The 251,639-nt window shown below is 40.8% G+C and overlaps 1 protein-coding gene across 1 annotated transcript; it reads left to right on the top strand.

Moving 5' to 3' along the window:
• Positions 1-65,497: 65,497 nt before the first annotated feature.
• On the top strand, positions 65,498-199,759 carry LOC124716925 (X-ray repair cross-complementing protein 5). Its single transcript, XM_047243503.1, has 13 exons — positions 65,498-65,645; positions 75,337-75,459; positions 106,189-106,297; positions 121,237-121,380; positions 128,643-128,826; positions 149,047-149,186; positions 149,273-149,410; positions 156,294-156,433; positions 160,848-161,114; positions 175,592-175,782; positions 181,045-181,251; positions 193,275-193,411; positions 199,576-199,759. Exons 1-13 carry the CDS (start codon positions 65,545-65,547, stop codon positions 199,588-199,590), a joined length of 1,896 nt encoding a protein of 631 aa, XP_047099459.1. The 5' UTR covers positions 65,498-65,544; the 3' UTR covers positions 199,591-199,759.
• Positions 199,760-251,639: the final 51,880 nt, after the last annotated feature.

Below are 251,639 nucleotides of genomic sequence, written 5' to 3'. Positions count from 1 at the left end.
CAATATCTTTGCCTGTCCCTTCTCCTTATCAGTGTTTTCCACATATTCCTTTCCTCTCCGATTCTGCGTAGAACCTTCTCATTCCTTACCTTATCAGTCCACCTAATTTTCAACATTCGTCTATAGCACCACATCTCAAATGCTTCAAGTCTCCGCTGTTCCGGTTTTCCCACAGTCCATGTTTCACTACCATACAATGCTGTACTCCAGACGTACAACCTCAGAAATTTCTTCCTCAAATTAAGGCTGGTATTTGATATTAGTAGACTTCTCTTGGCCAGAAATGCCTTTTTTGCCATCGCGAGTCTGCTTTTGATGTCCTCCTAGCTCCGTCCGTCATTGGTTATTTTACTGCCTAGGTAGCAGAATTCCTTAACTTCATTGACTTCATTACTTACAGGGTGACAATTATTCAACTATATGAAATAAAACCATCATAACTTCTGAACGGTTTGCGTTAGGATGTAAAAACTGCACAATTGGTGGCAGGGCATGATGAAAATTAGTATGTGCATGCACACACAAAGCCCACTTTAATTTGGATGGGTTTGTCAGAAAGCAAAATGGGCACATTTGGGGGACTGAGAATCCATATTTCATGATCAAGAAGTCTCTTCACCCTCAGTGGCTGACTCTGTGGTGTACAATGTACAGTCACACAATAATCGGTGTGATATTCCTTGATGGCACAGTAACTACCAAAAGGTACATGAAGGTTTTGGAAGATGATTTCATCCCCATCATCCAAAGTGACCCTGGTTTCAGCAAGATACGTTTCATGCAAGATGGAGCTTGACCCCATCAGAGCAGGAGAGTGTTTAATGTCCTGGAGGAGCACTTTGTGGACTGCATTCTGGCTCCGGAGTACCCAAGGTAACTGCAATGTGTCTCAATAGGCTGCCATATTCTCCGGATCTGAACACCTTTGACTCCTTTTTGTGGGGCTTTATTAAAGACAAGGTGTACATCAATAACCCCAAAACCATTGTTGAGCTGAAAACAGCCATTCAGGAGGTCATTGACAGCATTGATGTTCCAAGACTTCAGCGGGTCATGCAGAATTTTGCTATTCGTCTGTGCCACATCATCACCAATCATGGCAAGCATATTGAATGTGTCATAACCTAAAACCAAATATCTGTAGCGATGTTTACATGTTGAAATAAAGTGCTGTAATTTGTAACTAATTTATGTTCTTTCCCATCTAGTTCAATAATTGTTACCCTGTATGTTGAATCACATTCTACCTCCCGATATTAGACAGAAGAGTATGCTACTGTGTGAATATCAGAAGACTATTGATAATTTTGGCCTTCCAATATTGATTGATATCTTTGCTGTGGGGTGTAAAAGATTGAGATGAAGATATCCCACTCTCATCACAGCTAGAATTCTTGCTGAAAATATATTCAGTGCCAATGATGAATGGAAATTCTGCTGGCAACAAAACTGAGTTTCAGAATGCCTGAAAATGTCCTGTGTCCAGGAGAAACCCCATGGATTTGACCAGCCTCCAGCAATTTGGACTACTCTGAACCACATCCAAACAGGTCACAGAAGGTGTGCACACAGTCTCCATGAGTAGGCAATATCTTCATCACCATCTTGTAACTGTGGTGCTCAATGACAGACATTTGCTCATGTTGGGGCAACATGTCCTGCACATATCCAGAAGGCGCCTTTTGAAGATTTCCTGACAGTGATGAGTGGAGTGATAATTATATAGTTACAGCTATAGTCATTTGTATTATAGTATTCTGGAGAGCTGTGTTGAAGTGTTGATATTTTATAGTTTAGTAATTTTTGCATTTGAATAGCTATTCTTGTGATTAAAAACTCTTAATATATACCATATAATAAATAATAATAATTTAGTGTGAAGATCAGACAGGTTTTGTGCAAGTACCATATATAAGAACTCACTACTTTTTTTACCTTTATCACCATGAAGACTGAAGTATGTTGTACTGTCTTTCCTATACCCTCTATAGCTGTGTCCGATTACCATTTGTCAAGCTACCTAGTCACTGATCCCTACCTCTCACTCGCTTCATTCAAACTGCAATTAATTATTTCCTTACATTTTTATATCGGTGCACATGTTCGTAGCGATTCTGTTTTGCATGTTGGTATTCTGGTTGCTACGAGTCTCTATAAATTGTCATTTTTTTGTACTTCACTATTGCTTTTTAAATTTAGATATTGTCATTATGTGACATCTACAGCTCTAGTCGCTATCTCCAAATAGCGACTAGAGCTGTAGATGTTAGAAAATGGAGTGCCAAGTGGAGAAATCAGAACATTTCTGACACAGTCTTCTGTTTGGGTTCGATAGAGGGATGGCAACCGCAGAGGCAGCAAGAAACATTTGTGCCATGTGTAGGGATAATGCCACTGGACATAGTACAGCAATAAAATTGTTTTCTCATTTTAACAAGAGTCATTTTGAAATTAGTGGCCCTACACATTCAGTAACACCTTTGGGGTTTGAAGAAGCCATTTAAATGATTTTATTCACAATGAACCATGTCACTGTACTCAAGAACAGTCAGATTTGATGCACTGTGATCATTCCACCACCATGCATCGTTTTCATGCAATGGGGAATGCTCTACAATGGGATGTATGGTTACTATATACTCTAAGTTGAAATCACAAAAATTAGCAGGTGGTCATATGTGCATCTCTGCTCATTGTCAATTGGCCCATGGACAACACTGATCATTCCTATCCTGTATCATTACTGGTGACAAGAAAAGGTATTTTTATGCTAGCATAAGAAAAAGAAAGAAATGATTGAGCTCAAACAAAGTAGCAACTTCCCAACAAAGACCTGCACACATCCACAGATGATAATGTTATGCATCTGGCAGAACAGCCAAGAACATAGCCAGAGGGAGGATTGGGGGGGGGGGGGGGGGGGGGCGGTTCGGACCATCCCCCTGCCCCCCCCCCCTCCCACCTACAGCTTAAACAAAATTACACACAACCTCACTGTCATGTAGTGAAATTGAAAGACATCCACAGATGATAATGTTATCCATCTGGTGGAACAGCCAAGGACATAGCCAAAGGGAGGATTAAGTGGGAAGAGGGGGGGGGGGGGTTTGGACCCTCCCCTTCCCCCCTCCCACCTACAGCTTAAACAAAATTACACACAACCTCACTGTCATGTAGTGAAATTGAAAGATACTGTTTTTTCAATCGTACAACTAATAGTGATAGCTGCTATCATTGCTCAAGAAGGCCATTGATAGATTTAAACTATCAATTATTGATAACATTATCAGCTATCTCCCACCCCTACTTTAGTCAAGACCAACTACTGTACATTGTTGGCCATACTTGAGCTCAGTTGCTTTGTTAATCAGTATAGTTCTTACTTACAGTCTGGTTTATGTTTGTTGCTGTGTGCTTTTATTGTAGTTTTTAATAATGGATAAGTTTGTAACAAGAAACAAGAGGAAACTAATTTGGATTCATCCGCTAGCTTTACAGTAAGTTAAAAATATATACATACTACTATAATAGCCTAATTACCTATCGTCAGCAGTTTAATGTTAGCACTGGAGCCGTTATTTGAAGATTGTTAAAACTTTGGGGTTGCAATATTTCAGTATTTCACAATGCGGTGAAGTGGTAAACACAATTACAAATAACTTTAAATTATACGCAGCACATAAAAATACTTTTGGATTTGTCTGTGTTGCTCAAAAATTGTGTTAATCAAAAGAACTATCATCCAAATGATGATGGTAGCATCTATTTTGAAAAATTTGCTCAGAGTTATATCATTACTAGCCCAAATGGCAAAATAGTGCCTATGTGGCCACCTAGGCAGTATGCAGTTATAAAAGCCAGCTCCAGTGAGGAACAATGCAGAGGAGTTTGTCATGCGCGAGAGTGGGAGAGTATGTGATGACAGCACATTCCATAGTTCATTTCTAAAAGATTTTTTCTGTGGACTGTTTGAATTCATCTTAGCTGACTGCACCCTGCATCTCCCCCCCCCCCCCCCCTCCCTCCCCAACCTTCCTTTCGTCCAAAATCTACATATCCCTTGCAATACTACGATAACTGAAATGCTTTTGTCGCTTAAGGAAATTGAAGAACTTAAATGAAATGAAAGATACTTTAATGAAATTTGAGACTGAATTTAGGAACTTGGGATATTTTATTTGCTGAAGGAATTCTGGCTTGATTTCAGATAAGCCGCACATTTAAATACAAGATGGCAGTAGTAGAAAGAGATTTGAACCCATTCAATTTTATAAGTAATTCAGCACAATGTTAAGGTTTTCTTGCTCTGCAATACTAAACCTTATATTAGAAGACTGAGCTGTGTTTTGTTATCAAAGAGGTAATTCATTATATTAGAATTTTAATCCACTGGCAACAGAGTGAAGATTTAATTTGCATTTCGGTATTTCTCATACACTGTTGCGAATATATGCTATACTTTTTTAAGAAAAGTTTTTCTTCCTTAATTTTATAAGCCAAATACTGTTTGTATGAATGAAAAGCTTGAGCCTTGTTAGTCCTCTTTAACAATTTAGACCCCCCCCCCCCCCCCCATGCCTTTTGACAAAAGCGTGACTACATCCTTGGAACAGCAACAGTGTGGTGTACTACAAATTGGCTCCTCCACATGTCACCAGCACTGCTCACATTTATTGTCAACAATGGAGACCTTTTGTAGAACAATTACCAGGCAGACTGTGTGAAGTAATGCTACTCCCCAGTAAAACCTACCCACATTCTGCTAGACTGACAAAAAACACCTTTTTCACCCTCAGATTTTCACCTTTTCCACACTCTATCAAACAGTGTTTAAGGAAATTCCTTCCTGGATGAAAATGTACACCAAAAATGGCTCAACAAGGTCTTTGCCTCAAAACCATGTGGTTTCTAAAGTCGCAGAATTGAAAAGTTAGCTCAGTGTTGGCAGACTGTTGTTAATAGTGAAGAAGAATATTTTTATTCATGACTAAAATCTCTGTTATGTATATCTGTTGTATTTATTAACATATTGAAAAATGCTGTGTACTTATGCACTAACTCAATATATAATTTTCAAGACACAGTATTGTCACCTGCACTGACAACCTTGTGTGACAATACGTACTTCAATCGAAGGAAGAAAATGGAAAAATAGTGGTGAACACACAACTTCTCATAAAGTTTATTATACCACTTCACTGTTAACACTGCTGTAGCCTTTGCTATTTGTATTCCGTGTATTGATATCTACGGAGAATTAAAAACAAAATATTAACTTTATTAAGAAGTGGTATTAGCCATTGAAACAAGTAAAATAAGTCCAATAAAAATGGGCTTACACCTGTACACTTGCATATAGGAGGCTCTGAAAGACAATTGCTTGCTGGTACAAGAACAGTCATTGATCAGAGCTCCAACAATAGTGTCAATGAAACATTTTTATGTCTTTCTACAGGGTGGGGCAGATAAAAGTGGCCCGGACAAGTGGATACAATTAGACATGAATGTATGCATATAACCACACCCAGTGACACATTGTGTATGCATGCCACATGGTCCACACCAGTTTAGAGCATAGTGCCAGCTGTGTGAGTGTGAGTGGAGCAGTGCAAAGGGCTTGATGGTACTCACAGTTGAGCAGCAGGTGTTCACTGTGGAAAGTTATGTGACATCAGAGTCGTGGAAATGGTGTGGTCAGTTGTTTGCTCAGAAGTTCATGGTGTCAAAGTGCCAGCAAAGAGTGCCATGCAACACTTAGCCTGAAAATGGCATTGGACAAGGTCTGTTTTCAACAAGGCAAAAAAAAAAAAAAAATCTGAAATGTGCCCACACACCAGAAAATGTGGCTTCAGTTCACCAGTAAATGCTTCCGAGTGTTATCAAATCAACCCAATGTCTGTCTCAAGAGATCGGCACATCACACGATCATAGTCTACCTGCACCTGCACATGCATCTCTACCAAGAGTCTATTGCTCACACATTAAAAACAGCAGATGCTCCTCAGTGTCTCCAGTTTTGTGATTCACAGGGATAACAATGAATGGCTTGGACATGGATCTGTTTCTTCTGTCTGATGAAGCCTGGTTTCACATGAGTGGTTATATCGACACACAGAATCACAGGTTCTGGGCAGTGGAGAATCCACATAACTTCCACAGAATGCCATTCCACAATCATAAGGTTGGGTTTGATGTACAGGCTGCTCTATTGGTCCCATCTTCACTAGACACTGAATTTGGTGAGTTACATTGCCAACATTTTGAAACCATTTGTGCCAGTACTAACAGAGGAGGAAAAGACCTACAGTTACTTCCAACAGGATGGAGCGATAGCCCATACAGTGGGCCAAACCTTGGAACACTTCTACACAGTCTTCATACCTGACAGGGTTGTTAGCAGAGGTTAGTCTGGTCTGGCCCTAGCTAGCCACCCAGGTCACCTGGTCTATCAGTGTGTGGGAAGCCCTCAATTTTATGGTGTATCATAACAACATTCATAGTCTTCAAGAAATGCAGCAGAGCATTTTGGATGAGAATGCAGCAATTCCAAACAGTCCACCTTTGATCTGCCTTCAGCAACTTGCTGACCAGAGCCCAAAAGTGCCAAGAGATGAATGGTGGTCACTTTCAACATCTGCCGTAGTCAGATTAGTACTGTATTTCCGGTCCTCTGCTGTGTTTCTTTGTACCTTAGAACTCTGTTCTCCAGGCCACTTTTATTTGTCCCACCCTGTATATTACTGCAGTACAGGCTGTAATGTAGCAGCCCAAAAAGTACACAGTGAAATATTTGATACCTCACTAAGTAAACTATCTGGTCCTGATTTTATTAAAATAACAAATACATGGGCTTGAAACTTTATTTTAGTCATTTATGTTAATTGCTAATCAATATATTATTGTTGAATACAAACAATATTAATTTTAATCAATTATGTAATTGTCTTTTCAATCTGCCATGTAAACATGTCATAATTCCTATCCACATGTAATTTATGATGAAAACAAATGTTGTAATACAATGGACGTATGAATTCAAAAACATGTTAGTAATTTTCATCTTTAAGCATCTCAAATCAAGAAACACTCTTAACTGAACTAATTCTACAAACTGTAACAAAGGAGAAACTTGTCTTCAAATATTGTTTCTAAATACATATTTCCAAACAATTTGTAATTTGTATTGATGTAATTAAGTTTCTGCAGGTCCACAACTTTTAATTACATGTCTAATAACTGAATATTGTAACAATATATAGAACATTTTCATTGCTATAATCTAATATAATGCATCACTGGGTGAGACATAGAGTTGATTCATGGGATTGGTTCTGTGCATGCATCTTTGGTGCTGTTCAGAATCATTTTCCATTTCTGGGTCTGTATAAAAGAAATGATGATTTAGTAAAATAAGTGTTACAAAAAAAAGGAGATAAAAGCAACCCAGATAATTACAAAGATATCTCTCTTTTAGACTGCACATACAAGATTTTCTCCAGAATCCTATACAAGAGGATCAAAGAGCAACTAGACAAAGAATTAGGTGAATACCAAGAAGGCTTCAGACCTTGCAGAAGCTGTGCAAAACAGATCATCACTTTAAAATTAGCCATAGTGTATTACAAGAAACGAAATAAACCTCTTATAATAACCTTCGTGGACTCTAAAAAAGCATATGACTGTATCCATAGACCTTCGATGTTAAAAATCTTAAGAAATTTCAGGCTCCATACAAAATTAATCAAATTGGTAGAACTCACCTTAACCAACACTGTATCAAAACACAAGTTCAGGGGGGGATCTCTCTGATCTATTCATCATAAAAACAGGTTTAAGACAAGAGGATTGCTTGGAACCCCTGCTGTTCAACTGTGCTTTAGAATACATAATGAGAGAATAGTACAAGATTAACGCAAAGAATATCCAAATTGGAAGACCCAAAGACAACATAAGTTTAAATTGTCTAGGATTTGCTGATGACCTTGCTCTCTTGTCCAGCAGTATTCACAGAAACCAAACAACAAGTTAAATAATAATAATAAAATAAGTGTTAAAATTGATAAAAAGTTGTCAGTCATTTGGTGGAGTGCAGGTAGAAATTTCAATAGGCTAGAAACTTGTGGCATTCAAAATTGCTGTGAATGGATTTTTGTGACCCGATTGTGGACCAGATAATGAAAAGTTAACAAATAGCCATCTACTATTCTGCTACCATCTAATCTAAATTTGTAAAATGCTTCATTTGTATTTCAGAACCAACATATAAATTAATATTTTAAATTGAAGCTTATTACACACTACTCAAATCCTTAGGCCCAATCCCAGAACTGCTCCCCAGAGTCCATCTCTCTACTTACCTCAACCACTCCCCGCACTCCCAACTTCTACATGCCTCCTAAAGTCCATAAACCCAACCACCCAGGACACCCCATTGTGACCGATTACTGTGCCCCCACTGAGAGCATCTTTGTTCTCGTAGACCAACACCTTCAACCTATTACCCAGAACCTATCCTCCTATATAAAAGATACCAACCATTTCCTCAATCGACCCTCCAGAGTTCCTGTTCCTTTACCACACGGTGCCCTGCTCGTCACTATTGATGCCACCTCCCCGTACACTAACATTCCCAATACCCATGGCCTTGCTGTTATCGAACACTACTGTTCCAGATGCCTATGGGTTCCAAACCAACAACCTCCTTCCTAGTCTCCATGACCAACTATATCCTCACCCACAATTACTTCTCCTTTGAAGGCATAACCTACAAACAAATCCACAGTATGGCTATGGGCACCCACATGGCCTCATCCTATGCCAACTTATTCATGGGCCATCTAGAGGAATCCTTCCTAAAAACCCAGAACCTAAACCCCTCACCTGGTTCAGATTCATTGATGACATCTTTGCTGTCTGGATTGAAGGTGAGGGCACCTTATTCCTCCAAAACCTCACCAACTTCTCCCCCATTTGCTTCATCTAGTCCTACTCAACCCAACAAGCCATCTTCCTAGATGTTGACCTCCACCTCAGAGATGGCTACATCAGTACCTCTGTCCATATCAAACCTACTAACCACCTACAATACCTCCACTTCGACAGCTGCCACCCACTGCATACCAAGAAGTCCCTTCCATACAGCCTAGCCACCCATGGTCATTGCATCTGCAGTGACCAACAGTCCCTCTCAAAATATACCAAGGATCTCACTGAAGCCTTCATTGACCATAATTATCATCCCATTCTTGTACAAAAACAAATCTCCCATGCCTATCTTTCCAGTCTCCCACCACATCCCAAAGTCCCACCGTCCGGCCACAGAGGAGCATTCCCTCATAACTCAGTACTATCCAGAAATGGAGCAACTGATGTACTTTCTCAGCCATGGTTTCAATTACCTCTCACCATGCCCTGAAAAGAGAAATGTCCTGCTCACTATCCTTCCACCCCTCCTACCGTGGTATTCCGCCATCCACTGAACCTACACAATATACTCGTCCATTCTTACACAACACCTGCTCCCAATCCCTTACCTCATGGTTCATACCCCTGTAATAGACCTAGATGCAAGACCTGTCCCTTACATCCTCCTACCACCACCTACTCCAGTCCAGTCACTAACATCACCTATCCCATCAAAGGCAGGGCTACCTGTGAAACCAGTCATGTGATTTACAAGCTAAGCTGCAACCACTGTGCTGCATTCTATGTAGGCATTACAACCAACAAGCTGTCTGTCCACATGAACTGCCACTGACAAACTGTGGTCAAAAAACAAGTAGACCACCCTGTTGCTGAACACGCTGCCAAACATGATATCCCTCATCTCAATGACTGTTTCACAGCTTGTGCCGTATGGATCCTTCCCATCAGCACCAACTTTTCTGAACTGTGCAAGAGGGAACTTTCCCTGCAATACATCCTACATTCCCCTAACCTTCCTGCCTTCAACCTTCGTTAGTTACTGTCCTCACCCATCCAGCTCCCTCCCTGTTCCCATTCCAGCAGTACACAGCCGTCATTTCACCACTACACCCATTCTTTTAATTTCTTTTTATTTCTCTCCTTTCCGCTGCATACCTCCTTCCCCCTCCACACCTTCTCTCCTGCCCTCTGTCTAAACTACAACACTTCACTGTTTGCCACTCCCACCATACTATCCCTCCCCCTACCTGCCCCAGCCTCCTCCTTACCCCCACCCAGTCGCCACTTCCATCATGCACTGATGCTGCTGCTCGCAGTGCGGTTTCAGTTCTCTGAGACTGCAGACGTACGTGCAAGTTGCGTTTGCTGACAAAGGCCTTAATGGCCAAAAGCTATAATTGGGCGAATCTTTTTGTTGTGCCTATCAAGACTCAGCATCTCCATTGTTTGCTGAGTAGCAACTTTTCTCCTCTGGTATTGTTACATTCCGTCCTAGAGTTTCCATTGTTTGATTTTTGTTATTATACACTAGAGTTCAATATAGCTGCCTATTAGACAGTATAATCACCTGATACCCAGGACAGTCGGCGTATGTGCGGCTCTATGCTGTGCTTCATCTTTTAAGTGTATCTTGTTAAATGGTTCTTCCCTTATAGATGGTTTGTTACCTTTGTTCTGACTCACCACCCTACCAGCCAGTGATTTGTAGTGCTTTGACAGCCTTTCAGAATCTGAAGAAGCCTTAAACAGGTGAAATGCATTACATCTAATAAAAATAACTTTGCAACTGAGATTGCCTCTTTACATGATTTTAAAATGTGTATACGAGGTCTGTTAGAAAAGTATCTGACATTTGGCTGGGAAGAAAAAACTGGCTTACTTGGAGCATTGGACACCTAATCACCCTCAAAGTTGTTCCCTCGGGACTCCACGCACGTCTCCCAGTGGTGGTGCCATTGTTGGAAGCATGCCAAAAAAGCTTCTTTCGGAGTAGAGTTTAGCTCAGCTTTCACTGCTGCCATAATGTCTTCTCTTGTCTGAAATCGCATTCTTTTCAAGGGCCTCTTGAGTTTGGGGAACAGCCAGAAGCTTCAGGGGGCCATATAATGAGAGCAAGGAGCCTGTCAAAGCACAAGAATCTGGTTTACAACCAAAAAAAGTCGGAATCAAGTGCGAGGAATGTGCTGAAGCATAGCCGTGATGGAGGCAGCAATTTCCTGTCGATTGCAAGTCCAGTCAGCTGCACTGCACAGCATCACATAGGTGACGGAGGATATCCCCACAGTACTCTTTGCTCACTGATTGATCCTGTGGTGCATACTCATGGTGTACCACACGTCAGGAGTCAAAGAAAGCAGTCAGCATCACTCTGACATTGCTAGCTCTTGGTGATGAGGAATGTTTCCACTGTGATCAGTCTGATTCAGTTTATGGGTCGTACCCATAGACCCAGGACTTGTAACTGATGATTATGGTGTTCAGAAAGTTGGGGTCACTGCTTGTGCAGCCCAGCATGTCCTGTGAGACTTCAACACAAAGCTGGTTTTACTCTGCCATCAGTAGCTTTGGCATAAGTTTCACCAACACTCTCTTCATGGTGAATTCTTGAGTCACATTGCAATTGTGCAAATAAAATGCTGATGCCAACCTCTTCCGCAATTTCTCTGAAAGTCACACAACAACTCTGCATCACCACAGCATTCAATTTGGCAATGACCTAGTCATTTTGGCATGCTGATGGCTGACCAGAGTGTGGCTCTCTCTCCACTCATGTGCAGCCATCTTTAAACGGATGTACCGCTCCATAATCTGTGTGATGCCCAGAGCATTGTCACCAAAAGCAGTCTGAATCTTCCGAATGGTTTACACCCGGCTCTCACCCAGTTTCTGGCAAAATCTGATTCAGTAGCACTGCTCCAGTTGTTCTGTCATTTTCCTTGCAATGAAAAACCAGTGCAAGTACTGCACAGTACCTCACTGAACTGCTGCTTACCAGAAACTGATGATATTGACAAATGGGAAAAAATTCAAGCATGTGGACAAAGTTTCAAGTCAGCTCATGCAAGGACACTAGATTCAAATCCATCACGTGTTCTTAAAAAAAATAGGTTTGGATACTTTTCTAAGAGTCCTCATATACTTCAGTTAGTATCAGTTTGATGACACAGTACATGTCAGTCTGAGTGTTAAGTATTTCGCAGTCAGTTGTGAGTTTAGAGTTATGTACCACTGTAATTTCTGTCATGTTAGTATGTGTAATTGTAGAGTAAATTACTCACAACTCTGGGTGTGTATCATGCTGTCTTACATACTTACACAGATGACTTCCCTTTTGTGATGTTTGTAAGTATGAGTGGTTTAGTACATTATCTTTCTTGCTTTCCATCATTTGTAAGCAATGAAATCCTACAACCATTCAAGTGATGCAGAGAATACAGTTTTATGCTATGCTTTAGCAAATGTAAGCCAACTTGGAACCTGTGCCCTCTACACTGAAAAATATCCACATCGGTGAGTACCAACTATAAGCTGTTTGGCTAATGCTTCCAGAGTCTTAGTTACACAGTCTCTGGTAACCCAAAAAGTAAACAGGAGAGAACATTGCTCCATCTGTCCATCCAATATAGAGGAGCAGACACTACACTTGGTGGATGAAAATCGTAAAACCACTCTGTGACAAAAGAAGTCATGCTTGTACCATTTTCCAGGCAGCACTTCATAAACAATTTCTGTAAATGCACAGTCACTAGTGCATCTAAGGTGAAGATACAAGTGTTGTAGCAGCTTGTAGCTCCGTCAATGGATCATGTAAGCTGTGGTGCATGTCCTCTGTTTATAACTGATATTTTATTTTCTGCCAAGATGTGGTTCACACAATTTGGTTTCATGAACTTTCATCATCATCTTGTATGGTGAGATAGAAATCCTATACAACTACAGAAAGAGAGAATAGCCAGCTTACCTTAAATAACACATGGACAAATTTTCATGTTGATAGATTAATATGGCCATTTCTGTTAGCACAATGATTTGATGGGGCTCATTGTCAGCATTTTGGTATTAACATATTTGCCTACATTGTTTGAGGGCATGTTCTGCCATCAAAGACTGCATATAAGGTTCACACACAACGGTGCACCAGCACATTCTCGCAGCAGTGTTCATAAACATCTGGTGCTGACACTTTGGGTCTTCCAGGTCAATCAGAGGGCCCCAACACATCAGCTTCCTCATTCCCCAGACCTCAATCACCTAGAGTTTGGTTATGCAGATACTTGAAGGAATCAGTCTACATCACTCCAGTCATACAGTACAGGACCATGTCTTCAATGCAAGCCAGCAACTACAACAGAGTCAACTTCAAACGAAATGTGATTCCTAATTCTGAAGAACAGAGAGCTGCACTGCTGTGGATGGTCATCACAATGAGTGTTGAGATCTCACAAAATATGCACTTCTGGACACATATTTATTAAATCTGTTTTCTTGTTTTGAATGACTACTGCCATCTCACACTATGCAACACCTTTTTTAATATAGAGTATAACTGTAGGTATTGAACTGTTCCACATACAAGCAAAACAACTGAATAACATCAATAATAAAAGCACAGAGAGCTCTTGACACACGTCTGTCAAATATTCCTGTGGTATGAAGTTATGCAGAAACATTTAGATTCAGAGAAACAGGGTCTTGATTAACAAAAAAATGTGAACTGCTTTGTAAATACAAACTGACAAAAGAAGATAGGGGTTAAAACAGTCTCTAAATAACACACTGAGCAAGAATGATAAGACAAGAACTGTCAATTGCTGACAGGCCATAAAAATAACAATGTGCAGCACTGTTGAATCACAGTCATAAGAAAAGTAGTTTGAAGTGAGCGATCATTTCAAATGTAGATGCACATATTACGGCTTTTAGACAAAAAATAACACCACAGAAAATCAGCCAAATGTGTAACTCATTTTTGCAAAAAAGCAAGACCCAATGATGATAGCTCACAGGGGCAAAAAAGTCTGGATAACGACAGATCTGACAGTGATGCCAGAAACCAGTAATTTCCATCTGAAAGTTTGTGTGATTGTACTGGGCAATAAACCATTTTAAAGACTTTTTCCCTTCCTTTGGTTTTGTGTTGTATATTCTGCCCCACTATTAAAAATCAACATAATTGATCATATTAATACCACTTAACAGCTCTTGTTTGATGGTAGTCACATCACAGACAGTTCTTTCATGTTGTGCTGGTGATATCATCTGGGGGAAAAAATTAATTAAAGACAAAGTAAAAAGAAAAATCTAAGGCTAAATCATGCACCAAAAAACATAGGTGTCTGGTTTTAGATTTTTGAGCTGAGGAGCTAAAGTATGTGTTAAAAGGAATTGACTGGAGTGTCAACCAATTTATAATTATTGGGTGGAAGCTGACAATTAAGCCAGTCATTGAAACCTCAGTTGATCTGTATATACATAGATTCAGTAATAAGGGAACTAAGCTCGAGTTCATTCAAATAATTTTCTGTCTAATTTTTTAAAATGTGTTTCTCTTATATGTTGGGCAGGATAATCAGATTTAAAGTGGTTCTAAGATTGGAAACTAGTTTTAAACGTTCAGAATTGTAAAATTGTACATTTCACAAAATAAAACAAAGTGATATCCTGAGACTACATTGTCAGTGAGTCACAAATAGAAGCAGTCAACATATACAAATACCTTTGTGTAACACTTTGTAGGACTGTGAAATGGAATGATCACATAGGCTCAGTCACAGGAGCAGTAGGTGGCACACTTCTATACAATGAAAAATTCAATCAGTCTATGAATGAGATTTCTCACAAAAGTCTCATGCAGCCTATCCAAGCATATTATTCAACTGTGTGGGATGCATACAAAATCAAACTAATATGGGATGGTGAGTATACATAAAACAGAGGCAGCATGAGTGGTCACAGGTTTGTTTGGCCCAAGGAAGAGTGTCAAGCAAATGTTTAAAAAAATTGAAATGACAGATGCTTGAACATAGATGGCAATTATGCCACGAAATCCTGGTTACAAAGTTTCATGAACAAGTATTAAGTGAGAAATCTATATAGATATTCTTCAAATCTCCACATATCACTCCAGTTGAGACTGTGAAGACAAGATTAGGCTAATTACAGCACACACTGAGGTACTGAAACAGTCATTCTTCCCACACACCAGATGCAACTAGAACAGGAAAAAAACCTAACATGTGTTACAATATTAAGTACCCCATCCTGCTCACTTCAAAATGGTTTGCAGAGTCTGTATGTGGATGCAGAAAATTTGAATCTTGCAAAAACTCACCTCAAAATTAAAGGAATATCTTGTTAGCCACTCATTCTATAAATTAGCTGAACACCTGGAGTATGTATCCACAGAATGTTGTTAGCACTGCAGAAGACCAAGTTCATTAGATATACACTGATAAACCAAAACATTAGGACCACTGCCCACCATGATGTTGGATGCCACCTGTGCTGTGTCGTCCGAACAAAACACAGCCAGGGCAAAAGCACCACAGGCACAAAGATGCAAGCTGGTGCCAGTGCCATAGAGACTCACAACTTGCAAGTTCCACCAGTGCCATGGGTGGCACTGATGATGTGCATATCGACTTCACCTCGGCCAATTGGTGGCTGAGTACAATCCACCAATGAATGGATGACAATGGACAGAAGCCTACGGAAGATAGAAGAGCGGCTCTCACCCACTTGGTTATAGATTATTGTCCAGGGCTGACTTAGACAGGAAGTGAACAGACAGTTGTTGTTCATTGCATTTGTTATGTACTGTGAAGTTTACCTACGATAATTTGCACTTGGCTATTAGGGCTTTTTTGTGTTACATTACAAGCAGTGTTGCAGACTTCATTGTTCAATGAGACACAAAGATAAGTAAACCTTTTCAACTCATTTGCCTGATTTTGTTAGTAATTTGTTGGAGTGTTGTAAAATGTTCGTTCTACTATACTGTTACCCGACCATGGGGCACAGCTGTGTAATAGTGACAGGGAGAAATTTTCTTAGTAGTGTACTGCACCAGAAGCTCTTTCATGAACTCACAAACTTGGCCAACTGTAACAACAGTGGGAACTCGGCCTCCACAGCAGTAGGAATGAGGCCTTTGGTGATGAGGTTTTACAAAACTGGTAACTAGGGTTTACAAAAACCTGGTGCTGTTGTTGGCCCATGATGTAGTAACAAAAGTATGTGAGTGGAGCAGACTTGAACAGGGGCTCAACCTAGTGGAGATATGAGGTGCAAAAGGGGAAATCCACTGAGATAAGTGACTTTGACAAAGGGCAGATTATTATGACATAGAGCCTGTAAAAGAGTGTCTTATAAATGGTGAAGCTGGTTGAATGTTCACTTGCTACTGTTGTGAGCATCTATGAAAAGTGGTAAAATGACAATGAAACTACACTGAGGTGCTAAATGGTTGGATGTCCATGACTCTTCATGGAGCATGAGATTCAGAGACTTCTCTGCTCTGTAAAGTAGGCTAGATGGTGATCTGTGGCATCTCTGCTGAAAGAGCACAAATGTTGGTGCATGCACAAGTGTTTAAGAGAACATCTTTCACGTACATTGTTGAACAGGGAGCTCTGGATCAAATCACGCCTATGTGTTCACATGTTAACCCAATGTCATTGTCAGTTATGATTACAGTGGGCACAAGACCATTAGGATTCAACTGTCAATCAATGGAAACATGTTGGCTCTTTGGGTGAATCACATTTTTGCTACACTAGGTTGACGGTTGTCTCCACAAATGCCTTCATCGAGGTGAACAACGGCAAAAAAAGTGAAGCCTGCTATGGATGCAGGCTTGTGAGGGCAGTATTATGCTATAGGAGACATTGCTTCCATTGGACCTGTGGTAGTAATCGAAGATATGCTGACAGCTGCAATCCACCTGCATTCCTTCATGCTTGATGTCCTCGCTGATGGCAATGTCATCTTTCAGAAGTATAATTGTCCCTGTCTCGAAGACATAAGCATTCTGCAATGGTTTGAGGAGCATTATAGTGAACTCATGTTGCTGTCTCAGTGACCAAATTTGCTTGATGTAAATCCTATGGAACCCATCTGAGTTGCTTTTGGGCACCATTACTGCATATGCAAATCAGCGGCCCATTATTTTCATGAATTACATGACCTGTGCATAGATATCTAATGCCACATACCTCCACAAACCTACCAACAAACTGTTGGTTCCCTGATACACAGAAGCAGTGATGTATTTCATTCCAAAGATGGACAAACAAGCTATTAAGCAGGTGGTCATAATGTTTTGGCTCATCATTGGAATCTTATGTGATACACAATTAAGCGTGTTCTTTTCTTCATCAGTAATTAGTACACTCATAAAACTGCCAAGTATCTATTACTTCTAGAACAGTAACTGAATCACCATTTAAAAATATTTCACACTTCACACAATTAAAACATTCTTGTAGAACTCAGGGTAATGCTTAAATAAAATAAATTTAAATAAAAGCAATTGCTAATGATTAATACTAAAAGTCTTGCATATTCTCTGGTGTCAACATTTCATGCATCAAAAAGTAATGCTAGATCAGTTTTTCACATAGGCAGAAGAGAAAGACATGGAAATAAAATATAGGCAGGGGGGCCGGTTTTTTGTGGTCCTATAGTCCTTTTCAGATGCGTGTGGGGTACACCATGTGTGGAGAGACTAAATGAGCAGCTGATACCTATTTTTTGTGTTATGAAGCTCCAAGTACATATAAACATAGAAGAATATACATTATGCATAAGCAAATGAGTTGGCCTCGTTGTGAACAAAAATGCATGGGCTTCAGATTTGGAAGGGCAGAGTTCACACTCTATCTTCGTATCCTAATACAGGTTTTGCTAAACCTCTTCAGGTAAATTCCAGGATGTTTCCTTCAACAGCCTGTGATTAACCACCTGTCCTCACCTAATTAAAAAAAATGTGTATATTCACACATCTGTATACAGGGTATATTATAAGTAATAGCAAAACCTGACATTCCTGAAGGTACACAATAATACAGAAGCAAGCAGAAGCAAAAATGTTCCAATAAACAAGGAATCACACACATGGCACTTCAGAGACCATTACGAATGTACACTTAGGAGTTGTCACTGACTTTGGGATGAAATATTGTCCTAGTTAGTCAAATCTATTTGAAATGTTCTTCTTCTGCATCAGCAGGAGTGCCGTATGCTTCACTATTGAGATGACCCCAGGCTTAAAAGTCCAGAGGACAAATGTGACATGATCTAGACGACTTGCATGACCTATCCAGATTGGCACCTTAGATGCCGTCATGTGCCAGTGCCCACATTCCCCATGGCATTCCTGAACCATGAACCATAGATGAAATTTGAGTCCCGTTAGATGGGGATTTAACTGCAAAATTTACATTTCAAAGAAACTTGTACAAACTAGAACAAAACTTCTTACTGAAGTCAGCAGCAGCTTTTAACCATACATTTGCAATTACCTCACAAATGGTTCATTTGATGATCCACGTTTTTTAGAATGTTATTACTTCTACACTATCCACTCACAGTAATGTGACCACGTGTCAAAAGCATAAATTACCACCTTTTGCAGCACAGACTTCGGTGTGACATGCAGGAAGAGTGTTAGTGGAGTTCTGGAAAGTACTGACAGGTATACGAACCCACGCCCACTGCAGTGTTGTGGCCAGCTGCACTAGCTTTCTCAGTTCAGAATCTGTGGTGCAAACAGCCCAATCAAGGTGGTCCCACAGATTCCCAATTTGGTTTAAATCTGGGGAACCTGGTGGCCAGGTGAGTACAGAAAACTATCCTGGTGCTCATCAGACCAAGCACGTACACTGGGAACTGTGCGACACGTTGCATCGTCCTGCTGGTTCAAATGGTTCAAATGGTTCAAATGGCTCTGAGCACTATGGGACTTAACTTCTGAGGTCATCAGTCCCCTAGAACTTAGAACTACTTAAACCTAACTAACCTAAGGACATCACACACATCCATGCCCGAGGCAGGATTCGAACCTGCGACTGTAGCAGTCGCGCGGTTCCCGACTGTAGCACCTAGAACCGCTCGGCCACTCCGGCCAGCCGGCTTGCTAGTAGATGTCATCATGCCGAGGAAAAACAAACCGCATATAGGGGTGGAGAGGGTGCCCAAGGATACATGCACGTTAGTGTTGATACATTGCACCTTCCAAAATGATGATCTCACCCAGGGAATGCCACATAAACATTTCCCAGACCATAATACTGCCTCATCTGGCCTGGGCCCTCCTGATGATTGTTGCAAGGTGTTCATTTTCAGACATTTCATGCCAACAGCCATCTGTCATCTGAAAAGGTCACCTGTTCCCACACAGTGGACACCAGTTGTGGTACTGGCTTGTAAATTCCAGCCTTCATTGCCAATGAACAGCAGTCAACGTGGGTACATGAAGCAGGCACCTGCAGGAGGGGCTCATACGCATCAATGTTTGCTGAACAGTCATGGAGGAGACATTGATTGTAGCCCCTTGGGTTCTTCTGGATGGTCATTCATTAAGCAGTTGCACATCTGTTCTCCCATATGGATCTATGTAGCTGTCATTCACCCCTGTCATTTGTGGCCCACAGCTGCCTCAGTATATTCGGATAAAGCCATTTTGCCATGCACAATATACTTTAACCACAGCTACATGCAAACAGTTTACAAACTTAGCCATTTTGGTAATGTTTCAATCCTTGACCAGAAAGCCAATGATCGTGCCTTGTCGGAGGGCAGATAAATCGCTCCATTTCCCCATTACAACAACAACTGCACTGTTTTCCGCATCTCCTGACACACTTTGCATACCCTCCACTGCTAGTGCTCTCATCTGCCACTTGCGAGTGCTCGTTGCACATTGATCTCAAAATTAGGCAGTGGGTACATTAATGTGACTGGATCGTGTATTAAAATATACTTTCATTGTATGTTTCCACTAATAGTTATGATACACCCCTTATATGACTTACATTTTACTTGTATTAAACTGACAGATCCTGTATTATTGCAAAATGGTTTTTGTGTGAATAAATTACTAATACTAAAAGCTGCAGCATGTTTAAAAATTGAGTTTTTCTCTGAATAATACAAATGTTATGTTGCAACTGTTTTTAAAAGTAGATCAAGTACAGCAAGTGCTTCCATATAATAGCAAAACCTGTCTGTCTTTAAACACAGTTATTACTGAACTATAATCAATAGAAGTAGTTCAACATGGCACCACACTATGTAAATGTATATCTTAACTTGTTTATATCTCTGAAGGTTTTACTCAAGATGGAATCTTCTGAACAGGTTATCCGAATGAATTATTTTCTCTACTCCAGACAGCACTGGATCTCACTGTAGTCTGTGTTGTTTTTCTCGTGAAGTGCTTCACCCAGCTCCACCCCTTGGCTGTATTGTGAGCTTAAGGACAATTTTCCACCTTCCCTTTAGCTGCTAGCTTCCCAGAGTATCACTACTCTTTTTCCAGTGAAACACAGGCTGGTTGTATGAAGCAACAGTACCAATAACCAACTGTTACTTCAAAATACACACCATTTCTACAGTGTAAGAGTTCACAGAACAGCTGAGCTCAATGAATGGAATACATATAACAGTAGATTCTCCAAAAAGTGAAAAATTGCTCTTGTGGTTGAGACAAGTGTCAGCCACGAACAGGAACAGCCTATCGCTTAACTGCAAATCAGGGAGGGGAGACAGTATATTTGCATCTTTACATACATTATGTACCCATAATGTAGTTTGTAGCCAATTTGAAGATTAGAAGGGAAGACTAAATCTGAAAAAGGATTGATACAAAGATAGATTTGAGAATTTAAAAAATGAAAGTAACGTAGCAGCACCATCGTTTCGGATAGGGAAAGTTAGTTTTGTGCAATATTCTGAGCACAAGTCACAGGCAGGTGTTGGCCGGATTGCAGTGAGTTACTCATACCAACAATTGTGAAGTAGAATAGAGGCCACAGGGCCATCAAATTGCTGAAAGAGTATACGTAGCAGTTTTGCATGTCACAAATCACAGGCAGAAGGGGTCCACTGGCCAACCTAGTGTGTTATGAGTATGTGGCGCGAAGTGACGCGTATGGCAAAACAGAGGTGCACAGCCACGTATAAATAGGTGCAGGTCTCTAATGAGATTCATTCAAGTGTGGCAGCTCTCCTGGATGGCGGGGCATGTCACACCACCAGTTACACGCAGCAGCAGATGGGGCGCCAGCATTCCAGTCAACGGCAGGTCGCCGGTTTGACCCTCTGAGGCCGATACAGGCTCCGAAGCCAGCCAGCAGCAGGCCACTCTGTGGCTCGCTACCGCGGGCAGTCGTCCTGGCTTCCAACACACACCAGAGGCATTCCGAGGTGAGGGCCGCAGATTTGGACTCCGGATCGTGGGTGCTTGTTGTCACTGCAATCTTAGCCACACTGGCGAGAAGCACGCAGCTGGTCACCTGCGGCTCACACCGAGTGGCCGACTCACACCGAGTCAGCAGGGACGCAGACTGCCGAGTCCTGATGATGACGCAACTCTGCTGGCATACAAGGCCGATGCACAGCAGTGCGTCCACGGGTTGCTGAGGCAGCCATTCCGTGCCGAGCCGTTTTGCAGACATCGAAGTGGTGTCATCAGCATTGTGGGACCCAGTGACGCAGATCAAGAAGAATGGGGACATTGTAGTTGGAAACAATAAATCACTTGAAAAGCTTGGATGAGTCTTAATATGGTGCCTTCTACCTCTTCCTGCTGTATTTGGTGTTGCTGTTACTTTCGGTGGCAGAAGTTGCCACTACAGTAATTACTCACAGAACCTGATAATTTGCTGTGGATGAAAGTACAAAGATTGAGAGATAGTTTCAAAGTCTGCTACTGGAAGCTACAAAACACATCAAAATATTAAATGTAACAATGGAAACTCTAGGTTGGAATACTGACAATATAAGAGAAAGAGAGATAGCCACTCGATGTAAAGGTAACAATCTGAGATGCAGACAGACACTAAGAAAAGACACTTATAGATTAGCTTTCGGCCAAATTGTTCATCAGAAAAGAAAACAAACATTTTTTCACACAAGAAAGCACACCTCATGCACACATGATTGCCATCTCCAGCAGTTTAGACTGGAATGCGACTGTCACAAAGATTGGAAGCAGCAATCTGTTGGTGTCAGGCAAGGCGAAGGGATAGCAGGATACGGGTGAGGGGAGAGAGGAGTGCTGTCTGGTAGAGCATGCAGGAGCTAGAAGGCCAATGGGCACAGCTGTGGGCAGGGAGATTGGGAGGTTTGGGGAGGTGGGAGGAGAACAGAAAAGGAAAGAAGCAGGAAGGAGGGAACATAGGCAGTTACAGAGGGTGGCAAACAAAGAGAGTGAGGGGACATGAGTAGGAAGTAGGTGACAGGACAGAGGAGGCGGAAACTGGTGGGTGGAGGGTGGAGGGACAGTAGGTTTCTGTAGATTGAGGCCAGGATAGTTTTGAGAGTGAAGAATGTGTTGCAAGAATAACACCCATCTGCTCAGTCCAGAGAAGCTGGTGGTAGAGGCAAGGATTCACATGGCTAGGGAAGTGAAGTTACCATTGAAATCAACACTGCTATTTTCAGCTGCATGTTGTACCACAGGTTGGTCTACTTTGCTCTCGGCCACAGTTTGGCGGTGGTCGTTCATTCTCGTGGACACCTGGTTGTAAGTCATACCGATACAAAAAGCTGTTAAATAATTGCAGTAGAGCTGGTATGTGACATTAATGCTTTCACTGGTAGCTCAGCCTCTGATGGTGTAGGATAAGCCTCTGACAGGACTTGAGTAGGAAGTGCAGGGTAAGGGATTGGACACGTCTTGCTCCTGTGTCTTTCATAGGGATATGATCCTTGTGACAAGGGGTTGGGGTTGGAAGTGGCAGAGGGATGGACCAGGATGTTGTGGAGGATGGGTGGATAATGGAACACCACTTTAGGAGTGGTGGGGAGGATCTTGGGGAGGATATCCCATGTTTCAGCACACGATGATAGGTAATCAAAGGCCTGATAACTGATGTGGTTGAGTTGCAAATCAATTTCCCTCCTCACCCCTATGACACACTACACACCTACCTTTAACATGCTCTCCAAAATCCACAAACCCAACAATCCTGGATGTCCCATTGTGGCTCATTATTGTGTCACCACTGAAACAATTTTAACATTCACTGACCTAACACCTCCAACCAGCTGCCCGTAATCTAGCCTACCACATCAAAGATAACAACTACCTCCCTCACATACTGTTAACCATTCCAACCCCATTGCCTCCTTGATCCCTACTTGTCACAGCTGATGCCACTCCTCTGTACACCAACAACCCTCATGCCCAGGTCTTACCGTTATTCTCAGTGTCCTTCAACTACTAATCTGCTACCTCATTCCTCATACACCTTAATAACTTTATCCTAACTCATAACTACTTCTCCTTTGAAGGGAAACTATACAAACAAATCTGCAGCACAGTCATGGGCACCTGCATGGCACCATCTTGTGCCAGCCAGTTTATGAGCTATCTGGAGGCTCCCTAGCCTCCAAAAACGTCAAGCCTTAGTCTGTTTCAGGTTCATTGCTGACATCTTTATGATCTGGGCTCAGGGTCAAGACACCCTATCCTCATTCCTTCACAACCTCAACACCTTCTCTCCCATCTGCTTCACCTGTTCCTCCTCAACCCAGTGTGCTACCTTTCTGGACATTGACCTCCTCCTCCCTGGTGGCTCCAACCACACCTCTGTTCACCTTAAATCCACTGAAAGTTTCAACAACTGTCATTCTTTTTACACCAAAAAATCCCTCCCATACAGCCTGGCCACCCAGAGATGGCGTATCTGCAGTGACAAGAACTCCCTTGCCCAGCATACTGAGAGTCTCATCAAGGCCTTCAAAGACAGGCACTGTCCCCCACACCTAGTCCACAAACAGATCTCCCTTGCAATTTCCCCATACACCCCAAATTCTCCCACCAACACCAAGAAGCAGCTACAAAGGAGTTCCCTCTTTGTCACCCAATATCATCCCAGACTGGAACAACGGAACCATGTCCTTTGCAAGGCTTTGATTATTTATTATCATGCCCTGAAATCCAACATCCTTCCTACCCCTCCTAAAGTGATGTTCTGTTGCCTACCCTCACTCCACAACGTTCTGGTTCATTCTTATGCCACTTCCAATCCCAAACACTTGCACAGGTGCAAGACCTACCGAATCCATCAACCCAGCATTTCCTATACCAATCCTGTCACAGGCTAATCCTACCCCATCAGAGGCCAGGCCAACTTTGAAACCAGCCATGTCATATATCAGCTCTGCTGCAATCATTACACATCTTTTTATACTGGTATGACTATCAACCAGTTGTCCACTAGGATCAACAGCCACCACCAAACTATGCCCAAAATCAAAGTAGGCTGCCCTGTGGCACAACATGTGGCTGAAAATAACGTGCTTGATTTCAGTGGCTGCTTCACTGCCCAAGCCATCTGCATCCTACCTGCACCACCAATTTTCTGAACTGTACAGATGGAGTTACCCTTGCAACACATCCTCCACTCCTGAAATTATCCCACTTTCAACCTACGGTAACCTGTTGTCCCCAAACCCTCCACCCAACAATCTCCTCCTTATTCTCATCCACTCACCCTCTTTGTGTGCCACTCATTTTTTTCTTCTGCCCATTCCTCTCCTTTTTTACTCCTCATTTCCCTCACCTTAATGCTCCACAGTCTCCTGACACTGTGCCTGTTGGCAGTTTAGTCCCTGCACACACTGCCAGACAGTGCTCTTCTCACCCCTTCACCTGTACACTTCTGGTCTGAGCTGCTCGAGAGGCTGTTGTGTATGTGAGGTGTGCACACTTGTATGAACAAATGTGTGTGTGTTTTATTTTCCAACAAAGGCTGTGGGCTAAAGGGTTGGGTTGTTTGGGGAAGTAGACCAGACAGCAAGGTCATTGGTCTCATCGGATTAGAGAAGGATGGGGAAGAAAGTCGGTCGTGCCCTTTCAGAGGAACCATCCCGGCATTTGCCTGGAGTGATTGAGGGAAATCACGGAAAACCTAAATCAGGATGGCCGGACGCGGGATTGAACCGTCGTCCTCCAGAATGCGAGTCCAGTGTCTAACCACTGCGCCACCTTGCTCGGTGCTAGGGGCTAAAGCTAATGTGCAGATGTGTTTTCATTGTGCCTGTCTGCAAGTCAGTTGTCATCTTTACTGTGAGTAACAACCTATCTAGCCAGCCACTGTGGCCGAGTGGTTCTAGGTGCTTCAGTCTGGAACCGTACTGCTGCTACGGTCGCAGGTTCGAATCCCGCCTCGGGCATGGATGTGTGTGATGTCCTTAGGTTAGTTAGGTTTAAGTAGTTCTAAGTCTAGGGGACTGATGACCTCAGATGTTAAGTCCCATAGTGCTTAGAGCCATTTGAACCATTTTAACAACCTATCTTTTCCTTATATTGTTGATATTCCAACTTGGAGTTTCCATTGTTTGATTTTTTCCTAAAGGGATTTCTTCCATGTCACACTCATGTGATGGTTTCCATTGTCACTATTCTCTATAGCATTACTCTTCTGTGTCCATTCTCTCTCTTCTTCCCTGCGTTTTTTCCAGCCTTCCAAACTGCACACACTTTCGAGCCACACTGTATCAACGCTCTCATCTGCATACAACACATGGCTACATGACTGTGTAGATTGTTGATGCAGCATCTCTCCAAATTCTTCCCACCTATTTATTTATTCCTATAGTTCCCAATTCCTCCCTCATCCCCATGTATTTTGCACACCTAACCATACTACATGAACTTGTGATTCTCGACATAACAATCCCCCTTCCACCTCTCTCTTCCCTTATCTCAAGATACACATACTTTTGTACACCATCCATTCCTTTTCTCCCCGATTTCTAAATGTTTTTCTCATATTTGTGGTTATTTTTACATAGTTTCACATGCTTTCACTTATTTTCATGTATTTTTGCATATCTGTGCATGTTTTTGCTTATCTGTGTGTCTTTTCGAGTCTCTTTATGTAGTTTTTACCCGCTTTTTCTGTTATCCAGCTCACATCACAACTACACCTTCATTTGGCTATTTTTGCGTCATCCCGTTTCCCCTATGGCATCTCTGCCACAATGGATTGCTCCACCTTTCTGCTTCAGTTCAAAACAGAACGCCCCTTTCCTTGCCAAAACATGGAGTTTCTTAACTGCTGCCTAAATCATGGAATCCTCCCAGCGACCTAACCACAAAGTTCCTTTCTCTTTATCTCAACCCTCATTTCACAATGACCTTCACCTTTTCGTATTCCATCAGTGCCTGGCCCTAGCAAACCTGGAACTGTAAAAACACATCTCCATGGCACAGGCATTGCAGAACTGCCTCTGTTCGCTTTGCAACATACTGCTACTATGCCATCCCTGCTACATACATTACATCTCTGAAATTGAATCCCTTGCTCTCCAGCACCTGGAGGAGCGTTCCAGGCACCACCTCCATACATAATCCGCTCTGCTGACATCCTGCTGCCACCTCGGGGCACCACTATCCAACCCCTATCCTAACCATAGTATTCCTCCTCATCAACCCCTCCCAACACCCAAATCCTGCCTAGCTGAACTTTCACAACTTTCCATACCAACAAAACTCACTACCAACACTCCACCAAATCCATACCCAAAATATTCCCATAACACTGTTGTTAACCTTTCCACCAAAACCCTCAGCCACACAGAAGTTTGGTGTTATCCAAAGGCCTGACATTTAGCCCCACACACAAATTTAACCATGTTAGACTTGTCAAAGATGTATTACTTGCATTTCGACAGCTGTCATCCCTCCCACATCAAAAAATCCCTCCCATACAGCCTAGCCACCCATGGACAGCATTTCTGCGGTAACAGGAACTCGCTTGCACAGCGTACTGAGGGTCTCACCAAGCCCTTCACAGACAGGTACAATCCTCTATGCCTAGTCCACAAACAGATCTCCCATGTCATTTCCCCAAATACCCACAAATCCTCCGACCACACCAAGAATCAGTTACAAAGGAGTGTCCTCTTTGCCACCCAATGCCACCCCAGACTGGAACAATTGAACCACATCCTTCTTCAGAGCTTCATCTGTCATCATGTCCTAGAATTAGGGAGATCCTGTCCAATATCCTTCCCACCCCACCTAAAGTGGTGTTCTGTTTCCCATCCAACTTCCACAACATCCTTGTCCATCCCTATGCCTCTCCCAATCCCAACATCTTGTCACAGGGATCACATACCTGTGGAAGACCCAGATGCAAGACCTGCCAAATTCACCCACAACTTCCTATTCCAGTCCTGTCACAGGCTTATCCTATCGTATCAGAGGCGAGGCCACCTGTGGAAGCAGCCGTGTCATATCATATCATATACCACCTCTGTTGTAATTATTGGATGCCAGGATGAAGGGCCACCCCCAAACTGTGGCCAAGAGCAAAGTAGGCCATCCAGTAGCACAACAAGAGCCTGCACAAAACATGCTTCATTTCAAACAAGCAATGCTATCTGTATCCTCTCCTCCAACACCAGCTTTTCCAAACTGCGCAGATGGGAGTTATCCTTGCAATGCATTCTCTGTTCCCAAAATTATCCTGGTCTCAACCTATGGTAACATACTGTCTCCACACTCTCCACCCAACAATATCCACCTTCTCCCTATGCTCATCCTCCACCCTCTTTGTGTGCCACCCTCTACCAAGATATCAACCCATATTTCCTCCAGCCAGCTCCTCTCCTTTTTCGCTCCCCATTTTCCCCCAAGCTTCCCATCTCGCTGCCCACATTCTCCAGATTCTGTGCCTCCTGACATTCTAGTTCCTGCAGTTTTCCCCCCAGCCAACACTCTTCTCTCCTCCCAGTCATACCCTGCTATCCTTTCCTCTTCCCCGCGTAATGTTTGTCTTACGGAACTTTACCATGTAATGTGTTTTTGAGTAAATGGTGTGCTTAATCAATTTTACTGAAATCCAAAGAAAATTAAACAACTTAATCTGGAAAACCAGTATGTAATGCCTACAATGAAATCAATCCCTCTGAAATTTACTCAGTCTCATGAGCACAGAGTTCTGTGGCCCTGTGCAATAACCTGATAAAATTCCCTATGCAAATAAACAATGAAATACATTGTTTTTAGTTCTTGAGTCACAACAGATGTAATCTCGGTATTCTGTTCTATCCACAGTAGGCACACAAAATATTCGATCTTGGCTCAGCACTATACAATGCTGCCCACATTGAAACTGTTACAAACATTAATACTTTTCTAATTCTGGCACATTAATATTTTTGTGACTCTGATTAAAAAAGCACTTCTTTTAAAATCACATTGGATTTAAAAAAAATAAAAAAAAATATAAAAAAAAATAAAAAAAAATAAAAAAAATAAAGAACCATGATGTGGGAAAGGATGAGGTACTGATAATGGGGTATGCTAAGACTGAATTCTTTAGTTCAAAAATTGTATTCAATATAAAGTTTATCCTTCACAAAATTTGAAATGAAACATTTTAACGTTAACTTCAAAATCAATGAACTCCTCAACTGTTCTACAATTCTCACTTACTGACTGACCCAGTTAACAATACTTCTACATCTACATCTACATACATACTCCGCAATCCACCACACGGTGCATGGTGGAGGGTACCTCGTACCACAACTAGCATCTTCTCTCCCTGTTCCACTCCCAAACAGAACGAGGGAAAAATGACTGCCTATATACCTCTGTACAAGCCCTAATCTCTCTTATCTTATCTTTGTGGTCTTTCCGCAAAATATAAATTGGCGGCAGTAAAATTGTACTACAGTCAGCCTCAAATGCTGGTTCTCTAAATTTCCTCAGTAGTGATTCACAAAAAGAACACCTCCTTTGCTCCAGAGACTCCCACCCGAGTTCCTGAAGCATTACCGTAACACTCGCGTGATGATCAAACCTGCCAGTAACAAATCTATCAGCCCGCCTCTTGGATAGTTACATGACAAAAAGTCTAACATCATTTAACAAAATAGATTCCAAAATTTAACTTGTCTGTATCAGGATTACAAAACACACAAAATATTACAAATTGGGCATTCCTAATCAACTTATATATTAAACCTGATGGCAAATACTTGGTTCCTACATTAAAGGGGCAGTACTGCAAAATTAGCAAGATCCACAATGTGTTGCTGCATACTTAAAACTAAATATACACAATCTAATTGCCTTACAAAACTATTATGCTGCATCCATAGGCCAACAGCTAAATTCTCACAGCTAGCCACTAACTTAAAGTCTTACATCCTACCTTTAACAGAGTGCAACAGCAACTGCTACTGCGCTCCGTGCAGTCCTACTTACAATTGACTCTGCCACTCAGGCAACATCTTTGGTTCAGTGGTGTCAAAGATGCAATCTCTTCTACATATGATAACCATTTCATGTCATTTTTCGTGAAATATTTTGCAAAATCAGGCTCCACGGATTTCCCATTTATCTTGACCACCCTAAATAACTGTTTGTCCAGATGCAAATTGCAAAATGTTTGAAGCAAATGTTCTTTAGCCGTTAGGGGGGCATCAATCAGCAAGATTGTCTTTGTTGTAGCTTTGTTTTTTACAAAGATATGAATAGTTGTATGACTTTTTTAAATGGCATCCTCCTAAAGATCTATTCAAAAATGTAACAGAGTGTACCATTCACTGAAACACAACGTTATTGACACAACATTGACTTTGAGCCCAGGATCACAAACTCGTCCACTTGCTGGAGTTGTCAGAAAACAAATGAAAACCAAGTACAAACATAGCACAAAATTGGTTTTGATTCTCCTGTACCATTGCCCTGGAGTAGAACATTCAAAGGTGCTCAGAGTGGCGACCCTGGACACCGACACATTGGTGCACTCATTGATGAAAGAACTATTTACTGCTTCCAGTGTTGCCTGCTGAAGAGGATTACAAGCAAGCACAATACGTTCCTGCAAATTCTCTGGAGTTATTGGAATATCGCGATAGACAATGTCTTTAATGTATCCCCAAAGAAAAAAAGTCCAGAGGATTTAAATCAGGAGACCTAGAAGGGCAAGTAACTGTTCCTCCTTGAACAATCCATCTGGCAAGATACCTTTGGTTCAGAACACGATGTGCACGCAAGGTATTATGTGCTGGACATCCATCGTGTTGATACCACATAAGCATTCTGGTTCTTAGCAGCACTTCATCCAAAGAGTAGGAAGAATTCGTCTGAGGAAGTTGGCATATGCTGTGCCATTTAGACTACCATGGATGAAATAACGGCCAGTAATTGTAGTACCAAGCATCTGACACCAGACATTAATTCTCCATTGATGCTGATGTTCCACTGTCTAAGCCACCGTGGATTGTCGCCGGACCAATAATGCGTGTTCCTTGTATTTACCTGTCGAGAAGTAACATTCATCAGTAATTAGAGCATTAGAGAAGAAGTTCGGGTTGGAGAGGATTTGCTGCTATGCCCACTGACAGAACTGTACTTGATTCTGGAAATCATTCCCATGCAATTCTTGATGCAGGTGTACATGGTAAGGATGGAACCAGTGATGTGTAAGAATGATGTACACTTGTTTTAGGAATGCCAATCTCGTGTTCAAGCTGTTGTGTGCTCACATGTGGATTCATAGCAATGGAAGCGAGAACAGTAACTTCGGCAGCTTCGTCTGTGCAAGTGCTACAATGATTATGTTGTCGTGGGTTGAAACTTCCCGTTTCCTGAAGCATCGCAACAAGAAGAGAAAACATCCATTGGTAAGGTGGGTTCTCATCAGGATATCGCTCTTTGTACAGTTCCGCTGCCTGCGTAGCATTTCGGCTACCTTCAACAACAACAATAACAACAATAAAAGAAACATTATGTCGATGCAGTTTGTAGGAAGGACAGCCTTTACTGTATGCCTACTCCACACCAGTTTTTAAAAGGACTAAAATACTGTACTAACTGTACCTATACATAAGAAAACAGTATTGGAATTACTGCTGTGCTAACTTACATCCCCCATAGATGAGTAGCATTTCTACCTTCTCTTCGTTGGTGTCCATTCTACTCACATGACTCTTCAACTGATGATGGTTGGTGGAATGACGGGTGTGCATTCTACTTATGTTTACATTGTCCTCTGTCAATGTCAGCACATGGATGTGTTCCATTACCCCGAGTACCTGCACTAAGTGCTGGGAGTGTCGACATCAATATTGTGTTATGTAATTAATAACGTTGTGTTTCAGTGAATAGTACACTGTGATACATTTTTGAATAGGTCTTTAGGAGAGTAAATGAATTACTGAATAAAAAAACAGGGTACCATTTAAAAAATCATACAACTGTTCATATCTTTGTAAAAAAACAAAGCTACAATGAAGGCAATCATGCTGATTGATGTCTCCCTGAGGGCTAAAGAACATTTGCTTGAAACATTTTGTAATTTGCCTCTGGACAAACAATTATTTAGGGTGGTCAAGATGAAATGGGGCACCCTGTGTGTGTGTGTGTTTTTCATTTTCTGATGTAGGCTTTGGCCAAAAGCTAATGTGTCAGTGTCTTTTCGTTGTGCCAGTCTGCAACTCAACGTGTCATCTTTACAGTGAGTAGCAATCTATTTTTTTCCTTATACTGGAAATATTAAGTGATTTACTTCTTGTAACCTAAATGACACAATAAGGAGCAGCATATGAGTTCATATACATATTTCAGTGTCTCTCACTAGAGAAATTCATTGAATTATTTCACTCCCAAAATAAACTGGAATTGGAGGATATGTGTCATAGCTGCGTCAAGAAACATTACTCATAAACCGACTGTCATTACTGTACAATATCAATCAACAAAACTGAAAATTTAAGATGCTATTCTACATTTTTTATATACATACATTAAAAATATGAACAGATCGTCTTGTAAATCTCAAGCCACAGAAATCTTCTTTGTGAATGTAATAAAAGAAATTATTATGTGTAATGGAGGAGTAGGTCTAATAATGATCAAGAAAATAGAAATATGGGTAAAGTACTATAAAGCATAGTGGACCATTTACCACACTCAAGAGATAGAAAAAGGGATAATACATGTATTACTCGACAATATAGCCCCAATTAGTCCCAAATATCAAGATAGCTAGCAGCTATATATAAAAAGCTGCAAAAGCAGTACAACACATTATCTGTGAGTGTCGCCTAGCCTCTGATGAGGACTTTTCATCACAGTAAAGGTGGTATATAGGCTATCAAAGAAAGCATTGAATCCAGCTGAACAAATAATTTCCATCTCCAACCAGTGTCACCAAGTAAGTATACATCACTGGACTCAAACAGAGACAGAGAGAAACAGTGAAAACAAAACTAAATGAAATTTTTAGGTAATTATGTAATCAGTAATTAAAATGGGATGAATGTGCCAGAGTATTTGGAAAAAGAATTTGCACAGCATGCAATGCCATATGAATATTACCCATAGTGTGTGATAGTTCTTGCCTCAGAACACCATACTTTGCATTCACATATTGTTCAAGTTGCTGAACAATGAGCAAGAGACACAAAAGGTCCCACTGCACTGACATAGTTGAAAAAATGTGTAGGTCTCAAAAGCTGGTGGAGGAGGGAAGGATCCAGGTAGCCCAAGATGTGAAGTAGCCCGAGATTATCCCAGCCTCAACCTACAGTAACCTACTGTACCCACACCCTCCACCGAACAGTTTCCTCCCTTTGTCCTATCACACCTTCCTTTTCACCCCCATTGTGTGCCACTTTTTGCCATTGCACACACCCTCCTTTCCCCTGACCTGCTCATCTCCTTTTCTGCTCCACATTCCCCCCTCCCCAGGGCACCAATCCCACCTCCCAACACTGTACCTGGCGGTTTCTAGTCCCTGCATGCCCCACCAGACAGCACTCGTATCCCCCCCCCCCCTCCACCAGTCATGCTATCCCTCACCCTTCTTCTCCCTACCCCAGGTTGCTATTCATATGACATGACAGCCACATTTCAGTCAGAGCTACCAGTGTTAGCAGCCATGGGTTCACAAGGTGTATGCTTGTGGGAATGTGTGTGTATTCTTTGCTGAAGAATGTTTTGGCCAAAAGCTGTAAACTGTAACATTCTTTTCATTGTGCCTGTCTGCAACTCCTCAGGTCACCTTTACAATGAGTAGAAATCCATTATTTTCCTAGTATTGTTGATATTCCAACCTTGAGTTTCCACTGTTAAAAACATTGGGTTTTTTGAGAATTCCAAGTTAATACATCTTTCAACTACACACACACACACACACACACACACACACACACACACCCTCTCTCTCTCTCTTTCCAATGTAAAGTCCAAGGAGTATTATCAGAGGAGTCTTGTGATTCATTTCTCTTGTTTGGGTCAGGCTCTTTCTATTCTTTTAACCTTGCCTTTTGTAATTTAGTAATAAATTTGTATATATATCTCTCTATCACAATTTTTTACGTATATTATGTCTTTTTATTATTCTTATCTTAGGTACCTATGCAATAAATAATCCATATATGTAGGTCTATGTACAATGATGACATCCATATGAAGTAATTTGTACATGTATTAATGAAAAAATAAAAATGTAATGTATCTTCTGATAAGGATAAAAAAAAAAAAAAAAAAAAAATCATTTCAATAAAATTCTTTTGGGCATGTGACTGTGTCATATGTATGAGGTGCATTCAAGTTCTAAGGCCTCCGATTTTTTTTCTAATTAACTACTCACCCGAAATCGATGAAACTGGCGTTACTTCTCGACGTAATCGCCCTGCAGACGTACACATTTTTCACAACACTGACGCCATGATTCCATGGCAGCGGCGAAGGCTTCTTTAGGAGTCTGTTTTGATCACTGGAAAATCGCTGAGGCAATAGCAGCACGGCTGGTGAATGTGCGGCCACGGAGAGTGTCTTTCATTGTCGGAAAAAGCCAAAAGTCACTAGGTGACAGGTCAGGTGAGTAGGGAGCATGAGGAATCACTTCAAAGTTGTTATCACGAAGAAACTGTTGTGTAACGTTAGCTCGATGTGCGGGTGCGTTGTCTTGGTGAAACAGCACATGCGCAGCCCTTCCCGGATGTTTTTGTTGCAGTGCAGGAAGGAATTTGTTCTTCAAAACATTTTCGTAGGATGCACCTGTTACCGTAGTGCCCTTTGGAACGCAATGGGTAAGGATTACGCCCTCGCTGTCCCAGAACATGGACACCATCATTTTTTCAGCACTGGCGGTTACCCAAAATTTTTTTGGTGCTGGTGAATCTGTGTGCTTCCATTGAGCCGACTGGCGCTTTGTTTCTGGATTGAAAAATGGCGTCCACGTCTCATCCATTGTCACAACCAACGAAAAGAAAGTCCCATTCATGCTGTTGTTGCGCGTCAACATTGCTTGGCAACATGCCACACGGGCAGCCATTTGGTCGTCCATCAGCATTCGTGGCACCCACCTGGATGACACTTTTCGCATTTTCAGGTCGTCATGCAGGATTGTGTGCACAGAACCCACAGAAATGCCAACTCTGGAGGCGATCTGTTCAACAGTCATTCGGCGATCCCCCAAAACAATTCTCTCCACTTTCTCGATCATGTCGTCAGACCGGCTTGTGCAAGCCCGAGGTTGTTTCGGTTTGTTGTCACACGATGTTCTGCCTTCATTAAACTGTCGCACCCACGAACGCACTTTCGACACATCCATAACTCCATCACCACATGTCTCCTTCAACTGTCGATGAATTTCAATTGGTTTCACACCACGCAAATTCAGAAAATGAATGATTGCACGCTGTTCAAGTAAGAAAAACGTCGCCATTTTAAGTATTTAAAACAGTTCTCATTCTCGCCGCTGGCGGTAAAATTCCATCTGCCGTACAGTGCTGCCATCTCTGGGACGTATTGACAATGAATGCGGCCTCATTTTAGAACAATGCGCATGTTTCTATCTCTTTCCAGTCCGGAGAAAAAAAATCGGAGGCCTTAGAACTTGAATGCACCTCGTAACAAAACTACCAATGTATTGGCTGCTGTTGCAGACAGCCTTCATAATTTTAGTGTCTGCAAGCACAGATTACTCAGCATATTCCATAATTTTCAGTGGCAACAAGGACAGCAATATTTCTTCCTTGATATTTCAGCTGATAAGTATACAGCCGCCTTCAAGGTGAGTCAGTGAACAAATTAATGCCACTTGACATGCTGACCGTCTCATCTTGAAGATGGCTGTATACTTATCAGCTAAAATATTGAAAAAGAAGCACTGTCGACCAAGATGAACTTCTGGAAAATGATGAAACATTGTTTCCACCAAGAAAATGTAAAGAAACAGGTTACTCTGCTTCTGCTGAAGTTAATCCTGGAGCTGTTGAAGACCCAACCACAGAAACACACCGTCTGAATAAGTTGTCATAATCATAGGTAATGTCGACATTTTTTACAAAAATGTTACCAAGTCTGCACTTGGATGGTAAGGGATGTTTTTATTAGGACTATGCAACTGAAATGTGACAATGATAAAGGGTGACACTTATGGAACTACATGAAAAAAAAAAAAAAAAATTAGTCACAAACTGCAGTGTGCACTTTATTCAACATGTAAACATCACTACAGATATTTAGATTTAGGTTATGACATGTTAAGTATACTGCCATCATTGGCGATAATATGGTGCAAGCGAATAGTGAAATTCTGCATGACCCGCCGAAGTGTCAAAAGATCGATACTGTCAATGAGTTCTCGAATGGCTGTTCTCAGCTCAGCAATGGTTTTGGGGTTTTTGCTGTACACCTTGTCTTCAATATAGGCCCACAAAAAGGAGTCGCATGTGTTCAGATCCAGATAATAAGGTCGCCAATCGAGGCCCATGCCAACGACCTCTGGATACCCAGAGCCAGAGTGCAGTCGCCAAAGCGTTCCTCCAGAACATCAAACACTTTCCTGCTTCGATGGGGGTTAAGCTCCATCTTGCATGAACCACATCTTGTTGAAATCAGGATCACTTTGAACATTGGGGATGAAATCATCTTCCAAAGCCTTCACGTAGCGTTTGGTAGTTACTACGTCACCAAGGAATATTGCACCGATTATTCTGAGACTGGATATTGCACACCACACAATAAGTGAAGACCCATAATATTATCATTCAGAAGCTTGCTGGTACCTCCTGGGGTTGCAGCACTCAAGCCCTAAGATCAACTGCTTTGGTACTATCATACTCTGTTGCTGAATACTGTTGTCCAACTTGTATGAACAGTGTTCACTGTAGCAAGATAGATGCGCAACTCAATCAGACAATGTGACTTATCACAGGCTGCATACGTAGCACTCAAACTTCATGGCTACGAATTTTAAGTAACATCCAACCTCCAGCTCTACGAAGATCAGATGCTCTCCTGAAGACCTGGAGAAACATTCAGAAGAACCCCCAGCTACATGTACACAGTGATATATTAATAGCAGAACATCAGTGTCTGAAGTCAAGAAAACCACCTTGGCAAACTACACAACATCTTGAAGCCTCCGACTTTAACATCAACGAAGTATGGAGAAGTGAGTGAGAAGAATCGTCGGTGTTCAACAGTCATCCGGTTGAAAAGCCTTCCATGCAAGTTCCAGGTTTCACACTCCCCAAACGCCAGTGGAGAACCACCAACCGCATCTGAACAGGACGAGGGAACTGCGGATATCTAAAGCACAAATGGGGCTGGGCAACATCTCAGATTGTGACTGTGGAGCGGCCCTGCAAACAGTTAATCACATTGTTGGTGAATGCCTGAAACGAGCCTTCGGGGGATCAATAAATGTCGTCCACCAAGCATCACCTGAAGAGAGCAACTGGATCAACAGACTGGACTTAGAAATCTAAGAACTTGTGTCATGTGTAGATAATTTAGCATAATACTCTGAACATTTGATTCTGTACATGTATTTTGCTTCTCATTTGTTGCACTGTATACTCTTCAAACTATGTATTTGATCCAAGCTCTGTATCATCATACGATAAATAAATAAATAACCACACAATCACCAATTGAGGGTGAAGAGACTTCTTGATTGTGAAATATGGATTCTGAGTCCCCCAAATTGACCAATTTTCCTTATTGCCAAACCCATACAAATGAAAGTGAACTTTGTCGCTAAACCAAACCCTACAAATTGTCATCATGCCCGACAGCCAACCATGCTGTTTGAATGTTCTAACACAAACCACTCAGAAGTTATGACGATCTTATTTCATAACAGTTCAATAATTGTCACCCTGTAAATGTACAAGTGTGATATGACCCACTCAGTGGCATACTTAATAAAGGAATTGACCACTATAATTCTGAGCTATGGAAACTATATGAAAAATTTAATCATATGCATTTATGTATAAGCAAACTGAATCATGAAGAAATACCAGGTATGAACTTTACTTAAACAAATAGGGGAAGCTTAAGTTAGCAAACAAGACACCATTATTCTGTGACGATCTGCTTAAAAGTGAGGGCCCAATAATGCTTGAATTTATTTGACAAATATTTTTTTCACTACAAAGGTATATAACGGTATTAAACTGAACACTTGCAGACTAGCGCAAAATCTCTACTGAATTAGAATCCCTTGAATCAAAGTATTGTGATTCATCCTGGGCAGTGAAGTGGAGGATGTCAATATGGACCAAACATGGACAGAAGTAGAGGAAGCATGAAGACCACGGAAGGAGGAAAAGCACCAGTATTGGATGAACTAAGGGTGGAGATGGGGAGAGGGCCTGATATTGTTGAAGTGCAGTGGTTCTATTGGGCCCTGAGAACAGCGTGGACAGAAAGGAGAGCACCTGAACACTGGAGAAAAGGAGTCACAGTACCAATTTGTAACAAGCATTGTAGAAAACTATGAAAATTATAGGGGAGTTACTGTTATGTGCCCTGGTGCCTAGGTATTGGAGAAGATCCTGCAGAAAATAGAATAAAACATGACTCGAGGAGAACTGAGAAAGGAAAATGGACAGTGGATCTAATTTTAAGTGTAGAGCACCTACAGAGTGAGAGACTATAGATATGTTTAGGATTTAACAATGGTATCATGGGTGCTGAGGAAGCATATGATGGTGTGGAAAGAAGCAGGTTCTGCTAAACCTTGGGAAAGGGAGAACTGGGTTGCTGACAATGAGAACAAAAGAAGTGTGTTGTGGAAATGTGGACTGTGTAAAAGTAGGACTGGTTAGAATAGAAAAATGGGCTGAAGAGAGGGAGTGCACTATCGCTCCTGCTTTTCATCACCATTACAGTTGAGATAATGACAATAGTGGCAGGAGATGAAAATACGGAAGCACTAGTGTTTGTAGAAGATTTAATGGTGTGGGGAAATGAACAACAAGAGATACAATAAAAGCTAAATGTGTGCGAGGAAATGGTGGGACAGTATGGATTAAAATTTAATGCAAAGAATTGTAAAGTGACGGTGGCATGAGGTATAGAAGATGAGGAAGTAAGTACTAAAGAAAGTGCAATGTTTTAAGTACCTGAGGAGCATAATAGAAGGTAGAACAAGGTTAGTGAAAGGAAAAGGCAAGCCCACGGATTGCTACAGAGTGTAAGAGGCCCGGTGTGAAGTAAGGATGTACCAAACAAACGCAAGGGTTACACCAAGCATATTATGCCCCACTACTTACATATGCACCATAAAAGTGGGTAATGCAAAAAAAGACAGGAGAGCAGGATACGGGCATATAAAAAGAAATCTCAAAGATGCAGATAGACCTTACTATATTGGACTGAGTAAGGACTGAGACAGTGAGAGAAATGGCAAAAGAGAAGCCATTGAAAAAGACCACAGAAACGATAATACTAAGGTGGTATGGACATGTTAAAAGAATGGGAGTTGGCAGAATACTGGGACCAGTTCATGAAATGTCAACAGGAGGCAAGAGATCTAGAGGATGACCAAGAGATGGATGGACTGTTGGAGTGAAGACATGTCTGTAGATGAGAGAAGAAGGCTGGGACAGAAAGGAGAAAGAAATGTGGTGGGGCCACGGAGGGGCCAGAGTTCCAAGTAAACCCAGCCAGGGGTTGCAACCTGCGCAAGATGACGATGATGATGGTTAAGTAAGGATTGACAGCAATGAAAATTATTTTAATCAAACATGTAGCTTTGTATTTTTAACAGTTCAGGAACCTGGATGTAAAGCTGAAATTTTGAAAGAAACATTACCTGAAGTATTCTTTTATCTGCTTAATAGAATGCTGGCTCAAACCAAAACACACAGAATACTATACATCAAAGGACTACAAATATGGAAACAGTCTTTGCAGATATCTGTGCTCTAATGCTAGTGATGCTTCCAATGAAATTGACTTTAGAACACTGGAGCTTAGTTGAGAGCATGTTGAAAAATGTTCTGGCATCACAGATCCCAATGAGATTGGCTAGAAGTTACTTTAATGTGCATCTACAGCGTCCCTGGTGCAGACAAAAATATACTTCAAGAAAGCTTACACAATATACTTAGCTAAGTGACAAAGTGGAAAAAAATGTTACAATGATTGAGGGAGACAAACTCAAACTCTGACGGTACATTTAACAAACCTACTGTAAATATTTTATTGACCATGCTAACACAACGATTTCCATGACATGTAATCAAAACCTTTTAGCCTAAAAGCATGTCTAGATACTGTATTTGTTAACTGTACAAATACTGAACATCAGTAGGTATAATTGAAACAAACTTTTACTGTGATGATATATAAGGCGCAACACTTTCTGTTTGAAATGCCAACTACCGAAAGCAGTGCCTGAGTAAATGAAAGTAAAATAATTGTCACTCTGTTGTTACTACAATGAAAACTATTACAATAACTGTGTGGTCACACCAAGTAACAAAATTTATTTTTTTTCTTCACTCTTAACAGCCTATGAACAATATTTCTGTAAACTTCTTGCCGTATTACTACAGACAGCAAATGGCCTTGCCGCAGTGATAACACCGGTTCCTGTAAGATCACCGAAGTTAAGCGCTGTCTGTCTGGGCTCGCACTTGGATGGGTGACTATTCGGTCTGCCGAGCGCTGTTGGAAAGCGGGGTGCACTCAGCCCTTGTTACGCAAACTGAGATGCTACTTCATTTAGACGTAGCGGCTCCCATCTCGTAAACTGACATACAGCGGGAGAGTGAGTGGTGTGCTGATCATACACCCTTCCATACCCACATTCACTGACGCCTGTGGCTTAGGATGACACGGCGCCCGGTCAGGACCGTTGGGCCTCCACGGCCTGTTCGGGTGTAGTTTAGTTTCTTGTTCCTGCAGACAAGGTATTTCAATGAATTTGTTGCCTTATTCCCGCACATAGACGATCAAAAGACACCAGAACAATACGCGCTGCGCTACAGTACGAAAACGACCATCAAACTACGAAACATGGAAATAAGCTGAACTGTACGCCTTTTCAAATTGCTAAAAAGCATCTGCATAAAGCAAATTTTGTGCGTCTATGAAACAGCTGTTTAATCCACAGTCATAACGCAATCAGTATGTGGGGGAGCGTACTATAGTGCATATTTTAAAACAATATTTTTCCAGTTTCGCACTATATTTGCTACTAATGTAGTTGTACTTTCAATAACCAAATTATGAACAATATACATCAAAGGGAATATTGAAACGATATATTCACGTCATTCTTTTAACATTTAATCTCTCTTTGATGACAAATTTCAAGACAATACTTCAACCCAAGACACCACACTCATCTGACATTCATATGTTCAGTTGTTTACAATCTAGCCAATAGCGGTAGCTATCGAAAGTGAAGAAATTCGACCACAGGTGCCCATAGACCTGGAAAATTAGGGAGCTGTCGTTTATTGATTTCAAGCTATTTCGTCACACAACCCTCTTCCCACAAATACACATAGATAACAATCAGGATTAATTAAGATGCTGAACGGGTCATATAATAACAATGGGCGTGTAAATTCAAATTTTCCAATAGCAGTAAAATAATTATTGCTAATGCATCATTAACCCTAAAAAAATCACCATTCTTTCAACTGTTTTTCTATGATTAAAAAAAATCCACAAAGATCTATGGTATGCTGCGTATTCTATTAGCTTTGGTTTGTTGTTGTTCGGCGGCGGGATACGTCATCGTTTGTTTTGTAGTGTATGGAAGTGTTGTTATTATGTCAAGCGCAGCGAAAGTGGTATGGAACAATTATAAAATAATAATTTTTTTTTTCAAACATAACAGTTTTCTGAAACATATAACGTACATAAACTGTGTTGTACAAATAGTACGACGATTTCACGTTGATCGATGGACAAGTTTTTCGGTGTATATTACTGTCAGAAATAGTTATCGAGTGTATTATGGAATTGTTCCATTTCATTGATATATACTTGAATATCAGTGGCACACTGAACGTGACTTGTCTTTCACAATGTATGTTAACAAGTTGTATATTCCCCGCGTTAATAATGTAGAAAGTGATAAAAATCAAGAAAGAAAGAAATAAAACTGAATTTCGTCATTAATCATTCACGAATGCAACTTGCACCGGAAAAGAAAGAAAAAGTGATAGGTTACACCAGTTCTATACTCACGTTTTCGCGTAATAATCACATGATACACAACTTTTTATTTGTTACTATTTGCAGCCTCCCTTTAATTATTCACAAGTCAGCAGTTATAACACAGACGCAGAGCAGATATAGAGTTGGCCGTGAGTAGGTATTGATTTAAATTAATGGAGAAGGTTGAAATTTTGTGTCAGAACAGGACTCGAACCTGGATCTCCTGCTTACTAAACAGATGCTCTAACCACTTATCCATCTGGACACAGTGGTCATCGCAATTGCTCAGAGCACCTTAGCACGCCTCCCATCAAGCCCAAATTCTCAGCATCTCCACACACTACTAATGTAGTGCCCTTTGCGCAGTGTTTGTGGCATTTTGCTATTTGCATCCACATGGAAGAGATCATTTGGCGTTCTCTCCTTAATTGTATATATGTGGTGTCTGTTCTTTTGGACATTTCCAAATGATGTCCAAAAAAAACAGACAACATTTTGATTCAGCAGGCATTACAAATTACGACATAAAGGAATTACAGACATTGTTTCCGAGTGAGCATCGATTTAAATCAATGGAGTAAGTTGAAAATTTGTGCCGAACCAGGATTCAAACCTAGGTGTCCTGGTCACTAGGCACATGCTCTGACCACTAAGCCATCCAGACACAGTGGTCATCGCAATTGCACAGACCATTGTAGCATGCCTCTTGTTAGACTCTAGTTCTCAGCTCATCTACACATGACCAATGTAGTGCTCCTTGCCCGTTATCCCCATTACTGTAGCATTTCACCATTTCCCATAAGAGTTCGAACCTGGTGTGCATCTGCACTGAAGAGATTATTGGCCATCTCGCCTTAATTATATATATACGTGGTGTCTGTTCTTTATGACATGCATTTATGATATAGTTGAGACCTTCAGCAAGTAAACATATTTAGGAATTATGTTTTATCACCTTGAAGTGATGAGGTAACTGGTTAAAGAACACGTTTCGTGATTGCAGTGGTTTACTTCATGGTAGTGTGGTGTGTAGATGATTCATATTCAACTCCAGCTGTTTTCTGTGCCATAAGAATGAATGTATTGTGTGTATTATGTTACTCTGTTGCATGTATATTTGTGTCAAGAAAGCATTTGGTCAACATAATTAATGGTACCAGCATTCAATTTACTCTGTGCATATTTTTTGATTGTTTATCCCATTTTAAATCTTCCTGGATATCTTACAAATTCCAAAAGAGTTATGTCTTATTTTCTCAAGAGCCTTACAATTACCAATTGATGCTTGTATTTGCCGTGTTTAAATGAGCATTCATATCATTGAAATGTTTCTAAAAATACAATTTGTTACATGACACGTACATTGGAAGTTGCTGGGTGACCAAGGAATCAGCATAATTTGGATGACTTTGGGTCAGTATTTCAGAATTGTGCCAATATTATCTGTCAAACAATACTGTGTATTGTAGCTTTGTGGCAACCATCATTGAATTGTCTGTTTCATTTCACTAGCACATAATTTTCAGCTGTGAGTCTCGTTACTGAACATTTCACTAAGGATATTTCAATTTGTTTCACTTATGCGTAACAATTAAATTTTTATTACTTCAGTTTTTTCACTTTTTGCTTGCATAAGAGTGCAGTACACAGATTAATTATGTCTACTGTTTTTGGGGAGATCAGAGTTCTTCTGTCCGCAGCATCATATGAGTGAACGAGGTTCAGTCCTCTCTGTTCCCAGCAGCCTGTACTAAAAATGCTAACATGCTGTGGAAACACTTTACTTATGCAGTCCATAGTAATGCCTTGTTCTCGTTCGCTAATTTTGCAAATGATTTTTTAGGTTTTCAGTTAGTCGTAAAGGAAATGTAGGTGTGCTGAAGTACAGAATCTTCTTCATGATCAAAATTCCTTGCTTTTTGTTCTGCTGGACCTCTGTGTGCTAACATAAGGTGATATTTCTGAGTTGTTCACAAAAGTATGACAATTGACTGTATCACAAATCATAGAATCACGCAAAAGAAAAAGAAAATGTGTAGCCTACTCTGAATGGCAGGGTGTTGGGGTAAAAATTGTAGATAGAGCTTAAAGCTTAACTACATTCATTTATTCATGCACATATTGTATTCCAAAACTACTGTCATGGAGAGCTTTTGGGATGTGGAATGAGTCAAATTATACACTAATAGGCAGAAGTAAACACTGCTGCCATCTCAGCCAATAACTGCGATTCCACCAGTCAGCTTTGATCCGTGGCATAATTGTGTTGTGTTTCATGGTATCATTGAGGTGCAGTGTGTTTAATGTGGATCATGTTTCTAGAGGGTGTTTTGAAGGAAACCGTGCCGTGTTCTAGTGTTAGAAGTACATTTTTCTAATTTGTTTGTGAGTAATATTAGTGACATATTGAAGTTTTTCAATGTAGTACACCATGATTTTGGAGGTCTGTGTTGATTTGGCAGTGAGTAATTTTAATTTCAGTAGATATTGGGTACCAATTAGTTTTCAGATTTTTAGTTTGCCATTTGAAATTTATTTGTTTGTTTAATTTAATTTTGTGTGTTTGTTGTTCATTTTGTGTATGGATCTGATTGTGAAATTTAATAATCAGTCATTAGTGCCAGCTGTCATAAAGCTTTTACAGCTGTTTTGCTGATTGCCAAGTATGTTAGGTACCACCAATGTGGTGTGTTGATGAAGTTATGGGAATGGGTTTGGTAATTGGGATATAGAAAACTTAAGTCCCATATATGTCATAGCTCATATATACTTGACACTGCGTCCATACAGAATGAAGCATAACAAAGAACTGACTAAAGTAAAGTTAAGATGGAGGCTCGACAGAGCACTTAGAGTTCACAGTACGGAGTACTAAAGATGTCCAAGGGTGAGGGCGTGTGGGTATCATCGGTGGAAATCGTACGCATAGGCAGGCACACCACAGGTACTTCCATCTCAAACGAGGTGGGTTGTGCAGGCGGAGCGGTGAGAGGCAGGTCCACTTCATAGTCAGTCAGCCACTGTGGCCAGATGAGACGGCAGCCAGCCTGGGAGTAAGCGGGTGGGACGGTCGACGACGTGGTGTAAGCGTGTGTGGCTCTTAAGTGGATCAAGCCGTCTGTAGAAATGAAAGCACGTAGAGATGCTCAGTCACACTCGCGTGGGTGTGTGAGGTTGTGTGCAATGTTTACGTGTAAGGGACCGTCCAATGGCGGGACCTTGGTACCTGTCAAAAGAATGAGCACTCGGTCGTCGAATGTCACTATAGAAACATTGTTCACTCGGTGTGGCGACACGCTGCAGGACAAACTGATAGTAGGTGTGTGTGTCTCCGACATATATTTTATCTATCAGACTCTTCAGAAAGATGTGCACTACAAAATGAAGATATTTTTGAAAAGTCGATTTTTAAATTTTTGGCGTCCTACCTCAAACGCTGGAGGGAGGGGAAGCATCACTATCTAATATTGCCCTGGATCGGAAATATCGTAGATCCTGACCTAATGCACAGAGCAGTATGAGTTGTAGTGGGGAGGTGGTAGTCTCCACGTGACCTGTGTTTACGTTAAGTGATTTTGCTGTTTCCTCTTCGTTTATTGCTCTCACGTCAAATGAAAACCAAGCTGATTTTTGTGGCCGGGAGCTATCAAGTGAATTAAAATACACTCACATAATTACGGAAGGCTAAAATATGTTATTAGTTTCAGATTTTATTTTGTTTCCACCTTTCTGACAATCAAGCGTTAATCGCCTTGCAGAACAATGAAGTTATTTTTGTCGGAAAGTAACATGTGGTGTTTGGTGGAATTCGAATCTATACTTTCGTAATACGAAAATATGCAGTGTACATGTTGCTGCACATCAGACATCTTTCCAAAACATGTTTTTTCCCCTGAGTTTCGTTTTCTAAAGTGCCGGGAAATTCTACGCCGGTGTATAAAACCACAACCATCGAAAGGCCTGATATGTTTTACAGTTCTGAGGAAAAGTATACTGTTACTTAACATGGAAAAAGTGTATTTTCATCTGGGAGAAAGTGTATTTTTAACTGGGAAATCCGGGAAAAATCTGGGAATTTTTTTTCCTCGTCCACGTATACACCCTGGACAGAGGCCAGATCGGAAAGATCAGCAATGCGGGAAGCAGCACTGATCCACGAGAAGAAATCTGCAGCAACGTTATCTGCACCCTTGATGTAAGGTACGTCGGTTGTGAATTGAGAAACCAGGTCAAAGTGGTGGTAACGTCGAGGGGGTGGTTCCTCAGATGGGTTGCAGAATGCTTCTGCCAGTGGTTTGTGATCGGTAAGGACAACAGCAAGGAGCTCTCTATCGAATTCAGAATATTTTCTCTGAGCCGTAGATAGTTTCTTGGAGCAGAAATGAAGGGGAGAAACAATGTTGCCCTTGCGTTGTTGCAACACTGCCCCCACCGCAATGTCGCTGGCGTCCGTAGTGATGAATAACTCGGCTGAGGGCTCGGGGTGGGCGGGTGTCACAGCATGAGCTAAAGAAGTCTTCAGAGCCTTGAAGGTCTCTAGCATCGGAGCAGTCCAAGAGACGGGTTTGATACCGGAAGTTTGTTTGCCTGATAGCGCATCCGTCAGGGGTGCCTGAACAGCAGCAGCGGAAGGCAGAGGGTGATGATAGTAATTGATGGTGCCGAGGAAGCGGCGTAGCTCTTTATAAGTAGCCGGGGACGGCAGAGACGTGATAGCCTGCACACGAGATTTCAGAGGCTGTATTCCGTCAGCGGAGATGGTGTAACCTAGGAAGGAGACTGACGCCTGGCGCAACTGTAACTTGCCTTTGTTGACCTCTGCACCATTGGAGTTCAAGGTCTGGAGGACCATACACAGATGATTTTTATGTTCCTCCGCTGAGCTGCTGAAAACAAGAATGTCGTCCAGATAAGCAAAGCAAAACTCGAACTGTCGCAAGATAGAGTCATGGAAACATTGCCACGTTTGCACCGCGTTCTTTAGGCCGAGCAGCATGAAGTGGTATTGGAATAAACCAAGCGGCGTGATAATAGCCGTCTTAGGAATGTCTTCTGGTGCCACGGGAATCTGGTGGTAGGCACATTTACAGTCAATAACACTGAAAATTGTGACGCTCGATAACATATGAGTGAAGTCATTGATGTTCAGCACTGGGTAATTGTCCATGACGATACGAGCCTTTAAGTGTCTGTAATCGCTGCACATTCACAAAAATCCGTCGTGTTTGGGGACGAGGTGGATTGGTGAAGACCAGTTGCTGTCTGAAGGTTGCAGAACACCTGCCGCCAAAAGTTCATTAATCTGCTGCCGGGCCTCCCGCAACTTGATAGGGTTGAGGTGTTGGACCTTATGGCTAATAGGAGGGCCGGCAGTGGTTACTATCTTGTGTGTCATTCCATCAGCGACAGAAGAAACTGAGAACTGCCCATGAGATTGGTTAACGTCCTGGTGCCGAGTCTTCAGATGAGTAGGGCGCGATGAGGCATAGCCGTTAGCACAAGTGGGGAAAGGTAGCACGAAAGTCACATGTCTCTTACGGGAGCGCAGCGTGCGCCTGTTTGGAGGGGGTGGGTGCGTGCAGAGCCGAATGATGGGGAACGGGTGGCAACTGTCCGCGGTTAACCTTGCAGTAGACAACCGGCACGGGTGAGAGGAGTGCTGGCGTCACACGTGGGGCCACAATGGCCGCTGGGTCATGTGGCCGGTGAGTGAGAGAGGGGGAATGTTTATCAACACACATGGTAGCTGTCCTAGAGGTGGGCGTGGTCGCAAAGTGTGTGCGACTGTCATTAGCAGCACTGTTTAAACACACAGCACTGGATGAGGCGAGCGCGACGGGGTGTTGGAACGTCACACGCAAGTAAAGTTTGAGGACTGACGTGGTGAGAGTTCGAGCTAGGCTCGGCTGAGCAATCTTGTTTAGGTCGCGGTGCTGCGGACTGCAGTTGCTGAAGCAAGGTATGAGCTGCGACAAGCTTGCTGTAAGTGGGTGCGATGCATCGTTTCAGCTTCTCATTGTCCTGGCAGAGTTGCATTGCCGAGTCATATTCTGACAGTAGGTCGGTAACCTAGGTCACAATGTTACCCGTGAGGGCGGAGCACTTGCGTTTGATATCGTATGTTGCAGTGGAAACAGAGCATTGGACATAGGTGCGAGTGCACAGTATGTGAGTGTTCATAGGATAGTGGGGCACTGAACCCTGTACAACGTTCGGAGATAGTTTGTAACGAGACAAAAAATCCATACCGAGGATCGGTTCATCGATGTCGGCAAGGAGATGGGGTCACTGTAACCTTAACTGAGCCTGAGGTAGGTTATGTCGACACATTGACAGCTCGTAAAAGTTACTTTGTTTGTGAAGAAGCGGGTGGAGCCATCGAAGTAGGTATGAGCGAAACGTCAGCACCAGTGTCGTCCAAAAAAGCTAGACCTGACACAATGTCAGTCACATATAGACAACCACTTGACCGGGCGCTCGAGTGAACGAAGTGTAATGTAAGAGGACGCCTGTTAGGTTCCCCACAGGACTCAGAGTCTCTTAGTTCCTGCGGTCGACGTTTGGGTGTTGGCGTCATCGCCGAACACTTTGTGGTACCAGCAGAAAGGGTGAGCAGGAGATGGAGACTGCGACAGCGGGGGTGGCTTGTCCTCGTTGATTTGTTCTGGTAAATAGACCAGTGCGTGGGCGATCCTGGAGTGCTGTGCCGACGAACGGTGTGGAATGAACTGGCTGATGTTGCTGCAGCAGCAAATACAACTGGTCAGCAATGCGTAGGTGGGAGCGAATGGGCTCGAACAGGTGTGGGAACAGATGGATCTGTAGATCGGTAGGTAGTTTGGCAGGCGACACAGTCCATAGCATGGCGTCTGGTATTGTATGCTCGTTCACATGGAAGGCAGCGCCAGAGTTGTGAAGGGGTGCGTTCTCCCAGGTGCTCCTCATAGAGAATCGTTATTATTAACTCTTTTGGCGAGCAGGCAAGTCATTCCATTATAGTCTTCTTTGCAAACTCATATTTTGGTGCAAGCGGCGGCGAAAGGAGCAGGTCACAAATCAAATCAGAATAGTCGTGGAGGTGTCTGACGAGGCAGAGAAACTTTGAGTGGTCGTCAGACACATGATGTAACTCGAACAGATGCTCGAAGAGCCCGACCACAATGCTGGGTTGTCCTCGTATAAGTGCGGTGGCCAGGAGGGGGTGATGACGGTGGCTTCGGTGTCTCCTGGGGTAGCGGCTGAACTGAGGTTAAGTCAGAGGCCAGCGTGGTAGGCCTGGATTTAAACCAGGCAAGCGAATCTGTAGTAGCAGCAGATGGCATAGTTGACTGTGTGTCACGAAAACATGGCACGGCAGGCACGGACGGTACCGTGGTAACGAGCGGATGGGTGGCACATGAGGGGGGCCCCGGAAACTGGACCGCAAGTGATGAGTGGTGGATGGAATGACCCACTTCCAGAACAGGGCGAGAGACCAGCATGGCAGTCACAGGCGATGCTGTGAGAGTGGCAGGCGGTTGAGCAACCGGAAATGGGGATCCCCGCAAGTGAGGGGTGGCAGGGGGGGGTTGCGAACGCCACCCGCGTGCAAACTATCTGATGCATAACATGCATGTGGTGGGCCACTGAGGCAAGGTAAGGGGTCCATGTTACACGAAACACTGAATTGTGCGTGTAAATTAGACACAACTGGAACACCACGTGTGCAGAACGGATCCGGCGTGGTTTGTAGTAATGGCGTCGTTGCACACGGCCCGACAGTAACTGATGTAGCATGCCGGTGGGTGGCTAAATACGTGTTCGAATGGAGATCACTTTGTTCTTGAAACACTCGATTAGAAGAGACACAATTTGAAATATTGTTCAGTTCACATTTCACTGTCAGATGGGCATAATCTGGTGACGCAAAGCCTGAGTCCATTGTTCGCTCTAACGGCGTAGTTGTCGACCATTGAAAATTAATGAGATTAGCACATGGCGTTGATTGAGAGTGCAAATCACTGTGCGTAAATGATGAATACGCCATTGGCACAGAAATGACGAAACTCAGTGAGCGGATTTGTGCTTCCACATATTCGAATAAGGAATTGTTTGGTCTGGTCATTGCATAGAGCATATAACCTGTTGCATAAAAACTGACTCGGAAGACGCGAAACACGAACGAACTGCGGTATAACCATTATGGGAACAGGATCGGTAATCGGGATATAGAAAACTTAATTCCCATATATCTCATAGCTCGTATATCTTTCCACTTGACACTGCGTCTCTACAGAATGAAGTATAACAAAGAACTGACTAAAGTAAAGTTAAGATGGAGGCTTGACGGAGCACTTAGAGTGCACAGAAATTAAGTTTCGTGGTCGATACAAACTATCGACGCCACAAAGTTCACTGGAGTTCCTCTTTCTCTATCAGGAACTAATATTCCTATGGTGGCATCATGGAAATAATGTTTGGAGACAAATTAGTAGAGGATCGTGGTTCAAGCAATCTGGGCTGACCTTCCAACATATTGTGTTGTTGATGTACTGTTGGTATGATTGTTATACTATCTGGTTTTGTGTGTATGAGACTGGTGTGAGTGATAGATGTGTGTTGGACTGATATTCGTTTTGTCATAAGGTGGGTAATGAGTTTATTAAATGTAAGAGGTTTTTTTTGGGGGGGGGGGGGGGGGAGAGTCTGGGGATAGTTGTAGAAATTGATAAATCTCAGTTTGGGAAGGCTAAGAATGGGAGGGGGAGGCCATCCTGTGGGAACATGGGTGCAGGGGTTAGTTTTTTTTATGGGGGTGATGTGTTTTCTCAGGTAGTGGGCTTATGTACTAAAGGGGTTGTGGTTGTGTTGATAGAGGAGTATATTGCAGAGAAGTCCAGTTGACATGGGATAGATTTTCTCTTGGGGTGAAGGGATTTTCGTCATTTAACTGTAAATCATGGTACAGAGTTTAAGGATTATTCAATGGGGGTGGGGGGGGGGGGGTTGCACGAGTATTGCAGAGGATTATGGGTTATTGAGGACCTGTCATCTGTGTTATAGGGAGGGGGAGAGCAGCACATCAACTGTACAAACTCATCTTGATGATTGTTGTTGTGCTGGAATATTACTGTTCATTTCAATGTTTTTTGAAACTTGTGGGTAAAATGTATAGGCTGAACGTGGTAAAATGTATAAGCTGAAGGTGGTTAGTTGAATTTGGAGGAGGTGGTATTGTGGTAGTAAGAGGGTTTTTCTTTGGGGGGGATTTGGTTCATTTGCCTGTGTTTTTATTTGTTCTGAAGTTCTGAGTAAGTGTGGATATGGATGTGGGCGGGTTTTTTTCTGTTTTATGTGAGAATTTTGTTGGGGATATAAACAATCAGCACATGGAAGTAGAGACACTATGGAGAGAGGCATTGCCATATGTGTTAAAAATCTGTCATAGTGTGAAAAATATGGAAGCTAAAAAGATTTGTGTACAGCAACATACAGAAGCATTTATGTGTGACCTTAAACTAAATAATGGTACTTTTATAATTGGAGCCGTATATAGGTCCACATTGGGAAATTTTCAGCTAGTTTTGAAAAACGTGGATTCTTTATTGTGCTGTCTGTCAGACAGAGGGAAGTAAATTAATTATTGTTTGTGGGGATTTCAACATAGATTTTCTGAAAGAGTCCGATAGAAAGCTTGACCTTGAAGTATTACTTGGTTCTTTCGATTTGACGTCAGTTACTGATTTTCCTACACGAATGTTACAGGAAAACAGCACACAGATAATGTCTTTATAGACCAAAATAAATTTAATCAAATAAAAACTTTTCCTGTTAAGAATGGTCTGTCTGATCATGATGCACAGCTAGACTAGATTCAGTTTTCGTTCCATACAGTATATGACTTAGCGCCATACAGTAATGGAAGACAGTCCTCCAAAATAGAGCATTCACTTAATGATTTAACAATTGAAAATTTTTGGGGAAGCTTAATAAAATTAAAAGAATTTGGAACATTGTTAAAAGGGAAACAGGGAAACCTAGAACACAGGAAGACTGTATTTCTATCCAACTCAAAGAAAAGTTTGTTAATATAAAGTCAGGCATATAAAATATTTTTAATAATCATTTTCTAAGTGTTGTAGAGAAAATAGGATCCAACTATTCATTATAAAATGCAGGCATTATATGGAAGAGGCAATACCTATCCAAATTTGATAAAATTGAAATTCAAACCACCTCTCCCACTGAAATTAGGAAAATAATAAATTCACTCAAAAGTAAAAGCTCACATGGAATTGATGGCATTTCCAACAGAGTACTAAAAGCTTGTGCTCAACAGATAAGAAGGATTCTCAGCCATATATGTAGTAGCTCATGGAAACAGGGCATTTTTCAAGATAGGATGAAACATGCTATTGTTAAACCATTGCATAAAAAGAGGGTAGGTCTGACGCTAACAACTACTGCGCAATCTCACTTTTGACAGCTTTATCCAATGTTCTTGAAAAAGTAATGTATTCAAGAGTAGCCTCATATATTTGTAAAAGTGAAGAACTAATAAAATATCAGTTTGGTTTTTAGAAAGGGTTTTCAACAGAAAATGCTATATATGATTTCACTGATCAAATATATGATTTCACTGATCAAATATTAAATGAATTGAATAATCAGACATCACCCATTGAGATATTTTGTGATCTGTCGAAGGCTTTTGATTGTGTGAATCATAAAATTCTTCTAGATAAGCTTAAATATTGTGGTATGAGTGGGACACTGCACAAATGGTTTAATTCATACTTAACTGGAAGAATGCATAAGGTTGAAATTAACAGTACTTACAGTCTGCAAAAATCAGAAGAGTCCTCTAACTGGGGAGGTATCAAAAATTGTGTCCCATAGGGCTCAGTCTTGGGTCCCTTATTGTTCTTAGTATACACTATGTGATCAGCAGTATCCGGGCACATACCTGAAAATGACTTAGAAGTTCGTGGCGCCCTCCACCAGAAATACCGGAATTCAATATGGTGTTGGCCCACCCTTAGCCTTGATGACAGCTTCCACTCTCACAGGCATACATTGAATCAGGTGCTGGAAGGTTATTGGGGAATGGCAGCCCATTCTTCACATATTGCTGCCCTGAGGAGAGGTATTGATGTTGGTCATTGAGGCCTGGCACAAAGCCGGTGTTCCAAAACATCCCAAAGGTGTTTTGTAGGATTCAGGTCAGGACTCTGTGCAGGCCAGTCCATAACAGGGATGTTATTGTCGTGTAACCACTCTGCCATAGGCTGTGCATTATGAACAGGTGCTCAGTTGTGTTGAAAGATGCAGTCGCCATCCCCGAATTCCTTTTCAACAGTGGGAAGCAAGAACGTACTTAAAACGCGAATGTAGGCCTGTGCACTGATAGTGCCACGCGAAACAACAAGGGGTGCAAGCCCCCTTCATGAAAAACACGACCACACCATAGCACCACCGCCTCAGGATTTTACTATTGGCAATACACACGCTGGCAGATGATGTTCACTGGACATTTGCCATACCCACACCCTGCCATCGAATCACCACATTGTGTATCATAATTCGTCACTCCACTCGTTTTTTCACTGTTTAATCACCCAATGTTTATGCTCTTCACACCAAGCGAGGCGTCATTTGGCATTTACCGGCGTGATGTGTGACTTACAAGCAGCCGCTTGACCATCCAAGTTTTCTCACCTCCTGTCTAATTGTCATAGTACTTGCAGTGATTCTTGATGCAGTTTGGAATTCCTGTGTGATGGTCTTGATAGATGTCTGCCTATTACACATTATGACCCTCTTCAGCTGTCGGTGGTCCCATTCAGTCTACAGACATTCAGTCAGTTCGGGCTGTACGCTTTTGAGCTGTACGTGTCCCTTCACATTTCCAAGTCACTATCACGTTGGAAACAGTGGACTTAGGGATGTTTAGGAGTGTGGAAATCTCGCGTACAGACGTATGACACAAGTGGCACCCAATCACCTGACCACGTTCAAAGTCCATGAGTTCCGTGGAGTGCCCCCGTCTGCTCTCTCACAATGTCTTATGATTACTAAGGTTGCTGATATGGAGTACATGGCAGTAGGTGGCAGCCCAATGTATCTAATATGAAAAATGTATGTTTTTGGGGATACTTTCGATCACATAGTGTATATTAATGACTTGCCACTCTGTATTCATGAATATGCAAAGCTAGTTCTTTTAGCTGATGATACAAGTATAGTAAGCACACCCAACAAACAAGATTCAGCTGAGGAAACTGTAAATAATGTCTTTCAGAAAATTAAGTGGTTCTCTGCAAATGGACTCTCACTAAATTTTGAGAAAACACAGTATATACAGTAAATGGCATAACACAATTGATAAATATAGACTGTGAACAGAAGTCTGTTGCCATGGAAGAATACTCAAAATTTCTGGCTGTATCCATGGATGAAAAATTGAATTGGGAGAAACACATCGATGATCTGTTGAAGCAGTTAACTTCAGCTATTTATGTTATTAGGATTGTTGCAAATTTTGGTGATAAACATGTAAGTAAATTAGCTAATATGCCTACTTTCATTCACTGCTTTCATATGGCATTATAATTTGGGGTAATTCATCATTAAGAGAAAAAGTATTCATTGCACAGAAGTGTGTAATCAGAAAAATAGCTGGAGCCCACCCAGGATATCCTTGCAGACATTTGTTTAAGGAACTCCAGAGATTCACAGTACTTTTGCAATACATACATTCACTTATGAAATTTGTTATTTATAAACCATCCTAATTCAAAAATAACAGTGAAGTGCATAGCTACAACACTAGGAGAAAGGATTATATTTGCTATTCAGGGTTAAACCTGACTTTGGCACAGAAGTAGGTGAATTATGCTGCCACAAAAATCTTTGGTCATTTGCCAAATAATATTAAAAGTCTAACAGTTGGCCAACCAACTTTTAAAAACAAATTAAAAGAATTTCTGAATGACAACTCCTGCTCAATAGATGAATTTTTAGACATGAAGTAGTAACTGTGAAAAGAAAAGAAAAAAAAAATTATTTTGTGTGAAGAAAACTTATATTAAAGTGACACGTTCCACGTCAGTAGGAAATGTCACATTCATGATCTACGAAACAAGTACTATGAATATATGAGTATACAAGTACTATGAATATATGAATGAACCCAACAATTACGTTTGTTATCATCACTGTTGCATTTCGAAATCTTTTCTGTCGTCTTATTCTCTCTTTCTGTTTTTTGCCAGTAGTTTCACTTTGTATTCACTGTCTCCTTTTTACTGTAATCTACTATACAACTTTATCCCGCCGATATATACTCAATAATACGTAATACGTAATAATACGTAACCCACTTCCAAACCATAACCAAAAAAAAAAATTTTTTCCGCTTTCAACACTACCGCCGCTATAAAATCCATCGTTTCTAGTTCACAAACAGTTCCTTTCACCTATTAAACAACCATTTCAGCTAGTTCTAATAACTTTCGCTTTATTTCCATTTCCATTTTTTCACACATCATTGATCATTTTTAGCTGCTTCCTACATGTTTTAACGTCATTATTTCTTCGTCAGACAATTGTTAGCCTCATTCTCATAATCTGCCACCACAAAACCACTCCTTTTAATACATTTACACGTAGTTTTTTCGAAATTTTCCCGAATTTCTCCACCCTTTAACGTGTTTTGGCGGCAACACAACCACCTAACCTTTATGCACATCGTTGTCTACCAACCCAAGTTCACCACAGGATCAACACAGCCCAGCTTTAACCAACACTTTTTCGCCTTTTTTCACACCAGATCTCCAGTTGCTTTCTAGTTCACCTTTATCTCTCCCCATATATAATTTTTTTTCATTTTCATTTCAGCCTCATGTTACACTTTCCACCTTCTAATACCATGTCACCCTCACGACACCCCCACAATGACCCCATTAAGTTTTATTTACATTCCCTCCGCAAACATGCCTTCGCCCTAGCCAGATTACGCTCCCATATTTTATTTTCTCAGGCTTGTCTGACATTTGGCATTACCCCCAAAGGCCTCACACTTAAAGTTCCCATCTCTGGCTGCAACACTTCTTTCCATCAGTCCCTATACCAGTTCCAAACTGAACAATCCATTGCCCTCAGCCACCTAATCCTTCACCTACACATCAACTCAGCCAATGAACACACCCGTCAACTCCTATCCTTAATAAAAGTCCTCAATCTTTCCTCTCCCGCATCCACGCCGGCTGTTTAAAGCATCCTCCTACAGGCCAACCGCAAATTAGAACAGCATGCCACCCTCCACCTCAAAAAATTATCCAATCTCCTGGTTTCCCACCTCCGTAAAGGCAACTCACTCACCCTTCACAAGCTAGACAAATGTCTGCTTGTGTCTGTGTATGTGCGGATGGATATGTGTGTGTGTGCGAGTGTATACCTGTCCTTTTTTCCCCCTAAGGTAAGTCTTTCCGCTCCCGGGATTGGAATGACTCCTTACCCTCTCCCTTAAAACCCACATCCTTTTGTCTTCCCCTCTCCTTCCCTCTTTCCTGACGAAGCAACCATTGGTTGCGAAAGCTAGAATTTTGTGTGTATGTATGTGTTTGTTTGTGTTTCTATCGACCTACCAGTGCTTTCGTGTAGTAAGTCACATCATCTTTGTTTTTAAATATATTTGAAACAAGTACTATTGTACACATGCATCAAAAAAAGTTTTGCATCACCCCAGTTCCGAGAACTCTTGAAGATAGACGTTGACTGTGAATGTTATATCACAGACACAGTCTCTTTGAGTGTTCAGAGATGTCACTAAACTCGCCCAAAGATGTAAACAACCATGCACGAGCAGCACCTATTAGACGGAGGGGGACCGACAGCCGATCAATTCCAGTCATTCCACCAGGAAGGAGGTACACGGCTCATGTTGTCTGTAGTTCAACAATGCCTAGATGATCAATACTGCAGTTCGATTGCATCCGCATTATTACTTTGTGCCAAGAAGGGTTCTCAACAAGGGAAGTGTCCAGGCATCTCGGAGTGAACCATGGCAATGTTGTTCGGACATGGAGGAGATACAGAAACACAGGAACTGTCGATGACATGCCTCGCTCAGGCCACCCGAGGGCTACTACTGCAGTGGGTGACTGCTACCTACGGATTATGGCTCTGAGGAACCCTGACAGCAATGCCACCATGTTGAATAATGCTTTTCGTGCAGTCACTGGACGTCATGTTATGACTCAAACTGTGTGCAATAGACTGCACTGCATGATGCGCAGTTTCACTCCACACATCCATGGCGAGGTCCATCTTTGCAACTGCAACACCGTGCAGCACGGTACAGATGAGCCCAGCAACAAGCTGAATTGGACTGCTCAGGATTGGCGTCACGTTCTCTGCACCAATGAGTGTCACATATGCCTTCCGACGATTGTCAGAGATGTGTTTGGAGGCAACCCGGTCACGTTGAACTCTTATACACACTGTCAAACGAGTGAAGCGACGTGGAGGTTCCCTGCTGTTTTGGGTGGGATTATGTGGGGCTGATGCACACTGCTGGTGGTCATGGTAGGCACCGTGACAGCTGTGCTATAAGTGAATGCCATCCTCCGACCAATAGTGCAATCGTATCGGCAACATATTGGCGAGGCTTTCGTCTTCATGGATGACATTTCGCATCCCCATTGTGCACATCTTGTGAATGACTTCCTTCAGGATAATGACATCACTCGACTAGAGTGGCCAGTATGTTCTCCAGACATGAACCCTATGGAAGATGCCTGGGATAGATTGGAAAGGGCTTTTATGGGCAATGTGACCTGCCAACCACTCTGAGGGATCTTCGCCGCATCGCCGTTGAGGAGTGGGACAATCTGGACTGACAGTGCCTTTATGAACTTGTGGATAGTATGCCACGACAAACACAGGCATGCATCAATGCAAGAGGACGTGCTACTGGGTATCAGAGGAACCAGTGTGTACAGCAGTCTGGACCAACACCTCTGAGGGTCTCGCTGTATGGTGGTACAACATGCAATGTGTGGTTTTCATGATCAATAGAGAGGGTGGAAATGATGTTGATCTCTATTGCAAATTTCTGCACAGGTTCAGGAACTCTGGAACCGGAGTGATGCAAAGCTTTTTTTGATGTGTGTATGTAAGTGTGGGATGGGCATCAGTTGTTTGATAAGTGATGCTTAGGTGTGTGTGTGTGTGTGTGTGTGTGTGTGTGTGTGTGTGTGTGTGAGAGAGAGAGAGAGAGAGAGAGAGAGAGAGAGAGAGAGTGAGTGGAGGGGGGGAAGCTGTGGTTGGTAAGACCTTTTTCCTTTCTGTAAGAGTGTAGTGGATTTGTTTGCGGTTCATTGAGGCAATTTATGTTTCATTAATTTGGTATTATTTTTTGATGGTATTTATTTGTTGCTTACATCGGTGGGTTTTATGGAGTGTGGTCTGGTGGTGTTGATTTGTGGCAGTTGGTAGTATTGTTTCTCTTGGTTGATCTACATGGGTCAAGTGAAATTTGCAGCACCGGGTTTTAGATTTGTGTGTGGTTTCGTGGTATCTCCGGCTATGTTTGAGCCGTATAGACCAAGTGAAAGTTTCAGTGTGTGTGTGGGTTTCTAGTATCACTGTCTTCATTGGTGCTGTTTAGATCAGGCAAAATGTATGATACCAATAGCTGTTTATCACAGTTTTGGGGTGGGATGATTGTTGAGGATTTGTTGAGGATTTTGTGTGCATAATTTTTGGGTTGATATTTATTTTGAAATGGTGTCATGATCCTTATTGTTGTGTGTGTTGATTGACACTGCCCAAAACCCCTACTTCGAGCAGTTCCCCCATTAGTTTCACTTTATTCCTGGTGTTAAATATTCCACTTGTTAGGGCCTGTTTATGTTTGTTCATGGGTGTAGTGATAGATGTCATGGTCTCCATATTGAAACCACTTGAAATAGGAGTGTCACCATCTTGAAGATGTCTCGGGGTAAAGCAAATAAGAGAACAAGAACTTTTGGTAATCCCCTGCTGCCTATATCTGTAAAATATGCTAACAACAAATTATGGCTAGTGCTTCTCTACACAAATTGATAATTATGAAATTACTTGTAGATTTGTTATGTCAGGGGAAAAACAGCGGTTTTGAAAATATCCACTGCTCGTCCTATACTATTTAGCTGCTATTTTTATATAATACTTCAAACAAAACATTCATGTAATGGGACACAGACTACTGTCAGCTCTCTATATATGGGTAAAGTCAGGATCTATATAATACAAATACTATTAGTATGCAGAATTTACCTTCCGGAACCCAGGTATTCTTATAAATTATGGACACCTTGTCTCATGGGGTATTTTTTTACTTCATTTTTAAGGATTTGGGCATTTCTGTTTGCCTGTCCGTCTCTTGTCATACTGTTACACTTTTGCAGCAGAATATAAAACTGTAATCTGAACCATAGGCAGAGGTGCACAGTCTATATGGAAATATGTCATTGGTACTTGAGGGAACATAGATATATTAATGCTGAAATTTACATCATTGATTTTCCACAATAGTATTTGTTTTATAGTCTGTGATAAACCAGCTGTTGACATTTCTGAGGATGCCCTAAAAAGCCAAAATCTGATTCATAACAAACTGCAAATTAATAACTTTGATCAAGCTGAGCACCATAGCTGATACCAGTGTTAATGATAATATGTGTTATTACATATTTGCAGTTGGTATCACTGATTGAACATCTTCAAATTGCCCATTTGTGTCATGACTTTGCACATCTAGGCAACCTGAATATGTTCAGTGAACAAATCTGGTCTTAACACAATAAATATGTAATAATACAGCTTAGATGGTTTTTATTAATCATTAATATAAAGTAAATATTATTATGGAACATCAATAATGTGTATTTCCAGGATTGCCACATGTTCTGGAAATCATGGAATTTCAAATGTATCAGGGAAATTTGAAAAAAGCACTGGAAAAATCTCGTTTTTGTCTCGGTAGATGAAATGGTTTGTTTACTGAGACATCATGTGTCGTCACTGGCTGGGCGCAGCTGAGTATGTGCATCACTTACCTACTCCCTTATTCTTACTGCTTCTGCCCTTTATACCAATCCCCTCGACTTGCTGCCACCACTTCGTGCCACTAGCCTAGTAGCTACTGACGAGAGGCAGGGAGGCAGGAGGAGTGGTTATTTGAATATGATTCTCAGAGATTGTTGACGCAGCAGCCAGAGGTGGTGATCACGTATACATGAGTTGTGTCTGAGTGACTGTCTGAATATCTGTGTGCTCTTGTTTTCTGACAAAGGGTATGGCGGAAGTTTAGTTGTGAGAATGTGATTGTCTTTTCTACATGCCTGGATGTGGCTCAGCAATCATCTTTACTGTGAATTACTACTATCCTCATTAGTGTTGATTCTCAGAGTATTTGTGCAAGTCACCAGCTACACAACCGGCAGGCCGGAAAGGACAGAAGAGAGACTCCCTTGAAGACTTGCTACATCCCTCCAACCAACCAGCACATGAGTCTCCCTCTGCCAACTGGAAAGGCTCGAAAAAGTCCAACAAAGGCAAATGGTCTTCTCTTTCACTGACCCAAAGATCCTCTTTAAAGGTGTCGCCATGTGACACCTTCTCCCGGCTGGCCTCCGTGTCGCCAGTGCGCACCACCAACCTTTCTTCTGCCCTGGATTCTGCAGGTTGACAGCAGAAGAAAGGTGACACTTCTGTGGACCTCATGGAGCAGGATCCTCTTGCCTCTGTGCCCTGTAACAGTGAGTTTTCACAGACTGGCACTCGGCAGCTGCCGAGGTGACACCTCTTCATATTTTCCTCATCGTGACTGTCCTCCAATGGAACTTTTGCAGCCTTTGATCCAACAAAGAGGATTTATGACTGCTTTTAGAATCACAGCTTCCAATTGTACTCTGCCTTCAGGAAACAGAATCGCATCCTCACGACTGCTTTGAGCTTTTGCATTTCTTCCTGGTCTGTTTTGACCTTCCACTTGAGGTTGGCGTTCCATCTCATGGGAGAGTCATTCTGCTCATATGGGATGACATTCATAGTCAACCCATCTCCCTGACTACCTGTCTTCAAGCTGTTGCAGTTTGCCTTTTCCTTCCTCACTTGACCTTTTCCCTTTGTACCATTTACATCTTTCCGTCATTCGATGTCACCAGGGTCGACTTCCTCCAGCTTATTGGGCAGCTTCCTCACCGATTTCTGCTGCTTGGTGACTTTAATGCGCACCATCCCATTTGGGGCTCCTTCAGAACCTGTCCGAGAGGTTCCCTCTTGGCTGACTTTCTTAATCAACTTAACCTTTTCTTTTTTAACACAGAAACGCCCATGTTGCTTTCAGACTCCTCGCTCACCTATTCCCATTTGGACCGTTCCTTCTGCACTGCCCATCCTGCACATCGTCTCAAGTGGTCTGTTCTTTCGGACACCGACTCGAGTGATTATTTCCTGTGTGCTATCCATTTGCTGACTCCTACCCCACCTCCGTGCACATCGAAATGGCAGCTTACTAAGGCTGACTGGAGACTTTACTCCTCCCTGGCAACCTTAAACGAACACGATTTCCACAGTTGTGATGACCAGGTGGAATTTCTTACAAACATTATCCTTACTGTGGCAGAACATTCCATTCCTCGCACTTCCTCTTTACCACGCCATGTCCGGGTCCCTTGGTGGACTGAGGCGTGCTGTGACACAATTTGCATTCTTCGGGATAACCAAAAAGGTAGCTGAACTTCATTCACTAGTTCTTTTAACAGTTTCACCCCCCTCTTTCGTCGTGTGCACCAACCTCTGACGGCTCTCTGGGAGCAAGATCCATTCCCCAATTTTCGGCCTGACAGTAGCAGATGATGTCATCGTGTACCCTATTGCTATCTCCAACACCCTGGGTCGCCATTTTGCAGAAATTTCGAGCTCCTTACACTATCACCCTGCCTTCCTCCATTGGAAATGAGCAGGGGAGGCTTGGGCGATACCCTTCTCTTCTCGGAATCGTCAGTGCTACTGTGCTGCCTTTACTATGAGGAAGCTAGATCATGCTCTCACTTCATCCCAATTCTCCGCCCCGGGCCAGACACTGTTAACTTTCAAATGTTGCAGCACCTTTCTCTTGTGGGCAAGCACTGTCTGCTTGATTCGTACAACCGGACCTGGGCAGAGGGTATGTTTTCCAGACACTGTTGTGAAGCCACTGTCATACCCATACCCAAGCCCAGTAAGGACAGACACCTTCCTTCTGGCTATCGCCCACTTTCTCTACCCATGTCATGAATGGTTTTCTGTGGAAATCTCAGACTGGCTGTGTTTTTCGATTTGGAGAAAGCCTACAACATTTGTTGGAGGACTATTATCCTCTGTACTCCCTACACATGGGCCTTCTATGGGGCCGACTGCCCCATCTGCTTGAGGAATTTTTAAAAGACTGAGTTTTTGAGGTACGTATGGGGTCTGCCTTGTTGGACACCTTTATCCAGGCCTCAGGGTTCTGACCTGATCTTCGTCATCTTTGCTATCGCCATTAAAATGGCCTGTCTCCTGCTGGGCATCTCCGGCTCTCTTTTTGTTCGTCTGCTACGGATATTGCTGGAGGCAGAATGCAGGGAGCAATACACCAAGCACAGTCCTGGGCTTTCACTCATAGAATCCATTTTTTGGCTGCCATGACCTACCTTATGCATTTCTGTCATTGTGTTTTTTGGGACCAGTCTTTGATGCCTAGTTGACATGGCTTCCCCATCTTTGTCAACTAAAGCAGACATGTTGGTCGCACCTGAATGCTCTTCTATGCCTTAGCGACACCGACCGTGGTGTGGTCCACTTTACTTTGATATGGCTATATGCTGCATTGTTGCAGTCCCACCTAGATTACAGGAATCTCTCATAGGACTTTTTATCAGTTTCGACATTACGTATGGATTCGATACACTATTGTGGGGTAAGACTGGTAACAGGTGCTTTTGGACTAGGCAACAGTTCCACTATTGTGGATTCTGCACCATCAAAAATTGATGGCAGCTGCTCGCCCATAGTACCCTAACTGTCATCTCCTCTTTCCAGATACGAGATCTACCTCCCATAATGGCAACACAGGTCTGGGGTTACGATCACCAAGTTCGAGTCTCGGTCCGGCACACAGTTTTAATCTGCCAGGAAGTTTCATATCAGTGCACACTATGCTGCAGAGTGAAAATCTCATTCTAGAAAACTCTTTACCTGTAATTCTCTTTACATATTGGCTATTTTCTTCACATATGGGGGACATGATCTCATCTGAAAAGTGAAAGCAAGCCTGTAAAAGAAAGAGGGGGGGGGGGGGGGGCAGTTCTCAATTCTAGAGCAGTGACCCTCTTGTTATTTATTTATTTATTTTTTACCTTTGCAATTTGGGTGAGTTTGTGTTCAATCCTTGCACCCAATTTACTCTTTCATCTACCTACTTCTTTTCTCGTCAAGCAGAACGATATTTATGCCTGTTGTTTAATACCTGTTTATATCACTTACAATGCTGGTATTTATGAATTTTTTAGCATTTGACTCCGGAAAGACCATTTTTCTTTGTAGTGAGGTCTTGCCAACAGCAAATTTTCTGGATGGAAAGTCACTCAATCTGCTCATATACTTTAAAATTTAAAAGTAAATCTAGCAGTGCTAGAATGTATACAAAATACTGATATACCCATTTTCAAGTTGTTGTTTAAAGATTCACGACTTTTAAAACTTACGTAGATTACCTTTTTGATGATAGAACTTTACATAAGAAGTTATTAAGAACATTGAGAAGATCACATGATGAACAATTGAATGACTAAAGCAGTGTTATCAACCCTCATTCATTGACACATGTAATAAATTCATCGAGGCAGTGAAGTTCAGAACTGTTGTAAAAATTTCAGAAATTAAAAGTATATATTACCTAATGAATGTATTATTTTGGGGTGAAAGAACACAATAATTATTATTTTTGGAATGTAATAATTCACTATTGCTTCATTTTAATTCTAAGTTTCACACTGTAATGAAACATTGTCTAAATGCCTCTCTCTCTCTCTCTCTCTCTCTCTCTCTCTCTCTCTCTCATTTGTTATAACGTATCGCTGTTATTTTGTATTTGTATTGCAGTCATTACATTAAAATTGGCTACATTGATTCTGCAATTTATACTCTTATGTTATTGCTAAGAATTGATTTAAAGAATAAAAGGATATATTTATTTGTAAGATATTGTAAATTTATACCACTGGAACTCTTTCAAAATATTTGAGTGCGTAATACTGCCAATAAATACAATGACTTTCTTTCTTCTGTTTCATAGGATGCAGTTATAATTGTAATAGATGTTGGACACTTTGACTCCAAGTATGTTATACAGAAACGCAGTGATTTTTTGCAAAAGGCGAAACTATGTGTTCGAAGAATTGTGGAGAGGAGGGTACGTGATTTATTTTAAGTAGGTTATAAAGAGTAACTATAACAACAAAAACAATAAATTATTGATAAAATTATTTAACTGAATAGATAAAAAATCTACTCACCAAGCGTGAGCAGAACACACACATAAAAGACTGTTGTGATTGGCAAGCTTTCAGAGCCAGTGGCTGCTTCTTCAGGCACAAGCTTTGAAGGGGAAGGAAGAAGAGTGAAGGAAAAAGCCTGGGGAGGTCTAGGAAAAGGGGTAGATTTTGGGAAAGTCACCCAGAACTGCGGGTCAGGGGAGACTTACCATACAGGATGAGAAGGAAAGACTTGATTGTTGGGGACTGCATAGGACGAGATTTGAAAACCTGAGAGCTTAAAGGTGGAAGACGGGTAATAAGCAAGACAGAGATTACTAATACAACTGTTCATAAGTTAATAAGAGTTAGAAGCTATGTGCATTGTACGTAACAGCCGTGGGAGGGGACAGTGAAAAATAGACGGGAAAGACAATGAAAGATGTAGAAAGCTAAAATGGAGTGAAGCATAGAGTAATTACAGTGAAGAAAAGCTGAGACAGAAGAAATTAATGTAAATTAAGGTGAGGTGGGTGGCGAGAATCAATTACATGTTGTAGTGCTAGTTCCCACTTGCGGAGTTCTGAGAAACTGGTGACTGGAGGAAGAATCCAGATGGCGCGTCTGGTGAAACAGGTGCTGAGGTCACGAATGTCATGTTGTTGAGCATGCTCTGCAACAGGATATTGCGGTTGCCAGTATATACCCTATGCCTATGCCCATTCATGCTAACTGATAATTTGGTGGTAGTCATGCCGATGTAGAAGGCTGAACAGTGTTTACATAATGGCTGGTATATGATGTGCCGTTTCTATTTTTCACCTCCCCCTCCCACATCTGTTACGAACAATGCACTTAGCTTGTCACTCTTATTAACTTGTGCTTAATGTTTTAGTAGTAATCTCTGTCTTGCATATTATCCGTCTTCCACCTTTAAGCTCTCAGGTTTTCAAATCTTGTCCGAAGCAGTCCCCAACAATCAGTCTTTCCTTCTCATACCGTACAATAAGTCTCCCCTGACCCGCAGTTCTGGGTCTAAGAAAAGACCACTCCAGTCCTTTTTCTTCACCCTTCTTCCTTCCCCTTCAACCCTTGAGCCTGAAGGAGGAGTCACTGGCTCCAAAAGCTTGCCAATCACAACAGTCTTTTATGTGTGTGTTCTGCCGCTGCTTGGTGAGTAGATTTTTTTATCTATCCAATTAAATAATTTTATAAAGAGTATCTGTGTTTGATGTTTTTATTGGTATACACCTTGTTATAAACAAAACATATTTTTACCAGTTAATATGTTTCCAGATATTTACCAGTGGAAAAGATGAAATTGGGTTGATTGTACTTGGTTCTGACAAGACACAGAATCCACTTGATTATCCAAACGTGAGTGTGGAATTTCCTCTTGCACTGCCTACATGGCAGATGATATCCTTTGTGGAGAAATCTTTACATGAAAGTGAAATAAAAACAGACTGGATAGATGGTGTTGTTGTTGGCATGCATGTCTTGAAAGATGAACTAGAGTAAGTATCTAAAGCTGTATGTTTTGTTACATTATTGGAACATGTTACAGAATATGTGTTACACAAATCACAGTGACATAGTTGTGACTTTATAAACTTGAATCAATATGTTTTTGTAATGAAAAAGAAACAGAAGGCACAATACCTGCAGAATTAGGAAAATTTTTTGTGTGTTTTTACTATATGAATGTTTTTTACAGTTTTCTGTTCAGCTCAATAATTAAGGAGGTATTGATACAAGGCTTTGGCAAAAATCCATCTGTCACCTACAATTCCAGCCCTGTCACTGGCATTCCCTACCCCGCAATATGACTGGGCCACCATGAAAGCAGCCACAACATTGTCAATTTCACTGAAACCACAGCATAGCAATTTACTTGAGTATGGCTGTTGTTGTGGTCTTCAGTTTGGTTTAAGCACTATGTCAATACCTTCTCTTCATAGCACTCGGAAGTCGCGATCTGCGACTGTTTTTACAAATGGCAAGAAAACTTTTCCTCTAGTTGCTTGTTTTTCAGTGAAAGATGCAAATATTTGAGAATTTAGTGCCTTATATATATCTGTCAGAATAGGCACAAAGTCCGAAAGTTATTTTCAAATGATTGCGCTCTTCTGCAAAGTATTAAGATTCCCAGATTCTTCCAACATGGTCCACCAATGTCTTACATACTACTCTTCTTCTATGTATTGTTTCCAGCATTTGGAGCTGAAACATTAGGCACCAAAATATACCTTATAACCACAATCTAATGAACATATAATTAAAATAACCAAAGATGTAATGTTGCACTCTCGGGTGGGACTGATATTGAATGCGAAGCCAAAGTGGAAATTAAACATTCATCTCACTTTTTGGTATTGAAATTATTCACAGTGCCATAGGGAGAGCTGAGTTTCTGTGTTTTATAGAGCCAAACAGTGATTAAAGTCAACAAGGAAACTGCACACTTCAAAAAAAGTTTTGCATCACCCCAGTTCCCAGAACCCCTGAAGATAAACTGACTGTGGATATTGTATTGCAGACACAGTACCTTTGACTGTTCAGAGATGTCACTAAACCCATCCAAAGATGCAAACAACCATGCTTGAGCAGCGCCTATTAGACAGAGGGCGTCCGACGGCCAATCAGTTCCAGCCATTCCACCGAGGACATGGTACACGGCTCGATTGTCTGTAGTTCAACCGTGCCTAGATGGTCAATACCGCGGTTCGATTGCATCCGGAATGTTACCTTGTGCCAGGAAGGGCTCTCAACAAGGGAAGTGTCCAGGCATCTCGGAGTGAACCAAAGCGATGTTGTTCAGACATGGAGGAGATACAGAGAGACAGGAACTGTCGATGACATGCCTCGCTCAGGCTGTCCGAAGGCTGCTATTGCAGTGGATGACCGCTGCCTACAGATAATGCCTCAGAGGAACCCTGACAGTAAGGCCACCATGTTGAATAATGCTTTTCGTGCAGCCACAGGACATCGTGTTATGACTCAAACTGTGCACAATAGGCTGCACAATGCACAACTTCACTCCAGACATTCATGGCATGATCCATCTTTGCAGCCACGACACCATGCAGCGCAGTACAGGTGAGCCCAGCAACATGCCGAATGGACCACTCAGGATTGGCATCACGTCCTCACCACCGATGAGTGTCATATATGCCTTCAACTATACAATTGTTGGAAGTGTGTTTGGAAGTAACCCGGTCAGGCTGAATACCTTAGACGGACAGTCCAGCAAGTGCTGCAAGGTGGAGGTTCCCTGCTGTTTTGGGGGGCATTATGTGGGGCCGACATACGCCATTGGTGGCCACGGAAGGCGCCGTAATTACTGTACGATAGGTGAATGCCATCCTCTGACTGATAGTGCAACCATATTGGCAGCGTATTGGTGAGGCATTCATCTTCATGGATGGCAGTTCGTGCCCCCGTCATGCATATCTTGTGAATGACTTCTTCTCCAGACATGAAGCCTATCAAACTTGCCTGGGATAGATTGATAAGGACTGTTCACGGATGACGTGACCCGCCGGCCACTCTGAGGGATCTACGCGAATCTCCGTTGAGGAGTGGGACAGTCTGGACTGACAGTGCCTTGATGAACTTGTGGATGGTATGCCATGACAAATACAGGCCTGACTCAATGCAAGAGGACATGCTACATGGTATTGGAGGGTGTGTATGGCAATGTGGACCACCACCTCTGAGAGTCTTGCTGTATGGTGGTAAAAAGTGCAGTGTGTGGTTTTCATGAGGAATAGAAAGGGCAGAAATGATGTTTATGTTGATCCCTATTCCAATTTTCTGCTCAGGTTCTGGAACTCTCAGAGCCAAGGTGATGCAAAACTTTTTTTGATGTGTGTGTATTTATTATACAAGTTGAACCCAAACTCCCTGATTTTAGAGGTTGTTCGTGAAGTTTTTTTTTTAGTATTTTGCTATGAGGGACGCACTGCCTCCAGTGGCTTATTACAGGGTAAATCCATAGCATTTGATTTGTAACCCCCATATATCTTCATATCTGTGTTGCACTGAAGATACCTGCAGAACAGTGCAAACATTGGTGGTATGCTCTTTGTATCTTGTTTTGAAACAAACCTGTTCCATTCACTCAAGGTGCTTGCTGTTGACAACAATAGCCCCAGTTTGCACTTCATCCTCAAGTTAGCTTTGAGTCCTACTTCGTTTTGCCTCAGGTTTGTTTTTCTGGTAGTGTTAGTTGTAGATGATACACAACGATGTTGCATCTTCTGTCCAAAGACTGTTTTGAGGCACCTCCCATGCTACTCTGTTTTATGTAAGGCTCTTCATCTCTGTTTAACTACTGCAACCTATATCCTATTAAAGCAACATATCGTATTCATCTCTTGGTCTCTTTCTATAGTTTTTACCCACCACACTTCCCTCCAGTACTACATTGAATTCATTGATGCCTCAAAATGTGTCCAGTCAACCAATCCTTTCTTTAGGTCAAGTTGTTTGTCAACAAATTTCTTTCTTCCCCAGCTCTATTCTGTACCTTCTCATTAGTTATGTGATACAACAATATGAATAGCTTTACTTGTGAATAGTTGATCATTATGCACTCAGTGTATGGCATTACTGAATGAAATGGAAGAACGACACCACAGTGCTATGTATAGCTGATCCTGCTGCAACACCAACCACCTCACAGTACTTTTGCATCTGGCTGTTGTATTACTCTGTGTACAGCCCTGTAATTGTATGTAGTCACACTGTGGACCCCAAGAATTTAATAATTAATATTGCAGTTCTGTCATGCAGAGACTGTACATTCAGCACTCATTTGTTCCAGCCAGATACACATACCTCAACACGATGTCTCTCCTAAGGGTTGTCCTGTGCATTTTTCCAGAATTTCAGCAGATATTTGCAATTTTGTTTTTGCGATGTTTAGGTGCCCAGAGAAATACTGCTCACATATGTTTCATGTGATAACCAGTTTCAACTGAAAGCATCTGTTTCTTCCCTAATACAAACAAAATGATTCATAAAGCAGAATTTTCCTGACCATTTGGTAGAGCAGCTCGAAGTTAGTCTAGTTCGATAGTTAGTATAGCAATACGTGTTAACATGGACAGAAAAATATGAAGAGTAACCAGTACTCCAGCAGCGACCGATTAGCACTGCTGTGTGGCAATAGCAGACAACGCGGGACAGGGCGGCACGTGAGTTGCTGCTAGTGCTGGTTGTTCTTTGGAAAACAAACCGATGGTCTCCATTGACACTGGGAGTTGCATGAAAGATGTTATGAGCATTGTATCAGCCAACTCCAGCTTCAAGTTATGAAACAAAATTGCAGTTATCTGCCAAAGCACCAAAGAAATGTGCCTGATGACTCTTGAGGTATGTGCACACAGTGCCTTTTTCCTCATGCTTAGTTGCAGATGTATGGTGACAAAAATGCATTTACAAAAATTTGTGAAAGAGATGCACGCATGCATGCACGGGCGGTCTTGTGTTGACGTGTTGCCTTGTTGTATGAGCAGTTTACTGTAGATCCTCTTCTTTGCTTGGGAGTTTGTGCTGCATTTATTGCAATGAAAAGGTGACAGAAAAAGAAAACGTGGAGACTTCTATGGATAATGAAGTATCTAAGTAACAGAGGCACAAGAAAGACAAAGTGACGACAACTTTGTGGCTGCAAATTTCAGAATATTACATTGAGATTTTAGATTTTGTGCTTGGGAAACTGCAGCAGTAAGGCCAGCAACAACATTATGTTTGCTGGTAACTGGCAACAAATATATCAGTTTGAACTATTTATTTCCCATTTCAAAATGAAGCGTTTCAATTACTATTCCTTAAACAAGAAATAGTTTAGGGGAGAGTTTCTTGATTGATAAGTGAAAGTTATTTAACTTTCAGCGTGACATTTGTATTTTATCTTGTAAAAAATGTGTTTGCACAATTTTAATCATGAAAGATTGTATGTAGATTAACATACTCTGATTTGACAAATTCGTGAATGTCAGACTCTGGAATCCACTAGAACAGAGGTTGTCTTCTCCAATTTTTTATTTTTTTATTTATTTATTTTTTTATTTTTTTATTTATTTATTTATTTATTTTTTTTTTTTTTTTTGCATCATTGATGTCCTTACATTTCAATTTCTAATGCTTTGTTGAGGAGCTACACATGCTCCGTCATTTCTTTTGTTCAGATGTCAGAATCTTCAGTTTTGTGCTATTAAGTCACCATAGCACGAATGTTCGTCTACTGCTTTCAGATACACTTTTCATAAATTTGTGGTCTTATTGTTCTCTGTTTTCCTACTTTGAGACTTATGGTACTGCATTATTTACAGCAATATGATTGTAGACCTTTTATCAAATAATGGAAAATCCAGGATGGAATGAACAACACCTTCAACCTATTACCCGGAATCTGTAAAAGATACCAACCATTTCTTCCACCGACTCTCCACAGTTCCTGTCCCTTTACCACATGGTGCCTTGCTTATCAATGTTGATGCCACCTCCCTTTACATTAACATCCCTAATGCCCATGGCCTTACCCCTATTGAACACTACCTTCTCAAGGCCCCACAGATTCCAAAGCAACCTCCTTCCTAAACGCCATTACCAACTATATCCTCACCCACAATTACTTCTCCTTTGAAGGTATTACTTACAAACAAATTTGAGGTACAACTATGGGCATCCACATGACACCATCCAGTGCCAACTTCTTCATGGGCCACCTAGTAGAGGAATCCTTCCCAAACACCCAGAATCCTAAACCCCTCGCCTGGTTCAGATCCCTTGATGACATCTTTGTGACTTTGATTGAGGGTGAGGATACCTTATCCACATTCCTCCAGAACCTCAACAACTTCCCCCATTTGCTTCACCTGGTCCTACTCAACCCAACAAGCCAACTCCACCTCAGAGATGGCTACATCAATACCTCCATCCATATCAAACCTACTAACCACCAGCAATACCTCCACTTTGACGGCTGCTACCCATTCCATGCCAAGAAGTCCCTTCCTTACACCTGAGCCGCCTGTGGTTGTCGCATCTGCAGTGCCAAGTGGTCCCTCTCGAAATATACTGAAGGCCTCACTGAAGCCTTCACAATCTGTAATTATCCAATTATCCTCCCAAACTTGTGCAAAAACAAATCTCCCATGCCTTATATTCCCAGTCTCCTACCACCTCCCATGTCCCACCGCCTGGCCACAGAGGAGCATTCGCCTCGTAACTCAGTATCACCCAGGACTGGAGCAACTGAATTACATTCTGTGCCAGGGTTTCCACTACCTCTCATTGTGTCCTGAAGTGAGAAATGTCCTGGCCACTATCCTTTCCACCCCTCCCAAAGTGGTATTCCGTCGTCCACCATACCTGCACAATATACTCATTCATCTCTACACAACCCCTGCTCCCCTCCCGTTACCTCATGGCTCATCTCCCTGTAATAGACCTAGATGCAAGGCCTGTCCTATACATCCTCCCACCACCACCTATTCCAGTCCGGTCACAAACATCACCTAACCCATCAAAGGCAGGGCTACCTGTGAAACCAGTCATGTGGTCTACAAGCTAAGCTGCAACCACTGTGCTGCATTCTATGCAGGCATGACAACCAACAAGCTGTCTGTCCACATGAATGGCCACCGACAAACTGTGGCCAAGAAACAAGTGGACCACCCTGTTGCTGAAAATGCTGCCAAACATGACATCCTTCATTTCAATGATTGCTTCACAACCTGTACCATATTGATCCTTCCCACCAACACCAGCTTTTCTGAATTCTGCAAGTGGGAACTTTCCCTGCAATATACCCTACGTTCCGTTAACCCTCGTGGCCTCAACCTTCGTTAGTCATTGTCCTCGCCCATCCAGCCCCTGTTCTGTTCCTATTCCAGCACTACACAGCCCTCATTCCTCCATCACACCTAGTCTTTTTACCTCTCTCATTTTCCGCTATCCCCCCCCCCCTCCCACCCTCTTCGCTGCCCTCCATCTAACCTCCCGACTGCACATAGCTGCTCTACCCTCTTTCCACCTCGTCCCTGCGCGCTCCCCAACAGCACGTCACTGTCCACCACACCACCCATACTATCCCTCCCCTTCCCCACCCCAGCCTCCTGTTTACCCACACCCAGTCGCCACTCCCATCATGCACTGGTGCTGCTGCTCACAGTGTGGGCGTGGCCTCAGTTGCCTGAGACTGCAGTCATGTGTGTGTGAGTTGTGTTTGCGTGTGTATGCATGTGTGTGTTTGTTGTCTAATTTTGACGGAGGCTTGACTGGCCAAAAGCTATATTTGCGACAGTCTTTTTGTTGTGCTTATCTGCAACTCAGCATCTTCGCTATATTGTAGACATTTTATCTAATACTTGATGCTCAGGACACCACTTCTCAGATTTTTATTGAAATAATATTTTGAAGTGGAATGCCATGACTTCTTTGTGTGTAATCAACTATAAATTCCAGTGGATTTTCTGTGGCGTTAACAGACATTACTGCACATAAATTGCTTTACAGCAAAACCTCAACACACTACACAAAGGCAAATAAAGAGCAAAAAGCTAACATAAACACCAGCAAATATGCGCCTAAATATAAATAGCAGTCTGAGAATGACCAATCAGTCCAAAACTGGTACAGAACTACTTGTGTTGCTGAACAGTTCAAAGGAAACTTAAGTCTCATTTCAAATAGGTACCCCACTCATACAGTTAATCGGTGGTTACTTCAATCTACCCACGATATGCTGGAAAAATTATACGTTTAAAGCCAGCAGCAGGCATAAAACGTCATCCAAAATTGTACTGAATGCTTTCTCAGAAAATTATTCTGAACAATTGGTTCATGAGCCCACTCGAAGTGTAAATGGTTGCAAAAGCATACTTGATCTCTTAACAACAAATAATCCTGGAGTAATAGAGAGTATCATGACAAATACAGGGATTAGCGACCACAAGGCAGTTGCTGCTAGGCAAAAGAAAAAAAAGGTCGATAAAAATTCTCTTAACACCTTTTTAAGAGACAGTCTCCACTCCTTCCTATCTGATCACGTAATGTAGAAAACATGTGGAATGATTTCAAAGAGATAGTATCGACAGCAATTGAGAGATACGTACAACATAAATTAATAAGTTATGGTACTGATCACCGATGGTATACAAAACGGGTCGGATCGCTGTTGCAGAAGCAATGAAAAAAACATGCCAAATTTAAAAGAACACAATCCTCAAGACTGGTAAAGTTTTGCAGAGTTCGAAATATACCACATACTTCAGTGCGAGATGCTTTTAATAATTTCCACAACGAAACTCTGTCTCAAAATCTGGCAGAAAACCCAAAGAGATTCTGGTCATACATAAAGCACACCAGTGACAAGATGCAATAAATATCTTCACTGCATGATAAACAAGGTCTTCCAAAACTCCTTCACCAAAGAAGATGAAGTAAATATTCCTGATCCAATCATGAACAACAGCCAAGATGAGAAACAAACAAGTAGATATCCTCAGTGTAGCAAAGCAGTGTAAATCACTTAATAAAGACAAGGCCTCTGGTCCAGATTGTATACCAGTCAGGTTCCTTTCAGAGTAGCTCATACAATAGCTCCATATTTAGCAAGTATATACAACCGCTCGCTCATAGAAAGTTCCATACCTAAAGACTGGAAAATTGCTCAAGTCGCACCAATACCTGAAAAAAGAAATAGGAGTGATCCGCTGAATTACAGGCCTATATCACTAATGGCGATTTGCAGTAGGGTTTTGAAACAGATACTGTGTTCGAACTTTATCAGTTACCTCGAAGAAAATGATTTATTGACACATAGCATGGATTCAGAAAACATCATTCTTGTGAAACACAACTAGCTATTTATACTCATGAAGTAATGAGTGCTATCAACAGGGGTCGTCAAATTGATTCCATATTTTTAGATTTCCAGAAGGCTTTCGACACTGTTTCTCACAAGCGTCTTCTAACCAAACTGTGTGCCTATGGAATATCGCCTCAGTTGTGTGACTGGATTCATGATTTCCTGTCAGAAAGGTCACATTCGTAGTAATTGACAGAAAGTCATTGAGTAAAATAGAAATAACATCCAGCATTCCCCAAGGAAGTGTTACAGGACCTCTATTGTTCCTGTCATTTACCATCCTGTAAAGTCATCAGATGTCCAAAATGAATTGCAAAATGATTTAGATAAGGTATCTGTATGGTGCGAAAAGTGGCAATTGACCCTTAATTTAAAAAAAAAGTGTGAAGTTATTCACATGAGTACTAAAAGAAATCCACTAAATTTCAATTACGTGATAAGTCACACAAATTTTAAGGCTGTGAATTCAGCTAAATACTTAGGTGTTATAATTACAAATAACCTAAATTGGAACGATCACATAGATAATGTTGTGGGTAAAGCAAAGACTGCAATTCATTGGCTGAACACTTAGAAGTTGCAACAGTTCTACTAAAGAGATTGGTTACACCTTGCTTGTCCACCCTATTCTGGAGTATTCAAAGAAGGGCAGCTCGTTTTGCACTATCACAAATAGGGGAGATGGTGCCACAGACATGATACGTGAATTGGAGTGGCAATCATTAAAACAAAGGCATTTTTCATTGCAATAGGATCCTCTCATGAAATTTCAATCACCAGTTGTCTCTTCCAATTGCGAAAACATTCTGTTGTCACCCACCTACATAGGGAGAAATGATCATCACAATAAAATAAGAGAAATCAGGGCACACACAGAAAAATTTAAGGGCTTGTTTTTCCTGTGTGCTGCTCAACAGTGGAACGGTAGAGAGACAGTTTGAAGGTGTTCATTGAACCCTCTGCCATTCACTTTATTGTGAATAGCAGAGTAATCACATAGATGTAGATGTAGATCTGTCAATAAAAAGCATTGTTAACAGTGGCTGGTTGCTGTTTTCTTCTGTGCAAGAATCAACTCATAGCCTACTCAGAAAATATCACTGAACAACCTCCAAAAACTTGTGGATGGAGGTCGTGTTTACCCTGTATGTCTAGTGATTTATATATTTTGTTTAGTAATTCACAGACTGCTAGAATTCAACTATAATCATCATATCTTAGATTTGGTTATTTTTCATAGATGTTTTCTCCTGCAGTGCTGTTACTTTATTTAACTGTGTGATTAAAAATTCTCATTGACAAATGAACCACATTTCTGTCAACAGGGGTAAAAAGTTCACGACAACTAAATTGGTGTTGATTAGTGACTGTGCTGGTGATGTTGATGACCAATATGTTGATGGAATAATATATGAGTTGAATTCCATGAATGTTTCGTTTGTTGCCATGTAAGTATATTTCACCACTTTTTGTTGGAAAATTGTGGAATACGTAAGCACATTGGACAAAAAGTTCATCATGCCCAAAATTCATCAGACTAATTTAGTGTCAGTGTTGTAGTGGAATTCAAAAGTTTTCCCTGTGTTCCTAGCCATTTTGTCTACTGCGTATTTGTTGTGCAGTACCTCTTTTTTTTTTTGAAGATGCCTCATAGTACTTTCTTCAGCTATTATTGGATTTTAACCCTTCTGAGCTATCATGCTTATTAGAATTAGCATTAGGAACTTTTTCTTTTCTACAAGGATGGTATGATGCATTATCAAGAATACGAACTTCATTTTCTTGAAGCTGAGGAAGAAAATCTTGAAACAACTTCTCGAGCATATCTACGCACATCTCATAAGAATCTGTACTCTTAGATTTAAAGTCCACAAACAGCCTTCGATGGAACCTACTTTGGTCAAATGTGTGTGACAGTCAGGTCTTTTCCTTTACCTGGGTGGCGCTTGTTTCTGCTGGATAACCCAGAAACAGATGCTGATTTTGAGGATTTATAGTGTTATTGTTGACTGGAATACTCTCTTTCAAATTCTGAAGGTGGCAGGGGTAAAATACAGGGAGCGAAGGCTATTTACAATTTGTAAAGAAGCGAGATGGCAGTTATAAGAGTCGAGGGACATGAAAGGGAAGCAGTGGTTCGGAATGGCGTTAGACAGGGTTGTAGCCTATCCCCAATGTTATTCAATCTGTATATTGAGCAAGCAGTAAAGGAAACAAAAGAAAAATTTGGAATAGGAATTAAAATCCATGGAGAAGAAGTAAAAACTTTGAGGTTCGCCCATGACATTGTAATTCTGTTGGAGACAGCAAAGGACCTGGAAGAGCAGCTGAACGGAATGGACAGTGTCATGAAAGGAGGATATGAGAGGAACATCAACAAAAGCAAAATGAGGATAATGGAATGTAGTCGAATTAAATCGGGTGATGCTGCGGGAATTAGATTAGGAAATGAGACGCTTAAAGTAGTAAATGAATATTGCTATTTTGGGAGCAAAATAACTGATGATGGTTGAAGTAGAGAGGATATAAAATGTAGACTGGCAATGGCAAGGAAAGTGTTTCTGAAGAAGAGAAATTTGTTAACATCGAGTATAGATTTAAGTGTCAGGAAGTCGTTTCTGAAAGTATTTGTATGGAGTGTAGCCATGTATGGAAGTGAAACATGGACGATAAATAATTTAGACAAGAAGAGAATAGAAGCTTTCGAAATGTGGTGCTACAGAAGAATGCTGAAGATTAGATGGGTAGATCACATAACTAATGAGGAGGTATTAAATAGAATTGGGGAGAAGAGATATTTGTGGCACAATTTGACTAGAAGAGGGGATCAGTTGGTAGGACATATTCTGAGGCATCAAGGGATCACCAATTTAGTACTGGAGGGCAGCGCGGAGGGTAAAAATCGTAGAGGGAGACCAAGAGATGAATACACTAAACAGATTCAGAAGGATGTAGGTTACAATAGGTACTGGGAGATGAAGAAGCTTGCACAGAATAGAGTAGCATGGAGAGCTGCATCAAACCAGTCTCAGGACTGAAGACCACAACAACAACAACAGTGGTTTGCAGATAATGCTGCCCCTGTAAAATGATATCACCGCTCTATTTTAGCATGCTATTGCATCCACACTGAACGTATTTAAAATTAATTTATAAAATTTAGTTCACCAAAAATGCACAAATCTGGATTTTCGTTCATGGCAGCAAACACCTGTTAGTTGTTGGCAGCTCTTTACAAAAAAAAAAAATCATGTACTTCCTTCGTAACACATTTCTGCTGTAGTCATCAACACTTTCTGGAAGCTTCTGTCACGGTTTTTCTTTTTCTGGAAATTTCAAAAAGAGTGTTTGGCCTTGTACTTACTTATCACGACATACACTGAAAAGCAACCAACATCTGTAGATGCAGCTGTTTACAAAACAATATCAGTCATTGACAGCTCTGGAGACAGTAGCTCCTTCAATACAGAGCCACGTGTTTGTCTGAAGATCTTAACGGCTTCTTCTTTGATCGCTTCTTGGGTGGACTCAAAACTGACATGTTGACCTCACTTGCTGTATCCACATCTTTTAAGGTGAAGCGTACTATCAGATTGTTCACTCCTCAAAGGCAGCGCTGTGGTCACACGCTTCGATCTGTTTATGGGCCACCTCTTGTTTCAGTGAACGTAGTTTATCATTGAGGATGGCCTGAATTCACCATGAAAGAGAGTGTCCACAATTTTCTTCATGTATTCCATAACCAGCTGAAGTCATTCATTGAAGAGCCTGTAGAACTACCAAACAGCTATGCTTTACTCGCCATTCCAAATAGTCCCAACAAGTAACACACTCTCCCCTGATTGTGTAAAAAATCAAACCCTCGTGTATGAAATAGCTTCAAATGTCTGATTACTTTAAAAAAGACATGTTGTGAATATTAGATGTGAAGCATGTAAAACATTTCTGAGCATGTAAAACATTTCTGACTGAAGAGGCAAAATCCTAATATGTTGATTTTATTAGTTTGGATTATTTACCCGTAAACTAATGAATTGATAAGTGCTCTCATTATCAAACTCTGGTATCCCGGCCCGAAGTGTTCGAGAGCCCACCAGAACGCATGGACCTAGACAACAGCCGCTAAGTGGCACTTCTAATCTTTGTGAGCACTGCTGTTGCTGCCGCAGTGGTAGGCACGGACTACACCATCCACACCCGCCTATCTGCACCTGTGGCCGCACTATAAAGCTAACTGCGCAGAGGCCTGATCTTCAGTTGTCTTCCAACTGCACTCTCGTGTTGTATTCAGCATTGCTCAGTTCTTGATACTGCTACGTCTAGACTCTCTGTTTCGTTCACTGTCTGTATTTACCATTCTGTCATCATTTGTCCAGCACTGCTGTTGTCTTTCCGTGGTTTTTGGTGACTCGTCATTGATGCCCTCGGCTTCTGTCTCTCCTGGTCATGTCCGATTCCTGTTACTATACAAACACTCCATGCGTACAGTCTGAGTAATTTGCTCTCCATTTTAAGAACAGCTTTTTTTCCACGCATATCAGTGTTTATGAAGTCTATCTCCTGAACCATGTCCTGGACACTGATATAACTCTGTAGGTACATTCGGCAGTATAAGTGAATATTGTTATAAATATATGTTGTTGTAGCGGGGCTTTGAATTTCGCCGCGCTACACTCGTTCCCTCAGATAAAAAAATATCTCGTCGCAGCGGTATGAGCGCTCGACGGCAGAGAAACTACCAAAATTGTTAACTTTTTTTGTTTTTTTATTCCGTTTCAATTGTCTCTTGTTAGCGGTAGCTTAAGGCAGGCGTGATCGGATGCTGACGTAAAAACTTAATGGCTAATCTTGATCTGATTGTAATGTGTAGATATTGTGGAAGTTATTAAGAAATTCGTTGGATGGAAGTAGCAAAGTGAATTAAATTGCATACAGTATGAAGATGATTTTAATTGGTATAAATTAGTGGTCCCTGGACTATTGCAAGATTTCGGAGCAGATTTTTTCACGCTGAAATGAATGAGATTTTTGAAGACGTGGACGCCGCCCGAAAGAAGATAAGTTAATCTGGTAAAGGATGATCTCTCGTCTACGCCACTTCCCCCTGTCAGTTACATTCTGTTATTCTCTGTTTCTTTTCAATAACTTTTGTAGTGAAAATTGGTTTAACTTTTGCTCAAAAACGCCACAAGGACCACCCCAACAATAGCTTTTCCGAATAACGAAGTCCGATAGCTTTTCTGTAATACAAAGTCCGATTTGCTTTTCATTCTTTCCCTTTTTCACGGTCTCTCTTCTCCCATTTTTTTTATTAAACAATACAACTGGCTCCCGCGACTGGACGCAATTTTCGGATGTGTCGTTTTTGAGCAAATTTGAAACTTTAATTTGTATTTTTCCCAACAGAGAATAAAATCCTGAAGTTTAAAGGGTAACGAAAACACCAACTTTATTGTACCTAAGCAAATGATAGCACAATATTGTAAAGAATTTTTGTAACTAATTCAATCTGTTTTTCTTTTCATGGCATATATTGATGCAAAACTGTTATTTTGAGACCTTTTGGTGATTATCCGATGGAGATGTATTAAGAAAATCCATATTTTGACGAATACGATTTACGCAGAAGTGATTGACCAGCCGTTGCAGGACAGAAAATTTAATGGTGAGTCACACAATTATGTTTCATTCAAACATTCAATAGCCAACTGCAGAATCCATTTTTCCTTTTCCACACATCCTGTAGTTTTCTTCTAGATTTTTCTAAAATTATCTATCTCTATTGTAGTTTGTGGTAATTATAGTATTGTTGTAGCATATGAAGATCGTGAATTTGACAGCCAAACAGTCATTTGTTACGAAAAATTTTGTACGCCCTGCTGCATCTTTCTCAACCATTGTTTGCAATAGAGCAATCATTTACATTGACGAGAAAATATTTCAACCTAAATTTGAGTCAAATCTTTATTAATCAGACTTATATTATTCCCTTTTTGACTTACTATTATACATCCTATTACAATGGAACGTGGTAAGGTAGAGATAGTTTCGGCAGATGAGTTAAGTGAAGTAGATTCATCTTTCAACCAACAAGAAAGTCCGCGTTTCCCTCCATGGACGAGTTCACAGATCAATGCAATGATTTTGCCTCAAACTCGCAACATTTGTGATAATACACAGATGGCGACTTTAAATGACGAAATGTGGAATGGACGCGAGGCTAGACCGTCAGCACCATTGTTAACATCAATGTCAGAACCGAATATGAGACAAATTCAGCAATGTGACACAAATCGGACACAGGAAACTGACAAACTGGACCGACTATTAGAGTTATTTGCAGACATGAAACGAGACGTTAGTCAGAAAATTGACATATTAAACCATACTATGACCGAAAATTTTGAACGGACGACAAAACAGATGACAGAATTAAATAACACCACTCAACAGCTCAGCCAGCGATTTGAGACATTGTCCGACCGAGTCACTAAACAGGAAGAAACTTTGATTACATTCTCACACGAAACAAAAAACAATATCACCCGATGTGAGAATCAGTTAACTCAAATAGTTAATGTGCAGCAGGAAGTGAACACCCGTGTGGAAGAGTTAGCTCAGGCCCACACTTCAGCTAGCTCCACCCAAGAAAAGCTGACTGAAGAAGTGGGAAATATTACCCAACAACTTACAATGGTAGTTCTTGAACAGACCCACCTCAAAGAAAAGATAGAAAAGTTAGAAGATCGAGCGGACCTCGCGTCACTAAACAACGACACCAACATGGCTGAAAGAATTGTACATGAATGTAAATTGTGTGACGACTATCTGAAACAATTACACAGGACATACTTTCAAAAACAAAGACACATGTTAAAGACGAGACAAAACACATAGAAGACGAAGTGACAAAATTACGAGACAATGTTGTGCCGTGTTTGGCGATAGGTGCAAACGCATCGTCAGGAAACGACAAAACAGCTAAAACCATGGCTAATGACACAGACAGAACACCACCTATTGTGGAATCACCTATTTCAAATCAAAATTACAATGTGCCGCTTTCTTTTCCACCGAACGAGCAATATTACGTTACCGGCATGGCCGATGACACGTTTGTAAGACATGGGTATTTCCAGACATTTTCCAGTGAGGACAAGCACAAAGTCCACCCTATTGTGTTTATTAGATCATTTGACGGTGTTTTTCCACGTAGTTGGTCAGAAGTCGATAAAATCAGATACGTCACCAATCTCATGAGAGGACGAGCAGCTAAGTGGGGTGCCGCTATGAAGCGGCGGTGCCTTACGTTTGAACAGTTCGAACAAGCCTTCTTGGACGAATTCTGGTCCGAGAATGAGCAACAGAGTCTAAGGAGAGAAGTGTGCAACCCCGAGACCTATGACCCTAAAAAAGAGACATTAAGACAATACTTTGAGAGGTACCTAGACAAGACACTGTACTGGTCCAAACCAGCCGACTTGCCAGCGATAATTGACACTTTAAAGAGCCACTTACCCTTTCCATACCGAGACAGATTAATAGGAGTACCGGAGAATGACGTTAAGACTTTCTTAAACTTCTTAGATCAAATGGACGTAGCTTACAGAGGCGATTCACGCCATTCAAATGTTACCCATGTTAGTAAACAAAATCAGTACCCACCCAAAAAAAGGAACCGTAGTGACGGTGGTTGGTGGAACCATCCGTCCGCGCCGCGACACAATACGATGCCTGCGCGCGAAACACATTCAAATGGAAACGTTTATGACAGTAGGAACAACCGCAGAAATTCGTGGAATAATAATAATAATAATAATAACAATAATTATCACCCATATCAAAATGGTAACTACAAGCAAAATGAAAATTACAGACAGTACAACAACAACAACAATAGGAGACGTGAGAATAACCGGTACAACCCGGGCTACTTTGACAGGAACAGGACACATAACAGACATAATTACCACCAAAACAATACCAATCCCAACAATCACCGACAGAATATGTGGAACACACAAAATTCACGCATGACGAATCATAACCCTCCATGGAATCCGCCCCCGTTCCCCAGTACAGTTTTGCACTCCCCGCCACGAAGTAGCAATAACAATTGCGGCGCGCCATCAGCTGACGCGTGGGCGCCAACCGGCCGGAATGTAAACATAGTGGAGCTGGTCAATGAACCCGGCCAAACACAGCAGACGACGGAAAACAGTCGACGACCGAGCTAAGTGCTCGTGCTACGGTCGTGAGGTGTTGTAAGAGCGCAACGGCTGAGACGGTTTGTTTCCTCAGGTACGACGACAAAATGACAGCAGAACAGCAATTAACAAACCTATCGGGTTGAGGACCTTGTTCTTTTGCGTTCACATCCCAAGTCTACAAATTTAAAACAACTGAACAGAAAATGGCAGCTACTATATTCAGGTCCTTCTAGAATAGCAAGCATACCTCACCCAGGTTGTTACTCCCTAGAATACCCGTTATCTCACAAGCCGAGGGGGCTGCATCCCCACAGACATTTGAAACCCTTTGTGCACTAAAACAACATAATATAATGATAACTAAGTTGAACATGAGCAAGTTGCTGTGAAAACGAGATCATAAATATTTGTATTGAATACACGAACATTAAGTTATACAGCCTAAGAACACAAACATTCATTTATGGAAATTATATACTGCAGTCACACTTGCACACATAATTATGAAGAGAAGGTAAACCCAGGCGAGTACACTTACTAAATGAGAAAAGATATTCATATAGGAATGAGGTCTATGCAGGTTACATTGGTTGTTAATTGTAAATTATAAGGTGAATCAACAACTAGTTAGTTATTTCAAGGCACTATAATGAGAGGAAATAATAGCTATTGACATCAGTAATGACATAGGTATGTAGCAGAATGAATGAGGATGTAAGAATGAATGATCAGTATGAATGAGTTAATATTTAAGTTGATATAAGAAGGTAAGTTACTGTGAAGTAGTTGGAGACAAGAGATTATTTGAGGAAAATATTATTGGAGTTTTATGAGAATGGAAGTGCCAAATGGCCCCACGTATGTGATATATTAATGTTTGATGAGGAATCTGTTTAATGTATAAGGATATATATATATATATATATATATATATTATGATGAATATGTGAGTAAGGAATGAGTGAGAATGTTTTGGTAATATTGTGCTACATGGAGAAGTGAGTAAACAGTTTACATCTTTAAGATTACATAAGAATTTCAGTTTGAAAGAAAACATTTGTGATGAGTTAGAACACGTGAGTACAAGACGTTAAATGTGAATCTATTTTCAGTGCCCTTGAAAAGGAATGAATGCAAGAAAAGCAGAGTGAACATAACGATGATTACAGCTGTGGAAAGAAGTGTAATAAGAATGTAACTTGGAAACACATTAGCTTTAATTTATTTCAGAAGTGTAACTTAGTAACCTTTCGTTAAGTTTTGTTACGCCATTGTGTGGAAGAAAACATTTATAGTTCGTGTTCAGACAGGAGAATGATATTTTAAGGAACTTAAGTTGAAATATAGTTTTTACACAGCCCTCATGTGAATACATTTGTATAAATTTTTTTTTTTTTTTTTTTTTTACGAAAGTGAAATTAGTGCCATGTTAGCCTTTATTATACTTGCACACCACAGAAAACCATGAGGAAGCAAAAGATGGGAGAGTTATTAAGGCCGTTTTGCGATTCGTACAACATCTCCACTTAAGCGAACAGATGACAAAATTACATCTACGTTGAAGACATTTGACTTTTTAGGCTATGCAAGGTAAGTGCAAAGGAGCAGTGACCATCCGTGCAGCCGACGTCGAGCAACGGACAGTGAGAAAGAGACATTTTGCTGTCAATTATAATAATATGTTCTTTGTTTATAATTTATAGATAGAAATGATATATATATATATATATATATATATATATATATATATATATATATATATATATATACACACACACACACACACACACACACACACATGATATTTAACCTTCACTAAAGTCGAAGAAAGTTCATGGTTGAACTCTTGAGAGGAAATTTGATATGTTACCATATAATACACATTATGAGAGAGACAATCTCTGAGATACATTTTCCATTTGTATAGACGGTATCCACAAGAAGTGGAGATATTGAGGAAGCACTGAGGGGACATGCGATTTACTCATGCAAGGATTTGTTAAGGTATAATACACTAAGTCATATGAACAGTCAGAACACAAACAGAGAATCTGTCATGATGTTACACTACACAGACTTGACGTAAGGACACTTACATTTACCCATGATTTGGTAAATTGTAAGCACCTCCTTTCACACACCCCTTGAAGGTGATGCAAACGTTACAATGTATTATATTCTCTTTTTTTATGTATTAGCTGTAGGATTTGGTAGTTTATAGGTAGTGAATAGTTTCTTCCAGTCTATCTTTCTTTCTTTCTCCATTATCCTACCACATACTGCAGCTGGGTATTGTTTGTTTATGGAATGTAAGAATATATTGTGTGACAGTAAACTTTCAGGTATGAATAAAAAGACATGAAGAAAACTGAATATTGATGGCATTACAAGCCTGGTCAACCACTAGCCAGCCAAGATATGGAATCAAAGAAAAGAAATAAATAATAAATAAAGGAAAGCCCGTGCTTTTAAACATTAAGTCTTATATCCCTTGGCACGTCAAAACCTTAATAAAGAAAATCAAAATGACCATAAACCCCAATAAAAGAAAGCCAATGGGACTTAGTATAATTTTTTTTAGCGTAAATATTTCACGTGTATATTCTTGTAAATTTATATGTATTTGTATATGTGTTAAAACTTTGCATATTGTCAACATTTTGAAACATGACCACGAAATGTAAGCTTTCATAATTAACGATGTAAACATGCTTGGACAAAGTGAACTGTTAAAATGTAAATGTGGCAAAAAGTGATGCAAACTGTGTTAAACAGTGCACGTTATAAACGACGAATTTTGTGTTGTTTGTGAAACTTATGGCGCATAAACCAAATAACTGTTTATAAATCGATATAAACTGCAGTTTACTTTGACGATAATGAGGATTTTCACACTGCAAATGAACGTTTGTTGGCAAGTGTAAACAATGTGGTGAAACACCTACCTTTGCGAACATCGACGCCGTTGTTCCTGGCCGGCCTTCAGATGCTTGGAGACAATAAACTCAGCACCTGTCGTAGGCGATGTGGAGGCTAAAAACTACATCGACCATATATGCCCCGGGAACAATAGTCATGAAAACGCACAAGGACCTGGAGTGTTGTGTCGTAACAGAAGACATGGACGTTGCTTCAGATCACGCACACGCCCAATCTTATGGTGTCACCGGACTTAACACGCCAATTATGCTGGAATAACAACTTGTAATGAACACTATGTGAAAGTGAATACTGTGCAAGATTGTCATAACACAGCGATTTTGAAACTGCCGCACGCGAAATTCAGTGATGCTACTGCGCATGCGCAAAGACTACGTGCTGCCAGATGTGCATTGGGAAACCAACGCTGGGAGCACACAACATTAACTGCTCTGGTGAACAGCTTGTTCAAACACACTGTATGTATATATATATATATATATATATATATATATATATATTGTGTAAAAAAGGATCCAAACTGTAATAATTGTATTTAGTATATAGGTTTAGAAAGTAAGTGTTGGTTAAGATTATCCCCTATGGATGCACGTGGCCTTTCCAATGAAAATTACATGTATTGACTTTTAGGTTTGCTAGCCTGCCACGCTAAATGTTTTAGCGTGACAGTCGAGGGCGCGATGTAGCGGGGCTTTGAATTACGCCGCGCTACACTCGTTCCCTCAGATAAAAAAATATCTCGTCGCAGCGGTATGAGCGCTCGACGGCAGAGAAACTACCAAAATTGTTAACTTTTTTTGTTTTTTTATTCCGTTTCAATTGTCTCTTGTTAGCGGTAGCTTAAGGCAGGCGTGATCGGATGCTGACGTAAAAACTTAATGGCTAATCTTGATCTGATTGTAATGTGTAGATATTGTGGAAGTTATTAAGAAATTCGTTGGATGGAAGTAGCAAAGTGAATTAAATTGCATACAGTATGAAGATGATTTTAATTGGTATAAATTAGTGGTCCCTGGACTATTGCAAGATTTCGGAGCAGATTTTTTCACGCTGAAATGAATGAGATTTTTGAAGACGTGGACGCCGCCCGAAAGAAGATAAGTTAATCTGGTAAAGGATGATCTCTCGTCTACGCCACTTCCCCCTGTCAGTTACATTCTGTTATTCTCTGTTTCTTTTCAATAACTTTTGTAGTGAAAATTGGTTTAACTTTTGCTCAAAAACGCCACAAGGACCACCCCAACAATAGCTTTTCCGAATAACGAAGTCCAATAGCTTTTCTGTAATACAAAGTCCGATTTGCTTTTCATTCTTTCCCTTTTTCACGGTCTTGGCAGCTCTTTACAAAAAAAAAAAAAATCATGTACTTCCTTCGTAACACATTTCTGCTGTAGTCATCAACACTTTCTGGAAGCTTCTGTCACGGTTTTTCTTTTTCTGGAAATTTCAAAAAGAGTGTTTGGCCTTGTACTTACTTATCACGACATACACTGAAAAGCAACCAACATCTGTAGATGCAGCTGTTTACAAAACAATATCAGTCATTGACAGCTCTGGAGACAGTAGCTCCTTCAATACAGAGCCACGTGTTTGTCTGAAGATCTTAACGGCTTCTTCTTTGATCGCTTCTTGGGTGGACTCAAAACTGACATGTTGACCTCACTTGCTGTATCCACATCTTTTAAGGTGAAGCGTACTATCAGATTGTTCACTCCTCAAAGGCAGCGCTGTGGTCACACGCTTCGATCTGTTTATGGGCCACCTCTTGTTTCAGTGAACGTAGTTTATCATTGAGGATGGCCTGAATTCACCATGAAAGAGAGTGTCCACAATTTTCTTCATGTATTCCATAACCAGCTGAAGTCACTCATTGAAGAGCCTGTAGAACTACCAAACAGCTATGCTTTACTCGCCATTCCAAATAGTCCCAACAAGTAACACACTCTCCCCTGATTGTGTAAAAAATCAAACCCTCGTGTATGAAATAGCTTCAAATGTTTGATTACTTTAAAAAAGACATGTTGTGAATATTAGATGTGAAGCATGTAAAACATTTCTGAGCATGTAAAACATTTCTGACTGAAGAGGCAAAATCCTAATATGTTGATTTTATTAGTTTGGATTATTTACCCGTAAACTAATGAATTGATAAGTGCTCTCATTATCAAACTCTGGTATCCCGGCCCGAAGTGTTCGAGAGCCCACCAGAACGCATGGACCTAGACAACAGCCGCTAAGTGGCACTTCTAATCTTTGTGAGCACTGCTGTTGCTGCCGCAGTGGTAGGCACGGACTACACCATCCACACCCGCCTATCTGCACCTGTGGCCGCACTATAAAGCTAACTGCGCAGAGGCCTGATCTTCAGTTGTCTTCCAACTGCACTCTCGTGTTGTATTCAGCATTGCTCAGTTCTTGATACTGCTACGTCTAGACTCTCTGTTTCGTTCACTGTCTGTATTTACCATTCTGTCATCATTTGTCCAGCACTGCTGTTGTCTTTCCGTGGTTTTTGGTGACTCGTCATTGATGCCCTCGGCTTCTGTCTCTCCTGGTCATGTCCGATTCCTGTTACTATACAAACACTCCATGCGTACAGTCTGAGTAATTTGCTCTCCATTTTAAGAACAGCTTTTTTTCCACGCATATCAGTGTTTATGAAGTCTATCTCCTGAACCATGTCCTGGACACTGATATAACTCTGTAGGTACATTCGGCAGTATAAGTGAATATTGTTATAAATATATGTTGTGAATCAAATTAGTTGTAAAAAAGCAATAAATTAAAATTTGTGCCTGAGTTGGTAGTTTTACTCCATGAACAGCGAAAATGTAATAAGCAGTAAACATCTTTCCTCCTTCCCTCCTCCCTCCTCCACCCCCCCCCCCTCCCTCTCTCTCTCTCTCTCTCTCTCTCTGTCTGTGTGTGTGTGTGCGTGTGTGTAAAATTTGTTGGAGTTTGCTAAGTGCCTTCATTCTCAAATATTAGGTGAATATAGTCTTGGAAATTTGAACATCGTGAGCTATGATGCCTCAAGAAATATACGCAGTGTCTAACGGTAATATTTGTCTTATTTTTTTAAACCTATAACGTAAGATTATACCTCTTACTGAGTACATTATGACAGCATTTTAAATTTTTGAATTCAATTATAATTACTGTATTTACCAGATTATAAGAGGCCTTTTTCCAAATTCATCATTCGAAAAGTACATGTTGGCCATTCACTTGTGGGTTAAAGCATTGCTACTGAGGTCAATGCTTATAAGTTGTGTAATAGAGTAATATAGAAGCTTTGGAAATTGATTTCGCATGCAGATTTATTTTGAAGAATTTGGTGGTGTAGGAGAGGAGGGGGAGGGGGGGGGGGGTAGTGGCACCTGCTTTGCTGAGAGCTTAGTTGAATGTGGGAAGGGGAGTGGTGAACAGGCAGCAAATTTTGTTGTACTGCAAACCGTACGAATGTATATTGTACACCATGGCTTTTAATGAACTTATACAACATTTAAACTGCACTTTGCCTCAATCCATTTGTAGTCAGAATTGAATTGACTTCAAATTGGACAAATACTCAACAATTTTATGCATTTCTACATGAGACAGTAAAAATGCATATAGAGGCCGGTGGTATATATGCAACGGCATTGTCAACACTTTCCGTGAGGTACGATGGAACAAAAGAAGGGTGTTAGTGATAGCAATTTTGCCACCTTAAAATCATTCTTGATTAACATCAACTCATCAAATTCAATCTAACACTCACAACTGTTACGGCATGTATTTAAAGCGAACCTTATTTGCATCGTCATAGGGGTGCTACTAGCACCACTTTTACACGACTGGCACAAAGTTTGAACAGACATCCTCGTCCAGGTATAGAAACCCACCTACCAACTTTTGTTCATGTTGCACAATTCCTTCTCGGTGTTTCAATTTTTTTTCTCATCAGTATATAACTGGTGGACTGTTGAATAATGTATTTATATGCTTCAACCGTCAGTTATTTTGATGCGGGCCTTTAGTGTCTCATTTTCTTAATCTAATTCTATCCCTATCACCTGATGTAATTCAGTTACATTCTATTTTCATAGTTTTATTTTTGTGTTCATCTTATGACCTCTTTTCTAGTCATAATCCACTCCATTCAACTGATATTCTGAGCACTGAACCATCTCTGACAGAATTACAATGTCATCGGAAAACTTTAAATTTTTTATTCCTTCTCTGTGAACTTTAATCCTCTTCTCCCTGTGGTTCTTTTACTGCTTGTTCGTTGTTCAACATCAAATAACTTGAGGGAGAGGCTAAAACCCTACTCCTTTTCTTACAAGGAGACGGCACGACCGTGGGGTCGGGTATTTATCCAAAATTTTGTGTGGTGAAAGAGGACCCCTAACACCTCACGTGGTTAAAGTATTAGGACACACTACTCGGAAAATCCCGGGAAAATTCGATCCAAAGTTTCTTAGGTGCCATATGAGTATATAATGTTTTGTGTATTGCCGAGCCACCGCCTGTCCTAGATGTTTAGGGCTCGGACTATTACGCCACAGGTCTCAGGTTCGATTCCTCCTCTGGCACTTTTTTTCTTCTGTTTCATTTTCTTTTGTTATTCCACCAATTATTCAGAAAGTTTCCCAAACCTACATTATCTTTAACAAATTAGTTACATTATTGAATAAAAATTATTTTATTTATGTCCAACAACACAATTCATGGCAGTGGGTTTTCCATTTTTCATTGTAAAATATATGAGGAAAAAACATTGGGTTTTTAATCAGAATAACAAAGTCGATTGGGAAACATTCAATTTTTGTACGTATAATAATAATAAACAAGAAATGCAGTGGTAATTATCATAAAAACAAACAAAGCAATAATTTTTGCGACATCTTGCGGAACATATAAAAGCGGATTTTTTACAATCACAGGGCGTTTGCAATAAATCTGTACAAAAACATGCGCCATTAACATTTACGAAAATGTTTTGAGTTTCTGATAATTTTGAGGCAAACCATGAATATTGAATCATGTCTTGGAATATTGGTGAAGATAATTGATGGTGAATTATAGAATGAATTTTTATACTATCTTCCCAGGAATTAATTTCACGATTCTCCTGTAACAATGCGCTGCAATTTTGCAAGCAACAGAAGAAAAAAAAGTGCAGGAGGAGGAATCAAACTCGAGACCTCTGGCGTAAGGGTCCAAGTGCTAACCATGTAGGCCAAACGGCGACTCGGGACTGGACCAACATTTTATACTCATACGGCACCTAAGAAACTTTGGATCGATTTTTCTCGGGATCTTCCGGGTAGTGTGTCCTAATATTTTAACCACGTGAGGTGTTAGGGGTCCTCTTTCACCACACAAAATTTTGGACAAATCCCTGACCCCACGGTCGTGCCGTCTCCTTGTTAGACTCTTACAACTGCAGTATAGTTTCTGTACAAGTTGTAAATAACATTTCACTTCCTGTGTTTCATCCTTGCTATCTGCAAACATTATATTAGCAGATAAAACTTTGACATGCCCTCTAAAATATCTCTGTCACCTATTTACAGGGAGACTGGAAGCTAGGGCCTTGCTAGTGAACTCCTCTGCAGTGCATGCTGTCAGTGTTTCACACGCCATCACATCATGTAACAGAAAGACATCCATAGCAGAAAATTCTATCAGTCATATTTACCACACGATAGGACCTCCTCTTCCCATCTGATGATGAGGGTATGTCTTATTGAGCTGCTTTTGATCATTGATCTCAAAAGAAGTTTGGTGCCCCGCACCACTTTCTCTTGCAGGCGACAGTAGGTACAGTCTCCAACAACTGTGGCAGCACACGTTTCCTTTGTAGAGACAAGCTTACACTCTCATATTAAATCAATTTAGAAACCATTGCTTGTGTGAAACTCAGCTTGCCGCTTTCTTACATGATATCCTGTGCACCACCGATGAAGGGCAATGGACATATTATGTATTCCTAGATTCCCAGAAAGCTTTTGACACAGTGCCACACTGGAGACTGTTAACAAAGGTCAGAGCATGCTGAGTAGGGTCTCAGCTGTGTGAGTGGTTTGAAGACTTTTTTAAGTTAATAACGAGCATCAAAACAGATACAGGGATTAGTGAACACAGAGTTGTCATAGCGAGATTGAATGTCGTAACCACCAAATCCTCCAAAAATAAACGAAAAATATACCTGTTCAAAAAAGCAGATAAAAATTCACTTGCCTAGCTGAGAGACAGTCTCCACTCCTTTCAAATTAACAATGTAAGTGTAGACCAGATGTGGCTTCGATTCAAAGAAATAGTATCAGCATCAATTGAGAGATTTATACCAAATAAATTAATAAACGGCGTAGCTGATCCTCCTTGGTATACAAAATGGGTCAGAACACTTGCAGAAACAATGAAAAAAGCATGCTAAATATAAACAGGTTGCAAAATCTTCGAGATTGGCTATCTTTTTCAGAGGCTCAGAATTTAGCATGGACTTCAAAGCAAGATGCTTGCAATAGTGTCCACAACGAAACTATCTCGAAACATGGCAGAAAATCCAAAGAGATTCTGGTCGTATGTGAAGTATGCTAGCAGCGAGACACAATCAGTGCCTTCTCTGCTCGATAGCAATGGAGATGATAATGAAGACAGTGCTGCCAAAGCAGAGTTACTAAACACAGCCTTCCAAAATACCTTCACAATAGAAGATGAAGTAAATATTCTAGAATTCGAGTCAAGAACAGCTGCCAACATAAGTAATGTGGAAGTAGATACCCTCAGAGTAGTGAAGCAACTTAAATTACTTAATAAAATCAAGTCTTCTGGTTCAGACTGTATTCCAGTTAGGTTCTCTTCAGGGTATGGTGATGCAATAGCTCCATACTTAAAAATCATATACAACCGTTTCCAGAGACTGGAAAGTTGCACAGGTCACACCAATATTCAAGAAAGGTAGTAGGAGTAATCCACTAAATCACAGGCCGATATCATCCCCCCCCCCCCGCCCTCCCCCCCCCCCCCCTCCCGAACCATTGACCTTGCCGTTGGTGGGGAGGCTTGCGTGCCTTAGCGATACAGATAGCCGTACCGTAGGTGCCACCACAACGGAGGGGTATCTGTTGAGAGGCCAGACAAATGTGTGGTTCGTGAAGAGAGGCAGCAGCCTTTTCAGTAGTTGCAGGGGAAACAGTCAGGATGATTGACTGATCTGACCTTGTAACACTAACCAAAACGGCCTTGCTGTGCTGGTACTGCGAACGGAGCAAGGGGAAACTACAGCTGTAATTTTTCCCAAGGCCATGCACCTTTACTGTATGATTAAATGATGATTGCGTCCTCTTGGGTAAAATATTCCGGAGGTAAAATAGTCCCCCTTTCAGATCTCCGGGTGGGGACTACTCAGGAGGACGTTATTATCAGGAGAAAGAAAACTGGCATTCTACGGATTGGAGCGTGGAATGTCAGATCCCTTAATTGGGCAGGTAGGTTAGAAAATTTAAAAAGGGAAATGGATTGGTTAAAGTTAAATATAGTGGGAATTAGTGAAGTTCGGTGGCAGGAGGAACAAGACCTCTGGTCTGGTGTATACCGGGTTATAAATACAAAATCAAATAGGGGTAATGCGGGAGTAGGTTTAATAATGAATAGGAAAATAGGGTAAGCTACTACAAACAGCATAGTGAACACATTATTGTGGCCAAGATAGACACGAAGCCCACGCCTACTACAGTAGTACAAGTTTATATGGCAGCTAGCTCTGCAGATGATGAAGAAATTGATGAAATGTATGATGAGATAAAAGAAATTATTCAGATAGTGAAGGGAGACGAAAATTTAATAGTCATGGGTGACTGGAATTCGATAGTAGGAAAAGGGAGAGAAGGAAATGTAGTAGGTGAATATGGATTGGGGAGAAGATACGAAACAGGAAGCCGCCTGGTAGAATTTTGCACAGAGTATAACTTAATCATAGCTAACACTTGGTTCAAGAATCATAAAAGAAGGTTATATGCATGGAAGAAGCCTGGAGATACTGGAAGGTGTTAGATAGATTATATAATGGTAAGACAGAGATTTAGGAACCAGGTTTTAAATTGTAAGACATTTCCAGGGGCAGATGTAGACTCTGGCCACAATCTATTGGTTATGAACTGTAGATTAAAACTGAAGAAACTGCAAAAAGGTGGGAAATTGAGGAGATGGGTCCTGGATAAACTGTCAGAACCAGAGGTTGTAGAGAGCTTCAAGGAGAGCATTAGGGAACGATTGACAAGAGTGGGGGAAAGAAATACAGTAGAAGAAGTATGGGTAGCTTTGAGAGACGAAATAGTGAAGGTAAAAGAGGATCAAGTAGGTAAAAAGACGAGGGCTAATAGAAATCCTTGGGTAACAGAAGAAATATTGAATTTAATTGATGTGAGAATGCAGTAAATGAAACAGGCAAAAAGGAATACAAACGTCTCAAAAATGAGATCGACAGGAAGTGCAAAATGGCTAAGCAGGAATGGCTAGAGGACAAATGTAAGGATGTAGAGGCACGTATCACTAGGGGTAAGATAGATACTGCCTACAGGAAAATTAAAGAGACCTTTGGAGAAAAGAGAACCACTTGTATGAATATCAAGAGCTCAGATGGAAACCCAGTTCTAAGCAAAGAAGGGAAGGCAGAAAGGTGGAAGGAGTATATAGAGGGTCTATACAAGGGCGATGTTCTTGAGGACAATATTATAGAAATGGAAGAGAATGTAGATGAAGATGAAATAGAAGGTGTGATACTATGTGAAGAGTTTGACAGAGCACTGAAAGACCTAAGTCGAAACAAGGCCCCGGGAGTAGACAACATTCCATTAAAACTACTGACAGCCTTGGGAAAGCCAGGCTTAACAAAACTCTACCATCTGGTGAGCAAGATGTATGAGACAGGTGAAAAACCCTCAGACTTCAAGAAGAATATAATAATTCCAACCCCATAGAAAGCAGGTGAAAATCACCGAACTATCAGTTTAATAAGCCACTGCTGCAAAATACTAACACGAATTCTCTACAGACAAATGGAAAAATTGTTAGAAGCCGACCTAGGGGAAGATTAGTTTGGATTCCGTAGAAATGTTGGAACACATGAGGCAATACTGACCCTACGATTTATCTTCGAAAATAGATTAAGGAAAGGCAAACCTACATTTCTAGCATTTGTAGACTTAGAGAAAACTTTTGACAATGTTGACTGGAATACTCTCTTTTAAATTCTGAAGGTGGCAGGGGTAAAATACAGGGAGCGAAAGGCTATTTACAATTTGTACAGAAACCATATGGCAGTTATAAGAGTCGAGGGGCATGAAAGGGAAGCAGTGGTTGGGAAGGGAGTAATAACCTTCGTTGACTTCACAAAGGCATATGACTCCATCGACAGACAGACTCTTGTTACCAAAGACCCATGTGGGGGACAAAAAGGACAACAGGACTCAAGTGGACTGCCTAGCCTTTGCAGACAACATAGCAATAGTAAGTGAGACAGAAGAAGATGTGAAGACACAACTTGACAACTTAAGTAAGGTAGCCAGAAAGGTGGGACTGAGGATTGCCTATAACAAGACAAAGACATTACATACCACTGCAGACTGGGAAACACCGGAAGGCACTGTGCAAATGGTGGACAAATTTACATATCTGGGAGAATTTATAACAGGAAGGAACGGGAGCAAGGAGGGAATAACAGAGAGGATAAAGAAGATGAGGTCAGCCTTCTGCATGACGAGAGACATATACAATAAAAAGAATATATCCACAGGCAAAGATACGCCAATACAAGGCAATGGTGAGGAATGCAGTATTATATGCTGCAGAGACGATGACACTAGGAAGAAATGGGGCAAAACAACTAGAGAAAAATACTAGGTCCCAAAAGAGATGGAGAGAGGTGGCTGTGAAGTCCTAGGGAAGAATTGTACCGGAACATGAGAATAATATCCGGGGAAATCAGACTCAAAAGGGCAAGATTTGCTGGACATGTAGTTAGGATGAGTATGGACAGAATGACGAAGAGAGTGTGGGAAACAACAGGGAGGACAAGGGGAAAGACAGGAACCAAGTGGGTTGTTGAACTTCGGAAGGACAGGTTGGAATTGGGGATCAAGGTCGAAGGAAAGGATAATTGGAGGAACAAATATACACTGACCAATATGTCGGAGATCAATGACAGAGAAGAATACAGGAAAAGATTAGAGTGGAGCCAACAGGAGAAACGGAAACTGAAGATCACAGAAGAAGAGCAGGAGAGAGGAAGAGAAAGAATGAAGAGGTTCTGGGAGAAGAAGAGGAAAAGGCAGTCCACAAAGGAGCTACCCATGGTCCTACAGAGGCCGTAACGCAAGAAGAAGAAGAAGAAGAAGAAGGGAGTGAGACAGGGTTGTAGCCTCTCCCTGATGTTATTCAATCTGTATATTGAGCAAGCAGTAAAGGAAACAAAAGAAAAATTTGGAGTAGGAATTAAAATCCATGGAGAAGAAATAAAAACTTTGAGGTTCGCCGATGACATTGTAATTCTGTCAGTGACAGCAAAGGACTTGGAAGAGCAGCTGAACGGAATGGACAGTGTCTTGAAAGGAGGGTATAATATGAACATCACGGAACTGACAGTGTCTTGAAAGGAGGGTATAATATGAACATCAACAAAAGCAAAACGAGGATAATGGAATGTAGTCTAATTAAGTCGGGTGATGCTGAGGGAATTAGATTAGGAAATGGGACACGTAAAGTATTAAAGGAGTTTTGCTATTTGGGGAGAAAAATAACTGATGATGGTCGAAGTAGGGAGGATATAAACTGTAGACTGGCAATGGCAAGGAAAGCGTTTCTGAAGAAGAGAAATTTGTTAACAGCGAGTATAGATTTAAGTGTCAGGAAGTCGTTTCTGAAAGTATTTGTATGGAGTGTAGCCATGTATGGAGGTGAAACATGGACGATAAATAGTTTAGACAAGAGGAGTATAGAAGCTTTAGAAATGTGGTGCTACAGAAGAATGCTGAAGATTCGATGGATAGGTCACATAACTAATGAGGAGGTATTGAATAGAATTGGAGAGAAGAGAAATTTGTGGCACAACTTGACTAGAAGAAGGGATCAGTTGGTAGGGCATATTCTGAGGCATCACAGGATCACCAATTTAGTATTGGAGGGCAGCGTGGAGGGTAAAAATCGTAGAGGGAGAGCAAGAGATGAATACACCAAACAGATTCAGAAGGATGTAGGTTGCAGTAGGTACTGGGAGATGAAGAATCTTGCACAGGATAGAGTAGCATGGAGAGCTGCATCAAATGACGTGTGTCGCTTTGGATCTGAGGAAATTCTCTCTGGATTCCAGCGGCTATCTGATTTGGTGAAGGCTGCCGGTCTTGCTTACGAGATGAAGGCAGAGCTCACCATCTGCAGCATCGTTGACAGAACCGACTGCGGACCTTTGGTGCAGAGCCGGGTGGAGGATCTGAATCAGAGGCTAAGATGGTTTTGCGACCGTGTTGGCTGCAGATTCCTTGACTTGCGCCATAGGGTGGTGGGGTTTCGGGTTCCGCTGAATAGGTCGGGAGTTCACTACATTCAGCTGGCGGCTACATGGGTAGCGGAGGCTGTGTGGCGTGGACTGGGCGGTTTTTTAGGTTAGAAGGTCTCGGGAAAGTACGGGGTGGGCTGCAATCTCAATGGGTGCATGGCATATACAGGACGTGCTTGGATCAAGGAACAGTCGGAATTGTAGTTGTAAATTGTTGTAGCTGTGCTGGGAAAGTCCCTGAGCTTCAAGCGCTAATGGAAATCACAGAAGCTGAAATCGTTATAGGTACAGAAAGCTGGCTAAAGCCTGAAATAAGTTTTGCAGAAATTTTTACAAACTCTCAGACGGTGTTCAGGAAAGATAGATTAGGCAGAATTGGTGGTGGAGTGTTTGTGTCTGTCAGTAGTGGTTTATCTTGTAGTGAAGTCGAAGTAGATACTCCATGCGAATTGGTATGGGTGGAGGTTATACTTAACAGCCAAACTAAGTTAATAATTGGCTCCTTCTATCGACCCCCAGACTCCGATGATATAGTTGCTGAACAGTTCAGAGAAAATTTGAGTCTCGTAACAAATAAATACCCCACTCATACGGTTATATTTGGTGGGGACTTCAACCTTCCCTCGATATGTTGGCAAAAATATTTGTTCAAAACCGGTGGTAGGCAGAAAACATCTTCCGAGATTGTCCTAAATGCTTTCTCCGAAAATTATTTCGAGCAGTTAGTCCACGAACCCACACAAATTATAAATGGTTGCCAAAACACACTTGACCTCTTAGCCACAAACAATCCAGAGCTAATAGAGAGCATCATGGCTGATACAGGGATTAGTGATCACAAGGTCGTTGTAGCTAGGCTCAATACCGTTTCTTCCAAATCCACCAGACACAAACGCAAAATAATTTTATTTAAAAAAGCGGGTAAAGTGTCACTAGAAGCCTTCCTAAGAGACAATCTTCATTCCTTCCGAACTGACTATGCAAATGTAGACGAGATGTGGCTCAAATTCAAAGATATAATAGCAACAGCAATTGAGAGATTCATACCTCATAAACTGGTAAAAGATGGAACTGATCTCCCATGGTACACAAAACAGGTCCGAACGCTGTTGCAGAGGCAACGGAAAAAGCATGCGAAGTTCAGAAGAACGCAAAATCCCGAAGATTGGCTAAAATTTACAGACGCACGAAATTTGGCATGGACTTCAATGCGAGATGCCTTTAATAGGTTCCACAACGAAACATTGTCTCGAAATTTGGTAGAAAATCCGAAGAAATTCTGGTCGTATGTAAGGTACACAAGCGGCAAGACTCAGTCAATACCTTTGCTGCGCAGTGCCGATGGAACTGTTACCGACGATTGTGCCGCTAAAGCGGAGTTACTGAATGCAGTTTTCCGAAATTCCTTCACCAGGTAAGACGAATGGAATATTCCAGAATTTGAAACACGAACAGCTGCTAGCATGAGTTTCCTAGAAGTAGATACCTTAGTGGTTGCGAAGCAACTCAAATCGCTTGATACGGGCAAGTCTTCAGGTCCAGATTGTATACCGATTATGTTCCTTTCAGATTTCGCTGATACAGTAGCACCCTACTTAGCAATCATATACAACTGCTCGCCCACCGATAGATCTGTACCTACAGATTGGAAAATTGCACAGGTAGCACCAATGTTTAAGAAGGGTAGTAGGAGTAACCCATCGAACTACAGACCTATATCATTGACGTTGGTTTCAGTAGGGTTTTGGAGCATATACTGTATTCAAACATTATGAATCACCTCAAAGGGAACGATCTATTGATACGTAATCAGCATGGCTTCAGAAAACATCGTTCTTGTGCAACGCAGCTAGCACTTTATTCGCACGAAGTAATGGCCGCTATCGACAGGGGATCTCAAGTTGATTCCGTATTTCTAGATTTCCGGAAAGCTTTTGACACCGTACCTCACAAGCGACTTCTAATCAAGCTGCGGGCCTATGGGGTGTCGTCTCAGTTGTGCGACTGGACTCGTGATTTCCTGTCAGGAAGGTCGCAGTTCTTAGTAATAGACGGCAAATCATCGAGTAAAACTGAAATGATATCAAGTGTTCCCCAGGGAAGCGCCCTGGGACCTCTGCTGTTCCTGCTGTATATAAATGACGTGGGTGACAATCTGAGCAGTTCTCTTAGGGTGTTCGCAGATGATGCTGTAATTTACTGTCTAGTAAGGTCGTCCGAAGACCAGTATCAGTTGCAAAGCGATTTAGAAAAGATTGCTGTATGGTGTGGCAGGTGGCAGTTGACGCTAAATAACGAAAAATGTGAGGTGATCCACATGAGTTCCAAAAGAAATCCATTGGAATTTGATTACTCGATAAATAGTACAATTCTCAAGGCTGTCAATTCAACTAAGTACCTGGGTGTTAAAATTACGAACAACTTCAGTTGGAAAGACCACATAGATAATATTGTGGGGAAGGCGAGCCAAAGGTTGCGTTTCATTGGCAGGACACTTAGAAGATGCAACAAGTCCACTAAAGAGACAGCTTACACTACACTCGTTCGTCCTCTGTTAGAATATTGCTGCGCGGTGTGGGATCCTTACCAGGTGAGATTGACAGAGGATATCAAAAGGGTGCAAAAAAGGGCAGCTCGTTTTGTATTATCACGTAATAGGGAAGAGAGTGTAGCAGATATGATACGCGAGTTGGGATGGAAGTCTTTAAAGCAAAGACGTTTTTCGTCGCGGCGAGATCTATTTACGAAATTTCAGTCACCAACTTTCTCTTCCGAATGCGAAAATATTTTGTTGAGCCCAACCTACATATGTAGGAATGATCATCAAAATAAAATAAGAGAAATCAGAGCTCGAACAGAAAGGTTTAGGTGTTCGTTTTTCCCGCGCGCTGTTCGGGAGTGGAATGGTAGAGAGACAGTATGATTGTGGTTCCATGAACCCTCTGCCAAGCACTTATATGTGAATTGCAGAGTAATCATGTAGATGTAGATGTAGAAACTAGTCTCTGGACTGACGACCACAACAACAACAACATCGTTAACATCAATATGCAGCAGGATTTTGGGACATATATTGTGTTTGAACATTATGTATTACCTCGAAGTAAATGGTCTATTGACACGCAGTCAACACAGATTTAGAAAACATCTTTCTTGTCATATACAACTAGATCCTTACTCGCACTAAGTGTTGAGTGCTATCGACAAGGGATTTCAAATTGATTCTGCATTCCTGGAAGGCTTTTGACACTGTACCACACAAGCAGCTAGTAGTGAAATTGCATGCCTATGGGATATCACCTCAGTTTTGTGACTGGATTCGTGCTTTCCTGTCAGAGAGGTCACAGTTCGTAGTAATTGGTGGAAAGTCTGAGAGTAAAGCAGAAATGATTTCTGATGTTCCTCAAGGTAGTGTTATAGGCCGTTTTCTGTTCGTTATCTATATAAACAATTGGAAGACAATCAGAGCAGCTGTCTTAGGTTGTTGGCAGATGACGCTGTCGTTTATTGATTAGTAAACTCAGATCGAAGCAAATTGCAAAATGATTAGAAAAGATACATGTATGGTGCGAAAATAGGCAATTGACCCTAAATAACAAAAAATGTGAGGTATCCACAAGAGTGCTAAAAGGAATCCATTAAACTTCAGTTACACGATAAATCGGTCAAAGCTAAAGGCCGTAAATTCAACTAAATACCTAGCAATTACAATTACGAATGACTTAAATTGGAAGGAACACATAGAAAATGTTGTGGGGAGGGCTACCCAAACACGGTGTTTTATTGGCAGGACGCTTAGGAAATGTAACAGATCTACTGAGGAGACTGCCTACACTACACTTGTCCGTCCTCTTTTAGAATACTGCTGCGCAGTGTGGGATCCTTACCAGATAGGATCGATGGAGTACATCAAAAAAGTTCAAGGAAGGTAAGGGTGGTTTGTATTTTCACGAAATAGGGGAGAGAGTGTCACTGAAATGATACAGGATTTGGGATGGACATAATTAAAACAAAGGCTTTGTTGTTACAGAGAAAGCTTCTCACAAAAGCCGGCCGCGGTGGCCGTGCGGTTCTGGCGCTGCAGTCCGGAACCGCGAGGCTGCTACGGTCGCAGGTTCGAATCCTGCCTCGGGCATGGGTGTGTGTGATGTCCTTAGGTTAGTTAGGTTTAAGTAGTTCTAAGTTCTAGGGGACTTATGACCTAAGATGTTGAGTCCCATAGTGCTCAGAGCCATTTGAACCATTTTTTTTTTTTCTCACAAAATTCCAATCATCAGCTTTCTCCCCCCAGTGCAAAAATATTTCGTTGACGCCGACCTACATAGGGACAAATGATGACCATGATAAAATAAGAGAAATCAGAGCTCGTACAGAAAGATATAGGTGTTCGTTCTTTCCACGCAGTATACAAGATTGGAATAATGGAGAATTGTGAAGGTTGTTAAATGAGCCCTCTGCCAGGCACTTAAATATGATTTGCAAAGTATCCATGTAGGTGTAGATGTAGATGTAAGTAATAGAAGCCAGTACGTTGTCCTGGAAGGTGACTGTTTATCAGAAATAAAGATATCTTCAGGTGTGCCCTAGGGGAGTGTGGTAGGACCACTCTTGTTTTGCATATACGTAACTACATGACAGGCAATCTTTGTTTGCTGATGTTGCTGTGGTGTACAGGAAAGTGTCACCATTGAGCGACAGTAGGAGGATACAGGTTGATAGACAGAATTTCTACATGGTATGGTGAATGAAATATTCCTCTCAATGCAGAAAAATGTAAGCTACTGCATACGAGAAGGAAAAGCAATCCTGTCAGCAGCTAAGTGGTAAAGTGCTAGATTACAAATCCAAAGGCTTCGGGTTTGATCACTAGTCAGTTGTAGGATTTTCATCTGTCACTTATCGCTTCTTTCACTTCTGGGAATTTGTTGATGAGAATAATGTCAAGTTACTCTTTGGTTTGGAATCGGCTTTACACTGTAGGTCTCCCTTTGACTATCTCGGGTGAGTTAGCTCGAAGTTCGGAGGAAAGCACTGCACACCATCTCCAACAGGACCGTGACTAAAAAAGCACTGAGATGTTCAAAACAGTGTTGGGATTAATGACTGGTTTACCTCAATGTTCAAATAGTGTGTTAGTGGTGTACCACTTGACACAGTCACATCAATTAAATAACCAGGCATAATGTTGCAAAACAACATGAACTGCAATTACCATGTAACGTCAGTTGTAGGGAAGATGAATGGTCGATGTCGAATTTTAGGAAACTGTAGCTCGTATGTAACAGAGACCATTTACAGAATACTTGTGCAACACATTTTTGAGTACTATTTGAATGTTTGGGATTCCCACGAGGTTGATTTATAGCAGGGGCTTCCAACCGTTTGCTTACCTGCGCCATACTGACTGAGGTGGCACAGTAGTTCAAACCCACATCCAGCCGTGCTGATGTAGGTTTTCTGTGATTTCCCTAAATTGCTTCAGAAAAATGCCAGGATGGTTCCTTTGAAAGGACATGGCCAAATTCACTCTCCATCCTTCCCTAATCTGATGGGATCGATGACCTCGCTGTTCGGTTCCCTCCCCCAAACCAACCAACCTTACCCGGGCCATGTTGGATGAAGACAAATATTTTTGGGCCGCGCATAATATGCTTAACATTAACAATAACCACTGGTTTTTAAAAAATATAAAAATGTATGGACCAGTCAGAGAATAGCATCATGTGGTGGGAGTTTCAAATTGAAATATTTACTTTATCATTACTTTACATAAACTTTTTTTTTTTTTTTACCGATCATGTAATAGATGTTCACTCCTTGGGCCACATTGATACTTTCTTTGAGCTTCATCCCACCTGTGTGCCACTGGTTGGAGATCCTTGAATTAAAGGGAGACATCAAAGCAGGTCAGAAGTGTACCAGTAGTTTTGTTACCGGGAGGTTCGATCTACACACGAGTATTACGGAAATTTTCCGGGAACTCAGAAAGGAATCCCTGCAATGAATAGTTTGCAAAACACGAGTAAAAATCTGTTAGAGAACAGGTGCTTGAAATGAACTGCAGAACAGTATTGTCGCCACCAACATAACACCTTATGTAAGGACTGCGAAGTCAAGGTTAGAGTTATCAGAGTTCATACAGAAGCATATAGAGAATTGTTTTTCCCTTGCTCCATTTGTGAGGGAACAGGACAGGGAATGACTAACAGCAGTGCATCGAAACCTCCACCATGCTCTTTATGGAAGCTTGTGGTGTACATTTGTAGATACTAATGTAACACGTGCAACCGGAAGTGGCATGGCAGCAAATAAAGTACTATTATTCCAAATTTTATAATATCAGTCAACAAATTGACAGAAAATGGTATTGGTGTCCTGAGACAGCTGGGGCTTATAGATTTTAATCCCTCCAAACATGGGCCTTGCAACAGTTTAGGACAATACGTCTCTCTGGGACTATATCAAAATATGGCTGTAATAGTTGTGGATGTCTAGGAAGCCAGAGAAGAGGTGTGTGCTTTTACTTTCATGCCCACCAAAATCTTAGACAGTCATACAAGGTGCGACAATAAAGTAATGAGACTGATGTGAAAAAAAATGTTGCTTACAATTTTAGTCAAGTTTAGTGTTGTCTCCTTCACAGTAATTCCCTTCTGATTGCTCACACTTTTTTCAGTGCTTCTGCTATTGATGGTAACATTTCTGCAACTCATCTTCTGTAATATCCTCCAAGAACCTTGTCACAGCTTTTTGGACATCTTGTGTTGTTTGAAAATGGTGCCCCTTGACTGCCGTTTTGACTCTTGGAAATAGAAAAAAGTTGCACGTAACGATATCTGGTGATTAAGGTGGCTGTGGTAGTACTGAGATTTGTTTTGAGGTTAAAGACTACTGTACTGACAGAGCAGTATGGGATGGCGCATTATCGTTATGCAGAATCCAATTGTCAGCAATGTTGGCATGGACACGAAGAACTCTTTTATGAAGTCTTTCTAAAATTTCTAATATTGGTTAACTGTTTGTCCAGGAGACACCCACTCTTTATGAACAATTCCCTTGGAATCAAAGAAGCACACAAGCATGCATTTCACGTTTGACTTTGACATGCGAGCTTTATTTGGTCTGTGATCCCTTTGAGCACCATTGCAAACTTTGGCATTTTGTCACAGGATCATACTGAAAAATCCAACTTTCATCACCAGCGATAACACAGCTCAACAATTCTGTATTGAGTTCCATTCGCTCTAACAGATCGGCTGCCACATTTTTCAGTGTTTCTCACTGTTGTGGTGTGAGATTTTTGGGGACCATTTTTGCACAAATCTTTCTCATACCAAGATCTTCAGTTATTATTAGACAAACCATTTCTCAATTGATGTTCAGTTCTTCTGCAATCATTTTCACGTATAATCTTCGATTAGATCGTACAAGTTCACACACCCTGGCCAAGTTGACATCCGTCCATGAGGTTGATGGTCGTCCACTGCGGTCTTCCTCTTCAACATTCCTTCTGACGTCACCAAACATTTTATGCCAACGAAAAACTTGAGCTCTTGACATAACCTCCTCTCCAAAAGCCTTCTGAACTTACTGTAAGTTGTCGTCGCGTTTTCACCCAATTTAATGCAAAAAGAAATGGCATTCCATTGCACAATATTATGCGGTTCCATTTCTGTGACAAGAGACACAAACATGTGTTAACTTATTACAGGACAACTCACGACTGAGCAGTTGCATCAATGTGCCGCTTGGACTAGAAGCAGCTTATAGGCCACGGTCAAAGGTATTGTGCCTACGCAAGCATGCAGGGTTGACACATCTTGCAAAGAAAATCAGTCTCATTGCTTCATTGTCACACCTCATATGCTTCTGAAACAGCAATGCCTGTTTCTTAATACGGTGCAGTGACTGGGATTTTTAAACAAAACATTTAACCAAATCCACTTCATTTATTAGTTTTTCAGCACAGTAACACAGTGCATGTCGTATTTACTTTTAATCCACAAATGTTCGCAAGCTGGCGTATTCCCACTTTGTATAAAACATTCAAAATTTGAATTTCATCCAAAGTATTTCGATGACCAGAGATGCCTACACTGAATCGAAGTCCCCTGAGCTTGCATAGCTTTAAGTTTGATAAACAATGTGAAGTCAAAAGCCACTCAAAAATGTTTCAAAGTTCAGAGACCTCACAAATATTTCAAACTCCAACTGCAACTTAGAAAACTTGCAGAATTTTTCGAAGTCGATATGTGTGACTGTTTCACTGGTCATACCTTGACACTCACTGGCAATACTCTTTGCAACCCAGGCAGTGAACTTATGTGTTGCTTCACCATTTACAAACCTTTCAGTTTGTTTATGTGTCATATATGTCAAATTATATGTTCATAAATTTTCTGTAACTCATATTTCTCCTACAATCTGCATAGTGTTGAACTCATGCTCCGGAATATGAAAGTTAACACAAAGACAAGTCACTTAAGAATAGTATCATGTTATTGGCGGATGTTATTGGGAGTGGATACTATTTTTAGGAGCTATTTTGACTGATTGCCATTGCGATAACATTTTTTGATACGGTTTAATGTCAATTTTCTCGAGTAAGATTGAATGTACTATAGGTTGCAGTATCCCGATTGACTCATCTTTAGCTTTACTTCATAGTGCTGGATTGTTTTTTTCATTTCCAATTGGCATTAACAATAATTTTTACTGAAGTTACTAGAAAAAATAAGGGAAAGTACTAATAGCACAAAAATACATATTAACTCCTAACTTATGCTACCAGACCAGCAGCCTACTTTGCATTACACAATTCTTGAGTCATTGCTCAACTCTTAACTGTTAGTGCAACAAAAATTATTAATTTTCTTAATTTTTAATAACAATTTGTGTATCTTTATGACTCTGTAGCTCCAAAAGTAATTGTGCTACAAGGTCAGAGTAGGGTTATCTGTTTCGTCTAGATGAGACCTTAGTTCGGTATGATGAACTCTTACATATTTGTGATGCTTCATGCACTTTATGTTGTGACTGCAGTTTTAAAAACATCTGTTAGGCAGACATATGCTTTTGCAGTATTTCCAGTCTATCTCAGCTACCTCCTACATTGACAAACATGTTTGTCAGCAAATCACCATGACTCTCGTACGGTACTCAACAGTCTCGTAAAACTTTGAACCTCGATTTCTAGAAAGCAGTAGAGAAGTGCATCGTACTAGAGCAGCATTTATCATATCTAGGTATGTACTGCAGCCATGCAAAAGATGAGCAAACTCAGCAACCGATTAGTTGTATGCTCCATTTGTCAGATGCAATTAAAAGAGTATGCCCTCATTCTGTTTAACAAATTCATTTTTTGATTATGTGTCTTAGAAATACTGCATGTCAGCATTTATTATTACGTCCGTGATGTAGTCACTGACACACTTGTGATTGCTGAAAATGATCTGTTTGTTTTTGTTCTTTAACACATAAAGAGGTCCAGATCTGATACCAAGTGATGAAGTTAGTTACGGTGATGAAAGCAAGAATCTGAAAATTGGTCAGTGTACATCAGGAGCTGTTCTGGCCAAAATAATTGATGAGGTGAGTATGAACAATTTCTTTTACAAGTCTCATGTTCGGGGTTGAATGCTACAACAGTAAAAATTAAGTATAATGCAGAAAAAAATGCAACCAGTTAAAGCCCTTCCCCTCAAAATATCTGTTTCTTTTCTTTATTGATATTTTGAGCCTTGGCTGGCAGATCACGAGAGAGAGTGACATTTATATGATGTTATGTCGCAAACCACATGCAGGTGAGTGCTTTTAAGTCGACTGAATGCTTAACATGATTAAAAAATGAGAAGAATGTATATAATATGGCATAAACTATTGCACCAGCTGTTGGGAAAATATCCAATAGTTACCAGTGTCCCACCAGATATGATGAGCCTTCTAAGATTGCAAGTTTCTACCAGTTTTCAAAGTTTTTTACATTGTGCGTATTTAAATGCTACCACATCTGTAGCATTCAATAAATCCAATATAATTAAACCTTGAAACTTCCCAGAAATCTGTCTCTTGTGAAGATACAGACAGGTTCTCTTCCTCCTCGGACAGCTACTTGAAAAAAACTTATCCTTTACCTACAGTAATATTCCTTCTTAAGCCAGCAGTCCTAAATTGCATTCAACACTATATACAGCGTGTTTACAAATGAATATCGGGGTTTTAACGCTTTATAATATTTATTTTATTAAACTTACAGTTATAAATGATATGTCAAATGAAAGAGCAACTCAAACAGTTTTACCAAGAACCTTATAAATGTTCAATGTGAGCACCATTTGTCACACGGCGCACATCAAGTTTATACCCAAGTTCTTCCCAAATGTTGATAAGTGTGTCTTCAGTGATTGTAGCAACAGCTGCTTCAGTCTGGTTTCTTAATTCAGGGAGTCTGCTGGTAGCGGAGGCATGTACACACGATCCTTGATGAAGCCCAAAAGGAAAAATCGCATGGCGTTAGGTCGGGTGAATGCGAAGGCCATGCAAAGCAAGCCCTGTCATTGCGCCCCTTGCAGCCTATCCAGCACATGGGTACAGTGAAGTTCAACCAGTCGCGTACTTCAGTATGCCAGTGAGGTGGTGCACCATCTTGCTGGAAAATGAAGTTCTCTGGCTCATCTTATTCCAACTGAGGGAAGAGCCATTGCTCTAGTTTATCAAGGTAAGATGTGCCAGTTTTACATTAGGTTCACCAAAAAAGAAAGGCCCATAAATTCTGCTATAGATTTGATGTGTGTCGTGTGACAAATGGTGCTCACATTGAACATTTATAAGGATCTTGGTAAAACTATCTGAGTTGCTCTTTCATTTGACATATCGTTTATAACTGTAAGTTTAATGTAATAAATATTATAAAGCGTTAAAACCTCGATATACATTTATAAGCACCCTGTATTATAGTCCGCTCAAGATTAGTTTAGGGTTGATATTTTGTCATATATGGGGAACCTTGGCTTGTGGAGAGAGATTAGATCTGTACCCTCGACCTTTTTAAATTTATAATTTATTTCATCATGTTTCAGTAGCATGCGAGCACAATATTGGCTATTAATGGTGACATTGGGCGGGAATTGAAGTATCCGATGATGAGTACTGCGTGAGGGTATGGAGCACAGTTGAACTGTAGGAAACAAGGCCACCAATGCTGCTGCCGAGGCTGCAGTCCTCATACCTCTGCCTTACATTCCCTCCGATGATCTCTGTGTTACCTTCTCTCAGCAGGTGGTGTCACTTTGGTGTCACCACTGGTCCTCCCTTCGTGGGAACAAGCTCCAGGTTATTAAGCTTCTCCCAGTGGCTCTGACAACCTCCTCTCGACCCTCTCACCTTGAGGAGATAGGTTGCGTATCGGGCACTGTCTTTTTAGCCATTGCCATTTGTTCAGTGGCACTCCCCCGTGACTTTGTGCACATTGTGCACAGCTTTTGACAGTCTGCCATTTCCTGATGAAATACCCTTTTTTAACCACTTACATTCTGTTTGTGTTTGCCGTCTTGAGTTATAAGCCGTTTCAGTGAATGACATGCAGGCTGTCGATCGCGTTTTACTTTTTGTCTGTCGTAGCAATATGGTAAGCGCCATTTAATTTTTAGTTCGGGACCTCCATTTCTCTATGGCATATTTTACCAAGCTTTCCCCACACCCCTCTTTTTAGCTGCCTTCTCCTTGGTCGATTGTGATTGACGTGTAGTCGTTTTTAATTCCTCTCTTTGTCTTAGTGTTGCTACAGTGCTAGTGGTGTTGATAAAACGCAGAGCAATGGCAACGATAAACAAAGCAAACATTACAGTATATCTACAACTGCTGCCGAGGTTGACATTTCGTCAGAAAGGAACCCAAGGAATTTCGCAGAGTGAGAAAGACGTGGCAGATAAAATATAAGCATTTCTGCAAAATGAGTCAGTAGACCGTTTGGTGTTGTATACACTCGACTGTGCAGACAGTGTACATGGGGAATATGATAATGATGATAGGTGCTTAACAAGCGAAAGTAATATTGAAACAGGTGTCATGCTGTGTAGTTTGTCGTCCTTGTTGCACAGGCAGCCACAAACCCCATCTCTGGTGAAGCTTAGTAAAGGACAATCATTGTGCAAGCAGTGGTTACATAAACATAATTATGTATGTGGAAGATCATCTACAGCATTGTAAAAAAACAACTATGAACAGATTTCTAATAAGCCTGCAACTATATGACGGTGAAGTGCATAAGAAAAACTACGGATATTCAAGGGACGACGTGGCACACTTTTTACAAAAACTGGTGTTTGTGCATTGCCTGATGCAATTCACAGGATATGCGTGACAGTGACCTGCTACATTAAGCAGATCAAATTGTGCGCAACATATATTACAGTGATTTTAATGGAAGCAGTGGATGATTGCATAACTTCAAACAGTACTACAGAATTGGAAGACGTAAGATAACAAAATTTCAAACAAAATGTCACCTTGCTGATACCCAGTAAACTATGGAGTCAACCCAAAAATTTGTAGTTGAGATAAACAGACTTATCTCATCATTGAGTAAGGACTTTTTTTTAACGCGGACCAATTGGGATTTGAAGAGGAAATGCATATGAAAGGAACCCTGAAAATTAGAGGTGCCAAGAGAGTTGTATCGAGATAAACTAATATCAGTGCCTTAACACATTCATATTCAGTTATGCCGACTGTTAATCTAGATGGTTAATTGGCTGGAAAGTTATTTATTGTTCTGCGAGAAGTCGGAAGTGCTCCGCTTCCTATGATGTGCGTGATCTCACAAGGGCATAGGGAATGTGTACATCACAGCAAGTAAGAGAGGGAAAATGGAAGTAAGGGAACTACAGCTATGGTATGAGCATTGCTTTTGCCCAATAGCTGCTCAGAATGACTTGCTTTTGCTAGATTCCTGGTCTGCGTAGAAAAATCATACTCCTTTCAAGCAAACTATTCCTCCTATAAAATGTGTGACATTGCAGTTCATACCATTTGGAAAAATTGGACAAATTCAACCTCTGAGTGTTTGTTTTTTCTGTACCTATGAAACATATTATTTATCGCAATATCTGCAGCAATGCCTTAAAGGATAGCCAGTTTCTTGATAAGCTCCACGATAGACTGTTTCACATTTGGTTGCATGCCCTCCTATTCCGTCAGTTCTCCTCACCCCATTACAGCGATATGATTCTGTAAGCATTCCTTAAGAGCGGATACCTAGCTGAACGTCCTGCATGGTATGTAACTCCCAAGGAGTTTGTCTTCGATCTTGATGGAGTGAATCTTTGCAATTAGTGTGGCCCACCATTGTTGTCCAGGCATTGTGCAATTTAATGGTTTGTTTTGAGCATTTCTTGAATGTCAATGATGATCATTTTGTGGGGTATAATACATGCACCCCATAGAAGGCTGATTGCTATGTCTCTGGACACTCATTTTCTGTTGCCCTCCTAAAGCATGGTGAGTCATAAGCAGCTGGTACTTTTCCTGTCATAATTGTTAATACAATACTTTCAAATGAGCCTTACTAAAGATTGAATTTATGATCTCACACTCAAGATGTTCCTTGTCAGATGGCAGGTGCCGAAGTGAAGGGATTACAATTTGCTTGGTGCACAATATCTGGATCCAGGCTGTACATGACCCGGGACAACTGGCAAATGCGGGAAAAACACGGGAAAAACCAGGAAAAATCTGGGAATTTTTTGGAATTCTGGGAATTCTTCATTGTTTTAGTTTTCAGATAAATTTTTGTAATTTTGACTGGTAAGAACTGATACTCTTGCAAAGAATGCTACTGTATCCTGCTACTGGAGAATAATACTGCATCAATAAAACATAAACGAGAGAAAAAATAAATAAATAAAACTTAATTGCAAAGGAAATGTGCCATGTACAACAAAAAAAACACCGGAATGCACAAGTGTCCGCCAACAAAACTATGCAATACTTTGTAACAGTAAACTGCTTTCTATTAATGTGACATCATAGCTGTTTACATTAAGTTTGTTTGAGCAATTGCCAGCACGCTCGTGCACATGCGCAGTTGACTTGCGTATGAGCAGTACTTTCCAGCTACTTGAAATGTGGCTTTTAGCTGCACCGTCAGTAGCAGCAAACAGCCAGATGCTAACGAGAAAAATTATTTCTCGCTCGCCATAGCTGCCAGATTCGCACATTCACAGAGGTGTCTGAGTTATAGTGAGAAGGGGGTTAGTCTCCACATGACCCATGTTTATGTTAAGTGATTCTGCTGTTTCCTCTTTGTTTACAGCTCCCACACCAAATGAAAACAAAACGGATTTCTGTGGCCAGGCCCTATCAAGTGAATTAAAATACATTCACATAATTATGGAAGGCAAAAATATATTATTAGTTTCAGTTTTCTGATTTTATTTTATTTCCACATTTTTGGCAGTCAGGCATTAATCGCCTTGCAGAACAATGAAGTTTTTTTGTCAGTTTGCTAAAGACATTTGGCTTTATTAATCTTTCTGCTGAGGCAATCAAACAAAGTGTTTCATTCCACAATATTGGCTAGTTACAGTTGTTCACTGAATTTTAAGTCCACATTTTCATCTTCTACCTTTTATGGCATTATGCCATAATAAAGAATCAAACTCTAGATAGTACATTAGTGGTACTCCAACAAAATATACATCCCAGAAACCACACTGAAAAGCTTAATATCAGGTTGGACATACTTCATTGTGAATCTGGACAAACCAATGTGCACTTCAAACCGAATTATGCATTTTAGTATAGTTTACGAAATTTCGAGGGTCTTTGAGTATCCTCTGATGTCCTATTTCCGTTATGGCATAATGTAAGATCTCTTAATGTTTTATACGTACAAACATGCAGGCTTCTTACATCACCGCAGTTGCGCATGTGCAATAATGCCTGTTTTCTGACACTCTCTGGCAACTGCTAAAACAAACCTATTTCTAACAGTCTCGGGGAAGTATTACGAATGATGGTTTGAAAAGCGTTACTTTAAAAGTAAATTTCCTTTTACGCAAGATGAATTGTGTTACGTGTGACAATGTGTGATGAATTTCTTAAATGACAGAGTGTTTGACTCTTGTGTAATACTCAACATTTTGAGGACTAGCCACTTAGAAGAATTTCAAGCCCAGAAAACCAGACATTCATGTCATTATTTTAAATTTACTGCTACATTTGTGTGATATGTGAAAGTATAACACACACAAGAAAAAAGATCAATATTACATGTGAAATCTTAGTTTGTCTTGTAGCTTATTAATATTCCAGACCAATATTATATTTGAAAGCTTAGTTTTTCTTGTAGGTACACTTTGTGTATTAATGTAAACCAGTAACTTTTCCTCTTTGTATGTTCGCACTACTTAACAGTGTTCTTGCTATTGGCTGACTACAACACGTGTCTTACGCTCTGAATATCTGCTGTCGTCAGCTGGTGGGATCATGTGGCATAAGATATGATTGGCTCACAAAATGGCATCGCAATCTCGATTTCAATGCTCTGGAAACTAGTACGCTGTGTTTGGTGAAATTCGAATTTATACTTTCGTAATATGAAAATATGTAGTGTACATGTCTTGCACATCAAAGGTCTTTCCAAAACTCCTCTCCCACCCTCCCCCCATCCAAAGTGTATAAAATGTTAACGCCATTCAAAGGATTGATAAGTTTTACAGTTCCAAGGGAAAATCTATGGAAAGCCTACTGTCGCATAGCTTGGGAAAAGCGTATTTTCGCATGGGAAAAAGTATATTTTTTAACCGGGTTATATGGGAAAATCAGGGATTTTTTATTTATTTATTATTATTATTATAATTATTATTATTCTTTTTCTTTTTTTTTCTTCCCCCCCCCCCCCCCCACACACACACACATACACACACACACACACACACACACACACACACACACACACACACACACACACACACACACACCACCCCCTGTGTATACATCCTGGGGGCCTCCATTGTGGTGGTGGAATTTGGTCTACTAGGAGTACGCATGTGCCCATCTCCCAGTTCAGCACTGGGCCTGTGTCACATCCAAATGCCCCACATGTGTGGATGCTTTGCACAATTGGGCCAAATGGAAACCCACAGTGAGGTCCCTTTCAATCGGTCAGGTGCTGATAGAGCTGTCTCACACATGTATGCGGCATCTCCAGATCCCTCAAAACAATCAATCAACATCTGACACTGTTCAAGTGCCTTATATATCACACCAGGCCTGGTAACAAGACTAAAAACAAACACTAAGATACAGCGGTCTCCAATCTTGTCACATAAAAGTAAAAGAGATAAAACTACATACCAATAGGTTGGGAAAGGTTAAAAAGAAAGGCAGGACAGATCATGCAGACCCAAGGATGAGAGGGAGTCACCTGTAGTTCTCACTGTGAGTGATATCCGACTGACATAGGGGACGCGTGATGTGTGACAATGAGCCACATGTAATGTGCAAATTGACTGACAGAATTCACACAGGTGTAGCCCCATGGGCTTGTATATTCTGGCCATAAGGTCAACAGCCAGTGTGGTGTTAACTGAAATGAGGTGCAAGACAGCTGTATACGTGCGGTTATTCTTTGGAAGACTGCAAGTTATTTGGATAATTAACCACACACAATAGCACACATACTAACATTTTGTTTGGTCTAATTTATGTGAGGTTAACAGTTCCCGGGGAGAGGGCACAAAATTGCAAGACAGGAATAGCTGGAGGAGAGAAATGCAAAGCTTTAGGGGTATATGTGAGTATGATAAAGTTCGTAGCGTTTTTCCATATGTTTAATAAACACAAAAGATACACGTAACAGACAACTTCATCATCATTAATATATTCTCCTTCACAATCTACAATAGTCCGCCAATGATAGAGTAACTTTTCGATTCCACGACTGTAGAAATTATGTGTTGTTGTTGCGAGGAAATCATCTAGTCTTGTTCAGAACACATTTTCATCAGAAAGGAAGTTCACTAAAGATTGTTTGATAGAGAACAGAAAACGTGAAAATCTGAGGGTGCAAGGTCAGGTGAATAAGGTGGGAGCGGAATGAATTCCCGACCCAAATCCTGTATGGTGTTTTTGTCAGTCTTGCAGAATGATGGCAATTGTTAACATGGAGTAACATCATTTCACACAGTTTCCTTCATTGTCCTTGGATTGCATATGCAAAATGTTTCAGTTGTTGACAGTAAATGTGAGCAGTTATGTTTGCACCTCAGGAAGTAATTCATAGCACGCCACACCATCGCTGTTCCATCAGATGCATAACAGTATGCTTTGTGAATACACACAGGTCTTTGTTCAGGGAGCTGTTGCTCAACAATTCTTTTCCTTTCCTAATGTTAGCATAAAGACACCATTTCTTATCATCAGTAATGATACAGTATAGTAATGGTTGGTGTTGGTCACAAGCCAATTGGGGACAAGCAAACAGAGGTGCACATACAGCTACCCTCTGATTTTTGTGATTTTGGCGTAGAGAGTGTAGTACCCATGTGTCCAATTTTGGAATCTTCTGCATTGCATGCAAATGTTGCAAAATGGTGGAATTATAATCGCAGTTCATCGCATTTGCCAGTTCTTGGGTACACTGACACGGATCATTGTGGATTAATGTCTTTAAACAATCTTCATCAAACAATGAAGGTCTTCTTGAGCTTGGAGAGTCACTAATGTCAAAACAATCCTCCTTAAAACAAGAAAATAATTTTCTTGCCATGCTCTGTCCATTTATTGATCTCAAAAAGAAGAATATGTCGGAAATGTTTTAATTTCTCCACTTGACACTCCCATTTTCTAGCATCCACATCTCCACCCAGTATCTCCAAATGACAAAATGACAGTACGTAAACTGAAAAAACAACAGTGAACTACAAATAAAAAATGACAATTGAGAAGTAATCCCATAGCAACCAGAATATCAATATGCAAAAGAAAAATGCTACAAACCTATGCACCAACCTTTAGAGAAATTAAAGAAAAGAGAATCGTCAGTATGGATATTAAGAGCTCAAGTCACAAGTCAGCACTGAGAGAAAGCAGAAAATTGAAAAATGTGTACAAGAGCTATACAAGGGAAATGAACCTGAAGACAATATCATGGAATGGGAAGAGGAGGTTGATGAAGAATTGAAAGAAGATATGATAGCCTACTGCAAGCAGAATGTGACAGAGAACTGAAAGACCCAAGTCGAAACAAGGTACCTGGAGAAATGCACGTTCCCTCAGAATTATTAAGATCCTTGGGAGGCTTCCTGTGACAAAACTATTCCATTTCTTTGCAATATATATATCCGAGATATGTAGGAACACATGAGGCAGTGTTGACCCTATGAATCATCTTAGAAGATAGACTGAAGAAATGGAAACCTATGGTCGTAGCATTTATAGGTTTAGGAAAAAGATTTTGACAATGTGACTGGAATGCACTTTTTGAAACTCAAGGGAAGCAACTTGTACAGAAGCCAGATTGCAGTTATAAGAATTAAAGAACTTGGAAAGGAAGCGGTAGTTGAGGAAAGGAAGTCAGATAAAATTGGAGCATATCCCCAATGTTATTCCATCTGTATATTGAGCAAGCAGTTTGGATACCAAGGAAATGTTTGGAAATAGAATTAAAGTTCAGGGAGGTTTGGCTATGACACTGTAATTCTAGAGATGGCAAATGACTTGGAATATCTGGCTAGCAGAATAGATAGTGTCTCAAAAAGAGCTTCTGACATTAATATTGACAAAAATAAAATGAGGGCAATGGAATGTAGTCAAATTAAACCAGGTGATGCTGAGGGAATTAGATTTAGAAATACAACACTAAAAGTAGTTGGTCCATGTTTCCGTTTGGGCAGTAAAGTAACTGATAACAGCTGAAACATAGTGGATACAAAATTAGGCCTGGCAGTAACAAGAAAAGCCTTTCTGAGAAAGAGACAGAGTATTTGTCTGGAATGTAGTTATGTATAGGAGTGATGCTTGGACAATAACAGTTCAGGGGAGGAAAGAATAGAAGCATTTAAAATACAGTGCTATAGAAGAAGGTCAAAGATTAGATGGATACATCAAATATCTAATGATGAGACACTGAATCGAGTTTGCGAGAAAAGTATTAAAACTTGTGAGCTGGAAAGTTTCATAGTTTCCTTTAGTTGTTTAGCAAACCTACATGTAAAACTTGAACAAACTCAGAGATGGTAGAGTTGGGACCCATAGACCACTTGACCTAGAATCACTACATGGTATTTCAAAACTTTTGATAGCAGAAATTTAAAAAAAAAAAAAGACTGCAATTATGGCATGTAAGAAAGCCATATTGTCCAAAAATTACTTGTTTAAAGCTGCAGTCCTGCCAACCTGTCCCCACACTTACCCTCTCCTCTTTCCCAATCTGTGTGTCTCATTTCTAATGGTTAATTAAATACTTATTTAATACTTATTGGTGATATTTGTTTTATTGGTTTAGGACATAAAATATCACTAAAATGCAAATACTGGCAATGAAAGGCTGCATTCTATGATTAATAAAAATTTTAAATGCGAACATTTTAGGTTAGGCTTTACCATGACTGTTATTGACATTAAATGAAACAAGTTTACTGTTACCAGTCACTGTTTATTTATCTCCACGACATGTTTAAACCTTTGAAATGCGTTGTGGAAATCAATAAACAGTGACTGGTAACAGTAAACTTGTTGATTCATTTAATTAATAAATATTTTTAACATGTTCTCATCAAACAGATGCTTACTGACACTCAGTCCAAGGAGAAATTCTGGAAGAGCTTTAGATCTATTCGATATCAAAACTGGTGTGCAATTAGGAGACAGTGTATCACCTATGTTCTTTAACCAGGTTCTAGAGAAAGTCATAACAGAATGCCACACGGAGCAAGCCATGACGTGACCATGGCATGAAGTTAGGAAAAAGCAAGAGGCAAAATGTCAGTATTGACTGTTTGGCATTTACTGATGACTCGGCCATACTCTCCACAAACAGTGATACAGCATGCACCCAGATTGAAATTCTGAAGAAATGAACAGAAAAAGATGGTTGCAAATCTCCTTTGAAAAGTCAGGATTTATGACTGATATGAGTGCCACCGTCCTTGACACTGAATTTGGCCACATTATCCGATTCCAAAACTTAAGTACCTCAATGAAATCATTGCAGAGGACATCAGAGAAAAAGAAGAAAGTAAGGCTCACATTGTTAAATTGGAAATGGCGTACAGGGCTATCACCCTATCACTGAACTCTATGATAATAGAAATATTAGCAGAAATGTCAAAATCTGTCACCACAGTACAGTTATTTTAGGTCATTGGTACTACAAGGGGATAAATTTGCAAGTGATCAACTGTCATAAAAAGCCTTTCACACGATTTTTGCAACGCACAAGTGATGCAAATCTGTCTGCATCCTATACAGGCTGTGATGTCATACATAACCAATAACAGGAAAAATCAGCAGAAGACGTAACTGACATCGATATCTGGCCATCCACTGGCCCCCTCCCCCCCCCCCCCCCCCCCCCCCCCCCCCCCCCCAAATGCCACACCAGCCACTACAATAGTGAACAATGGGCAAACAGTTGTAGGTTAATTTAGTTTAAGACAAATTATTTTTAAGTAACGCATGCATGCATGCATGCTTGGTGATGAACAGAACATGTTTGAAATGTGTTGTATTATGTTAGATTAAACATAAAATAAATTAAAAGTGTCTGGTAGCAGAAATTACAAACAAATAATTATCACACTGGAGTTCAGAGAATGCCGATTCATCAGAAAAGTAGTAGGACTTAGGAGAACCGTGATGGCGGGTGGAAGATGTGGAGCAATGTGGAGGTGTAACGTCTCAGTGAACCCGTGAGTGACGTCATAATGAAACAACTCATGAACTTTAGTGGCCATGTAGAACACTTGCACCCAAGTGGATTGACAAAAGGGATACTGATGTACTACGAGAGTCTCTATCCCCACCATTCAAATACCAGATACCTTGACAAAGTCAGAGGACACCCAACCTAATCTGGTAATGTCAGGGCACTATACACAAGAGGACTACATACAGAAGTAATATTAAGAAATGGATGAGAAAGGTTACACCCAAGTCACAGAAAAGGAGAAGAAATTCTCCAAAGAACTGAGACAGCAGATAACCAAGCGCATGAACAGTTACTGCCGAAAGGGAAGGGAAATCTGAACCTTAGTACACACACACACATGAAGCTATAGAGATATGTAATTACAGTGGAACCTAGCATGACAAGCATAATTTGTTCCAGAATCTTACTTGTAGAGTGAAACACTCGCTAAGCAAAACAATTTATCCCATATAAATTAATGTAAAATACGGTAATGCATTCCATGCAGAGAAAGTACTAAAAGTTTTATCTTATTCATACCATTTATTCAAAGAAAATTATACATACAGTATTGCATACTTTATAATTCATAATACATAACTAATTCTTTTTTACCAGGAAGCTATCTATAGTCATTTGTTTCTGCCAATGCTTCAACACTTGGTGAAAATATGACACAGCATTGTCACCAAATAAATTCGTAGCATGTGTAGCAACTGCTTTATTGGGTTGGTGATTTTCAATCTACTGGTTCACAGGCTTTCAGGATTTCTCTTATTGTGTCAGAAGATTACTGCTTTGCTGTTACCGCTTCCACCTCCTCCTCCTCCTCCTGCTCCTCCTCTGAAGAAGAAGAAGAAGAAGAAGAAGAAGAAGAAGAAGTAGTCCTCTCCAGAGCTTCCTGGTGTGAAACACCCTGAAATTCTCTAAGCTCTTCAGTGGTCATTTCTTGGCTGCAATCTTCCATAAGCTCATCAATATCATTGTTATCCATCATTGTTCTAGCCCCATGCTCTTGGCCAGAGACACAGTCTGGTTGACTACTGTTTCCATAGGTACTGATTCAAATGCCTCAGAGTAACATTTGACAATGCACTCCGGCCAAAGCTTCTTCCAAACAGAAGTGAGAGTTCTCTTGGTAACCCCTTCCCACACCTTCACAATCATTTTGATGCAAGCAACAATGTTGAAGCGATATTTCCAAAATTCTCTGAGAGTGAGTTCAGTAGCTTCAGTCAATTCAAAACAATGCTCGAATAGTGCTTTAGTGCAGAGCTTCTTAAAGTTAGCAATAATCCGCTGGTCCATAGGCTGGTGTATCGGAGCGGTGTTTGGAAGGCAGACATTGGATCTTGATGCACAGAAATTCTTCAAGAAGGTGGTCTTGTAGGCCTGGAGAATGGGCAGGAGTTGACCATAACAAGCAAGACATGGAGTGGCAGATTCATCTCAAGTGAATATTTTTCACTGAAGGACCAAACATTTCATTGATCCAATCACAAAAAAGATTACGTGTCACCCAAGCCTTGTTGTTCAACCTCCACATCACATTTAACCTGTTCTTCTGAACTTCACACTTCTTGAAGACCTATGAAGTTTCTGAATGGTAAACAAGCAGTGGTTTGATTTTCAAATCGCCGCTTGCATTGGCACAGAATAGCAGTGTGAGACACTATTTCATTGGCTTGTGACCGGGCAGTGCATTCTCCTTTACTGTTACACCTTTTTCTAGAGTAGACCCATCTCATCATAATTAAAAACCTGATGTGACGGATAACCCTGAGAATCTACGAGCATCGTGAATTGCTGCTGAAGTTCTCTGCTGTCTTTGAGTCGGAGATAGCTGCTTCGCCGTTCCTCACAATGCTATGGATGCCAGTTCTTCTCTTAAAATTCTCGAACCATCCATGGCTTCCCTTAAACACATCTTCGGCCGGTAATAATCCTGGCGTCGTCTTAATGAGGTCAGCGAAAACCATTCTCACCTTCTCACAAATGATGTCTCGGTGATATTGTCACCTTGCAATTGCTTTTCATTTATCCGTATGAGGAGCAATCTTCTGACATCATCCAGAATATGGAACCATTGTTTCGATACTCTTGTTACTCCCTTTGAAGCATCTATCTCCTTGTTCTTGAGGATAGGGCAAACAGTTGATGCAGACCGATTTTATGTGCGTGCTAAATCAGCAGTGCTCACACCACATTCGCATTTTTCATAATTTTGTGTTTCATGTCTAAGGTCATTTGCTTTCTCTTACGGTTGTCTTCTTGCGGCTTTACATTTGGGACATTTCTATGACAATTATTAAAATGTGCACACAAAAAAGCACTGTGTGAACACAAGTTCACAAAAATGTGTGATCCCAAGCTGTGCTAAGATAGTAACAGAAAGAGTGCTATACTCGGACTGCAGGATGTACTAAAGACATTGTTCATATGACACTGCCGACAATCAAAGGTGTTCACATTGTTAAACATTTCCCCCTGCCGCGCGCAAACAGCTGGTGACATCACACTGAATCCTCCTCAGTCGTTATGCAAAACATCGCTTGACAAGCGAGTAATTTTTTTACAGTTTGATTTGCTTGTTATGCAAATTGCACATTATGGGAAGCACTTGTTAAGCGAGGTTTCGCTGTGTTAAACCAGCAGGTCCTTTTGTGACAGAATAAGAGGCTGTCACTAAAATTGTTTCCAAAGGTACACAGTTGTATATCTATGAGCGACAAGAAAATTTATGCACCCTGGCGTTGTTAAATGGGAATGAGGTGGCTTATTTTCTGTATGAGGGAGATCAGGGCGGTGATTCTTCTGAAAAATCCGAAATTCACAGATAATTAGATTTTACCTGGCAAATTCGGGGAACTCTCAGGGAATTTCAGGAATTTCATAAAATCTCATGGGATACTGCATTTTTTACCTAGTATTCAAATTTAATTTAATGACAGGTTGCTACTTACCAGAAAGAAGACACATTAAGTTGCAGACAGGCACAATTAAAAGACACACAAAGCTTTCACCCACAGCCTTCATTAGTAAAAGAGAGACACAATTAAAAGACACATAAAGCTTTAACCCAAAGCCTTCATTAGTAAAAGAGAGATACACACCGTTTGTACACACAAGTAAGCACGCCTCATGCACACGTGACTGCTGACTCCAGCATCTCCTGCCTGGAATTTCCATTGTTTAATTTTAATGAGTATTATAAGTCACAAATTTTAAAAGTCTTAATATTTCAAAGTGTGTTAAAATATTATTCCATATAAATTATCGATATTAAAAAAACTGCTGTTAAACTACTACTTATGGCTAATATATGTCAACTGAGAGGAAAGAAAAGTCGTTACTGCTGTATACCCCTTCCCCTCCTCCCACTCCCCGTTAATGCATGAGGAGCTTTTAATGACGCTATCTTCCACCCCATACCTGGAATTCTCAGGGAATTCTTTTTTCTAGTTTGAAAAGCCACCGTGGAGATGGAATATGAGCAGTGTTCATCCTTGTTTTGTAGTATAGGCCACTTTAAGACTGTGACATGTAATTCTGTATTCTCATTCGACAGATGTCGGCAACAGTGTTTGTCAATATTAATTTATTGTCGTTCTTTTTATAGGTTAATGAGTCTAAGGTGTGCAATTTTAATGATGCAATAAAGCATCTGTTGCACCTGCAGAAGAAGAGTGTCAAACCAAACCCATGGAATATAATCTTGGAGATAGGGCCAGGCATCCGTATACCATTGACTGGGTACCGCAAAGTAAGTTCTGTCTATCACTGCGGCCTTGCCATAGTTTGTTTATTCCCTTAATACAATTATGAGGGTAAGTCAATTATTATCCATAAAGTAGTTATAAAATTTTATTGTAATCAAATAGGAAATTTACAAGAACATCATTTTTTAATATAGTCTCCTTGCTTCTCAATGCACTTGGTCCATCGCTGTACAAGCTTCCTGATGCCCTCATAAAAGAGGGTTCTCGGTTGACCTGCGAGCCAGGAATGCACCGCTTCTTTTACTACTTCGTCCGAGGCAAATTAACGGCCCCTTAAGGCCTACTTGTGTGGACCAAACAAGTGATGGTCAGAGGGGGCAAGATCGGGACTATATGGAGGATGACCCAGTTTCTGGAGCGTTTCAGCAGTGTGGGCAGCAGTATGCGGACACGGGCATTGTTGCGCAACATCTTTTGACAACAATCCTCAGTGTTTGCTTCGAATTGCAGGCTTTAGCCTAGCAGTAAGTATCTCACTCTAACGTACACTGTTTACTGTTGTGCTCCTTTCCCCATAATGTTCCAGTGCTGGACACTGTGCATCCCAAAAAACTGTAAGCATCAGTTTTCCTGCAGATGGTTGGGTCCTGAAATTTTTCTTGCATGGCGAATTTGGATGTTTGCATTCCATACTCTGCTGTTGTTTACTCTCCGGCTCATAATGATGGATCCATACTTCGTCATCAGTAATGATACTGTGTGAGAAGTTGTCCCCTGTGTTATCACAGTGGTCCAAATGTTTTTTTCAGATGTCCAAGCGCGTTTGTTTATGCAACTGTGTGAGTTGTTTCGGGACCCATCTTGCACAAACTTTATGAAACCCAAGTCTGTTGTGGATGATTTCGTAGGCAGAACCGTGACTAATTTGCAGATGATGTGCCACTTCGTCAGTAGTTTGTGCCACAATTTTGGAATTTTTCAATCCATTCGTAGACACTCCGCTGTGGTAAAACACTGTTCCCGTACTGTACCGAAAGACTTTGATGAATTTCGGCCCCTGATACGCCTTCCGACCACAAAAAATGGATCACTGAACATTGCTCATCTTTGGTGCAAATATACAGCGGAGCAGCCATGATTAACAGGACGGTAGTGATAACAAAACTAACCTAGCAGCTTGAAAATTGCAAAGATATAACAAAAAATAAACAAAGCATGCGTCATTAACATAAACCGACAATCTACCAAAATAAACAAAAACGTAACTAAATTTCGGATAATAATTGACTTACCCTCGTATTAACAGAGAAATTTTTGGGAGCTATATGGAGACAAAAACCATGGCTTGAATGTTGTTACACAGTAAAACCTGCAGCTGCTTTGCTACTTCTATATGAGAACTAGTGCATATTTACAATATTCACTTAATACTGTCTGTTTGGTTCATGTTGAAGCTGTGAGTGAGGCACATTCAGAAAATATGTAAAGGAAAATATCCAGTTCCCATCACAGATTGTGGTTTGTATGTTGTTGTGGTCTTCAGTCCAAAAGATTGGTTTCGTGCAGCTCTCCAAGCTGCTGTATCCTGTGAAAGCCTCTTTGTCTCTGAATAACTACTTCAACCTACATCCTTCGGAATCTGCTTGCTGTATTCATTTCTTGGCATCCCTCTACAATTTTTACCCTTCCCTACTCCCCACTTCCCTCTAGTACTGAATTGGTAATCCCTTGATGTCTCAGAATGTATCCTATCAACCAGTCCCTTCTTTTAGTCAAGTTGTGCCAACAATTTCTTGTCTCTCCAGTTCTATTCAATACTTCTTCATTATTAAATGAAATCATTCTGCTTTTGGCTGTTAAAATAACATTATAAGTGAGTGGGAAAGCAATTCATAATTTGGTTCATAAGCATTTTATAACAAAAGTGTCATATAGAATATTTACACCCATTTTTCTTTTTATAATATTATTCACAAATTGTTATTGTCTTCTGTCATGATTTTACTTCTTCATTAATTTCCCTGAAGTAGAATTGCCTACAGTGTAACTATCAACACTACACTATTGAAAAGAGGTGTTTTTTTCCCCCTCTCTAATCTGCTTCTCATTGAACGTGTATAGCCAAGCTAAATTTGCACATGGACAAGGATGATCCAACAAGAGCATTACTTGGGAAATGGGAACACTGCACACTGATATTTTGATGATGGCAGTTTGAAAGCATTATCAGGACCATGAGGTGTCCTAAAGGACACTTATTATCTGTCCCACCCACCACTGATTGTCGTACACTCAAGAAATGAAGTGGCTCGCTACGAAGTCTTGTAATGTATACTGTGGTTTCTGCATTTCACACACACAGTAACAGGCTGCATTTTGTGGAGAACCCTTCTTGCAATGTATGTGCCACTTTGGGATGCAACCCAGTAGTGACTTGATTGAATTCCTACCACAGACTTAATAGCAGACCACTCTTCGCATCAACAGTTTCGTGCTCGAGATTAAATCTTGTTGCAAGATGTTGACAGAGACGGCCTACCCCATAACACGCACTTTTTCCATGCCCTGTTGCTGAAAATATCCTGCACTATGGATGTGATGCTAATACCGTTATTTGAGGACCAAGATATTTCTGCAGTACCTCTGGCAGATTTCAAACAACTGTGAAGTGTTTTTCACTTTTGTTATATACCATCTACTTTGTCTTTTTTCATAGTCCACACATCTCACTCTTTCACTACTGTATTTCCTCACTGACACTGTATCCAACAAAAAGTTCAAACCAAACACAAAACACAATGCAGAATGGTTTATGTTCAAGTCCTCACTTGTTTGTAATAAAAAGAAGAGTGCTGGAAATAGTGTTGTATTTTACACTAGAAAGTCAGTGTTGTGAAATATGCAGAATGTTGAATAATTTTTAACACTTTACACAGAAAAATATTGCCCTCTGTGTCTGCACTGACTACTAACACATTAACCAAACAGTATTTTGTGCAATTCTCAAAAGTTTTTGGATGGAGGTTTTCAAGTAAATAATTCATAAAAACGTATAAAAATGCATTTTTTTATATTGTTAGTAATAAATATTTACATAATACAGGTAGCTGGAGCGGAGAAGATACTCTTCATAATTACATCAGTAGTGTCTGGTAATATGACAGAAAAAATAGCGTTCTGTGACTTTCAAAAATGATAAAAAAAAATTCATCCAGGGTGTATATGACCCGGGACAACCGGAAAATCCGGGAATTTTTTCATCCAGGAGAAAACCAGGAAAAACCTGGGAATTTTTCAGAATTCTGGGAATTTTTCATTGTTTTAGCTTTCACTTAAATTTTTGTAATTTTGACTGGTAAGAATTGATTCTCTAGCAAAGAATGTTACTCTATCCTGCTACTAGAGAATGATACTGCAGCAATAAAATGTAAACGAGAGGGGGAAAAAAAAACTTCAGTGGCAAAGGAAATGCGCCATTTACAACAAAAAAATACTGTGCACGCACAAGCATCTGCAAACAGCAAAAATATGTTAAAGGCCGTAGGGCGAAGATTATGTAATACTTCGTACAAATAAACTGCTTGCTATGAGTAGAGTTCCTATAGTTTACACGACAATGTTGGGTTGCGCCACTTGTTGCGTGGAATGAGTTGCACGCTAGTGGTTTCATATATGACTGTAGACACGGCAACAACAGTATACAATTCAGTTTCGTCGTTTTGTGTCCCCCTGAGTTGTGTCTGAAATGACAGTTGTGGCAGCTGCACGTCGCATGAGTTGTGATGGAGTTAAAGCTTGTTGTGTGGAATCATTGCATAAGAAAAAAATAAGAAACATGTTTCGATTCGTGACTGGATGAAGAAAAGACGTCAGCTCGGTTGCTCAGCATCCTTGCTGAAATAATTTATAAAGGAAGATCCAAGAAGTTCTTTTAATTATTTTAGAATGTCACCAGAACTGGTCCCATTTCTTCTAAGTAGAGTTAATTATGCGATAAGTAATAAAGATACTGTAATGCATGAAGCACTGTCACCAGAACTGAAATTACATATCATATTGCGTGCATTACAATCAAGAACACTCGGCATGCTATAAGATATGGTTTTAGTTGGTGATGACGCTTTTTCATTAACACTAATAATTATCAATATTAACAGTGATAATTATTAACATTAGCAACGATAATTATTCGAAGCAGGCCGCATTAAGAAGAGATTGGTTTGCAAACTTCTCTCCTGAAGATAGCTCTGTACATTTTCAATGTTTCAAAATTCTAACATATGTGAATGGGGAGCTCTGCAGCGATGTTTTAAATAGATGAATATTGAATAAAGAATGCAGCTTCTTGAATTTGTATAGCCTTCCCTCCTGTCAACAATATTCCTTAATAATGAGTTGGCCAACTCGAACGATGGGATTTTAGTCTTGTAGATGAGAGCATTCCCACAGCTAGAATTAAACTACCTTGTATTTTTCTTAATTCAGTTGTATATGTGCTCTTAACTCAATAAATTTTGCCCTGCAACACAGATGTTGTCAAACCATCTATATTACAATCACACATGATGGTCTCAGCAGTAGCAATATGTTACTTATTTTTGCCAGCTGCTGTGGCCAAGCAGTTCTAGGCGCTTCAGTATGGAACCGCGCTGCCGCTATGGTCGCAGGTTAGAATCCTGCCTCGGACATGGATGTGTGTGCTGTCCTTAGGTTAGTTAGGTTTAAGTAGTTCTAAGTCTAGGGGACTGACGACCTCAGATGTTAAGTCCCGTAGTGATTAGAGCCATTTGTACCATTTGTTGCTTATTTTTCTAATCAGCATCACTGAAATCCCACAAACACCTATGCAAATCATAGATATCCAAAAAGCGAACATTATTCTTCGCTCCCCGCTTCATATTTCAGTTTGTGTACACTCTACACACACACACACACACATAACCTCAAAACACATGCAACTAATGTCACCAAAGTTGGAACACGCTGGAAGTGTTTAGTTTCACCAACGAGTTGCACAAACGCGCTGCGCGCATGCGCAGTGGCCGGTAGCACAGTTGCCTCCAACCGAGTGCTGCCGTGTAAACTAGGCTTTAGCTATGAGTGTGATGTCACATCTGTTCATATTAGGTTTGTTTGACCATTTGCCAGCGGGCTCATGTGCATGCGCAGTTGACTTGTGTATGAACAGTACCTTTTCCCGCTTCCTGCTACTTGAAGTGTGGCTGTTACCTGTATCGGCAGTAGCAGCAAGCAGCCAGGTGCAAATGAGAAAAATTTTTCTCGCACACCCTAGCTGCCAGATTCGCGCATGTGCAGAGTAACCCGTGACCATAAATCACTTAAGATTTCGCTGTTTCCTCTTCATTTACAGCTCCCATGTCAGATGAAAACAAAACGGATTTCTGTGGCCAGGAGCTATCAAGTGAATTAAAATACATTCACATAATTACGGAGGGCGAAAATATAGTATTAATTTCAGTTTTCTGATTTTATTTTATTTCCAAGTTATTAGCAGTCAAGCATTAATCGCCTTGCAGAACAATGAAGTTATTTTTGCAAGTTTGCTAAAGAAATTTGTAGTTCCAATTGTTCGCTGAATCTCAAGTGCACGTTATCTTCTGCCATGTATGGCATTATGCTATAATAAAGAACCAAAAATGAGATCATACAGTACTGGTACTCCAAGAAAATTTATATCCCAAAAACTACACTGAAAAGCTTAATATCAGATGGGACCTACTTCATTGTGAATCTGGAAAAAAACAATGTGCACTTCAAGCCAAATTATGTATTTTAGTATGGTTTACGAAATTCCGATGCTCTTGGAGTATCCTCTGATGTCTTGTTTCTTTTATAGTGTAATGTAAGCTCTCTTAGTGCTATATACATGCGAATATGCGGACTTCGTACACCACTGCAGTTCCGCACGCGCAATAATGCCAGTTTTCTGGTGCTCTCTGGCAACTGCTAAATCCAACCTATTTCTAACAGTCTCTGGATAGTATTGCGAATGATGGTTCGAAAAGCATTACTTTCGCAGTAAATTTCTTTTTACGCAAGATGAATTATGTTACATGTGAGAAAGTGGGATGAATTTCTAAATCGCAGAGCATTTAAGCCAGCTGGTGTGGCCCCGCGGTTCTAGGCACTTCAGTCTGGAACCACGCGATTGCTACAGCCGTAGGTTGGACTGCTGCCTCAGGCATGGATGTGTGTGATGTCCTTAGCTTAGTTAGGTTTAAGTAGTTCTAAGTTCTAGGGGCCTGATAACCTCAGATGTTAAGTCCCATAGTGCTCAGAGCCATTTAGAGCATTTAAAGCTGAACACTTAAAAGAATTTCGAGCCCAGAAGACCAGACATTTATGTCATAATTTTAAATTTACTGGCACATTTGTGTGATGTATATTAAAGTATAAAACACGCAAGAAAAGATGAATATTACATGTGAAAGCTTAGCTTCTTTGGAGCTTGTTAATCTTGGAGACAAATATTATATGTGAAAGCTTAGCTTTTCTTGTAGCTACACCATGTATGTTAATGTAAACCATTAACTTTTCCTCTTTGTGTGTTCATGCTTCGTAACAGTGATGTTTCGATTGGCTGACTATAACATGTGTCCTATGCTCTGAATATCTGCTGTCGTCGGCTGGCGAGATCACATGGCATGAGATACAATGGGCTTACGAAAGGACATCATAATCTTGATTTCAATGCTCCAGAAACTAAAGCGCTGTGTTCGTTGCAATTCGAATTTATACTTTCATAATACGAAAATATGCAGTGTATATGTTGCTGCACATCAAAGGTCTTTCCAAAACTTCTCTCCTTTTTTGTCATTAAAAGTCTTTCCGCAACTTCTCTCCCCCGTCTTTTTTTTTTAACAACAGATCTAGTTTCATCCCTTTAGTTTGTGTGTGACGTGTTGTAAGGCTGTTATGGATACTGTTAAATTTGTATCTGTGCTGGTATATGTGATCAGTGATTGTGATTTTTCTGTAGTTGTTGAGAGAGAAATTATTTAGTATGAAAATGTTCTACTGTATTTGTTCTCAAAAAGTTCTTCCGTCCTTAACAAGTGTCAAATGGCAAAACAAATTTCGTTGCCCTCTGCTGAATTCATATTTACTTTGACTCTGTTGATTGCTAATGTTTTTGTATTGTGGCTTGTCTTGTCAGTTATTTGGTCTGGAATTTCCTAAACATCTACATTAACTTGCAGAGTTTAGTTTGCTCATTTTTTTCTTACTCGTAAGTCATTAATGTTGTTATCATTTACTTTTAGCATTTGTAATTTCTTTTGACTAGATTTCTGAGGACACGTTACCCACTAGGGACAAAGACAGCAATAGTGCGACGAATGTGCGAGAAACGAGTTACTTCTTGAATCCCGATGCCGATGATGAAGACAACATGGCTACAGGAGAAGCAGTCGATGAAAAAGATGTGTGTTCTGCCTACTTTCTTGGAGCAACCATTGTGCCCACAAGTGGTAGGGTAACACACAATTTTTGTTTTTGATTAAATTTGTAACCAGAATGTTGAAACACTTCGAGCATTCATTTTTGCAGCCATTTTTATCAGTTTTGATGAATACATGATTTTTGATGTTATATTTCTCTGTGTTGTTTGTAACTGGTTTGTTCGGAGAAAGTAGTTACTTCAGTTACTGCTGATTGACACTTATTTAATGTGGCATGTTCTCGAGACACGTCTTATCCACTTGCGGCAGTCTTACAACTTAGTTACAATGCATTGTTCATCCTTCATTAAATTTTCATTCCTTTGACAAGCAAAGTAAGTTCACTGATCTGCCAGGCAGGTGCTTTATAAATCATCTTTTCCTCTTGGTAATCATTAATGGTTGCTTGATGCTATGAATAAATTTTAAATAGCTTTACACATCATCAAAGGAGATTTTCATATCACGCTATTTTATTTTCACTGTGTACACTGATGATGATCTATTTAGTAAACTCACACTAGTAATAATATTGGTTAGTAAACTCGCATGACTACAATGAATTTAAATTATGTGAACAAGTGGTGTAGTCCATACTCAACAAATGTCCAATTGAAACTGTACACTAGTGACTGTGTATTGCTGCTGCTGCTCAGAGCATATATTAATGATTAATTACATAGGTTTGACTGCACTGTACTATAACTCATTGCTCGCTGACTAGTATAGTAATTATACTCTTTGAATGCACTATCGGACTGACAACATAGTGTCTGTACATAATGTAGGCTGACAGTGTGAAAGTAACTCAGTGAATGTGCAGTCGAGACTGCTGTGGATACAGCAGAGGGTGCGCTGATTTGCTACTTCTTGGCAGATTAAAATTGTGTACTGGACAGGGATTCGAATATGGGACCAGTGCCTTCCGTCGGCTAATGCTCAACCTGCCCTCGCAGCTGCACTACTGCCAGTACTTCTTTCCCTACCTTCCAAACTTTATGGCAGCTCTCATGAACATGTTATAGGACTGTCACTCCTCAGAGAAAGGAAATTGCAGAGAAATGGCTCAGGCACAGCCCTTTCCTTCTTGGTACCCTAGGATTCAGCCTACTTGTCCTGTGTGTATATCAGGAGCTGTTCAAACATTAGAAAGACACTACATATCATGTTTTTGACAGTTTGATTCTTAAGGGCTTGAGACAGTTGCAATAAATTTGAGTTTTTCTTGCATGTTTCACTTTACTGCATCTTGCCATCTCTCTTCTGTCAGTATTGCACTGCGAGCATTGGATCGTATGAATAAAGAAGAGAACATTCTCACGACTTCCCCTCCTTCTTGAGAAGGTTCTTTGTGTATGTTGTCTGCTGTGTCCAGCACAGAAAATGTGTAATGTTACATGTCATTCAACCCTCTCAAACAGGCAAACTGTTCAGTGTTAAAAACATGGAGCTGGCATCAATATGTTCTGGGAGTTGCACTACATTTAAATTTTACTTTTAAGTGTGGCAACAAATTATTTGAGACAATTACAGACAGCTTGCAAAAATTCATTTTCTTGCAATGTAACCAAATTTTCAACATCCATTAAACTTTTTTACTGCTGAAGTTAGGTGAACACATTATATGAACAAAATCTTAAAATTACATGACTTTTCATCTACTCGAAACCTTAACTCTGTCAGTTTCTTCTAACATGAGATAATTTTAGTTAAATACAACACACAATGTTCCACTTGCATGTCAAGTGCATATGCAGTTGCCCGTGTGGTTCATTATGAGAAACAGATTTCCATGTTTTTAATAATCCAGATATTAATTTCTCTGATGTGCGTGCTCATTTCCAACATAACAAAATATAAGATTTATACTTTGAGAAAACATTATGATTAACATGTCACAGACATAGTTGTCTGCTGTATATCTAAGTTTTCACGTACATCAGTCTGAGAACTTGATTCTGGTAAGCAGCAACAAAAATGTTTTAATTTTCACTTCGTTAGGAAGATTGCCCCTCTTCTTTCATGATTTTCGGGGAGAAAGTTCACCGGGCAAATAATGTTTTATTGTTAAACCCATATAAATTTCTACAGTTTCTCTCTTCACTATTTCTTTGAGCTACATATGTCTTCTTTTACCTTCCAGGCATTGTAAATCGTGCCAGTTTTACTGAAAATCTCAGTAAAACTTAACCTCAACATAACTTACTCAGCTCAAAGTATGCTACAAAGCTGATTTCAAAAAACGGAGAATGTTCTCCGTTTGTGAGAGAAGCCCCTCTAGTTTTATTCATATGAAATTGGAGAATGTTCTTTGTTTTGATTAATTTCCCTACACTTTTACTCACTCTGAGAACATTCTCGGATGAAGTATTTTCTCTGACTTACTTTATTCACGTGAACCTGCGAATACTCTCCAATATTTTTAGTATAAAGTATATTCTCCATTTTATTCGTACGACCCATTAACTGTTGCTGAGTGGTCATTGTAGTTGATCTTTCTTCTTGTGTGTGTGTGTGGGGGGGGGGGGGGGGAGATGAGTGACTAGGAAAGAGGAAAGGGACTTGTAAGGGGAGAGAATATGGGACAGGAGGGGAAGTGGAGGAGGGGGGAAGGGGGGGATGCTAACATTACGAGTATGGGAAACTGTGTATTATTGGTGATATGCAAAATGAGATGCCATTATGCTATTTGCTATATAAGTGGTGCAATCTATCTATGTTTCATTTGTTTGGTAAAAAAAGATAAGCCTCATCAATTGATTTCCAAATCTGCAACTCCTGTCAAGATATTTATACTTAACTTGATTTATTCTGACCAGGTTTGTGGGTCCATAGCATCATATGTATGGGCTGATTTGGACATGGTTTAAGAACAAACAGTAATGTTTATGTATTATCCATTCTGCACAGAACAAAAGCATGTTGTTCCACTTGAACACAGCAGTTATTGGAGTTGCCACCACACTATGAGCAGCTGCTGAAAAGTCCTTAGTTTTATAAAGAAAAAAAATGCTGTTATGGGTTTGAAATAATTTATTAATATACTTAATGAGCATATTCCCCCTTGAACTTGGACATTATTGGCATCTTTGCTCCAGCTTCTTAGCTTATATAAAATCAATTAATTAATTAATTTTTTGCTTATGCTGCGAACCTCTCATCCACAGCCTTTCTGGCTTCCTCAGTATTCACCTTCCCATCAGCTGTTTCTTGAGGCTGAGGGGCCATATTAGGTGTAATGGATGGATCTTTGAGGATTTCAGAGTGCAGAACTGCCAGTTTTTGCTGTGTGGTGGACACCCCGTGAAGGGGGTCATTGTCGTCCAGAAACAAGATTCCTTTTCTCAGCTTTCATCAACATTTGGAGGCTAGTTGTTGCTTCAGTTTGTCAAGAAGTTCAACATAGTACTTCGTCATGATGGTTTTACCAAGTTGTAAGTGATTAATGTACACCTACATCCATACATGGCAGTGGCAGATGCATGGCAGAGGTTACATCCCATTGTACCAATTATTAGGGTTTCTTCCTTTTCCATTTATGTATGGAACACGGGAAGAATGGTTGTTAGAATGCCTCTGTGTCTGCTTTGATTATTCTAATTTTATCCTCATCCTCCCAATGTGAGCGGTACATAGAGTCATCATTTAAACTCAGTTCTTGAAACTTTGTTAGTATACTTTCTCGGAACCCTTCATGGCTACCTTCAAGAGCCTGCCAGATCAGTTCAGTGGCACACTACCATGGGTCAAACATACCTGTGATCATTTGTGCTGCCCTTCTGTGTATATGTTCATTATCCCCTGTTAGTCCTGTTTGGTATGGGTTCCACACACTTGAATAATATCCTAGAATGAGTCGCACGAGTGATTCGTAAGCAGTCTATTTTGTAGACTAACTGCACTTCTCCAGTATTCTACTAATAAACAGAAGAGTACCACGTGCTTTACCTGTAACTGAGCCTGTATGATCATTCCATTTCGTATCCCCACAAAGTTTTACACCCATGTGTTTGTATGAGTTGGTCAATTCCAGCTGTGACTCATTGATGTTATATTCATAGAATTCTATGTTCTTCTGTTTTGTAAAGTGCATGATTTTACATTTCTGAACATTTAAAGCAAGTTGCCAATCTTTGCACCACTTTCAAATATTTTCAGTATCTGACTGAACATTGATTGCAGCCTCTTTCAGACAGTACTTCACTGTAGATAAATGCATCATCTGCAAAAAGTCTGAGTTACTATTAACATTGTCTGCAAGGTTATTAATATACAATACGGACAGCAAGACTCCCACCACACTTCCCTGGGGCACCCTGAAGTTACTCCTACATCTGACAATGACTCTCCATCTAAGATAACATGCTGTGTCCTCCCTACAAGAAGTCTTCAATCCAGTCACCTGATACCCCATATGATCAGTCTTTTGACAATAAGTGTTGGTGTGATACTGTGTCAAATACTTTTCAGAAATCTAGAAATACTGCATCTACCTGGATGTGTTGGTCTGAAGTTTTAGTATGTCATGTGAGACAAGAATGTGTTGGGTTTCACATAACCATTGTCAAGGAATGCATGCTGGTGGACATGGAGAAGGTCATTCTGTTCAAGATACCTCAGAATGTGCTCTAAGATTCTGCAACAAATTAGTGTCAAAGTTATTGGACGATAGTTTTGTGGATCACTTTTACTACTCTTCCTGCAGACATGTGTTACCTGTATTTCCTTTCAACTACTGGGCACAGATTTTTGTTTGAGGGATATACAATAGATTGCAATTAGAAGAGGGGCTACCTCAGCTGCAAATTCATTGTAGAATCTGATATAGATTCCATTGGGTCCAAAAGCATTTTTCAATTTTAATGATTTCAACTGTTTCTCAACACCACTGACGCCAATACTGATGATTTCACTGATATTTTTGGTGGTATGAGTATTAAATTGTGGCAGTTCTGGGTTTTCCTTTGTAAAGGAACATTTGAAAAGAGAGTTGATCATTTCAGCTTTTATTTTGGTTTCCTCAATTTGAGTTACTGTTCTATTCACTAGTGACTGGATACTAAATTTGGTGCCACTAGCAGTCTTTACATAGAACCAGAATGTTTTTGGGTTTTGTGAAAGATCATTTGACAGTACTCTGCTACGGCAGTCATTAAAGGCTTAATGCACTGCTCTCTTGACAGCCAAACACGTTTCATTCGGTGTCTATTTATCTATAGCCCTACACTTTGTTTTACACCTATTGTGCAGTAATCTCTGTTTCTTTAGAAGTGTCTTTACAGTGACTGTTTACCATCGAGGGTCCCTCCCATTGTGAACTGTTTTACTGGGTACATATCTTTCTAGTGCATGGTCAATAACTCTCTCGATTTTGAGCGATAGTTCCTCCACATGTTCCTGCCCTGTGCTGTAAGTTTCAATTTCCTGATTGAGATATGACACTACTGGTTTTTTTAATGTAGTTTACTGAACATATCTGTCTTCTTGCTTGTTTTGGTTGCCTTTTGTACTTTGGTAATAATTGTTACCACAACCATGTCATAACACTGATAACCAGTTTCGATGCGGATGTCCTCCAGGAGGTTAGGTCTATTTCTTGCTATTAGATTCAATGTATTTCCATCATGAGTTTGGTTCCAAACTATCTAAACTAGGTAGATTTTAGAGGAGGTATTTAGTAAAGTTTCACAATATGTCTTATCATGCCCATCACTAACAGAACTGTAATTTTCACAATTGATTGTTGGATGATTAAAGTATACACCAATGATTACAGTATGAGTGGGGAACTTACATACGAGCGAACTGAGGTTTTCTCCAAAGTTTTTGGTTACGTCTGGCTGGGAGTCTCACACAAACAAAAATAGGAGTCTCACACAAACAGTCTCACATGCAGCTTCAAGTTCTGTTTGGGTGGATTTGAGTTTGTTATCTACTGTGATAGATACACCACCTCCATTTCCCATTTGCCTATTCTTTTGGTATACACTTAAATTTTCCCCAAATATCTCACTGCTGTCAGTTTCAGGTGTCAGCCAGCTTTCTGTACCTAGTATTGTGTGAGCTTCACTGCTTTCCAGGAGTGCTTCAAACTCTGGCACTTTGTTGGGAATGGTTTGGCAGTTCACCAATAGGACTTTGATACACCTGTGGGAGGCATTTCTTTTGATCTTAGAACGGGTGCTTCTGGGTTTCCTATAGCTTTCATTGCCGGGATTGGATGGAGAGTTGCCTAATCTAAAAAAAACCTTGTGTGCGCCCTGCACACAGTCAGCTACCTGAGTAGCAGCCTCTGGTGTAGTGCACACATGACCTATTAAGGGGAACCGTACAGTTCTCAATCCTGTGCCGCCAAGTCCAGGAAGTCACAGCCTAGCTTGTCACAGAACCTTCGAAGTCTCTGGTTCAGTCATTCCACTCAACTCAGAACCAAAGGACCGTGATCAGTTCTGTGGACAATGCTGCAAATTCTTTGAAACTCTGTGTCCAAGGCTGGTCTTTTCAACCTTTTCTGCCAGTCGCTGGAATGATCCGAGTATGACCTACGAGTCCCGATGTCGGGAGTCATTTGTTCCAATATGCACCACAATCTGTTCCTTCAGTGACTGGCGGAATAGCCTCTTCATCATTTTGAATGAGGCCTCCGGGCATACACAGTGAGTGGATCTGGTGTCCTTTCCTCTGCATTGCTGCCATTTCCCTAAGTGGTACTGTCATTCACCGTGCCTTAAAGCTGCCGACAATTGATAGGCTCCTACCCTTCTGTGTTTGCCTCCTCTTGACACTGAACAAAAACAAGTTTCCCTAAAATAGATGAAGTGAATTCCACTGGCTCAGTTTCAGTGAAAGATAGCACCTTGAACTTGTCGGTTAGGGGGATCGATATAAGACACTGAACCCTCCCTGGTTCTGTCCACACTGCACAGGACGCCTAGATTTACCATTGAAATGCCACTTGCAGTCAAGTGGAAGAGTAATGATAGGTCCCATACTTTCTACAGAGGAGACAGGATCTACAGGAGAGGATAGTACTTTGAAGTACCTCTACTGTCAGTATCACAGTATATGACTCTCGGGAGCTCTTCAGCACTTTGATTCACAGCATTGCTAATTGTTTGGTAGTAGTCAGAGCAATTTCCAGTTGCTTATGAATGTGAACCAACTCATCCCTTATTTGAGCACAGCATTCACAGTGGGGGTGCGTTGTAGTACAATACAGTGAATAAATGACTGTAATCTCTTGAGCTACGAAGTTGCTAATTCCATATAAGAGTTGAAGCAAATACACAAAACGAGATTTCTCCTAAGGCAACAGAAAAATCTGTGGTAAAAATTACTAATTTCCTAAAACTTTTTGAGCTTAATCATGGTAATTATAGTTAATAAGTAGGATTCCGTCTTCATCTCAAAAGACAGATGTGAGCGACTTGTATGCTGATTGTTGTGTTTTGAACTTCTTTGGATGTGAACAACCACTGTTGATACATTCTTTGGGCTGTTTTTTCTGGTTACTGGATCATAAGTGTATAGTCATGTTTCATCCACGGTGACAAGATGATCCAAAAATCCCACATGATCTCGTCAAAATTAGACCAAAGTTTGCATGAAGGAACCATTCGTTCACACGTTTGGTCTCCATTGAGACATTTGGGAACCCCTCTGGCTGAGCACTTTCTCACATTCAAAATAAATAATATGACCCACATGTGCTCGAGATATGCTGAGTGTCTGTGGTATCTTTTTAGCAGTTATCTGTGGGAGTATTCAGTATCATGGAATGAACAGGATCCACAGTTTTCAGAAGTGTGATGTTAGCAGGCGTTCCAGAACACTCTTCATCTTCAGCGCCAAAATGTCCTGTATTAAATGCAGCAGTCCAATTCTTAATAGTGGAGAAGAAAGGGCAGTTACCACCTGATGTGCCATACATATCATCATAAATTTGTTTGGCCTTGTTTACTTTTGAAAAAGAGATGCTTAATCACAACACGATTCCCTTTGACTGTTAATCCTCTATTTTCTTGTGCCAAATTCCCTTCAAACCTGCACTGAAGAACAAAAATTAATGTGACTACTGTGCAGTTAGTGTCACACATAATGTAAAGAACGGGGTTTAAGGCCAAACAATGAGAATTAGCTTCATCTGTTTTAACTAGGAAAATCCAAGGACTTATCAGGACCCCCTTGCACACATTACAATCAAATCATTTGAAACTGTTGCCCCTGCCACACTGCCAGCTACTGCCTAAGTCTTTGAAAACTCTAGAATTCCCTACCATCAGTTAAGGTGGCTGCTATTATAATGGTGTCCTCGGCATCATTAGTATGGCATCAGTCGAGCCATATGTCAGAACTATGAAGTGCAATAAGAATCAAGTGATCATTTGTATACTTGCCAATGACACTAAAGGCTAATTTTTCAGTATGTTTCTGTGAATCTGAATAACATACAGAGATCCTCACAGATTGTCAGTTCTGTTGCAAATCATATTTACAATGTATTGATTGAATCGGGTTGACACGGGATAAAAGGGGTAAGACATACAAAAATTAAAATCACTATAAAACTGTCAAAATCAAACTGAACACAGATAGACGCATGTGCATGTGCACCAGCGAGGGGAGGACAGTGGCAGTGGCGTAAAGTTCCCTATCACCAGTCTTTGTGCCAATGTACTGTATGAAATTCCAAACCTCTCTGCAGATTCTCACGAAGTGAGAGCATGTTACACTGTCTTTCAGATGTTGACGTTAAGCTCAGCATCCCCCCACCCCCCACCCCACCCCCTAGTGCTGTTTGAAAGGAATAGGCTCTGTGCCGGCACAGGGTTACAGCTACTACTTCTCCTTTATCCAACAACAAACCCAACAGTGCACTCTGCAACCACTCATCATAGTCACAGTCATTCATAGCAGTTCAGAGCAAGGGAACAGCAAACCACGTACAGTAGAAACACCTCCAATTGCTTCAGAATGCTTTTTTAAAAGAAAGCACCAAAAATTAAACGCAGATATCAGGATTTGTATGTCATTACAAATAAGACGCGGTTAGGTCTTCCAGTAAATGCTAGTAGTGCCAGAGTTAATTTATAGAAGGGAAACTCAATACAAAAACCTGAACCACATGAAGAAACCTGAGAAAGTAATTGTAAGTAAGAAGTCCACTATCGCAAGAGCCCCCCACCTCCAGGGGGTCCACAACTCTTTTGTGGATATGTGCATGGCGAGCACGGGTCCCCGAGCTAGTGCAGTTCTCCTTCCTTTCCGGGCTGCCCTTCCCAATCCCTCCTCGTCCCCAATCCTCCCTCCCCCCCCCCCCCCCCACCTCCCCTTCACACTCCCTCTCCTTGGGAGTAATGTATCGAGCCCTCGTCCGGATGTTTTAACACTCCAGGATACTGTTTCCTATGTTTTCTACGTTTACTCTTCTCCTTGCTTTCATTCCCTTACTTTTGTCTCTGCCTCATTCTCCTTGCCCTGTTCTCCTTGTCTTCTTTTCCATGTCTTATTCTCCGCTTCGGCGTTTGAGATTCTTTCTTCTATCCCTCTCTCTCTCTCTTTCCTCTCTTCTTTCCTCCCTGTGCATGTCTGAAGGCCGACCCACGCGTTTGCATGCGTAGCCGGTGACAGGGTAATGTGTAATTCCCCACCCTAGGTAAGCAAGTAAGACACGCACATACCCCCTGGTAAAGGCCAGGCCCAGGGAGGGGTGATTGCCCGAGCTGTTACCTTCCGAACTTGCCGATTGGTCCCTCTGTCCGTTTCTCAGGAGGTGTGACCTGGGGTGTGGACAATCACCTAAGGCAGGAGTGCCCTCTGAGGGGGGCCCCCTCAAGGAAGGAGCGTGCCATCGGAGACGCTGGCAGTCATGGGGGATTCATCCGTAATGGATTTCTCTTCTTCTTCTTCTTCTTCTTCTTACCTGTCTTCTTCCCAAATAAGAAAGCTAGATGAAACTCCTGTTCAGAAAATTCTACAACCAACACCAAAGTTTCTTGTTGTCACAAGATCTGACGGTCACGATTTCTCAACAGTCAACCCTTTCATCATTCAGAAGGGTGTAGATACAATAGGAGGACCAGTGAAAACTTGTACTTGGTTGAACAACGGTGCCTTGCTGTTGGAGACAGAGCACCTCTTCCAGGCCTAATAATTACTTCGAGCCACTCTCTAACACACATTCCCTGTACGGGTGGAGGCCCACCGCACCTTGGAATTCGTCGTGTGGTGTGGTGTATACCAGGTCGCTCGATGGACTAACTGATGAGGAGATTCTGTCTTTCCTCTCCGATCAGGGAGTGACGGCCATCCATCGAGTCGTGAAAAGGGTCAACAACGACCTCATATCGACCTGAACCATATTCCTGACATTCAACAATGTGCAATTGCCTTCACAAATTAAAGCGGGTTATGAGATCATTTCTGTTCGGCCGTATGTACCCAGCCCTGCAAGGTGTTACCAGTGTCAGCAGTTTAACCATACACGGCAGTCTTGTTCAAGGGCAGCTAAATGTGTTACCTGTGGCAGGGACACCCATGAGGGTGACTGTCCACCTCCATCGCCTCGTTGCGTCAACTGTATGGGTGACCATGCTGCCTCCTCTCGGGCTGCCCCGTCTACAAAGATGAGAAAAGTATACAGGAAATTCGAGTGAAAGAGAAGGTGTCGACCTTGGCTGCTCACAAGTTATTCAATAACAGAAAGGCCACTGTGCTTCCGGCGGGGAAATACAGAACCGTTCTTGCCTTTCCTCGGCCTACCAGGGAGGTAGCTACACAGACATGCAATCTAACATTTAGCGATTCGGTCATGAGATCGGCCAGTGCTAAGATCACCCGATCAACGTCTTCTCTTCCTCCCACCAACCCTAAAGCTCCAACATCATCATCTGCTACAAGATGACGACCTCTAAATCAGATGCCCGGACCTTCAAAAAAGAACCGACACGTGAAGATTTCTTGTGTACCCGAATTTCACAGCCATGAACTGTTCTTTCGACAAAACATAATTCTTCAAAGAAGGGTCATGGTAAAAAAAGAGTTCTCCATCTCCGCCGAGGCGTGTTTCCTCTCATGCGCCACCCAGTGGTTGCTGTCCCCGGCCATCTACAGTTTTGGCAGGCTGCACCGCTGGTAGCCGATCATCAGGCCTTTCACTGGCGGAGGAAGTTGCCCCTCCTGACCAGCTCAGGAAGGTGGCAGCCGCAACTGTTGAGTTGATGGACCATGACTCAGCATCTATCGATTGCAGCAGCAGTGCTCCCTCGAAGCCAGGCCCTCAGTGGCCATCGAGGTGACCCCCCCCCCCCCCCCCCCCCCCCCCCCCCCCCCCCCCGTAATGGCAATTCTTCAATGGAATATTCGCGGCATTCGGTCCGAGAGGAACTAAAATTGCTACTTCGAATGCACTGCCCGCTTGTCGTAGGTCTCCTAGAAATGAAGATACGCCCATGCGATCGTAATGACCTGGCACACTTTACCTCCGTGCGTTTTGACCTACCCCCTGTGGCAGGTATTCCGGCTCATGGAGGGGTCACGTTGCTCCTTCAGGAGGATGTCTACTACGATCCAATCACATTGCACACAGATCTGCAGGCAGTTGCCATCCGAATTACTATCCCCCCACTTTCACATTTTCCATTTGTACTGTTTACACTCCATCACCGTCTGCCTTTACTAGAGCAGACATGATACAACTGATTGCTCAGATTCCTACACCATTTTTGTTGATTGGAGACTTTAATGCCCACCATCCCCTTTGGGGCTCTCCAGCATCCTGCCCGAGAGGCTCCCTCTTGGCAGACCTTTTCAATCACCTCAATCTAGTCTGCTTAAATACCGGTACACCTACCTTCCTTTCGGACGTAACGCATACCTATTCCCACTTGGACCTCTCATTATCCACTATCCAACTTGCGCGTCGGTTTGAGTGGTATGCTCTGTCTGACACATACTCGAGCGACCATTTCCCCTGCGTAATCCATCTCCTGCATCACACCCCTTCTCCACATTCCATTAGCTGGAACATCTCTAAAGCCGACTGGGGGCTTTTCACCTCCCTGGCAACCGTCCATGATCAAGACTTCTCCAGCTGCGATAGTCAGGTCGCATACCTCACAGATGTTATTCTCACTGCTGCTGAATGTTCCATCCCTCGTACTTTCTCTTCTCCACATCGAGTCCCAGTCCCCTGGTGGACTACAGCATGCAGCGACGCTATTCGTGCTCAGCGACGTGCTTTACGCACCTTCCAACGCCACCCTATGATGGCGAACTGTATCAGTTACGAACGACTCCGTGCATGTCGTCGTGTTATCAAAGAAAGCAAAAAGGCTTGCTGGGTGGCTTTCACCAGCTCATTCAACAGTTTTACTCCTCCTTCGGTTGTCTGGGGTGGCCAGCACCGGCTATCTGGCACCAAGGTCCACTCCACGATTTTTGGCCTGACTAGCGAATGAAGTCCCTCTGTATCCTGAGGATGTCTCAAATGCCTTCAGCCACTTTTTCGCAGAGGTTTCGAGCTCTGCCCATTACCACCCTGCCTTCCTCCCCCAACAATAAGCGGAGGAGGCACGGCCACCTTCTTTCCAGTCTTTGAATCGTGAAAGTTACAATGCCACTTCACTGCGTGGGAACTCGAAAGTGCACTCGTCCGGTCCCGATCCCCTGCTCCGGGGCACGATGGTATCCATATTCAGATGCTGAAGAACCTTTCTTCTGCAGGTAAAGGCTTTCTTCTTCGCGCCTATAATCACATCTGGACTGAAGGTCATGTTCCCACATACTGGCATGAAGCAATTGTTGTTCCCATACCCAAATCAGGAAAGGACAAACACCTTCCTTCCAGTTATTGCCCCATCTCCCTTACCAGCTGTGTCTGCAAGGTGATGGAGCACATGGTAAATTCTCGATTGGTTTGGCTCCCTGAATCTCGATGCCTCCTTACCAATGTCCAATGTGGCTTTCGTAGGCGCCGCTCTGCTGTTGACCACCTAGTTACCTTGTCGACCTTCGTTATGAACAACGTTTTGCGTAAGCGCCAAACGGTGGTTGTGTTCTTCGATTTGGAGAAGGCTTACGACACCTGTTGGAGGACGGGCAATTCTCTGCACCATGCACACTTGGGACCTTCACGATAGCCTCCCTCTTTTTATTAATGCATTTTTAATGGATCGAATGTTCAGGGTGCGTGTGGGTTTTGTTTTGTCAGATGCCTTTCGCCAGGAGAATGGGGTGCCCCAGGGCTCCGTTTTGAGCATGGCCCTTTTTGCCAAAGCTATCAATCCAATAATGGATTGCCTTCCATCTGACATTTCAGGCTCCCTTTTTGTGGATGACTTTACGATCTAATGCAGCGCTCAGAGAACATGTCTCCTGGAGCGCTGTCTTCAGCATTGTCTAGACCGTCTATATTCCTGGAGTGTCGCTAACGGTTTCTGTATTTCTGGTGAGAAAACGGTCTGTATGAACTTCTGGCGTTACAAACAGTTTCTTTCACCATCCTTACATCTCAGTCCCGTTGCTCTCCCATTCGTGGAGACAACAAAATTTTTAGGTCTTGCATTTGACAGGAAACTTTGCTGGTCTCCACATGTGTCTTACTTGGCTGCTCGTTGTACCCGTTCCCTAAATGTCCTCCATGTTCTCAGCGGTACATCATGGGGAGCAGATCAAATGGTCCTGCTTCGCTTATATCGGTCCATTGTCCGATCAAAGCTGGATTATGAGAGCTTTGTCTACTCTTCTGCCCGGCGTCCATCTTATGCCGTCTAAACTCTATCCACCATCGGGGGTTACGTCTGGCGACTGGAGCATTCTACACCATTCCTGTTGAGACTCAGTATGCCGAAGCTGCCGAATTACCACTAAACTACCGGCGCGATATGTTGCTTTGTCGGTACACCTGCCAACTGATGTCAATGCCCGACCACCCGTCATATTTCTCCTTCTTTGACGACTCTCTCGACCACCAATACGGGCTGTATATCTCTGCCCTGTTACCTCCTGGAGTTTGCTTTCGTCGCCTGCTTCAGCAACTTGATTTTACCCTCCCTATGACTTTTTGAGTGGGTGAGAGCCTGACGCCACTTTGGCTCCAGGCCCAGGTTCGCATTCACCTTGAACTCAGCTCGCTCCCAAAGGAGAGGACCGTGGATTCGATTTACCACTTGGGGTTTGTCGAACTTCGTATGAGGCTCACTAATAACGTCTTTATTTACACAGATGGCTCCAAGACCACTGCTGGCGTCAGATGTGCCTTTGTCGTTGAAGATGATTCCTTTCAATACCGGCTCCTTGACCAGTGTTCAAGCTTTACAGCTGAGCTTTTTGCTCTCTATCAGGCTGTTCAGTATATCCACTGCCATCGTCATTCTCCCTATGCGATCTGCTCTGATTCTTTGAGCGCCATTCAGGGTCTCCGTGACCCATATTTGGACCACCCTCTCGTGCAACGAATTCAACGGTCCATTCAGTCACTAGCTGATACCGGCGCTCGTGTCCTTTTTTTGTAGATTCCTGGCCACGTTGGTGTGCCTGGGAACGAAGCTGCTGATGCTGCGGCCAAGGCTGCTGCCCTCCTGGCTCGGACAGCTTCCTTTTGTTTCCCATAAACTAATGTTTGTGGGGTTCTTTGTTGGCGCGTTTCATCATTGTGGCACGAGGCTTGGTCCTCTCTCCATGAAAATATGCTTAGGGCCATCAAACCGATCCCGACGGCTTGGACAACCTCCTCATGCCCTTCCCGGCGAGAGGAGGTCATTTTGGCCAGGTTGCAGATTGGGCATTGCCAATTTAGCCACTGCTACCTGTTGTGCGGTGACCCCGCCCCGCAGTGCCCCTGTGGTCATCCATTGACGGTGCGCCATGTTTTATTGTCCTGTCCCCGTTTTATTCACCCTCGTGCTGTCCTGTGTCTGCCATCTACCTTACAGGAACTTTTAGCTGATGACACTCGAGCAGCTGCTCGTGTCCTTTGTTTTATTACACTGACGGACTTGTCCAAAAAGATCTAACTCTTTTATTTCGTTTCTCTGCGTCTTTGTAAGTACTTTCTGATGTTGCCCCCTTGCGTTTTTCTACGCTATTAGTGCACTAATGTTTGTGACTGGGCGCTAATGACCTTAGTAGTTGAGAGCCCAAAAAAAAAAAAATCGCAAGAGGCACGTTATTTCAAGCAATTTCAGGTAGTGGTCATAAGTGTCATTAATGTTATTGGGTTGATGCATAAGTTCCTAGCATTTTTCTGTAAGCTGAATAAGCATAACATAGACTTTAGTCATCAATAGTATATTCTCTTTGTTATTTACAACAGTTTGCCAATGCTGGAATAACTGTTTGATTTCGTGGCTGTAGAAATCATATGATTTTGGGCCGAAGAATTCGTTGGGCCATGTTTGGAGCGCATTTTCATCTGAAAAGGAAGTTCATAAAGTGAAAATCTGAGGTTGCAAGGTCAGGTGAATAAGGTTGGTGTGGAATGACTTCCCAACCCAACTCCTGCACCATGGTTTTTTGTCAGTCTAGTTGAATGCGGGTGCGCACTATCGTTTAGTATCATCACTTCATGCAGTCTTCATGGTCATTGTCCTTGGATTGCATCTGCAAGACATCTCAGTTGTCGACACTAAATGTCAGCAGTGATGGTTACACCTCGGGGAAGCAATTCATAGTACACCACACCATCACTGTTCCACTAGGTACGTAACATTGTGCTTGGTGAAAGAGCACAGATGTTTGTATGGGGAGTTATTGCTTTGTTAGGGCTCAATCTTATCTTTTCTACTTGTGTTAGCATAAAGACACCATTTCTTGTCACCAGTAACAATACAAGATAGGAATAGTCGGTGTTGTTCACAAGCCAATTGATGATGTGCAAGCAGAGATGCATGCATAGCCACCAGCAGATTTTTGTGCTTTTCGCTTAGAGCTTGTGATACCGATACACCCAATTTTTGAACCTTCCCTATCACATGCAAATGTCCCACAGTGGTGGAATGATCATAGTTCATCACATTTGCCAGTTCTCAAGTACACTGGCATGGATAGTTGTGGATTAACGTGTTTAAATGATCTTCATCAAACTCCAAAGGTCTTCCTCAATGTGAAGAGTCACTAATGTCAAAATAATCCTCCATAAAAAAATAAAACTAGTTTATTGCCACACTCCATCCGATGGCATTATCCCTGCAAACAGTTGCCAAGTTTCAGGCTGCCTCTGCTGCTGTCACTCCTCTATTGAACTCAAATGGAAGAATATGTTGGAAATGTTCCAATTTCTCTGCTTGGCAGTCCATTTTCTAGTCTCTCTAGCTCAACTCACTATCTCTATGTGACAGAATGACAATATGTAAACTCAAAGGACAACAGTGAACTACAAATAAAAAATGACAGTCTATAAATAAAACCATAGTAACGGGAATACCAACATGCAAAGCAAAAATGCTGCGAACTTATGCACCGACCTAATACATCAGGTCAAACTTTTATTACATTTTGCAAAAATCTAGGTAACGATAAAAAAGGGACTACCTTCAAAAGCAATCAGTTAAGTATTAGGACTCTGCAAGCACATGCCTGACCTGCGTGCTGTGCACATGACAGTGGTGTGCAGGAGGGAGGATGAATAATCTTTGCACAGCTCAGCAGAAGTTGCCAAAGATTTGTACTTTACCTCACCTAATTCCACCACTGCTTGCGTGGCTCACACAACTGCCTGCAGATCACATGGATACGCAAAGGCTGTGAAGTTTCAGCATGCACAGGCTCGATGTACTTCTGTAGGTGTGTCACTGCATCATTGAATAGCTGACGGTCACGTTTCGTTAGACGTGCGGAATGGGCCACGTACTCATTAGGTTGCATTCTCCGAGTGCTCACCCACTTGGAAGAGAGTGATACTGAACTGCATGAACAGCAAGTGATAGGAATTGAGGGCGCTCATTGGGCTCCCCACACAGATGCAGCACTCTATTAGATACAGGTGGAGTGCTCGCAACAGATCTTCAGTTTACGGAAAGAGCAAAGAATTGATAGAATTATATCTATGAGGGGACAGGAGAGAATGGAGGATGAGAGCAAGGGAATGAGTAGCAGAGATCCTCACAATGCCGAAGCACTGCATCTGCGGCATTGGCAGCACCCAGTGCAATGTGCGTGTAGCATTGCTTAGTCACTTCACAGTTGTGATATCTGCACCTGCACACAGTCTCTGCAAACAGTTGTGAGGTATCTAGTAGAGGATGCCTGGCACAACAGCACACAGCAGTATTTCTGCTTAAATGCTTCTAGATGTGCCATGATTACTCTAAGCTTTACTTTGTGGTCCATCTGGGAGTGATACATAAAGAATTGAAGAATACCTCTAGACTCTTTACTGAATTCTGATCCTTGAAACTTTGTAAGCAGGCTTTCATGGAGTAACTGACATCTGTTGTCAATAATTTGTCAATTCATGCTTTCCACCATTACTGTGACACTCTCCATCAAGTCAGACAAACCAGTGACCAATTGTGTTGCCCTTCTTTGTACATATTAGGTATCCACTTTTATTGCCATTTCGTATGGGTTCCACACACTTGAGCAGTATTGCAAGATGGGATGCAGAAGTAAGTCATAAGCAGTTTCCTTTGAAGAAAGAATTTTCATAATACATTGGAATGTGTACTGATATGAAATTTTCTGGCAGATGTAAACTGTGTACCTAACCAGAATTTGAAACTGGGACATTTACCTTTCACAAGAAAGTACTCTACTGACTGAAAATCTGACCACAACACATGACCTGCTTTCATACTTTCGTTTCTAACACATCTTTTCAATGTCATTTCTTGCAGGAATGCTAGCCACGCAAGATATGCAGGAGCACTGTGAAATTGAGGTAGTGGCAGAAGTAAAGCTGTGAGGACAGGTCGTGAGTTGTGCTTGTACAGCTTCTTCGGTTGAAAATTTGCCAACAAAAGGCGAAGGTTCCAGGTTCGAGTCCCAGTCCAGCACACAGTTTTAATCTGGCAGTAAATTTCAGTCTCCTTTGTAGACTAACTGCGTTTTCCCAGTATCCTCCTCATAGACTGAAGTCTGCTGCAGAAACCACCAGTTTCTCATCCACTCTGTTGTTCTTGTCCGGCCATCCCGATTTAGGTTTTCCGCGATGTCCCTAAATTAAATTGCTTCCGGTAAATGCCGAGGTGGTTCCTGTGAAAGGGCACAGCTGATTTACTTCCCCATCCTTCCCTACTTTCACGGAACCCATGTCCTCACTGTTTGATCTTCTCCCCCCCCCCCCCCCCCCCCCAAATTAACTGATTGACAACTCTGTTGGTAATTAGATGTGTGTAAGTTAGTACGACAACAGGTTTTCTGTTGTCTTTATCCTAAGTGACATTCTATTTTTATCATGTAGCACAAGTGTGTTACGAACAGTCTCCTTTGTAGACTGATTGCAAATTGTTACACTCAGGTAATTTTTATGAATTGAGTGATTCAAGTTGTGGCTAACTGATGATGTAGTCGTAGGATATAACGTTTTTTGTATTTTGTGAAGTCCACAACTTCACATTTTTGAACATTTAAAGCAAGCTACCAATTTGTGCATCACTTTGAAATCTGATCAAGATCTGACTGGACATTTGTGCAGATTTTTTCACACAGCATGGGGGTGTCTGTGGTCCCTTACTTCCTTGTAAAGGGCCCTTAGACCTGCCACCAATGCGCCACACACAGTTGAGTGGATGAGCGGTGGTATACTGTGCGTTTCCTGCAGAGCAGACAGTGTCCATTGGAGAGAATAGTACTTGAGCTACATTTCATAGTTGTGGTACACAACAGTTGATGTTTCTTCCAGCAGTACTTGTACACCAATTGAAAGCAGCTTCCAATCTCGCTTGATTACAGTCAGAGCAATTTCAAGACACGAACAGCAAATAAACGACACCTGTGCAAGAACAGCATTGACTGTGGGGCGGCGGTTGATCCGTAATTCGTGATGCCATGTTCATCTAAACACTAAACTTTAAATTAGCCTCATGAAGTTTGTTTTAACCTTTTATGCTTCAATTCAGCAAATTTCCTGTAATATTTGAAGCTACAACCAATAAAGAATAGATTTGTGTAAATAATGAGAGAAATGATGTGTACATGCAGATTGAAGTGATGAAAACATTTGTACTGTGGCTGGGATTCAGACCTAGTCTCCTGATCACTAAGTAGATGCGCTAACCACTAGGCCACCCTGACACAGTGAGTTTGCACAACTGCACGGACTATCCTAGTACATCTCTCTCCTCAATCCAAATTCCCATTCGCACATCAGCCCACTTGGCAAGCACCCTAAGCTCAAACAGCATTGCAGAGGCTCTCCAACTGTATTGGAATAGCATCTGAGCATTGAACAAAATGTGTAACCTTGCATGAAACCCAAGCATAGGTATATTAATCATATGACACTCTATGGTTCCAGAGAACCTCCCATTTCGTTCGATACTAAGGTGGTATTTCAATAGAGCTGGAGAGGCTCTGCAGTGCTGTTCAAGTTTAGGGAGAATACCGAGTAGGCTGAGGCATGAATGGGAACTGAGATTGAGGAGGTAAGAATATTAGGGTAGTCCGTGTAGTCCTGCAGAGCCACTGTGCCAGGATGGCATAGTGGTTAGCACATGTGGCTAGTGAGTCGGAGACCCGGGTTCGAATCCCAGGGTAAGTACAAATTTTCATTCCTTGCTTCAGTCTGCATATGTGCATCTTAGACTTGAAAAGATCTGTGAAACCAGTTAGTTTCATTTGATAGTGAGAGAAAAACTTGATAGAAAATTTAGATTCCTTGAGGATAACTTTCTGTTTCACACTGTTGTCAAGGTTGTGCTCACTAACAGGCGAGTGTAACAGAGTAGAAAACTGTTGACAGTATATACTAGTATTGTTGAAGCATGAAACTAAAGAGAACTTAATATGACAGTTACAGTATGTGTAAAACACAGTATTACAACACAGCAACTGAACCCGCAAGAAATAAGACTACATCTTACAGTAAAATTTCAAACGCTGACTTCAAAGAAACAGACCATTGAGTGGGGAAAGAATGGAGTTATTGCACTAACCTTATAAGTACCTACACTAGTAAGACGGAAATGATTTTCTTATAATATATTGCTGCCAAAGTTAACAGAATATACAACTTACAGCTCACCATTTTATTGTAAATTTTTTACGCACCCTCATATTTGCCACTTGGTTACATTATTCATTTTATTGCAGAGGTGGACGAACAGGCAATGTCATATAGTTCTCCAGCAAAGTCACTGACTGTGTTGTGTTTCACAGCGGCAGAGAATGTGCCTCAGTACCTGTTCATGGGCAATGGTGTCCTGTACTTCACCCTCCAAAATGGCAGAACAGTAAGTCCGATGCTTTCTATCACTAGATCCTCACATATGTGCATCTTTTTTCAACTTGTTTTCAATGTTGTATCCCCCATCCTTAGGAGGCAGGCTCTGCATTCTCTGCTGTTATCCAAGCCATGCAGAATTTAGGTATGGTAGCTGTTGTTCGAAGAGTTTATGAGAGTAACTATGACCCTTGTGTGGGTGTACTCTTCCCAAAGATTGAAGACGGATTCGAGGTAAGCTGAAAGGTAAAATATTTTGTAAAATTAATTTTTAAATCTTTTCCACATTGGCTTGTAGTGTTGTTTTCCTTCTTTGCATAATTTTCATGTGTGCTGGTTAACATTTCTTGATATTTTATACTTAATCTATATAATCTACATATATTTCACAACTAATTTTACTAATTGTTAGTCACACACACACACACACACACACACACACACACGAGTCATGTAGACCTTCTTTAAAAGACATCATAGTTACCATTGATTATAGAAATTATCTATTTTTACTATTCCAATTTAGACCTTAAGGTAATTATCAATAGGTATAGTACAAAAGACTGCGTCAGCAAGTGTCAGATTTTAAAAATCATCTGACATGTACACGTCATCATTGTGTCTGAGCCTGTTAACAATGTTATAGTCTTTAACATAAATCCCAAAAAATTACTGTTCTCATGTAAACAGTGTACAAGAACAGTAGTTTGTTGGGATTTATGTTAAAAATGGTGACATTGTTAATGGGCTCAGACACGATGACGACATTTTTGAAGTTTAACGTGTGCTTTGAGGTTCGCCGATGACATTGTAATTCTGTCAGAGACAGCAAAGGACTTGGAAGAGCAGTTGAATGGAATGGACAGTGTCTTGAAAGGAGGATATAAGATGAACATCAACAAAAGCAAAACAAGGATAATGGAATGTAGTCTAATTAAGTCGGGTGATGCTGAGGGAATTAGATTAGGAAATGAGGCACTTAAAGTAGTAAAGGAGTTTTGCTATTTGGGGAGAAAAATAACTGATGATGGTCGAAGTAGAGAGGATATAAAATGTAGGCTGGCAATGGCAAGGAAAGCGTTTCTGAAGAAGAGAAATTTGTTAACATCCAGTATTGATTTAAGTGTCAGGAAGTCATTTCTGAAAGTATTCGTATGGAGTGTAGCGATGTATGGAAGTGAAACATGGACGATAAATAGTTTGGACAAGAAGAGAATAGAAGCTTTCGAAATGTGGTGCTACAGAAGAATGCTGAAGATTAGATGGGTAGATCACATAACTAATGAGGAAGTATTGAATAGGATTGGGGAGAAGAGAAGTTTGTGGCACAACTTGACCAGAAGAAGGGATCGGTTGGTAGGACATGTTCTGAGGCATCAAGGGATCACCAATTTAGTATTGGAGGGCAGCGTGGAGGGTAAAAATCGTAGAGGGAGACCAAGAGATGAATACACTAAGCAGATTCAGAAGGATGTAGGTTGCAGTAGGTACTGGGAGATGAAAAAGCTTGCACAGAATAGAGTAGCATGTAGAGCTGCATCAAACCAGTCTCAGGACTGAAGACCACAACAACAACAACAACGTGTGCTAAAGCACAGTCCTTTGCAGTGTACCACTTGATAATGGCTGAAGTGCCTAAATTGGAATAATGAAAATACCTGTAAATAATTTCTACAGTCAATGTCAACTAATGTTGTCTTTGGAAAACAAACTTTTTTTTTTTTCAGCAAATACACTTAGTGTCCAACATAATTGTGGCAGGAAGAGAACCTCATACCACCAAAAGTACTTGCTGTTATTGAGGTGAATTGCTAGTGCACAGCAACTAAACAGTCATCACAGGGTGAACTATGTTTGGACAGAAATTTTTGATACACATTAATAACACTCAACAGTAATTTATTAAGTGATACAATGCACTGTTGAACTTTAGCATGAAGTTGAGGCATGGCATTGTTGTTAAAAGTTCATTTGCACTTCTAAGCACGACCACTGATCTATTTCTGAATTCAGTGAACAGTGGCTAACTTAATTAGTGGTGGTTCAGTTGGGCTGTGCTGGTTACGACAGTAGGTAAGTCCTGATGTTGTCTCGAGACACTGTTGAAAAACCTAATGTGACCTGCAGCAGGTATTGGTCAGATTGGTCAGTCCCAGAGTTGGGCTCAACTCCATTTATAACCACTGTTGACAGATGAATGTTCACTTGAGAACTATTTTTGTATCATCAGGTGGAAGCCCCCTGTGACATTGAATCATTACTATGGCAGATGGATAGGGCTAATTGAGTGACGTATGGTGTAAGCATAACGTAGTCCATTTTACGTATGCCTATGTTGCGCCTCACTGGAGGCTGGTCTTAGCATATTATGCCCTTTCAGTGTATGGCTCAGTACTCTCTCTTCTGGTGTCCCTCTTTTGAAGTGGCCAAGCAGCTGAAAACTGATATCTTCCATATGTAAATTTTGTGCAATCTTGTTTCTCTTTGACTGAGTTATACATCCACTTAAACGTACATTGGTAGTGCACATAAGGTTGAACCGTGCTAGATGTAAAGTTTCAACATCTTTTACTTACCACTGTGAAGTCCTTTGTAACTTGGAAACCGACACAGCAAAATTAAGAATTTTTTTACGATCCATAAATATCGTGGATAATGCAGATTTGGCAAGTTCATACTTTCTGGCAGTTGTACTTTTCTTCAGTACACAACAATCTGCTTCCTTCAGGATTTTTAGTTTTATTTGCAGACCTATGCTTGCTTCCTATCAGTCATGACCCCTCTTTTACTGCTGGCAACTTAACGTCACACTTGCTCACTTCTTTTTTTTTTTTTTTTTTTTTAAAAAAAAAGAAAAAAAGAAGCCTATTTCAACACAGAATTGAATTTGTAGATCATAGCTTATCACTCATGCTGTCAGAGTTGCAATTGTTACTTACGCAGCTCTTAACAGTGAGAGTGGGGTGGAGTTGAAAGTTCGGGTTAAATGAAAAAAGAAATCTAATGATGAAATGGACTAAAAACAGCTCACAATTGAGGAGCGTTTTCACAAAACTCATTTTATACTCTTTTTTTTATAAAATAGCTTTTTTTCTTTAACACCTACTGTTCATCTTCCTCTTCAAGCTGATGCAGCCGGCTTTAGCAAAACTTGCTTTATTCTGCACTTATAGAACATAGAATACAGCCTGTTTCTGCAAAACTCACCTCAAGTGTATGTAGGAGTTTTTTCAAAACTTGCTTGATGCTACTTGATTTGCCAAAGACGTTAGAGGTACCGTATTTTACGGATTGTATGTTACACTTCTGTCTTCAAAAATTGTCTCCAAAATTCAGGGGCATCTTATATTTGAAATTAATATAAAAATGTGCAGTGTTTGATTTAAAATTTCCGCCAGTCTTAAAAATGGCCATACGTTCGATGCTGCAGGAGATCTTTCTTTGTTTGGCAACAACGGATTCAACTGCCAGCAGCAGTGCACTAATGTGACAAACATGAGTTGCGGCGATTCACAGCAACACTGTCTCCCTCCCGCCTCATCATCACAAACCCAGAAGATTGTCTAGCCCATGATGCGTCATTGCAGTCTATGGTGTCAGTGAACTTGAATTGAAAGTGATTTGTGTTATCAGTAACAATACAATATTTTTGTTAGTAGCTAGTTTCATAATGGAAAAAAAATGAAAGGTATTCATGTGGTGTGTGCTATAAATTTAAAGTAATAGCATATGCATAATAACATGGGAGCAGACCTGCTGGGTGGCATTTCAGCCAGCCACTCACAGAAAAAACCATTCACGATTAGCGGGCTAGTAAAGAAGAACTGAAAAAATGAGGAAGACTAAATGTGCAAATAGAGGACTGAATGTAAAATGGCCAAAACAAGATGGTGATGTATTGAAATTGATTCATGGACGTTGTCAAAGAATTAATACAAGAATGACTCAAATACATGTTAGTGCTACAGTGGGACTTAACAGTCTTATAGGATGGAGTTGGTAGGTGCTACAGGTTTATGAAGAATGTGAGCCAAAACCAAAGTATCTCAGAAAATGCCACAAGAATATGAAGAGAAAATATTATCTTTTGATTGCTTTATTGTTCAGTATTGAAAGAAAACCAGTATGCAACTAAGCCAAGTAGCAAATATGGACGAAACTCCTCTGATATTTGATGTACCGAGTAACAGATCTGTGCCATGAAAGGTGCTAAAACTGTAACTATGAAAACAAGTGGACATAAAAAAATAACTACACTATTGTCCTTTCAAGTTGCGCTGACGGTACTAAACTTAATTCAGTGATCACTTTTGGGCAGAAAGAATGCCAAAACTTTCTGTAATACCGCCAGGTGTTGTTCACATATGTGATGAGGGTTGGATGAACAAGGCTGATATGAATTTGTGGATTAGTAGTGTATGGGAGAGAAGGAAAGGTGCTTTATTTAATAAGTGTTCTTTTATTGTGCTAGATCAGTTTAGTAGTCATTTTAAAAATTCTCCAAAAGAGAAATTGAGACAGGGATATGTAGAGCTTTCTATATTTCCGGGAGGACTTATCGTACTTCACAATGGCAGCCTCTTGTTGTCGCAATAAATAAACCATTAAAGTGTATGTGAGAGAGGAATGGAACAAATGAGTGATGGATGAATTCATGCCAAAAGGAGCTTTAAAACAACTCACAAACAAGTGTGTCAGTGGATAAAACAGATGTGGTCTAGAGTGAGAAAGGACATCGTTGTTAAATCTTTCAAGAAGCGTGGACAAATAACAAAGATGGGAGTGAAGACTGTCTTATATATGAAGAGGACAACAATGAAGAGGAAGAAAAAGAAGAAGAAGAAGAGGAAGAAGAAAGTTCAGATGGTAGTTTTCAGGGGTTTTAAAGGTCAGTTCAGTTTTATAAACTAAGAATTTTTTTTTAGTCCGGCTTTGCATTCTAATAATAAAAATATTATTTTAAAAAAATTGGTTAAAGATTAAGATGCATCTTATAGCCTGTAGTGTATTATAGTCCTTGAAAAATCTATATTCTTCAGGAGATACAGCAAGCAAGATGCATTGCTTCTGTCACACATGGAAATCTGAGCACCACCTAGATGTGTTGTAGATTCCACTCAGGCTAAGGCTTTTAAATTGCAGTCTGTCAGGTATGAGATAAAACTTAGAGGTGGATTGCAAATACCAGTTTTTGCTGCTACATTTCAAAAAATAACACGTATATCGTGGGATCGCATAGTCAGAATTGCTCAGCACTGCATGATCTGAACAAAGATGTGGCTCAAGATCAACTTAAGCTGACCTATTTATGATCTAAGAAGTGAAACAGCACATTTTGAAGTGTAAGTGTAGAGCGTCTCATTACAGCTGAGGGAAAATACGTAGGTCATATTTGCCCAAACATTAAATGTAAATATAATGTGGGAAAATTTTTGCAAAGACAAAGACAGCTGGGTAATAAAAGCTGTTGTGTGTCATAATTTAAGACAGTGTTTTATAAGAATTTTAATCTCGGCTTTGGTTACCCTCAAAATGACACGTGTTCAACATGCAAGGAGCTTCAACAGAAAATAGAGATCGCAGAAACTCAAGAGTGCCAGGAAGTTTGTAAAATTAACAAATACCCTAAGGACATCATAAAAATTGTCTTCGACATGCAACGAAGTGAACCTCTGACAAACCTCTCTACTGGAGAAGTATTTTTACACACAACAGGTAATCTGACTGTGGTGGTACATGAATCAAAACAAGAGGATTGAGACTTGAGCTTTTTTTTCAGGCTCGAGCAACAGCCAGAACAAGAATTCTATAATGCTCTGTGTGCTGCCACATTTAATGAAATGCACAAGAGTGTTCTCTAAACTTACCCACTGTTTTCTTATTTGTGGTCACAGTTTCATACCACTGCATCATGTATTCGATAGAATTGAGAAGGAATATCAGAATAAAGAAGAGATCATACCACCTTGTGAATACAGGAATATTTTGATGAAGTTTGGAAAAGTGCTGGTGTGCGGAGGAGACTGGTTTTCCTGCAGATTCAGATGAATTTCTAATGAAATATTGGAATCTACCTTGCCTTTGTAATCGATGGATACATGAGCAATAACTTACAGACGAACCAGTTTAGAAGGACATTCGTTCATTCAAAGCATGAAACATGCAGCAGTTATTCCCAAGATAAACAATATGAGTGCAGAAAAGAAGGGTGCAATGAAACTATGTGTTTCCATACAAATACTAAGGATGCAGTGACTTTCTACAATGACATACTCTCTGCAAGTGGTGAGAAATATGAAGATCATGACAGCTCACAGAGAATTTATGAGGGTGAAGTCCCCTGAAAATGCGTAGAAGAGAAAAAAGAAATATTATTTTAAAACTTAAATGTAAAAAACAGGCATTTAATATTCTGGTGTCACTGATCTAGTTTGAGTGTAAAGCAAGTTTTGAAAAAGAAAACTGTTTTTCTTCTTCCAGGAGTTGATAAACTATGAAAAATTTTATGTATATGCAAACACTATCATAAACTTTTCCAGAACTGTACAAAATTTGTTAGTTGTAAAATTTTCTTCCCTCTAAACTTGCTTTTTAATTAACTAAATGTGTCTTCTATAAAATGTTATTTTTTGCATAAAGTGAGTCCTGCAAAAATATTGCTCAATTTGTGATGGTTAAAATTGGTATTAATCAATAAAACTTCCTGTAAGATAACATACATCAGTGCCGGGAGTGAAATCTTGTTCGTGTTAACTAAGTGTTCACCTTAAGTCAGTTTGTACTGCCCCTAAACGTACATTTCGATGAAAGAAGCTACCCAAGCCTCCAGAACTATTGGTTTTCTCTTCAGCAGGGGAGGAGGGGGGGGGGGGGGGGAGGGGGGGGCGGATATTTTGGGATAGGTTAAAAAAAGGGCAGCAATTCTGTCACATAAATTTATAGCTACCTACCAGAAAACCTGTCCCATAATTTTATAGGTTTCTCTAGTGAATTTTTCTTTTGATACAGGTCATAAGTATGAATTTGTGATGGTGTAAATGCCATGTTGACATTTTATATGATACATGAGATTTCTGTTTTCTTCTGTTAACATTTTTTTTCTTCTCAATTTTAACAGTATCTCGTATACACAGAGCTACCATTTGCAGAGGACGTTCGTGATGACTTGATTCTTGAACCGTTGGATCGAGAGATAAATGCACTGACACCTGAGCAACTAAATGTTGTAGATGAACTGATTGATTCCATGGACTTAATGTGAGTGTGTGCCCTTCAGTTGTTGCAGAAGGAGACGAGACTCTTTGTATTTTTCCTGTTTTTTTTTCTGCAAAAAATCTTTTTTACATTATGGATACAGTCAGTCTTTCACCCATCTAGTTGCTACATCAGTTGTGGTATGACAACAACTTTTCTGTAGACAGAGAACGTCTTATGCTAACTGGCATTGTGTTCATTTCCTAAGCTTTAACTGTGTGACTGTGACATTCTAATTTTTAAGGACCTTTTTATTGCTATGATGAAACTTCCGAAAATGCATTGCAGTTATTATTTTGCAGCTTACCTTTGCAACCAGTAGTGTTAGAATAAAGAGTCATCCTCTCCGTTTTTATATATATATAATGTTCCTTTGGATTCTAAGGAGCAATTTCTATGTTGTTGTTGTTGTTGTTGTTGAAGGTCAGTGCTATGAGATTAGTGGAAAGCATTTCTCAAAAATATTTGAAAAATCACACTTTGAAGTTTTTTGAGTACTGTTAAGTATTAAACATTTTGGGCAATGTGACAGAGGATCCAGGAGCTGGATGCGTATTGTGTAAGTCGTGTACTTGAAAAAGTCACTGGTTCATTTGTTGCTAGTACCAATGTTTCTTTATTAGTTTTTATTTCCTTTCTGTTTGTTATTATGAAATGAAAATATTAATAACCTTGAATCATAACTTTTTTAATGATCGTTATCCTTTATATAACAAATTGCATGATAAGAAATTAAAATTTAATACAGAGATCTGAAATGTCTAATTGTTAAATAAAGAAATTATACATATCAGTAATACTTTCAGTTTCTAGAAATAAAAGAACCATTTTATTTTTTATTTTATGTTTAGCATTTTTTAAACAATTCATTGTGAATACTTTCATCAATATGTTTGATTACACATTTGCCGAAGGGTCGCTGGAAGCAGTCACACCCATTAAATATCTGGTGAATGTGTACAGAGCAATTTAAAGTAGAATGCTGATATAAAGCTAATGACAGGCAAATGCCAGACTGAGAGACATTGGAAGAACCCTCAGGGAGTGTAGTCCACACTCTGTGGAGGTATTTTACAAAACCTCCACTCATTGTATACTTGAGTATTGCTTAAATGTTTGGGACGCTTACCAGAAAATATTTATAGATGAAATAGAGAAGATCCAAAGAAGAACAGCATATTTGATCACACATTCGTGTAGTACGTGTGATATTGTATGTGTGATATTGTCATGGAGATGCTTGTTCAACTCCAATGGCTGGCGCTGCAAGAGAAGTGTCAGGCATTGCAAGAGAAGTGTCAGGCATTGTGAGGCAGATCTCATTTATAATTCTTAGGGTGTATGTGTGAAGAAGGGTCAATGAATATATTCTTCCTCCTTTGCATATTTTGTGAGAAGACTGTGAAGGCAAGGTTAAAGATTTAAGCTCATATGGAGGCGTAACAGCAATCGTGCCTGGAACAGGAAAGGTGGGAAGTGACAGCTGCGAGGTGGAATCCAAAATTTTCAGGGCTGTTGCTGCCATCTGGAACGTAGTATTGGTAGATCTCTGCACCGCTAGGTGGCGAGACCTGCGAATCTGATGAGTCAGTGTGCGTAGTGGCATTCAGCTGGGAGGACGTGTTGCATGTCCATAGTGATTTCCGTAATACTGTGTGTTTGGAGTATGGCGATTTTACGATGGATCCGTGAACAAAACAGCAAATCTCGGCAAAAGTGCTTGGGAGGCCCTTGCAATGATTCAGCAAGTGTTTGGGAGACAGAGCATGAGCCGTGCGCATGTGTTTGAGTGGCATGCTCGGTTGAGGGCCGGCTGTACAGATGTTGAAGATGGTGCTCACACTGGAAGGCCCTTTAGCCGCACAATACCAGACATTGTTGCCAGACTTCAACAGTTGGTTCGTGCAGATCGATGTCAAACCATTCAAGACTTTGCGGATGAAGTGGGTATTGGCTATGGAACATGCAACAAATGTCGACTGATGAATTGGGCATGCATCGTGTTGCCGCTAAATTTGTGCCAAGGATCTTGACTGTCAATCAGAAGGCACAGTGTGTTGAAGTGTGCACGGACCTTCGTCACACCTCATCTGACGATCCAACCTTCTTGTCACGAGTTACCACCAGCGATGAGAGCTAGATTTACGGTTATGACCCAAAGACAAAGCAACAACCGTCCCAGTGGAAGAGCCTGAGCTCTCCAAGACCAAAAAAAAACAAGACAGGTGAAGAACAAAGTGAAGAGCCTGATCATCATTTTCTTTAATACCAAGGGAATTGTGCACAAAGAATTCATCCCACCCAACCAAACAGTGAATCCCTCGCACTACTGTGACGTTATGCGACGCCTCCATGAAAACTTGCGGTGACGATGGCCCAACCTTGGCATCAAGGGAACTGGCTGCTGCATCGTGACAATGGCCTTGTCACACATACTTGCTCACCAGGACCTTTTCGGCAAAAAACAACATGGCGGTTGTACCCCACGCACCGTACTCGCCAGATTTGGCTCCTTGTGACTTCGCACTATTCCCAGAACTGAAACTCAAGTTGAAAGGCCGTCGGTTCGACACTGCAGAGGATTCAAAAAGCATCGCTGGTGGTGGTAAAACAGCCTCAAAGAACAAGACTTCCAGAAAACTTTTGACCAGTGGCAGAAGCACTAGGACTGGTGTGCATGTGTGGATGGGAACTACTACGAGGGTGATGGTGACCATTAGTCCAAAGGTAAGGTCTTCGACAGATGGCAGCACCAGTCCCATAAATTTTGGATAGCACCTCGTTTATACTAAATTCCCTCTGCCATGCACCAAAACGTGGCTTGCGGAGTATAGATGTAGGTGTAGATGGCCCATTTCACACCACTTCAGTGACCATTGCAATTTTTGGATGATGACGCTATGAAATAATACCTGTGTGATTGCTAGGGAGCTGAAAAATTCACAATTTCCATGCAAATTCTGCCTGCTCAGTAAAGCAAGCATAAATTTTTTAGCTGTGTGTTTAAAGCAAATTGCAGCAAAATATGTCGTGAAGCCAATGGATAAATTTTTTGTGGAAAGTGGGTAATAATGAAGATGGTGATATAATAATACAGGGTGACCTACGGAAACTGACAGTTTTCAAATGAGCACAAAATTGGTGATTAACATCTTGTATTTGATTTGCACAAAAACTAACTGTCAGGTGACAGCCATTGTCTTGACTATAATTTTAAAAAGTTACTTGTAACTCAGGCCAACAGGTGGTGGTCAACCAAACCTGCCTTTTCTTTAATGTCAGCCTATGACTGTGTTAAACTTTGGGACTTTTTGTCATAGAAAGAAAAAAAAGACACAAGCAGACAAGTCTGGTGATCTTAGTGGCCACTGCAGAGCATCCAAACGAAAAATAAAAAGTGTTTCTTCACACTGCCACAGGTGCATTTACAGTGTGTAATGATGTACCAGCCTGTTGAAAATAAGCAGTCCTCATGTTCATCTGTTGTCTCCACAATTTTGGCAGAAAGAACACATTCATGATGTTTATGGAACATTCAACAGTTCCCTGTCACTTACTACTCTGTCAGATTACAATGACAGCAGCAAATGCATGACACACAGTCACATTAGGGAAGCAAAGACATCTCTCATGAATTATGAAAGGCTGTTCAAGGAATGAAAAATAATAGCTGTGTTTGTTAAGTGACCCATTAAAGTGAAAATGTGACTCATTGTTCATAAAATAATCTTACTGTATTTGAGTCATCTTCAAAGATCACATGTGGACACACAGAGAAGTCATCTTGTTTTAAATCCAAATGCAACACTTTCGCCCTACAGACTCACTGCTCATTTGTAGACAGTGTGCATGGAGGCATGCAGATCATCTCGGACTTCTGAGATTGCATCTCTCACTGTGACAATGTTTTGAGATGTCCTGTGTTTTTATCATGGCCTGGTGGCTTCTTCTTAAAAATATTTCCCCCTGTTGTGAAAGCTGTAACCCGTCATAGGGTCAAATTGATGTTTGGAGCTGTGCAGTTAATGTAGCCATACTGCATTGACAGACTCAGCATTTAGGACAAAGGTATTGTACATGAACATGCAATAACCTCTCGTCCACAGTTCCACTACTGTTGAGTTGGGGAACAGTCCCGAAGTGACGAGGTATACCGTCTCCCTCCCAACACTGACAACACTTTATTAGCTGTTCTAAAAATGTCCATTTGCCATAGTTCACCCTGTATATTCAGGATCAATTAATCTCATACAGCCCCAAAAATATCACAGTTTATTCTTCTGATTACTGATGTTTGCACTAGGGAAATGTAGGATGGTTAGATAGTTCCTTGAAAAAATTCACTACAGTTTATTTATGTATTTATTTGTCGTATATTCCCATTTGTGATTGTATGCCATAATTGTATCATTCACAGGGGTGCTTTACCAGATGGAACTGAGGCATTTAAATCAAATGAGATAACTAATATAACTCATCACAAATGGTTCAGTTGCATTTCCTACCGTGCCTTACACCCAGGAGAAAAAATACCACCTATGGTGGAAGAAATAAGAGAGTTTGTTACTAGCCCTTTTGTCGATTCAGGGCATGTCAATGACATAATCCTGAAAATGAAAAAGACATTCGACTTGAAGGAAGTAGTGCGGCGGCGGCGTGAAAAGGACTCTACTGACGTGAAACAGTTGAGTATATATTAGGCAGTTGTTGAAACTAAGTGTAAATAAAAATGTCCTTGCTCTAGGCTTGATAAATGCCACCTGTTTTGAAGTACTTGCATTAATGACAGGTAATATGTCTGTCTGGTTTGGAAAATATCTAATTCAATAGAATAAGGCAGTGTTCTTTGAGCGCTATTAGTATCATTTGCACTGTTTTCTTGGTACCTTTTGTTGGTGTTAGTAACGTGTGCAGCTTTGAATGCATTGCATGTCCTGTAGTTACCTTTATTTTAGTTTACTTAATCTATAACATTGGTAACAAACTGAATTTTTGTTCTATATAATGTAATTGGATAGATAAAATCTCTACTCATCAAGCAGTGGTAGGGGAACATAAATATATAAAAAGCAAGTTCTTGCTTATGCAATCTTTTGGAGCAGGTGGATCCTTCTTCTAGCAGAAAGGTTGAAGGGGAAGGAAGAGGAATGAAGGGAAAGGAAGTGGAGAGGTTTAGAAAAAGGGGTAGAGTTCAGAAAAGTCACGCAGATCACCGGGTCAGGGGAGACTTACAGGACGGGATGAGAAGGAAATACTTTCTTCTTATCCCACCCCGAAGTTATCCAGAACCGCGGGTCAGCGGAGACTTACCGGATGACATGAGAAGGAAAGTCTTTCCTTCTCATCCCATCTGGTAAGTCTCCCCTGACTCAGGATTCTGGGTGACTTTTCTGAACTCTACCCCTTTTCCTAAACGTCTCCATTTCCTTTCCGTTCACCCCTCTTCCTTCCCCTCCAACCCTTCTGCAGCAAGAAAGAGCCATTGGCCCATCCAATTACATTTTTGTAATAATTGATTATTTTCATTGTTGTATTTTTGTTCTGCATATTTAAGTGGATGGATTTACCTAATTTTTGGATGCTGAGTTCAGAAGTCCAGTCATATTTTCTCCATATTGTTAAGTTTCTGAGAGACGAAATAATAAAATTATGTCTATTTTACTTCCAATATGTGGTGAACATTAATAAAATCAATGTTTAATATACATAATCGAAATATTATTGAAACCTTTACATAAAACACCAAAACAATCATCATATTATACAAAAAGCCCCTTGTAGCATGAAAACAAAGTTGAACATCTGTTTATTTGAATAAATTGGATAGGAATGCTTTTGTATTGTAAAATGTCTCATATTTCAAAGCAACAGTTGTTATTGGAGGGTTCCAGCATCCTTGACAGTGACATTTGCTAGTAGGAATGTCTTAGTGGAAGGGTTCATCACTAAAAGCACCCAAGTTTTAAAGTATATTTTTAGTGATATTCTTCACCTGATTTTTTTCTAGTTGTCCAACAGTTCAGACCCTAAAGAAACAAAATTCTCATCTCTTCTGTTGACCAGAAGCCATGGACTTTGTCTTTTAGAGGACGTCCAAGCAAGTAACTCAGCATTCTTAAGTTTAGCATCAAAGGTCTCATCAATCAAAAATTTTCTGGTTTGTGGCCTGATAAACACATCTTTCACCTTGGCCCCAGTGATGCTAGGAAAAACTTCTTTCAAATTATTGAAAGTCTCACATTGTTTATCAAGAGCCTTTACTAAATTCTTCAGCATGTCAAATTTAATATGAAGTGGAGGCAGTTTGACTTGGCACAACTAATGGTTTGTTCTTAAAATTTTCCTTTTGTGCTGTATATGTTTGTCTCATAGACCTTTCCTTGACAGTGTACTTATTTTTGATGTCTCGTGTGCCTTAAGAAAGCCAATAAACTCTCAACAAAATTGTAAATCGTAATGTTTACAATTGATTACATTTAGCTGCAGGATTACAATTTCAAGAGTATCCATATTATCCATTGAATTAGCCAAAGTTACTGATAGAAGTTTGTTGCCATTAGGTACACACCTTTCACTACAGATTGAGATTGCAACTTCAAAACATTCTGACAAAGAATCAGCCAAGAAAAAACTCATCTGCTATCTAATGACTGTTTTTAAAACTGACGTTATGTAACACAAAAAAGTAACTCCATAGGGACACTTTTTATATTTGGATTATAAAAAATAGCAAAATTGACTGAAAATGTAAAGAAAATAATATATAATTTTGAATATCTCAAAAAAGTTATGTGATACCACATTTCTAAGGGTGCGTTTAGAATCTACAACCAATAGCCTTGCATGGAAATTAATGTATCACATACCAGATGCAAAATGGTTGTTGCCCAGTGAAACTTATTCCACTCACTTTGGTGTGGTATAGTGAATGCGTGGAGGTTATACCTGGAAATGTGTGTGTTGATCTTTTGGTAGAGTATTATTTTTACCAGTATTATAAAAAGAAAAAACTAGTTTGGAAAGGATAAGGAATGATGAATGATGAAAAGTGTTTTCATGGCTTGGTGCTGATGTATTATCAGGATTTGGTTATCCTGTTAACGTATATTACTTCTTAAATAGTTTTGTGTGTGTGTGTGTGTGTGTGTGGGTGTGGGTGGGTGGGTGGGTGGGTGGGTGCGCGCGTGCCAGAGAGAGAGATTTGAAGCTCTGTTTTAGAATTGTTAAAGTTGCATAAGCCTTTAAACAGTTCCATTACTCTTATTTTTCGCATCTCTGTTGTTTATCTACTTCTTCTGGAATAGCATTTCCTTGCTATTGCCATGCAACTTCCTGCAGACTTTGTGGTATAGCTCCTCGAATTATTTTTGAGGGACATAAATGTTGAAGAGCTTACAGGGTGTTTCAAAAACGACTTAACATCTCTGAAAATTCATGTAAATTAATTCATAGTACCTACAAAGGTGATTGTAGTGTCAATTTGTAGGAAAATACATCAAGTTTTGTCTCACGTAGTTCGCTAGTGCCGAATTGCACCATAAGGAGCGCTAGTAGCAGTTGCATTAAAGACGGCTGCCTTCACGAGACCTGAGTGTGCTAGCTGTGTGTTTTGGTTTGAAAATCGAAGTCAACGACAACAGCTCAGTGTAATTTCTGTACCAATTACGCTAAATATCCTCCCAGTAGGCCTACAATTTATGAGTAGCATAAATGTTTTGTAGAAACAGGGTGCTCAGTAAGACATAGGAAATCATCAGGTCATCGAAGCACATCTGACAGCGTCATTGAGCAAGTGAGACAACGTTTTGTCAACAGCCGTACGAAATCAACCCAGTGTATATCTCGCAAACTGCAAATCCCATATACAACTGTTTGGCGCATGTTGAGAAACCGTTTGCATCTGAAACTTACAGATTGATGATCGTACAAGCAATAAAAGACACTGATAAAGTTAGGTTAGGTTAGTGTTGTTTTAACGTCCCGTCGACAATGAGGTAGTTAGAGACGGAGTGCAAGCTCGGGTTAGGGAAGGATGGGGAAGGAAATCGGCCGTGCCCTTTCAAAGGAACCATCCCGGCATTTGCCTGAAATGATTTAGGGAAATCACGGAAAACCTAAATCAGGATGGCTGGAGACGGGATTGAACCATCGTCCTCCCGAATGCGAGTCCAGTGTGCTAACCCTGATAAAGTTGCTTGCAAGAACTTCTGTGTTGATATGTTAGATCGATTACATTTCTTGGACAAAATTACCTTTTCCAGCGACTCGACTTTTCACTTAAGTGGCAAGGTTAACACACACAACTGTAGGATTTGAGACAGTGAAAATTTGCATCAAACATTGCAACATGTTCGTGAGAGCCCTAAACTGAATGTCTTTTGTGCATTGAGCAAGAACGAGGTGTACAATCCCTTTTTTTCTGTGAGAGAACCATCAATGGGTTAGTGTTCCTGGATATGTTACAACAATTTTTGATACTGCAGATCGATGAGGATGACCAAGAACGAAATGTTTATTTCATGCAAGATGGTGCACCACCCCACTACCTGGCTGATGTCCGGGATTTTCTCAGTCACCGCTGTCCAGGTCAATGGATTGGCAGTGATGCGCCAATTGCGTGGCCCCCACATTCCCAAAATCTGACACCATCCTATTTTTTTTATGGGGATTCATCAAGGATATCATGTTTGTACCTCCTGTGATGGCTTCTAGGCCTGAACACAGAGCAAGAATTTATGCCCCCACTGAGCAAGCTACACCTGCAATGCTACGGTGAGTTTGGGAAGAAATTTACTTCTGATGGGATGTGTGTAGGATAATAACGGAAGCCACATACAACATCTTTAGTTCAAGTTAAAAAAAACTTGATGCGTTTCCCTACAAGAATAACACTAAACCCAGCTCTATATCTTCTTTCAATAAATTTATATGAATTTTTAAAGTTGTAAAGTCCTTTTTGAAATGCCCTATACTTCACTGTTTCGTCTGTATAGAGCAGCCCATTAAGATTAAGTAGTTCATATCTCTCTTACATGTTTCTCAGTGATCCTCACAGGATTCTTGGAAGCTTCACTGGCCAGATTTCAGCCACAGATTAGATCGAGCAGTCTTCTATTTCAGAACAGCACACATCCAGTAAAGACCTTAGGTGATTAAATTATGTCTTTAGTATGACTCCTTTCAGTACTGAACAAACACACAGAGGGGAATTAGAGAACAAGGCCAGAAAATCATTTTTGTACCAAAAGGTCAGACATGATGCGGGAGCATCTGGAAACATACATGGTGTCCATAAATTATCATTACAATTTTAGACTATAACAACTTACAATTATGCTATAAAATAACAACTGGTTTTCAACACATAACAGGGTAACTCATAAAGTTTTGTTTCTACCTTAATACATGCCACTGTGTGCACCTTTATTGGCACGGACAACACCCAGTCGGTATTCTGTCTCCGCTCCAGTACCTCCATGGCAACATGTCAGTACAAATGATGCTTTTACAAACCCCATAGGTGGAAGTGTAGTGGTGAGAGATCAGATAATCATGGTGGCCACAGAGTCAGACTGTCTCATCTAGTTCACCATCCAAGAACTTTGCCCCCAGAAATTTTTGTACATCCAGTGCCCCATATTACTGGAATATGATGTCAGGTTGCACATGTTTCAGTTGTGACGCAGCAAAGTCTCATAACATGTTCAGGTAAATACTGTGAACAGTAGGCTGATTGAAACAGAATGGACCAATGATTCAGCTGTATGTAAGTCTGCACCACGCATTGAATTTAGGACTGTCTCTTTGCATTTCTAGTGCAATATGGGGACACAATGGTCCTCATATATTTGGGAGAGTGGCAGTTCAAACGCAGTCATCCAGAATTAGGTTTTATGTCGTTTCCCAGATCTGTTAAGACAAATGCTGGGATGGTTCCTGTGAACTGGCACAGCTGATTTCCTTCTCCATCCTTCCCTAATCTGGGCTTGTGCTCCGTCACTAATGACCTCATTGTCGACGTTGCTATATCTGCGAGTAGCCAGATACTGGTGCACTTGAGAAAAACAGGAGAGAAATGATGACAGCGTAAGGTGGTAAGACTGCCTGTGGATGGGACTCAAACTCATGCCGGAGTCGAGCAAAAGCCTGACCGAACAGCAGACCCGACAGCAAGAGCAAGTCAATAGCAACGTATACAACAACAAAGTGCAATGAACTTTCAACGCAACACTGTCAACGGGTCAGATACAAGCCACAATTCGAATAGAGACCAAAGAGGAAAACCAGTACCAAAGTGAAGTCATCGACGAGTAGTCAGTAGTGTGGCGGAGACAGTAAGAAATGCTGTCAGGTGAAGTACACGGCTGACTGAGTGGTCAAGGTGTGGCAGTATTTATGCTAGTCACGAGGGACACTATTGGCCAGTGTATTCATGTGGCGAGATGGTGGTGCACTCACTAGGCGAGTGCAGTGGTGCGGGGAAACTGTCCACTTAACGACCATCAAGGTCCATTTGCTCCATTGGGCTTTCAACTTCCGCGCAGCCCGATACCAGAGACCGCAGATGTTAACCACTAATCTCCTCCTCCTCCTCCTCCTCCTCCTCCTCCTATGTCTCTATGATCAAACAGTGCAAGCTTTCACAGCTGGAGTTGGTGTATTTTGTTTTATGGGCATTAAGCCATGGTCTGTGGAATATTTCTGTGCCTAATGTTTCACCTCCTAATGCTCGAGACATAGTAGAGACTGTAAAGACTCAGATACCAGGTTCATACTTAAACAAGCTCAACAAGCTGAACTGTTTATGCGTATCGACGCAACTGTTGGCGTATGACATGATCAGATCACTACTTAAGATCATGGTGTCACATCTATGGATCTTACATTGGGGAAGAATTGGCACTATTTGCTTTATGTAGTTATAAAGCCCACAGCTTGTCTAATTTCATTCCTTCTCCTTTTCCATTAAAGTTGGTTTTGTCCTTTTGACTTCTTTTGATCAGATCTTTGTAAAATCATAGTATTGGAGTGGAGAAACAAATTTGTTGTTTCCCTTGTCCTAATGCATGATCTGCTACTGCTGGTTTATCTATGTTCGCCAGAAGACAGGTGCTCTTGTGTTGTGTAAGACAGGTGTTAATGCTTCTTTTAGTAGTTCCTATGTGCAAGAGATTTTATATATTGCTGCTGTGGCAAGCGGTGAGCATACACTTTGCCAGAATAGCCATTTCTTCTTAACGTAGTTCTCCTTCTAGTACTATGGGTTACAGATTATTTAAGCCTAGTCCATCAGTGTTGTAATTGCTCCTCTTTTGTACTTGGGATTGGGATTGAAATGTTTGTGAAAGTCTCTGTCTGTTTGAGTGGGCTTCTGCAGACTTTGTGCTCTGAAGTTCTGTTGGGTTTTCTGAGCAATTCTAGATGAAAATAAAATTTTACGTTCTTTCTCTTTTTCCATAGAGGACTTTATATTGGAATTAACATGTATCATTCAGAAAATTTAGGAATTCCGAGAGCTCATTTTCTTAATGAGGCCATATAACAAAAATCTTTATGAACCAGGCGACACTCAGAGCTCTCTCCTGTGGCATCCACATAAAAAAACTTTGATTTGTCTTGTCACATGTTGAAAACCAGCTGTTATTATGGAAATTTTTGTTTTTCTTAATGAATCTTTATTTATTCATCATCAACATCAACTTTTTCTCCTTCAAAGTAATCTCTCTCTGATAAAATACACTGTGGCTGCACTTTCTCCAATCTTGGAAGCACTTCTGGAACTCATTTCTCATTATGGTGTTCAGTTTCTTCAGTGGTCCTGTTTTTATTTCATCAGTGATGGTAAAACAGTGCCTTTTCATGGTTTACTTCAACCTCAGGAATAGAAAGAAGTTGCAGGGGCTGTGTCCGGCAAATGCGGTGGCTGAGGCAATAAAACAGATTTTTTTGCCAAAAGATCGTGAACAGTCATTGAGGCTTGAGCAGGAGCATTATCGTGATGCAAATTTCACGATTGGTTTTGGCACAATTCTGGTAGTTTTCTTCAGATTGCTTCACACAAACAGGTGCATAACTTCCTAGTTGTATTCCTTATAGACTATATGACCATAAGGCAGGAACTCATGATGCACTGTCCAACTGTAATCGAAGAAAACAGTGGGAAGAACCTTCACATGTGGTCAAGCTTGTCATTCTTTTCGATCTTTGCCCTTTAGGCCATTTACATTGGGACAATTTGGCCTTGCTTTCAACATCATACTCATATACCCATGTTTCATCACCTGTTATAACATTCTTTAGAAGTTCTGAATCATTGTTGACTTCAGTCAGCAATCCTGTGCAATGTCCACGCAATGTCATTTTTGGTCAAAATTCAACAGTTTCGGTACAAACATTGCTGTTAAATGTTTCATGCCAGAAACATCCGAAAAGATTTCTTGGCATGAGCCAAAGAACATGCCAACATCATCACCAACCTCTCGGCCTTCTTTGAAATGTTTATACCACTTGTAAACTCTTGTCTTACTCCTAATAGATTTGCCAAAAGCCACAGTCAACATTTCAAATACGGAGCTGGATTTTATTCAAGTTTTCAAGCAAAATTTAATGCAAATTGTTTGATCTATCTTTTTCAAAAGTAAGAATTTGCTGACGTCATTCAAAAGCACGTATAACCTTTTCAACTGCCAACAAGAAACTATTCAAAACAGCTGAAAATGCAGACATTCATTGACAACATGTGTACCAAAAAGTTATTTTTTTTTTTTAAATTAAGATATTCCTGTTGCTTTTTTGTCACACCTTGAACAGCGTTGTTTTAACAGGTTTTTCCACCTCGTCCTCACAATCATATGAAAGATGTTCACGTAAAAACATTGTTTAGGTAGTTAGCAAGTAGAGAATGTGCACTGTGTGTGCTGCGTTTTAGTCTGTGCGGAAACAATGTGAGGAGCTGAGCACAGGACATTGGCAAGACAGAATGCTGTCAGCAGTCTCTGCCTGTTCTGAAAGTGGCATTTGTACTCTGCTGATAATGCGAACACTTGGGAACAATTGATAGAAAGCTGAAGAGAAATGTCATACTGACTTTTGTCTCCTGGGATTCAGTTCAGATACGTTGTTCTGAGTAATGAGAGATGCCACCAAGCATTGTAAATGTTAAGCATGAGAACAATGAAATACAGAAGAGTTCTCTAAAAAGGCAGATACGTCATTTTGTAGTGAGATAGCATAAATGTGAGCTCTCTTACAGCCTTCAACAATCTACAGCTAGAAATGAAGTCCCACGACACAATTAGTGTCACTGCATAAGAGGTCCACTGCATCAAGAAGACATGAGAAGGCAGTCGTAAATCTTCATTAAGGTAAAAACTACAGTGAGATGACAGCATTCGAGAAGTAAGGACTTAGTTAAGATCTGTAACTAGGGACCTTTTTATATCACTTCAATAGTTATTAAAATCTAAAGCTGTAAATATAATTTATGGACACCTTGTATTCCCATCATTTGGAACGAGCACTTCCTAATTGAGAAGATGAGGCAGGCTAGCTGTAGAATGACAGAAATGGAGTGAGAACAGTCGAGAGCTGGTGACGCTGCCAGATAGGCTTGAGGAGGTTAAGAGTTTGTCCACAGAGGATGGAATGAAAACTTTTACTCCACTAAATATGTACATGTTGTGTGAAACTTCATCACTTTAATTAATTTCATTGGCATAAAATTAACTGAAGTTAGGTAGTGGGCATGAAATCAGTAAAGATGTGGTGACATAAAATGACATCAGTGAAATAACGACAATAAATGTTGAACTCTATAAGCTTCCCTTATTGCATATGAGTGGCTCAGTAAATATGAGTTTATGCTATATCCATCTGTCTGTTGAATCTACAGCATAGGTTATAAAGTTCAGTAATGAAAGGGGAAGTACGATATTTTATTAAACTTAATTCTTCTTCTTCTTTCTCTTCTTATTTGCCCAGGACTTTCCTGTGTAAGAAGTTCCTGTTATGCTTTTATGTTGAATTAAGTGGTCAGGTAATTTACTTTTCCTTGTCCATAACATGTTGATTAATGTCCTTTTCTTTTAGTACTTGTTGATTTGATTTTCTTTCAGCTCATCATACTTTTGTGGCTCTTCTCCATATCTACACCTCGCTCAAATATATTATTTTGTCTGCTTGTGTCTGTATATGTGCAGATGGATATGTGTGTGTGTGTGCGAGTGTATACCTGTCCTTTTTTCCCCCTAAGATAAGTCTTTCCGCTCCCGGGATTGGAATGACTCCTTACCCTCTGCCTTAAAACCCACATCCTTTCGTCTTTCCCTCTCCTTCCCTCTTTCCTGATGAAGCAACTGTGGATTGCGAAAGCTTGAATTTTGTGTGTGTGTTTGTGTTTATTTGTGTGTCTAACAACATACCAAAGCTTTCGTTTGGTAAGTTACAGCATCTTTGCTTTTAGATATATTTTTCCCACGTAGAATGTTTTCCTCTATTATATTCATATCACCAACTTGATTTATCTATCACCATTATTTAGTCTTAATTAAGTTTAATTTCAGTTCGTAGTTGTCCAGTTCTTGAGACAACGTATTTAATATATAGTTAGTCTTTTTCAGACTCTGCTAAGACTGCTGTTTCATCAGCATATGGAATACAGTGTGTTTGTGTACCATCAATATTAAACCCCCTTTGTTGCTGCTGTTCATTGTTTGTATTGGCCTTTCTTAACATAAATTAAGTAAATATGGAGAGAGAGGACAGCCATGTCAGACACATTTTCATATTCTAGCCTCTTTCTTAATCCCATTGATACCTATTTCTGTCTGCCTCCGTAGCGCAGGTGTAGCGTTACTGCCTACCACGCAAGGGGGCCTGGGTTCGATTCCTGGCAGGGGACTGGATGTTGTGTGTCCTTCACCATCATTTTCATCATCATTGACATGCAAGTCGCTGAAGTGGTGTCAACTAAAAAGACTTGCAATACGGCGACCAACCCCCGAAGGGGTATCCCGGCCAATAAATGCCGTACGATCATTCCATTTAATTTCTGTACTCTGATTTTTGTAGAGATTGAGAATCATCTTCTCTCTCCAGTCTACTCCAGTTCTATTCTGTTATGTCATCCAACCCACTCTGTTAAATGCCTTCTATAGGTGAATGAATGCGGCAGACATATCCTGTTTGTCTCAATTCTTCTTTCTAAAATCATTCACAGTACCATAATTGCTTCCCTGGTTCCTTTTCCTTTCTTAAATTCTGACTGATTCTCTCCTAAATGATGGTCAGTCTTTTATAAGTTACAGTGAAGGGCTCCATAAAGGATTAATTTGTTTTCAGAGTTCTGTGTTTTCTAAAGTAGTGCATTTACAAATATGACTGATGCATGAATAGAGCCATAAATTCACTGAGTTTACATTTTGACCACCACTTAGCATTAACAAGTGTGGTGCGTTGACAAAATGGTGACATTGTGAGAAAAGAGTTTTTGTGTGTCAAAATATGTAAGATGTTTACCTATTATAACATTGCATTGCACATTCAGAAGGAATTGTGAAAAAGAGCATTTTGCATTGATATAGGCAGTTTAGACCCAATAGTTGTCTCCATAAACAGAAAAGTACTGCTCAACTGAGTGTGGCAGATGCGACTGTGAAGAAGGTGAGGGAAAGTTTCGTATGCAGTCCAAAAAACTCAACAGTGTATGCTAGCCACCATCACATCTGCAGGCTGTGCTACAATTAAAACTGGAAGATTATGGCCAGTAACTTCAGTTTTACATCACAATGCAGAAAGCACTTGAGGACAAACATTTTGCTTCCGAGCTGATTTTCAGCAATGAAGAAACTTTCAATTTATCTGGAATGATTAATTGTTAAAATGTGAGAGTATGAGGCACTGAAAAATCCTTATGAAGCAGTGACACATGAATGAGATTCACTGAAGGTTTATGTTTAGTGTACAGTGCCACACACAAAGAAGCTATAAGGTCCATTTTTCTTCTGTGAGAAGACTGTGACAGGTACCTTGTACCTCGATATGTTGCAGTTCTGGTTGTTTCCACAACAGACTACTCATTCCAAAAATTTCACCTTCCAACAAGACAGGACACTTTTCATTGGAGCATCGATGTTCGTCGCTACCTAAACGATGAACATCCATATTGCTAGATTGGGCGCAGAGGTGAAGATAATGTGGTTCTGTTCCCTTGATTGGCCAGGTCACGTGTCCTAACGCCTTGTGCTGTTTTCCTTTGGTGGATCTTGTTTATGTACCTCTAGAGTCAAGAACACTGAAGCAGCTCAGAGAAAGCATCTATGGTGCTTTGATGACCATTGATAGTCTGTTGCTACATAAAGTATGGAACAAAATTGACTACCAGTTGGATGTGTATTGTGTGACCAGAGGGGCGTTTGCGGAACATTTGTGTAGTGCTAAATGCAATCTTGATGAGGTTAGAGTTCTGTTCACACTTCAGTCATATTTGTACATGGAAATTGTAGAGCTTTGAAAATGAGTGTATCATTTATAGTAGTCCTGTATATTCAGAACTACTTCAAAGTGTGAAACCGTGTGGCAATCTGGGACTCAAATGTGAATCCTTGTCTGGGTAGGCAATGCTCTTATCAACTGATGTAGCCAGGCCAACTTTTACAAATTGAGATGAGTATTGGCAAAAATCCACATTGATCCAGGAATGATTATTTTGTGTCTGTACCAGTTAAGGCTCACATTATTTTACATCAGGTTATTAACTTTGGTCTATGGTGGCCATCTGCTGACCCGAGTACAAGCAAATTTTCCATCACATTGAGCCAGACTATGTAAATATGATACAGTTAAAACGAGCAACCAAACAAGCCTCGTCATTATGACTCTATAGGGTCAACATGTCTGTTAGAATAGTTTATTTGGTATGTGTAATTTTACATAATAATGAGAAAGTTTGTTCGGCATGATGTAATCAAAAAATTGGCCTCAGACCTGGAGACGGTCATTGTATACTAAAATTGATAACTGGATGTCAAATATAGTGCTCTGTAATTGGAATAAATACAAAATATTCAGGCCGACAAGTGGATCATGTCACACACCATGTCGAGAGTACAGGGTTCGAGTCCTGGCCTTGCGTACTGTCTTAAACTGTCAGGAAGTCTCACAGGACAGCACGCTCTGCTGTAAAGTGGAAGATTTGTTCTAGATATGTTGCGTTGATTCAAGTTAAGTGCTAGCTTTTAGGTTGTTAAGCCACCTCCACAAATTGTGCATCAGTTTTGCTGCTTATCCAATTGAAATTTCTCGTTTGGCCTCACTGTGTGTCATTTGAGACCTTCACACTACAGAAAAATTATGAAATGTTCCTGGTAATTGAGCATAGTGCCTCTGCATCAGTAGCTGTGATGTTAATCACTACACAAATGAACTTTTGTACCATATTTCCATTCTGGCCCACAGTTTCAGTTTAATGGTTGATGCTTGTCTCAGTACAGAGTCTGTACATCATTGTTCTTAGCAGAGCACTTTCCTGTTTTAAAGGCTCTCAAAAAGTGTAACACATTAGATGGCCCACAAAAATGGCAGTAATACTGACTGATAGTAAAAAAAAAATCTTGAGAAATCTAAACCATTAAAATAATCTAATTGAAGAAACAAGAAATAAGGCTAGAGTTTTGCAAAAGAAGTGGATTGTAGGCTTTACATGGGATAAAGCTCACACAGGCTGGACAAAGGGGCATCCAGATCACAAGAAACATCAGACACCCCCAAAAACTGTTATGGGACAAATTAAAAACAGCTCTGGAAGAATGGATGAAAGAAAGGCAGCAGACAGCAAAAGGAGTCATCGCAAAATAATATATATTAATGGTGCACCACACTAGTGATCAGATTACCAGTCTCTCCTAATTTCATATACACTGTCACTGTGCAATATGATAATGAGAAAGCAATTGTGACTGACATCATGAGTGTGTGTTGACCCTTTGTAAACAGTCATAGAAGGTCTTTTAAACGATGTTCAATACTGGGGACATCAAGTGAATTTGATTGCAAGAATTTTAGTAAATTGAACACAGTTTAACTAAAGGCATACTACCATCAATTCAGAATAACAGATGACACCACGTGTTGGTTCACTGAGGGTAACAAAACTGTGGACCATGTGTTACTGGACTGTAGCAGCTTGGATAGGCAGAGAAACATGCTACTGAAATGTGTAATAATGAAGACAGTAACTGGCCAACTGGCAAGAGTGAACTTGTGCAACTCATTTTTGAAAGGCTTCTATAAATTGTGTGATGCAATAGAATTTTCACATGCATGAATTTCAGTCACCATTTGCAAAACAAGCTCTGTGCTAATTTTAAGGCAATAAATAATGTAAGAGGTTACTACACAATATTTAAAATAACTGTTTTGTATCTGTAATAAAGGTGGTAATTAATTAACTAAAGCATGAAGTATTATCCTGTGTAATGGATAATGTTAATAATAATAATAATAATAATAATAAGTACATATTCTGTTGCAAAATATAGAATTAAAGTCTAAAATAATATTCAACCATGGGAAAACCTTTTTCCACCACATTGCTTACCCCAAGACTGCTAGTGCTGGAAAGTTAACAGAAAATTTTCTGTGCTTCATGTAAAAATTGTTATGTACAATTTTTTGTGCAGTGAGATGTGTTCACATGGCTGGATGGTACAAGTGTGTTCATGAAAGCTAGAGAATTGTATTGGTATCATGGTTCATCGCATTAGATTAATCATTCATGAAGATCAGGCTCAAACATCTTCCATTTTTCCTGGTTTGCTTGTCAGATTATTCCCAAATAATGTGTGTCTGGACTGTTTGACTTAACAAGAGGGCCACGCTGCAACTTACCTCTGAAAAAAGAGGAACCCAGTTTTGAAAATCTCAGTTGCTTGAAGTGCCACAATTTCCAGTGGCCAGTGTCTAAGCCTTTATGGAATAATGACGACACCTAGATACTTAAAATAAGGTGGTGGTCACTACAGTATTGGTATCCTTCCTTCTTCTCCTTTCCATATGTTACAAGAACGTATGTGAAGAATTAAATTGTTTGTTCGTTAATTTAAATGCTACATGTTTTTTTAAACTCATAGTGATTTATGAATTTATGAAAAAATGTTTCAACAGAGCAGTTACAAATGGCACAGAATCTGAGAAACCAAAGGATTTTGACCAGCCTGGAACATCTGCTATGAGCACTTCACAAGCAGCAAAGCCAAGTGGGTTTTTAGCTCACGGTAGAGTGAAGGTGGTTGGAACCACAAACCCGGAGAGTGATTTCCAGGAATTACTAAGTCAAGGAAAACCATTCTCCCAAGGTATGAAAGTTTTACATACTGTGCTACCTTCCTAAACAGCTGTCTCCCAAATATTATTTCTCACTGTATGTCCTGTACATGATTTGTAATTTCAAGTACATCTGTACTTTGTAAACAAACTTACACTCACAGAGTCTTTTCTGATTCACCTGCTATGTGATCAAAAGTATCTAGACCCTATTAATGGACATTAACACGGTATCCACCCTTCTCTTTTACGACAGCCAGAACTCGCTGGGGAACTATCAGTGAGGTGTCCGAATGTCTGCGGAGGACTAGGAACCCATTCTTCCTCAAGGGCCAAACCCAAAGAGGGTCATAAAGTTAGATGTTGGGGTCTCTAGCAAAACTGACGTAACTTGTCCCAAAAGTTTTCCGTTGGGTTCAGTCAGACTCTGGACAGGCCAGTCCATTTTAGGAATGTTGTTGACCACAAACCTATGCCTCACAGATGTTGCTTTCTGACAGGGTGCATTGTCATCCATATGAAAACAGTTGCCATCTCCAAACTATTCCTTTACTGTCTGCAGTGTAATGCTCCAAAATGTGTTCATATCCTTCTCCATTGTAGTATTTTCTTAATTGTAATAAGGGACCCACCCTGTAATCATAAAAAACATCACCAAACAGTGACACCACCTACTCCGTGCTTCACTGTTGGCACTACGCATGACAGAACATAATGTTCTCCATGCATTTGCCAACCCAAGGTCTCCCATCAGATTGTGAGAGGGTACTGCATGATTCAGCAAGGGTACAGAGTGATTAATCTCCCCAAATGACTCATTTCCAGTCATCCACAGTCCATTGGGACCGCTCTTTACAGCACCTCCAGTATCGCTTAGCACTGACTGCGCAAATGTGTGGCTTATGAGGAGCTACTCAACCATTTTACCCCATTCTTTTTGACTCCCTGTGCACAGTCATTAACTGGACTGCTGGTAGCACTTCAGAACTCGAGAGTGGTTACTTCTGATTTTATATGATTTTTATACCCACCCCCTGCAATTCTCAATAGTCTATCCATCAGTATGTGAGGTCTCCCGGGCTTGGGTTGTTCCTTCACGTTTCCACTTCACATTCAACTTTGACAGTATTAGAAGGGCATAAATGTCCTTGATGCATTTGTTACTCAAGTGACGTATGATGACCAGTCCACGTTCGAAATCACTGAGCTCTCCTGACTGAGCCTTTAGTGTGTTACTGGTTTGCAAAAGAAGTGGATTGTAGGCTTTACATAGCTTAAAGCTCACTTATTTTAATTGGTAGTCTGCCTCTCTTGACAGCTAGCAGTCAATTCTGCACTACGAGGATAATCCCAAAAGTAAGGTTTCCCATTTTTTTATAACTACAGAACTCTATTTGTGTGGCAGTTGGTCACATTGTTATGAAGAGTGCTTCACGCACTGTGTGTCATGCAAACGCCGCGCTGAGGTGCTCAGTCTTGGCTTGGCAGCCGTAGAGAATGGAGCTCCCCTTGGATGTTATCGCCAAGTGCGAATTGCGCACAGTTGTTCAGTTTTTGAACGCAAAGGGCACTGCGCCAATTGAAATCCATCGCCAATTGACGGAAGTGGATGGATGTCCAAAATGTTCGTAAGTGGTGTAGAGAGTTTGCAGCTGGTCAGATCGAAATTCACGACAAACAGAGGAGCGGGAGACCGTCAATTTCTGAGGAGACAGTGTTGAAGGTTGAGCAAAGCTTCCGTGAAGATCGGCAGATCACCCTGGATGATCTCGACACGTTGCATCCTGAGGTTTCCCGAAGCACCGCTCACAGAACTTTAATGGAAACATTGAACTACCAGAAAGTTTGCACAAGGTGGGTGTCACGCATGCTGACTGAGAACCAAATACGGCAACGACTTGATGCGTCCCGCACATTTCTTCACTGCCTTGCAGCCGAACAGTACAAACGTTTGGACTGAGTTGTCATGGGCGACGAAACCTGGGCAAACCACTTTACACCTTTACATAAAGCAATTCAGCTCCAACAATGAGCTGAAAGAAGAGGTTCATAACTTTCTGAAAAGCATGGTGGTGAGCTGGTATGACATGAGCATACAAAAACTGCCACAGCGTCTACAAAAATGCATCGACAGAAATGTTGATAATGTCGAAAAATAGCTAAATGTTTAAGCTGTAAACTGATGTAAATCATTGTAGAAATAAACGGGTCTATGTACTTATAAAAATATAGGAGACCTTACTTTTGGGATTATCCTCGTACATAGGGATGTCCAAATACTTTTGACCAGATAGTGTAATCAGTAGGAGTGTAATGCAAACTGTAGAGCTCCCACTTTGCTTGTTCAGTAAATATTTTCTAGGTTTTAAAATACAGGGAGATGCATAAGTAGGTATACAGTAAATATTATTATTATTATTATTATTATTATTATTATTATTACTAAGTATAGAAAATAGGTTGGTAATGAAATGAGAATGAACAATTTATTATAGAAAATTACAGAAATTAGATATTTGAAGTCACAATAAGTTCAACATCTTAAGTGCCCATTGTCTTATGTGCACAAATTGCCAGTGTTCAGGGTTTAAACATTCCTGTTGTACACTCAAGCACACTTTGGCACTGGAGGTCTACAGTGTTCCATGTCTTGGCATGTTCTCTTATGAATTGACACATGTCATCAACAGTACATGGTTTTCTTGCAAAGACTGTATCCGTGATAACATCTCAAAAGAAATAAGTCTATTGGGATAAGGTCTGGTGATTCAGTTGGCCTGTCCACCTATTAGGTAACTTGTTGTCAAGAAACCCAAGCAGGATTAAGTGTAATGAGGAGGAGCTCCAGCTTGGTGAAAGTAGAACTCTTTATTACCCTGCTGTAGACTTAACTGTATAATTGCAGTATGCAACACCATGTTGAGATAGGCACTGTGGGTAAATGTTGTGTGAAAGGAGAGGGGGGGTGGGGAGGGGGGGGGGGGCAATGGTCCCTTGACATGAAAGGCGTGCCCAAACTACTGCAACCTCAGGTTGATTAAATTGTTTCTTCAATTACAGAATAGCAGTTTCCTGTGGTGTAGTACATACAATCATGCCTGTTAACAGCACCTGACAGCTTAAAATTTGCTTCATAAGGCAAACAGATTTTTGGAATTATGCCATCATGTTGCATTTCTTCATTCAAAAGAATCTTGCAGAGTTTTAAATGGTGATTAATTGTAAATGGTGATTTGTATCATTCCGTAGTTATTCGTGAAGTAATCTTGATTGAGACACTTGCAAACGTAAATGTTGCATTAGGTTACCCAAGGATCTACAGGAAATGTGCAACTTGACACAGGCTCTGCTTTTTTTATTTCTTTGGGCTTCATATAAATCCCTAGTACATAACAACCATTTCATTTTCAAAGGTGATAACAATTGCTGGTTGACTACTCTGTGGTGCATTACAGATATATGAAGTTCGATCAGATTTTTCGCTCTACTTGTAAATTAGAAGCCTTTTGTTTGACGTGTATTCTATTGTGTCCATTCCTGTTTAAGCTGTTCAGCATTCTCTATGTTCCAGTATTATTTAATTGTCCACATATGTTGGTTGGTGCTTATATTACAAGCTGTGATTATCAGAATATCTGGAAGTAGGTAGGGAAATGGTCTTAGAAGAGATAAAAACATAGTATATCGATAATATTATGAAAAGGATAGATTACTTGTCACTGTACAATGTAGATGTTGAGTCACAGAGAAGCATAACAACAACAAAAATGCTAAACGTTTGAGCTTTTGACCAAAAGGACTTCTTGTGAAGTAGACAATACACAAACTCATTCATTCAAGCACAACTCATACACACACGACCTCTGTCTCCAGCCACTGAGGCCAGACTGTGAGCAACTGTGCATGACAGGAGAAGCAGTCTGGGTGGTGGGAGTAATGAGGAGGCTGGGGTGGAGAGGAGGAGGGATACCAGGGGAGGGTGGGAGAGGATAAAGTGCTGCTTGTGGGAGTGTACAGGGATGAGGTGGGGACAGGGTAGGGCACCTGGGTGCAGTTGGAAGGTCAGACGAGTGGAGGGGCAGGGGTGGAAAACTAGAGAAACAGAGGAGAACTCTCTCCTTCCCTGCACCCACTGTGGCATTACACAACTTCCTATCCCACCAGTGTGGCCAGTGGTTTTGCCCCACCACTACTTCTCTCCTTTTCACTCCCACTACCCCAAACCCGTCTCTCCACCCGTCTAACCTCCCAACTGCACCCACTGCCCTACTCTGTCCCCGCGACTTCCCTGCAAGCTCCTACAAGCAGCATCTTACCCTCCCCCACCCCTACGCTGCTATCCGTCTCTGTCCTTGCCCCACCCCAGCACCCTCCTTACCCTACCACCGAGATTGCTGCTCCCGTCGTGCGCAGTTGCTCGCAGTCTGGCTTCGGTGGCCAGAGACAGTGGTTGTGTGTGTATGAGCTGTGCTTGAGTCAAAGTGTGGGTGTGTGTTATGTACTTTTTCAAGAAGTCCTTTTGGTCAAAAGCTCACATTTAGCAGTATTTTTGTTGTGCCTGTCTCCTCCTTAAAATTTCCATTACATGGTGAGTAGCGGTGTATTCTTTTCATAATATTCAAACAATGGAAGCTCCAGTTTGGAATATCAAGAATGTAAGGAAAAGATAGATTGCTACTTATCATAAAGATGACACACAAAGTTGCAGTCAGTCACAACTAACACACTTACACAAAGCTTTCAGCCACAGACTTCATCAGAAAAAGAAAGAGAACACACACACACACACACACACACACACACACACACACACACACACACACACACACACACACACACACATTCACACAAGCAAGCACACCTCACACATACATGACTGTCATCTCCAGCACAGATCAAAAACTGGATTCCCAGTTTTAGGATGTTGGGACCACTTTGTCTCGTTCAGCTTTCAGTTCTTCATTTCCCAGTAACCTGATGATCTGTGGCTTCATTGTCTGTTGGTACAGATTTTGACAAAACTTCATTGAAAATTTTCTCAAAGTGTAATAACCCCAGACACGGTGGTGGTCCATACTCAACAATACTGTTTGCTACATGTATTGTTAACTGGTGACTACAGTAACGACATCCTATTCAGATAAACTCTTTCTTATTTTGCTGTGAGCTTGTTACTAGCAGGTTCATATTAGTCATGTTAGGTTTGTTTTATCTTTTATTTTTTTGATAGTTTAAAAATTAGCCATTTTAGCAACAGAAATGGTTAATACTGATTTATTGCATATGAATTTCAGCATTCAACAGTATGAAGAGTGCAATAGAGAAGCTTGTGGAACGTTCATTCTCACCCCAGCAGTATCAGAAGGCCCTCTCTGCTGTCAAAACTCTCAGGAGTAAATCTGTGGAAATAGAACCACTCTTATATAATGAGTGGATCACTCAGCATAAGAAAATGCTCAAAATGTTGATGAAGGAAGAATTCTGGAACATGATTGTTGCAGGTATGTCAGTTAACCATATGTTTAACACCAAATCGTTGTAAGCACAGGAACTGTAAAATAATACAAGGATAGTTCAGTAGAAGCCATGTTAAGAGAGGCAACACCATTTTCCTCAAAAACAAACTATACTGTGTAACAAATTTCCATTGAAAATTTGTAAATTACTTTTATTAGGATTTCTATGTTTGTTGGGACATAATATAATATATATATATATAGTAGTTGTGAGGTGTGCTTGCTTGTGTGAATGTGTGTGTGTGTGTGTGTGTGTGTGTGTGTGTGTGTTCTCTTTCAGTAGTTGCAGGGGCAACAGTCTGGATGATTGACTGATCTGGCCTTGTAACATTAACCAAAACGGCCTTGCTGTGCTGGTACTGCGAACGGCTGAAAGCAAGGGGAAACTACAGCCGTAATTTTTCCCGAGGACATGCAGCTTTACTGTATATATATATATATATATATATATATATATATATATATATATATATATATATATAATTTTATTCATTGCTGTGTGGTGCTTCTGTGACTCTTTTAAATTCATAAAATAACAGACAAATCGCCTTCAGTCACAGATCATGATTTTATTTCAATGTACAAAGCATTCCGAGTTCAGGGGGCTTATTTTCAGTTTCCTGACCACTCTACATCATTTTTCAAATTTAGGTTAATACTGATCTTGTCCTCCCCCCATGAACCATGGACCTTGCCGTTGGTGGGGAGGCTTGCGTGCCTCAGCGATACAGATGGCCGTATCGTAGGTACAACCACAACGGAGGGGTATCTGTTGAGAGGCCAGACAAACATGTGGTTCCTGAAGAAGGGCAGCAGCCTTTTCAGTAGTTGCAGGGGCAACAGTCTGGATGATTGACTGATCTGGCCTTGTAACATTAACCAAAACGGCCTTGCTGTGCTGGTACTGCGAACGGCTGAAAGCAAGGGGAAACTACAGCCGTAATTTTTCCCGAGGACATGCAGCTTTACTGTATGATTAAATGATGATGGCGTCCTCTTGGGTAAAATATTCCGGAGGTAAAATAGTCCCCCATTCGGATCTCCGGGCGGGGACTACTCAAGAGGGCGTCATTATCAGGAGAAAGATAACTGGCATTCTACGGATCGGAGCGTGGAATGTCAGATCCCTTAATCGAGCAGGTAGGTTAGAAAATTTAAAAAGGGAAATGGATAGGTTACAGTTAGATATAGTGGGAATTAGTGAAGTTCGGTGGCAGGAGAAACAAGACTTTTGGTCAGGTGATTACAGGGTTATAAATACAAAATCAAATAGGGGTAATGCAGGAGTAGGTTCAATAATGAATAAAAAAGTAGGAGTGCGGGTTAGCTACTACAAACAGCATAGTGAACGCATTATTGTGGCCAAGATAGACACAAAGCCCATGCCTACTACAGTAGTACAAGTTTATATGCCAACTAGCTTTGCAGATGTTGAAGAAATTGATGAAATGTATGACGAGATAAAAGAAATTATTCAGGTAGTGAAGGGAGATGAAAATTTAATAGTCATGGGTGACTGGAATTCGTCAGTAGGAAAAGGGAGAGAAGGAAACATAGTAGGTGAATGTGGATTGGGGGGAAGAAATGAAAGAGGAAGCCGCCTTGTAGAATTTTGCACAGAGCATAACTTAATCATAGCTAACACTTGGTTCAAGAATCATGAAAAAAGGTTGTATACCTGGAAGAATCCTGGAGATACTAAAAGGTATCAGATAGATTACATAATGGTAAGACAGAGATTTAGGAACCAAGTTTTAAATTGTAAGACATTTCCAGGGGCAGATGTGGATTCTGACCACAATCTATTGGTTATGAACTGCAGATTGAAACTGAAGAAACTGCAAAAAGGCGGGAATTTGAGGAGATGGGAACTGGATAAACTGAAAGAACCAGAGGTTGTACAGAGTTTCAGGTAAAGCATAAGGGAACAATTGACAGGAATGGGGCAAAGAAGTACAGTAGAAGAAGAATGGGTAGCTCTGAGGGATGAAGTAGTGAAGGCAGCAGAGGATCAAGTAGGTAAAAAGACGAGGGCTAATAGAAATCCTTGGGTAACAGAAGAAATGTTGAATTTAATTGATGAAAGGAGAAAATATAAAAATGCAGTAAATGAATAAGGCAAAAAGGAATACAAACGTCTCAAAATTGAGATCGACAGGAAGTGCAAAATGGCTAAGCAGGGATGGCTAGAGGACAAATGTAAGGATGTAGAGGCTTGTCTCATTAGGGGTAAGATAGATACTGTCTACAGGAAAATTAAAGAGACCTTTGGAGAGAAGAGAACCACTTGTATGAATATCAAGAGCTCAGATGGCAACCCAGTTCTAAGCAAAGAAGGGAAGGCAGAAAGGTGGAAGGAGTATATAGAGGGTTTATACAAGGGCGATGTACTTGAGGACAATATTATGGAAATGGAAGAGGATGTAGATGAAGATGAAATGGGAGATAAGATACTGCGTGAAGAGTTTGACAGAGCACTGAAAGACCTGAGTCGAAACAAGGCCCCGGGAGTAGACAACATTCCATTAGAACTACTGATGGCCTTGGGAGAGCCAGTCATGACAAAACTCTACCATCTGGTGAGCAAGATGTATGAGACAGGCGAAATACCCACAGACTTCAAGAAGAATATAATAATTCCAATCCCAAGGAAAGCAGGTGTTGACAGATGTGAAAATTACCGAACTATCAGTTTAATAAGTCACAGCTGCAAAATACTAACGCGAATTCTTTACAGACGAATGGAAAGACTGGTAGAAGCCGACCTCGGGGAAGATCAGTTTGGATTCTGTAGAAATGTTGGAACACGTGAGGCAATACTAACCTTACGACTTATCTTAGAAGAAAGATTAAGAAAAGGCAAACCTACGTTTCTAGCGTTTGTAGACTTAGAGCAAGCTTTTGACAACGTTAACTGGAATACTCTCTTTCAAATTCTGAAGGTGGCAGGGGCAAAATACAGGGAGCGAAAGGATATTTACAATTTGTACAGAAACCAGATGGCAGTTATAAGAGTCGAGGGGCATGAAATGGAAGCAGTGGTTGGGAAAGGAGTGAGACAGGGTTGTAGCCTCTCCCCAATGTTATTCAATCTGTATATTGAGCAAGCAGTAAAGGAAACAAAAGAAAAATTCGGAGTAGTTATTAAAATCCATGGAGAAGAAATAAAAACTTTGAGGTTCGCCGATGACATTGTAATTTGGTAGAGACAGCAAAGGACTTGGAAGAGCAGTTGAACGGAATGGACAGTGTCTTGAAAGGGGGATATAAGATGAACATCAACAAAAGCAAAACGAGGATAATGGAATGTAGTCAAATTAAATCGGGTGATGCTGAGGGGATTAGATTAGGAAATGAGACACTTAAAGTAGTAAAGGAGTTTTGCTATTTAGGGAGTAAAATAACTGATGATGGTCAAAGTAGAGAGGATATAAAATGTAGACTGGCAATGGCAAGGAAATCGTTTCTGAAGAAGAGAAATTTGTTAACATCGAGTATAGATTTAAGTCGTTTCTGAAAGTATTTGTATGGAGTGTAGCCATGTATGGAAGTGAAACATGGACGATAACCAGCTTGGACAGGAAGAGAATAGAAGCTTTCGAAATGTGGTGCTACAAAAGAATGCTGAAGATAAGGTGGGTAGATCACGTAACTAATGAGGAGGTATTGAATAGGATTGGGGAGAAGAGAAGTTTGTGGCACAACTTGACTAGAAGAAGGGATCGGTTGGTAGGACATGTTTTGAGGCATCAAGGGATCACAAATTAAGCATCGGAGGGCAGTGTGGAGGGTAAAAATCGTAGAGGGAGACCAAGAGATCAATACACTAAGCAGATTCAGAAGGATGTAGGTTGCAGTAGGTACTGGGAGATGAAGAAGCTTGCACAGGATAGAGTAGCATGGAGAGCTGCATCCAACCAGTCTCAGGACTGAAGACCACAACAACAACAACTGATCTTGTTAAGATTATTTAGGCATATTACAAACTGGCTCTTGTGAATTCAAGCTATACAGAACTAAGACAACATTGACAAATCACTTTCTGTTTTCAGTAGTGGTTACATAATTTTGAAATACAATATGAGTAGACGTATTTATGTGCATACACTGCCAGAACGGAAAAATAGTAGATCTGAAAAGATGGTGTTGATTTTAATCCAGTTACGGCATGTGCCACCTGGGGGAGGGTAGGGGAGAGTAGGTGTACTGATAACAGTTTCAACATTGTCTGCCCACAGACGGTGTAGTGACTTTGCTACCACAGTGTTACCTGTGTCTACCCTTTAATAGAGTACGCTCATAGCAGAATGCTCAGCAGGGTGCAAACATGTGAAGCAAGCAGGTAACAATACCATGGAGGTGCACTCGTGCTTCCTACATCCAGTTGAGCGAGTTTGAAGGGGTCGATCTGTGCCCATCTCAGTGGTGGGATGGTCCTTTCAGAGAATTGCCACACAACTTCGATGTGCTGTCAGTTGTTGAATGTTGCTGGTCTCAGTGGTCATGTGAACATTCTCACACACATAGATGAGGTTCTGGATGTCTGCGCAGCGCAAACGCCTGTAAGGGCAGTAGTGGCAGATCTTACAGCTACCACAGCACGGATAAGATGGCTTGTGAGCCCAGACATGTCAACAGGAACTGTTGCGAACCAGTTACTAGCAGGGGGAATATGGGCGCACACACATCTCTTGTCCGTCTTCCACTCGTGCCTCAGCATCGACATGCACAGCTCCATTGGTGCTGTGTGAGGTTCTCTTGGAAGGTGGAATGGCATGCCACGGTCTCCCGTGATGATGCAAGTGATGGTTGTTTATGTGTATTACATAGACCTGATGTGGACTCGCATGTGGAGTGAATTAGCCCATGACACACTGTGCCCAGCCCAAGTCTGGGGGTTGGGGATACGATAAGCTACAATTCTGGAGGGGACACTAACCAGCACTTGTTACATGCAGAAAATTGTTAGACCCATTCTTTTGTTATTCTTGCAACAGGAAGGTGCAGTGTTGTTCCAACAGGATAATGCTTGCCCACATACCGCTCGTGAACTCTAGGAGTGTTTATGATAAGTTTGTCATTTAGCTGGTGTCCAGGTTTGTTGTTTCTGGAGAAAGGTATTTTTGTATTGGTGTCTCTTTACAAGTTAGCAATTTTTTGTGATGTTGTGCCTATTTAGGGAATGCTTATAAAGATTTCCGTTGTGTCAGTTGTTTTTCCTGTAGTGCTTCTATTACTGATGCTGGCCTGTATTTTGTTGGAAAGGTTGTTAATTGATTTTACTGAATACTGATTATTTATTGCTGTTGGGTTGATGATATCTATTTCTTGTGTTAGTGCTGTGAATTTTAAGAATAATGTGTGTGCCCTGTTCATCATGGAACTAAATCCAGCAGACGTGTCTTTGGATGATGTGATTGGTTATTGTGATATCAGCATAGGATGGTTTCCTGTAAATGTAAAAACTATGTCCTTGTTATTCATCAATGATTGTGAAGTCTAAGAAGTTTATGGATTGGTTTCTTTTGTGTTGTATAGTGAACTTTGTTTTATTATGAAGTGAATTGAATAATGCAGGAAGTTCGTAAGTTCATCTTTTGTGCCATCAGTTAGGAGTGTAGTGTCATCCACATATCTCCTGTAATACACAATTTTTTCAGCAAGTTCATTTTTCCCCCCAAAAAAATTATTTTCTAAGTGGTTGTTGACTATATTAACAAGGGAGTTTGACATTTTGTTACCCATAACTAAGCCTTCTTTATGTTGGTAGATTTTATCATTAAATGAGAAGTATTTGTGGGACAGTACAAGTTCGGATAGATCGACCAACTCTGAAATCCCAGTATGTTTAATTACTATTAAAACAGTCTTGATCACGATTTATTTAACAAGGTGACTGGTTTCGACCACTACTGTGGTCATCTTCAGACCATAGAGTAGGAACCTCTTTCTGTTGGAGAATCACTACTACTCACCACTCTCCAACAGAAAGAGGTTCCTACTCTGTGGTCTGAAGATGACCACAGTAGTGGTCGAAACCGGTCACCTTGTTAAATAAATCATGATCAAGACTGTTTTAATAGTAATTATTTATAAGACATTGATCACTGCTGTTCCCATAATGCATTCAAAAGTAGTCCAGTATGTTTAGTTTTTTGTGTTTGATAAGGTTTCATTCTAATAATTTCGGTTGTCTGTTTAGTAGGTACTTCTGTGAGTAGGTTAAGTGTCGGAGAAGGCAAATCTAGCTTCTGTGGGGATTTTTATATCTTCGATGGGGGCTGTTAACACATGCGTATTTTTGAATTGAAAATGTGGCTTCAAAACTATAAAATTCCCTGAAGGTATTATTTAATAGTTGGGAAAGTTTGTACAGGTTTCTGGTATATTCTTGGAGTTAACTATCTGTTAAACTGCAGAGTTAGGTTTGTAGATTTTTGGTTGTGCCCAGAGTTTGAGGGCAGTGGGATTCATTAATCTTCAACTTTTTATTTGCTTGTTTATAGGAGGAAGTTGAATGCTGAGAAGGCCATAGGCTACTGGAGAAAGTTGTACCTTTTTGAGTACTACTAACGTTTTTCAATGTGATATATGAGGCACTAAGAGCACAAGTGGACTAACTCCGGGGAAGCCAATATGGAGGAAACAGGCCTAATAGTAAGGGCTCACAAAGAATGTTTTTCCGTGATACATTAGAGCCTGTTAACATGCATAAGATTTAATTGTGGTTTCATTAAACAATATTTTGCCATACATACATCACAAATGTTAATTATATAGTAGAGTATTAGCAGTTTTGTTGTGGCTTAGTCCATTTTCGCTCCAAGTACTTGAACATTCTCAATGACATGTCAGTTAGTACACTGATTATTCATGCTGTTCAGTGCACAAAGTCCATCACAGATTGCATGTGACAATAGTTTACATTATTATTATTATTATTATTATTATTATTATTATTATTATTATTATGCATTGTATGGATTACATGTAACATTTTACATTGGTTTCTATAATTTTAAGCACTATGTTGCTTTTCAAAATCATCTACAGGCAATGTTTTTACAGCATTTGAAGATACTTTTAAATTTTTGTAGAAATCATGATGAAGTGGGGGTACATACAGAAGCAAACTGAACAGATCCTTCTTTTATGCCTCTGTAATTATGTGTCCATTAGTTTAAAGCAGTTCGAGATTGCTGATGCATGTGGATATTCGTTTGGCTACATCAATTTCCTGAAATGGCTCTTGGCTTTGGTTCGAGTATTTATACCATATTTTGAATCCGATGGTTGCTTCAAACCACAGCCACTGTATGTTCAACCATTGTACTTTACAATTGCCAGAAGACATTTTTCAGTTCTTGATATTTCTTTCGAGTTGTTTTGTTGAAAAGAAACATTCCGCATTCATATTGATTACCTTGAATGAATTCTTTTTTTGGCTCTCACTACCACATCATTCCAGTGTTCAAGAAGGTAAATATTAGGAAAATACTTTTTTCGTTTCTGAACCAAGCCAAAATCTTGATCACGGGGCAGGTACGACTGTCCACTAACTAAAAATTTATGGTCTATTTCCTTCACAGAAAACTGTGAGCTACTTACAGTGTATTGATACAGTACAGCAACTTTTATGTTTCTATTCTGGCGTCCACATTGATCAGAGTACATATTTAGTTTTTCAGTTCTGACAAAACTGTGAATGAAATACAGCAAACAAGAACCAGTTTCTTGTGGCCCTCTCGATGCAATGGATTCATTCCACAGAAGCATGTATGCATCATTGTGCATATTGTGGATGCCAAAGCAATATGTCCACAACTGACATTTGCAATAGCAAACTCCAGTTGAGATGACTGGTGTAGGTAAAGTTTTCAACAAATCAGATGTTACCACTGTAACATTGCCATCTCATGTGCTAAGCAAAGTATCACTCTGTAAACCTGCCCTTGCATACTCAGCTTTTTGGTGATGGAATTCACATTCTGCAATTAACTCCGTTCTCTCCTTATCATTACTGGCAGCTGTTATTTTTACCTGCAAAGCATTGCACGTTTGATAAGAGTCAGACACTGTTGGATGAAATGAGAAATTGTAGTTTTCGTAAAAAAATTTGCGGAAAATAAAATGAGAAACGGGCATTTGCTCCTCTGCACAGTACAGTGAATACATGATTGATAAATTTAATTCTGGTGCTAAATACATTCTGCTGTTATTTTTATGATACGTGTAATGGCTTTCATACACCGGAAATTTTTCTATGAAACATTTTACTACATCAACTTTGTGGGGAGGTGTTTTATTACCGGGTTCACCTTTGCCTCTACCATCATGAAGAGGGGTTGCTTTGCCCCCCCCACCCCCACCCCCCCCCCCAACCCCCCACCCCCCCACCCCCGTACTCTTGGGTACCCTGTTGATTCTTCCAGCAGGTATGGCTAAAGTATTCTGAAAGAACCTTTTGCACACCCTAGTTTTAGACCTATTTGAATTGAGCAAGTAATACAATTTTGTCTTTTCCGTGCATGAATGTTGCGTACCTGCTTAAGACCGTGCTTTATCAACAACTTTTAATCATGGTAAATAGGAAAGCCGACTGCAGATCATGGCTGCCTAAATTATAAAACTCACTGAACACTTATTCCTGCCGTTCTTCATTGATGTTTTTTTGGCACTCGTACCGGCACTCGCTGATTGTCCGCAGTTCCTTTTGAGGTACAAGGTTACCCTTACGGTTGGCATACTCTTGACCTAAAGCTCTCCATACCTTCCTAATGTTACGAAGCGATTTATCTTCGTTTCTAAGGTGCTTCTTTCCTCGGCTCTGTATCATAGCATCATCGTTTGTCTCTAGCGCGTCCTCTGGAAAAGTTGTTGCTGCAGCCATGCTCGCTCTTGCTTCTCCCATCAGTTCCCTATCGGACGCAAACATCTGTGTAATAAAAATATCCATCCCTCAGCATAATATTAACTACATGACAGTTATGGTCAATGTGTGCATTGGTATCCACGGGCGAAGCAATTGCACAACACGACTCGGCAGGCAGTAAAATGCTGTTGTGTACATAACATTAAAAGTGATCGTTACTTGATTACACAGTATAGCAATAAATAAAGTATGATTTGTATTTCATTGTGTTTTCATAAGAAAAACAACTTGCATTTTGTGAACAAAGCACCGTTTGATATACCTCTGGATGTCTTTGAATCTGAACATGTTAGTGTACATTCGACAATGTTATTTGCAAACAAAAGAAAGAAACACAACAACTAACCTTGCAAATTGCTCCTCCACGCTTTTCACAGGGTCCTCGATGCTGAACAACTACTTACATTTCCACATGGTCACTAGTCCAGTACATTGTTCCATGCTGAATACACAAGTCCTTCGTTGGCCGGCGTCACATGCAGTGACAGTGGACGGACAGCACAGAGCAAAAAGGACTATGACGCAAGTCCACTTCTGCTCTCAGCAGTATCTATCGGCAGTTGAGTGCAGCAGAAATATGTATGTTGCTAAATGAGACAAACCTTCATATAAATGAACAGATCAACAGGCATTGCATAATAATCGTATGCTGTTATCACATCATGTCAGTACCTCAAATCCACAAAAAGTGTAGATTAGTCTGCTTGTGCTCTCAGTGCCTCATATGTGATTAGGATGCAGACAAAACTGGTGCAGTGGTCGATGACTCTTAGTGTTTATATTTTGTACATTATTTTTCTGTGACAGTGCAAATACGATGTTATTAAGCACATGGTTTATGATATTGAGTTGTTACACCACTTGGCATAGCTGGAGAGTTTTTGTGTGGATTCAACAATGAAACAAGGCAGTAAGCCAAAGAATCATATTTAAAACTGTTATGATGGCCTCATAAACGAAGTCTGATTTAACGTATAGTTCTACAAGAGTCTGAGTTGCGAAAGTTACTCAAATCTAACAAACCTTAGAGCAATCTCAGATCCGCTGGAACTTGGATGCAGAATGTCAGGCAGCCTTAAGAGTTACGGAGGCAGGGGGACAGTCACAAGTGTGCTGCATTTTGGAAGCTGTGTATCACCCGTCTCTTACAGCTCCTGGGGTGCTTGAAAACTCATGATGATGGCATCATTTAAAGGTTGTACAGAAAGCAGAGAGACGTACCTGTACATGTGGAACATGGGGGATTTGGGGGGGGGGGGGGGAGGGGGGCTGGTGAGGCTTCATTTGATTATGATCTATTAGTTGATTATGTTAATCATAAATTAGTCATTTTAAGGGGTTGGGTGGAAAACTGTAGACACTATAATGCATTGAAATGGAAGGAAGAAACGGTTGGTATCTGTTGTTCGTCTTGGAGCATAATTAAAAAATATAATTTGTGCTTTCCATCATACAGCAAAATAATACAAACACTTTCATTATATAACCACAGACTGACACAGCATACATATTTTATACCTATGTCTCTACAGCACTGTGTTGACATACGCTTAGAAATTACTGTCTTATTTACTCACCATCGCTCATCACGACGAAACTACTGAACTGGAAGAAAGTGGACACTAGAACAGAAGGAGCAACATTCACAAAGAATGAAATCAGTGTGGCCAAAGGAAACTACAGATGAAAACAAAGAAGCAGAAACAATGTTGGTCTATCATATCCTCCAGAAAAATGATTCAACATTTACTTGCATCGCCTGTGTTTTAAGATATACTGTACTATGCTATTGCAAATACATTTCTGCTCCTTCACACAGCTGTAGATTTGTAGCAGTGTCTGTTCCTTCAGCTGTTCATGCATGTCTGAAGAACATTGTGTAGTACTCGTAAAACACAGACACTGCGAAATAGTTTTGTACGCCTAGATAGTCCGCGACAATAATGAATAAATCTATCCCTGTGCAGGAATCACTGCAACTGTGCAAATGCGGGATGTGGACAAACGGTGACATATAGAGGTTTGAGCCAGTGTGGGAGGCATGCTTGGATGGCCAAAATGGTTAAGGCGACTGCTTGTGTAAAGCAGGAAATCCGGGTTTGAGAACCAGTCCAGCACAAATTTTCACATGTCACTAATAAAGTGTGCACCTGAAGTATAATAGTATTTTAAATTCCAAATATATTTCTTGTGATTCAACATTTGTTGATCAACACACCAGTTTGATAATATATATTGAAGTCAAATAAAAGTAAAGAAAAAGTGTTGCCACTAGCAAGAATCAAATCAGACCTGGCTTCACGATTAGAAACTACAACACTTCGTCATACAGACAGTGTTGTTAAAAGAGCTGAAATGTTTTATGCAATAAGACTTAACAGTTCTCCGAAATCTTCAAAGTCAAAATTTTCTGGTTCTTTTTGACAGGTGTGTCAAACTCCTTTAGGAAACTGATGTGCAGGCATTTATCATCAAATTCTATGAGCACGAAGTACGCCAGTTGTCAGTGATAACTCCTCAGCAGAATATACTGAAGTGTCTGCGATGTACATAGTAATCTATCTGTTGATGTCAGTTTTGTTTTAATGTCGACTGACAGATGGCAGCACTCATAAGTAACACTGACTTGTGTCAGCGGCAACATCTGTCTTCAAATGTAGCTACCTATTGTACCAGTGCCATAGAGTGGAACACCCATATGTGTGATCAGGTTCTTCATCTTTCCCTCTACTCCTCCTCATGCAAGATGGTCCCTCTAAGCCTGGTTTTTATGAGGGGCACATCACTCTGCACCCCCCCACCCCACCCCCCACCCCACCCCCACCCCCTCCCAGCCTTCAACCAATTCCTCTTCCTGACACTGAGCCTACAGTTCCGGAAGCTAGAAGTGCTGTGATCTATTTTTATCCATTCCTGCCTGCAGTATAGGCAATTGTACCTCCAAGAGGTAAAGTTTCTGTGGCTCTATGAATTTCGTAATTCTCTGAACTGAATTTTCCATGTTATATAATTAAATTAAATTTATGTTGAGATGCAGCAGTGTTCCCAGTAACTACAGACTTAATGTTTTCCACAGCAAAACTTGGTCTCATATCATCCTCCGAGTCCGTGAGAAGTTCTGTGAGTGAAAAAGAAGCGAATGACTTTTTCAGTGCAGATGTTAGAGAGTCCATAAAGAGTGAAGATGATGGCTTTCAAGATGAAGATGATTTAGTAAGTACTACCAGTACTATAGAATTTTCAAAATGTTGTTACTGGTTCGTGCAGAGCCTACAGCAGTGTTTATGTTTGCATAATATTCATGTAGTTCTGCATCAGTGGACGTCCACAAAACTGCTTCGAATGCACGAAGTGGAGCAGGGCTGAGGCTCCAGTTTGTCTATGGGAAGACAGTAGTCAAACCTCCAGATTTGGGTTTCATGTACCGTATTTACTCGAATCTAAGCCGCACTTTTTTTCAGTTTTTGTAATCCAAAAATCCGGCTGCGGCTTAGAATCGAGTGCAAAGCAAGCGGAAGTTCTGAAAAATGTTGGTAGGTGCCGCCACAACTAACTTCTGCCGTCGAATATATGTAGCGCCACACAGGCAAGCTTTGTAGGCACAAAGATAAATACTGGCGCCAAAACCTCTGCGCCAGTAAAAAAAAAAAAAAAAAAAAAAAAAAAAAAAAAAAAAAAGAAGGGTGCAAGACGAGCTTTTTTTCTCCGCCCCGAGTTTCAACCACTGCATTTTCATACATTATCCAATGAAGTAAATACAAATTCCGTATTGTTCATCTTCGAATGTAGCAGAATTTCAATGTACTACGAAAATCCGACTGGCAAGACTGTTTGGGATGTTTGTCAATATGGCCAACTCTACGTTCTCAATTTTTTCCTACCTGTGAGAAGAGATGGTTGCTAATAGGAACCTGATGAAATGTGAATCACGTGCAGTATTCTCTTCACCATAAGAATAATGAGAATATAAACATTTTGCCATGTATTTTTCATGTTTGCTGCTATCTCATTTAAATCCTGCCTGCCTAATAAACTACGAAACTAGAGTGAGACAACAGCAAACGTGGAAGAATATACGTATCGTGTCATGTTTATATTCGTATTATTCTTATGCCTAATAGTGATACAGTCAGAAATGAAGCACGGCAACTGACTAGATTTTTAAACCTAAGATGACTAATTTCTGTGCAGAATTTGATATACTAAAGAAGCGGCCGCAAAGATTTTCAAACGGAGAAAAATTTTCACCTACCTCTCTTTCAGAACATGTTCTATCATACGCAGTCTGTTATTTGGTTCTTGTTGATCATTATCAAAGAAAGCAGCAGTGTAAGTAACAACAAATAGCAGTCTCTTGCCATAGTTTCGCTAATGAGGCGATTCCTCTCTTTTTTTTTGTAAGCGGCGGTAGCGCGCACAAAAGCAAGCCATGCCGCGAGCCGCGACAGGCCGTAAACACGCACTATCAGAATGCGACAAACAATGCATGACACAGTACAGTACTGCATTTTCAGCTTAAGAGTGACGTTAACACCTATAACAAAGAAAACGGCAATTATCAGATGGAAGCAAATTAAGCAATTGATTCAAACCAGACGAAGCACGTGAAAAAGGAAGGGTACCCGAATAAATACGGACGGAGCGCCTGACGCATAGCAATGGCTACCTGGTAAAGCTTAACTGCTATGCTTAGGACTCGAACCAAACTACTGTAGCTGTATCATCATTCATTCGACCTAAATTGTGTCTCATATTACAATGGACCAACTTTGTTTCAATTTGGATGTGCGGCCTAAAACTTTTCTCTCCCCTTGAATTTCGATTCTGAAATTACAGGTGCGGCTTAGATTCGGGAAATTTTTTTTCCTTTATTCTGAGTTTCATTTTTCAGGTGCGGCTTAGATTCGAGTGCGGCTTAGATTCGAGTAAATACGGTAATTCCTGTAAATCTTTTCAGTGTAAAGCTGGGATGGATCTCCTGAAAGAACATGGCTAATTCCCTCTTCCTCACCCCCTTTCCACCAATCCAAGCAGTTGTCCAGCTCTAGTGAGCACAAGGGAGGTAAAGATCAGTTAATACTGAAACCGTAGTTAGTGGTATTGCACAGTTTAACTGGATTGTAAGTAGTGCCTAAAATTGAAGCCCAACATTCTTATGGGATGTTACCTGTGCTGTCTTCCAGTGCAGTCAGTTGTCTCATAAACTGTACATAATTTCAATTACTAGCAATTTTTATTATACAAACATCAATTAGTGCAAAACCAGTAAACCCCTAATTCTTTAAAGAATCAATCTCCCAGGTATAAAACAGCTTCAGACATGTAACTACTTTACAAATGAATTAATGTGTTAAATATCGTATGTTAAGCATGTAAGCAATGCAGAGTTCAAAAATAATTTCGGACCTGTTCTATAGTGTAATGGAAGTTGCTAAGTGCTCTCATTGTGAAACACTGGATGAATGTGGCCTGGGTTATTTGCTTTCCATTTTAAGCAAAAGCTAGTTTTTCCTGCATCTCAGTGTTTCTAAAGACTTCTCCTAAACTATATTTCATACAGTGATACAATTTTGTAAGTATGTGCCGAGATATACAGGGTGAGTCAGGAGGAATGGTACATGCTTCGAGGCGTGATAGTACACGTGATGCTGAATAAAAAACTTCCTGTGGACTTATGCCCTATTCCAAATGGTTTCCAAGATAGAACATATTTAATATTCATTGTTATTTGTTTTCTGTACTATCAAACATTGTCACTGTTTACAACCTACCACAGGAGTGTAGAGCAAGTTGAGATAAACAGTTTGATTCGGGACACTTGTTGTCTATCTAGTCAGGAAGCTACCTCAAATTAGCCTACAAAAAAGCTACGTAAGACACAGAGCATGCACGTCACGCGAGTTTTTCAACATTCTCGCATTCTCTACATCTACATCTACATCTACATTTATACTCCGCAAGCCACCCAACGGTGTGTGGCGGAGGGCACTTTACGTGCCACTGTCATTACCTCCCTTTCCTGTTCCAGTCGCGTACGGTTCGCGGGAAGAACGACTGTCTGAAAGCCTCCGTGCGTGCTCTAATCTCACTAATTTTACATTCGTGATCTCCTCGGGAGGTATAAATAGGGGGAAGCAATATATTCGATACCTCATCCAGAAACGCACCCTCTCAAAACCTGGCGAGCAAGCTACACCGCGATGCAGAGCGCCTCTCTTGCAGAGTCTGCCACTTGAGTTTGTTAAATATCTCCGTAACGCTATCACGGTTACCAAATAACCCTGTGACGAAACGCGCCGCTCATCTTTGGATCTTCTCTATCTCCTCCGTCAACCCGATCCGCTACGGATCCCACACTGATGAGCAATACTCAAGTATAGGTCAAACGAGTGTTTTGTAAGCCACCTCCTTTGTTGATGGACTACATTTTCTCTTTGTACAAACTGTTAGTTCTAGAGAAAAAAATCAATAGGACCTTTTTTATAGGAAATTTAATGTAGTTTAATTTTGTACTAAGACACATTTTTGCTGGAGGGTGCGGTTTTGGAGTTATTCAAGAAAAACATACAAAAGTGGTATTAAATGTGTTCTACCTTGGAAACTGTTCGAAATAGGGCATATGCCCATGTGAAGTTTTTTGTTTAGTATCACAAGTACTGTCAGCCCTCAAAGCATGTACCTTTCCTCCTGACTCATCCTGTATATAGATACAGTCTGCAAAATGTCTTGCAAATAGAGTTAAAGAAGTAATAAACTGAAACGCCGTACCTGACACACCATGTTAAGCAGAATCTAGTTCTTCTAGCGTTTAAACGTCCGTGGCATCATATCTCCTGAACTATATCTCCTACAGTGATAAAATTTGTGGGTACTGTCTGCAAAATATCCTGTGAATCGTGTCAGTAGTAAAGAAGTAATAAATTGCAACATCATGACTGATGCTGGCGTTTTACCGTGAGAATAGTGAAAATGTAGTAAGTGCTAAATCTTTTTCCGTTCATCATTTTGTGAGGTGTGTCAGTGAGAAAAAGCCTCATAAAGGTTTGAAATTGTGTCCAAAGTATGTTAGAAGTCACTAAGCACTCTCATATTCAAACACTGGATGCATATAGTCAGAACTGTACTTCCTAATGAGTGGATTGTGACAGAATTTTAAATTTTTAAATTTGTTTAATAATTATGTGAAATATTGAAAATCAAAATTTTGTTGCCCTGGAGGCCATTAGAGAGGCAACCAGTAACTGGGTCCATGATCCATCTACCAGGTTAGTTGGTTAGTAATGTAGATAATCAAATAAATAAGCATTATTGTAAATACGGTGTGTAGTGAGTATGAAGATTTCCTGTCATACCGACCATAGCTATTGTGTGTAGTTGTCCTGTCCGATTTGTTAAACTGATTTTCAGTTAGTTTGGCTTTTACTGGCAGAATGTGACTTAACAAACAGAAATGGGCATATCGTGTCAACAAGTTCTTTGAATTGACACTTCTGTTTCATGTCAACAAGATCTTTGAATTGACACTTCTGTTGTGTTTAGCTCATTCCCTTAGATAATTGTTATTTTCGTAAGATATGACTATTAGCGTTTTCTTAATTCTACTGACTTACTTTGTGTAGCTACAAACTTTGTAACAAATTGTTCCTCACATCACATTCTTTGAAATGATCATGCTTCCCCTTGTCTTGTGTGGTCACTGCTGTACAAATGTATACTGAAGTCACAAACATTGAGTGGCTCCACACTGAATTTGGTGATACTGCTTGTAGTCTGCAGCTTTCGGTAGCGGCTGGATCTGACAGGAGCAACTATGGGATCCACGCAGCTCAGTGACACTCATCTGCAGCCATCTGCATGGATCCGCCATGTTGCGTCCCGTGTCTCTTTCATCTCGGATGCGTGTCCTGTGTGTTATGTCTTGATGTCAGTGAAAAGATGTAGCTCAAGTGAGAAGTGTGGGAGGCAATAGAATTAGGAATCAGATACATTATGGTGTGGTAGGAGGAAAGGAATTGAATAGGAGCAGGAAGTGCAGTACGTGTTGATCAGGGACTGGTTGAGACTGATGAGAAATGTCTTTCCTTTTCACCCTGTCCAGTAAGTCTCTCCTGACCCTAGATTCTGGGCGACCTTTCCATAACCCTCCTATTTGCTTAACCTCATTAGTCCTTTTCCTTATTCTTCTTCCTTTCCTTTTAAACTTCTGCCAGGAAAAGGAGCCACCTGCCACTGGTTTAGAGAGTATATTTTGTAACTATCAAAACATGTATTGTCAAACATTGGTTATTTTCATTCATAAACTAGACTGTAATGTATTTGACGTTTGAAGTCTGTACCTCATTGAGTCTCTTACCACCTTACATCTCTCAAAGTGTCTGGTGAAAAGCACTTTGTGAATTTACATTAAACTGCTAAGAATACAAACTCTAATTTTTGTGTTATTTGGAGATCATATTATGGATTACAGTAATCACAGGAAGAATGTTCCAATCAGGCTTTTTAGAGGAGGTAAAGATAATACTTTGAGTGCTCTTCACACATGAGGATGCATTTGACATGCACATACTTAAAATTATTTATTGTTTGAAAACTATGTACAATATCAAAAATCATTTTCTGTGTCTTTGTTTTGTTTTGCGAAAAAGTTACTAGAAGTAGATTGTGGAAAGAAATGGCAACTGGTATGTCAAGTGTTCCAGTAATATATACTGTAAATCACAGAAACGAAGATCTGATAGATTATTCTCGTGTCATACAAATGTTGTCATACATATCCACAGTATAAAAGATTTCTACAATGAAATAGCTTTTTCCAGTTGTGTTCCTAGCTGGAACTACATTTCATGCTTCATTTTTCTCACTTTGTGGTGCGTGCTTATCACTCAAAGAATAAAAGGATGAATAATTGACAGAACATATTTCAAAATTAGGTCCACTATCTACAAAACCAGATAACTTGTGCCTGCCAAAATTTTTGAATAACTATCAAAATTGAATACATTCAAATTAAATATCTCATATGGAAATGCCACAGTACTTTCCAGAAGTAACACAACAGACCTTTTAGGTCTAACTCTTGATTTGTTGCATGGACAGCTGTGAAATGATCTCTTAGCTGTTATTTGTAGTATCCCATTAATGAGATTTTAAAATATTTGTGCTCGTGCAAGCCAAAAAAGGAGCAAGGAGGGGGGGGGGGGGGGGGGGGGGGGAATGGCATCACAGTTAGATTGTGTCTGCCACCACAAGAGTGGCAGTCTTTTGAATTTTGACACTGGTCATACATTAATGAGCAAAGCCATACGACTGACAACATTGTGCTATTGATGTCATGTGTTTCATAAAATCACGCTATATCTCTGCCTTTTTTGTTGCAGCTCATGGCATTGTGAAGAGTGCCTGGAGCACCATAGCCAAGATAAGAAGAAAGACAGAGGATTTTTTCTTTGTGATGAAAACAAGATAATTCTTATGTCAGTGTTACCAGTTGTTCCTAATCCCCAAATGCAGCAGTATATTTTGAAGGTGTAAAACTATGCAAATAAAACTACATATTATTTTTAAATTTATATTTTTCTTTCACAATTTTTTATTGGTTGTCATTTAAGGGTTGTGTTCTCGAAAGCTCAACTTCAATAATGTCTTACTATTATTATTTAACAAGGTATTCTGCAAACAGCGAAAGATGTAGCATGTATAAATAGTGCAAAAGAAAAGAAAATCTCGAATGGAATGAAGCAGCTATTAAAGAGGGGGTGAGAATTTCAAGCTAAGAATGATGGTAACATGATAAATCTTAAATTAAATAGAACTATTCGTGAATGTCTTTGAGAGGATCTGAGCAGATACAACAACAGTGCGGTAAGATAAACTATTGAAAATGTAAAGAATATTAAGAAAACCAAAGAATAACTGGATCACATTTCATCAGTTAATACAGCAAATGGCATATTAACAAACAGCAAAGGGAAAATATTCCAAGATATCTTTAAGTCCCTGTATAGCGCGAGAGATAAAAGAAACATAAATAGATAACAATGGAAATAATGGCATTCTGGAAGTAATGCCAGAGTAGTTGTGTAAAACCGTTCAAAATCTAAAAAATGGTGATGACTATCCCTTGCTTTCCCATAGCTAAAAAGTAGCAACATCTGGGCTATGACACTTGTTACTAGTGCTCTTTGATGCTTTAAGCCAAGTTCATTCCAGATCTTCATCTGTCTGTCTCCACCTCGGTCCAGCCTTCACTCCTTTTAGCTATCTGTCTCTTGGCTTTTTTCCTTCCCATCATCCCATGTTTCTTTCTGGGAATCCTCTTCTCTCCTGTTTGCTTAACATACCAATTCCATCTGAGCCCTAATTTCTCTGTCCTATACTGTAATGGTTCCTTTTTCACTAATTCCCTGATCCTCTCATTCCTTAACCATTCCAATGCTATTTCTGAAGCTCATCTCAGAAATTGAATGCAGAATTGTTGGCTATGAAATGCATGCACAAAATCCATAGTTCTTTCGTGTGTAATGTGTCTGTACTAGTGCTGCAATGATATTTGCAATCTGCAGAATGCTGAGGTCATGTGACTTGAGAGGCAATTTATGTTGAGGACAAAAATACAGTTCTGTACATCTGAATGCTCACTCATGAGACACATCCACTTTATGGCTACCTACTTTTAAAACTTCAAGGGTGGAAAAGCTTTCCATCATCAGTCCCCAAAACCAATATTTTAATAAACCCCTGAAATGATTAAAATAATACTGATTAAGCCTAAATCAAGTTCTAATATTCAAAAGAAATCTAATTCTCTGCACTGTATGATTTTTCACGATTGATCTGCAGTTGACAGTTTCAGTTTGGAATCACTACAAAATAGGCAGGTTTGTGAAAAAAAAATTATGCTTTTTCCAAAATGAAATGATACCTTACAATATCAGCAGGGAAAGCTCAGTGCCAACAGTGTTATGAACCAAAAAACGGAGATGGGCCAAACTGTCAATCTATGATAGCTTTTTTTCATGGCTGCTGATAATTGGCTGTGATGTGATCAAGCAAAGGGACTAAGTAGTCACGGTGTTTAATTAGTTTTCAAGGCTGTGTACTGTATTTGGTGGTATTTGTATTATAATTTACATGCAACAAAAGGAAAAATGTTAGTTTTAGCAGCTAACACATTAAAGATCCATAAAAAATATGGCTCTTTTGTACAATTTCTTAAAATATATTGGCACAAAAGTGCTTTGTTAATGTGACTGAGTTCATCAGGTAGTTCAGTATAGATTGTCAAGACTTGAGATATCAAACAGTTCATTTATAATTTTCGAGATGCGAGGTATTGAACAGTTAGCATGTAATATTTTAGTTGTGTGGTACTGCATGTTTCTTGTCTGGATGGGACTCTGTCTGTCTACTTCAGTAGCAGATTTGTAGATTAGCCATATTTGTTTGAAGAACAGTCTTATTTTTTGTGTTTCCAAGATGTACTATTTTTTTATGTTTTGAAGATGTACAGGTCATTTTAAAATGATTCACATAACAAATCATTGCAGTTATAGTTTCCTTATTTTTAATGAAAAATTTGGAAATGACTGAGGCCATAATGAATTGAATTGTTGGAAAAACTTTATGTCAGGACTTTATTAAAAGTTCTGTAGGATTTCGGTCTAGACTGTATTGTGGCAGTAGGAAGAGAACCATTTTCTTATATATTTTCGTCAGTGGAATAAAGAGGAGGAGGTTGATGCTCCTAAATAACGCCAAAATTTCATCTTTTCGTGTCTCTCTCTGTATTTTGAATTATTTTAGCCCTAAGCTTTCCAGTCACTGTGAAAGAGGAGAAGTGAGCATCAAACAGAGCTCTGCATTCACAACAACGAAACATAGCCTGGCCCTGTTGTGCGACAGTACTCTTTGCACACTGTGTCTTTGTAACATTTATTCACAGTGTTCATCTAAATAAACCACTGGCTATTTTAATTATAATACTTCACTTCTTTGCAAAAAATCTCATGTAGCACACCCTTTTTTGCGAGTATCCATGCACAATGGCTCTTTCTTTCTGGCACTTATGAAAATCAGAGTTTCTGTACTAGTCTGGAAGTCTAGTCTGCAACCAAATCTGCCATGTTTTTGCAAAAATGGTAGTGCCTTGTATTTTTCATACCATCAAAGGAATTGCTGTTTAATAACACATTTACCTGTGTCATCAATGAAATATTTGTTGTGTGCATTCTGTTTACTCTGCATCACTCGGCATTGTGTCCCTCCATCTGTGATTTCCACACCATTGACTTACTTAACTTTCGCATGTCAACATGTGCTCGTACTTTCTGACAGCTCCTCTGTTGGCGGTACTAAACCTATCACATTCTCATCATAAGTAAAATTAATGACAGTAACAGCAAGTTGTTGCAACTTTCCTCCAAAGGTATTTTTCATGATCAATTTTTGTGGTTGCACTGTGAGGTTAAGTGCAAGCCAATTTGAGTTGGAATGTGACTGTTCTAGTCAAGTGAGCAAGTTAGTTCCCACTAGGTCGGGTAATCAGTTTGCCTTGCCAAATAATACATACCTTTAGCAAATTTTTCTAGAAATTGTGGTTCAGAGAAATACAGCATCGGAAAAGCATTTGACAAATAATTTGAGAAGTATGTGTGTCATTTATTGATTTTATCATCAAACTCTCACAACCTTGACAACATCAGAATCTACACATTATGTAATCTATGTGCACATTCAACATTATAAGTATTTCAGTCACAGTAGCATGCTTGTGTGTGTGTGTGTGTGTGTGTGTGTGTGTGTGTGTGTGTGTGTGTGTGTGTGTTGGTAAATGTGAGGACAATGCTGTTTCTTTCAGTTCCAGTCTGTATTGGGAAATCAGTTGTTCTGTTATATTTTTCTGTAGTGATTGAGGCAGTTCTTGCTTTGCTCTGCAAAATCCAGGATGGAGGAATGACAATATTATGAAATGGATAGATTGCTACTCACCATATAGTGGAGATGTTGAGTCACAGACAGGCATAACAAAAAGGCTACTAAACAAGTAAACTTTTAGTCAAAAGGCCTTCTGAATTAGACAACATACACAAACAAAGACACGAAGGCCAGAGACAGTGGTCACGTACATGTGAGTTACATTTGCGTGAATGTGTGTATGTATGTTGTCTAATTCAGAAGGTCTTTTAGCCGAAAGCTTACTTGTTTAGCAATCTCTTTGTTGTGCGTGTCTGTGACTCAAGATATCCACTATATGCTGAGTAGCAATCTATCCTTTTCGTAATATTGTCTATACTCCACACCTCTTATTTTGGCTGTCTAAGCTGTGGATTGTTGACCCTTGTCAGATCTCTGTCGACAGCAAATGTAGTCAATCTGCAAATGGGTGCCTTTCCTGGTTGGAATGTTTTCCACAAGCAGTCAAAGTTCAAACACTCCAAAGTAGTGAGAAAATAAAAAGTATCCTGTGCTACACACATCTTGTAATTTTCCAAAATTCCTCGTCATCTACAGACTGTTGGGTTTCCTACTACTTTATTCTCCGAACTTTTGCTCGCTACCCACCCCTTGGATTTGTGAACTATCGGACTGACTTGCAAGTTACTAATTTTCTTTATTTAAATGAATAGAAAGACATTTTATCTTTATTAGATGAAAACAGATACACTGATGAGCCAAAACATTATGACCACTGTCCACTGCAAGATTGAATGCCTCCTGGTGGGTGTTACGGGCACTTGACACTGTAAGGAAAGAGCTGAACAACCAGTTATTATAGCGAAGATATGGGCCACAGATGTTGAAATTCGCTGACATAAACAGCATAAGGCCACACTGTTGTGACGTTGCACCTGGAAATGGGAATCTCTGAAATGGTGAAGCCAGTCGCCTGTTGGCGTACTATTGTCAGGAGCACCTATGGAAAATGGTTGAAGGATGTTGAGATAACAAGTAGGCCATATGGTAGTAGACGACCATGTCTCACAAAATGAGAAACTGGAGGATCCCACACTGTGTAATCCAGGATATGCAACAATCTGTAGCAGACCAGATGACAGAGTACAGTGTTGGTGCAAGCACAAGTCTTTCAGAGCACACTGTTCAAAAGGCATTGCCGAACACAGAGCTCCACATCACACAATATGTACATGTTACTGTGTTGACCAAACATCATCCGTTATTACTGCAATGGGTACAGCACGACTGGGTTTTCATTGTGGCTCAATAGAAATGTGTTGCCTGTCGAATGAATCGCATTAATTGTTACACCAGGTCAATAGTTCGGTCTTACACGCCATCATCCAGAAAAATGGCTGTACGAAACGTGCATCGCACCACGGATGCAGGCTGGTGAGGGCAGAATTATGCTATGGGGTACATACAGTTGGACTTCCATTGGATCTGTGATTGTAATTGAAAGTATCATAATAGCCATGAACTATGGGAACATTATTGTGGACCACCTGCAATGCTTCATGCTGGAAGTCTTCCCCTATGGCAATGACATCTTTCAGCGGGATAACTGTCCCTGTTGCAAGGTCAGAATTGTGCTGCAGTTGTTCGAGGGGCATTATAGTGAACTCACACTGATGTCTTGGTCAGCAAATGTGCCAGATCTGTACACTTTGGAACACACATTGGGCACCAGCTGGGTGCCTGTAAACCACCATCCCTAATTTGCAGGAATTGCTTGACTTGTGTGTACAGATCTGGTGCCACATACTTCTAGAATCCTGTCAAGGACTTGTAGAATCCATGCCTAGTAGGATCTCTCTTATACTATGTTTGAAAATTGGAACAACACGCTATTAAGCAGGTGGTCATTACATTTTGGCTCATAAATGTACATAAATGCAAGAATAAACAGTAACAGTCTAAATGGCAATTTCCTTTCCTTCTGTTAGTGGTGAGCAGTTTTATTTGTCATGACCATCATCTGACCTCAATTAATTTACCAGGTCACAAGAACAGCTGATGCCTAGGGCTACTGTGTGCTGCCAAAAGGTAGCTGTTGCCAACTGCAGTTCTTCACACTAATAACTGATACTGAAACAATGTGTGTTGACAGGTGAGGGATGCAGCTGCCCATGCCTGCGGCTCACTGGGTTCACTCTCAGCAATCACTTACTGGCGTTAAAACACAACTGTAAGACATCTAACTGTATGCTTCTGGAGAAATTTAAAGTACAACAATCATAAAACTACTTGTAAGAAAGATGGATATCACACTGGAAGGGGGGTTCCAACAAGGCAGTGGAAGGCGACAAGTTGCCTCGAGTCACACAATACATGTCGCAAAGTTTTAGGCTGCATCGTTAGTGAGCAACAGTGTGTGACATGTGGATGTGTGCGTTTCCAGGACTTGGCTCTCGGGACATTAAATCGAGACTGACGGCTAGAGACATTGCATACGTTGAGCCGTGCCTGCAGTGCACAGGCGCAAACTGGTCGGGTGTAATAGGGTGGGTGCAGAGGAACATCTTTTGTCATGCAACTCTTTCGTCTCTCCCTCGAAGTCTGTAAAATCGTATGTAGGAGCATAAAGGGAGCCACACTGCAGTGACATAACTTTTCAGTTGCTCTGGCAGTAACAGGAGGGGGATGAGCAACTCTCCCCTGACATACTTTAGCATTTAATATTATGTGCATACATAGATAACCTATTAGCTGCAGTCTGGCCTTTTTTTTTTTTTTTTTTTGGTGATTGCAGATCCCAGAGTTGTCCTGAACTTGTCAAATGATGATATGCTCTTGCAGAAAGATATCACCTTACTTCTGGAGCATGCTACACTGTGCATTGTTACATTATGATTAGTAGAAAATTATTTTTTCAATTATAGGGAAGCCTCCTTGTGGCTTAAACAAGATATCCTACTTCCTTGCATTTCATTCACCTATGGAGGAACACTTGTTCCATGAAACTTCCTGACAGATTAAAACTGTATGCCGGACCGAGACTCGAACTCTGGACCTTTGTCTTTCATGGACAAGTGCTCTACCATCAGAGCTACCCAAGCACGACTCACACCCTGTCCTCATAGCTTCAATTCTGCCAGTACCTCATCTCCTACCTTCAATCTCGGTCCAGTACACAGTTTTAATCTGTCAGGAAGTGTCATATCAGCGCGCCGAGTGGTTCTAGGCGCTGCAGTCTGGAACCGCGCGACCGCTACGGAATCCTGCCTCAGGCATGGATGTGTGTGATGTCCTTAGGTTAGTTAGGTTTAAGTAGTTCTAACTTCTAGGGGACTGATGACCTCAGCAGTTAAGTCCCATAGTGCTCAGAGCCATTTGAACCATCAGCGCACACTCTGGTGCAGAGTGAAATTCTCATTCTGGAAACATCCCGCAGGCTGTGGCTAAGCCATGTCTCCACAATACCCTTTCTTCCAGGAGTGCTTGTTCTGCTAGGTTCGCAGAAGAGCTTCTGTGAAGTTTGGAAGGTAGGAGATGAGGTACTGACAGAATTGAAGCTGTGAGGATGGGGCGTGAGTTGTGCTTGGGTAGCTCAGATGGTAGAGCACTTGACCACGAAAGGCAAAGGTCCCGAGTTCGAGTCTCGGTCCAGCACACAGTTTTAATCTGCCAAGAAGTTTCATATCAGTGCACACTCCGCTGCAGAGTGAAATTCTCATTTCACTTGTTCCATCTTCCTGACGTTCAGCAATGTAACAATTGTAATTAACTCTTCATTCAAAGTTGTGCAAGCTATTTTCTTTTTTTGTGTAAGTGGTAGAGTCTGTCTTGCTCGTTAGCTATTGAAATTGTCACAGCATTGAGTGTTATGTGAGCGACAATTTTACTATCAATTTCTTCTCTCTTCTGCTACAGAAGGCACGAATCACCCAAATCACTTCTATGACTCGGTCTGTGCAGTGAAAGGAAGATTCTGTCCATGAATCCCTTGACTCTGATCCGAGCTTTCCTGTTTTTCATGTGGATTTATCAGTGGATTTTGATGCATATGTGCCAGCCCAGTGTCACTGGTAACAGTAAATATTCGTTCCATCAGCACAATTTGCAGCACCCCTAAATCTAATGAATAAAACATTACCCTCCATTTCAACTTCTTCTCTCTATGAAGTGAAGTCGCTGGATGACTGAAGCTGTACTTCCTGATACACTAGTTGAACATTGTGAATACATTTAAAATGTTCAAGAATGTCCACTTTCTTCGAATTTCAGATGTCAAGAAGACTGCAGTTAACAGCAATCTTATGGTTATGAGATGAATCTCTCGCATGCTCCCGAAGAACTGACTATGGGTGTGTAATGTGTGCAGCAGCTGCGAGTGAGAAATGAATAAATAGTGTAGCAATAGGCTTACGCCTTATTTAATAACTTCTTCTTAAAATAGTATTGCACACTAGGCATAATCCGAATAAAGTAGTTGTGTTCTAAACCTACTGGCCATGTATTCAGGGAGGTGGCAACTTCAATTTTAATCCAGACATCCTTAATTAAGTTTTCCATGGTTTCGCTAAATTTCTTCAGGTAAATGGCGAGATGGTTTCCTCTATAAGGTCACGTCTGACTACTTGTTCCATCCTTGTCAAACTAAACCTACAAGTATGTAAATACCTATATATATGAATTAAGTCATTTCTGTTGTTCTTAAATTGTAATACCAAAATGTGACCATTATCCTTATAAATGTGATCTATGGATGAATACTGCTACTACCACAACTAATACTGAATACTGTGTTACCTGAACTGCATAGGCGATCACCTTCTCCTTTGTTATTTATTTCCTTTACCAAAGCTACTACTTCTTTCAAAGAGTGTGCTTTTTAACATGTCTCTGTAAACTCACATAGAGTTGATATTTGTGCTGATATACGTCAATGAATTAGCACTTATGCGCATACAGATGACACAGTGCACCACAAGCAACTAAGATGGAGGCAAGTTTGTGCATGGCCACTGCTTGAGTGGCATGAGATGTACACTATCCCTAGTTGCTAGTGTAAAGTCAGGAGCAGCTTCAGCCTTCCCCGGGTTCTCTTGGGAGCACTCAGCTGAACAGCATTTGGTGGTGCGTGCAGTTCCTCAGGCATTGAAGGGACATTCAACTCAGCATAATAGGAATGCATTGTGCACACACTGCCAGCACCTTGTATACTACACTGAGCTGGGGACTGGTCAGTGCCGCCAGTCTCCTGTCACCGTAACCCCCGGACATGCTTCAGCGACCACCGCATGGCGCGGCGGTGGAATGTTGTGTGCTGCAGGGAATGGTAATCTTGGCTTGACCGCCTGGATTGCGAGGAAGGTAAACCTCTATAAAAACCCCTCAATCTTACGGTGTGCTGCGCGCCTATAAGATGCATGGCTGTTGGGGTGGAACAGTCACAAGCGGGCAACCTCTGGGGCACCTGCCGCGCCCCCGTTGTATAAGGCTTACCTAGGCACGCGGGGCTCTGTCTAGGTGGACTTCTAGTTCCCTAGCTGCTCGTGGGACCGAGATGGAACCCTCGAACTTTTATTCTTCTCCTGCCAGCGGAAAGGGTGGACCGCTGGTGGGTTCTAACACCCAATCCAACAAGAGGGCTCGTGTAGCCAGTCCTCCTGATTCAGGTAGTAGTGACAGAATGCATGCTGCTTCGCAGAATGTGTTTTTCATAATTAAAAGAAAAGATGGGAGTTTTGAAAAAGTTGCGCCATTTTATATACAGAAGGGCTTAGAAGGTATTGCTGGCACATTAAAATCTGTAAAGCGCTTGCGAAATGGCACCTTGTTGGTTGAAACATCCAGCTTCCAGCAAGTCCAGAACCTTCAGAAGGCACAATTTCTTGGGGAGTTTGCGATAGAGACTGAATTTCACAACACATTGAACTACAGCAAGGGTGTTGTGACTTGCAGAGATCTCGTTGACATTCCCCAAGACGAACTGAAGGCTGAATGGTCCCGGGAAGGAATTGTCGACGTGCAACACATTATGAAACGGGTGGATGGTGCTCTCATAAAGACTGACTCATTTATCCTTACATTTAACACCACCAAATTGCCAGAGCATGTGAAGGCAGGTTTCCTACATCTCAGTGTACGGCCTTATTACCCCAACCCCATGCGGTGTTTTAAATGCCAACACTTTGGACACACTACTTTCAGCTGTAGAGGGGAAGCCACTTGCGGGAATTGTGGTAAAGCCGCCCATGAGGGAGTTGGTTGCTCCTCTCCTCCCAAGTGTGTCAACTGCTCTGGGGATCACCCTGAGTGGAGTAGGGAATGCAGAGTTTTCCTTGAGGAACGGAAGATCCAGGAACTAAAAACTACAAAACGCATCCCGTATGGTGAGGCGAAGAAAATCTACAAGTCCATGCAGCCGCCCACGTTCGCTGCTTCCTTTTCTTCCATTCTCAAACAACCAGTCTTGAAAACCGATGCTGCTACACAAACGGAGGTTGCTACTGTCAGCACTAGCACCTGCGCTTGTCAATGTACGTGTGCTGCTGCCGTTCCTGTGAAGCCTGCTGCTCCCCCCCGGCCTTCTGACCAGGCCGTGGTAGCTGACATCATGGAACTTCCTGCCCCTTCCCGGGTCCAGTCTTGTGCACTGCCCAGCACTGCTACACCCCCTACTGCTTCTGAGGTTTTGGCTCCAATGCCAACTCAGGCCAGAACATCGAAGCCAAAGACAAAGGTGAAGACTCGCCCACTAAAGGAGACTGCAGTTATACAGTCTCCTGATGTGGATGTCATTCTCTCTGACGTCTCTCTCGACTCCTCTTCTGAGGCGATGGAGGTTGATGTCAGACAAGGGGCAATCATCTCGCTCCAAAACTGAGTCTCCACCTGTTGTGGGCTCTCCTCCCCAACAGAAAGTGAGAATGAAGGTACTCCCACCCTGATAGATGGCTCCCATTATACAGTGGAACATGAATGGATTCCGGGCACATGTGGAGGAACTGAACCTCCTAGCACGGCAACGCCCCCTGTGCTTGTGTTTACAGGAAACGCATTTAAAACCATCTGATGCTCCTGTACTAAGGGGCTAAACATCATATCGCAAAGATGACCTGACTGGAGAAAGGGCCAAAGGCGGAGTCGCTGTGTTTGTCAATAATGACCACCACTCCTCTGCCCTCCCCCTGGATACTGACCTGCAAGCAGTTGCAGTTGAAATTCATTCACCTCGGAGGCTTACCGTTTGCCCCCTTTATTTACCCGCTCTGGATGCAATGACCTTAGACGCTCTCACAGATCTTATCGACCAACTCCCCCGCCCATTTCTCCTCCTGGGAGACTTCAATGCCCATCATGTCCTGTGGGGCTCCACTTCTCTTTGCGCTCGAGGTCGAATTTTGGAGAGCCTCCTAACATCTCAAGTGTTGTGCATCCTCAACACAGGTACTCCGACTCATTTCTCTACTGCTACAGGGTCATTCTCAGCCATTGACCTATCTTTCTGCTCTCCAACCCTCACCGACTCTGTTCACTGGGAGGTCATTGACGACCTTCATTCCAGCGATCACTTCCCTATCCGCATTCATCTCCTGGATGGTGTATCGCTGGAGCAGCGGCCACCATCGTGGATGATTGGCAGGGCTAACTGGCCACTGTTCACTCGGTTGGCTGTCTTTGACCGCCACAATAACGTACAGGAATGGGTGGATCACATCACGCTTATGGTCCATCATGCTGCTGACCTGTCCATACCACACTCTTCTGGCCCTCCTAAGCGGCGCCTTGTGCCTTGGTGGACGGAAGAGTGCCGTTCAGCCATCCGGGACAGGCGTGCGGCTCTTCGCCGATTTAAATGCCGCCCAACAGCGGTCAATCTTACCGCCTTTCGAATCGCAAGAGCCATGGCACGCCGTGTCATTAAAGAGAGCAAGAAAAGGTCATGGCAGGAGTTCCTGGACTCCATCAACCATTCCACTTGTTCCACAAGAGTATGGGAAGCCATCCGGAGGATTTCCGGTAAACATAGCCGTTTACCAATAGCTGCTGTCCTGAACCAGGGATGCCTCCAAACGACACCCAGAGCCATTGCTCAGACGCTGGCAGAGCATTTTGCACAAAGTACTGCCACTGCAAATCAGGATCCAGCGTTTTGTCGCTACCGTGCGACTGTCAAAAGAGCGACCTTGGACTTTCGGTCGAACAGTTCTGAGGCCTACAATTCCCCTTTCTCCATGTGGGAACTTGAATCGGCACTTACTGAGACTTCTGACACTGCACAAGGTTACGACCGCATCTGGTACTCCATGCTTCAACATCTGCCAGCGGCGTCAAAGGAAATCCTCCTCGAATGTTTTAATCTCATATGGCAGACAGGAGTGTTCCCCACCTCGTGGAGGGAGGCAATTCTCATCCCTCTCCTCAAACCAGGAAAGGACCGCACATGTCCCGGTAGTTATCGTAGTATCGTCTTGACAAGCTGTGTCGGAAAGACCCTGGAACGGATGGTTAACCGGCGTCTGGTCTGGCTGTTAGAGACCAGACAGCTCCTTAGCCACTTTCAGTGTGGATTCCGAAAATTTCGGTCCACGGTCGACAACCTGAGCCTCCTCAGAGGCAGCTATTCAGCAGGCTTTTCTCCGTCAGCATCACTGTATCGGTATCTTCTTTGATATCAGTAAGGCATATGATACTACTTGGAGATGCTGTATTCTTGCACAAATGCATCAATGGGGCTTTCGTGGCCGCCTCCTGTCTCAGCGGTTTTTTCGGACCCGCGTTGGTAACACACTGTCTGATCGCTTTGAGCAAGAGAACGGTGTCCCCCAGGGCAGTGTTTTAAGCATTACCCTCTTTGCCATAGCCATCAACAGTATAACGTCTACAGTGAGGAGTCCAGTACAGTGCTCCTTATTTGTGGACGACTTTGCTGTTTTCTGTTCCTCCTCCAGTGTTGCAGCCGTGAGCCGTCAGTTGCAGCTAACAGTAAGGCGGTTAGAGGAGTGGGCTGCAAAGACGGGTTTTCGGTTTTCTGCCGAAAAGTGTGTTTGTGTTCATTTTAATCGTTCTCGTCATCTTTTTACTTTGCCTGCCTTGCATATGGGGGATACTGTCCTACATTTTAGAGACACAGTGCGGTTTCTGGGCCTAATTTTTGACTCCAGGTTGTCATGGCTGCCACATCTACGTGACTTGAAAGCCAGAACGCTGAAGGCACTGAACATCCTCAAGTGCCTCAGCCACAGGTTTTGGGGTGCGGACAGGGCACGTCTCCTACAGTTTTATGGAGCTTTTGTGCGTTCACGGCTGGACTATGGGTGCACAGTGTATGGGTCAGTGAGGCCATCTTATTTGCGGATCCTTGACGCTGTTCACCATGCTGGGATTTGACTGGCCACGGGTGCTTATCGGACCAGTCCCGTACCCATCCTCTGTGCTGAGTCTGGCGAACCGCCACTTACCATCCGGCGGCAGCTCCTGCTGGTGCGCCAGGCTTGTAAGTTTCTTGCAGCTCCCAGATCGCCTGCTCACCATCTTGTTGCCCATCCACCTCTGGACCGCCTTTTTTCCCGTTGTCCCCGGGCTACGTTGCTGTTTGGGATTCGTGTGCAACGTGTACTAGAGTCCCTCGGTGTGGAGTCTGTACAACCCCAAATCCAAGATTTTAACCGCCTGCCACCCTGGTTACTGAAGAGGCCCAGAGTGATTTTAGATTTATTGCAGTACAAGAGAGATTGCACTCCTGCCACCATTTTTAATGCAGCATTTTCTGCTATTTTATCTGAGCACCACAACTATGTAGCTGGTTTTACGGATGGGTCGAACCAGGGGATTCTGTTGGTTGCTCAGTTGTTTTTCCATATCGTGTCCACAAGGTCCGACTGCCTCAGACTTTTACTGTCTTTGATGCAGAATTGTTTGCGATCTTGCGGGCACTGGAGCACATGAGACATTCTTCCTCTCCTAAATTTCTTGTCTGTTCCGATTCACTCAGTGCCCTTCACTCATTGCAACGTTTGTATCCGTCAGACAAAATTGTCCAGACCATCCAGGATGCCCTCCTCCGACTACAGCGACTGGGGAAGGTTGTAGCTTTCTGCTGGGTTCGGGGCATGTTGGCATTGCTGGGAATGAAAGGGCAAATCTCGCAGCCAAGGAGGCGTGTCTCGCCCCACAAGTATCTCAGTGTGCTATCCCCTTGCACGCACTCATCTCGCTGTTGAGCTCACGGGTCATGCGTCGGTGGGAGGATGAGTGGCTGGAAGTGACTGACAATAAGCTCCGTATAGTCAAGCCCACAACGTGTGTGTGGTGTACTTCCTTTCAGCCCCATCGACGGGACGAGGTTCTCCTCACTCGGCTTCGAATAGGCCACAGCCCTATGATGCATGGCTTCCTGCTCCGGCGAGAGGACCCTCCAATGTGTGGTGCTTGCGGCGTCCAGGTCACTGTGCGCCACGTTTTATTGAATTGCGTTTTATTTTCTGACCAGCGGGTCGCGGCTGACTTGCCATCTCTTTTAGGCAACACTCGGAAGAATGTGGTTAAAGTTTTAAAGTTCTGTGCCCTGTCAAATGTTTTTACAAAGATTTTAGGGAGAGGATTTTAATTTTCTCACTGTGTGACAAGCTCGCCCATATTTTATGTAAGTGGCCAGCCAATAACAATTTCCTGTGACATTATTGTTGCTATGTTTCCCCTTTCCTTAGGTTTTACTTTCTTATGTAGCATGAACCATGGACCTTGCCATTGGTGGGGAGGCTTGCATGCCTCAGCGATACAGATAGCCGTACCGTAGGTACAACCGCAACGGAGGGGTATCTGTTGAGAGGCCAGACAAATGTGTGGTTCCTGAAGAGGGGCAGCAGCCTTTTCAGTAGTTGCAAGGACAATAGTCTGGATGATTGACTGATCTGGCCTTGTAACAATAACCAAAACGGCCTTGCTGTGCTGGTACTGCGAACAGCTGAAAGCAAGGGGAAACTACGGCCGTAATTTTTCCTGAGGGCATGCAGCTTTACTGTATGATTAAATGATGATGGCGTCCTCTTGGGTAAAATATTCCAGAGGTAAAATAGTCCCCCATTCGGATCTCCAGGCGGGGACTACTCAAGAGGATGTCGTTATCAGGAGAAAGAAAACTGGCGTTCTATGGATCGGAGCGTAGAATGTCAGATCCCTTAATCGGGCAGGTAGGTTAGAAAATTTAAAAAGGGAAATGGATAGGTTACAGTTAGATATAGTCGGAATTAGTGAAGTTCGGTGGCAGGAGGAACAAGACTTCTGGTCAGGTGACTACAGGGTTATAAACACAAAGTCAAGTAGGGGTAACGCAGGAGTAGGTTTAATAATGAATAGGAAAATAGGAATGCGGGTAAGCTACTACAAACAGCATAGTGAACGCATTATTGTGGCCAAGATAGATACGAAGCCCACACCTACTACAGTAGTACAAGTTTATATGCCAACTAGCTCTGCAGATGACGAAGAAATTGAAGAAATGTATGATGAAATAAAAGAAATTATTCAGATTGTGAAGGGAGACGAAAATTTAATAGTCATGGGTGACTGGAATTCGAGTGTAGGAAAAGGGAGAGAAGGAAACGTAGTAGGTGAATATGGATTGGGGCTAAGAAATGAAAGAGGAAGCCGCCTGATAGAGTTTTGCACAGAGCACAACTTAATCATAGCTAACACTTGGTTTAAGAATCATGATAGAAGGTTGTATACATGGAAGAACTCTGGAGATACTAAAAGGTATCAGATAGATTATATAATGGTAAGACAGAGATTTAGGAACCAGGTTTTAAATTGTAAGACATTTCCAGGGGCAGATGTGGACTCTGACCACAATCTATTGGTTATGACCTGTAGATTAAAACTGAAGAAACTGCAAAAAGGTGGGAATTTAAGGAGATGGGACCTGGATAAACTGAAAGAACCAGAGGTTGTACAGAGTTTCAGGGAGAGCATAAGGGAACAATTGAAAGGAATGAGGGAAAGAAATACAGTAGAAGAAGAATGGGTAGCTCTGTGGGATGAAGTAGTGAAGGCAGCAGACAATCAAGTAGGTAAAAAGAAGAGGGTTAGTAGAAATCCTTGGGTAACAGAAGAAATATTGAATTTAATTGATGAAAGGAGAAAATATAAAAATGCAGTAAATGAAGCAGGCAAAAAGGAATACAAACGTCTCAAAAATGAGATCGACAGGAAGTGCAAAATGGCTAAGCAGGGATGGCTAGAGGACAAATGTAAGGATGTAGAGGCTTATCTCACTAGGGGTAAGATAGATACTGCCTACAGGAAAATTAAAGAGACCTTTGGAGATAAGAGAACCACATGTATGAACATCAAGAGCTCAGATGGAAACCCAGTTCTAAGCAAAGAAGGGAAAGCAGAAAGGTGGAAGGAGTATATAGAGGGTCTATACAAGGGCGATGCACTTGAGGACAATATTATGGAAATGGAAGAGGATGTAGATGAAGGTGAAATGGGAGATACGATACTGCGTGAAGAGTTTGACAGAGCACTGAAGGACCTGAGTCGAAACAAGGCCCCCGGAGTAGACAACATTCCATTGGAACTACTGACGGCCTTGGGAGAGCCAGTCCTGACAAAACTCTACCATCTGGTGAGCAAGATGTATGAAACAGGCGAAATACCCTCAGACTTCAAGAGGAGTATAATAATTCCAATCCCAAAGAAAGCAGGTGTTGACAGATGTGAAAATTACCGAACAATCAGTTTAATAAGCCACAGCTGCAAAGTACTAACACGAATTCTTTACAGACGAATGGAAAAACTAGTAGAAGCCGACCTCGGGGAAGATCAGTTTGGATTCCATAGAAATACTGGAACACGTGAGGCAATACTGACCTTATGACTTATCTTAGAAGAAAGATTAAGGAAAGGCAAACCTACGTTTCTAGCATTTGTAGACTTAGAGAAAGCTATTGACAATGTTGACTGGAATACTCTCTTTCAAATTCTAAAGGTGGCAGGGGTAAAATACAGGGAGCGAAAGGCTATTTACAACTTGTACAGAAACCAGATGGCAGTTATAAGAGTCGAGGGACATGAAAGGGAAGCAGTGGTTGGGAACGGAGTAAGACAGGGTTGTAGCCTCTCCCCGATGTTATTCAATCTGTATATTGAGCAAGCAGTAAAGGAAACAAAAGAAAAATTTGGAGTAGGTATTAAAATCCATGGGCAACAGATATACAGGAGAAAAGGTTGAAGACATGGATGCTGAAAGAGGATGAACGGAGGACCCAGTACCAGACACTGATCAGGAAGAAGCTGCCAAAGGAAGATCAGAGAACAGTGGAAGAAGAATGGGGCGATTTTAAGAGGGCTCTAGTTGAGGCAGCTGAGACTGTGTGCGGAAGAACTAGCACAAAGAGGAGAAGTAGGGAAACCCCATGGTGGAACAACATATGTAAAGAGGCAGTACTTCGAAAGAACAAAGCCTTCAGAGAATGGTTCCAGACCCGAACAGAGGAAGCTAGGGTAAAATATAAGGAAAGCAAGAAAGCGGCACAGACCATAGTAAGGGCGGAGAAGAAGAAGTGGATGGAAAAATGGACAAGAATGTTAGAAGAGGACAGTGAAGGGAACAAAAAAGTACTTTACACCATGGTAAGAAATAAGAGGAATGACAGAAGCGAGTGCCTGAGGATCATGGATAATAATGGAAGAGTTGTGGAGGAAATGCATGAGCTCAAAAAGATTTGGAAGGAGTACTTTGAAGATCTGTTGAATGCTGCCAAGCAGGTAACTAACAGCGATGGAGAGCCTAAGGCAGCAGACGATTATAATAGTGGGGAAATTGATGATCTAACTTGGAATGAAGTGGAAGAAGCCATAAAGAGGATGAAAGGGGGCAAGGCACCAGGTTGGGACGAAGTAACAGTGGATATGATACGAGCAGCAGGAGAAGTAGGAACCCAGTGGCTATACAGAGTGCTGAGGGTGGTGTGGAAGGAGAACAGAATTCCTGAGGATTGGAAGAAAGGAATTATAGTCCCGATCTTCAAGAAAGGGGATAAAAGGAGATGTGAGAACTACAGAGGAATCACCCTGCTATGCCACTGTGGAAAAATCTATGAAAAGATGCTGGAGAAGAGAATAAGAAGCAGTATTGAAAGTAGACTGCAAGAGGAGCAGTACGGTTTCAGACCGGGAAGATCAACAACGGACCTCATATTTGCGGTAAGGCAACTGCAGGAAAGGCACTATGAGTACGGGAAGGACTTAATCATGGCCTTTTTGGATATTGAGAAGGCGTATGACAGTATCTGTAGGGACAAGCTCTGGGATGTGCTGAACGCAAAAGGGATAGATGAAGAGATTACACGAAAAGTCAGAAAAATGTATGAGGGAAGTGAGAGTTGTGTGAAAGTGGGGAGGGAACGTACTGCATGGTTCAAGCTGGAAAATGGGCTGCGACAGGGAAGTGCACTTTCGCCTTTATTGTTTATTATTGTTATGGATGAAATCCTACAGCAAGTATCAGATGCAATTGGAGATCATAAAATGAAAGCAGTGCTTTTTGCCGATGACCTGATGTTATGGGGAAATTGCGTGAAGGAGGTGCAAGAGCAGTTAGATGCATGGGAGGCAACGGCAGCACAATATGGAATGCATTTCTCTGCAAAGAAAAGTGAAATAATCGTCACAACAAGGAAGAAGAATAGGCCAAATGTGGATATAACTTGTGGAGGGGAAAAACTACAAGTGGTAGAGAACTTCAAGTACCTGGGAAGCGTGATTGAAAGTAAGGGGGGAAACGCAATGGAAATAAATGAAAGATGCAGAAAAGCAGGGCAGTTCTACAAATGCATTAGGGGGCTTATTTGGAGCAAGGAGGTGCCACAGAAATCCAAGGGAATTATATACCGAACCTACTTTGTCCCCATATTGACATACGGAAGTGAGACATGGGTAATGCACAAAAGCGACAAAAGTAGAATACAGGCTAGTGAAATGAAGTTCCAGAGGAGCAGGTTGGGTGTAACAAGACGAGACAGATTGCGAAATTTGTATGTGAGGGAAAGACTAAAGGAGGAACCAGTACAGGACAGGATAGAAAAATCAAGACTGCAGTGGTATGGACACATGAAGAGAATGGATGAGGGAAGAATTCCAAAGAGGATGTTTGATCTGCAACTGGAGGGGAAGAGGCCCAGAGGAAGACCAAGAGATAGATGGGTGAAGGGAGTGAAGGAATGTGTGATGAGAAGAGGAGAGAACTGGACGAAGGTGGAAGAGGGGGAATGGTGGAAAGACAGAACACGGTGGAGAGGCTTGTGTTCCCGAAAGACCCAGCCAGTGGCTGGAAACTGTCCAAGATGATGATGATGATTAAAATCCATGGAGAAGAAATAAAAACTTTGAGGTTCGCCGATGACATTGTAATTCTGTCAGAGACAGCAAAGGACTTGGAAGAGCAGTTGAACGAAATGGATGGTGTCTTGAAGGGAGGATATAAGATGAACATCAACAAAAGCAAAACGAGGATAATGGAATGTAGTCGAGTTAAGTCGGGTGATGCTGAGGGTATTAGATTAGGAAATGAGACACTTAAAGTAGTAAAGGAGTTTTGCTATTTGGGGAGCAAAATAACTGATGATGGACAAAGTAGAGAGGATATAAAATGTAGACTGGCAATGGCAAGGAAAGCGTTTCTGAAGAAGAGAAATTTGTTAACATCGAGTATAGATTTAAGTGTCAGGAAGTTATTTCTGAAAGTATTTGTATGGAGTGTAGCCATGTATGGAAGTGAAACATGGACGGTAAATAGTTTGGACAAGAAGAGAATAGAAGCTTTTGAAATGTGGTGCTACAGAAGAATGCTGAAGATTAGATGGGTAGATCACATAACTAATGAGGAAGTATTGAATAGGATTGGGGAGAAGAGAAGTTTGTGGCACAACTTGACCAGAAGAAGGGATCGGTTGGTAGGACATGTTCTGAGGCATCAAGGGATCACCAATTTAGTATTGGAGGGCAGCATGGAGGGTAAAAATCATAGGGGGAGACCAAGAGATGAATACACTAAGCAGATTCAGAAGGATGTAGGTTGCAGTAGGTACTGGGAGATGAAGAAGCTTGCACTGGATAGAGTAGCATGGAGAGCTGCATCAAACCAGTCTCAGGACTGAAGACCACAACAACAACAACAATGTAGCATTTTCCTGCTTTCTTTGAGTGTGTGTTTTAGTTTTCTTAGGTCTGTCCACATTTGTTCCTTTTAATGTGTGTCAGGACGCTGATGACCTCGATGTTGAGTGCCCATAAGCCCCAACACAGCACCACACCACCACTGTATACTACAGTGTCGACTAGTAAGTATTGTCACTATGCAAATGTAACCGTCACTACTCATTTGTCGTCTCTCAGTGTAACTGATGCTGAAGACATAAAATTTTAGATGTTAATACACCACCCATTTTGAAGTGTTGGACCTACCATGAGCTGCTCGGTAAAAGGTTAGGATCTAGAGATGCAATTTTAGTGAAGATGAAGAAGCTCTGACTAACAGTGCTGGACGGGATGCAGATGTTTGACAACATCTGAAATGTGTTAGGATGGCACGAGAAATGTGAAACTTTGTAAAATGGATGCAAAAGCATAAGAATCAGATAACTGGTAGAGTTTAATAAAGTTTTTCAAAACACAAAACAATGAGTGATTGCTGCATAATTTCTTAAGTTTTATTATCACAGTCATACTGTTTGACCTGTCTGCCATGGATAAATTCATGAGAATGTGGGTTTCTGTGCAGTATGATGCAGGCACCGCATGACAAATGTATTTTGGTAGCATTGCCGCTCAGCATTAGCAGATGAATTCTACTTTACACTTCAGAAGGGGTGGGTTTATTGTAAAATTGATATAACATCATCATTTTTTAACAAAGATACGATTATATGCGGTATGATACACAATTTGAGACTGGACTGAGGATTTCTTAGCAGGGAGGATGCAGCACGTTGTCTCAGATGAAGAGTCACTGTCAGAAGTAGAAGTCACTCCAAGTATGCCCCAGGGAAGTGTGTTGGGACCTTTCCTGTTTATTGTATATGTATGACATTGTAGAAAATATTACAAGTAATCTAAGACATTTCGCTGATGATGTAGTTATCTGTAATGAAGTAATATCTGAAAAAAGTTGCATAAATGTGAAATCAGTTGTTCATAAGATTTCAAACTGGAGCAAAGGTTGTTTCAAATGTTCAGAAATATAAAACTATGAACTTCATAAAATTTTTATTTACACATCAAGTTCCGTAGGACGAAATTGTGGAGCAGATCTCCAAGGTCATGGAACTTAATACATGAAATTACCACATAAAGGTGATAACAGATAAAAATAAAATGTTTATGAATAAAAAAAGTAAAGTGATATGTTTAAGTACATGGAGTCAACAATACAACAAGAATTAGCTTAATTTTTCAAGGAACTCTTTGAAAGAATAGAATGAGTCACCCACGAGGAAACTCTTCAGTGTCGATTTGAAAATGTGTGTATTACTGTTAAGATTTTTGAATTCTTGGATGGATGTAGCATTATACTGGCATTATACTGCGCACCTTTCTGCACAAGAAAGTGTGATCCAAATGCAGGTTTGATTTCTACCGAGTATTAACTGAGTGAAAGCTGCTTATTCTTGGGAATAAGCGAATATTGTTAAGAAGAAATGACAGTAAGGCATGTATATATTGAAAGGCCAATGTCAAAATACCCAGACTCATGAACAGTGGTCGACAAGGGCTTCGTGAACTTACACCACTTATTCCCCGAACCGCTCGTTTCTTAGCCAAAAACATCCTTTTAGAATGGGAAGAGTTACCCGAATACACAATACCGTACAACATAAGTGAATGAAAATAAGCAAAGTAGACTAATTTTTGTGTTGAATGATCACTCACTCCAGACACTGTTTGAATAGTAAAAATGGCAGCATTAAGTCTTTGAACAAGATCTTGAATGTGGGCGTTCCACAACAGTTTACCATCTATCTGAACACCTACAAATTTGAACTGTTCAGTTTCACTAATCATATCCACATTCTGTGAAATTATAACATCAGGTTTTGTTGAATTGTGTATTAGGAACTGTAAAAACTGAGTCCTACTGTGATTTAGTGTTAGTTTGTTATCTACAATCCATGAACTTACATCATGAATTGCACTATTTGAAATGAAGCCAATTTTGCACACAACATCCTTTACTGCCAAGCTAGTGTCATCAGCAAACAGAAACATTTTAGAGTTACCCTTAGTACTTGAGGACATACCATTTATATAAATAAGGAACAGGAGTGGCCCCAACACTGATCCCTGGGGCACCCACCACTCAGACCCCACATCACAGCCATTCTCAACATTGTGGATAATGACCTTTTACTGTCTGTTGCTAAAGTAAAAGCTCAATCAGTTGTGAGCTACTCCCCGTATTCTGTAATGGTCAAGCTTCTGGAGCAATATGTTGTGATCAACACAAACACACACCTTAGTTAAATCAAAAAATATGCCTAGTGTTCAAAACCTTTTGTTTAACCCATCCAGTACCTCACAGAGAAAAGAGAATATAGCATTTTCAGTTGTTAAACGACTTCTAAACCGAACTGTATATTTGATAGCAAACTGTGTGACACAAAATTATCAATAATCCTTAACTACATAGCCTTTTCAATAACTTTAACAAACACTGATGACATAGAAATAGGTCTAAAATTGTCTACATTATCCCTTTCTCCCCTTTTATAAAGCGGCTTTACTACTGAGTACCTTAATCGTTCAGGAAACTAACCATTCCTAAAGGAAAAATTACAAATATGGCTAAATAGAACAGTACTTTAATATTCTGCTAGGCATATCATTTCCATGAGTGTCCTTAGTCTTCAGTGATTTAATTATTGACTCAATCTCCCCCTTGTCTGTATCATAGTGGAGTATTTCAGACATCAATCTCGGAAAGACATTTGCCAAGATAGTTATATGATTTCCTCTAGAAACAAAATTTTTAATCAATTCTCCAGCAATGCTCAGAAAATGATTGTTAAATTTTGTACACGTGTCTGACTTACCAGTAACAAATATTTTTACTACGAACTGACTTTATATCGTCGACCTTGTGCTCCTCACCAGACACTTCCTTCACAATTGACCATGGTTTTAATTTTATCCTGTGAATTAACTATTCTATTTGCATACCACATATTCTTTTCCTTCCTAATGACATTTTTAAGCACCTTACAGTAGTGTTTGTAATGGGCTACTGTAGCTTGGTTGTGACTACTTCTAACATTTTGATATAATTCCCACTTTGTTCTACATGATATCTTAGCCCACTAGTCAGCAACCTGGACTGTCTTTTACTGATAGCACCCTGTTTAGAATGTTCTAATGGAAAGCAACTCTTAAAGAGCATGAGAAATGTGTTAAGGAAAGCATTATGTTTGTAATTGTATGTGATGTTTGTTTGAGTACAAAATCCTTTTATTGTTAAAATTTGTACATCATCGTCTGAAAGGCCATTCAACCTTTCACTAACAGAATGCCCATCTAGTAATGAAGAATGAATAAAAATATTGTCTATGGCTGTGCTACTGTTCCCCTGCACCCTAGTAGGAAAAAACACGTCTGCATCATATCATATGAGTTTAGGAGATCTACTAACATCCTTTTTCTTGCACCATCATATACGAAATTTATATTGAAGTCACTACACATAACTAATTTCTTGTACTTCCTATAAAGTGAATCAAGAAACCTCTCTAGCTCGAGCAGAGATGCTCTGAAGTCAGAGTTAGGTGACCTATAAACAACAACAATTAGAAGTTTAGTTTCACTAAATCCAACTGCCCCTGCACAACATTCAAATATCTGTTCAGTGCAGTGCTGTGATACATCTATTGACTCAAATGGAATACTGTTTTTTATGTACTTGGCCACTCCCCCACCCCGCAAGGAACTTCTTGAAAAACAGCCAGCTAATCTGTATTCTGGTAAAGGAATCCTCTGAATTGTCAAGTTATTTAAGTGGTGCTCCGATACACCAATAATTTCAGAGTCAATATCTACAAGCAGTTCAATGCCTTTATCTCTAATACCTCTTATATTTTGATGAAATATGCTAATTCCTTCTCTATTTGGAAACATTGTGTCCTCTGAAGGTGAGCCCTTAGTTAGAGGGACTCCCTTTAAGCAGGTATACCTATCAGCTGACTTCAATAAAAAAGTAGCAGCTCTAACGTCAACTACTACAGGAATTTTTCCGTGAGTGATCTCACCACCACCCACTACACTGTCACCTATAAGCTTTGTCAGCCTCCCCTTCTCATACCTATTGAGGTGCAGGCCATGCCTAGTGAAACTTGTTCTACTGATAGACTCAACTGGCACCACTGAAATGTGACCCATGCCCTCCGCCATCAGTGTCCTCTCCAGCCCCATATTAATGCACGTAACAGCCGCATTAAGATGGGGTCGATCATGATGCTGAAACAGTTGCACGAAATGCACATTAGTGCCACCAGTTTGAGTAGCTATCTTCACCAGGTTACCACCTACATCATATTCCCTGTCCCTATCAAAAATGTTCCCTGCTCCACCCACTATCACTACCTGATCCTCGTCCATAAAATTCCTACATAACTCCCCTATGCTGTCAGTCACGTGAGTCAACGCTGCACTAGGCTTCACAATACTGGTGACCTGATACTCACTCCCCAACACTTCCTGCAACTGCTGGCCCACACCTCTACCGTGTGAACTACCTAGCAGCAGAACCTTCTTCTTTCTGTTAGACTTTACAACTGACCTAGGCCTCCTAACTGGTAAGGACTGCTGCATGTTCCCTACATCTACAGCTACAAGAGGCTCCTCTCCACTCAACTCTGACAGTTGGTCAAATCTATTGCATACACACAAAGTATAATTGTCTGAATACCTCCTCCTCCTAGCTGCCTTCTTGCTAACTGCCAGTTCCCATTCCCCAGCACCCTTCACCCTCTTCAAGCTATCTATTTCCTCCTTTGTGTGTTGTAACTGCACCTGAAGGGCACAGATCTTATGCTCCTGCTCCTCTATCAACTTATTTCCACTACGGATTTTGCATTCCCAGTAGAGGAACTCACTAGAATGCCCACTGGCTTCCCCACTGCATTCCCCCCCACAATGAAAATACTCAGAGCCCACACTTCTCACTTATGGTAAAATTTTACAGTTGCTGAAAAAACTATATGTCTACGTTACCTAAGTTCAGTTACAGTAGTAGAACTGTTTATAGAACTAAGAATAGCAGTATCGAAATCCTTGCTTTACTAGGAAAGCAACTACTTGTATTAATACTACCAAACCACAATTAATACCAATAACAACAGAACTACACAAAATTTTTAGCTAAAATCAAAAACTCAAGCGGCCACTGCAACACTCAATGAACACTGTATGAAAATTTTAGTGAAATATTTCACTAGAAACAATAAGAAATGTCAGCTGAAAACTAAAGCAAGAAATTTCTAAACGACTTGAGTGCACAGAAAACTCTTAAAAAAAGTGCAGTGAGTGAATGTTTCCAAAAGTTTTTTAAATCGTTATTTCACCACAAACAGCATGAAACACCGCTGAAAACTATTAAATTTAATAACTGTATAATAGTGCACAAATAACTTTGTCAGTACTTAGCTTTATAGCCAGTACAGCTGCCACTGCACGCCGCAAATGTGGAAACATAGTACCATGCACAACAACATCAATGATTCAGTGCATAAAAATACCTGGGTGTAACAATTTGTAGGGATATGATAGGGAATGATTACATATAGGCTCAATATTAGGTAAGGCAGGCAAATTCATTGGCAGGATAATGGCCAAATGCTGTCAGTCTACAAAGGAGACTTCTAATGAACTACGTGTTACACTTCGTAGAACATTTCTTGACTGTGTGGTACTAACACCGAATGGGAATAGCTGTGAGAACTGAATTCCTGAAAAGAAGGCTGGCATGAATAGTCACAGGTTCAGCAAAATTACAAGATAGTTTTGCAGATTTGTTAAAGCATCTGTTTGCCAGATGCTATAAATTAGAAACCAGTTATTCCACAAAACCCGATTTACAAAGTTTCAAGAACCAATATTATTCAAAGGATGCAAAGATATTTTTAGCCCCTATTTACTGTTCCTGTAGGGACCGTGAAGATAAGATTAGCCTAATAACAGCACACAGAGAGCTGTATAAGCAGTTTTCTTCTGACACTTTATACATAACTGGAATGCATGTGGTACCATGGTAGGTACCCTTCGTCATGCACTTCGCAGTGGTTCACAGAGTAAATATATACCTTTGAATTTTCGAAATATGAAGGTAAAATAATCTAAAAAACAAATCTGCAAGACAATCTAAATTCTGTCTGGGAATTAAGGTGTGAGCTACTTTTGCATTTTTGTGTGGAACAAGTACTTTTTTATTGGCATTAGCATATGCTTGTCTTCTCATTTACAATTAAATGTACATCTGGTGGTGTTGACACCCTTTTTTTTAAAATAGGTGAGAAACCATGTGTGTGGTTTTGTTTCTAGTGTTACTGGACATACCAATATCGAAATACAATGCCCTTCCTTACTATTTCACTCGATAAATAATCTAAGTAGACTATGAGACAATCACAAAATCACTTTATCGAGCACAGAGCATTGCGCCAAGTTACTAGGATACTATGAAGCATTTTGGGAAGTGACTAGCTCGAGTGACATCCTATGAGCCGACTGGTTGGAAGACGTGACATCATCAGTTAGAACTGCTGCAGCAGTCAGGGTTATGATACTGTGTTTGCCACACAGTTGATGAGTATGATGTTCTAGGCGTATCTTTTCAAATGGCATCAGTAACTGTTATTATCAGAAAAGTAGTAATAATAATAATAATAATAATAGCTCAAGCAATAACACATCTTCAAAGGAAAAGTATTTGAAACAGCAAATGAATTTGCTATTTAAGGTGGACCCATCCATTTCTGCGAATTTGTCGTGTTCAGATTCCTCCTGCAGTCATAAACTTGTGGCCCATTCCAGTCTTTGAAGGCATTTGGAACATCACCACTTTTCATTGGATAGTGAATACCAATGTCTTCAACAAGTGAGTAATTAAATCCTGACCCAGATGTAGTTAGGACTTTTGTTTTGTTTAATATATATACCTGACAATGTTAGTTCAAGTAACATTTTGGCCAACAGTTTTAAATGTTTATTTGTAAATGGTTGTTCATGTTTCTATTACAGACTGCAGTTGTAGTCATTAATTGGGTAAGAGTTGTATTCCATTCTAAAGTTTATGCAGTATGAAATTCGATTATTGTAGAGTTCGAGAAGTGAAAACTACAGAACAACAAAGGCTGTAAGCTCTCCCTTTTGAATTTTACGTATATTACTGTTTATTTAGTTGTTCAGCAGTTGGATTTTAAATGGAGAAGACTTACAAAAGATCAGTGCTGTTATCCAGATGTACATTCTCAGAAGTTTCTTTTGAAATTAAGAACTATGTTTGATACTAGTAAACTTCTTTTGACCAGAAATTCCCTGTTTGCCTATGCAAGTCTGCTTTTTATGTCTTCCTTACTTCATCTATCAAGCTTATTTTGTTTCCAAGGCAGCAGAGCTCCTTAACTTTGTCTACTTTGTGATCACAAATTCTGCTATTTCTCATTACTTTTGTCTTGATCCATAACCTTTCCTCATTAGACTGTTGATTCCACTCAGTCATCTTGTAATCCTTCTTCAGTTTAACTAAAATTATAGTGGAAGGTCACAGTGTTGATACTTAACTTTTGATTCTGTTGTTGTCAATGTGGCAGTCAAAATTACTTCACTGCAGACAGAATAAACTGCAGCCCTGCAGCCAGGCGACTAGCGCGAGTTTTGGTGTTCTCGTAAAGATAAGTCATTTTAGATTATAAAACTATAGATTAGTACTGATTATGTAGTAAATAAGTGTATTAGTGTGCCGTTTAAGTGTACCATTAAAGGTTTCATTTTTCTTTACGTAATATAGCAGAAAACGCGAAAAGACCGTACAGTCGTATTTTCTGTTTACATTCTGCTGCAGCAAATCTATAGAATTTCGTTTAGTTGTTCCTTGCTCTCTCCAGCAATTTAACTTAGCATACCTCTTCATTATTTAACTAGAATTTCCGGAAAGTAGCGTAAAGTTTAAGTTGTTGTTTCAGAAACTTTGCACTTTTGTTTTTGTTTACTTACAGTTGCGTATAGGCCAAATTTGTGTAACCATATTTTCGTGTTTATCTGTAATTTAACTGACTTATTCTTAATAAACTATTACGTTTATCATGAGTGAAAAGTGCTTGACTTGCCGTAGAATTGTTTGGTCGGGGCTTTGGTGTGATGGGTGCTGTAGTTTTTTCCATGTGGGTGACTGTAGTGGCGTGGGAATAGGGGAAGTAAATGAGACTCATCAGTGGTTTTGTAGGATTTGTAGCAGAGATAGGAAGATACTAGAACAGGAGGGGAAAATTGCCACCCTTCAGGCTGAGTTAGACAAGGCCAGGGGAGATCTTGACGGATTAAGGAGGGAGAAGGGTAAAGAGAGGTGGGAAGCGGCAACAGGCAACAGGAGGAACAGGCCTAGAACTTTGTCTGACAGCTTTATGGTGAATGTGGAAAATAGATTTGACCTGTTGCCTCTGTTGGAAGCTGGTGAGCCTCAAGCAGTTGCAGGTGTAGACAGGGCACAACAAACTTTCAGCAGCAAATTGAAAAGTAAGAATGTAGGGAAATCAGTAAAGAGAAAGAAAGTGTTGTTGTTAGGTAGTTCCCATGGAAGAGGTGTTGGCCAACTTTTGCAGGATGAACTGGGATCAGAATACCAGGTCACCAATTTTTTTAAACCTGGTGCTGGTCTGGAGCAGGTGACAGAGGATTTAGGATCACTTTGCAAAGATTTCGCTAAGGAAGACACTGTGGTTATAGTGGGTGGGGCAGGTAACAGTATTGACAGAGATCCTGGGTACAGTATAGAGTGTGACCTGGCGAAGATTGCATCAGCATCGAAGCAAACTAGTGTTGAGTTTGTATCTGTTCTCGGGCGCCATGACCGACCTCATTTGAACTCTTCTGTCAAGAGAGTTAATTTGGAGCTGGAACGGCTGCTCATGTCGGGTGCGGGGTCACACATTGGTGTGGTTCATGTTGATTCTCTCAGTAGGTGGGATTATACTAGGCATGGCCTTCACCTCAACAGGAAGGGGAAGGGTAAATTGGCTGGGGAAATAGCAGGAAAGTTAAAGGGGGGAGGCACTGTCATGAGTGGTAAAATACCAGTGGTTATAGGATTCAGAAGAGACCCTTTTTTAGGGTAGGGAGGACAGAAAGAAAGCAAATTTTAAGAGAGGTTAGAACTGAGACAAACCTTCAGTTTGAGAAAGAAATCAAAAAACATAATTCCAGCTTATTACATCAGCATAAACAGCCATTGGTTAAGAATTTTCAACTGTCAGCAGATATTTTAACTCCACCCAATTTTAACTCAGTCAATGTGAAATGTCAGCTATCTTTATTGCATCAAAATATTCGAGGACTGAGAAATAAAATTAATGAACTAACTATCTGCATAGATGAATTAGAGTCTTCAACCCCAGCTGACATAATCTGCCTCTCTGAACATCATGTGACCACTGGTATAGAACTTTTAAGTGTTACAGGGTTTAGGTTAGCATCTCACTTTTGTAGATCAGAAATGGAGAAAGGAGGAGTTGCCACATTCATCAGGAACTGTCATAAATTTAAGAACATAGACATTCATAAATTTTGCCTAGAACAGCATATGGAAGCATGTGCAACAGAATTAGAATTTCACAAAAAATCCGTCATAATATTAAGTGTATATCGAGCACCTGCAGGTAACTTGAATCTGTTTGTAAACCACCTTGAAGCTGTACTGGCCCATTTAACAATCAAAAACAAAGAAATAGTGGTTGCTGGTGATTTCAATGTAGATTTCCTTAAAGACTCTCCCAATAAGAACTTATTTGAGTTAGTAACACTATCATTCAACTTAATTCCCACTGTAAAGTTCCCCACTAGGATAGCCACTTGCTCACAAACAGCCATTGATAATATCTTTATAGAAAAGTCCAATGAACAAAATTATATTACAAAACCAATAGTCAATGGCCTCTCAGACCATGACATGCAGTTCCTTCTGTTAAATGTTAATACTGAACAGGATATAAAATCTGTTAAATCTGAGCTCAAGAGGGTAATCAGTAAGCCAAAAATTGATTATTTTAGGACACTCCTCAGAGACATTCACTGGACTGATGTTTACAGTGCTCATGGCATGAATGAAAAATATAACATTTTTGCTAATAAAGTGCTTACCTTATTCGAACACTGCTTTGCCCCAAAACTTACCAAGGTTAGAGCAAAGTCTACAAAGAAGCCATGGATTACTCGAGGAATAGGGGTATCTTGTAAAACAAAAAGAAAACTGTATCTGTCAATTCGAAACATTTCCAATGTTGATGCTATAGCACATTATAAGAAATACTGCAAAATATTAAAGACGGTAATACGGATGTCAAAGCAAATATATTACAAGGAAAAGATAGTCATATCAGATAACAAAATAAAGATAATATGGGATATAGTGAAGAAGGAGACCGGTAGAACCAGACATGAAGAGGAACAAATAGCATTAAGAGTAAATGATACATTGGTGACAGATGTGTATAGTGTTGAAGAACTTTTTAACAAACATTTTATAACTGTTACTGAAAAGATGGGGTTGTCAGGTTCGGTAGATGCTGCTAGGGATTACCTTAGCCCAGATATTTCAAGTAACTTCCATAATATGAATTTGACCCTCACTACCCCAACAGAAATAATGTCCATCATAAAATCTTTAAAATCAAAAACATCTAGTGGGTATGATGAAATATCAACAAAGTTAATTAAAGAATGTGATTCTGAGCTAAGTAACATATTAAGCTATCTGTGTAACCAGTCATTTATCAGTGGAATATTTCCTGAGTGGCTGAAATATGCTGAAGTTAAGCCACTGTTTAAGAAGGGAGATAAAGAAATAGCATCAAATTTCTGTACAATTTCACTGTTGCCAGCATTCTCAAAAATTTTCGAAAAAGTAATGTACCTATAGTCTTTATAACCATCTTATCTCAAATAACATACTGTCAAAGTCACAGTTTGGATTTCTAAAAGGTTCTGATATTGAGAAGGCTATCTACACTTACAGCGAAAATATGCTTAATTCATTAGACAAAAAATTGCAGGCAACTGGTATATTTTGTGATCTGTCAAAGGCATTTGACTGTGTAAATCACAATATCCTTTTAAGTAAACTAGAATATTATAGTGTAACAGGAAATGCTGCAAAATGGTTCAAATCTTATATCTCTGGCAGGAAACAAAAGGTGTTATTAGGAAAGAGACATGTATCAAGGTATCAGGCATCATCCAACTGGGAACTAATTATATGTGGGGTCCCACAAGGTTCCATTTTGGGGCCCTTACCTTTTCTTGTGTATATCAATGACCTTTCATCAGTAACATTACCAGATGCCAAGTTTGTTTTGTTTGCCGATGATACAAACATTGCAATAAATAGCAAATCAAGTGTAGTCTTAGAAAGATCAGCCAATAAAATATTTGTGGACATTAATCACTGGTTCCTAGCCCATTCTTTGTCACTAAACTTTGAAAAAACACACTACATGCAGTTCAGAACTTGTAAGGCGTGACCCAAGAGTATATGTCTAACATACAATGACAAGAAGATAGAAGAAGTGGACAGTGTTAAATTCTTGGGATTACAGCTTGATAATAAATTCAACTGGGAGGAGCACACCACAGAACTGCTGAAGCGTCTTAACAAATCGCTGTTTGCAATGCGAATTTTGTCAGACATAGGGGATATAAAAATGAAAAAGCTGGCATACTATGCTTACTTTCATTCCATAATGTCATATGGGATTATTTTTTGGGGTAATTCATCAAGCCAAGCTAAAGTTTTCCGGGCACAAAAACGTGCAGTAAGAGTTATATGTGGTGTGAACTCAAGAACATCCTGCAGAAGCCTGTTTAGGGAACTAGGGATACTAACTACTGCTTCCCAATATATTTATTCCTTAATGAAATTTGTCATTAAAAATATATCACTTTTTCAAACCGTCCGCAGCTCGTGGTCGTGCGGTAGCGTTCTCGCTTCCCACGCTCAGGGTCCCGGGTTCGATTCCCGGTGGGGTCAGGGATTTTCTCTGCCTCGTGATGACTGGGTGTTGTGTGCTGTCCTTAGGTTAGTTAGGTTTAAGTAGTTCTAAGTTCTAGGGGACTGATGACCATAGATGTTAAGTCCCATAGTGCTCAGAGCCATTTTTTTTTTTTTTTTTTTTTTAACCTTTTCAAACCAACAGCTCAATTTGCGGAATCAATACTAGAAATAAGAATAATCTTCACAAGGATTTAAAGTCACTTAGTCTTGTACAAAAAGGTGTGCATTATTCAGGAACACACATTTTCAATAACTTGCCAGCAGCCATAAAAAGCTTAACAACCAATGAAATTCAGTTTAAGAGAAGCCTAAAGGATTTATTGGTGGCCAACTCCTTCTACTCCAGTGATGAATTTCTTAGTAAAACCAACTAATTTGTATATAAGTACAACATAACTTCTGCACAATTTCAGTGCAGTAATGTGTTCATTGAAAATTTGTGTATGTGTGTGTGTGTGTGTGTGTGTGTGTGTGTGTGTGTGTGTGTGTAAGTATAATCTGCACCATTTCAGTGCAGTAATGTGTTCATTGTAAATAAGTATTACAGTAGTTGTATTACATGTTTATTACCTTATAAATAAATAAAAAACTTTTTTATTTTAAATTCAGTGCATTAGTATTTGTAAAATGACTCTTAGTGTTCATTAAAAAATGACGATCATTCCACTTGGGACCTGTGGAATGGTACATTAGCTTATTTGTTTTAGTTGCAAATATTTGTCATGTATTGTTGTTTTTCTGACATGTTCCACATCCTGGAGGACCTCCTCACTACGGATCAATTGGAATGAAAGTAAATCTAATCTAATCTAATCTATATTCATGTGTACACGATCTCATTCATCCACTCTCGTAAATGAGAAAGACTGGTTTATATGTATTTTGACACTGGATTGAAATACCATTTTTTTACACTACATCATCAATTGATACAAAAAATCAACTCCATACTGTCCACTCCAATAGCTGAATGGTCAGCACTACGGAATGCTGTGCAAAGGGGCCTGGGTTCGATTCCCTGCTGGGTCAGAGATTTTCTCCACTCAGGGACTAGGTTTGTGTTGTCATCATCACCATCATCTCATCCTCATCAATGTGCAAGTTGGCAAAGTGGTGTCAACTCAAAACACTTGCTCCAGGCTACCTGTCTACCCAATGGGAGGCCCTAGCCTCGTGACATTTCATTTCAACTCCATACTGCCTCTAACACTGAACTTCCTTTAACCTACTGTGCTCACACAACCTATTATTTATATCATGCAACAATTGCAGTTTTACATGTCATTATTAATGTGGTTAATAAAATAGATCTGAAATTAATATTTACATATCAGTAAGACTCCAAATAGAAAGTTCAGATTTTCGGAATTGATAAGTTGATTGTTTCAGAAGCATATTTCATTACTTTCATGCTAAGAATGTACTTATACTGGGATTTTGTTTGCATATAAGTTCACTCTTAGCACAAAAATTAATGCAAAGCAATGCATAGCAAACAAATTCCTGGTACAAGTACATTCTTAGCACAAAAGTTAATGAAATATGCTTCTGAAACAATCAAGCCAGAATGATTCTAATTCAAATTTTAATTATGAGAATAATTTTATTACTATCATTCTCACAGATTCTTGTTTTTGTGATTACTGTTTTACGATAACTACTTTCGAAATACACAATTAAAGAAGACCAATATTATGTCAATTTTCCAGAATGTTCTACAGAATGTGTTTTATATAAAACAATAATAAACTGAGATTAAACAGCATGCTTTTTGTATAATGACATTTGTTCACCTGTATTTTATTAAAATTAAGAATGGCCAATTTAACAATAATTGTAAAGCTTTTTTCCTACTTAATACCTACAGACCAGGGTATGCATTAGTTTTGGCACTGATCACTTCACTATAGTATGTTTCTTGGTCTGCCATATTAGAATGTTGAGTGTCCGAGGCAGAAAGAAACCTCTACCTATTGTTTGTGATGTGTCTGTAATTAACAGCATCAGCATGGTTTAACAAGCAATCAAGGTCTGTTATAAATGATAACATGATGTGTACAAAATTAATTTATTGGGTCCCTACAATGAATATTCATAACTACGCCTTTGAAACTCCTGTTTTTGTATTCTACACAGGTAATTTGTCAGTTCGGAGAAGTGACATTCAATTGATCTTGATTCTTTCATCAGAACTAGTTTCAACTTTTACTATAGTCATTAATTCATGTAAATCCTGATCAGTAACTTCAGTTCTGTTCCACACACTTTCCTTTGCTTAACTTTTATATGTATAATTATGACTAATTACCACTCAACTTGTTAATACAACATCTTTACCTTCTATTGCAACCAGTTCCCATTTTTATGATCCAAACAACACTTGTATCTCCAAACACCAATGTGCTCGCATTTCCTCTCATTACTGGAAGAATGCTTGTGTGACTTGAAAATGCTCCTACTAATGAAGAAAGGTGCATAATGTGTCCAGGTTCCAGGATGTCAGACTCACTGGCTAGCACATGCTAACTAAAGAATATGAATGTAACAGATATAGTATTCTCACAAGCTTCATGTCTTTTTATATTATGTTGACTGCATCAAAGTCAACCACATAGCTAAAACAAATTACTATGTGTTACAGGCTCGGAAAAATTTGTAACCCCTTCCACTGAAATTAGAACATTAGAAGGCAAGGTTTCTGCTAGATTTACAGTTTCATTGAACACACTTAATTAGTGTGAACCTATGGGTTAATTGACTGACAGATTTTTATTTGGTCCCATTTGTTTACATTATGGACAGTGTGTGTACTTCGAACATAGTTTACTTCTACTTAATCTATGTCCTAAAATATTTAGCGTAGGCCTACATATTACAGTATAAAACATCAGACTGGCAATAATTAATGACATTAATGTTGCATACCCCCCCCCCCCCCCCCCCCCATGAACCATGGACCTTGCCGTTGGTGGGGAGGCTTGCGTGCCTCAGCGATACAGATAGCCGTACCGTAGGTGCAACCACAACGGAGGGGTATCTGTTGAGAGGCCAGACAAACGTGTGGTTCCTGAAGAGGGGCAGCAGCCTTTTCAGTAGTTGCAAGGGCAACAGTCTGGATGATTGACTGATCTGGCCTTGTAACAATAACCAAAACGGCCTTGCTGTGCTGGTACTGCGAACGGCTGAAAGCAAGGGGAAACTACAGCCGTAATTTTTCCTGAGGGCATGCAGCTTTACTGTATGATTAAATGATGATGGTGTCCTCTTGGGTAAAATATTCCGGAGGTAAAATAGTCCCCCATTCGGATCTCCAGGCGGGGACTACTCAAGAGGATGTCGTTATCAGGAGAAAGAAAACTGGCGTTCTACGGATCGGAGCGTGGAATGTCAGATCCCTTAATCGGGCAGGTAGGTTAGAAAATTTAAAAAGGGAAATGGATAGGTTACAGTTAGATATAGTCGGAATTAGTGAAGTTCGGTGGCAGGAGGAACAAGACTTCTGGTCAGGTGACTACAGGGTTATAAACACAAAATCAAATAGGGGTAATGCAGGAGTAGGTTTAATAATGAATAGGAAAATAGGAATAAGGGTAAGCTACTACAAACAGCATAGTGAACGCATTATTGTGGCCAAGATAGATACGAAGCCCACACCTACTACAGTAGTACAAGTTTATATGCCAACTAGCTCTGCAGATGACGGAGAAATTGAAGAAATGTATGATGAAATAAAAGAAATTATTCAGATTGTGAAGGGAGACGAAAATTTAATAGTCATGGGTGACTGGAATTCGAGTGTAGGAAAAGGGAGAGAAGGAAACATAGTAGGTGAATATGGATTGGGGCTAAGAAATGAAAGAGGAAGCCGCCTGATAGAATTTTGCACAGAGCACAACATAATCATAGCTAACACTTGGTTTAAGAATCATGAAAGAAGGTTGTATACATGGAAGAACCCTGGAGATACTAAAAGGTATCAGATAGATTATATAATGGTAAGACAGAGATTTAGGAACCAGGTTTTAAATTGTAAGACATTTCCAGGGGCAGATGTGGACTCTGACCACAATCTATTGGTTATGACCTGTAGATTAAAACTGAAGAAACTGCAAAAAGGTGGGAATTTAAGGAGATGGGACCTGGATAAACTGAAAGAACCAGAGGTTGTACAGAGTTTCAGGGAGAGCATAAGGGAACAATTGATAGGAATGGGGGAAAGAAATACAGTAGAAGAAGAATGGGTAGCTTTGAGGGATGAAGTAGCGAAGGCAGCAGACAATCAAGTAGGTAAAAAGACGAGGGCTAGTAGAAATCCTTGGGTAACAGAAGAAATATTGAATTTAATTGATGAAAGGAGAAAATATAAAAATGCAGTAAATGAAGCAGGCAAAAAGGAATACAAACGTCTCAAAAATGAGATCGACATGAAGTGCAAAATGGCTAAGCAGGGATGGCTAGAGGACAAATGTAAGGATGTAGAGGCCTATCTCACTAGGGGTAAGATAGATACTGCCTACAGGAAAATTAAAGAGACCTTTGGAGATAAGAGAACGACTTGTATGAATATCAAGAGCTCAGATGGAAACCCAGTTCTAAGCAAAGAAGGGAAAGCAGAAAGGTGGAAGGAGTATATAGAGGATCTATACAAGGGCAATGTACTTGAGGACAATATTATGGAAATGGAAGAGGATGTAGATGAAGATGAAATGGGAGATATGATACTGCGTGAAGAGTTTGACAGTGCACTGAAAGACCTGAGTCGAAACAAGGCCCCCGGAGTAGACAACATTCCATTGGAACTACTGACGGCCTTGGGAGAGCCAGTCCTGACAAAACTGTACCATCTGGTGAGCAAGATGTATGAACCAGGCGAAATACCCTCAGACTTCAAGAAGAATATAATAATTCCAATCCCAAAGAAAGTAGGTGTTGACAGATGTGAAAATTACCGAACTATCAGTTTAATAAATCACAGCTGCAAAATACTAACAGACGAATGGAAAAACTAGTAGAAGCCAACCTCGGGGAAGATCAGTTTGGATTCCGTAGAAACACTGGAACACGTGAGGCAATACTGACCTTACGACTTATCTTAGAAGAAAGATTAAGGAAAGGCAAACCTACATTTCTAGCATTTGTAGACTTAGAGAAAGCTTTTGACAATGTTGACTGGAATACTCTCTTTCAAATTCTAAAGGTGGCAGGGGTAAAATACAGGGAGCGAAAGGCTATTTACAATTTGTACAGAAACCAGATGGCAGTTATAAGAGTCGAGGGACATGAAAGGGAAGCAGTGGTTGGGAAGGGAATAAGACAGGGTTGTAGCCTCTCCCCGATGTTATTCAATCTGTATATTGAGCAAGCAGTAAAGGAAACAAAAGAAAAATTCGGAGTAGGTATTAAAATTCATGGAGAAGAAATAAAAACTTTGAGGTTCGCCGATGACATTGTAATTCTGTCAGAGACAGCAAAGGACTTGGAAGTGCAGTTGAATGGAATGGACAGTGTCTTGAAAGGAGGATATAAGATGAACATCAACAAAAGCAAAACAAGGATAATGGAATGTAGTCTAATTAAGTCGGGTGATGCTGAGGGAATTAGATTAGGAAATGAGACACTTAAAGTAGTAAAGGAGTTTTGCTATTTGGGGAGCAAAATAACTGATGATGGTCGAAGTAGAGAGGATATAAAATGTAGACTGGCAATGGCAAGGAAAGCGTTTCTGAAGAAGAGAAATTTGTTAACATCGAGTATAGATTTAAGTGTCAGGAAGTCATTTCTGAAAGTATTTGTATGGAGTGTAGCCATGTATGGAAGTGAAACATGGACGAATAATAGTTTGGACAAGAAGAGAATAGAAGCTTTCGAAATGTGGTGCTACAGAAGAATGCTGAAGATTAGATGGGTAGATCACATAACTAATGAGGAAGTATTGAACAGGATTGGGGAGAAGAGAAGTTTGTGACACAACTTGACCAGAAGACGGGATCGGTTGGTAGGACATGTTCTGAGGCATCAAGGGATCACCAATTTAGTATTGGAGGGCAGCGTGAAGGGTAAAAATCGTAGAGGGAGACCAAGAGATGAATACACTAAGCAGATTCAGAAGGATGTAGGTTGCAGTAGGTACTGGGAGATGAAGAAGCTTGCACAGGATAGAGTAGCATGGAGAGCTGCATCAAACCAGTCTCAGGACTGAAGACCACAACAACAACAACAATGTTGCATACAGTTTTCACTCAACTTACATTTCGGTCTTAAAGTTATTTACATACTCTAACTCAGGTGACTACGGAACAGATGTACAAAAACATATGATGCACAGATTATATTCAGGTGACTATTACGACTTACATATGGGCAATAATATCATCCCCCATTATTTCCACATATCCTACTCTACATTATAAAATCCTTTTTTCATTAAATAAATATTAAGAAGTTTCCGGAGTTTAACCAGTTGTGCGCATGAGTGTAGAGATCTTTTTCAGCAACTTTCAGTCCATGTGGTATACGTCTCAGTTGGCCTTTGTTATTTGTATCATACAAATGGACATTGCGGTTTTTCTAGCAATTCACTGCCTTTGACTAATGAAATTATTATTCTGTATATGTACAAGGATGAAAAAATATATATTTGTAGATTATGAAAGGCTGTTCTGCATGTGCCTCTTTTTTTTAAATTCGTAGTGGGTTCTAATAAATTCATGGTGGGTTCTAATGACCTTCTCTCTCTCTCTCTCTCTCTCTCTCTCTCTCTCTCTCTCTCTCTCTCTCTCTCTCCCTCTCTTAAATACAAAAATAATTTTTGTATTAATGCTGCTGGAGTTTCTTCAAATGGTAATTCCGTATTGTAAGTACGGTTCATGAAGATAAGTTATTTTTTAGCATAATGTTCAAGCTATTTCATAACACATATTACAGTGCTTAATTTAAACAGACATTGTCTATATATTGTCTCCATTGGAACTTATTGTCAAATGTAATTCCCAAAAGAATTGCAGAGCTAACTCTTCCAGTCTTGTTTCATCTATATTTGATCTTCTTTGCTCTGTGCATAAACATCATGAACATTGTCTTTTTTAGATCTGTAAGTAAGTCATTCTGTGGCATGCCCCGATAGGCGTGCACATTAACATGCAGCTTCCAGGTTTCAGAGTGGTGAGCCTGACCCTAGACCAGATCCACCTAGTGTGTTAACAACAAGCCCTGATGAGCCAACTGGCCTGGATGTGACTTTTAGTTAGTTTCCTGCATACAACTGGGTGAATACGAAGCTGGTACCTATGTCCCACCTCAGATACACATCTTACAAGCATTTTGACCCTATGACTTATCTTAGAAGAAAGATTAAGGAAAGGAAAACTTACATTTCTAGCATTTGTAGGCTTAGAGAAAGCTTTTGACAATGTTGATTGGAATACAAATTCTGAACGTGGAAGGGGTAAAATATAGGGAGCGAAAGGCTATTTACAATTTGTACAGAAACCAGATGGCAGTTATAAGAGTCGGAGGGTAGGAAAGGGAAGCAGTGGTTGGGAAGGGAGTGAGACAGGGTTGTAGCCTCTCCCCGATGTTATTCAATCTGTATATTGAGCAAGCAGTAAAGGCAACAAAAGAAAAATTCAGAGCAGGTATCAAAATCCATGGAGAAGAAATAAAAGCTTTGAAGTTCACTGATGACATTGTAATTATGTCAGAGACTGCAAAGGACTTGGAAGAGTAGTTGAACGGAATGGACAGTGTCTTGAAAGGAGGATATAAGATGAACATCACCAACAGCAAAACTAGGATAATGGAATGCAGTCGAATTAAGTCAGGTGATGCTGAGGGAATTAGATTAGGAAATGAGGCACTCAAAGTAGTAGATGAGGTTTGCTTTTTGGGGAGCAAAATAACTGATGATGGTCGAAGTAGAGAGGATATAAAATGTAGACTGGCAATGGCAAGGAAAGCGTTTCTGAACAAAAAAATAACTGATGATGGTCGAAGTAGAGAGGATATAAAATGTAGACTGGCAATGGCAAGGAAAGCGTTTCTGAACAAGGGAACCCCCACCACATCTAATACACAGGCACCACAAAATGTTCCACACAACAACAACACAAGCGCCAGCCCATCCATAACGCCAACACCCGCACCAGCGGCCGCTAACACCACAACTGAGCCACAGGCCGACACACACAACGCCAACACAACATCTGGGGGTTTATTGGAAACACTATTCCCCCATCACACGACCACCCAGATCCTTCACAAGATCTGGGCGGCCGTCGCCACACTCCTCACACAGCTCACGACTGCCCAACCCGAGCAGTACTGGGCTGCCATACAAACAGCATTCACCACACTGTTTACACACATACATGGATAACACACCACACCCCGCCCCCATCGCAAACAACCAGACACTGACACAGATCCTGTTCTGGAATGCAGACGGGATCAATAACAAAAGGGCGGAATTCGCCGCGTTCATGGAGCGTAAGGGTATCCTTATCGCACTGCTGAGCGAAACTAAGCTCAAACCACGCAACCAACTAAACTTCACCAGCTACTGCGTCTATCGTACCGACCGACCGGACGGCTCCGGTCACGGCGGAACAGCCATCATCATACACAAAGACATAGAACACACAAACATAGTGCTCCCTGAACTCGAAAAACTAGAGGCAACCGCCATCAGGGTCGTGTTCAACGGAGCCTACACTACACTGGTGTCAGTATACAACAGCCCTAAAAACATCAAAACACGCGACATCAGCACAATACTCAACATATCACCGCGCGTAATAGCCGCTGGAGATCTTAACGCAAAACACCCGGACTGGAACTCACGAATACGAAACTCCAACGGCAAGAAACTATACGAACATGCACTAGGACGAAACTACATCACACTAGCGCCGACCGAACCGACGCACATTCCCTACCGGAGGGGACACAGGCCAGACGTGCTAGACATGGCCCTCATCAAGGGCATAACAACGACACTCAACGTTGCCGTTGAAAACGATCTGCCCTCAAATCACCAACCCGTTATACTGTACATTGAAGAAACACTGCAGAACATGGAACAACGCAGGATGTTAGACTACAGGCGCGCGAGTTGGACCCAGTTCAAGGAAACGCTTGACAGTCGCATCCCACCAACCCACGCGATTAACGAGACAGCCCAAATTGACGAGGCAGTCGAAACCCTCACCGGCGCCGTCCAGGACGCAATAGCCAACACCATACCAATCCGCACGCCACAACAACACAGTGCTGCCCTGCCCCAGGAAATCCTGGGCCTAATCTCAATGAGGAACCGCCTCAGGAGACACTGGCAGCGTACCAGGCGCCAGCACTTCAAATGGCACATTAACAGGCTCCAGGGTATAATCCGGGAAAAAATACAAACATTCAAGACACAACAGTGGGACCAGAAACTCGAAGGGCTAGACACCACGCGGCCTGGCGTGTGGCAGCTAGCCCGACACTTCACCAGGGAGAAACTGTACACCCCCACGTTACAAGGGCCAGACGAACCAGCATATTCTGCGGAAGAAAAAGCAGAACTGATGGCCCTCACACTCGCAGCGTCATTCACACCGAACCTGGATCCCTCAGACCCAGCATTCACACTTGATACGGACCAGGAGGTCACACGCATCTTGGCCCAACCAGCGCGCAACAACATCCGACAAGCTAGTACAGCAGAAATCAAATGGGCCATCATGCATACCACCGCTAGGAAGGCCCCTGGTCACGATGGCATTCAAAACCGTGTCCTCCAGGAGTTCACGGACAAAGCTGTAGACTACCTAGCACACATTACGAATGCCATACTCAAACACCAACACTTCCCCGCCTTTTGGAAGACGGCCAAGGTCCTGATGTTCAGGAAGCCGGGGAAAGACCACTCCCTCCCACAAAATTACCGACCCATCAGTCTGCTGAGCGCGCTCAGCAAGATCGTTGAGAAGGTAATATTAAAACGACTCACCAGGCACTGCATCACAAACGACACCCTGAGACCGGAGCAATTCGGTTTCAGGAATCACCACTCAACAACACAACAACTCCTCCGCATCGTTGAATACATAACACACGGATACAACACAAGCAAGGCAACTGGGGCGGTGTTCCTGGACATCGAAAAGGCTTTCGATCGTCTATGGCACAACGGCCTAATACGCAAACTCAGTGACGCAGGGTTCCCCGACGGGCTCGTACGTCTCATACACTCATATCTCATGGACAGGAGTTTCAACACTGACGTGCAGGGCAAACAATCGACACGACGTGGTATACAGGCAGGAGTACCCCAAGGAAGTATCCTAGGGCCCTTACTGTTTAACCTCTACATCAACGACCTCCCAGCTACACATAACACGACGGCAGCAATCTACGCGGATGACACTGCCATCCTTGCGCAAGATTGGAAGCCGTCTAACATTAACTCACGACTACAGACCGCACTCAGAACGGCGGAGCCTTGGCTGGTGAAATGGCGTGTTAGAGTAAACGTCGACAAGTGCGAGGCCGTTCTGTTCACTAGAAGACCGAAGCAACTGCGCAAACATCAGCACTGCAACCCAATAACACTACACACACGCCCAATACGTTTCCGCGAGAAGGTCAAATACCTCGGTGTCTGGCTGGACAGGAAACTACTCTGGGGGGACCACATTCAACACGTGACCAACAAAGCTAACGCGAGGCTCAAACAACTCTACCCTATGCTTAACAGGCGTAGCACACTAAACAGGAGGGTGTCTAGGTCCATGTACATGACACTTATTAGACCCCTGATGACGTACGCAGCCCCTGTCTGGGGATACGCTGCGCCAACTCGCCTGCGCCGTCTGCAGCTCATACAGAAGAAAGTACTCAAAATCATAAGCAACGCTCCGCGCTACACACGCATCGCGGACCTTCACCGGGAATACCGGCTAGATACTGTCTTGCAGGTATTCCAAAAACTCTCCACACGACTGTACAATAACACGAGACACTCGCGCAACCCGTTTATCCTTTCTCTGGGTAACTACGACCACAACCATAGATGGAAGCATAACAGACCAAAGACATTACTGGCTAGGAACTGAACATCTATGGTCTATAGAACGCTAACACGACAGTACTTGGCGAGCCCCTGCAACACAGTTATTACTGGAAACCCAGATGTGCGACTAGCCGAAAAACAGGCAACCGCAGGGAAACCGTACTGTACACAGCACGCAAACCAGCCACACACACCCCCCTACACAGTCCGTGAGCCGATCTATGACCGATCGCCCACTAATCCACAACGACCTTGAACTGTTGCAGGGACGCAGCAACTGCAGCAAGCGCCGCAACAAGCTCCAACAACGACAAAGGTAACGATGCACGATACCTCGAACTAACACAACCACACCTTGCATGCACTGTCGCAGATAGCAAGCCGCTACTGCCCTTACTACCCGTCCTACTGTCGCAGAGGTTTTTTTCCCTTGGCGCTGGCCTTGGCACTTTTTTTCCTCTGCTCTTACAACCGCTACCCTTCGATCGCTTTCGACCACTTCTATCTCCTGATGGACCATGTTAATGAGTAGTCTTACCCAGACGCATGGATAACATCACAGCCTGCATCCTGTGACACCTTGATTCAAAACTAACATGCATACGGAGGTGACAGTAGAACTTTTGTGTTGGTCACCACGTTGGTGCGGGCGTGGAGGGGCCCCATCCTTTGCAAATTTGCGAACAAGGGAAATTTGTTAACATCGAGTATAGATTTAAGTGTCAGGAAGTCATTTCTGAAAGTATTTGTATGGAGTGTAGCCACGTATGGAAGTGAAACATGGATGATAAATAGTTTGGACAAGAAGAGAATAGAAGCTTTCGAAATGTGGTGCTACAGTACAATGCTGAAGATTAGATGGGTAGATCACATAACTAATGAGGGGGTGTTGAATAGGTTTGGGGAGAAGAGAAGTTTGTGGCACAACTTGACTAAAAGAAGGGATCAGTCGGTAGGACATGTTCTGAGGCATCAAGGGATCACAAATTTAGTATTGGAGGGCGGCGTGGAGGGTAAAAATCGTAGAGGGAGACCAAGTGATGAATAGATTAAGCAGATTCAGAAGGATGTACGTTGCAGTATGTACTAGGAGATGAAAAACCTTGCACAGAATAGAGTAGCATGGAGAGCTGCATCAAACCAGTCTCAGTACTGAAGACCACAACAACAACAACAACATATTCACTGCTCTGTAATAGTCTATAAGCATGACTATTACTGTAAATTAAATTATCTTTTTACGAAAATACCGTGGGGTTCATGCTTTGCTTCATTTTTCAAGGCAAAAAAATGTGTCATGCTTGTCGAGTTTCCCGGAGTGTCGAGTTATCGAGAGTCCAGTTTTCGGGGTTCTAACGTTGATTTTATTACTCTAAAATGCTTTTAAAAACTTTAAAACTCATTATGCTTCATGTAAAATGTAGAAAATTTTCCGGGGCAAGACCCGCATATTACCCCCACCCCCCAATATTTTTTATAAGTCGCCGCCCATGAGTATGTCATATGAGAAAAGTGAGCTGTGGTTCACATGATCGATGTTTTCGAAATCCGTGCTGACTGATATGTAGGAGGTTCTTCTTTTCGACTGTGTTCACTTCCATTTGTTCAATTGTAAGGGTGGCTTTGCTAACAATACTGTGTGATACTTAATGATAGCTCGTAGAAAAAGGTTTAAAACACAAGTTTGACTCGATGACGGCAAACAATTGCAGCAGTGTCAAACGAGGGAATACTTACGAAATGTGCATGCAGGTGACACTCCCTAGTGTGAGGGAAAATTGGACATAAAATACCATAAGTAAAATCATCATCTATTGTAACGAACAGAACGGTACAACTGCTGTACGAGTGTACGGGAATGAGTTTCCCGCCTAGCAAAGCCGCGCAGCTTTGACTTACGTGCATTAGCACTCAAAAGTATTTTGACAATCATATTAATTAGATTAATTAAAAACAAATACGAAACATGAAAATCAGTCAATCATTTCATTGATGGATATTCGTTGTTCTACAGAATAGTGACCAAGTAGTCCTTGTTCCCAACATAATAGTGTGTAATTTTTTTAATGGGGACAATGGTGGAGAAAAAGTATTTTGACATTGTTGAAAAAACATTTTAACACATAATTATCATCTACTGTAGTAAAAAAACAATACTTACTGGGATATCCCTTGGCTTTCTGACAGCCTAACACCCCGCCGGCATTGAGTCGACCAACTTTTGGAATCGATCCATGGGAACTTTATCCCATTCATTTTTGAGAGCTTAAACAAAAGGGGGCTCTTTGTTCGAATATTTTTTTTATTCTTATTATGCGATCCAACGCCTCGTACAGTTCTATATGATTCAAATCGGACTCCAAAAGCTTGACTTTTTTGCGTTCTAAAATAACGTTCATGTACTTGGACTTGTGCTTGGGATCTTTATCTTGCTGAAAATACCATCCAGTTCGCACGTGGTGTTTAGCGTACGGCAGCATTTGAGTCTTCAGTACTTTTTTTGTAAACGGACTGATTCACATTACTTTCAATTCGAACTAACGGTCCAACTCCAGAGCGTGAAAAACATCCCCAAACCATTTGAATCTCCAGTACTTTTATGTAAACGAACCGATCCATATTACTTTCAATTCGAAGTAACGGTCCAACTCCAGAACGTGAAAAACATCCCCAAACCATCATACTGCCACCTCCATATTTGACCGTGGGAATTTGGTATCGAAAGTTGTATCTTTTATTTACAGGACGTCGAACATATTTGATACCATCAGATGACATTAAATTAAATTTTCTCTTGTCACTACACAGAATTTTAGACCAGTCTTAACTGGACCATGATCTGTGCCATTTTGCAAACGCAAATCGGCCCTTCCTATGTTTCGTAGATACTAAAGACTTTTTCGTCGGTCTTCGTCCATGTACTCCAGAGGGTTTGAATCGTCGTTTAACAGTGGAAAAGTGAATCTCGACCATTTTTCTTTAAATTCACTTTGTATCATTACAGTCGACTAGCGAACATCATATGTTGGTAACTTTTCTTTATATGATCGACTTAGGATATTTTTTTTTTTTTTTTTTTTTTTTGACGTTCACTGCGAGGCTTATTTTCAACAGTATTTCGTATATTATACAATTTTTTCCATGTACTAACGAGTTGACGAGACACTTTAAAAATACGAGCAGTTTCGGTTTGTTTCCGGCCTTGCTTTAGTGTATTTATCACGTCGTTTCTAAAGTCACTGGAATATTCCCTACGTTTCGACGTATTGAAATAATCACTGTAAGTAAATATCAGTAGGAATCAGAATTAAGAAGCAAGTAACGTCCACGAATTCACGCAGCAAACTGCGTGTCAAAATACTTTTGAGCTCGCGGAAAGTCGCATTCGTCCGACAGCGCAGAGCGTAAACAAACAAATCACAACCTGACACCTGCAAGTATTGGCAGTTATACTGCTCTCCACTATCCTCAGGACTCTGTTCGATAGCGTTTCATTTTAAGAGAAATAATAACGAATTTTATGTTGTCAGAACACTTTTGAGCGTTACTGTTGGTTGTGTTAATTTCTGTTATCCGTATGTTATTGATACATTTAATAAAAAATAAACGTTCCACGACTGTGTGTATGCAATGTGGCCCCATCAATGTAAAACGTGCGTGGAATAACCTGTCCAACTTCCTGAAAAAGTCTCTTCCTGGCCCCGACGTTAAGGTTCGTCATTGAAAGTAGTTGGCTTTCAAATGTCCGCCCCGATTGCTGAGTGATCAGCCAGCACGGTAACTCAGCGTGTTCTGTCAGGGGTTTCGCTGCCCTCTGTAATAAAAAAACTGAGATAATGGATCAACGAGGAACTGAAACGGGTGTCTTATGACGTTCACCCCGAGCAGATACAACGAACGAAAACGAACAAAATGAGATTAAAAAAAAAAAAGTGGTCAGCGTGACGGATTGCTGTCCTCCGGGCCCGGGTTCGATTCCCGGCTGGGTCGGAGATTTTCTCCGCTCAGGGACTGAGTGTTGTGTTATCTTCATCGTCATTTCATCGCCGGTATGATAGCTCAGCGTGTTCGGCAGAGAGCTGGTTGGCCTCTGTAATAAAAAAAACTCAGTGGAACGATCAACAAACGAACTTGAACGGATATCATGTGACGTCCGGAACGAGCAAACACAACGAAATAAAAAGGCGCGTATTGACGTATACCACAAATACTGACAAGCATTGGCCCTATAGATGGACCCAAAAATATTTTAAGTATTGTCAATATTCACCATTGACAGAGTTCATGAACCGGTTACACGTCGTTAGTGTGCATTGTTTACGTTTTCAATCCGTCCTTGTGCATATCATAACTCAGTTTCAGTCTTGCAAGTATCTTCTAACACGAAACTGTTTTAATAGGCTATTGGAGGTTTAGTCATTGTATTTATCATTTTAAGACAGTCGCTGAAGGATTCAATATGACAGTGTTTCCTTTATTAATATGAAAACATAGAATTTTCGTGTCGAATTACACAGCGGCGTGAAAAAGCTATTCTGCTTGATATAGTGACCGGTAAGAGGCCTGCGGAATGTCAATCTCGCCCAATTATCACAATAGCTATAAAAGTGTTTTACGTTAATTGCCCAAATTCCAGGGCAGCTATAACTGCGTCAAAGGTGTTCGTAACAATTGTGGTAAATGTGTTTACTGATATTAGTTACCGATATTACAGCACTAAACGTAAAGCGCACGAATGACCTACGTGTCGCAAAAGAAACTCAATTACTTCCACTCTGTCTTCGATGCGATTTCGCTTCTCATTAACATATTTTGCTTCTCTGTTTTATAGCGTATGAACATTAGTAATCTAACGACACAAGACTCATCCGAAAATTGTTTATCACATCGTTTGGAGCCGTGGTTCTGATTTCAGCCAGTAAATTAACATGCGAGAATCGTAAAAAAACTGTCCTGTCGGGCACCATTTGTTATCTCCCAGGGTTCTTAGGAATCAAAATAATCGCAAATGTGCTGTAATTTATTCGTTATTGTCGATTTTTATGGCACTAAATACACTTCCTATTATAAAAAGGATGGTACAAATCAGTATAAACGTTAGTATTCTCATCCTTCCGATATCGCATTCAGAAATGTTGTTAGCTGGCCGCTTATGGCGCTTCTGTCGTTGGTGGCAACAAAGACGAGATTTAGAGTCGCGACTGTCATATTTTTTTGTCAAAGTCGATATAGGTAACGCTCGTTTCGATTCGAACGCTAACGAAAGGTGATAGCTGATACTGCCCGTGACGTCAAAATGACGTCACATTTGCGGGAAGTAGTGAGAAACAAGCGCTACCCAAGTTAATACGTGAAAAAAATGAGATAGTGTAACATTTTTTGCCTTCTTATTGGCAAGAAGCCATACAAACTTTTTAGCCATCACAAATGTACTGAGGCACATAACAAGGTAACATTTTTTCTTCGTCATACACACTGTTTTGGGCATACATTCATATGTTTTCAGATCAAAATTATTGTAATCAGATTAAAAAATACAGTTGACTGCTAAAAATTTATTTGTTAATTAAGTTCTTTAGCTAAGTTCAATTCATTTTAGATTCTTATGTCTTCTTTATCTAGAAACCGAGATTTGGCATCGCATGTACTCCTGGTTGTGTCTCCGGGAATTGGGATAGCGCTCAGCGGCTGGCAGTGACCAAGTCTTAAGAACTCCTTTAAAACGTCGACTCTGCCTTTCTCATAGCGTCTACACTGAAATAAGATGTGATTTTCATCACCAATTGTTTCCTCTTCACATTGACAGTAGGGTGTCTCAGATACGCCGATTCTGTGTAAGTGGGCAGGGAAAGATCCATGATTGAGACGCATTTTCACAATGGACTTTATAATTTTCCTTGAATGGTTGAAGTCCGCAAACCATGTCTGTCTTGGTATGAATGTCTGTATATGTGCATAGCTTTTACCTCTTGTTTGTTGGCTTTCATTCTGTGGTGTCATCGCCAGACACCACACTTGCTAGGTGGTAGTCTTTAAAGTGGCTGTGGTCCGTTAGTATAAGTCGGACCCGCGTGTCGCCACTGTCAGTGATTGCAGACCGAGCGCCGCCACGCGGCAGGTCTAGAGAGACTTCCTAGCACTCGCCCCAGTTGTACAGCCGACTTTGCTAGCGAGGGTTCACTGACAAATTACGCTCTCATTTGCCGAGACGATAGTTAGCATAGCCTTCAGCTACGTTATTTGCTACGACCTAGCAAGGTGCCATTATCAATTGATATTTATCTTGTGATGCATGTACCGTCAGACCGATGTTCACCAATTATGGATTAAAGTTAAGTATTCCAGTAGTTACTTACGTTCTTTGCTACTATAAATTCTCTTACCTGTTCCAGACCACACGCCAGCCTGCGTGAGCTTAAACGCGTGCCTTTCGGCTTCACCTCCTAGTGGCTTGGCTGTCTTGCCAAGTCACAACACATTCCATTCTTCCTGCCATGAGAGAATCGCTTGTTGTTTTACTTTTAGGAGATATTCTGTGTATGGGAGTTTAATGTCCACAGGTCTTCCACTGTCATTTGCATCTCTCACTAGCTGATGTGCTTTGCCATTGTATAGAATGCCGGAATGTGATTTCACCCATACAAATTTCTATAATTTGGCCAGTCTTCTTAGCTTTGTGATAATGATCCAGTATGTCGAGGGTGTATTTACAAGTTCTTTTGTCCCAATTCCTGTAACTAATGGATTTCAGAACGCTGTGAGAGTCAGTGATAATTACTGCCTTGGTTATTTTGAGAGATCTTGCATATTTGATTGTTTTTATAATAGCAAAAGTTTCGGCAAGAAATATGGAGGCTGGTAGTTGAAACTTCCCTTTCTTCTGCAGATTCTGGACAGAAGAAAGCACATCCAGTAAGATTTTCCGTCCCCATTTTTGAGCCATCTGTATTTAGTTTAAGATATCCTGCCCACTTTTCTGCCAGATGCGATGTAAGTGAAAACTGCCCATATCCTTTTCCTTTGCTGGAATAGTCGACGTGTGTTACAGGAATATCGTGATAAGAGCTGTGATAGTCATATAGGAACACTGGAAGAACCTCATTTCGATATATTTTCTTTTGGAGATATTTCCAGTCTTCGTACCGCTTGTAGATATAAAACTGCTGTTTCCTGACATTTATGTTATTCCCGAATTGAGAGAGCGTTTCGCACTTTTTTATTAGTGAATGTTTAGAATCTGCCATCCGCTGAAATATATGCCGATCACACATCATTGTTCTGCGAATATGTAGAGGCATTTCTGATGCTTCCAGGAGAAGGGCGTTGGTGGGAGAAGAAGCCATAGCTCCGAGGCAGATGCGTAAGCTTCTGTACTGCAGTTTCTCCAGTAGTCCTAGGTTAGGGTGACCAAACGTCTTGGAAAACCGGGATTGTCCCGGTTTTCAAAATCCCTGGGTTCCGGTGTCCCGAAAATTTGTTGATGTTTTGTCAGACAAACTGCAATAGTTTTTTCTCATATTAGTGGTATTATTGCTGCAGTACTGTGAAACGCAATGCCAAAACCTGCCTGCAAGTGCAGTGACTGTTATTCCAAGGAATGGAATTTAATTAAGAAAGGTCGTTTTGATTACGAAGCAGAGTGTTCCGTATGTAACTGTTTTATTAGTATAAGCCCAGATCACGTAAGAAACAGATTGCCCAATCGCTTGGTCTAGCAGGCAAACCTTATCAGCAACGGCCACCAGGCGGCAACAGCGTCACACCCTTACTTCTGGAATCAACCACTAGATGGCACTCCGTTCTGTGAAATATGTGGCAACATCGGCCGAACGCGTGCAGCTTTCCACTATTTGCCGTTTGTGAAGTACAGCTGTTTCTGACATACCGGTGGTAGAGGATCGAGTCGTCATACCGAGGACCTACGAGTATATCAACTGTGGAAGGAGTAGACGAACAAATCCTGAACTAAAAATGTTCAGATTTCCCGTCAAAGATAAAGAAAGGTTACGCGAGTGGATTTTAAATTCAGGTAAAACAAGAGTAAGAATTAATAAAGATCCATAAGCATTCGATCCTATTTAAATTTTGTCGATGTTATATTCGATATAACGTGGCAGCCCTTCCTGTACAAGAATCATGTCATATAATTTTTAAAGGAAATCTTTGCTGCGATTTGGACTTTTTAAAACTGTTTATTCACTTCACTACCGTAATTTTGGGTGTAGAGGCATTTTTGTGTGCAATGTGAAAACTCAAACCAATATAACATATGGATAAAAAAATGCAAAGCATAGTGTGGTAACATTTGGTAAACAATTTAAGAAGCGTTACCTTACAAGACCTTTCCCTTGGTACATGAAAATGACTCTAGAGCTGAAATCGAACCGGGAAATAAATGAATAATAGTCTTCATCTAACTGCTAGATCATCGGTCCCTCTAAATCCTGGTATATACTAGAGCGAACGAAGTGAACGAGTGTGAAACCTCGTTTATACTGCTGCAAACGAGTATTCATAGATAATTCGTTTATACTTGTGAACAAGCGTTTATACTGGGATGAAGGGAGGAGAATAGAAGAGAACGAGCATGACATGCAAACTATAGACGCTGCCTATTTTAATTTTTTTTGTCTGTGCGCTAATAATGCTCACATAGCTTTCACTCGGAAACAACACTACTTATAGTAACAGGTCTGCGCGAGTGCGGATATCCCCAGTAATAACTGTGTTGCAGATAAAAGCGTACGTCTGTTGCGAATATTTGCGGGTTATCTTTAAACTGTACAAAGTAAATTTTTAACATAATTATGGTTTGCCGTCTGTGGCTGTTCAAAGTTGACACCGCCAAAATATGCTCGAAAAACACGCTTTCACTTGTATATTACCGCGTTTGCAGCCCCCTTTCAACAACAATCCTAAATTCATCGTTTTGTGCCACTCTTATATCATTTACGATAAGTTACATGCAAAGTAAAAGAATTTAAATTTGAAATGACTCTCACTGAAATATGTCCAGCCTTAATTCGCATCATAACCGAGTGCGCATTTTGAAAACTTTCTAGTGTTAACCTGCACGTGGAGATCTTTTTTACCACCATAATCCGTATCAGAAGAGCTGTATAGCAAAGAGGAAACAGACGGCATGGAAGGCGAGTGTAAAACCCTTGCGACTGCAA

The sequence above is a fragment of the Schistocerca piceifrons genome, chromosome 9, assembly GCF_021461385.2.
Source record: "Schistocerca piceifrons isolate TAMUIC-IGC-003096 chromosome 9, iqSchPice1.1, whole genome shotgun sequence".
Classification (NCBI taxonomy): domain Eukaryota; kingdom Metazoa; phylum Arthropoda; class Insecta; order Orthoptera; family Acrididae; genus Schistocerca; species Schistocerca piceifrons.
This window is presented reverse-complemented; position numbering and strand designations above follow the sequence as displayed.

Excerpts from the sequence above, each read along its gene's own strand:
- LOC124716925 (XM_047243503.1), top strand. The coding sequence starts at position 65,545 with ATGATATCCTTTGTGGAGAAATCTTTACATGAAAGTGAAATAAAAACA. Across the intron at positions 149,187-149,272 it reads CCCTCCAAAATGGCAGAACA|GAGGCAGGCTCTGCATTCTC; the intron begins GTAAGTCCGATG and ends CCCCATCCTTAG. Across the intron at positions 156,434-160,847 it reads ATTGATTCCATGGACTTAAT|GGGTGCTTTACCAGATGGAA; the intron begins GTGAGTGTGTGC and ends TATCATTCACAG.